Source organism: Oryctolagus cuniculus, chromosome 14 (genome assembly GCF_051225735.1).
Source record: "Oryctolagus cuniculus isolate XC-2025 breed Fujian yellow rabbit chromosome 14, ASM5122573v1, whole genome shotgun sequence".
In the NCBI taxonomy this organism is placed as follows: Eukaryota; Metazoa; Chordata; class Mammalia; order Lagomorpha; family Leporidae; genus Oryctolagus; species Oryctolagus cuniculus.
This window is the reverse complement of record NC_142880.1, coordinates 52226729-52515086: the sequence shown is the minus strand read 5'-3', so window position 1 is coordinate 52515086 and position 288358 is coordinate 52226729. Positions and strand designations below refer to the sequence as shown.

The 288358-nt window shown below is 36.1% G+C and overlaps 1 protein-coding gene across 1 annotated transcript; it reads left to right on the top strand.

The window, feature by feature from the left end:
- Window positions 1-121640: 121640 nt before the first annotated feature.
- On the top strand, window positions 121641-282204 carry LOC100343059 (cadherin-10). Its single transcript, XM_017344663.4, has 12 exons — window positions 121641-121919; window positions 182182-182536; window positions 236226-236520; window positions 238078-238197; window positions 238596-238763; window positions 255917-256104; window positions 258027-258280; window positions 263220-263356; window positions 268190-268311; window positions 272730-272838; window positions 275579-275830; window positions 281162-282204. The coding sequence occupies exons 2-12, from the start codon at window positions 182306-182308 to the stop codon at window positions 281650-281652; spliced, it is 2367 nt and encodes a 788-aa protein (XP_017200152.2). The 5' UTR covers window positions 121641-121919; window positions 182182-182305; the 3' UTR covers window positions 281653-282204.
- The last annotated feature ends 6154 nt before the right edge of the window (window positions 282205-288358 follow it).

Below are 288358 nucleotides of genomic sequence, written 5' to 3'. Positions count from 1 at the left end.
TGGAAATGCAATTTTATGATTTGCGAACATGACCAGCAACAGTAATAGTAGACTTAGAACATCAAAACAAACCACAGCCATTGGGAACTCATCTGAGGAAATCAGATCTGATTTGGAGGAAAAATAATAATTAATTAACAACATTAAAACCAAAACTATGATTTTGATAACTAATGTAAATCCAGCATAGAGATTGCTGTTCCTTACCAAGAGAAATAGCAAGAACAACAAATTCGAATTTTAAGTAGCCTTTCTAGAGCTGAATGCTACTAAGGAGGACTCACCTCAATCTGAGAAAAGTAGAAAGCAAAGAGATAAACAGCTATAGAAAAATATTGATTGGTTGACTTAATAAAGTTATTGAACTGAAGATTGAAAAAGAATTGCCAAAAATTTCAGAAGCCCATTTCAGCACAATTTGGAAACCTAGAAAAATGAAACTGAAGTCACCCCTTCTCCTTAGAAGCACTAGATACCGACCCAAGGAAGCAGGGTATGCAGATTCACAAAGACCCAACAATTGAGAATGACTGATTCTCTCCTAAGGCAAGTTGTAATTCAGGAATGATGAAGATAGAAACAAAAATCTAGATTACTGTGAATCAATGAATATTTTGGTCCCTAAAAATTGGAAAAGTAAAACCAATCAATATGTAACTATATCTGAAGAATAAAAATACAAATTATGAAGTAATTTAGAGAAGTCAATGAATTTAGAAACAGAACCAGTTTTAAATAACTAATATTATAGTTCTAAAACAGAATGGATTTTTATAAAAATAAATGCTTAATTATCATTGACAGAAAAGACTAACCCCAAGATTATGACAATAAAATCAAGAAAAGGGAACAAATGAATTTGCATTATATATGTTGAATTTTTAATAATAAAGTAATTAATACTGCTTATTAATTAATTAAGACTAATTAGTACTCAGTTTGAAAAGTAAATATAAAGTTTACTTCAGAGATCACATCAAAAACTAAGCAATTCTAAAAGTTAAAATTAAGCTTATCACCAACATAATTTGGACAAACACAGACCTGAAAAATTAGTCATTACAATATTTATGTCAGAAAATTTTGAATTAAAGTAGAAAAGTAAATAGAGTCTTCTTTAAAATTATTAAAGAGAAAACTATAATGAAGTTAAAATTACAGCATCAATGAGATAATGCATACATATATACATGTTTGTAAAAATGGAAATTTACAGAGCTACTCATAGGACTATAAACTAGAGTTGGACATCCATAGATCAACTCAGTCCTGAAGTCAAAGTGATTATAGATAAAAAAATTAGAAAATCTGGAAAGTTTAATCACTATATATCTTTTCAAGTATTTATTCATTTGAGGTACAGTGAGCAAGAGAGAGAGAGTGAGCTCGCATCTACTGGATCATTCCACAAATACCCAAAACAACTGAACTGGAGGGCAAAGCCAGGATCCAGGAACTTAATTCAGGCCTCCCACATGGGTGGTAGATGTTGAATTACCTGAGTCAAGCAGATGCCTCCCAGGCTCTGTATTAGCAGGAAGCTGGAGTTAGGCATGGAGGTGGCATCATTTCCAGACACTCAGAAATGGGACATGTGCATCCTGAATTGCAGTTTAGTCACTGGGCAAATGCCCATTATCGTTGTAATTTTTTTCTTTTAATAATTTTTGTTTATTTGTTTGCTTTATTTGAGAGACAGAGACACTGCTCAAAATGGCCAAAGCTGAGCCAAGCCAAAGCCAGGAGCTGGAATCCAATTCAGGTCACCCATGTGGGTGAGAGTGACCCAACTACTTGAGTCAACACCTGCTGCCTCCCCAGTGTGTGCATTAGCAGGAGCTGGAAGCAGAAATAAAGCTGGGACTGAAACTCAGAACCTCTCATATGAGACTCACATGTCATATGACCTTAATCACTGAGGACAAGCACTGATACTTAGCATAATCCTTTTGTTTTAATTAATTGATTAATTTTGTTGAAAGGTAGAGACAAGGGGATAAAGAAAGACAGGAATACAGAGACAGACAGAAAGAGATCTTCCATCCACTGGTTCATACCACAAATGAGAGCAACAGCTGAAAATGGGTCAAGCTGAAGTCAAAGCCATCAAACTCACTCATAGCTGGCAACGGTCCAAGCATTTTAATGGTCTCCACTGCCTCCCAGGGTGCACATTAACAGTAAGCTGCAATCATAAGCTGAGCCAGGACTCAAACCCAGACACTCTGATATGGGGTGTGAGTGTCTCAATGGTATCTTAACTGCTACATCAACTGTCTACTCTTCCCCCAGAATGTAAAATTTGTGAGCATATCAACTTTATTTTTTTTTGAATATTTATTTATTTTATTTGAGAGGTAGAGGCAGAGAAAGAGACAGAGAGAGAGAGAGAGAGAGAGAGAGTATTCCACCTGTTGGTTCACTCCCTAAATGGCCACAACAACCAGAGCTGGGCTGATCTGAAGCTAGGAGCTTCTTTCGGTTCTCCCACATGTATGCAGGGGCCCAAGCACTTGTACATTGCTTTCCCAGGCCATAGCAGAGAGCTGGATCAGAAGTACAGCAGCCAGAACTCCAACCAGCGCCCATATGGGATGCGGGAACTGCAGGCGGCGGCTTCACCTGCTACACCACAGCGCTGGCCTGTAACTTTATTAACTCAACAAGCATGTTATACATCATCTTGGGATATTTTCAAAAGTTCTCCCTTTACAAATTTTTCCTCACATTCTAGGAATGTAAATTTTCAGCTCTTTCTTTCCTTTAGAATTTCTGTTTAATTCTTTCAGTTTTGCTCTTTCTTTCCTTAACTTCCATTTTCTCTTACTTCATTATCTGTTGCATAATTACTCTCAGAACTGTAGTCACAGAACTGCCAACCCTGGAAACAGCCAAGATGTCGTAAGATTTCCTTCACTATCTGTGCCAATAGCACGCATTAAAGGCAATGGCATTCACCAAACATGACTCCACTTTTAAACTGTTGCTATCCTGAACATAATAGTGCTCAAGAAATATTTGGTCAAGAGTGAACAAACCTGTGTGTGTGTGTGTGTGTGTGTGTTTGTCTCCCTGTCAAACATCCCACAATTTCCTTGTGCAGGATTGTTCTCTGAAAGGCATCATCTCCAGATTTATAACTGGTGAACTTGGAGGTGGGGGAAGGGCACGATATGCTACATTGCTGGGAGCAATGTTAGCTGTGTTGATATTTCCTGTGAAGCATCCTCTCCTAGCCACTACCTGTGGTTTATTGAGGAACAAGTTAGTTGTAAAACACCCACCAGACATTCATAGGAGGAGGCGGATTAGAAAGTGTTTATTCAAGCTTCTGGCAACAATTCTTAATCAGCCATCCTTTATTACGTTCATTTCTAATTTGGTGCACATACATTTTCAGCAGGACTGAGAAGATCTCCTGGTGGGCTCTCTCCTCAGTTTTCTCTCATTGTTACAAAGAACGGGAAGCTGCCAAGCATTAGGAATGCATTTGTAAATGTATGTTATATGAAGGGTTATGATAATCTGAAGAATTCTTAGGATCCATTCAAAAATTACCAAATATAAGAAAACTACAGTAAGGAAGGAGCCCCTCTCCTATAGAACAATTTCATCCTAATTTTGCCTAATTTAGGATTTTCTGACCCTTTGGCTCTCTCAAATAACCAGGGGAAAGTAACTGCAAAGGAATCGAGTTTCTAAGGCTCCCATCATCTTTACTGCTCTAACACTGAATTCTTCTCCAGTTAAATTCCTGTTTACTTATTTTGAGTCCCCAGTTGAATATTCACTTCTTCCATTTGGAAGAAACTAATATAAACTAATTGCCCAGTGACCATTGCACAGGACATGGTATCAGCAAAGTGGTAGTTTTTATAATCTCGTGCTCATCCTCTTCTAAAGAATCCTTCTGCAGTCCACAGAAGCACTCTTATCTCACCAGTTCATAAACACACCCAGTTCCTGGGCAGCCAAATTAGTCCATACACAATTAAGCTTTAATTATCCCCCAAGTCCAATTTGATATCTGATTTTGGGTGAGCTTTGTCTATACATATTGATTACACTTCTTAGTTGACAGCAATAGCATACACAAATATTGAAGGTTTGCTGTGCTAATTTCTGTAACTTGTTCAATATTTTCACTGTTCCCCACAGTGAATGGATTCCTTCTTGGTATATGTTTGACAGAGATCAAACAGTTAAACATCTCAATGGCATATATTTTCTTACAGTAGCAGAGTCAGCATACTTTTTTTTTAGAGAACCCAATGGTAAAACTCAGTCTTTATGGCTTTCTAGTCTCTTAGGCAACTGCTCAAGTGTGCTGTGGAGCATGGAAGCATCGAGACACAATATGCAAATCACTGGACATGTCTGTATTTCAACAAAGCTTTATCTATGGGCATTATAGTCTAAATTTCTTATTAATTTCATGCATTGTAAAATATTCTGATTTTTAAAGCACTTGAAAATATTAATAGCCGTACACAAACAGGCATTATGCTAGATTTGGCTCATAAGCTACTATTTTTCAACTTCTGGTATGCTGTATCAACTTCAAAATGTACAAAAAAAGGGTAACATTTTGAGATGAGAGCTATGTTAATTTACTTCACTACAGTAATTATTTCACTGTATAGATGCACATCAAAATATCAGAGTGTATGTGTATATTTTAGGAAATATTCATAGCCAAACATTCAGTACTTCTTTCTCCTCTGACCATAGCACTCTACACTGATGGAAGTAAGTTGGAACTGGCTACTCTGATCCATCAACTTCAGCTACAAAAGCACAAAGCTCTTTGGCTCACACTTTTAAAATCTGTTCCAGTTCTAATTCAGGTCCCTGACAACTTGGAAGTGATCTGCTTTCATTCTTCATCCCTCCTGTCAAGGCAATGGTTCTCTGCATGGGTTCTTAGCCACATTTGGAGAATCTGTTAGTGTTCACTTATTCCACATCCCTTAGAGGGGATAATTAACTAAGACTCAGAATAGAAAACAAGCCTGACAATGTCCTGCTTAGACCTATTGAGTAATGGGAAATCTGCGTTGCTTCAAGCCAATTAGGAAGGAGAATGTACATTATTGTAGGTAATTTAAATATATTTTAAACCACAAAATGAATGAAATCAGAAGGCAAAAGAAAAAACTCCCAATATATTAGTAATATATTATCCTACAATCAGGTCTGATTATTATGTTACTTTCATATTATATTTCTTCCATGTGGTATATAATTCTCCTTTTTTAGTAATAATATTATATTGGCATTTTATATAAGCGTAATCACTAAGCATAATCTCCTAACTTGCTGTTCTGTTTCCGTCAGTTCAAAAAACTGCCAGATTCTCCCCCTTTCTGTTTCTCCATTTCTATCCAATACAGTCATATTAAAAATTGTGGTTAAATTAGCTTTCAGAATTTGGATATTATGACTATGCAAATATCATTTCCTTCACATCAGGTAAGGCATTGTAAATATGTTTACATTTATTTAATTCTACTACTTTTTCATTTTCCCTGGATTAACTGCATCTTATTTGTTTTCTCTGTTAGCTATTCCTAATTTTTCATACTGACCAGTAGCCTCAAACAGGCTCTCAATACTATATCACAAACTAAAAAATGCATGGTCTACCTGAAATATGCATTTTGTTTTCCAACTAGTAAGCATTTCCTTTCCTTGCTCAAGTCTGAACCAATTGTAGATTCAAGAATGCTCCAGTTCTGCCATTTCCTTTACCCTCATTTTGAGAGTTCTCTTTACAATTTTTCTTTGTCAAGTGCTGTGTTTTCAGGATTGTACATTTTCTTGCTTCTATATTTCAGCATTAACTTTTGTGAATCTTACCATTCTAAGAGGTCCCAAGAGTGAAATTTTTGAAGACTTGCTGAAAATTTCTTTATTCTACTCTCAGAATTGCTGAATTAAGTCATCTAAATACATACAAAAATCTTGAGACTGACATTAATTTCCCCTCAAAATTTTGAGCTTCTAATGTTCCTGATAGGATACTTATGTGTAAACATTTTATGTAATCAAATCCAATGCCAAATGCCTGAATCAAGGGTGTCAACTTTACCTGCTGTGTCATAACAATGGCCCCTGGACCAATGTCTCTGAAGCCAACTACAGAACCTGAATTTTCTTGATGTCTACAGAACAATCCATGCACTCTTCTTATTTGACCTACTTCCCAAGTGAGAAATACAGACTTTGAAAGTATAATAATGTATAACAATCCTTTGCAGTGGAGAGAGGCAGGATCCTTACAGACATTTATACATAATTTTCTTATTGATGTGGTAAATATGACCTTCAAAATGAATGGGTTGGGGCCAGCGCTGTGGCATAGCAGGTAAAGCTACTGCTTACTGTACTGGCATCCCATATGGGTGCTGGTTTGAGTCCTGGTTGCTCCATTCTGATCTAGCTCTCTCCTGTGGCCTGGGGAAGCAGTAGAAGATGACCCAAGTCCTTGGGTCCCTGAACCCAGGAGGGAGACCCAGAGGAGGCTCCTGGATCCTGGCTTTGGATCAGTGTAGTTCCAGCAGTTGCAGTCATCTGAGGAGTGAACCAGCACATTGAAGACCTCTCTCTCTCTCTTCTCTCTCTCTCTCTCTCTCTCACTCTCACTCTGCCTCTATGTAGCTCTGCCTTTCAAATGAATAAATAAATCTTTAACAAAAATGAATGGGTTGTAGTGACAGTGACAGAGAGAGAGAGGGATAGACAAAGAAAGAGAGGTCTTCCTTCCACTGGTTCCCTCCCTCAAATGGTCGCAACAACAAGGGCTACAGCAAGATGAAGTGAGGAGCCAATAAATCTATTCTGGCCTCTCATATGGATGGCAAAGGTCCAAGTACGTGGGCCATCTTATGCAGCCTTCTCAGGAACATTAGCTGGAAGCTGGATTGGAAACAAAATAGTCAGAACTCAAGACATCATTGCCACATGGTTGCTGGCATCACAGGCAGCCCCCTCTGCACCACAATGCTGGCCCCTAGTTTTCCAATTTTTAAGAGTAGAAATATCTTCTCTTGAATTTAGCAAATACTATCTGTTGAGCTTATGCATGTCCACTGACAGGTCTGATGAAATTGCATATCCTGCTTTCCATTCAGATACCAAAAGCTGTTTCATGGAACAAGTGTTTTAGATGAAAATGAATAGGTAGGAAATAAAAATTTTAATGTAAATCTAGACTCATAGTTAGAAAGTTGACAGCTGCATGTTAAAGAAAAACAGTCAATATTTTCTGTGATGATAGATTGAGATGGGATTAGAAGACAGCTGGATTTCATCTGTTTCTTCTGAACAGTACACACTTTCATTAGACTTAAAGAGGTCTCCGGATGAGCTTAACATATTAGGCTATTTATCAATCACAAGTTCTACTGTTTCTCCTTGAAAATAGAAACTGATAATTTTCATGTTTCTATGCTGAAATGTCAGAAATAATAAATATTACTAAATATCCTTTGCAATAAGTTCAGGTTTGTCAATGTATAACTATGTGACTACTGCTCCTCTGAGGTTCCTCCAAAAGGATCTGCATAATTCATAATGTCCTTGCAATATAAAGATATAACCCTGAGTTCACAAACTATGGTATCAGAAAACATTGAAGCTACTCTGAACTTTATCAGAAATGTCATATTGTTCAAATACATACTTGATCAATTTTCTTCAAATATCATTCATATGAAATAAGATTTCATACATGGAAAACCTTTTATAAAAATTTTAGCCATCCTTATATTTACAATAAATATTAACTGTTTTAAATTTTTTAAAGATTTATTTATTTTTATTTATTTGAAAGAGTTACACAGAGAGGTAGAGCCAGAGAGAGGTCTTCCATCAGCTGGTTTACTCCCCAATAGTTGCAATGGCCAGAGCTGAGCTCATTTGAAGCAGCAACCAGGAGCTTTTCCAGGTCTCCCACATGGGTCTAGGGGCCCAAGGACTTCGGCCATCTTCTACTGCTTTCTCAGGCCGTAGCAGAGACTTGGAACATAAATGGAGCAGCAAGGACTCAAACCAGCGCCATACAGGGTGCTGGCACTGCAGGCCAGAGCTTTAACACACTGTGCCACAGCACCAGCCCTTAAGACACATTCACCACTATTTATCTTGTTTTACTTTTTCATGCATAACATATGTTTCCTTTTAAAATTTTTAACATGCATGATACCAACATTCCTGTTAGAATACAAACATAAGGGGCTGGCTCACTTGGTTAATCCTCCGCCTGCGGCACCAGCATCCTATGTGGGTGCAAGGTTCTTGTCCCGGTTTCTCCTCTTCCAGTCCAGCTCTCTGCTGTGGCCCGGGAAGGCAGTGGAGGATGACCCAAGTGTTTGGGCACCTGCACCCGCATGGGAGACTGGGAGGAAGCACCTGGCTCCTGGCTTCGGATCAGTGCAGCGCTGGCCATGGCAGCCATTTGGGGAGTGAACCAACGGAAGGCCTTTCTCACTGTCTCTCTCTCTCTCACTGTCTATAATTCTACAAAAAAAAAAAAAAAAAAAAAAAAAAGAATACAGACATGAGTTACAGGAGGAAAAATGCTGACTTGTAATCTGAGATACAAGTAATTCACATGGCCAACCTAGGAATGTTTTGAAAGTTAATTGTGAGAACATAGAACAGGATTATATCAAAGAACAAGACTGAAATCTTAGCCTGGTCTGCCAGGCTTTGAATCATCTGATGTCTACTTCACAAGTCTCAGATAGTAAGATGTTGTCCCCTCATGATCCTTGCTCTTCTAATTCTCCCTTCTTTTCAGATTCAATTTGCATATTCCAGGCTGTTCGTGTTGCATGAATTTCCTTCCACCGCTTGTCCACTGCACCCAGTTCTCACATAGTTGATAAATAGTTCAACCATTACTTTCTCAGGGAAATCTACACTAGAATCCTTGTCTAAGTGATTTCCATGTAATGTATGCACTCCTATCAGCATGACCCTCTCCATATCTCTTATCCTATTTGCAGTTTCTTGTTCGTGTGACTCTCTGTTGAACATGTGAGTTCCTGCTAGGCTGCAGGGACCATGACATGTTTATTCACTATTATATTTTCATTACCTAAAAGTGTATTGCAAATAAGCAGAGCCGAGTAAATATTAATTAAATTAATGAATGAGGTAGATAAGAAGACTTTATTTAGAGCTGGCTTCAAAGTCTAATGAAAAGAATATCACGGGGGCCATTGCTGTGGCACAGTAGGTAAACCTTCTGCCTGGAATCCTCCGCCTGTGGCGTCAGCATCTCACATGGGTGCAGGTTCAAGTCCTGGCTGCTTCTCTTCTGATCCAGCTCTCTGCTATAGCCTGGGAAAGCAGTGAAGAAGGCCCAAGTGCTTGGGTCCCTGCACTCCTATGGGAGACCTGGAAGAAGCTCTTGGCTCCTTGGCTTTGGACTGGCCCAGTTCTGGGCCATTGCAGCCATTTGGGGAGTGAACCAGCAGATAGAAGACCTTTCTCTCTGTCTCCCTCTCTCACTCTTTGTAATTCTACTTCTCAAATAAAGAAAAGCTTATGCAAACTTTATTATTCATTGTTCTACAAAAAAAGTAGACCAAATATGAGATTGATAATAGAAAAGTAGATAGGGGATGATGAAGATAGGTAGAGAGGTAAATATTAGATAATTAGAGAAGAGATTCATTAGAGAAGTCGACTCATGAAATTTTGAAAGCTCAGAAGTCTCATGATAGGTGATCTTCAAAATAGAAAACCAAGAAAGCTGTTAGCATTTCACAGTCCAAGTCTAAATATCTCAGAATCAGAGAAACCAATAGTGTAACTTCTAGCTGAATGACAAAGACCTGAGAACCAAGGGGTCAGGCCTCTGTTGCAAGTCTCAATGCCCAAAATCAGGAGAATATGGTATTCTTATAGCCACTGGCATATGAAGCTTTTGTTATTTACAGAAGAGGGAGCAATAATTTGCCTTTTCTCTGCATTTTTGTTGTTCTAAGACTCAAGCGGACTGAATGCTTCCTGATCACACTGGGTGAACATAGATGTTTCCTCAGTCTACTGATTCAAATTTCAGTCTCTTCTGCAAATACTGCCACAGATATACTCAGAAATAATGCTTTACTAGCTATGTGGGTATCTCTTAATCTAGTCAACTTGACACCTAAAGTAAGCATCAAAAATCTAACTGTAGTGAACTTCGTACCCATAGGAATATCTTTAAATCATAATTAATATCCAAGTAAGTACAATGACAAAGTATAGTTCTCCCTAACATGATGTAATAGATATGAAAAAAACAAAAATGCAATAATCTGGTCTCATAGAAGAGGAGATAAAGACTTTAAAAATGCTTATTCATTTCCAAAATATCCCATAACTTAAAAATTATGATATAAAATTAATAATTTTGAATACTTTATAAGATATTTTATATATTACATGATATAAGAATAAGAGACCAGAAAAAAGGTATTTGCTTAATATGTGTGTGTGTGTGTGTGTGTGTGTGTGTATATATAAAGGTAAAAATGAAATATTAAGTAAATACTTATTCAAGTAAAACTCTGGTTTTTGTAACTGGTCACATGATCATAGCTGGTATTTATAACTACACGTTCTGTATTCCCTTTGCTTTCAATAAACTTTTCATCTGGTTATCATTGCTTACCTACTAAGATGACCTAAACTCTCATTCAGAAAGTGTGTGGGCCATTTTTAGTTCTTCATGGATTGAGTTACTGTAATTTCCTAATGGCTTTAATCACAGTTCCTGTTACACCATATGCTTCTCGCTTCTCCTCACCAAAGATTGTGAAACTATAGTCCAATTTCCCCTTAGCAGCTTAGATAAATCACTATGTTCAACACCATACAGTAACTCCGTGCCTGTTAATTCAGAGACTTGAGGATACCAAAGTGATTAGATGTCAATCTTAACTTTCAGTTCAGCAGATTCACTACTGTGTCTCCTAGCGGAAGCTTTCCTCCTTGGAAATGGAATATTCTACCTTAAAACTGTAAGTCATAGGAAAAGAAAGCAGAGCTTTGCTCACGTATCACTAAAGGTAATGGTGAATCCTGCTATTCCCAGTTCCACCTTTTGATTCTTGGATTCAGAAATCCTGGCAATGAAAAAAGTATTACCATACAGAGACAGTCATTCCAGTATATATGGCCTTCTGGAGAACCATGCACAGCCCTGCAAGGCATTTTCACCTTGTTGTGAAAATTGTACCTGCAGGTGCAATTGTACCTGCCTCTTCATAAAGCCCTTCCTGCGTTCTTCCGAGCCAGTTGCTCCAGATTCACAGGGATTATGATAAAACAAATGAATTTTATGAATTTCAGCCCATTACTGCTCTTGTTTGACTGTGAAGTGAATTTTTGGCCAGAACTAATCAGTGGAATCCTTTGGTGGCAGGTTTGTCAGAAGTATTGTATGTAGGGAAGGAAAATCCACACCCAGGAAAAGTCCCTGTTCCAGCAAGGATAAAATGCTTTCCCTTTAATGATAGATGGGGTTCCATGTAATTCTCTTGCCACCAGTCACTGGTTTATTATCTCAGTAGACTGAACACTCAGTGAAGTTCATAGCTAACACAGTTTTGGCAACTGGAAACCCATGTTGCTGAACTCAAGCACAGCATCTGTCCTTGCCACCATAGACACTTTTTTATGAATCCATTGGGTTCCTAACAGCAAACATGGAGAGGGAAAGAAACTTACTGGTATGTGAAGAGTGTATTATCCTCCTCATTTGGTTAATAAAGTTCTTTTCTGTTGGGTTCAACTTTTAGTGAGATGTTTGGAAAGCAAATATCTTCATGTCTTTTGACCATTCAGAGAGGTCTATCCTTTCACTTTTTCCCCACATATCCTTGTCACCAATTTTCTAATAAAATCATTCCAAGTTATTTTTTTAAAAAAAGATTATTATTATTTATTTGAAAGGCAGAGTTACATAAAAAGAGAGAGGGAAAGACAAAGAGAGACAGAGGTCTTCCATTTGCTGATTCACTCCCATAATGGCCGCCATGGCCAGGACTAGACCAGGCCAAAGACAGTGACCAGGAGATTATTCTGGGTCTCCTGCATGGGTGCAGGGGCCCAAGGACTCGGACCATATTCCGCTTCTTCCCCAGGTGCATTAGCACTGTAAGTAGAGGAGCTGGGACTTGAACCAGTGCCCACAGGGGATGCCTGAATCATAGGTGGTATCTTAACCCATTACATAAAAACATCAACCTCTTTCCAGGTTCTTGATGTTTCAGACAAACCACTGGCTATAGCTAACTGGTGTACAATTGCATATCTTACCATTTCTCCTTGCAAGCAAAGTGTGCAATCAGGTATAGCACTCAAAGTTCTGCCAACTTAGAAGATTGCCCTTCACATCTATGCTTTAGGGATGTCTTGCTTAGTGGTTATATTTCCACTTCTGTCCTTTTGAATGGTGCCTGAATGACAAGCTGAGTCACCTTCTCTTTCTGTTAGTTTGTCATAGGATGCCTGGGGGACAACTTGAACAAGTCCTAGAGTCCAAAGGCCAAAATACTGACATCCTAATCTCCCAGAAAAGAAAAATAGCCTTTCTCTGAAAGAAAGAGCTTAATACTGCTTTCCTGTCCCTTCTAGTTGGATCACACTTGCTCACACTGAGTAAGGACAAATCTTCCTTACTCATTCCACTGGTTTAAATGCCAGTTCTTTCCATAAATTCCTTCCAAGATATACTCAGAAATACTGCTTTATATAATATCTCAGTTTCACATTATGCTGTGGAGTTACATCTAAAATGAACCATCAGACACTGTACAATTACTCAACATGTAAAAAAAAAAAAAAACAGGAAAGTAAAACTCAATCTCCGTTGGAAAGGTAGTATGCAAAGACTAACTACAGGTATTTGAATTAGCATAATTAGCAAATAAGAATTTTAACACAATTGTTACACCTATGATTGTTGACTAAAAGGGAAATATGTTTAAAACGAATGAAAATATATAGGAAAATTTTAGCAGAAAAAAAAAACACTATAAAAATCCAAATTGAAATTCCACAACCAAAATACCAAGTATCTAAAGTAAAATTGTCACTGATTAGAGGTGGTGTGGTGGGTTGTCCCATTTTAATCAAATGATTACTTAAAAGTAGAAAAAGAAGCAAAAGAGAAGATTAAAGAAGACAAGGAGATGCAATCAGTAGATGCACTATTGCTGGCTTTTAAGATGGAAAGTGTATAAAATAAACCAATTAACACAAATGAATTCTGCAAACTGGATCAGAGAAATAAAGCAATTTTCTTTCAGGCTCCAGAAAGAATTACAGCCCTGTGGACAACTTAATTTCAGTCCATTGAAACTATATTGTCAGACTTGTAAATTTTATAGTGTAAGACATCAATTGTGTCCCTTTAGCCAGTATATTTGTGATATTTATTACAGAAGAAATGAAAGCTAACATAATAGGTTGACAAGCTGAGTAAAGGTAAAAAAAAAAAAAAAAAAAAAAAGAAAAGCTCAATGAGTCAGTGAGCTTGAAGATGAGTATTATCCAGTGTGAAAAATAGAGCTCACATGTGAAGAAAAGAAAGACAAAGCAGAAGGAGGTAGAGGTTGGAAAGGAAAAGGGAAGACAAAGAAGAGTGTGCCAGGGAAATGAGAAGGAAACCAATTAAAATTCTAAAATACTTGCAATGAAAACTTCTTGATACTTAGGGAAACAATGTTCCAAATTACTATCAACTTCTTGTGATAACAATGGTGGCCAGTGGCCAGCAGCCAAAAACACAACTAAAATGCTGAAAGTACACACATAAAATCATTCATATATACCAAGTCAAAAAAGACTGAGAGTTTGTCAAAACAATTTCATTTAAATTTTTTAGGAACTCTGTGATTAAAACCATCATTAAGGACAAGGTTGGAGAAATTAAATAACTTTCTTGTACCTTGTAAGAACTTGTACCTTGTAAGAACTATAGCCAAGAATCAAATCATGCCTCATTTCATATGAAAGTTCATCTTTTAAGCCATTATACTTGTTCCTATGCTCACGCAAAATCAAAAACCAAAATTTAGTAATAATGTCTTTCAAATGCAAAGCAAGCACCTGCAAGGAATATCAGAAATGTGAGTAACAGAAAACACACTGAAAAACAAGTCGAACTGGATATATTTATATTAACCGGATATATATTTTCATCCCTTAGATCTGTGAAAATTCATTAGTAAACTTTCACGATGAACAGAACTTCATACATATGTTTAGTGTTTCATCCAAAACAATTCTGATTAAAAATTATAATTGTTAAAAATACCTTCCTAAAATTATGATTTTTGGAATCTCAAAAGTTTATATGTATTTATTAATATAGATAGATGACAGAATGTTAAAGAAAAAGGAGGAAGAGAGAGTAAGAAAGGTAGAAAGAAGAGAAAGAGAAGGTAATAAGGAAGGAAGCATTCATTTGAAAAAATTCAAATGCAATGTAAGCATAAAAGAGAGTTGGAATTTATTTTTCACAATTCAGTCTGAGCTTTCTAAAATTTAAATTATATGCATCGGCTGGCGCCGCGGCTCACTAGGATAATCCTCCGCCTTGCGGCACCTGCACACCGGGTTCTAGTCCCTGTCAGGGCGCCGGATTCTGTCCCAGTTGCCCCTCTTCCAGGCCAGCTCTCTGCTGTGGCCAGGGAGTGCAGTGGAGGATGGCCCAAGTCCTTGGGCCCTGCACCCCATGGGAGACCAGGATAAGTACCTGGCTCCTGCCATCGGATCAGCGTGGTGCACCGGCCGCAGCGCGCCGTCCGCATCGGCCATTGGAGGGTGAATCAATGGCAAAGGAAGACCTTTCTCTCTGTCTCTCTCTCTCTCACTGTCCACTCTGCCTGTGAAAGAAAGAAAGAAAGAAAGAAAGAAAGAAAGAAAGAAAGAAAGAAAGGAAGGAAGGAAGGAAGGAAGGAAGGAAGGAAGGAAGGAAGGAAGGAAGGAAGGAAGGAAGGAAGAAATTATATACATTGAGATTCTCACAAAAATAATGACAGCATCTGGGAGAAAAGATGTGAAAATGATAGGATATTTGACTTGTTTATAATACACAAACAGGCATAGAGAGACAAATACACATGCAGAAAGAAAGAGAGAGGAAATTTGAGAGTTTAAAGATAGCCAGGAATAGAAATAAAATTCATTATAATAAATATTAAAATCTTACATAGTGAATTGTAATACCAAGAAGCATGTTTGTACAAGTGGATGCTTCTCTGGGCCGTGAAATAAACATTAATCAAATTCCACACACTGCTGAGCCACTTTTTATACAGCTCCTTGCTAATGTGCTTGGGAAAGCAGCAGAAGATGGCTGAAGTGCTTGAGCCCTGCTATCCATGTAGGAGACCTGGATGGAGTTCTGGGCTCCTGTCTTCAGCTTGTTCCGGCACCAGCTGTTTCAGCCCTTTGTAGAGTGAACAGTGGATGGGAGATTCTCTCACTCTTCTCTCTTTGCCTTATGAATAAATGAATAAATAATCTTTTGAGAAAAGCAACATATTAGGGCTGGCATTGTGCTGTACCAAGTAAAGCTGCAACCTGTGACACCAGCAGCCAACATGGATGTCAGTTCATGTTCTGATTGCTGTACTTCTCATCCAGCTCCTTGCTAATAGCCTAGGTAAAATAGCGGAAGATGGCCCAAGTGTTTGGGTCCCTACTACCCACATGATGCATCTGGATGGAGCTCCTGGCTCCTGGCTTTGGCCTAGTTCAGTCCTGTACATTGTAGTCGTCTGATGAGTGAACCAGTATGTAGAATGATTCTCTCTTTCTCTTCTCTCTCTCTGTCTCTCCCTCACTCTCACACTCATTCTCACTCTCACTCTTCCTCCCTCTCTGTAACTCTAACTTTCTAATAAATCTTTAATAAATAAATAAATGAACATATAAATTATGGGCCAGTGTTGTGGTACAGTAGGCTAAGCCTCTGTGGTACCAGTATCCCGTGGAGAGTACCAGCTATGTTCAGGCTGCTCCTCTTCTGAATCAGCTCTCTGCTTATGACCTGGGAAAGCAGTGGAAGATGGTCCAAGTGCTTGGGCCCCTGCATCCCTTTGGAGACCTAGAAGAAGCTCCTTGGCTTCTTGCTCCTGGCTTCAGATTGGCTCAGCTCCAGCCATTGTGGCCATATGGGGAGAAAAGCTGTAAATGCAAGACCTTTTTCTTTGTCTTTTCCTCCCTTTCTGTAACTCTACTCAAATAAATAAATAAATAAATAAATTCTTAAAAAATAAAAATGCATATATATTAGGAAAGACAAAGCTGTATATTAAATGCAATTACTCTTGTATACATTTTATTGCATTATATAATTACTGAGGTTAGAAGTTTGGTCCATGGTCAATCTTTGTGTCACAGACCAGCTTTATCCTTGATCCCAATAAAATACAATGAGCAATTCTCAATGATCTTCTAAGAGGAAAAATCTTAAACCCACAGCTTATCTAAGCTCCTTAGAATACAGCTATCTTTAATCCTTGTTTTGTACTTTTCTCATAAACCTACAAAGATTCAAATGAGGTACAAATCCATCTTAAATATTATGAAACAGATTTCTGTTATTTATGCTAGGGTTACTTAATCCATCTTCCATTAAATATAAAGGAAAAATCAACTTGATTTTCATTTTTTCTTAAAGAAACAGTATAAAAATGGTTATCTTGTTCTAGATTTATATGTTTTCTTAAACTTTAAATAGTTTCAACCATTCTTCTTATGTAAAAGTAATGCATTATCTTATAAATAGTTACTAAAGAATGATTATGTCCAGATTCTGGGAGTACAGCGATAAACAAAAAAAGTAATAACACTATTTTATGGGACTGGTAGGGAACTTACACACAGTCAAGTACAAAACAACAAAATTATCTCAGATTGCAGCAAGTGTGAGGAAGAAAATAAAATAGCCTCTTATGACATGAAGCAATGGATTTGTCACTTTAGATTTGGGGTTCACCGTATAACTATCTGAGATATTGACATTCTTATTGAGATCAACCATGCGAATATCCAGGAGCCTACATTTTAAGCAGGAAAAAGTGTGAAAAATCTAATACACATCTGAACTTGGCCTAATTTTGGAGCTGACTGAAAGCCAGTATGACTAATAGGGTTGGAGCGAAGGAGTGAGGAAAGGTAATGCACTAGGAGGGTTAAGTAAGTTAATTCTAGAGACTAAAAGGGCATGGTAAAGACATTTTATTTTTATATGTACAATAGAAATATTGAAAAGAGAAGTATGAATTTTTGAAATATGGTTTTTTAAAAGGTAGATAAACATGGATGTCTGATATACAAAGATCTACTGTGGTATTCAGTGTACTAGATACGGGAAATGATAATGTCCTATAAAAGGTTGCAGAAATTAAAAAAAAAGAAAGTAAATGCGTTGTGGTTTTATTTTAAAAAAAGAAGATGAGCGAGGTCTATTGGGTAAGGGGCTTGCATCTCCAGCATCCCACATCAGAGTGCGAGCTCATGCCCTGACTGCTCCATCTCTATTCCAGCTCCCTGCTAATGTGCCTGGGAAGGCAATAGAAGATGGCAAAGCACTGGGGCCCCTGCCACCCATGAGGGAAACAGCGTGGAGTTCCAGCCTTCTGGCTTCAGACTGGACCAGAGTTTGGCTGTTGTAGCATTTTTAGGAGTGAACCAGTGGATGAAAGATATCTCTCTCTGTCTCTCTCTATATATCTCATATCTTTCAAAAAATAAAAAATAAATGAAATTTTTCAAAAAGTGTACACTTTTTCCTCAAATTCATTGTCTTTCCTCAATTTTTGCAATTTGTATAAACTAAATTCTGATTCTCTTATTCCTGGAAATATTGAAACAAAGCCATATAATAGAGAAGAGTTTGTATAGGAAGTTAGGCTGAGAATTAGATGAAATTAAAGGACCACTGAATTCTCAAAGTAATTATATTGTTATTTTTTTAAAAAATATTGCATGGTTCAGATTTTCTTGGGTGCATAGTTTTAGCACAAATGCAAGTCATTGACAAAAATTGTCTTTTACAAAGTACTTGTCAAGAGCATCCATAAGCACATAAAGTAAACAATTTCTGTAAGTACACTCATAACATGACATATGTCTAGGACAATATTGTTCAATGAAGGGATGCTGTTTTGTATATTAATTCCTATCAAATATCTGGCAACAACCAAGCATTACTAACAAAACATAATCACAAAGCAATATACATCAGAAATATCTCTTCATGTCAAATTGTACTTCTCTAGTATATTGTACTAATGATGGTGCTACTAACTTGCCACAGTCCCTAATGGTAGATAGGCTTCTCTCAGACTGCCCCAGTCAATATTCCCATACTTGTATTTCACAAACTATATGACAAATAGGATGCCACATTTATATATTCTATTTGAAATACACCCTGCTACTGATTTTATAAATGCTTGCTTCAAAGATTTATTTATTTATTATTTATGTGTAGGACAGAGTAGCAAAGAAGAGAGATGCAAGGGAAAGAACTTCCTTCCATTGGATTGCTTCCCAAATGCCTGTGACAGCCATATCTGAGCCAGGCTGAAGCCAAGAGCTGTAAATTCCATCTTGATCTACCATGTGCAGGAGCCCAAGCTCTGGCTCCATCATGTGCTGCTTCTCAGGTGCATTAGCAAGAACCTGGATCAGAAGCAAAATAGTCAGAAATGTAACTTTGTGGCTCAGTGGCTTAAGCAGCAGTTTGCAATGCTGGCAACCCAGATTGGAGAGCTTGTTTGAATCCTGCCTATCTTGCTTCATATCCAGCTCCTCGCTAATTCATCTGGGAAAGCAGAGGCTGATGGCCCAAGTACTTGGGTCCCTGCCTTGAGAGGAATCCACTTGCGATATGCAATGAAGTTCTGGGCTTCCTAATTCACTCTGGCCTAGCCTTGGCTTTGTGGGCTTTTGGGAAATGAACCAACCAATAAAGATCTCTCTCCCTCTCTCTGTCACTCTGCCTTTCAAAAACATAAATTAATTGGTTATTTTAAAAAAAGGAAAGTAGCTGGGACTCATACCTGGACTCCAAATGGGATGCTGATATGGGAAGTGGCAGGATTAATCCAATGAGTCATACCAGTAACTAGAAATGAATTTCCACACTTTGGTTCTGTCCTACACCTAGAGTTTTCCTCCTTTATATCCTCATCATGACCTGCTGAATTTTCCTTTTGCGATCTTGGAATTCTTATCTCATGGTTATTTCTTTCTTGAAGTATTTCCTGACTCATTTTCGAACTTGAACTTACCTTTCTATTTCTTTGTCTCTGGAGAATACTTTCTTGTCCATATCTTTGGTATTCATCTTTGAATACCAAATTCATCACTTTCTACCTGGTATACATGTGTGAAAAATTTGTACAGGTCCTAAATCATAAGATGCCTAATGACAATAATGGCATTTTCCTTAAAATAAAATTAACTCTATGAACGTCATAAAAACAAGACCATCTAAATATCATTTTATATTTAAATTACAATTTATCTTATTTAATCATACACAATTATATACACTGCTTCATAAAGCACTAATAAGCAGGTGTCCATCAACCTATACTGACTAAGTACCTTGCCCAGGCTCAATAACCCTGCAGGTAACATTATTAAAATTCTAGTAATTGATGAAAAAAATTAAATTATCATTGCATTATTATTCAACACACTTTGGGCTAAGAGGACCCAAATTGAAGAGTCTTGATTTTTATATCCCTAACTCTTTGCTCATTCTATGTCGCAGCCTTTACTTGTAGATGTAGATTACTTGGAATTTCCCCCTCGTAGCATGGTAACACCTTCATGATAGAGATGTTACGATTACACCATAAGGATCCACCCCATAAATCTTAGCCAGTCATTATTACCAATTTCTATGTTCTCTATAGAGGTTATCACAATATTTTTTCCAAGTAAATATTCAGTAAATTTTAAAAGTAATTTGCATATAGTGGAAACCAAACTACCCATATATCACTTGGTTTTTGGAAAGATTTGCCTTAAATCTGTAGATATATGGCTTCAGTTCTCCTTGACTCAGGATTAACTTTCCTTGACATTACCATACTTTATCATGTTTTATGGGTCTCAGCAGGGACACACTGAGGGAAGCCAAGTTGTTAGTAGTGCATGCTTTGGGTTTTACATCTGTCACTGAGAATTGACCTTTTTCATTTCCATCAGAAGGAAAAACCAGTTCTGCTTCACATAAAGAAAAAGAGAAAACATTCTTAAGTAGGTTCTCCTTACTTTTAGTCTATGAAAACAATTTTAACAACAGAGATGAATGACTTCACTCTGAGAAGTCACAAGCAATTGTGTTGTCAGTATAAGAGCTAAAAGCATTTGATTTATACATGTGGTATGGCTGTCTTAATCTTTTAGTTCATCATATTCCAAGGAGTGAGCAAAAGGCAAAGATTGTAAATTTAGCTGCCAAAGAGAGTGTGAATCATTTCTCTCAAGATTTTTAAATATCCTTTTTTAGCTTGGAGGCATAAAGAAACCAACCTGAATGAAAACAGATTTAGGCTGTAACAAGAAGACAGAATTTAACCAGCATATGTTAAAGTGCCTTACTGAGACAGAACCAAGTTCTGTGCATAAATGTTGCTTTAAAAAAAATCACAAATTGTTCACACCATGTTCGCCAGACCCTGTTATAATTTTAAAGGTCAAAAGAACTCTGTTATGATAAAGAACTAGAAATAACAACAAAACAATAATCTGTCATGAGAAAGGTGTTTTGATATTTATTGATTAGTGCAAATTTATAGTAAAATTTTCCACCAAGCTCTATCTAAGGTTTTCATAGCCAAGTCTGATACTGTATTATATTATTCTCTATTTTTGCTAGGTTGATAATCTTTCGCCAAAATGGCATATTTAAGCCAAATATCATCTGATCTGATATTTAGTAGCAATAAACCTACAGTTCAATGGAACAAATGAGAATGCCCACAATAGATCCAAGTACATACAGGAATTTAAGTTATAATTCATATGACATCTCAATTCCATGTGGAAAGGTTTGATTCTTTCAAGCATACTACAAAAATGACTATAGATTAGTCTGTGTATATATCTACAAATCTATGTATCTATGTATCTATCCACCTGTGTTTCTGTGGGTATGTATCAGTATACCACATGGTAAAATAAATTCCAATTGTATACAAGTGCTGAGCAGAAAAATAAATAGCAAAAATGCTAAATAAAATGTTAATTTAAAAAAATGTTAATGTTTTTCATTAATTGGAAAATTATCTTTGAACTAATATACAAGGTTCATGAGCCATAAAAGAAAGGCTGAAAACAGGCTATATAGTTGGAAAACTAATATATACCCAATGTGCTATACATCAAGTTAAAATGCAACTATGTGAATCTGGGAAGATATCTATATCACACATGAGGAATCAATATGTGTCTTAAATGTACTAAAAGATGACAAAAACCAATATAAAAGACCATACACAGAAAAACAGGCTTTGCTTTAGGTCTCTGCACACATATGTCCTTATCAAGTCTTGGTTCCTGACAAATTCACACAAAAAGGAAACATCATAAAATCTCTTGAATCAGAGTAGGCTGACTTTCATTATTTGTAATAATGTCTTCAAGTTCTAGCATGTCTGCTACCAAGAATCTTATGTTCAATATATTATACCCTAGCTATTACTCAGTGCCTCACTTACAGTCTTTATTGAAATTTTGGATGGAGGAATGAATGAATCAAGGATAAAAAGGAGAGATATGATAAATAACAGAATACCTTGGAAAGAGTGGACACATTATTCTGAGATAAAGATCAAAGAATAAAAGTATGTATTTGGGGTGGGGGGTTGGGAATAATAGGAAACACATCTGTGTTCTAACTTTAGCATATGAGTTGTCAAGCACTATTCACTGATCATATAATATTAGATAATATGAATTTGTAGAGAATTGGAAGAGGTTGACTTTGTAAATTTTGATGTAAGTTCTCATCTTCCTAAAATTAAGAACAGAGAAGTACAAAATCTGAAAACGTTTTTGTTTAAGTTTTGACAAGAAATGATTGTGATGAATAAAGAAATAATTGGACATCGGTAATAAGAGTATGAATATTTTAAGTGGTTTAACTTTGGCCTCACCATGGACAAATGAAGCTAGAAATGTGGTGACAACATCAAGAAATAATGAGAGTTCAAGAAACACACAGGAGGACCAGCATTGTTGTGTAACAGGTTAAGTCTTTGCCTGCAGTACCAGCATCCCACATGGGCACAGATTAATGTCCTGGTTTCTCCACTTAACATTCAGCTCTCTACTAATGCCCTGGGAAAGCAGTAGAAGATGGTGCAAGTGCTTGCGTCCCTGTACACATGTGGGAGACCCAGAAGAAGCTCCTGGCTCCTGGCTTCAGATCAGCACAGCTCTGGCCATTATGGCCATTGGGAGAGTGAACCAGTGAAAGGAAGACCTCTCTGTCTGTCTCTCCCTCTCTCTGTCTGTAACACTCTGCCTCTCAAACAAATAAGTAAATCTTTAAAAAATAAAGGAAAACACACAGGAACAATGAAAAGGAAATTCAGTAAAGCAGTGGAAAAGGAAATATTAAAATGGCTGAGGAGCTGGTGTTGTAGAGCAGCAGCTTAAACCATTACCTGTGCTGCAGGCATCCCAAATCAGAGTTCAGGTTGTTGTCTCTGCTGTTGTGCTTGTCTTCCAGTTCCCTGCTAATTCACCTGAGAAAGCAGCAGAAGATTGCCCCTACCATCCATGTGGCGGACCCTGATGGAATTCCAGGCCCCTGGCTATGGTCTGCACCAGAACTGGCCTCTGAAGCCATGTAGGGAGTAAACCAGCAATTGGAAGATCTCTCTGTTGATTTGACTCCCTCTCTGTCATTCTATCTTCCAAAGAAGTAAGTAAACAAGAATTTTAAAAAGGGAAAATAACTTGCAATCTTCTTTAAGACTTGGGATTACACTTTCTCTATCAACCCTAGCTTCTCTCTCCTTGTCTTTTCTTATGGTGTTGATGTTCTCCTATATTTCTACATGCATAGCACCTCCTGGGTGACCTCCTTCAATATCAATTCCATAATTAGCACCTACCCTCTGATGATTCCCAAGTATGTATTCTCAATTCAATTATTTGCTTTAAAAATCCAGACTTCTCAGTAAGGTGCCATCCAAAATTTATCGGTTTGTAACCAGTTATAGGAAACAGAAAACACTCTAGCCATTTTTTAACTTTTATTTAATAAATATAAATTTTCAAAGTACAACTTTTGGATTATAGTGGCGTTTCCCCCCCATAACCTCCCTCCCACCCGCAACCGTCCCATCTCCCACAACTCTTCCGTCCCATTCACATCAAGATTCATGTTCAATTATCTTTATATACAGAGGATCAATTTAGTATATACTAAGTAAAGATTTCAACAGTTTGCACCCACACAGAAACACAAAGTATAAAATACAGTTTGAGTTCTAGTTATACCATTAATTTACATAGTACAACAAATTAAGGACAGAGGCCCTTCGTAGGATGTAAGTGCGCAGTAACTCCTGTTGTAGATTTAACCATTGACACTCTTAATTATGACGTCAGTAATCACCCGAGGCTCTTGTCATAAGCTGCCAAGGCTATGGAAGCCTCTTGAGTTCGCCAACTCCGATATTATTTAGACAAGGCCATAGTCAAAGTGGAAGTTCTCTCCTCCCTTCAGAGAAAGGTACCTCCTTCTTCTTTGAGATCTCACTCACAGAGATCTTTCATTTAGATTTTTTTTTTTTTTTTTTTTTTTTTTTTTTTTTTTTTGCCACAGTGTCTTGACTTTCCATGCCTGCAAAACTCTCATGGGCTTTTTAGCCAGATCCAAATGCCTTAAGGGCCGATTCTGAAGCCAGAGTGTTGTTTAGGACATTTGCCACTCTATGAGTCTGCTATGTATCCCGCTTCCCATGTTGGATTGTTCTCTTCGTTTTAATTCTATCAGTTAGTATTAGCAGACACTTGTCTTGTTTATGCGATCCCTTTGACTCTTAATCCTATCATTATGATCCATGAAACTGATCACTTTGTGTAGTGAGATGGCATTGGTACATGCCACCTTGATGGGCATGAATTGGAATCCCCTGGCACGTTTCCAACTATACCAGTAGGGGTAAGTCTGATTGAGCATGTGCTCTCTTATTCCCACTTTTATTCCCATTTTTCAGTTAAATTTAAACACCTAAAAATGATTGTGTGTTAGTTAAAGAGTTCAACCAGTGGTATTAAGTAGAACAAAAAAATACTAAAAGGGATAATAAAGTATTAAGTTGTTCCTCGACAGTCAGGACAAGGGCTAACCAAGTCATCATTTCTCATAGTGTCCATTTCACTTCAACAGGTTTCCTTTTAGGTGCTCAGTTGGTTGTCACCGATCAGGGAGAACATATGATATTTGTCCTTTTGGAACTGGCTTATTTCACTCAGCATGATGTTTTGCAGATTCCTCCATTATGTTGCAAATGACTGGATTTCATTTTTTTTTTACATACTAGCCATTTTAAGCAGAAATTGATTCAATACAGTTATCAAATACTTTTAATTTTTATGGAAGAAATGGAGGGGCAACCTGAAGGCTAGAAACCTAGAAGTCACAATAGAAATTATTAAGAACATAGCACTGCAGCCGTGATTCATGTGTCTGAAGGCTGTCCCCACTTTCACTCCTATCTGTTAATCAAGGAAAAGCAGTGACTAAGCTGCTGTAGATTGCGTAGACTGTTTCCTGTGTTGGACATTTCCTCCTTTTTAATTCTGTCTATTGTTATTACCAGGTGCTTGATGCTATTTATATGATCTTTTTAACACTTAATCCTATCTATATGTTTACCTTTTTAAATTTATTTGACAGGTAGAGCTATAGACAGTGAGATACAGGGGCAGAGAGAAAGATCTTCCTTCCATTGGTAAACTCCCCAAATAGCCACCACGGCCAGAGCTGTGCGGATCTGAAGCCAGAAGCCAAGTGCTTCCTCTTGGTCTCCCATGCGGGTGCAGGGACCCAAACACTTGGGCCATCCTCCACTGCCCTCCTGGGCCACAGCAGAGAGCTGGACTGAAAGAAGAGCAACTCAGCCCCCTTATAGGATGCCGGCAAGGCAGGCAAAGGATTAACCAAGTGAGCCACGGTGCTGGCCCCTATATGTTCACTTTAACATTTAATATGATCACTATAAGAATAGCACTCAAGGAATGACAATTGCTTTAAATAACACTCTGACCTCAGAATAAGCCCTTAAGGCATTTGGATGTGGCTGAAAATGTGAGGGCGTTTCAGGCATGGAAAGTCAAGACACTGTGGCAAAAAATATCCTACATGAAGGATCTCTGTGAGTGAGACCCCAGTGGAAAGAAGGGGTCATCAAAGAAGGATGTACTTTTCTCTGCCTTAAGGGAGGAGAGACTTTCCACTTTGCTTATGGCCTTGTCTAAATACTGAAGAAGTCTGTGGCCATAAGAGGCTTTTCGAGCCTTGGCAGCTCATGGCAAGAGCCTTGGGTGATCATTGATGTCATATATAAGAGTGCTGTTAAATTAACAACAGAAGTCACTGTGCACTTACATCCCATGTAGGGCCTTTGTCCTTAATGAGTTGTATTATGTGAATTAACCGCAAAACTTGTCCTCAAACTGTACTTTATACATTGTGTGTGTGTTTGTGTGTGTTGTGCAAACTGTTGAAATATTTACTTAACATAGAGTTGGTCTTCTGTTTATGAAGTTAATTAAAAATCAATCTTAATTAAGAATCAGATGGGAGAGAAAGTAGGAGGTGGGACGGGAATGGAGATGGAAGGGTGGGTATGGAGGGAAGAACTATTATATTCTTAAATTTGTACCTATGAAATTTACATTCATTAGATAAAAGCTTTAAAAAAAACTACTGTAGAGAAATACAATGTCCTCAAAGCTATGATTGACAGGAGAAAGAGCTGATCAATGAAACCTCTCCATCCAACTCATTATTGCATTCCACATGTGATATAGGTGCAGCTGATTTTAAGCACCAACTTTTTATCAAAATTAAGGATTTTATTTTATTTTAAATATTTATTTATTTGAGGGCACAGTTACAGATAGAGAAAGGGAGGAACAGAGAAAGAGATCTTCCTACTCTTGATTCACTCCCCAGCTTGCTGCAATGGCCAGCGCTGTACTGATCCAAAGCCAGGATCCAGAAGTAGGTGCAAGAACCCAAACGTTTGGACCATCTTCCACTGCTTTCCCAGGCCATTAGCAGAGAGCTGGATTGGAAGAGGTGCAGCCAGGACATGAACCAGTGCCCATATGGAATGCCAGCACCACCACAGGCAGAGGCTTAACCTATTACACCTCTGCACCAGCCCCAAAATGAAGGGTTTTCGAAAAGCTGTTTTAGATTTTCCAGCCTCTATTACCTCTCTTCCAAGGTTAAAAGGAGGTAAGCTAGGATGCGAAGTAGAAATATGCTGTGATTATTACATGAACATATCAGACTGGAGGTTCCATGAGTAATTCAACCAATATTAAATTGAAAACAGGTTTCAGTTTGTCAAGTTGCTTCCCATCTTAAACCCTTCATCCTCCCTAATAGCACTATCTAGGGACCTTTCTTTATTCCTTATTTCCTTTGCTTCCAGTTCTTATAAATAAATGAGTTTCATTGATTCTAGCATTTAAATATCTTCCAACTCCCTTTTTATGATTCTACATGACATTTCATCAACTCATTATGCATGTGACTTGGAGAGATTTTCAGCATTATTTTTTTATTTTTACTTTTGTCTGTGATTGAAATGCTGGTAAAATGTTTCTTATTAGAGTGACCTGAACTGAAACAATTTTCCTAATCTTTAGGTATTTAGTGAGCAATTTTAATACAGATATACTTATTACATATTCTTATTTCCTTCAAAGATTTCTTTCTAAAAAGATTATTTCAGAGGTTGGCCCTGTGGCGCAGCAGGCTAAGCTGTTGCCTGTGCCGCTGACATTCCATGTGGGTGTCAGTTTGTGTCCTGGCTGCTCCTTTTCTGATCCAGTTCTCTGCTATGGTCTGGAAAAGCATTACAGGATGGCTCAAGTCCTTGGGCCTCTGCACCCACATGGGAGATCCAGAGGAAGCTCCTGGCTCCCGGCTTCTGGCTTTGCACTGACCCAGTTCTGGCCATTGTTGCCATTTGGGGAGTGAAGCAGCAGATGAAAAATCAATCTCTCTCTCTCTCTCTCTCTTTCTGTAACTCTGCCTCTCAAATAAATAAATAAATAAATAAACAAAAACTTTAAAAAATTATTTCATCCTCCAAAATAATATAACACTATATTTACAATAAAAATTGCTTTAATATTTGTTCTATGAGTATTTCTGTTTAAGCCAAAAATACTCCAGACTACTGAAAATGTAAAGGCTTTCTTTCATTTTTTAGGGTTATACTGTGATTTATTATTTGGAATTTTATTCAATTTTATACATTAATTTGTGTTTTAAAATAGTCAGTGATAAAAGTTGCATATTCCATTTTGCAGTAAGATGAATGAAGGCTCTCAAAGATTTCTCAATCAATGAAAGCTTTGGATACAAGACTATATATTCAAAAGAGACTGGTAGATGTGCTTAAACTTAGGACCTTGATGTAGGAAGACTTCTCTGGATTATTCATGAGTCCAATGTCATCAGCATCATTATCAGATGTAGGTAGTAGAGTTAGGGTCAGAGACTTAAACTAGATGTGATGATACAGCCAGAAGCAGAAGTAGTATAATTTGAAGATGAAGAAAGTGGCCAAAAGCCAAGAAATTCAGGTGGTTTCTATTAACTGAAAAAGACAAAGAGATTGGTTCTCCCCTGAAATTTCTAGAAGGAATACAGCCCTGCAAGTACAAGAATAGATCTTTGTTGTTTTAAGCTACCACATTTGTTGATGTTTATTATAGCAACAATAAAAAATATATATATTTTTACCACTTACACAGACCCACTTCAGTCTGGCATGTTGTATTTTGATTGTCTTCTATTTGAGTAAAAACTGAATTTGGAATGAAATTTAATGTCACACTTGCCACCATGGGATTCGAGGTCCCAAAGAGATTGCCATCTCTGTTGAGAAATTGATCTTCAGAGAAATACAGAAAAATACTCATATCCATTACATGATGCATTTCTTAATTAAAACATAACGTGTAGCTTAGCATGTAAGAGGTGCTCAATAAAATACTTGTAGTGCATTGATATATAGAGAGGCTCTGTTACTTATTCAATAATCTATAAGATAGTTTATCTTAGAAAATCCAATTAAGTCAGGCAGGTTCTTCTTTTTGAAAAGTACATAGGTGCTAAACCAGGTAAGCATAAAAAATACTTTGGAATGATAATGTTTGATTATTCATAAGCAGAGAACAAAACAGAAGGTATAAATAATGTCTTTATGGTTCAATTTTTCCCTGATTTTTTTTTTTCTGCAGCATCAATTGCTTGAGAATATTGGAGGCACTTAATTCTTTCCTCAATCATTTGAGGCTTTCCAAATTGAATATGAACCATTTTGTGATGGTCACTTAAAATCAGGATGCTAGATAAATTTACGATAGACAGTTAGATAGAAAAGAAAAAAAATAGGCACCACAAACATGTGGAATGCATCCAAGAGTCAAACAGATGAAAGGATGAACAAGGACATTCTCATCTTTTGCACTATTCTCCAGTGACCCATAAAAATGACAGCTCCACCCTCACTTTCTATCACAATCTTAGTTCTGTTCTGAAAACACAGTCACAGTCTCCATAGTAGAATCCACCAGCCACTCATCTGTGATAGGACCTTAGTACCCTTTACACTCCCACTGTGCACATGTGATGCTGCATCTGACAGGCCTTATGCCTGGATATCTTAGGAGCTAGCCTAAGCTCCTTGCCTTAAGTTCTACCTATTTTTGAACATGCCGTTCATTCTCAAAGCTGTGATGACAATTTTGTTAAATATGCATGGGAATTACCTGCCTAGGGTCCCTTTTTACTTTAACTAACTAAATGTCTCCAATATGTACGGATCTCATCCTAACCCAGGAAACTTGTGTGAACTCTGAATCTTCTCCCTAATTTCTGTACAGTTACTGATAGCTTACCTATCAAGCTAGAACAATTTCAGTACAGATCATATATGATTCATCACTGTTCTGAAGTAATTTAGAGATTACTTTTAAATTTCCATATATGTAAAAAACATTTATTGTGATTTAATGAATAACACATATATTTCTTTTCAAATAATGGCTTTAAATTCATGAAAAGGTCATTAAAAGTTATATAATGGAGATTCCCATTATATAACTCTTCAATACAGGCAATACATTGTTTTTATTTTCATGGAAATATGAATATAGTATTTGAATTATAAATTCCTCCTTTGTAATCATTCTAGTATGATTGGTTATTCAAAATGTCAACTCTAACTGATCAGGTGCAGATAAAAATGGAATTAAATTAATATAATTCATTCACAAATGTTAGATTCTTTGTTCCCATCTGTTACAATCCTTGAGAAGCTTTTGCTAAATTAACTTCATGAACAAAATTATAAGCCATTTTCACATAAAATTAATTTTAAAAGTAATGCTGTACACCTAGACCATAACTTAATGTTAACATAAAAGAAGATATTGGTGTTTCCCTGAGAGTAGATGATGGAAAATGAGTCAATAGTTCCCAGGAAACAGAAAGGAGGGTATATCATGCAACCAGATGAAGTAATAAATGAAACCATAAATGGGTATGTTGATTACATAAAACATTGAAGATATAAATGATGTGATAAATCACAACCTTAATTTAGTGATTGTATTTATTTTGAATTAAGTAACAAAATAATGGTGGTAAACTCACATAAAGGAAACCCCAGAAAAATTTTAATATACCAGTTGGAACATTGGAACTAATTGGTGCCAGGTCAACACGAAGTTAATTTTCCATTTTCATGAGGAACAGATGGTGTGGATGGACATGAAAATTGGCTTCATAGAGGGAAAAATGGTTTAGTTTGGCAAGTTAACTTTAGAAAATATTCTTCAGAAGCTAGATCTACTCAGCCATTTTGAGAATGTTCTCCCACTAATACGGTTGATTAAGGGTAATCATGACTATACATGCAACCTGCACAGGGACATCCAGGTTCCTCCATTTGCTATTTTCTTGCCTTTTCTGCCCAGTCTTGTGTAACATGTTTCTGAGAATATTCATTTTCTTTAATTTATTGGAAGCTAAATAAACAAAGAAAACTATCTTATAATGAACTGAATTAGAGGCACTTTCTACCGACTCAGGCCTGTACCATAATCACATGATGACAAATTACAGAAAAATGATAGAAGTCATAGCCATGGAACTTTTGAGGAAAGGTTGTTTTAGAGAACAATGAAGAAATTTTTAAGAGGAACCAACTAAATTTTATCTAAAATTTAGTATTTTTGATTCAGAAGAAGAATTATTTATTTAATGTAGTGATGAGACTGAATGACCAGAGGGCTCAAGTTGTTTTCATTTTGCTTGCTAGTTAAAGGTCTGAATCGGAACAAGTAAGAGAAGCAGGGAGATGAACAGCTGGCTACGTCTATCACACCAACTAACGGTTGTTATAAACTTGAGCTACAGCAACATCTATGGAATAAAGAAAATGACACTTTTGTGGCCTGGTAATTTACATTCTAGTTATGAGACCTTTAAGTAGAACATAAAGGAAAGAAAGAAACTTCCCCCAAAAAATCTAATATTGATTATAAACAAAGAAAACCAATGTTGAATTCAAGCATTTTTAATAAAAATGAAAGAAAATAATATAACATGAGAGGCTTCAAAATGGAATTAAAAGGTACGAAGTGAATTTTTGTACAAAAAATTCTGTACTTCTTGGATCATGCATGCATACAAGCAGTTTTCCAAAAGTTCAAGGAAATGTACACTATGAAAACGCTGTGCATGGGTTTCAAAAATTTTCAACAAAATAAACTTATCATTTAATTTGAATTTCTGGCGACTTTTTAAAGTTGACTTCTGTAATAAAAAAACTAATAATTCACAAGAAAAATGATAAAAAGTTGACTTGATATGTAAATAACTGAAATACTATGAATAATAAAATTATTTTTACAGAAGAGATAAATAGGACATAGATAGCTGCATCATCAAAGTGAAAATTATGACTTCAACGATGACTAAAATGAATTTTGTTTAAAAGAATGATATCTAATATAAATATAATAGTGTATATCAAGAAAGCATCTATTCATAGAAAATATTATACATAAACATATTAATGGATATACAGATGAAGGAAAGAATTGGGAAAGAAATTGAAAAAAGTAGGTATAAGCACTGTAACTCTATGCACTAGACACTAAGTGTGGAGGGAACAATGAACTTTCTAGGTTGGAATTCATATGTAATAGAAGCCCTGGGAGGAACTGCTGTTCTGCACGAAAGTTGAATGGAAAAAGGAAGAAATATTTATTGATTTAGAAATAGATAAAATCTTAAAAGAGTGGAAAAAAGTGCTCCTGCAGTTTCTTTTAATAGAGAGTGAACATCCTATAAAGTCAATATAACTATGATTTTAGCAGAGGACATGTCAAAATATGCAGAAAGTAAATATCAAACTTTAATTTGAGAATGAAATTTATTTAAAATGTTTGATAGTTATATTATTATTTTGAAGCATAAATATTTTTTATTTTAATGTCAAAAATAATCAAACATCAATGGCAGGCATTTGATCTAGAGATTAAAACACTAGTTAAGATTCCCCTCTCCCATATTGGAGTTTCTGAGTTTGATATTTGCCTCTGGCTCCTGGCTCTATCTTCCTGCTGAAGCAGATCTGGCAGGTACTGGTGATGATTCAAATGACTGAGTTCCCATGACACACATATGAGACCTGGTAGGCCTGGTCCATCCCCTGCTGTTGCAGTCATTTGTAAAATGAGATGTGTATAGAAAATCTCTCTTCTTCGCCCCAGCCCCACCTCTCAAATAAATTTTTAATTGAAATCAATCAAATATCAAATTATTTTGAAAACTCTGAAACGAACTATGTAAATTTAACATGTCTTAAGTAAAAATAAGAATACTCCTATAAAAGAATCCAAATCATATATCCCTAGTCTTCAGGTATTGTCCTCGAGATGGTGTCTGTCCCAGGAACCAGGAATATAGCTGCTTCTATTCTACCCCTGCCTTACCCTCGTGCTTGATCATAGATTGCATCGAGGACCAGAAGGGCAAAGGGAGTGCGAAGGAACATTCTGACTCATAGAAATCCTGGACCAGATATGGCACATGTCACTTCTCACATTACTCTGTTGAGATCTTAGACCCTCATTTGTTCAAGAACAGTACGTACATTCTGGCAACAGTTAGTAACCTCTATACTCATACACGTGTGCATACACACACACGTGCACACACACACATTCCATTGCTAAAGTTATTTCAGGAATGCAAAGAGTAACTCAGCTAGGGAAGATTCAAAAACCAGACAGCCAGAGTCCAAATTCTGTATCATCTTACTTGGAGCAGAGATGGGGCTATGTGCCTAACCTTTCAAACTTCTTATTTCACTGACTCTGCGAAATTACAGATGGTATTGTAATGGGCCATGGCTGCTGGCAGATGATCCATTGTGAAATGTTAGCATCTTCTCAATTGCTGTGGGGTCTAAGGTGACCATGCATTCCAAAAGCTGCTGGTGTGAGATGGAGGAGCTCCTATTCACCAGAATCCCTGAGTGACCATGTGAAATGAAGTGGCATTGTACACTCAGGCCATGAGGGACTAGTAGTTTAAGTGGTAAACAGCACGTTTGAATACTCAATTAGTTACAATTAAGGTGCTCTCTGCTACTTAAACTAACCTATTATAATATGTCGTAGAGTCTTTTTCTGGCTCCCTCATCTAGAATGTGTAATAGCAGTAGTAATAATAATGATGATAATAATACTGCTAGATCATAGGGTCCTTGTGAGTATATAATGCATGTAAAACATAAAAGGCATGTCTCACTTGGAATATAAGTACTTCATAGATTGTTGGAAATTAATATGATTTTGGAAGTTAGAAAAGTGTAAAAAGGGACTGCCTTTGTGTTGCAATGTGTTAAAATGTTTGTTGTAATATCAGCAACCTATATTGGGATGCCAGTTAGAGTTCTAGTTACTCCACTTCTTAACTAGCTTTCTAACACACCTGGCAAGGCAACAAATGATGGCCCAAGTATTTGGGCCACTGCCAACCCCTTGGAATACGACAATGAAGTTCTGGCTTCTGGCTTCTGACTGGTCCACACCTGGCTGTTGTAGCCATTTTGTGAAACAGCAGATGGAAGATCTTTCTCTCTGTGTCTCTGTCACTCTGACTTTCAAATAAGTAAATAGATAAATATTTAAACTAGGAGTATCCCTATGTCATATGTTTAATTATCATATATACAAGGTGATTTATAATAATATCAAGGAACATTAAGCGGTCCAAATTTTATGACTTGATAAGAAACTATTCTTTCGATTTTGCCAACTATGAAACAGATGCACAAAATACTTAAGTTTCATGATCATGTTGTTAATAATAGATAGATAGAGAAAAGAGTTAACCCTAAAAAGCATCACTCTAGATGCTACTATGCCATCTGTTTGGATATGTGTCCAATTTTTGAATCATCCTAAAAAATTAAATCATTCTGCTTTATATATAATACAAATACAATTATAAAATGACCATTTCTTTTTACATGACTGTTATTGTATCAGTATTTTAAGAAATCTTTTTTTCTGTTAGTAGATACAAAGGAATCTTTATAGATTTATTCTTAAAATATAATAAAACACAACCATTGCTTATGTAAGCAAGGCAGGAACTAAATTGTGAAGTAAAGTTAACAGAATGATAAAAGGAATGGAAAGCAAAAACTGAATGCAGCATAGTAAAATCTGTCAAGGGACTCCCATAATTGAATTTTGTTCTGTTTTAGAATTGTTTGTTTTAATCTGTAGTAAAAGAAAAAGATGACAGGAGAATACCAATGTTCACGTCCAAAGTCATAAGAATGAAAAATGAGAAAGTAAGAAGAGTGACTCCTTTATTTTACTTTCTTCTGAATTTCAGAGAACCAACAGTAAATTGAAGTTAAAGAATAAAATCAGAAGGAACCATCTCATGACCATCAGAGGTTTTTCCAGCCCCTACCTGATTTATGAAGATCTCAACACTCACTTGTAATGATTACTCAAATATGAAGTCTTAAAACATTTGGAATTTTAGAAGATGAGTGTAAAGACAATTGCTTTCTTGTATAAATTGGGAGTAGGGAAGGACATAGTCTAAAAATGTCAATAACATATTTGCTACTGACTTTTGGCCATGCTCTAGAACAGAATATTAATTCCATCACCAGAAGATACAGTTTACAGTGGCGACAGCAGTCTACATTTAAATTTGCATCCTGTTCCAAAAGACAATATCTGGAGAATAGCAAAATCACAATAACACAAGCTGATGTCAGTATGAAATGTGACAGCATAACATATAAATGTTAATAAAGTGGGTTTTTATCATGGGCCACAGTATCATAATTATTTGAAGAACAGATAACAGACTCATAATGGAAAAAAAATGTTTGACCTAGAAGCAGAAGGCATGAATCAATCTGAGTATTTTCCCCTAGTCTATTTGATTAAATCATTTATACAAATAAATTAACAATGGAAGAAAAAATAATCCAGTGACTTATTTGTAAAATGGAAGAGATGAACTTTCATAAAATATATTTCATAAAGGTTGAATGACAAAACTATGTATGAAGTTGCTTTTTAAATTGTTGAACATCCAGAAAAGTAAGTTTATTTATGATGTACAGAGAATTCCACACTTATAATACCTTCTGTTTGGTTTTAAAACTGTAGATAATGGTTTACCATTGCATTCTATTTTAATTTTCTTCCTCTGTCTTTTTTCAATACTTATTCCTCAATTCTAATGATTAGAAGTTAAATACCTGCTTCTATACTTGCATTGGATGTTCCTATATATCTGTAACAGATAGCTCTATTCACATTCCAGAGAATCTAAGCACCTTGAAATAATTTCCCTGTTTTTATTTCCTCACGTGTTACACACAATAATTATCTAGCATTTAAGAACTCTTTTCTTTCTTCTATCTCCCACTTGAATGACTCATGATTCTTGCTTTATGTTACAACAATTTTTTGGATTCCCAATATATTTACTATTCATTATTGCACCTCCATTCATTTTTTTTACAACATTGAAAGTTATAACTTTATTTGTTGCTGAGTTTTATATAGGAATTATGCTTCATTTTAAAAATTCAAAAATGCATTTTCTGTCATTATACATAATTTGACTAATTATTGAGTTATATTTTGATAACATTTCCCTTCAGGACACTGAAAAATTCTTTAAAATGGTCGGCTTCTATTGTAACTGTAAAACACCCATGTTGAATTGTTTCATTTATTTGTAAATTGTCTCTATTTAATTGTTGCTTTCTTTTGTTTTTTTCAAAACTTCTTTTTCTGCTTTTGTTCAGAATTCTTTAATATCTTCTTTTCTGTAGGTGCAATGAGATACATGTGTGAATTTTTTTATGATATCCTTCATGTCTGCTAATTGTTCTCATGGCTTCCATTGTTCATTCAACATAATTTATGTAACGTTGAAAACCTGGTATCAAATGTGATTTTCGGTTCTATGGACCCTCCTCCCACTTGACAATTTCTTGAAATTCGTAATACTAACAGATAAATTTGTATAGAATTTTTAAGATTTGTCTTATTTGTTTTAAAGGCACAGTGGCACAGAGAGTGAGAAACAGAGGGAAAGAGGTCCTCAATCCATTGCTTCACTTCCCAAAAGGCTTCAAAAATAAGAGCTGCACCAGGCCAAATCCATGAGCCAAGAGCTCATTCCAGTCTCCCACATAGGTGCAGGGGTCACCTTTGACTGCTTTCCCAAGCACATTAGCCAGGAGCTAGAAGTGGAGCAGGTGGGATTCAAGGCACTCCAATATGGGAACTGGTGTCATAGGCTATGGCTTAACCTGGTCTGCCTCAATGCTGGCCTACATTCCGATGGTTGTAGAATCTTCATTATTATAATGTCCTTATTTTAATATAGTATGTAGCATTTTCGATGTTACATACTATTGATTTATATTTTTGTTCATCATCTGACTTCTCTATTAGGCTAATCCTACTGTTTCTTATTTTTATGGAATCACTCATTTTTCTTGTGTTTTTGTTATTATAAAAAGCAAGCTCCTGGTCAATGGAAGGTTATAAGAATAGTCTGTACTTTATTTAAGTATCTTTATTTTACTTAAGAAGCATACATTTTGAGTTTTATTTTATCAGGCATTTAAGTTTTGTCAACAGTCTACAACTAATGGTGATTTATCTGTCTGAGTTTACAAGAACACACAGATAATGCTATTTGAAACCCAAGCGGACATCAAAGAAAACCTGTGGTTATCAATTGTCAGGCAAGAGCTAATTTTTTTTTCTTCTCCTGGAGCCCAGAAAGAGACACTCAGTCTTGCTTGTTATTATCGTTTTGCTCTGCACATATTTTCCCTAATGTACATTTTCACTTAGTAATGGTTCCTTAAAGTGTCCCTTTTGTCTTTGCTTTTTATTCAGAGATCCAGTTTTTATACGAGGTACCCACTCTTCACTTCATTCTAGAAGTCATTGGCTCCTGTCTAAACATTACCTTTAAAACACAGACTACTTGATTTCTGAGGTAACTGAAAATTGTCTACCCCAAAATAGTATTTGTAAGATTGTTCTTTCCTTATTCTATATATACATATAAAAAGAGAATAAATTATATTATAAATATTTTATGTATATTAAATTATATGCATATATTATATATTACATTTTATTTATTTCAGATGAAGAAGAGCCAAAGAGAGGCAGGCAGAGTTCTCTCATCTATCAGTTCATTCCCAAAATGCCCTCAACAGCTGGAGCTAGACCAGGAACCAGAACCCAATCCATGTCTCCCATGTGAGTGATAGGAACTCAGCTACATTAGTTATCACTTGCTGGAATTATCACTTAGCAGGAAGCTGGAAGGGGAAACTGATCCAGAATTTGAACCCAGGCACTACAGCACTACAGCACTGCAGTATGTGATATGGGTATACAATCCAAACCAACGTCTTAACCACAGCACCAATCACATTCCATTTTATTTCCTAGCCTTCACTCCACTTTGTTCTTCAGGTAGTCCTATATCTTTTCTTAAAAGGTCAACTCTGAATATGATAAGTATCTTTTTCATACATAGCATAGAAATAGTGTCAGATAACAAAATGCAAAAAACTATTGAAAATGGAGCAGGTATGTATCAGTAATTTTTAGAACTTTTTAACCTTATTTTCTCTATTTTTTCTTAATGTTTATTATAAATGGAGAAGGTTGACACTTGAAGAACAAACCAACCCATAAGTGATGGTTAATGTGCCATAAAAAAAGTAAAATGATAAAAAAAGAATAAGACAAATTTTAACATAAATTAAATTCTCAACTACAACATAAAACAGTCACACTAAGACAGCTTTTGGTATAGTACCTTGAGCACTATGGTCTGTGTGGAACAAAGAAATTTACCCCGAAAATAAGGGATAGAAAGTCTTTAAATATCTTAGATATGATGAAAGAAAAGTTAGACTTTTCATGCTACTCTAGAAGAACTAGGAATTTAAAAGCTAGGAGTTAGAAATAGGAGTTAGAAATAGAGATGAATCAATATATGGAAGATTTTTGATAATAAGAGATTTTATCAACGAATTAACTTATGCCTAAAGCCTTGAGGATTATGCAGAAGAGAATACACTAATATATTCCTAAGATGCTGTAGCTGGTGATGTTTCTGCTCTCAAGGGATATAAATATAAATTTCCCTGAAAATCTTATTAGTCTCTGTCTCTCTGTTCATTTGCTGCTGGTTTCTAGGGATAGCTACAGATTTAAACTTTTCTAACCTCTTATGAAACACAGAGGCATCAAATGACATAAAACGTCTTACCACACAGTTTCAGTGCTACACTTGTTTCCCTCCACTGGGCCACTCCTTACAGTGATCTCTCTTCCTTTTCTTGCATTTTTATCATCAAAAGCTCTCAGGTCTCTAATGTCCACTTTTTTCTCACTATGTATTCTTTACAAGCATTTCATCTGCCATCATGACTTAAATGCCATTTGTTTGCTTTTACAACATCAACAACAAAAATTTAGTCTAAACTGTTGTTATCATTTGATTGGACTGATGGTTAATTCCATGTACAAACTTGACCGAGCCACGGGGTGCCCAAATATTTGGTCATACATTATTCTCAGTGTTTCAGTACTAGAATGACATTTTCACTGCTAGAGTGCAGAAGGCAGATGGTTCTCCCTAGTACCGTTGGACTTCATCACATTGATGGAACCAAAAGACTAATTAAAAAGAAACTCCTCCTGCCTGACTGAGCCGAGACATTGGGTTTTTGCTTATCTGTTGGTTTGGTCAGAGACTGAATCATTGAATGTTCTTGAGTTTTTTACCTCTTGACTGCTGATCCACTTCCTATTCAGCTCCCTACTAAGGTGCCTGATAAAGCAGCAGATAGCCCAAACACTTGGGCCCCTGCCACTCATGTGGGAGACCTGGTGAAGCTGCTGGCTTCTGACTTTAGCCTGGCTCAGGCCCAGATCTTTTGGCCATTTGCAGAATGACCCAATAGATGGAATATCCTAACTTCCCTTCCTTCCATTCCCCTTTTTCCCTCCCCTCCCCTCCCCTTCCCCTTTCTTCCCTGTTTCTCAACTCTGCCTTTGCAAACAGATAAATCTTAAAAGATCAGAGAAAATTAAGTAATCCTCTGGTTACAGATGGCTACCAGTGGAAGATGCGTGCAAGTGTTCCAAGGATGCAAACTTCAATTGCATGGGAGAAATAAGTTCAACATATCTATTTTATAACATGGTGATAATAATAATACACTGTGATTCAAAAATCCCTACAAGTAGATTTTAAGTGGTCTCATCACAAAAAAAAAATGATAGTGTGATATGTAATGAATATATTAATTAGCCTAATTCACCTATTCCACTATGTAGACATATATATATATATATACACACACACACATATCATGTTATATAAAACAAATATATATGTTCTACAAAAAAATTTAAAAATATAGAAATTGGGAAGAGTAGTCTTCTATTCTATGAAGCAGCTTATAGCAAGCAACAATACGTTCCCTGACCTGAAACATACTATTCACATGTTGTTTGTTTGCCTATGTCAACATCAAACTCAGAGATTCTAGATGTCTATTCTTTATCTCATAAGTGCTTGGATGAGTTCTTTGTACCTACTAACCAATCTGTATAAAACATCTACTCTCTTGACTCTATGCTCCTCACCTTCCCCCAGGATCCAGAACTTTGGCCCACACTCAACCAGAGACAGCATATAGCTCTTCCTTAATGGCACCTCACCATGCAGGCTGACCTCAGGGTAAAATATTTTCTGATCTACTGCCCCCTCACTACTCTCCTTCACCAAACTTCCCTACACTATGTTCTTTCTGGCCCTTTTGTGCTTAAACCTTGAGATGCACACAGATCTTAGATTATGAACAGTCTTTCTGTGTAATAATCTCTGTCTCCAACTATAGCAGTGCCTTCTCTCCCCTTGCGATAATGCTTTCATATGATGTCTCTTTTACCTAAGTCTGAATTTGGTTTAATTTGACTTTATGAGATCAATATTTCAGCTAAGTTATTTTTTTAATCCTGTAAGTGATTCTTTCTCATTCAGGGGTGGCGAAAGTTTTTTCTGCCAAGGGTCTTTTGTATATTTTGAACATCATTTATGGACGTTATTAACTTATCAACTTAAAATGTAGCCTACTATAAATTTATTGAAATTCGAGTCCCACCTGTAGTGGAATTTGGTAGGGCCACACCAAAAGATTTCTAGGGTCTCTTACACCTCATGGGCCTTACATTCCCCATCTCTGCTTCATCTAATATCTCCTGATTCCATTAATGGTCAATCTCTAAATTAAAATAATTTAGATAATAATACAGGTTTAATATTTTCAATTATATAATATTCTGGCTCCTTGTATACATCTTGCTTAAAGATTTATTTCATTTATTTGAAAGGCAGAGTTACAAAGAGAAGAAGACAGAGAGAGAGAGAACTTCCATCCATCGGTTCACTCCCCAGATGGCCAAAACAGCCAAGGCTGGGCTAGGCCAAAGCCAAGAGCCAGGAGCCAGGAACTTCTTCCTGATCTCCCACACGTGTGGTAAGAGCCCAAGCACTTGGGTCATCATCCATTGCTTTCCTAGATGCATTAGCAGGGAGATGGATTGGAAGGGGAGCTGCTGGGACTCAAATTGGCACCTACATGGGGTGTCAGCACAGTAGACTGAGGCTTAACCTTCTAAGACACAACACCCTATCCTACCTATATATTTCTAGGTTTAATTGACAAAATTAACCTATTTTCCTAACATCTGAACTCTCACTGTTCTGCTCTTCTCATACTATTTAGATGAACTATAAAATCTGTTTCTTTGTAAAAATTTGCACATAAAATATATAGGTGAATAATAATAGCCTCTACACTTGAGAGGCTTGTATCTTTATTTATATAAGAGGAGTAAGTTTAAGGTATTTCATATATACAATTTGAATAGCTTAAGATATGTCTTTAAATAGTTTCATTGCTTATCTAAAAACCTTAAAATGCTCTCTTGATCTTTCTACCTCAAAATCCATTGATATATACTAGATATTGAATAATTCCACAAAATACTTAGTTGCTTTGTCTAGTAAGAATTTCTTTCATTAGATTTGTTTGTGAAAGTGACTTGGGATGAAACTTTAAAGTTGATTTACTACTCCCATATTGAAAAAATACTTGCTAAATATTATAAATACGTACATGCCGCCTAACACAGTAGAATAGTAAATGCACATTAATACATACCAATCAAATACAAACATAAAGAAAAAAGAATACCTCCATGTTTAAGAAACTGGAGAGCTTGAATTTTGTTCCTAAATTGATAAGTGATCTTTGAGAAGTGTCCTCTGATTTTCCCTTTGTTATTATTTATTTGCTTATAAGATTTTACTATTTGGATTAAATTATCTAAAAGCTTTTTTTCTAGCTGAAATGCTCTTGGCAGATTTTTAAAATGTACAGCATACTTTTCTTATAGGAATCAAAATGAAGACCTCAAGAGGAAACAAAGTTTCAGAAAAACAAAATGCAATTTAAATGATCTTTATGCAATATATTTGTGATCATAATTTCCTTGGTTACTATATAATGGAAATACTTAGAATTACAAAATGTATAAGATTATAAATTCATTTTATAACCAATTTATTCTCTTCAACTGTCTGACATATAGTGCTCAAAAGAGTTGAGTCCCATAACAAAATTGATATAATGTGTGCTATTTGCTCTATCTGAAATGGAGATGAAAGTTAACATTTGACACATTTATATTTTTCTCAAATGAAATGTATAGAGAATTAAGGTTCCAAATAATGTAATCACTTTACTTAGGCACATTATTTTTTATCACAACTATAGCTTGAAACTATAGAGATCACAGCTTAATATTTAACAACTGCCCAACACTTTAAAATTTTATTAGTTTCACGTTGCTCTATTGCTATGCAACTTCATTTGGCTGCAGATTTTGTCTCTAACATGAAAATTTTGCTCTTCACCCTGTTTCTTATTTTCTCTTTTAATTAAAAAGTATAAGGAAAAATCATTTCTAGTTTTAAACCATATTTTAGTTAGAATATCCAGTGACTTTCCTTTATATATAATTGCAGAGTTTAAATTCTCTCCTGGCAAGCGAAAGAACTGTCTGCTTCATTCCCACACTACTGAGCATTATTTGTTCATCTACAGTATAAAAGGCAAAACTATGTACAATGCATTTGGAACTTGATGATTTCTCTTTTAGAAATGATTTATGCACTAGAAGGAAGACTTTCATATGTCGTCACTCATAACATATAACCACATTTTTAAGCAGTAATGGAACAGAAGCACAAGAGTAAAAGGGGACTTCTATGTGAAATTTCAATATTTATATGCACATCAGAAAGATATATTCAATCTAAGAGCTTAATTCTTAATATAACTAGGAGATCTTTTGAAAACTAAAGAGCATGTACAACAAGTAATTAGATTTCTTTTTCTCTTTCAATAATTTTGATTTTTTTTTTTTTTTTTTTGGCAGGCACAGTAGACAGTGAGAGAGAGACAAAGAGAAAGGTCTTCCTTTTCCGTTGGTTCACCCCCCAATGGCCGCTGCGGCCAGCGCACCACACTGATCCGAAGCCAGGAGCCAGATGCTTCTCCTGGTCTCCCATGTGGGTGCAGGACCCAAGCACTTGGGCCAACCTCCACTGCACTCCTGGGCCACAGCACAGAGCTGGACTGGAAGAGGAGCAACCAGGACAAAATCCGGCGCCCCGACCAGGACTAGAACCCTGTGTGCCGGCACCGCAGGTGGAGGATTGGCCTATTGAGCCGTGGCACCAGCTAATAATTTTGATTTTTAAAGAACATAAAGGTCAAATCACAGTTCATAGAAGAGGACAGCACACTTGAAATGATACTCCATGCTCATCTTTTCATTCATTGAACACATATTGAGAACATAGTTCAGTCACATATCTAACATTGGTTTGAAAGAAGGCATACAAATTTAAAATAGTTTTGTGGAATACAGATCCAATTAAATGGCTGCTGGATTTTTGAAACTAAAGATATCAGTGCTACTTGTTTAATATGATTTCACTGTAATATTCTCCAAGTCATTAGCAGTTATTAAAGAATCAAATCACACATGAAGTAGCTTATTATTTCCATTGTTCACAGTAATTGTTGAAGATACAATTTCCTTTATGTAATGGATGTGTCTTAATTTTATTGTCTGGTTAGTTTGAGTTGGCAAATAGCTGAAAAGAAAGGAAAGTAATCATCTTTGCCATAGAATCATTCAATAATGTTTTACCCTTTCTATATATAAGTTGTGTTCCTGTTATAATCCTGACCAAATAATATTCTAAAGTGGATTATGATCAACAATTTCTTAGAAATTGGCTTAGCCAGAAATACCTACAGTAGACTGAAACTTGCAAATAAATCAGGTCAATTTACTGTGAGTAAACTACAGAGCACCATAGCTTTCTGTAAAAACTGGAAACTTAAAATACATTTATTTAAGAATTTTATGGTTGCTTTTCTACTTTTCTGTTAAGGCTACAGTGATGAAGTTTATTGTAAGCATTATCCATTACTGTGCCCAATACTTCTTTTCTATAAAAATTGTTTAGCAGACATTATAATAAAAAATGTTGTTTCCCATATGGGTGAAAAATAATAACATAATTCAAGTGTCAAATAGCATACATGGTCAGTAGATTTAACTACACTTATTGGGATTTTGAGCAAATTTAATTCCCCATGATGTCAAAATGCTTTAAAATTCAGCAATTTTTTCAACAAAACATATTTAAAATTACTTCACACTTCAGTGAAACTGACTCAGCTTCAGGGTAAATATAGAAACCGAAGAGTGTATGGCACTCACGTCAAAGCTGGTTAAGGGAGGAAGTGGAAAAGGTAATCCAGCCAGTCCAAATCTCCAGGGAAATAGAACATTCATGGAGCAGAATGTCCCTCTGGCACACCACTGTGATTATTTTCTTCACTCTTTAGCCAAACTGATTTTATAAACTATTCTACAAGAGAATAACACACTTTTACGTGACATAAGCTTCAAGTATGCCTTTCTGAAATTTAGACTAGAACTCTAGAGGGGCATCAGGTTTTTACAACTAGCCCTGTAGTGTAAGCATTTGCCTTTCCTACTTATATTTTACTTATTATACAAACTTAATGATATGTATTAATATAATCGATAGTCCAAAATATACATAAAGGTAGTGGATGCAGAATGGGTGCTAAAGCCATTGGGGTGTCATTTCAACTAAAACAATCTCTTGTTTGAAAGGATTAACACCCAAGGCCAGGTAGAGACAATTTTACTCCCTCCTAAGAACCAGGAAATAATTTCTTTGATATATGATACACTTCATATATTTTGAACTCTATTATTTTTGTCCTCCTGATTTTCTAATTTATCTTTTCAAATCTCATGTAGATATCTAATTCAGCTCCTAGTTTTTAAATGTTTATGGACTCCAAAGTTTGAAGTATAACAATCTGGGTTTCAATGTGTGATTCTCGCTTGTACTATACAGCATTGATAAATTGTTTTAGCTTCCTCTGCCTCATTTTTCCTCATCTGTTAAATGTGTATAATACCAGATGCAGTTCGTACCATTATTTAAAGACTAATAAAGTTACTACAGCTTCCAGTCTTGCTTGTTCCAGGCTGCACAGTATGTCAAAGGAGTTTTCTCATATTTCTGCTTATTTTGAAAATTATATTACACATTTACAACTTTATGATGTGTTCATATAACTGTTTCACCAGTAATGCACACTTAATAAAGTAAAAATTAAATATTAAATAAAACAAATTGGAATTTGGTTACAAACTCTTGTAAGGGCCATGAGAAGAGCCCCATTCACCCACATTTGAAACATAAAATTATCTTTGTCGTCTCTGTTACTAAAATATTCAATTATAAATTATATCCTCTGAGGGGCCGGCACCGTGGCACAATAGCTTAATCCTCCACCTGAAGCTCCGGCATCCCATATGGTGCCGATTCTAGTCCTGGCTGCTCCTCTTCCGATCCAGCTCTCTGCTATGGCCTGGGAAAGCAGTGGAAGATGGCCCAAGTCCTTGGGCCCCTGCACCCACATGGAGACTTGGAAGAATCTCCTGGCTCCTGGCTCCTGGCTTCAGATCTGCACAGCTCCAGACATTGTGGCCATTTAGGGAGTGAACCAATGGAAGAAAGACTTTTCTCTCCGCCTCTCTTACTGTCTGTAACTACCTCTCAAATAAATAAATAAAATCTTATAAAAAAATTATATCCTCTGAATTTTCATTCCCAGATTCCCTTCCAAAGGTTCTCAAAGACTAGATTCAGCCTGTATGTCACATGCATACCGTTGTCCCTGAGCCTAATGGACTGCTAACCTTTCATACTACCTTTGGTTATTTCTACTGAGTTAAGATCTAACTCTTTGCCTTAGATTGATCTTCCTTAATCACCTGCTTGTCACACTGTATCTCTAGCCAGAAATTCTTAATGGCACTCTAAGGCAAAAAACAGTCACAATTTCTCCTTTCCACTCAAGACCAATGTACTTAGATATCAGTACTATATATATTTTCTATCCTCACAGTCTTTGTTCTCACTGCTACTAACAGAACATGTTGACCTGGCTTCTTAAGTAACAAACATTTATTTCTCATAATTCTGAAGACTGGGAAGTCCAAAATCATTGTCAGCAGATCTGATGTCTAATGAGGACGTTCTTCCTGAATGTCAAAAGGTTGTCTTCACCGTGTATCCTCACATGGCAGATGGAGCAAGCCTTGCTTTCTCTCCTTGTAATGATACTAGTCTCATAAAGGGAGCTCTACCACCATGCCACCTTTTAAAAATAATTATTCTCCAAAGACCCTCACCTCATAATAGAATGCCATTGGCATTAGTTGTTCAACATATGAAATTTGAGGGAACACAAATGTGTAGTCCATAATGCTCCTACCATTATGTAAGTAATTCTTCAATATAAGGGGAGATTGGCTCCAGAACTCCCCAACAATAACCAAATGCACACAAGTTTAAGTTCTGTAAGTAAAACAGCACAGTACTTGCATGTAACCTATGTACATTTTCCCCATACCCTAAAAATTTTCTCAAGATTATTTTGCTAATACAAGGCAAATGCTTTAATCATTGGTACACTGTATTGTGCTTGGGAATAAAGATAAGACAGCTAGTATATACATGTTTGGTAAAGAAATGCTTTCTAATATATGGTTCCTCCAGGTTTAGTTGAACCCACAGATATAGAACCAATGGATATGGAAGTCTGGCTGTATTTGCTATTTCCTGTCAATGTTCTCTCTCTTTCCTATTCTTGTGCTGTTACTTGGTTTTCAAAGTTTCTTGTATATAATAGAAAGTCAGCTATTTTTACTCAATAAAGACAAGGATTAAGCTACAATGCAAAATAAGGACAGAATATCATTAAAACAAAATTCTGAAAAAAAAAAGAGAATGCTTAGAAAGTGCATTTGTTTTCTTGGGTTGCCATTATTAATACCACAAAATGGGTGGCTTAAAACAATAGAAATGTATTGTCTTATAATTCTAGAAGCTATATGTCTAAAATCAAGGTGCCAGAAGAGTTTATTTCTTCTGGGAGACTTGGAGGAAAGGCTGTTCTAGCCTAGATCCTGTTGGTTACCAGATTTCACTGGCATTCCTTTGGGTTATAAATGTAGCACTCTAATCTTTACATTTGTTGCTGTCACTTGACTATCTTCTCTCTTTTTCTCTCTGATCTCACACGACATTTTCCTTTCTTTCTCTTTCCCCTTCTTAGAAGGGCAACAGTCCTATCAGATTAAAGACCCATTGCACTACCTTATGACCACTTCTTAACTTCACTAACAATTCCTTCAATGACTTTATATCCAAAACAATCACATTTTGAGGTTCCTGAGAATTAGGACTTCATGTAGCATTTTGGCAGACACAATTCCACCAATATAAAAGAAAAGAGTAAAAAGTAAGGGTTGCAGAATTATTTGAGTTGTTTTTTTTTTTTTTTTAACTTCCTGAGTACTCTGTCCCTGACTGTGTTGAACCCCCTCTGCCAACACTTAAAGAGCTACGCACAGGTGAACAATTAATCTCATTGCACTAACATAAAGATAATATGAGTTTCCACCTCAAGGCATTTTCTTACAGATTAAAAGGAATTACCATGGATAAGCCATTTAAAGCAGTGCTTTGCACGTATTTGTCACGGCATCAAATTTATTATTGTAGGCAGCACTGAGTTAGTAACTTCACATATCCAGTGTAAGTTGGGGATTGGACTTCTCCATATGTTATCTTCTCTGAATCTTTACTGCTTTGATTTTTTTCTAGCGTTCAACATTTCTCTACACAGTAAAATAACTACAGCAATGGCCTTGGACTGTTTTCACTGAAGGTATGATGAAGGCACCAATTCTGTCAGAGGTAGAGAAAGTCATCATAGAGGAAATGGCTTGCTATATCAAACTTAGGGTGGAATATTCAAGAATGCATACTAGGGCCGGCACCGCGGCTCAATAGGCTAATCCTCCGCCTAGCGGCGCCTGCATACCGGGTTCTAGTCCCGGTTGGGGCACCGGATTCTGTCCCCGTTGCCCCTCTTCCAGGCCAGCTCTCTGCTGTGGCCCGGGAGTGCAGTGGAGGATGGCCCAAGTCCTTGAGCCCTGCACCCCATGGGAGACCAAGAGAAGCACCTGGCTCCTGCCTTTGGATCAGAACTGTGCGCCCGCCACAGCGCGCTGGCCGCGGCGGCCATTGGAGGGTGAACCAATGGCAAAAGGAAGACCTTTCTCTCTGTCTCTCTCTCTCACTGTCCACTCTGCCTGTTAAAAAAAAAAAAAAAAGAATGAATACTAGTTCCTATGCTATTCAGTGTCTACACTCCTTACTCCAGAATACTTTCCATTTTTGTGTTGACACGTTTGTATCACAAGGAAATCCGTTTAAAAAATTCTAAATTATACACATTTGCCTATATGACATCTATACTTAGTTATATAATAACTTATTAAAATAGAATCAAGGCCGGCGCCGCAGCTCACAAGGCTAATCCTCTGCCTGTGAGTTCTAGTCCCGGTCGGGTGCCGGATTCTGTCCAGGTTGCTCATCTTCCAGTCCAGCTCTCTGCTGTGGCCCAGGAGTGCAGTGGAAGATGGTCCAAGTCCTTGGGCCCAGCACCCACATGGGAGACCAGGAGAAGCACTTGGCTCCTGGCTTCGGATTAGCGCAGGGTGCCGGCCGCAGCAGCCACTTGGGGGTGAACCAACAGAAAAAAGAAGACCTTTCTCTCTGTCTCTCTCTCTCTAACTGTCCACTCTGCCTGTCCACCAAAAAAAAAAAAAAATCAAATGCATAGTAAGTGAAAAAAAGAAATTCACTTTCCTTTTCTGTAGATGTCTTTTTAGTATTTCATTTCAGAATAGTTTTAATACAAAAAAAAATGTGAGGTAGCAATAAAAGCATTCCCATACATCCGTTACTGCATTTCTCCTATTAACATCTTTTATTAGTATTGCTACAATTAATAAACCACACCAAATTTCCCCTATTTTTTTAATCCCAAAGATTTTTATTTTCCCATCCTTCCCAGCTTCTAATAGCCAACATTCTGTGTTCAGATTTAGCTTGTGTGTTTTCTTTTTTAATTTTTAGCTCCCACATGGAAAGGAGAGCACGCAGTATTTGTCTTTCTGTGTCTGACATATTTCACTCAACATCATGTCCTCCAGTTCCAAACATTTTGCTACAAATGAGTGGATTTAATTATTTTTATAGATGAATAATATTCCATTGTATAGGTATGCTACATTTTCTTTATCCATTCATCTAATGATGGACACCTTAATTAATTCCATATTTTAACTCTTATGAAACAGTGCAAGTATCTCTTTGATGCAATAAATCCCTGGCTTTTTTGTGTATACCCAGTAATGAGTTTGCTGAATCATATGGAGTTCCATTTCTAGTTTTTAAAAAAATCTTCATACTGTTTTCTACTGTTGTTGTATGGTTTTATATTCTCACCAACAGTATATAAAATTCCCCCATCTCCATATCCTCACCAGCATTTATTGCTATTTTTTATGTAATGACTGTTCTAATATCTCACTATGATATCTCACTATGGCTTTGATTTGCATTTCCCTAATGACTAGTGATATTGAACATTTTTTTCATGTATTTTGTTGGCTATTTATATTTCTTTTGAGAACTGTCTACTCTGGTCCTTTGCCAGTTTCTTAACTGTATTGATTTTTTTTTACTGTTGAATTATTTTAGTTGCTTACATATTCTGTACTTTAATACTTTGTTGGATAAATAACTTGCAAATATTTTCTCCCATTCTGTAGGGTTTCTCTTCATTCTATTGCTTCCTTTTCTGTGCAGATGCCTCTGAGTTTTCATAATCCAATTTGTCTAGTTTCATTTTTGCTGCCTGTGCTTTTGGGGTCTTATTCAAGAAGCCATCATCCACACCAATGTCTTGCAATATCTGCTTGACAATTTCTGCTTGCAATTTCAGAGCTTCCAGTCTTACATTTATAGCTTTGCTTTGTCTTGAGTTCATTTTTGTATATGCTGAAAGGGAGGAAACTAATTTCATTCTTCTATATACATACATCCAGTTTTGCCATAACACAATGTAACTACACAGAAAAATTATTTCAATATTTTACATATTTTGCTATTGCCCACCTCTCCATCCTATGAAACTTTAACTATCTATGTTCTTTAAATCTGACAACTAAGATATTTCATTTGAAATTTATAATTACAAACTGTTTTCTAAGTATGCAGGTTCTGTGTATATATTAAAAACACAAAAAGGACAAAACATTTTTAGAATAACTGGATAATAATTCACCACACAATGATCCCCATGGGTAAAACAAGTCTAATTGGGCTCAAAATGAGAATCTACTTACAAATGAAGTTCTATAAATGTTCAAGACATTACAAACATTCCAATGACGTTTTTATTCTTATAATAAAAATTCTAAGAGAAAAGTTGCATTAGATGACAATTTAAATTAGTTATAAGGACAGAGAACAAAACACAATTTTTGATGACCACACAAAAGGCTGTAAGTCTACCTAAAGACCATACATAAATCTCCTTAACTCAGAACCTGAAAACATCTGATCATCTACAATACACTCACTTTCTATTGTACAGTATTAGTTTAAATGTTCTTTTTTTATAGTGTATTGAAATTCTCAGCATTTCATAATTGAAATAAAAATATTTCTGACTGACATAAAAACCATGTTTCTATAACTATCTTTAATATATTTCATTACATATTGAATGTTGCTTTAATTAAAGATATTGCAACTTATAAGGTCATGTCATATATTAAATATTGTTATGATAGTTCAAAAAGGAGATGTGGATTTTTTAGTTATAACCAGCTTATCATCAAAATTTTTTAATATTTATGGTCATATATACCTCTGTTTATGGACACAAAGTTATTGATAAGATAATCCTTGGTCAACAAAAAATATAATGAGGGTAAATATTTTCTCAAAATAAATTTATTTTTCATCATTTTACTTATATCCTTAACACAAATTTACTTTTGATCATGTTACTTAAATCATTAACACTCCTAAACAAGTGCAAGAGATTTAGATAAAAATCAGTGAAAAATAACAAAAGGATTATGCTTATTTAAATAAAGAGTGACTTTTCTAAAAAAGTTAAAGCTTCAAGTAGGCAACAGAAATAGATAGTTATTTGTTTTGTATTTACTTATTCCAACATATGTATTCATAAAAATAATGTTAAGAGTTTCACATGTAATACACACAGTACCTTTAATGATTCAAAGAGTGTCAAACAAAAAATAATTCTATAAAAGAGTTTATTAAGTATCAAACTCAATAAATGCATCTATATACATTCTTTTGATATGAGATCATTTGTACTTACTGTGGGCATTGGTTCAAAGGAACTAAAAACTGAAATGGGGGACTCATAATTTTTCTTGTTGATAAATCTTAATGGATATTCACTAGAGAGCTTTGAATAGGTTCAGAAAGTGTATGAAGTTGAAATAGACTCCACACTCTTAAAATGTGTACCCTAGAAAATAGAATTAGACTTATATGTCAGTCATTATTTAGCATAATATTAAACATAAGGTTAATGGAAAAGAACAAAAGTTATTATGTGGTTTTAAAATAAGATTTGCTTCCAGCTGAGTAAATCAGGAAATGTTTTGACCTCAGTCCTTCATAAAAATAAAATAGGCCAGTGAAGTAACTCTATAGTATATGTTGAACCATTTAATTGGTTTGTAGATAGAAGCAAAATAAAACAGAGAGATGTTGTAACAAAAAATAAGATTAGACAAGATTGGAAAACTCAGTTTGGCAATACGTAATTCTGGGTTGCACATAAAAAATTAAGGTAATTTCATTTTATGCATAATGAAGACTCTTTAAAACATTTTATGCAAACTGTAACATTATTTTGGTGGCTTCAGAAAAAATTAATCTGGCACCATTGTGCTGTCTGAATTGGAACAAGAATCAAGAAATCTACTGAAGTATACTGGAACTGTCCTGGGAAGAGGCAATAAGTTTAAGGACAGTTGAAATGGAGTAATGGCTATTGGATTGGAGAAAAAGAAAAGAGAATAATGAGCAGAAAGATGTTATGAAAAGACATAAGGAAGAGAGACAATGAAAAATGCTTGGGATAGCAATGATTCAATTTTAGATATGATTCATGGACAGGTTATAAAAACATCCAGTTGGTGCAGCTTCAGCGTAGCACTTATTTGGACATGTTAAGTGATAATCAGTCAAATGGTATAACATCTGCAAATTTGTTGTCACTTTCTTTCTGTGAGATATTAGGACAGAATTTTGAAAAATAGGAATTTAATCATCAGATGTCAGAATTCCCTGAGCCTATTTTTATTCATTTGAAAGGCAGAGTTAGAGAGAGAGGGAAAGACAGATCTTGCCATGTTCTGATTTACTTCCCAAATGACTCCAATGGTTAAGTTTGGATCATGTTGAAGCCAAGAGCCTGGCACTTCTGCTGGATCTCCCACATAGGTACAGAGTCCCAAGCACTTGGGCCATCATTTGCTGCTTTCTCAGGCAATTAACGGGAAGCTGAATGGAAAATGGAGCTGCCAGGACTTGTACTAAAGCCCATATGGGATGTAGGCATCACAAGCATGTGACTTTATACTCTATGCTGGCCCCTGGAGATGTTTATTAAAATGTAGAATTCAAAGTCCTTTTCTTTTTTTTCTTTTTCAATTGATGCAACTCAGTAATTTTGTCTTTGACAATCTGATTACACATGAAGAATGCCTCAGAAGCAATGCCACCAAGTCCCTAGATTTCAGTTAATGATGTCTTTCTCCACACTGCTGCATTAGGTTAACACAAACACAAATGACCATCCTGTCCTTTCTCCTTTATGGTTCTCCCTTTCTATTCATGATATTGGCAGTTTCATGCAGAAAAAATAGCTTTTGAAAAATTATTACTCCCATAAATAAATTTGGCCATATAGGTCTATTGTCCAGGAAAGGTCAGATGACCCCAAGCATCAACAGTAAACATTCTGGTCTTATTATTGTCAAAGCCCTTGTCTAAACTACTAAATGCAAATATCCATTGAAATTCACTAACCTTTTTTTTAACTTTTATTTAATGAATATAAATTTCCAAAGTACAGCTTATGGATTACAATGGCTTTCCCCCCCATAACTTCCCTCCCACCAGCAACCCTCCCCTTTCCTGCTCTCTCTCCCCTTCCATTCACATCGATTCATTTTCAATTCTCTTTATATACAGAAGATCAGTTTAGTATACATTAAATAAAGATTTCAACAGTTTGCACCCACATAGAAACACAAAGTGAAAAATAATGTTTGAGTACTAGTTATAGCATTAAATCTCAATGTACAGCACATTGAGGACAGAGATCCTACATGAGGAGTAAGGGCACAGTGACTCCTGTTGTTGACTTAACAAATTGACACTCTTGTTTATGGCCTCAGTAATCACCCTAGGCTCTTGTCATGAGCTGCCAAGGCTATGGAAGCCCCCTGATTTCACCGACTCTGATCATATTTAGAGAAGCTCATAGTCAAAGTGGAAGTTCTCTCTCCCTTCAGAGAAAGGTACCTCCTTCTTTGATGACCTATTCTTTCCACTGGGATCTCACTCGTGGAGATCTTTCATTTAGGTCATTTTTTTTTTTTTTTTTTGCCAGTGTGTCTTGGCTTTCCATGCCTGAAATGGGCTTTTCAGCTGGATCCGCATGCCTTAAGGGCTGATTCTGAGGCCAGAGTGCTGTTTAGGATATCCGCCATTCTATGAGTCTGCTGTGTATCCCGCTTCCCATGTTGGATCGTTCTCTCCCTTTTTTATTCCATAAGTTAGTATTTGCAGACACTAGTCTTGTTTATGTGATCCCTTTGACTCTCAGTCCTATCATTTTGATCAATTGTGAACAGAAATTGATCACTTGGACTAGTGAGATGGCATTGGTACATGCCACATTGATGGGATTGGAAATTCACTAACCTTTAAAATCTGTTTTAATTATACTTCATAGTCTATCTATGGGAAACCTATAAATACTAATTTTGGGTGAGTATAATTCAAAAGAGCCTTAATTATAATTAACAGTGAGTTATGAGAATAAAGACACATTTTTGAACATTTGTTTAATCTTGGTGTTTCAAGAAAAGAACTTAACTTTAGGTTAATGAATTACAGAAATCAACTATTACATTGCATAATATTTAAATTAATTTTAGATAATGATGCAATATTGTTGGTGAATAGATACAAGTGTAGCATTGTTATCTAAACTAATTTTAGTGAGTGCTGTACATGATAACTTTTGTATTTAAAAACAACAGTAATATATGTAATTAACTTTTATTTCCTGTTCCAATACTTATACTTTTTCACGTATTTTACTCTTATTTTTATGAACTGATTTAATGGTTTGATAAAAGTATAAAATTTCTGAAGTCATAGTGCATTCATTTTGTATCTTTATCCTACAGTACATGACCTCAATTATTTTTGTAGTACAAAAAAATGAAAAAAATGAAAGTATATAAATAAAACAAATTGTGTAGACCCAGCAGAGAGTTGTGAAAGATCTTAGCACATTAAACACAATTTTCATGAAATTTTCTTTTATTGATTTAAGAAGTATTTCTAACATGAAAAATATAGGCAAAGTTTCTAAAAAGGAGCTATATTTCTTTCCTCATTAATTTTTCAATAATTTACAAGTGGTTTTAGATCAAAACTAGAATGCAAATAAGGGAATATCAAGAAATTTAGTTACATATATTTGAAATTTAACATTTCTGTAATTACATGCTATAAAATATAAATAATTTTAAAAAAGGCAATCTGAAATTGCATGATAAAATTAGTAATATTCTTTTTCAAAACTTAGAATAAAAAGACCAGGTTTCCTGGATGCAGATAAAGAAGAGATATTAAATCTATTACAATGGTAAATCATCTGTGTGTAGCCAGGGTTGGTGTTGTCAAGGTCATTACAGGTCTAGTAATGTTACCAGAGAATGTTCATGCAGGCATAATTCAACAAAGAAGGGTGACAGGCCTGCACACCATCTTCAATGAGAAGAGTAGAGGATCATGCAAAAGTTGTTTTGGTAATGACAGAATAAAACATTACTTGAGCGGATTGAAAAGCAAATTACAGAGACTATTTTTTAAGAGAAAACGAATTATACCAGAGTGAATGTAGGCAGAATCAGAAAGATGATGCATTGGAAAAGACGGTTGCCATATGGAGATAAAAACCATGACATTTTCCTAAAAAGGGAATTTATATATCAATCTAGGTTTAGATTTGGACTGGATTGAATCATACAAATTTCAGTATTTTAAGAATATAAAAACTGAATTGTCCCTAATGTTTACAAATTTAGCTGAGAAAAACCTCCTTTAAATGTATCTTTAGAAAAACAGAATGTTGGCTTCCAGATTCTAAAATTTCTTGAGTAATTTTACACCAGATTATGGAATAGTCTGTAAAGAAATAATTATAAATTATTTTAAAATATTTTGTATAAATATATTTTAAACAATTATATGTTTAAAAAAGCATTCTGTTATTAAGTTCCACATTTTCTTCATAAATATGCCTATTGGTCTGCAAATCTAGACTACATTTCGTACAACTAAGCAAACCAACATTGTAAGGAAGTTAGAAAAACAGATGTGTTCATGTGAAGTCTGATAAAAAATGAGAACAAATTACTCTCTGTCTTCAATATTTCCAATCGTTAGACCTTGCACAGACCATGTAATAAAAGAAATTTATTTCTCATCAGAGCCTTGCCATTCAAACAAATCAGAACACTCCAGGAGTAGAATGTGTTTGCTGCTTCCAGAATGTGGTGCTCTCGCTCATGCAATTGGACATCTCAGTAGTAAAGAGTTACCATGTGTATCTTTGGCACTGCATGTTTGGAGATGTATATTAATGTGTATATCCCAGTATTATCATATCTTGCAGTTGAAGAAGAAATTGTCACTGGAAGAGAGAAGATATGGTCCAGAAGAACTCCTCTAAACCGGATTCTACTCTATGTACTTACACATATACTTCACAGCTACAGATCCTACAAGATTATATGACAGTTGTGCAAATTAATATAAATGCAGTCAAAGTCTATTCACAGATACTTTTTAGTGATAGAGCATGCTAAGATTTCATTTTGCACAAGGATGATAAATGAAAGAAACAAAACTATAAAATATGAAGCCTAAAATCAGATGTAAAATAGTAAATGGACATGATTCTAAATACTCGGGAGAAAATCTGTTAAAAGATTTTCAATAACAAAAATGGAAAAAGTTGCCACCAAGATTTTAACATCCCCAAGAGAATAAAAGGAAATATGGCCTCACTGTCCTTATAAAAATTTCTACAGCATTTTTTGCAGCAAGAGGAAAAAAATTTCATCCTAAAATTCACATGGAATCTCTAAGGACCTTCAATAGCTAGATCAATTTTGAAAGCAAACAATCAACCTAGAAGACTTATACTTCTCAATTTCAAGACATACTTCAAAAGCATAGTAATTAAAAGAATATTGTGCCACTTGCACAACATAAACACCAAAACAGTATGCACTGACATAAAGACTGTCTACACAGTCCAACAAAATAAAATGAAGAGTCCAGAAATACACACTAGCAGACATGATCACCTAATAGATATGATCAAATTGTCTTCAACAAGTGTGCAAAAAAAGCCACTATGGTATTAACATCCCCAAGAGTATACAAGGAATATCTCTATACAAATAGGATATCTCTATGCAAAAGGATAAAGGTGAATCTTTATCTTTACACCATATAAAATTGACTCTAAATGGATTGAAGCATTGAACTCTAAGACTACCAGAAGAAAACAGAGAGGGAAAACACATGACAGTAGATTTGACAACTATTTCTTGGAAATAATGGCAATGAAGCAACAAAAGCCAAAATAGACAAATAAGACTACACCAAACTTTAAAACTTTTGTGCATCAAGAAATAAAATCAGGGCTGAGATCTGTGTGGGTTCAAGCTGTTGAAATCTTTACTTAGTATATACTAAATTGATCTTCTGTGTACAAAGATCTTAATGAATGAATGGGATGGGAGAAGGAGTAGAAGATGGGATGGTTTGCAGGTGGGAGGGTCCTTATGGGGGGGGAAGAACAGCTATAATCCAAAAGTTGTACTTTTGAAATTGACTGTTGATGAGCAGCTTAATATGTTATCCCTCTTAGTATTTTTTTTGTTTGTTCTACTTAATACTTTTGGTTGAATATTGTAATCAATACACAATTCTTCTTAAGTGCTGAAACTTAACTGAAAAGTGATCACTGTTAAATATAAGAGTAGGAACAAGAGAGGGAAGAGATGTGCAATTCGGGACATGCTCAAGCTGACTTACCTCAAACAGTAGAGTTAGAAACATACCAGGGGATTCGAATTCAATCCCATCGAGGTGGCATGTACCAATGCCATCTCACTAGTCCCAGTGATCAATTTCTGTTCACAATTGATCGTAATGATAGGACTTTAGAACCAAAGGGATCACATAAACAAGAATAGTGTCTGCAAATACTAGCTGATAGAATAAAAAAGGGAGAGAATGGCCCAACATGGGAAGTGAGATACACAGCAGACCCATAGAATGGCAAATGTCCTAACAGCACTCTGGCCTCTGAATCAGCCCTTAAGGCATGCAGATCTGGCTGAAAAGCCCATGAGAGTATTTCAGGCATGGAAAGCCAAGACACTCTGGGGGAAAGAAAAAAAAAACCTAAATGAAAGATCTCCACGAGTGAGATCCCAGTGGAAAGAATGGGTTATCAAAGAAGGAGGTACCTTTCTCTGAAGGGAGGAGAGAACTTCCACTTTGACTATGCGCTTCTCTAAATATGATCAGAGTCGGTGAACTCAAAAGGCTTCCATAGCCTTGGCAACTCATGACAAGAGCCTAGGGTGATTACTGAGGCCATAAACAAGAGTGTCAATTTGTTAAGTCAACAACAGGAGTCACTGTGCCCCTACTCCTCTTGTAGGATCTTTGTCCTTAGTGTGCTGTACATTGAGATTTAATGCTATAACTAGTACTCAAATAGTATTTTTCACTTTATGTTTCTGTGTGGGAGCAAACTGTTGAAATCTTTACTTAATGTATGCTAAATTGATCTTCTGTATAGAAAGAGACACGAAAATGAATCTTGATGTGAATGGAGGGGTAGAGGGAGTGGATAAGGGGAGGGTTGCGGGTTGGAGGGAAGTTATGGGGGGGAAGCCATTGTAATCAATATTCTGTACTTTGGAAATTTATATTCATTAAATAAAAGTTAAAAAAAAGAAATTTACATTTATTAAATAAAAATTTTCAAAACAAATCAGGGCTGGTTATTGTGGATTAATATAGGTTAAGCCACTACTTGGGATGCCTGTATCCCTTGCCACAGTGGCAGTTTCAGTTCTGGATACCACATTTCAGATCCAGTTTCCTGTCAATGTGCCTAGGAATCAAAATAATATGATTCAGATACTTGGGTCTCTGCCACCTATGTGGGATACTTGGATTCAATTCTCTCAGCTTTGGCTTAGCAAGTCTTGGCTGTTTGCAGGTAAAATGGATGAATTGGAAACCTGGTATATGCTGTTGATGTTGTAAAATGGTGCCACCAATATGGAAAATAAATTCCTCAAAAAATTAAAAATAGAAGTACCACATAATCCACTAATGTCACTTGTGTTTATATATCCAAAATAGAATGAAGCATCCCAAGTGCCTATCAAAGAATGAAAAAGCAAAATGTGGAATATACATATGCGGAAACTTACTTTAGAGATGAAGAAAATTCATTCATATGCTGCAACATAGGTAAATCTAAGGTCATTATGCAAGGTGAAATAAGCCAGTCACAAAAAAACAGAATACATACAATTCCATTTATATGAGGAACCTAAAATGATGAAAGTAATAAAAACAGAAAGAAGAATAGTGTTTATCAAGGGCTTAGGGAAGGAAAAGGGAAAATTGTGTTTAATGAATATAGAGTTTCATGTTTGCAAAAAGTAAACATTCTGTAGATCCATTTTAAGCTAATGTGAATATACTTATAACTATGAACTAAAAAAAGTTAAGGTGGTAACTATTGTTTCATGTCTTTTTTCACAACAAAGACAAAGAAAAGAAAATATAGCCTCCCTGAAGAGAAAAAAGACATTAAGAAATGAACAGATTCCATATAACGTGTATATAGTATCATGAAATTAAAGAAAATTAGTTATCGAAATGATTATAAGAAATCTAAACACACACACATACACACACACAACTATGTCAGAGAAAGGAAATACATAATTTGTATTACAGAAAGTGAAACAGGCCAGAAAAATTCTGCCTGATCATATTCATATCTAGAATCTTAAAAAGTTGATATCATAAAAGCTGAGAGTAGAAAGGTGCTTGCCAAAGGCTGGGGAGAGGATGGAGTGAGGAGTGGCAAAATTGTCAGCAGTACTAAGTTGCAGTCACATAAGACAAGGAAACTCGGTTATTCTTTGCCCAGTAGAGTCACTATGGATAATGATATTTACTTTATAACTTTTAAAAGCTAGAAGAAAGGATATTGAATGTTTCACCATGAAGAAATAACAAATGTCTGAAGAGATAAATCTGCTTACTCTGATTTGAAAATTACACCATGTATGCATGTATGGAAACATTAAATGTCAGTTTTTTGAGGCAAAAGTAGTATCAAATATGGGTATTTGGGAGAGGGAGGGGGGTAGGAGGCAGGAGAGACGGACACACACACACACAGAGGGGGGAGAGAGAGAGAAATTAATATTAATTTAAAAATTGAAAGAAAAAGGGAAAACAAAACAAAAGAAGTTTTACAGAAATAACACTTTCTTGTGGCCAAGACTGTTACATACAAATTGAAAGGCAAGAATACATTCTAGAAAAATAAGTAAAATAGGATCATCTTTTAGAAATAGCTACAAATTCATTAGACAATAATGGAAATTTTAAAATCTAGTTGGAAATCCAGAAAGAAATAAAAATTTGAAGTTTGAAACAATTGCTTTAACATTCTACTGAGAAAAAAGTGTACTTCAAGAATTGTATACCAAGCCAAGTTGCTCTCCTATGTAAAGGTTATATAAAAGCTTTGCAAATATGCAATCTCTCAGTCAATATTTCATTCAGGTAGCTCTTCTTGAAAAATATTTTTGAGCTTTTACTTTTTCTTTTTTTTTTTATTCTCCTACTTGCTGGAATGTTCCTGCTGAGGTCCTATGCTGTTATTCCACATCTATCAGATATCTAAAATTGAAATGCTCTTGAGCTCATAGTCCTTGGGCCCCATGTCTTCTCTAGCTTCATTAACTACCAGATGATCTTATTCATTGTCATACCTATAATGCTATCAATATATTATACAATAGCTCCAATCAAGCTATTGATTCTATCTCTTCCCTGTATCTCTCTCCCCTAATTCTTGTAGTCACTTTTCCAAAAGCCCATATTCTACTTGGATATGTCTAGAATGCATCTCAGACTTAAAGAGATTCAAACAAGATTCTTGATTTTCTCTTATGTTCATTCCATTTCTACTACAGAATTCCAGTTGTCAGTAAATGGTACCTTCACACTTTCAATTACTGAAACAATGATCTCAGGGAGACCCTTGATTTCTTTTAGTCTCATATACTTCTTGTGTTCTACTTCATTTTCAAAATATTTCCAAAATTGAGCCCCTTTTTGTCACATCCACCAAAAAGAAAAATCCTGCCTTAAGTTACAATTTGTCTTACCTTTCACAATCATTTCTAACTGATCTCCTTGCTTTCATCTTTGCCTTCCTACAGTATTTTCTTAATAGATTTTATATATATATATATATATATATATATAATATGATTCTCAAATTTTACCATCTATGAGAACCACCTGGAATTCTTGTTAAAGCATAAATTTCTGGTAAAAGCATCTGGTGTGGTAGTTAAGATGCCCATATGCCATATAGGAGTGCCTGATTTGAGTCTTAGCTACTCAGTTTCTGTTCCAGCTTCCTGCTAATGCACATCTTTTTTTTTTTTTTTTTTTTTACAGGCAGAGTGGACAGTGAGAGAGAGACAGAGAGGGAAAGGTCTTCCTTTGCCGTTGGTTCACCCTCCAATGGCCGCCGCTGCAGCCGGCGCACCGCGCTGATCCGATGGCAGGAGCCAGGATCCAGGTGCTTTTCCTGGTCTCCCATGGGGTGCAGGGCCCAAGCACCTGGGCCATCCTCCACTGCACTCCCTGGCCATAGCAGAGAGCTGGCCTGGGAGAGGGGCAACCGGGACAGAATCCGGCGCCCCAACCGGGACTAGAACCCGGTGTGCCGGCGCCGCAAGGTGGAGGATTAGCCTATTGAGCCACGGCGCCGGCTAGCACATCTTTTTTTAACTTTTATTTAATAAATATAAATTTCCAAAGTACAGCTTTTGGATTATAGTAGTTTCCCCCCCCCATAACTTCCTTCCCACCTGCAACCCTCCCATCTCCCGCTCCCTCTCCCATTCCATTCACATCAAGATTCATTTTCAATTATCTTTATATACAGTAGATCAATTTAGTATATATTAAGTAAAGATTTCAACAGTTTGCACCCACACAGATATACAACATGCAACGTACTGTTTGAGTACTAGTTATAGCATTAATTCACATTCTAATTCAAGAATTGTATAGCAAGCCAAGTTACTCTCCTATGTAAAGGTTATATAAATGCTTTACAAATAAGCAACATCTCAGTCAATATTTCATTCAGGTAGCTCTTCTTGAAAAATATTTTGAGCTTTTTCAACAGCCCTTGAATTTTAGTATCTACCAAATTATAGAATTCTTCTCTCATATCATGTAGACCATAATTTAATCCTGTCTGCATTTGGTGAGGTGAAAGCTGCAAAACTCTAAAGATTTCTCAGTAATCTCTCATGTATTTCATATATTACTTAGGTCAAGGTCAAGAAATACATAAATGTCATTCTCTCTGCTTGATGTTCTCTGCCAAAAAATAAGATTATCCAGTCATCCAACAGTCTTGATTCAAAGACTGGGCGGCCTTGTTTAACATGGAAAAAGACAGCATAAGACAAAGAAGTTTGTCTGTGTGTTAGTGCGGAGCCTTGGAAGGCCATATTATGGGACAATTTCTCAGTAAGGCCCTAAAGTAGAGTTAGAAGACAAGGCTGATCTGACATCTTTCTATCTTCCTTCAAGTTTAGTCTAAGATGGTATTCTATTCCAATTTTCTCTCTCTCTCTCTCTCTCTCTCTCTCTCTCTCTCACACACACACACACACACACACAACCACACAAATTGAAGAAAGGAAGTATTTTTCTAGTTTAAAGGAAGATTTTAAAATCCTAAAATAGTTGTAATATAAAGAATATAAGAGAATATAAGAGAAGATGTTTAGTCATGACATAGATTTACTTTCATCACAGAATAGAGGCTTTTATTTTGATAAGAGCCCTAAAGCCTTTTGCATCTTTAAAACAATGATTTTGTATGCTCTGTCTTCTGATTTCTGTACGAACAAGAAAAAAATTAGTGATGTAAAGGAATTTGAGCTCTGCTTTGGAATTCTTTTCTCTTACGATTCTGTATTATCTACAAGAGATCACATAAAATGAAAGAATAACTAATGGAAAAAACATATTATGAAGAAAAGGCAGTGAAGAGTAAAGCCAGTTAATTAGAGAAGTTTAAATACTAAAGACTCTTTAAACAGGTTTATTAAGGTATCATCAATATACCATAAAATAGTATGTAATTATACAAGTTAATGAATTTTACCAAATTTACAGGGTTGTGCAACCATCCCCACAATCCTGGTTTAGAACACATCCACGGTTCTCTAAAGGCCCTTCATGCCCATCTGCACTCATTGCCTATTTCCTCGCCCCAGGTAACCACTAATTCCTTCTTTTACTCTACAGATTTGCATTCTCTGGAAATAAAGATCTGTTCCAAAAGGGGACATGGTTTTATCTTCCTAAAATTTTTAGACAAGTGTTAACTGAACTTCACTTTCCTGACTCCAGAACCCAGAATTCCAAATAACTGACCTTCACTGAGAAGCAGTCTTAACCATGTATTTGAGAAAACACAGAAAACCAAGCTGTAAACATGATAACCTCATTTGCAGTTTATTTATTTATTTATTTATTTTGACAGGCAGTGTGGACAGTGAGAGAGAGAGACAGAGAGAAAGGTCCTGCTTTTCCGTTGGTTCACCTTCCAATGGTCGCTGCAGCTGGCGCACCGCGCTGATCCAAAGCCAGGAGCCAGGTGCTTCTCCTGGTCTCCCATGTGTATGCAGGGCCCAAGCACTTGGGCCATCCTCCACTGCACTCTCGGGCCACAGCAGAGAGCTGGATAGAAAGAGGAACAACGGGGACAGAATCCTGCGCCCCCACTGGGACTGGAACCTGGTGTGCCGGCGCAGCAGGCGGAGGATTAGCCTATTGAGCCACTGCGCTGGCCATCATTTGCACTTTTTTACAATGTTCTTACTCCCAGTACTATGCCCCAAAGATGAAATCTTTATTTTTGCAATGGTGCTTTGCAGATAATCCGAAATGGGTCTAGTGCCGTACAACTGTCATCTAAGCACCTAGTATTCCTGCAGTTGCTGAATATCCATTTAACTATTGTCCTTCATTAATTTTGATTTTGCCCACAATACAAGGCATGACTTTAAGAGCAATTCCTCATGGAACAGATTCCAAGAGCAAGGGACAAGGTCTCTTTTTCTTTTGGACCCATTTCCTAAAGGCCAAATTCTTGTCTTCATAACTGAATAACCATTTGTTGCTCATGATAGTAACTGTACACATTGGTTAAATTGTCACTTTATTTCAGCCACACCAATATCAATATCTCAGACATTGTGATATTCTTTGTATGAGAAATTTTCAACCACTAGATACTATTTTGTCTGATCAGCATCTATAACTGTATTCGTTCTTTCAGAAACTGATAGAAACTAATGGACAGGTATCATGTCAGGTTTCAGATTTTTCCTTTCTCTGAAGAGTGTGAAAATTTTCAATTCTATTAGACAATGCCTTGAAATACTCAAAAGTGAAGGGGTTTTTGGCGTGCGTTTTAATTTTCATCTTTCACTCTACCATGTTCTGGATCGTCCTCTTACCCCTCTGCTGAGATAGTTTATGTATCTGAACAGAAATTTTCACAACTCAACATAAGCTAGCTCTTTGAGCCTTGATGTGAGAATTAAATACTACGTCACATTAAGAGTCATTTAACTTTGGCCCATTGGAAGGGTTAAACAATATTAGTAACTTACTCATTTGGATTTTCCTTTGTTTTTTATAAACTAACATTAATAATTTCAATTTCTTGTTTACATTAATTATAATAACTTAAAAACTCCTATATTCATATATCTGGAGAGTATCTTCATTCTAAGAAAAATTTTGGATGCAAAACGTGTATGGGAATTGTCTTAGATTTGTCATATTATGAAGATGACATGAAACTAAAGTAATGTACACAATATTTAAAATCCAGGCAGCCAGTTTCAAATAGCATGACATTATAGTGATAAACACAACATAGTCCCCTTCCTTCACTAACTTTGGAGTCCGTCTTCATGTTACAGGTTTACCAACAATTATTAAGCCAATTGTTTCTTCCCTTTACTTTCCCCCATGATAACGTTCCATTAAAAAAAAAAAACACCAAATAAATTGGAATGAGTGTGTACCATTTCCAGAACTATATTTTGGTACATAGAATGGAGATAAACAGAGTAAGTTTGGAGAACTAGAAAATCTGATTTAATCCAATTACTGTTGATCAGCTACCAGAGGACATTAATTGATTACACAAACTATTAAAACTTTGTTCCTTTAATCAAGAAATTCAAAAATTAGTCCAGAAATTAAAAGTTGTTCTGTCAGCATTTATGTGATTGAGTCTCATATCTAATTGATATTTTCTTTTTTTATGGTGAACATTCAGATGTTTATAATTTGAATAACAAATACATTGACCTAATAATTTATTCGTATTTTAAAGTCACTAAAATAAAACAAACTGTAAATGTCTGAGCTTTCAGAAGAGATATCTTAATACTAAATACAAAAAGATCACATAAGCTTTTTCTGTAATTTTTTAAAAAATTGTTACTAATAGGAAAGCTCTTAAATTATCTTAGTCAAGCTCACAAAAAGGTTTAAAAAAATAAAACATAATCTAAAAAGAGTTTACCAGAATATTGAGCTCTCCTTGATATTCACAGAAATCAACACAATGTCCATTAGTGCAGAATAAAAGACATAAAACAATTCAGTGTACAAAAAACACCCTACATTAATGGAACATTAAAGTTATGATTTAAACCCACAAAAGTCAGGAAATTCAGAATTAGAACTCCCAAGGTAACCTTAACTATGACTTCTTGTACACAAACGCTGTTTAGAAAATTGAGATTTTTGCCTTCCTGATCACTTGTCACAATAAAGAATAATTTTGAAGGGTAAAAAAAGACACTACATTTCCTTAGAACCACTGTATTTGTTTAAAATGTTATACCTATTTAGAAAATGAAACTTTCAATCTTATTTGATAATATGAGCCAATTATGGAATAAAAATAAATTTAAAAACTATAATATAGAAACCTATAGAATCTAGAACATAATGTACATATATATGATTTTGTATATATATATGACACATATGGATCTGGGCTTTGTTTTAATGATAACCGTAAGTACCACATAAAAACATATTCACATTGAAGATTGACAGTGGGGGACATTATTAAAATAGAATAGCACGTAAAGAACCGGGATCAGGGAAATAATTGAACTGAAAGTCAAAAATATCATGGTACATATTTATGAGTCTGAAGCTTCCGGGGAAAGATGGTTCTTCTCTACAATCTGCCTTCTTCATTTGTAAAATGAGACCATTCAGATGACATCTTAGTTTCTTGTAACTTCTAAACCAGTATAATCTGTGACTTCACATCAATTTATATTCTAAATTGGAATCATCAAACTGACATCACAAGAGCTATGGATGATCATCCAAGAAAGAAAACGGTGTTAGTAAAGCACTGAACTTCTCTGGGATAGAATCAGCCCTGCTTGCTGACATTTGGAACTTTTTGTGATGAATTAGTTAACTCATCCATCCAGAGATTATTCATATCTTGTGACTAGATTAGGGTAAATGCTTTTTAGTAAGTTGAAAACATTCGTTGGGGCTGCACCGATGTGCTCCTAGGTACTATAAATACAAGAACAACAAGGGCTGAAGAGTTAACAGGAAATGGAGAAAGGCTTACAGTGCTGTTGTGGTTTGTAACTTTCCAAGCAAGGTCACTAAACCAGTTTTTAGACCTCTTCAAATTCATTTTATTGCAGAAGTTAGTCAGATGCCAAATCAAAGTCCTGTTAATGAAACAATAATTTCTAAGAAAAACACAGGATTTTGAGTTCTATTTAGATCAAAGGAGTCAATTGTGCTTTGCTTTTAATTGCCTTGGTTTGAAACTTTTGTTGGAGTAAAAGCACAATTAGTGTGGAATAACATAGACTAGTACAGAGCAACATAAGGATTCTGCCTCACTGCCAACTAAAGTCTAATTATTATTTGTGAAGTTGGAACTTTGTGCCCAAGAATATTTTTCACCCAAAAACATAGTGTAATAATCTTCAGAAAAACCAAAAAGTCTTTGGATCTTCTGATCCAAAGAGCAGGAATGACTGAATCTAGACAGCATCCATTAAGAGAAGCTACTACAGCCAATTTACATAGACATTTCATTCACTGATGAATAAACTATAAAGAAAATATCATTAAAAATTATACTAATGCCATTTACAAAAACCCACCAAAACTTTAAATCACAAATGTCATAGACTTATTTCTGGCAATTTTTTTTTTCAGATTTTCTTGTATGTAGTTGGATAAATTGGGAGAAGAGCAATAGAATATGGCATATCCTCTTCTCAGCAGAAAATAAAGTGAATTCTTAATAATATCTTACAAAATACCTCAATTATTTTCAGGTTTGTGTATTACCTTGCAAATATCATCAACGGGGATGTATTTGTTTTAATTAGTAATAAAACAAGCCATTCTATAGTCTGCTTTTAAAAGAACAATAAATTACCATATTTATATATCACAACCTTTCAATCATTATTTTAAAGACAGCATGATCTGCTACCACATTAGTGCTCTATAATTTACTTAATTTCCTTATTGTAAGACACTTCAGCTATTGGAGAATACACCCCAGGGAATAACCATGTGCATATTGCTTTTTTTTATTCTCTTGACAAATTTCCAACATGAAATATTTATGACTTAATACGTCGAGTGACATTGTAGCTAACTGAAGGTGAGGAAAGGAGCATTTAAAAACTAGTCTGCAGTCTCAACCAAAGTGACTGTCAATGATTAATTGTCTACTGAGGTACTGGGACCAGAATCCTATCTCCTGACAGAAGAGAAGACTTTAATGGTAGAATCCGGTAGACATGCATGTCTATTCATCACTCTAACTCAGTTCTTGATGAAGCCAAGCAGATAATAGTTTCGATTTAGACATCCATTCACACACACAAAATATGATTATATCCTATCAAAATACTTTTTATATTTTTAAAATATATTTATCTGAAAATCAGAGAGAGGGAGGGAAAGAGGGAAAGGGAGAACATGAGGGAGAGGGAGAAGGAAGGGGAAGATTATGATGAATGAAAGAATGAATGAATGAGAAATATCTTCCATCCACTGGTTTACTTGCCAAATGCACGCAAGTTCTAAGGTTGGACTAGGAATCAGTAATTCGAAGCAAGAAACCAGGAACTCAATCAACATTTCCCAAGCAGGTGACAGGACCCAAGGAGTTTGGTCACTCTCCAATGTGTCCCAAGATCTCTGTTAGGAGGGAGCTAGAAAAAAAGTGAAGCCTGGATTCAAACTCAGGCACTCAGATATGGAATATGGATGTGTTCTAAACACAATATTTGTGTAAGATTTATTTATTTGGAAGACAGAATTACAGAGAGGGAGAAGGAATAGAGAGAAAGAGAGACAGAGAGAGACAGAGACAGAGAGAGAGAAAGATAACTTCCATCCACTGGTTCACTCCTCAAATGGCCACTACAGCTGGGCCAAGACTAGGTCTGGCTGAGGCCAAGATCTAGGAGTTTCATCCAGATCTCCTACATAGGTGTAGGGGCCCAAGGACTTGGACCTTCTTCCTCTGCTTCCCCTGATACATTAGCATCAGAAGTGGAGCAGCTGAGACTCATCTGTAATACCGGTAGCGGCTTAACCCAGTGTACACCGCCAGCCCTTCCAAGCATCACCTTAACTGCTGCACCAAATGTCCACCCTTCAACATTTTATAACCTTGATTGTCAAATTCAAATAATTAGAAAACAAATTCTGAAACTGAAACAAAAATCTGTATGCTACAAATCTTATAGCCCAATAATCATTGATATTTTTAGGGTGACCACTTTGTGTAGGTAATAAAATTATCTGGGGAATCTCTTTAATAAGCAAAAAAGCACTTTTACCATGAAATATCACAGAAAATGGGTTTAATACCACTTTAACAGATACATTCCACTTGCTTGAATACTAGTAGAAGTTTCCTTCTCTTTCTTATCATAGCTACATCTCTCTATGGAGGAGTCTACCCTTTAATAACTTTTTTTTTCTCCTAATCACTGTTCAACCCTATGATCTTGTTCTGGGTTCTGCCATTTGACTGAAACCTCTCAGACAATAGGCAGCAATAACCTGTGTGTGACAAAATCTCTTGAACACTTTCCCATCTCTGTTTTATTTGACCTCTCTGCCACGTTAATATTTTTGATTATCCTCTACAAGAAATTTTATTTTCCTTGAATTTCACCTATAAACTCTTCATTCTATAACTTCAATTTTTCTGTCTCTTGAGAGAGAGAGAGCTAGAGAGAGAGAAACTTTTACATTTTAGGATGAAGCAATTGAAGGCAATGTCCTACCCGATTCTTTTCTCATGGTATATTGTTTCACTGTTGAAAGATTATCCATATTATTTATCTTTAATACTTAAATATTGCCTTCAATATACAGGTTCCATAATTTAGATTCCCTGTCTAAAAGTATGGAAAGAGTAAAAAGGATGTATTGGAAATCTATTTTTCCCTGTATATGAGAAGTTTAATGCTTTTTAAAATGGGACATACTGCCTTATCCCAAGACCTACTGTCCCTATTTTAATACATTTTTCTCTGATGAAAGACAGTATCTACTTTATCACCCCAAATCATGTCATTTTCAGCCCCTCTCACTTTATACATCCAGTTAATTATTGCATGCCACTGAAATATCTCTGTAATCTTTTACTTTATGTCCACTGCTATCCCTCCAAAGTATCTCTTTTTATTAAACTATTGAAATATCTCAATTTGTTCCATGATAATTTTTTTTCTGGTCATGTTTCTTTCCAAACTTCCTCTAGGTTCAACAAAGAGGATTTTCTAAAATGCACGTTGAATCAAGTCAGTTGCCTCTTGGAGCCTTTGAACTTCAATTACCTGCAGAAGAGACCAGACATCACTCACTCAGCTCTCTCAGAAGAGGCTATGGAATTCCTGGCCTTGAAGGTATAATAATCCAAGATTGCAGATTCTAGTTTAGTGAGCATGGCACAAGGTAGGATCTCAGAGAACCTGGCAATGCTTCTCAGTCATCCAAAGATTCTATGATCAACCATAACTTAGGAGCTTCATATGATGACATTGGAAACAGGGAGTCATAGAGTTGTGCTGGGTAAGATGATTTTCCCACTCAAAAGGAACAGCTTTAACAAGGCTCTGAATCAAAAGAGAACAGTAAGCTTTAGAAAACTCTGATAGGTTACTGGGCCACAGGATCTTTACCTTCACTAAAAAGAATGTGGGAAAGTAATTACAAAGAAAATTGAAGAGGAATATTGGGATAAGCCCTTGGTACACCATATTGTCACAATGATCAAACAGTATGCCCACATCTACGTTTTAAGGAAAATAACCCCAATCACACAAGCCTCTGACTGAGAAGTGTAAATGTAAAAATCTTCATGATCTAGCTCTCCTTAAATCATCAAAATCCTCATCCTATGACACCAGTTCTAGCATTTCCTACTCTGCAGGGCCATCTTCAACAATTACTCTGTGCTTTCATCTACCATATGAACGTATCTATTTGAAGATTTGCATGGTCAACTTTTAAATTTCTGTCTCCACACTAGAATGATAGTACCTAAAATCATGGAGTATGTTTTTAACTCTTTATTCACGGCACCTAGCCCAGTATTTGTCAGTTGTTAGAAAGAATAAAGGTACAACAGAATAAAGAAAGACGGAAAGGGAAAGAGAGAGAGAAGAGAGGGAGAAGGGGAGAGAGGAGGAAAGAGGGAGAGAGAGAGACAGTTTATGTGATCAATACATGTTATTTTCATACTATTTCCATTAAGACAGAAAAATGTTGGAGTTGGGAAAAAAAAAGCTTCCCATGAAATAAGTAATCACAGAACCCTTGACAGATGGTTATGCAGACTTTGCTTGAACATTTGGTGACTTGTGGCTCATTTTTTATAAACTAAACCAATATTTAAAACGTTGAATTTTTAGAGCTGATGTTTGCTTTATAACTTTTATCCACTGAGCCTACTTTTCTCCCTCTGGATATGTGAAATTAATGAGAGAAAACGTCTCTGGGTACTTTATGCTGTTCAGTACACTTCTCTGGACAGTTACAACATCGATTAAACTACAGGATTGATGAACGATAATATGGCCTCAGCCGAAGCTAAGCCTATCAGATTGTTTCATTCACCACTCAATTTTTTTGGAGTTATCGATGTTTGCTTTTGTTTCTTGAAGATTTTGGCCCTTTTTTGGTTGACATTCTGTCCAATATTACTCCTGTACTACATTATGATAATTTTAGTATCTCCACAGATAATCTTCCTGTGGACTCAGTATTTCTTACTCCAATAATTACTGCTTAAATTTCTATGCCACATATAAATTGTTTAGTTTTAATCCTACACTTTGTTATTGCCAATAATTGATCATCTCCCATAGCTTCAAAAATTCTGGTTTTGTATCTGCTTTCTCCTCTTATTGCTCTAGTACCCTAACTCAAGGAATTATTTGAATTCAATAATATGGACAATCTATTGATTCTATCCCTTTTTACTTTCAGTCACAGTTATTTTGTCTTCGATTTGTTCCTTGATTTTACATTGTTCTCTTGATTTTGCATTGATTTCATTCCCTAATTTTATGTCAACTTAGTAAGTTCCTCTTCTATGTGTAGGGGAACAACTGCAAATGTGGTTATACCTTTTTCTTTATACCTCTCTACCTATGCATTTGAATGTGTAAATCCATGATGCCTAACATTACATGATTCTTTAATAATATGTTTCTCTTTCCTTTTAGTTTGCAAATTCTACTCTTTTCTCAAATCTGACATTTCCTCACAACTGTAATTTTCACTTGAAACTTTGTTTAAAATCTCATTGAGAGAAAGGAAAATTTCTGAACAAAGCTTCAAGATTTTCCAATCATAAGATTTGAAGTCTATTTGCATTTTAGTTTATTTGAGCATATGTTGTATCCAACTTCATTTTCCCAGCATCTCAAGGAAAAAATCTTGGACTCAACCAACAACGTTCTTTATTTTAATATGTACATTAAATACAAGAAGATTCTTAACATTGTAACAGATTGAGAATGTACTTTGTTCCAATTCCATAGCTACAATGCAGGACTAAGCTAAAGAAACAGAAAAGAGACTCCAAAACGATTGTGATTCTGGTCTCTTAACTTGTTACTCTTGGTACATCCTTGTCAATCATTCTACATTCTATTTTCAGAGCAACCAAGGTAATACTCTTAAAACATTTGGATCATGTCATTCCTTTGCTTATCTCACTAATAAAAGTCAAAGTGATGACAGTGCTTCTTGAACTCTCTGAGGAAATGGAACATTTAAAAAAATCTTTCAGTATCCAATAAATCATGTGCCATTATATTATATGTAATAAATACTTAGAAAAATCAAAATGGAAAATATTAATGCAAGCCAATTAGAAGAAGATTCAATAAATCTAAAATTATTTTACAGCAGTCTGTTTTAAAACTCAAGCTGTCTTTTTCTGCCCTCTTTTCATCATACAGTGGTGATAACATGTGCAGTGACATGAAACTGTGTTCCTTCTATGGGTGGTCTAGATCAAGTCCACAGCTATCTTGCACACCTTACCTTCTTTACCTCTTCCACTCAGTTTTCCCTTGACAGCCACATCAATCTCATGATTTTAAATAAGACAAGTATACTTCCGCACTAAATAAGTTATTATTCTAATGTTAATCATAGCCATGTTTATTGAAGCAATGTTTTTTCCAAAGTTGTATTTGTGTTATTACCACATTTCCTATACTGCATCACAGAAGCATTTTTTCAGTTTCCTTTAAGTTTAATCTTTCATTTAATCACTTATTTTTCAAGACAGAAAGGTAGGTTTTTTAATAAGCATTATTTACGATTGTTATTGTGTTGTGGATAATATAGCCATAGGGAATACTCAGTTGGAGATTTGGTCAAATACCAAAAGTTTCACTTATTACATTACTCTTTTTTGTATGTTAATCTTAAAAAATATTCATATTAGTCTTACAAATTTTGATATGGTATATCAAAATGAAATAATTATGAAGTCTATTTCCATGACTACAGACATGTAGTTTAAGTAGTAATCTAAATTTGTACATTTAATATGTGTAACTTAGTATGTGTAACAAAGGACTGCAAATGTAATTCTACATTTTCCATGTTTTTATCATTTAAAAAGTTTTATATATTTATTTATCATTCATTCATTCATTTCAGAAAGAGAGAGGGAGAGAAACTGAGAAATATCTTCCATCCCTTGGTTCACTCCCCAAATGGTAACAATAGGCAGGGCGGATCCAGGCAGGAGTCAGGAGCCTGGAACTCCATCTAGGTCTCTTACCTGGGTAGCTCCCCTGATATTTTCCATAGTTTTTTTTTAATTTTCTTTTTTTTAACTTTTATTTAATGAATATAAATTTCCAAAGTACAGCTTATGGATTACAATGGCTTCCCCCCCATACCGTCCCTCCCACCCGCAGCCTTCCCCTTTCCCACTCCCTCTCCCCTTCCATTCACATCAAGATTCATTTTCCACAGTTTTTAAAACCTTTCAAGTCACAATCTAAACATCTTTTAAAAGCATATTTATTTTCCATAAGAATAAACAGAAATGGGCAGTAGCTGGTGGAATTTATGAGAGGATCAACAGTTAGTGCCAACAATCTTAAGATTCATTCTTAAAATCAATATGGTTATCTATAAATTAGCAATTCCATGGGGTTTTCTTTTGTGGTTATCTATAGTTATTCCTAGTTAGATGGATAGATTTTAATAGATGTGAGTCATTATCAAGTGGGTCACTGGGGAAACTGACCAAAGTCTTTATTTTACTTTATTTTATTTTATTTTATTTTATTTTATGTGAAAGCAGAAAGTCTCCCAATGGAAGTAGAAAGGAAATCCAGAAAAACAATAGGAATATTCATGGAAAAATGACAAGGCCAAGTTGTTATTTATCAATAGTAACCTTGATTGTAAATGCTCTGAACTCTCCAATTAAAAGATACAGGTTGGGTGAATGAATTAAAAAAACAAGACCCAGTTCTTAAAAAACAAGAAAGACACATACTGAAAGTGAAAGGATGGAAAAGATATTCCATGCTAACTGAAAGAAAAAAAAAATGCAGGTATAGCCATCCTAGTATCAGACAAAATAAACTTTAATACAAAAACTGTTGAAAGAGACAAAGAAGAACACTATGTAATGATTAAGGGACCAATTCAACAGGAAGATGTGACTATAATAAATGTATATTCAACCAGTGCCAGGGAACCTGGCTATTATTTTTAAAGATTTATTTAGTTTTTTGAAAATCAGAGTTACACAGAGAGAGAGGAGAGGCAGAGAGAGAGAGGTCTTCCATCCTCTGGTTCACTCCCAATTGGCCACAATGGCTGGAGCTGTGCCAATCAGAAGCCAGGATCCAGGAGTTTCCTCCCAGTCTCCCATGCAGGTGCAGGGGCCCAAGGACTTGGGCCATCTTCCACTGCTTTTCCAGGCCATAGCAGAGAGCTGGATTGGAAGAGGAGCAGCCGGAATTAGAACTGGCCCCCATGTGGGATGCTGATGCTTCAGGCCAGGGTGTTAACCTGCTGTGCCACAGTGCTGGCCCAGGGTTCCTGGCTATTTAAAACAAATGTTAATAGACATAAAAGGACATAGACTTCAATACAGTAGTAATGGAAGACTTCAACACCCCACTTTCAACAATGAATAGAACAATTAGACAGAAAATTAACAAAGAAACTACAAAACTAATCTACAATATGGACGAAATGGAAATCACAGAACATTTCATCCCACAGTTTTCTTTATTTTATAATGAAAAAAAATGAAAATAAAAATTTTATAATGAATTATAAGAAGAGTACAGTTCTTTACCTTCTAAAAGGAGAAGTTGAAATAAGACACTGTGCAATAATTTATTATTTTCTCTTCATTATTCTTATCAAACTTTTTTTTAAATGTATTTACTTATTTGAAAAGCAGAGTTACAGAAAGGAAAAGGCAAAGAGAGAGAGAGAGAAAGAGAGAGAGAGAGAGTCTTTCAATTGCTTGTTCACTCCCCAAATGGATGCAATGGCAGGAGCTGGGCTGACCAAAGCCAGGAGCCAGGAGCTTCTCCCAGTTCTTGCACATGGTTGCAGGGGCCTAAGGACCTGGGCCCATCTTCTACTGATTTCCCAGGCTATAGTAGAGAGCTGGAGCAGAAGTGGAGCAGCCAGGACTTGAACTGGTGCCCATATGGGATGCCAGCACCGTAGGCAGCAGATTTACCCGCTATGCCGCAGCACTGGACCACTATCAAATCTTCTAAAAACTTGCTCTCGTCTCCTCAAACTCATTTCTTCTTTTTTTCTGTGATGTCCTACTTCTTTGAAGATTTTCTCCTGTTCTGTCTGTAAACTCTACTTCCTTTCTCAGAAACTGGAGCATATGGTTATTTATTTTAAGATCTTACTCTTTCTTATGTATCTATGTGCTCATTCTCTATTTATTGTTCACAGCATTTTTTATTATATCATACAAGACAACAAAGATAGTGCTGATTGAAGGTCACTCTATGGATTTCATCAAAAACTATGTTTCCTGATCTCTCAAATTGAAGAATATTTCTCTGGGGCCTTTCTGAAAACAGCACTTGTAAATTTTTAGTGCAAATTATCCATATATCAGATGTAGGTTAAAGGATACCAAACAGAAGATTTGTAGAATGAACAAATGTAGACATCTAATATAAAACATGAAAATAAAATTTAATAAAATTGTATTGTATAAGGATTTTAATATGCAAATTACCTGCTTTTGTCACAAAAATAGTGAGATTATGATTATGTTTATCTGCTAAACTACAGTAAACGTTTGACTACAAAAATGTGTCCCATCATATCTGTAGGTAAACCTCAAATACACAATGAAATTTGTTTTTATCAAGTATCTCTAGTTCATGTCCATTTGTCATGAAACTGATGCTGGAGATGAATTTTCAAAAGTATATTTCTGTGTTAATACACCATCTGATTCACTCAATAGCAATATAATATCTGATATATTTAATTTTTATAGATAATTCATAAGAATATATTAATCCTAGATTTTGATATTTTGTTCCCAAATGATCTGATCATTTAGTTGTATTGTTATGAACTTTTTGAAGTACCTTCACATACATACTTATCTATATCTAGATAAGTAATATTTTGTTGTATTATGTTCTCTTATAAAAGATGTTTATCTTAAAATAAAGATCAGTAATTCACAAATCTTTTTCATAGTTCTGTGTAATTAAGCAGAATTACATGGATTCTCTGCATGTTCTCCCTTCATGCTTTCTGTAGCTAAAAGATAAGATCCACTAAGAAATACATTGCATTATGTAAGCGGTCATTTATTTATTTCAATGAAGTTCACCAAGCTATTAATAGTAGTTTCATTGCTAACTATTTTATCAAACTATTTTACTTAGAACTTAAAGGTTAATGACTTTTTATTCTATTTTGTATAATTTTAAAGATGTTTATACATTGTTAAATACCTGAAAAATGTATTTTTTAAATGTGTACTTTCAGTCATTCCATTTACCTTCTGAAAACATCCAACAAGCCTTCAGTAATATTAACTGATGACTTAACAGATGTTATTCATTAGTAAAACTGTATTGACTAAATTTCATGCTATCCTTGCCCTCCATTGTGGGGCAGCTGATTAAGCCGCTGCTTGAGGTGGCTGCATCCCACATTGGAGTGCCACTTCAAGCCCCAGCTACTCTGCCATCCATCCGGCTTCCTGCTACTGCATCCTTGGAGGCAGCAGATGATGGCTCAGGTGCTTAGGCTCCTGCTACCCACATGGAAGTCCCAGATGGAATTCCAGGCTCATGGATTCATCCAGAACCAGTTCTTGCGGTGGTAGGTATTTGGAAAGTGAACCAGCAAATGGAAGATTCTTTCTCTCTTTCCCTACCCCCATCTGTCTGTCTCTGCATTTCAAGTAGATGAAAAATAAATAAATAAACATTTGAATCCTTCAACTCAAACCAGAATGACATGTGTTAACACATATTCCTATCTGCATAGACCACACATATATTGAATGCACTTTCTAAGAGTATAATGCCTTTAAGGCAATCATATGTGTTGTTTTAGATGATGACAACAATTGCAGTGTGGAAAGTGAACCACAAAATCTGTAGAACAGCTGTAATTTTTAAATGATATATTCTTTTATTAATTTACATTCACAATATGTGAATGTAAGCATTTACATTGTTATTTGAGGACACAATTTCTAAGTAACATAAAAACATTAGGTTTTTCAAGTTTCACAAATCCCATAATAAAATTGCATGTTGATTATGCATCTTTTCATAGCTAATTTATCTAGCACATATCAATAAACATAGCTGCTGCTCTATTCTGACAGGGACTTTTGTCCATGTTGGTCAGGCCAATGCTATTTTTTAAGGCAATCTCAGTTATAACCCCAGCAGATGCCCTGAAAGTCTCAAGGAACCACATATACCCAGTAACTACTTTCTAAAGAGATTCTTTAAAATGTAGAAAAACAACCAAACCTTAAATAAAAGCTAATATGTCCTATGTTAGCCAAAATATAAATCAAATACTAAACTACATGAAGACATTTTTGTTTCAAAAAGTTTAGTGACTCATTCTATTACATGTTTATCAGCTGCTATATCCCTCTTTAAATAAAAAGCATTTTGACAAAATAAAGATTATGTATTTTCTATACCTGCTTGTCATATAACTATCAGATTTCTCCGACAGTACTTCTGTTGGATGAGACTCCTACAGTGTTGCTTCAGGTTAGTTCACTTCATGAATCTGTTTTTGTTCTGTACTGCCCATTGCACACAGGTTCATGTGTTAGTATGATTCGATATATTTCTTCAAGACCATTTATCTGTTCTCCACGGTGTCTCATTAAAGTTTATTTATCTAAAAGGCAGAGTAAGAGAGAGACCTTTCATTCTCAGATTCATTTTCCAAATGGCTGCAACAGCTGGGACAGGGCCAGGGAGAAGCCAGGAACTAAGAACTCCACCCAGGTCTCCCATGTGGGTGACAGGTGCTCAATTACTTGAGTCATTACACACTCCCTTCCAAGGTGCACATTAATAAAAAGTTGGATCTGAAGCAGAGGTGGGATTCAGTTTCATTCACTCTAATATGGATGCAAGCATCCTAGCAGTGTTAACTGCTGTGCCACAGTGTCCACAGCTGGTGCTCTTTCTGGATTCTAGCCTTTTCTTAAGTTCTTTCCTGACTTCAAACAATCTGGCTCCTTCCCACATCTAAACCTAACAACTCTATAGCTTCTCATATAAGCTGGATACAGCACTAGAATATGGCCTGATTTTCAGATTTATGTAACTGTTGGCTTAGCTTCGGCCAAAATTACTTTCTGTGTATTAGCCATAGCGACCAACTAAATGCGCAACTGAAAGAGGACACACGATACAGAATGGAAGGATGACACCTGTCTTACTAAGCAAAGAAGTCAAGATATTTGATTGTTAAGGCAATACAAGAAAACAAAGAGGACAACAAATTTTATTGAGAAGCCCAGATGTCCTCTATATGATACACTAAAACAATTAATTTATTTATTTTCACAAAGAGAACTTTATTGAATTACTAAACAGTTCCAACTTAGTATGCTTTGTAATTAAATGTCAAATTGGCCACTTTCCTTATAATATTCAAAAGTTAATCAGGAACAATAGAAATGCCTATTCTATATATCATAGTATTTAGTGTTAGCATTAGGTAATTAATGAATATTTGCTCTTATGTCCTGAATATTTATCATGTCCCTAGTATGTACTAGATTGCCACTGGGAAATATGTAGAAAGCAAGAGCTTGGTAAAATCCTATCTTCTGTGATTTAAAAAAAAAAAAATCAGTCTTCTAGGGCAATGACAACTGATTACACATCAACAAAATGTTAAAATAAAGCAGTCAAAACACTGGCTTCTCATCTGCAATAACAGAAAATGGAAGAAAAAGGAAGACCCTCCATAGACAATTGAGATTTTAACACTACAATCCAACTCTCAAGACTGCAAGCAGGGTACCAAATGCGTGTCAAGCAATAGAAAGGCATTTTTGCCCATCTGAAGAAAGTCTCCAATAAGAAACCTCGATTGAATATTTACAACTATATTTAAAAAAATAGAATTCAGGATGAAGCAGTGTTGATCCATGAATCTTAACATCCTTGTAGTTAACTGTACATATATGGCCATGCAATAAAAATGAATGGCAACTATCTTGTAACATCATGGGCACACAGAGATTAAAAGCTAGTAATGTACTTAAACTAAAATAAAATCTCTCCCAGTGCAAACTAAAATAATGAAGAATGCATTCTGGGATGTGGATGTACTTAAATCTAAATGTATCTGAAGGTATTATGGTCTTACATTATTTCATATCATTGCTCCCAAAAATTTCAGCTTGCCTTCATCACACATGTCCTTTCTCCATTGCCTTGTATGTAAGCAGAGTATTTTGATATAGACAGTGGTGGTGGAATGAGGTGAAAAGTTTATGCCAAGATGGCCACTGAGGTGAAAAGGTCATGCCAAGATGGCCGCTGACAACAGAAACTGCTTGGCAACAGGCCGTGATTGGATGGCTTCGGAAACCACATGATAACAGAGGAAACCACATGAAAACAGAGCCTGACTGACTGCAGGCCATGATTGCATGGTTTCAGAAACTGCCTGGCAACAAGAGCCTGACTAGCAACAGGCTATGATTGGATGGCTTTGGAAACTGCCTGGCAACAGGCTGTGATTGGTTGGGGCATAGACTGCCCCTTGACTTGATTGGCTGGTCTTGGCTATATAAGCTGTTGTACTAACTCAAATAAACGAGTCTGCGGGCTGCTCGCCTCAGGCCTGCTTTCACTCGACTCCTGGGGTCTGTGTGGTGACTCCGCGCCTCTTGCCCCCACCACGCTCCTCTCAGAAACAAATCCACTGCAGCATTGTTGAGAAATCAACTGCAACACAAAAATTTCAGCTTGCCTTCATCACACATGTCCTTTCTCCATTGCCTTGTATGTAAGCAGAGTATTTTGATACAGACAGTGCAGTAATCTTTCTTTCTCCATGATTCTACTTTTCACAGTTCTGGTCAACAATATTCAACCATTGTTTGTAAATATTAAACAAAAAAGTCTAGGAATAAAACAGTCATACTTTATAAATTATACATTGTCCTCAGTAGCATAATTAAATCTCACACTGTGCTCCATCTCCTCTATCTCTTTTTCCTGTATATCTATGCTGTATACTCTACCAACCACCTAGCTTTTAAGACATTATCTGTTACCATATTGACTGACTTGGAATTACAGTAGCTTGGGTTCATGTTATCATTACATAGTAACTCAGTGTTAACTATGTCGCAAGCCTGTGTTCTTCATTTTACTTCATTTCGTAACAGAGGTGTTCTACCATCTCACATCATCACAAGAAGAGTGGCTACTACAGAAGAAAATACTTTCAGAGACAAAGGAAGGCCACATTCACATAATTTTATTATACCATTACAATTGTTCTATTTTGTAATTGGTTATTATTGCTAATTTCTGTGCATAATTTATAAATTAACCTTTACTATAAGTATATATGCACAGGAAAAAATAGTATTACATAGTTTAGCACTACCTGTGGTTTCAAGGCCTCCACCAGGAGTCTTAGAATGCATCTCTCATGGCTAAGGGGAGACTACTGTAGAACTAAATACAATTGGAGTTAGTACTGTACAGCAGGATAAAACACTGCTTGCAAAGCCAGCTTGCCATAGTAGAGTGCTGGTATGAATCCCAGCTGGATGCAGCAAATGATGGCCCAAGTACTTGGGACTCAGCCACCCACTTGAAGACTCAGATAGAGTTCCTGGCTCCTGGCTTTGGCCTGCCCCATCCGTGGGATGTTGTGGACATTTTGGGAGTGAACCAGTGGATAGAAAATTTTTATTTCTGTCTATCTCTACCTTTCTGCCTTTGAAATAAATAAATCTTTAGAGGAAAAAAATACCTAAATACTGTAGAAAGGTTGCCAGATGATGGTGAGAAAAACTTGCTTTAAAATGAAGAACAGAAAAGTATTCAGGAAGTTGTGAACTTTAGAATTACTTGATGCATGCAAAATGGAAACCAGGAAGACAGATGTTTTCTGGAAAGGGATTGGTATAAAGGAGGGGAGGGGCAGTAATTTGTTAATAGGATTTGGTTTATTGTTTTAGGTTAAGTCTTAGCTCTGCTGTTTCCTGGAAGCGTGGCCATCAGAGAAGCGCTACCAGCTGCCACCGCAGATTCCTGAAGCAACTGTGGAATAGCAAATAGCTAGTCTGTCCCTGAAAGAGTGCCAGCTCGCTTCTCTCTCCCCAATCTCCCTTACACACACACAAAGAGCAAATCTCATGCATTCTTTTTAATTCGATAGACATAAATGTTCTTCCTCTTACTTTATGACAGTCAAATATGTATATGCATGAAAAAGGCCTATCTTTAAACAGATAAATGGAAACTATCTCTGTTATCTGAGAAAGGATTTAGATCTCAGAGCCCTGCTGGCAAAGCAGCCCTTGGAATATAAAGATAATTAAGCAGTTTTCAAATCCAATGGGGAAGAGTGGGAGCGAATGCACCCCCAGCTGGCATGGGTAACTGGGAACTGGCATCTGTGGCTTATAATTCCAATCCTTATGGTGTAAGGGGAAATGCACATACTTTATTAGGGTCTATTTTCAATTGACCATTGTCTCTTTTCAGTTGTTTCATTTAGAAGCCGTGTAATTAACCTTCACCCAGAGGTTTCATTTACTGAAATGGATGGCATATTTTTGGCTGTGTTGTTTGAGGAGTAGAATGAGATCAATATAGTCAATAAGATTAAAATAGAATGTATCCAAATTGTTCAATGCAATTGGACACATTTGACATATCTTAGCATATTAAAGATGAGACTAAAATTGATGAAATAAGTTAATTCAATTTACAATAATAATGAGAGAACAAACCTAACAAAAAATAAGTTACCCAAGGGGAAAAATTCTGCAGCTTTTTGGTTGTTGTTCATTTTTGCTCACTGAACTGAGGTGACAACAGTGCTGGGTTTTCTTGTCTCCTTATTATCACTACTATCATAAGCACTGGGTCACCTTGTCATATATCACATCAGTTACATACATTTTTGTAGAAGCTGCAATAATCAGTATATGTCCAGGCAGGCTTAAATGTCATCTCTCCAAAATGTCTATTGATAAAATGGAAGCAACTTCATGTGCTAATAAAGATTGGAAATTTGAAGTTCTACCAGCAATGAAAAAAAAATTAGACACATTTGATTTTTTTTTCAAAGAATTGTTTTGTTTGAAAGCCAGAGTTACAAAGAGAGGTAGAGCCAGAGAGAGAGATGTCTTCCATTCTCCTGGTTTACTCCCCAAATGACCCAACACCCAGAGCTGAGCTGATCTGAAGCCAGGATCCAGGAGCTTCTTCTGGGTCTTCTTCTTCTGGGTCTCCCACATGGGTGCAGAGACTCAAGGAGTTAGGCCATCATCTATTGCTTTCCCAGGCCATGACAGAGAGCTGGATCAGAAGAGGAGCATCTAGGACTTGAATCAGCACCCATATGGGATGCAGGCTATGCCACAGTGCCAGCTCCAACACACTTGATTCTAAACAAGGTTTCTCAAACTTAAGCAAGTCATAAACATGAATAATAATAAATAAGACAATATTGTTAATAAACATTAGGCACCTCTCTGCAAATTGTCCATGTAGACATAGAGGAAAATTTGGAAAAGTTAACTCAATTATTTTATCTACAAATGAAATAAGGTGCCTACTGATTCATTACACCTGTTAACATTTTCCTACCATAAACACATTCTGTTTAGATCAAATTCATTTACTTATTGCTCCTGTTCTCTCCTTTCTTTATCAATTTCATAAAAGGTGGAGTCTGAAGGATGAATTAGTCAACAAATGAATTTTGTGAGTCAATATTGGTGTCAATTCATAAATATTGCAAAATATTATTCTCTTATTTGTCATCTGAATAGTAACAACAAGATAATGCAGTAGAAATAACAAGAGGTAATATAAATGAGACAAAAGAAACAATGTATGGAAAAATAGTTATGGATAGAATTAAAAGAGGAAATTTCCATACAAAACATCTTATATCTATTTTTAAATTGTACGCATTCTCTTAATTTATAAGATAATGTTGCAGAAGCATAGAATAAAAAGAACAGAAAAAATTGGAATTTACTATTTTTCCTGCTATTAGAATGAGCTGGTTTTATGTTATTAATAGACCCAAACAGCTTTTACTAGTATCACTCCCATGTCACAATGTGTTGACACATTATGTATTTTCTAACACATTTGGAATGCTAGGTTTCCCTAGTGAATCTCAGTATCTCAGAGGATGAAAACAAAATCTGAACACTGTCAGAAACATCCAAATGTTCTCTAATTTAGAGACTCAATGGACTACCCAATTGTCTTGAGATATCCATTATATAACGAAAAAGAAATAAAGTTCTCTATCTCTCTTTTTAGTTTTTACTTATTTAATTATTAAACTTTCCCTTTGGCATACTTCCATTATGTTTGACATTTCTCTTGTTTCCTAAAAATAATTTAGATGACAACAGGAAACATTAGAAAATAGAGAAATTATAAGAAAAATTAGTATGTTACAAAATATTTTGTGAGTGAATAGTAATACAGCTTGAGAAACCTAATCCAAAAATATTGCTATGGTCACCATTCATCTGCTTTAAGACATATCACATTAAAAAAAAAAAGAAAAAAAAAGGAAAAAAAAAGAAAAAAAAAAAAAGAGGGCCTGGCATGTGGCATAGTAGGTGAAGCTGCTGCCTATGATGCCTGCATCCTATAGGAGCTCTGGTTTGTTTCCCAGTTGCTCCACTTCCAATCTAGTTCCTTGCTAATGGCCTGGGAAAGCAGCAGCAGACAACCCAAGTGCCTGGGGTCCTGCACTCACGTGAGAAACCTGGAAAAAGCTCCTGGCTCCTGACTTTGTTCTGGCCCAACCCTGGCCTTTGAGAATATCTGGGGAGCAAACCTGCAGATGGAAGATCTCTCACTCTCATTCTCTTTCCCTCTCTGTAACTCTGCCTTTCAAAAGTAAAATAAATCTTAAAGTGTACATATAAAGAAATAATTTATGAATGTTCTAATTGAAAATCATGCTTTCTTTATGGTTCATTTTGATTACTATTGTTTTGAACATCTTTATTCTTTTATTTTATTCTAGGAATAGACTATAATTTTTCCCTAGATGATGATAATTAGGTGTGTTTATGTATATGTACTGTAACCACTTTTCCCGCATGTTTTCTTGCATTTTTTATGGCTGTATGTTAACTTTGAGGATGTTTTAGTTGTACTTCCTTTGCGGGTTCTAAAATCCAACAATCATCCACTGATTTTGATTTTTCATTTTTTGCAGTAAATTGGTATTTGTTGATATTCTGTTTAGAAAATCAGCTTATATTGAACAGAGGTCAGAACAGTATATTTTGTAATTTTGTTGGCTACATTTAATGCTTTAAACTGGGGTTAGTTTACGCAGTTATGCATTTTCTGCTTGATGCTGAGTGTATGGACTGTTTGTTTCCCCCTAAATTACTATGCTGAAGCCCAGTGTGGTATTTGGAATTAAGGCCTGTAGGAGATTACTGGGTTGTGCGAGTGCAGATCTCATGATGGAATCAGTACTCCTGTAAGAGAAGACATGAGGATGCCTCTCTCTCAGTGTGAGCATACAGAAAGAAGGTCTCTTCTGCAATCTAGGTTGAGGGTCCTTGCCAGAAACTAGATGATCCAGCACCTTAATCTTGGACTTCCCTGCTTCTAGAATTGTGAGAAATAAGTGTCTGTTGCTAAAAGTGATCTACTCTATGTATTTGTTACTGCAGCCCCAGCTGAAGAAGACAATGTGTAAGATTCAATACAAAATTTGTGTTATAAATGGTCAATTTAACAAGCACCACTTTTAATAGTTATCTTTCTTTCAATTATTTATGATGATCTTTAAATTACACAAGTATTAGTCTGTGTATTCCACTGTGGGTTTTCTTTTTTCCTGTTTAAGATCCTTTTATGCTATTATAACAAAATGACAGAGTGGATAATTCATAAGAAACAGAAATACATTTCCTCACAGTTCTTGAGACTGGGAAGTCCAAGATCAAGATGTTGGCAGGTTTCAATTCTGGTAAGGACAGGGAATCCATTTCCAAGATGGTGCCTTGAACCCTGTTTCTTACATGGCAAAGAGCAGATATGAGAAAACTCACCCTCACAAGTCTGTTTTATAACATGAATCCATTCATGGGAGCTGACCTGTCATGAGCCATACACCTTCCATAAGGCCCACCTCTCAACAATGTGGTGTGGAAAATTACATTTCCAAGACATAATTTTGCATGACATAATCAAACCACATCAATTGCTTGTAACTTGTCTCAAGAATGACATGCACTTTTGATTCAGTGGTTTGTCTGTTGTTAAATTACGTAACACAACTCTTACATTCTGTACTGAAACATGTTGGCTATTCTTTATACTTATTGTATGTTTTGCAATGTCAATTTTGAAATACTTTAAAACTTTGTGAGAAAATAGAATTAAAAGATAATTATATTGCTGTAAACAATTTTGAAATCCATGCAGAGATTTTTATAATATGCATTTTACATAAACTACATGAAAACTCCTGTATGCATGGATGTTAAGATTTTGCACCAAAATAAAGTGATAAAATATGTAAATAAATATCATTTTTCATTTTTTCCAACAAGATATATATGTAAGAGCAATATATCTATATTATTTCTTGGATAATGTAATCAACAATATTCTGTTAAACATACTCAATAGGTAAGACTTGTCTTAGATTAGGGTTAATTCCTAATTAAGTAAACATTAAAAGCAATTCTCTGCATATCACCACTGATATAAAACATGATAGCAGTTAGTGAGAAGAGAGAATGTCACTGAGCACTCATAGAACTCATTTCAAATTAATGAATGTGTCTTCCAATACACTTAGTAGTGGCAACACTTAACTTCATTTTTTTGAAGATACACAAACTATAAATGAATACAGTGATGATTTCAGTATCTATATAGTGAAATGGGTTAAACTAAAGGTGAGGTAAGGGGCCAGCGCTGTGGCATAGTGGGCTAAAGCTCCACCTGTGGTGCCAGAATCCCATATGGGCACCAGTTCGTGTCCAGGCTGCTCATCTTCTGATTCCACTTTCTGCCATGGCCTGGGAAAGCAGTGGAAGGTGGCCCAAGTACTGTGGCCCCTGCATCTGCATGGAAGCCCCAGAAGAAGCTCCTAGCTCTTTTTTTTTAAGATTTTATATGAAAGTCAGAGTTACACAGAGAGAAGGGAAGGCAGAGAGAGACAGAGAGAGGTCTTCTACCCACTAGTTCACTCCCAATTGTTAAAAAATAAAAGGTGAGGTAAGTATTTTCTTCCAACAATAAAATATATTGTTCGATTTACATAACAAAATTTAATATTAAATTCCATATTTTCTTAGTTTAATAAAAACTTAGACTTTCATGTACATAAGAATTTATTTCAATAAATCAATTCTCACTGTGCTGGAAAAAGTTAAATGTGTCAATGGAATATAATATATTCCAAAGCTTTCTATTCATTTTCATTTTCTTGTTTGGATTATGTACCTGATTTTTGGAAACAGTATTTTAATTCACTGTGATGCAACTTACCAAACAGAATGATCATTACCTAAGAATTTAGTATTAGGGAAATTATAATCAAAATTATAGTTCACTGAACTTTCAACACTATTGTTTATAAAATTAATCTATGAATAATGTTATTATATTACCCACGACAATGTTAACAGAGGAAAACATACATTGTTTGCTGTAAAAAAAAAACACAGAATACAATATTCTTATATATAAATCTTAGTTCTTATGAATTTCAAAAGTAACTTTATACATTTCTACAGTGGATGAATTCAAACACTAAGGGTAAATTCTATTGGATATTGGTAATGTTCTGAACTTTCAATACAGATTATCTTTGAAGATATTTTGAATACAATTCCAAGCATGCACATACGTCATAATAGTTTTAATTAATAATCTGAGATTTAGCAAAGAACTTCCAGAGTTCAACTATAGTAGATAACCATATCCATCAACCATAATCCAAACTTAAAAACAAATCAGAGCACTGAGCTGAGGTTTAAAGCCTCCTGACCTCCAGCCAGCAGACAACAGAGATCAGAAGAAAGGTTCCCTCGGTAATGAAAGTAAACAATTTCATTTAAAGCACAGAAGCAAAACAAGGCTCCCTACTCCAAAACAGGCAACCAGTGTGAGAACCACTTGCTGAGAAGAGAATGGGAAAAGCTGCTGCTGGTTTATCACTTTCTGAGACTATGAATTATTTGGGGATCTTGGGAGAGGCGGGGACCAGCCACCATGATGGTTGGGTGCGTGAACTTTAAATATCCATTCTATGCAAGTGACAAAGTCTCCAAGCTGCTTTTGCATTGGTAAAAAATGAAGTTGGTTATTAAGTTGTTGCCAAAGCTTCCAAACACACAGAGTAAAACACACAAAAAAACAACAGGCAAAAAAGAGTGTTAATTTACACCTACAATGTTTCATAAATGCTTGCTTTAAATCACACAAATGAATATGCCATGAAAGAAAACCTAGGGGATGCAATTTATTCTTAATTAAATTAAAATTAGAAAATGATACATCTTAATTTGAATATAATTTCAGTCCTCAAAAATAAATGAATGGCAATGTCAAAAAACTTTATTGTCAAAAAATATAAAATACAAACCAGAATAAAAAATATACATATATAGAATGTGTATATGGATATGAAATTTAAGGGAATTCAGAAATCAGAGGTCAGTTTGTGAATATTTCAAAGAAGTTTGAGATCTCTAAGATAAATTTAGCTAGAATTTAGATGACAGAACAGTGAAACTGCAATATTTTAGCAGAAATGATTGAAAATGTAAGAACTCAGAAAGCATCAGTCTTCAGATTGAAGGAATACGCCAATGCACTTTAATGCATTCATATTCAATGAGCCTTATGTTAACTCAATGGGAAAGTTTAACACTATAACAGCAGAAATAAGATACTGAGAATAGATGTGTCCCAAGCTTTAGATCCTTTTCTTCAGTACAAAGTGGATCATAGATCATAAGATATCCTTAAAATCATAGCAAGTAACACACTATAAACCATTCTACTCTCTGCTTGACAGTGGAGTCCATCTTCCCATGTTTAGAACAAAGAAGTTGTGAATGCATTAAACATCAGAATTCAATTTGTCAAAGACCATTGCATCTGAATTCAGTTATCATTAGATGCTGAAATGGAGCCTATTAGTGGGCCTGCCAGTTGGAGTTTATCCTGTTCAAGGAAGAGGAAAATATAGTGGAGTGAGGGGGAGAAGAAAAGAAATGCTGGTTATAATTTGTCAAGGATGTACTTCACATGTCTCAATTACTCTTTTTTATACTTTAACAATTGAGGCATAGTTCATAGCTTCATTCATTACTTAGAGTTTTGGCAAAGCTATTTGTAAAGACAGCAATAACTAAAAGTAAGCAATGCCACTGTGGTCTGAAGGAGTTAATGTAACTTCCAATGGAAATAAACTTTGCAAAAGACAGTGCTTAAAGCATTAAGAATTTCTGAATTTCCTTTATAACCTAGTGAGAGACAAAAATATCCCATTAATGTTGCCATTCCCCTCCTATTATAGCTAGTTTGGATTATGTTGTCTTGAGTAAGGGGAGAAATGGAAGAGGGAAGAAGGGGACAAAAAAATCAAGTCTCTTAAAGCATTTGTCTCAGGTATTTATTGTTTATCTTATCTATTCCCCTTCTTTGCAAAGATATATCCGCTTTGAAGATATATATTTTGGAATCTAAAATTAAGCTGCATAAAAATGTTAAAGGCTAAAAACTCACAAGATAAAATGATACTTAGAGTCAGTGTTGTTCAAGTGTGGGATGGGAAACTCAGTGGGAAAAGAAAGGAGAATTTTTGAGAAACATGCATCTGTGTTCTTTCTGATACTTAAATTGCTGACAGGACCAAAAACATACCTGGGAATATCACTTAGTACAGCTGGCAAAAGGCAAGGGAACAGATATTTAAGTGGCAAACAGTAGAAGGTCACACACTAGTAATTACACACACATATGCTGGAAACCAACAGGGTGTTGGGGGAAACACATAGTTCAGTTGAGCTAATACAACAAGGATTCAAAGCACAAGCACATCCTTTGGCCTAGATTATCAAGAGAACATCTTTACTGTTTCTTGTTTTTAATTGGTCTGACCTCAGTAGCTGTGAAACAGAATGCAAAAATTGGTATTTCCTCTAGGTGACATTATTTGCAATGCACAAGTGTCACTTCACACTTAAACTGTACATTTTTAATCTGATCTCCGTCAGAGAGGGATTTTTTTTTCATATGTGCAGGTTATTTATATAATGATCAGGGCATTTTCAACACCTCAGCTTTCAGTCTTTTTAGTTAAACTGGAGGGTAATGACTCCATGTTCTTCCTTCCCTGTAAACTGATCAAATTCACAAATGAAGAGACAGACGATAAGGAGAAGAAGAAGGCAGGCAGAGAGCTCAGAAAACACAGTAAAAAGGATAATGTTACAATTTCCAGTGGGCAGACAAGGAAAATTCTGAACAAAAGCCACTCAATTGTCAATGCTGTATTAGGAACTGTATTTTAATAGACATATCAAGAGTATGAGTTGTTTTTTGCATAGTCACATGTGCAGATCTATATATATATATATACATGTTTAGCAAATTAGTGCATACTATATAAATAATACTCAGCATCTGGTTATTCATACTGATTTGCAAAGCAATGCAACAAAACAATTATTTTATTTTTTTAATTTTATTTAATACATATAAATTTCCAAAGTACAGTTTATGGATTACAATGGCTTTTTCCACCTGATAACTTCCCTCCCAACTGCAACCCTCCCATCTCCCACTCCCTGTCCCATTCCATTCACATCAAAATTCATTTTTCATTATCTTTATATACAGAAGATCAATTTAGTATAAATTAAATAAAGATTTCAACATTTTGCAGCCACACTGAAACAAAGTGTAAAATACTGTTTGAGTACCAGTTATAACGTTAATTTACATTGTACAGCACATTAAGGACAGAGATCTTACATGAGGAGTAAGTGCACAGTGACTCCTGTTGTTGACTTAGCAAATTGACACTCTTGTTTATGGCATCAGTAATCACCCTAGGCTCTTGTCATGAGCTACCAAGGCTATGGAAGCATTTTGAGTTTGCCGACTCTGATCTTATTTAAACGAGGTCATAGTCAAAGTGGAAGTTCTCTCCTCCCTTCAGAGAAAGGTACCTCCCCTTTGATGGCCTGTTCTTTTCATTGGGATCTCACTCTCAGAGATCTTTCATTTAGTTTTTTTGTTTTGATTTTTTTTTTTTTGTGCCGGAGTGTCTTGGCTTTCCATGTCTAAAATATTCTCATGGGCTTTTCAGCCAGATCCGAATGCCTTAAGGGCTAATTCTGAGGCCAGAGTGCTGTTTAGGGCATCTGCCATTCTATGAGTCTGCAAACTGGTAAATCCACTATGGAAGTCAGTCTGGAGATTCCTCAGAAACCTGAATATAACCCTACCATACAACCCAGCCATCCCACTCCTTGGAATTTACCCAAAGGAAATTAAATTGGCAAACAAAAAAGCTGTCTGCACCTTAATGTTTATTGCAGCTCAATTCACATTAGGTAAGACCTGGAATCAACCTAAAAACCCATCAACAGTAAACTGGATAAAGAAATTATGGGACATGTATTCTATAGAATACTATACAGCAGTCAAAAACAATGAAACCCAGTCATTTGCAACAAGATGGAGGAATTTGGAAAACATCATGCTGAGTGAATTAAGCCAGTCCCAAAGGGACAAATACCATATGTTCTCCCTGATCAGTGACAACTAACAGAGCACTAAAAACGAAACCTGTTGAAGTGAAATGGACACTATGAGAAACAGTGACTTGATCAGCCCTTGTCCTGACTGTTGATGAACAAGTTAATACTTTATCCCTTTTAGTATTTTTTTGTCCTACTTAATACTATTGGTTGAACTCTGTAATTAGTGGGATACACAGCAAAACAATTACTTTAAACTCATTGGCTGACACTCTGGCTTACCCTAAAGCAGGATCATTCTCATCTCCTGAGAACTGCACTCTACACTTATACTCTTATATTCAACAAAACCCTATTCCACTGTATGTGAAGCAGATGAAAAGATTCCTAACCCACTGACAGCAGCAGCTCATGGTTGTCCAGTACCCTGCGAGCGGGAAGCATGGGCTGCCATGAGAGAACTGACTTTCCAAGTCAACTCATTCCTCATCTGCAGCGCAAGTGCTCATTGCGTCTGTGGAGTGTTTACTGGGTCAGCAGAGGAAGATCTAGGACAAGTCTCTACTGAGACTGCTGCTAATGTTACTGTTCTACATTAAAATGTACAAGCTCCATTGTCAATCTAGGAACATCCCAGCTGATGCTTCATGGTATTCTTTACTTCTGGATTAAATGCGCTATCAACTTAAGTACTTTTTTGAGCACACAGACATAATTTAGCTAACAACTCCAATCATTTCTTTCTTGGGGCTTTCCATCCATTGTATGTGGGAGCAGAGGTATAAAATAGAGGCAGGGCCAGAAAAATCAAAAGTGAATTTCAATATAGTATGGCCATGTCAGCATTCTTAATTCTCAATATAAATATGAATAATTCAATATCAATCCATGTCGTACCAAGTTCACAATCACCTCTAAAATGAGCACACACAGACATTTTACTCTCACAGCGAAACTATTGAAAGGTGCAAAAGCTTTCCCCCTTGCTTTCTACAAATGACCAAATCACTAACTATAGTCACGTCAAATTCTGAAATACAGCTTTAACCCAAGTCCTTTTCTCTGGGAAGTTCACCACAGTTCTAATGTTTTGAACTAGGGACTATTCCTCCACAATTACCACTAATTGTCCACAAAGAACAATCCCTTGAATAGGGAAAGTGACGTTGAAAGTGACATTACCTATAGGAGGTTACTTCAAAAAGTTCATGGAAAATGAAACAGTAAGTTTATTTTAGTGCCAAAAAAAAAAAAAAAACTCTTTGTTAAGGATTCATTTTATTTATCTTACCTACTTGAAATTCAGAGGGATAGAAGGTAGAGTGAATGAAAGAGAGAGAGAGAGGAGATCTGCCAACTACTGGCTCACTCTCAAAATTCCTGTAATAGACCAAGCTGGGCCATGACAAGGACAGGAGCTGGCAACTCAATCTACATTTTACACATGGATACCAGGGACCCAAGTATTGAGTTTATAATCTGCTTTCTTTGAGATTACACATTAATGTAGAACAAGAAGCAGGGTTGGGGGTTAGAACCCAGGCATTCTGATATGTCTCAAGCAGTGTATTAATTCAGGCGTCTCAAGCAGTGTATTAATTGTTGTGCCAAATATGTATTCTCCCATCCCAAAGCCTTTAAAGTCTATGCATAGCTATTTTATAAAACACAATTTCTGTGAAATTTTGAAGACTCCATTTATCCTTTCGCATTTTCCATCTCAGGCACAGACTGTTCCTGGGAAGGAGATATCTAGTGGTAGATTGGCTAAGCATTCTCCTGAAACCCAAAGTTATTGTGCCCAAAAAAATCACAGCAATGAGCCCAAGTTTTATACTATTTTACAAATCACAAGTGTTGAAGTTTCTGAAAGTCAGAATAGAACAACCACCTCATTTCTTACATCTGATTGTATCAGAAGCCAAAGCCCAGATACACTGGCTCTTCCCTTCTAGGGCTTAAATTAGAAATTAATTATGTAGGTAAAGTGATAAATCATCAAATTTTCGTACTCATTACATGAAGAATGATACTGTGTTATTCTTGATCTACTTTACATTCCTCATTAATGCACTTTCGATAATTTAATTTACATATGCTAAAATAGAAATCCCTTGAAGGTGGGTTTTTTTGTTTTATGTGTTTTTATATACTTAGTGCATTGAAAAATATTGGGCATATAATATGTGCTTCATAAACATGTGGTGAGTGAACAAGTATACCTAAGTATGTTTCCTTCTCTCTCTTCCCTGAGAGATAAACAAAAGCTTTCTGTAGAAAGCTATTTTGCATAGATTTCAACATTCTTCCATTTCTCCACATTTGCCTCAAAATGAGAAAATTAGGAAGGATGCTTGAGGAAACATTGGGTAAAATTACCAACTCTCCGAGTTTACAAAATCCAGAACGTGTAAAATCTCTTTTAGCTGTCAGTAACAAAAATCCAACTCAAAAGATGTGATAAGCAACCAAATTATTGTTTCATAAAGCTGACAAAAGCCCAATGATACATTCTTCAGTCATGGTTGAATAGGTGCTCTACTTATGTCCTCAGGGATCTGACTGTTTTATCCCTCTCAGTTCTGCGTTTCTTTTCACTGACAGAACAACTTCTGCATGCAGATTCTAGATGCCAGTGGCATCCATACACCTACATGCCATTATAACTTGAGCTTCCCTGGGAGGAGAAAGAGTGCTTCCAGAATCATTCCGGTAAATGTCCCAAGCGGAAACACAGTGGTCACAATATAGTTTAAGTGTGCAACCTTGAACAAACCACTGGACTGCCAAGCCTGGTCTCTTGCTGATCTTTGGGTGGAAAGCAAAAATTTGTGGTAGGGTGAACTCGACCCATGGACGTGGCAAACATAGAAATACTGTCAACCATTCAGAGTCTTCAAGACACAGCAAAATCTTACACCTTCTTCCTTCTGTGATCACATTGCATCTCACTCTCTGTCCTCTTTTTATTCTCTGTGTTGCAATCTATTGGCTGATAAATTTCCTCAAATGCCTGAGAGGTGATAGACTCCTGAAAACTCCTCTGGGTAAATTGCAGTCCCTCTCCTCTTCTCACTAACTCTCTTCTTCCTTCCTCTTCATCCTGAGTAGCACGTATTTACCTGCAAGTCCTCCATTTCATGATCGCTTCCTCGTGGAAATCATTAACGGTTTCCTAGATCAGGGAATGTCCGCTCATAGCCTGTCCCTGGTAGGAAATGCCTATGCTTCTTTTATTGTAATTACTTACTTTAGTAATACTTGCTGACTTTTGATCCCTTTACATTCAGGAATACAGTGTTCCAGACTGCCACCTCCTCATGGTTCAGCATGTGACACACTACCTGGCAGGCACAAGATAGGCAAAAAAACATTGATCAGTGAGTTGAAGAAGGAGACAAAGAAATGAATGGATTTACTGAATATTTAATAACAACTTGATTAAAGAGAATAAAACTTTTAAAATAAATGCCGGATAGTAAATATTTTAGTCTTGGAAGCCATGTTGTTTCTGTGACTTATGTTTCTTTGCATTTTGTCTATTTGTGTGTGTGTATACATTGATTCTTTAGCCATTATGTCATGGCCCAGATCTGGCCTGTGGATCATAGTTTGCTGATCCCTTGGCTAGTATATGAGGGTATTTCAAAAGATTAATGAAAAAAATGGAATAAAAAGTAAGATTGAATTTGCTTCCAAAAACTTAAAATCCAAGCATGACTTTTTTCATAATGAAAGCATTTTCAATGAACTCTTTGAAGACCCCTCATACTCGCAGTTATAATGCTTTCTGTGATGCATACTATAATGAGATGCTGACTCCAACTCTTCTATCTTTTGATTTGTTTTTGTTTCTGAGCACTTAACTTTCTATTCTACATAAATATGATTTCTGTTCTCAGTACCCAATCCAGAATCACATTGTTCTGTTCTCTTCTCAAACCTATTTGCTACCAACTTTTTCTCCCTGTGAAATGCCTATGCATTTCTTCTAAATCTCCTGCTGTCTGTGCCACACTGTGCCTTTTTCGTTCTTTAGCCAAGTGCACCTGCTGCCCTGGATTCTTATTACTGTTTCAAATTTTTATGCTGCATCATCATCCCTTCTGCTTTCTGCAGTGTATAGTGCAATATTTCAAAGGAAGGAGAAATGTGTATTTAAAATAAAGTGAGTAAAGCAGACATCCCTAGGTTCTGACACCAGAGAAATAGCATTCCATCTGCCCTCCATAAGGAGCTCCTTGCCTTAGGGACATAACCATATCACCCAGGGATGCTCTTACTAACGTGGAAATTGCACTGCAACCTACAAATTGTGGTTGTCATTCTAGACCTTCTGTCCTTTTGCTGCCCTCAGTTCTATCGTTCATTTTTAATTCTTTTCCCCCCCATTGAATGACATCTCTCCCTCTGAGATTAAAAAAAAAAAAAACACTAGTCATGTGAATGGGAAACCAAATATGTTATATATTATTTCCTTGTACCAACAGTTTCAGGATGAATTGCAGGATTTGCTTTCATAAAGGAAAAACCTGCTGTTACATAATTAGAAGGTAATAAGGAGAATATGTATACATATAATGCCATGTTTCTGAATGTATAATTTGTAAAAATAAGTAAGGATGCTATGTTCTCCACTCAAAAAATAATCTAATAAACTGTTGCAAAATAAATTTTCTAATACTTACCATAAATATTTATAAATGATATATGGTTTAATAGTCCTTCATAGACTTTTATTAACACTATATTAAGGTAAATTCTACAAATGACAAAATGCAAAGATCTAATTTGATGAGCCTCTATAAACGCAACCACCCATGGAAATACACAACTAAAATGAATCATATATTTTTCCTTCCAGGAAGTTCCTTTATGCCCACTTCAAATCAGTCCTTACTCCCTCATGAGTAAACATCACTCTTATTTCTAACTCCACAGCTGAGTTTTGCCTGTTCCTGAACTCCATATAAACATAAGTACTGAGCATGTAGTATTTTGTTTTTGGCTTTTTTGGTACAGTATGTTTGGCATTCATTCATGTTTTGTATATTTGCAGAGGTTATTTCCTTTTCAGCACAAAGGTTTATTCCACTGGGTAAATAATGGGTATTGATTAGAATACAATCATTTCATCTGTTGCTTTACTGATAGTGTTTCGTTGTCAGCTTTTGTCTGTTATGAGTAAAGTTGCTAGGAACATTCATACAGTAGTGTTTTTGATGGATATCTGTTTTCATCTCTCCTTCATGGTAGGGTGGATATACATTTACTTTATATTATCAAGCACTTTTTTAAAGAAAAAAATGTATATATTTGAAAGTCAGAGTTACATAGAGAGAGGAGAGGAAGAGAGAGAAAGAGAGAGAGAGAGAGAGAGAGAGAGAGAGATCTTCCATCAGATGGTTCACTCCCCAATTGGCCGCAATGGCCAGAACTGCGCCGATCCAAAGCCAGGAGCCAGGAGCTTCTTCCGGATCTCTCACGCAGGTGCAGGGGCCCAAGGACTTGGGTCATCTTCTACTGCTTTCCCAGGCCACAGCAGAGAGCTGGATCGGAAGTGGAGCAGCCAAGAATAGAACCGGCGCCCATATGGGATACCGGCACTTCAGGCCAGGGCGTAAACCCGCTGCACCACAGCACCGGCCCCTATCAAGCACTTTTTGAAAGTTGTCCAATATTTTACATTTCCTTCAGCAACCATGTGAGACTCAGTTGCTCCAATACACACACACACACACACACACACACACACGAAAGTTAATGTTAACCAAAGCTCAGGTTTAATCAGCTTTCCTTAGTTTACACTTAAGATTCTTTTTTCCTCCAGGATCCCATCAGGGATTCCACATTACATTCAGTAGCTGTCTCCTTAGATTCTTCTTGGTTGTGACGCTTCACGGGCATTTGTGATGACAGTGACTGTTTTAGAGAAGTATGTACCAGAGGTTATGTAGTTTATACAGTATTTTTAATTTTATCCTTTTAATTACATTTGACACAGCTTGGTTTTCAGTTATCTGATGACTAGTGATGTGAAGTAGTCATTCAATTACTTACTAGTCTGTTATAATTTTTTAGAACTTTTTTTCTACTTTTGAGAGCTTGTATTATTTCTTATTGTTAGTTGACAATAATTCTTACCTAGTATGGATATGAGTGTCTGGCACATATAATTGTGGTTATGTATTCATTTACTTAGCAAAATCTTTTGAAAAGTAGTACGTAAGTTATTAAAATAAATTATTTTAAAACAATTTTAGGAAAATGTCAGTTAGTACAAGAGTCCCCATAGACTTCACACCTAATGTCTCCTATTATTAAAATCAATTTTAATTTTTTTAAATTTGTATAAATGGAAAAAATTCATGTATTTTATGTACACAGTTTATTATTTATTTATTTATTTATTTGGACAAGCAGAGTTAGACAGTGAGAGATAGATAGAGAGAGAGAGAGAGAGAGAGAGAAACGTCTTCCTTTTTCCATTGGTTCCCCCCAAGTGGCTGCTATGGCCGGTGCGTTGCGGACAGCGTGTTGCGCTGATCCGAAGCCAGGATCCAGGTGCTTCCTCCTGGTCTCACATGCGGGTGCAGGGCCCAAGGACCTGGGCCATCCTCCACTGCACTTCCTGGGCCACAGCAGAGAGTTGGACTGGAAGAGGAGCAACCAGGACAGAATCTGGCGCCACAACCTGGACTAGAACCCAGGGTGCCGGCGCCTTAGGCAGAGGATTAGCCAAGTGAGCTGTGGCGCTGGCCTACAGTTTTAAGAAAATAAAGATACTTCCTCCCTTGCCCTCTCTCCCTCCCTTGTTACCGTCTCCTTCATTTGTTATTTTTCTTTTAATTTGTACAATGACACAATTTCAATTTACTTTATAATCACGAGCTTAACCTTCCACTAAATCAAATAACTCAACAAATAGTAAATAGAAAAGCCACTGTCCCTTGGGAGTATAGGCAAGGGCTATAAATAATAATCAAACCTCAAAATTTCTTACATTAGTATAGTTCATTTGTTATAATTAGTGAAGCAATATCAATACATGCTTATTAACTAAAGTTCAGGCTTTTTCAGGTTTCCTTAGTTTTCGCCTAATATTCTTTCTCTGTTCCAGGATCTCATCAGGGATTCCATATTGCATTTAGTAGGTATCTCCTTAGGCTCTTCTTGATTGCAACAGTCTCATAGGTGTTTGTACTGACAGTACTGTTGTAGACAAGTACTTGCCAGGGATTATGTAGAATGCCCCACAAGTGGTATCAGTCTAATGCTTTTTTTCTCATGATACTCTGGGGACATGCACATTTGGAAGACCATAAAAATAAAGAGGCACTTTCATAACATTAGGGAGTATAAACTATCAACATGACTTATTGTTGTTGATATTGACCTTGATGTCCTAGATGAAGCAATGTAAGTTTCTCTCCTGTAAAGTTATTCAAATCCACCTCCCTCCACCCACGCATTCCACACTGTGTTTTTTGGAAGAGTGTCTATATACAGCCCAACTGTAAGGAGTGAGCACTTAGATACCACCTTGATTCAGAGTATCTCATAAATTATTTGTAATTCTTCAACATTAAAGATTTCTCTCTTCTTTCTCATTGTTTATTCAATGATTTTTTATCTCTGTTGACTCAGTGAACATATAAAAGTATTTTATATTTGGGGTTATAAAACAACAATATTTAGTATGTTTTCTTGTTCAAAAAGTTCTGGCTTTGGCTATTAGTAAATCTTTCAATTGGAACAGCGTTCCTTCAGCATATCCCCTGATTTTATTTTTATTTATGATTAACTAGTTTGTTTGCAATAAATAAGTTTTATTTTAAATCAGTTTTAGAATTAGAGAAAAATTGAAGAGAAAGCACATGTTTTCCTTTTACTCCCTTAAGTTTATTATTAACTCCTATTATTATTAACTCCTATTATCTCCTATTACTAACATTTTCATTAATATTTCATATATGCTAAAATTGATGAGCCAATGTTGATGCATTATTATTCATTAAGCCCACAGATTATATTGAGGTTTACAAATTGTGCAGGATAGGTAGCTATATGTAAATTTTGACAAATGCATATGCCTAATGTCACAAATCCTTCATCATTGCCCTTAATGTCCCTTGTGCTCCACCTATTTGTCCCTCCCCTTATTCATCCTGAACCTGGAGGACTAGTTGTTGCTCACCTGTCTCCATAGTTTTGTCTTAGCTAGAGTATTATATAATTGGATTCACATGGTGTTGTCTTTTTCAGACTTCATTTCACTTAGCAATACATGCTTATATTTTCCTCATTTTTTCATGACTTTATTGTTCATTTCTTAGTGAATAACATTCCACTTAATGGTTTTGCCACAATGGACTCATCCATTCACCTATACAAGGATATTTTGGTTGTTTCTAGTTTTTGCCAATTATGATGGCCAAATAGGCTTCTAATGTGAGTTTTTGTGTAGATACATATTTTCAAATCATTTGAGCATTAATATATATATATATACATACACATATATATATACATATATATGTTTATAACAAATGCTGAGTCATAAGTTAAGCATGTCTTCTTCTTTGTAAGAAACTATAAGCTATCTTCTATTGTGGCTGCACTTTTTTACATTCTGACCTGTAATGAGGGAAAACTGCTTCTGTCCCACGTTTTTGTCAGTATTTGATGTTAGAAAGATTTTGATTATGAGGGGAAAAAGCTGGTATAATCGAAGAGTTGTACTATGGAAATTAATATTTATTAAATAAAAGTTAAAAAATAAAATAAATTTTAATTTTAACCATTCCAAGCGCTGAGAAGTTGTATTGCATTGCTGCTTAAATTCTTAATTCCCTGATGTCATGTAATTTTGAACATGTTTTAGTGTATATTACTACACACAAACACACATATATTAGTACTTCCTCAGGATGCTTCTGGTTCATCTTTTACATTTCTTGCCCCAGTTCTAAAATCAGCCATTTCTCTAAGGAGTCCTGGTTCTTTTTATTGGAGAATAGTGTTAGGAACCAAGATTTCAGTGCAAAATGTACTTGTTGCTACTGGAGTGTCAGTGTTTGCATGCTTTTTGAGAATTCCATTAGAAATCTTACCTCATTTATTTAAGGTTTTTGTCTCCTCAAGCTTTCCAGAATTTCTTTGTATCATCAGTTTCCTGAACAGTACATGTAAGTATAAGGGATTTTTATTATATTTATTTTGGTGGGTGTTTTCTGACCTTCCTAAGTCTATACTTCAGTGTCTGTCTTAGCTTTAGAAAGTTCTTGGCATTATTACATTTACTTTAGAGATCTGCTTTTTTGTTCTCCTTCAGCATTTCTATTTCACATGTGTCACAAGTTTTGAAATTACTTCACATTTCTAGAGCTTTCTGTTCCTTTGTTTTTGTTTTTGATTTTTTGCTTTCTTTTTTTTTCTCTTTTTCTTTTCTCTTTCAATTTCAGTTTGAGAATTTAATCTTGACCTACCTGCAAATTTATTGACTCTTTCTTCATCCATGTCTTGTCTACTTAGAGCTCACCAAAAGTATTCTTCATTTGTTTGGAATGTTTGTGATTTCTAGGTGTCTTCTGGTTCTTGATTAGATCGCATCTCTCCTAATTTGTCCATCTAATACAAATTTTATAATGTTTCCATTAAAGCCCTTGATACATTGTGGATACTTTTTGCCCCTTATCTGATAATTCTAACATGTGCCTCATATCCAAGTCTAGTTCTGATGCTTATTCTGTTTAGAGGGGTTTTTTTTTTTTCATGTTTTAGTACATCTCTAATATTTGTTGAAAGTCAGAGGTATTTTATCAGGCATTAGAACCTAAGGCTAAATAGGTCTATCATGCAAGTATTTTTAATATTCTCTCTAAAAGTTGGACTTGTTTAATATTTGCTATGACTATAGGGACACAGAAATTCAAACTTGCTAGTGGGTTCTTTTACCTCCATTCTTATGAGTGCAATTCCTTCAGTGCCCTTCAGACAGTCTGCTTTGCTAGAACCTTCTCGGTATGATGGTAAGGTATAGAGGAAGAGGAAGTATTCCATAATGTTATAATTAAATCTTGGTCTTTTATTAAGTTTCAGTCTCTGGGTTATGACATAGCTCTTCTTCCTCCATATAAGAAAGGAAGGTTTTGGGAATAAATTCGGAGGAACTTTTTCCCTCAAAGAGATGGGGTTTTGATAAAATATCTTTTCCCTGGAACGTCTCCAGGGTAAATCTCTGGGCTATTTCATGATCATCTTGATTCCCTGTGAGAGCCATGTGGGGTTCTTGAGCATCTGGTGGGATTTCAAGAGATATAGACCAAAAACTTGTGGATGCCCACAAGGACCACAGTTCCTAACAGCTCTCACTCTCATTCAAACTCCAGAAAACACTGAAATTACTTCTAAACATTCTTCTGTATGATGGCTCTAGGAACTCTGGATCTCTGCTCTGAATCTCTGGATTTGCTGATCTTTCCAAATCTCAGAGTGGATGCTTTACTCTACCTCTGTGTTAGTTACCTGATAACTCAAGAGAGACTACTCAGTTGCAGTTTGTTGTACTTCTGCAAGTAAACACAAAGGTAGTTTTACGTGTTAGACTGAAAGCAGAAGTCCAGATACTTTCACTTTGAAGAAACAAAATTTATTATTTTCTCTTATATTTAATGTATTATGTTGTTATTGTTATTATTCTATGCAAGAAATCTATCTATCTCTTAAATAGGGGCTAGTTAATCTTACAGAGAAATGCCTCAAATCCTGGAAGCCACTCTCCAGAACTTGAATGTGCTGTTTCTATTGTGAAAGCCAGCACTGTTATATCAAACGTTTCAAGTGTTCCAAATCATTCTACTGCTATCCAAAACACACTTTTAGCTTCTAAAGGGTTAATTTGTTTAAATTGGGCCTCTCTCACTAAACTCCATGTTAGTTAACTCAGACTGAAGAATCATATAATTAGTGCACTGGTAGGGTTATCAAGAAAAGTAGAATAAGATATAGCAAACTATGAAGAGATGCATTATAAAGACTTGCCTCAGGGCCAGCACTGTGGCATAGAGGGTAAAGCTGCCACCTGCACCACCGACATCCCATATGGGTGCAAGTTGGAGTCCCAGCTGCTCCACTTCCGATCCAGCTCTCTGCTATGGCTTGGGACAGCAGTAGAAGATGGCCCAAGTCCTTGGGCCCCTGCAGCCACATGGGAGACCCAGAAGAAGCTCCTGGCTCCTCGCTTCAGATCAGCGCAGCTCCAGTCATTGCGACCAACTGGGGAGTGAACCAGTGGATGGAAGACCTTCCTCTCTCTCTCTCTTTGCCTCTCCTTCTCTCTCTGTGTAATTCTGACTTTCAAATAAATAAATCTTAAAAAAATATACCTCATGTGACTATGGAGCTGTTTGCAAATCCAAATCTGTAATATGGGCCAGCAGGATTGAGATCAAGAAGAGTCCGTGGTGCATTTCTAGTCTGAACACCAGCAAGTGGAGGACCCAGAAGAGCCAGTAACACAGAATCTTCCAGAAAATTCCTCCATGCTTTGGGAAGCTTGTCTGCTTTTTGTTCGAGTCAGGTCTTCATCATTCAATATATTAGATGAGGCTTATGAACTTCATGGAAGGTGATCTACATACACAAATTTAACTGATTGAATTGTTAATCTCCTCCCAAAAATACCTTCAACTATGACACACAAAACTAACTACCACAAGCATAAATCTTAGTTTGCTAAATCTCTTGCAATGTTACATAGCATAATTATTGGTGTGATATCTTCTCACATTGCAGTAACAGGAATTATGATAGAAAATTTTAATTGATGGGCCACTTTAGGATTCTGCCTGCCACAGTTTTTGTACATTACTTCTAACATCAATGTGACCAATTTCCATGTAGCTTGACTTTTCTTTCTTCTGATTTTTTTTTTACATTTTGCATTACATTAGTCTAACTTTCACTATAAACCATATAGTATATATAGTAAACTGAAGACACTCTGAATTCTATTATGTTCAAGAATATGTTTATTTATATTCTAGTCTAAAATTAAACTACTGACTTTCAGTTGAATTTTATGGGAATTTGGTGTTATACGTTTTTTCCTTCTTCCTTTCTTCCTCCCTCCCTCCTTCCCTTCCTCCCTCCCTCCCTCCCTTCTTTCCTCCCTCCCTCCCTTCTTTCCTTCCTTCCTTCCTTCCTTCCTTCCTTCCTTCCTTCCTTCCTTCCTTCCTTGCTTTCTATAGGCAAATTCTCTCAGTCTTGCAATACAGTCATAATATAAGGTATAATGATTTTTGGTATTTTTTCTCTTTAAATTTTGTTTTAGATCTTCAGTGATAAACATGAAATCTTGATGAAGTACTTCCCATATTTTGAGACTACAACTGTCTAATCTGTCTGTCCCTAGTTCAGCTTCTAGGCTTCAATGGCTAGTCTCCTTTTTACACATATTAAGGCCAGAGTTCAGTCAAGAATATAAAGGAATTTATATTCAAGTTTCAGTAATGTCCACTATGGGTGTTTTTTTTTTCTTATATAGAATGTCTCTGTTCAATTTCGAATCACTCTGGCAGACCATAACTCTATTTTCTAACATTGTGAATTAATAAGACATCATTTATCTTCTTGAGTTCTAGCCAATATATTCCTCATGGACTAGGACTTTAAATAAGGCTAAAATATTTGAAGAATGATTTCACTTAGTGTGTTTCTCTCTTCCCTCTCTCTGTCTCTTTCAAGAATTACATTGTTTTGGGGCTGGCATTTTGGCACAGTGGACAAAGCTGCTATCTGGGACATCGGCATCCCATATGGGTACCCATTCAAATCCTGGCTACTCCACTTCTGATCCAGGATTCCTGCTAATGGTCTGGGAAAAGAAATGGAAGATGGCCACACATGTGGGAGACCCAGATGAAGGTCTTGGCTCCTGGCCCAGCACTGGTTGTTTCAGTCATCTGGAGAGTGAACCAGAGGATGGAAGATCTCTCTTGCCCTCTCTCTCTTCCTCTTTCTCTAAGACACTTTTTTTTTTTTTTTTTTGACAGGCAGAGTGGACAGTCAGAGAGAGAGACAGAGAGAAAGGTCTTCCTTTGTCATTGGTTCACCTTCCAATGGCCGCCACGGCTGGCGCGCTGCGGCCGGCGCACCACGCTAATCCAAAGGCAGGAGCCAGGTGCTTCTCCTGGTCTCCCATGGGGTGCAGGACCCAAGCACTTGGGCCATCCTCCACTGCACTCCCTGGCCACAGCAGAGAGCTGGCCTGGAAGAGGGGCAACCGGGACAGAATCCGGCGCCCCAACTGGGACTAGAACCCGGTGTGCCAGCGCCACAAGGCGGAGGATTAGCCTATTGAGCCGCGGCGCCGGCTCTAAGTCTCTTTCAAGTAAATAAATAAATCTTTATATAAATAAAGCTTTATTTACCACTCCACTTTAAGGAATCATTATGTACACTTCAATTTGTGTTATTTAAAATGAATGCAACTGGTCTTTGCCCAATCAAGTATCCTGTAACTTTTCAATTTTTTATTCCTTTAAGATTTAATTCTGGGGCCAATGCTGTGAAATAGCAGGTAAAATCCGCCACCTGCAGTGCCAGCATCACATATGGATGCCCGTTCAAGTCCCAGCTGGGCCACTTCTGAACCAGCTCTCTGCTTTAGCCTGGGAAAGCAGTAGAATATAGCCCAAGTGCTTGGGTCCCTACACTCGCATGGGAGACCCTGAAAAAGCTGCAAGCTGCTGGCTTCGGACGGGCCCAGCTCCAGATGTTGCAATCATTTGGTGAGTGAACTGCAGATGGAAGATCTCTCTGTGCCTCTGTCTCTCTGTAAGTTTGCCTTTCAAGTAAATAAATAATCCTTTTTAAAAAAATAAAGTCTAATTCTATCTTCCAAATAAGTAATTTTTCAATGACTGTTAATACTGATAGTTAAATCATGATGTAGAACTGCGTTTCCGACTGATTTGGTGTTCTCATTTTTTGAGTCATATATATCACTCATGGCACTTCCACTTGAGAACAAAGTTCTTTATGATAAGTACAAAAAAGTTTAATGTCATTTTTTAAACAGTTCCTAGTGAAATTGAAAGACCTTAAGATCTATATTGAAATAGAGTTGCATATCTGGCCTAATGCTTTGCTGTGTGACTTTGATACATTTCTTAAAATTTCTGGTCTCACTTCTGCCCGTAGAACATATACATGAATGTGTTCTACAGATTATAAATTGGCCTGTCCATGTTTTTTTTTTTTCTCTAAGATCATGTCTTAATGTTCCAAACATATTGTGATTTCAATAATACATGATAATAGAGGGGTAATTGTATTATCCTATTTTTCCCAGTGTGCTGTGGGTACTAAAAGTAAATTAGATCTTGTGCTTCTGTTTATTGCGACAACTTCAACAACAAAATTTTAACACTTTGTGAATATTAATGTTGAATGATATATCCCTGGTATTAATAATGAAAATTGTATAGATATTTTAAGACACACACATGGTATCAAATTGGATATACCACTGTGGCTTAATAGTTCAATGAGAAATGGGGAAATTGGTGAGAACTATAACTTTTAAAGCTTTAAACTTGATTTGAAGTGATATTAGGCTTTATCAGTTTTATGCTTTGCTTCAATCTTTGGATAAAATACCTGACTTTTAGTAAACAGAAGAGTCAACATTGGAAACTTCAGACATTTCTCCTTAGAGGAAAAGAAAATTAGACTTTCGCCACCAAAGGTTTTTATTATATAGATAGTTTAAATGGTGAATGGTTGAACTGCAGTAATTAGATTATAATGGGAGAGAAATGGGATGGTGTTTATTTAGTCATACATAATAAATAAGATTATATGCAATCTATCCCTAGACTCAGACTTTCTCAGTGTCTGTGAAAGTATGAAGTAGTTGGTACAAACATCATATTAAATTCAGCTTGTGATTTAGATTAGAAGTTGAAAACATTCATTTGATTTAGTTGTCATCATACTCTCTTATGTTTCACCGTAGCTCTCTGTTCACTGCAGTCATTTTTTAATCTTTTTTAACTCTAATCCTTTTTAGCTGAAAACAAAACTACTAAACGTGTAGCCTTGTTTTGATGATTGTGGAAAGAAAAAATAAGCTTTCTTCATAGACATGTTTGTGCTTCTTATAATGGAATAATAAAATTACATTTTTAAGATTTTTTTCAGATTGGTGCATATTTAATTCTATGAAATTTTAATCAAACACAGGGATTTGTAAAGATTCAAAATGAAAACTTCAGGGAGAAGTACTGGGTTTTGATCAATACATTTTTAATTGCTGATAATGATGTAGGAGATAATTGATAGAGTTAGGACACGTTTGAATTTGAAAGTCTTAAGTACAGAAACTTTTTTTATTGTCATTTAATTACAAAGAGGAAAAGTGTATTTTGTTTAAGAAAATGAAAAAAAAAGGTTTTTTTCCCCAAGTACTTATATTTTGTTTCCATTTTTTCTTCTAAGCTCATGGCTCCAGTGTTTTCTAAGGAAGGGCAAGAGGAGAAGGAGAAGGAGAAGAAGATAAACATGACTTTTATCCATTGGATTATTTGGTGAATACTATATGATACTATCATATAGGTGAGAAACAGAGAAATAAAGAGCCATTTTCCCGTTTGTTATTGTTCCATGGATAACGGATCATTAAAGTTACATTTGAAAATGAAGGAAAGGAAAATAAATGCTGCTGATAATAGATGAAGCTAAAGGATGTTCTGATTATTTTGATTATGAATAACTCATGTTTCTGTGTTTGAATCTTTAGTTCTGTAATGCAAGTGATTTTCATATTCTGTGTATGGTGAAAATTGGATTACAAACTCCCCTTTGATTTCAATTAATTACTGAAGTCTTGAGTATAAATTAAGTCATTTACTCCCCAGAATTTAGTTTGAAGAGGGAAATATTGTTTTCTCCATGGCACAGATAAGGAAATGAATTAGACAAACGATACATGGCTTTGTTGCATCTCACCACTAGTTGATGGCAAAGCCAATACTTGCAGTGTAAAATGTTGGCTGCAAGATCCATGCTTTTATTCACTTCACTATGCTTCATAACTTAATGGAGCTTTTATAGAAAAAGAAACTCAAAAATATACAAATTGCTAAGCACAAACAGCCAAGAAACTGAATGCTGAAATGGCCTCAATGTGGGTGTTTAAGAAAATCCTAACTTGCTGCTGCATTAGGTTCCAAGGTACTTCTTAACTTCTGAAGTGATCAAAGGAAAATAAGGAGCATCATCTGATTCTTTCTCAGAGTATATGTGTGCCCCAAATTGCTAACCACTTGTGTAGATACATACATGGATAACTTCTTTCACCTAGAATTTTCCAGGTATGGATGAAAATACGTATATAGTTATTATGAGGAAGGGAAAAGAAAAACAGAAAATATGGGTGGCACATGCAGCACAAGGATTTTGAAGGTGTTTGAAGGTATAAATGTATTGAGAGTTTAGAGACCGCATGTGCAGGTAGCTACATGGCGTGAAGTCAATTCATGGTAAGAAGAAAGAGAAATTTAAGAAATATTTCATTGCTAGCCAATTTTATTTTTGACATATGTGTGTATAAGAGTGAGTTGTTGATAAATTATTTTTGTTCCTTTAATTGTACTTGGAGTTTGAACCGTACAGAAATGTACACACACACACACACACACACACAGATTTGAGCCAGATGCTTCCATCTGTACTTGAAAAACCTCTATTTCTGCTCTAACACAGTACCATAATGTACATATTAGCGTCTTCCTAAACAAAAGCCCATTCTGCATGACATACCTGACCAATATTGATTTGAAGGAATGTGTTGTTGAGTACATCCAACCAGCATAGTGTAGGAAGCCCCCTTTGGAGAGGTTTACAATGGTCTTCTTCTTCAGATTTTTATTTTATGCAGGGGAATTTAGCTCATGTTCAACTCTTTCAGTCTTAGGCACTAATTTAATCATTAGATCAAACTCTCTTCTGGGTTCATTTATGATGGTCATCTAACAAAATTAGCTCATTCTCTGAAAGTATGTACATCATGGACTATTTAATATTATACTTAGTCAAATTAATTAGTAATTACAAGTTGAATACATATACATATAATTTTATTTTAAGGCAATTTATATGTGTATGGTATTTACTATTATAAAAAATTTAACAATGGATATTTAAGGACTTTTTCAGGACTCTAAGAAATAAAAGCTCTGTGACTACCACTTGATTAAAACTTCGTTCTTATTGAAATGAAATACTTGCCAGTTCAAATCTCTACATATCTTTCTTAAAGAGAAGCAACTCCAATTTTATTCTAATATAGTAATAACTCACTTTCAATAGATTAAATACTTGATTTGCTGATCACTAATATGCACATGATAATTTTCAAAATCAGAATTAAAAGAATTTACACGTATTTTCAGAAATAATACACTGGATTTTATTTTTAAGACTTCTTGAAATGAAAATCACAATATTATACATCAAGCCAAAATAACTGAAAGACTTTTCCATGTTCTAGAAAACCAGTTGATTTTAGGGAAGATCAAACTAGATTAGTAAGTACATGATGAAAACATCACTGTTTTGCCTTAATAAGAAAAATTATGTGAGTTATTTCTATAAAACCTTTAAGTACTACAAATATATTTTGAGATTTATTTACGTTTATTTTTAAACAGCATATATCATCATATTTTAAGAGTATTTATTTATTTTTACCTACTTGAAAATTCCAAAGAGAGAGAAAGAGGGAGAGAATGAGAGAGACTTCTCATCCCCTAATTTACACCCAAATGCTCACAACAGCCAAGGCTGACCCAGGCCAAACCCATTAGCCCAAAACACCAATGAGGTTGCCCACATAGATGCCAGGGGCCCAAACACTTGAGCCATCATCTGCTGTTTATCAGGATGCATTAGCAGGAAGCTGGATCAGAAATGGAGCAGCCAGGTCTTGAACCAGTGTCGCAAGAAGTGGTTTAATTAACCTGTTGTGCCTCAATGCTCACCACAGATGGCTATAATTCTGAGCTGTTAGCAATACTGCTGAAAGTAACACCAAAAGAGATTGGTGTATTTTTTTTTTCATTTTTTGACAGGCAGAGTGGACAGTGAGAGAGAGAGACAGAGAGAAAGGTCTTCCTTTGCCGTTGGTTTACCCTCCAATGGCCGCTGCGGCCAGTGCCCTGCAGCCAGCGCACCGCGCTGATCCGATGGCAGGAGCCAGGTACTTATCCTGGTCTCCCATGGGGTGCAGGGCCCAAGGACTTGGGCCATCCTCCACTGCACTCCGTGGCCACAGCAGAGAGCTGGCCTGGAAGAGGGGCAACCGGGACAGAATCCGGCGCCCCGACTGGGGCTAGAACCCGGTGTGCTGGCGCCGTAAGGCGGAGGATTAGCCTAGTGAGCTGCGGCACCAGCTGAGATTGGTGTATTTTAGAGATGAGGAAATGGTGGAAGAAAGAGTGTAAGCCACTTGCACATTGTCACACAGCCATTGAGGAACAGGGCAAAAATAGTAAAAAAAGAACATAGCACATAGTTTTTAAGTAAAATATGATGAAATCATTTGCCTGTTTTCCCACCACCCCCATTATATCACTATCATTAACAATAAGATGAAGATGGAGATATAAAAACAATATACAAGGTTCTGCTATTTTAGCTCTGCAAACATATGAAATTAATATAGTATTTCTGAAACAAATATATCTCAGTTTACTCACTATCAACTAAGCAACAGATGTACCTTTCTAAATGAAACCAGGTCCATCTCTCTGAATAGATGCACGATGTACCTTAAATCAAAATCTGCTTAACTCAACTAAAATTGGTTGAACTTATAAAAACCTTGCAAAAAATATTATTTAGCATTTTAAAAACAAGTTGACTGCATTTTTACTTTTAATTTCAAGTAATCACTTTGTTGATATAACCACAAATAGCATAGCTGGTCTAATTTAGTGCAGGAAAAAATAACTTACATTGCATACCATTTAATTTATACTGTGTTATTTCATATGTTATCTTTAAGTTCTCTAAAAACATCATTGATTGAGTTACTGTTCGTCAGCTTTACATTTATAATTGACCAGTACTGAAAATGTAGATGAGAGAGAAATGTAAGATATTGTCAGGTGGTAATCAATTTATAGTAGAATTTTGCCATGTAATGTTCTATAATTGAAACAATATTTGGAATAAATTATCTTAGATGAAATTCTTCCTGAAGGCATACATATGGAGTGTTCTCCAAACTGCCTCAGAATTTTATTGAAAGCAAATCTTTAAAATTTTATTAATATTAACCCCTCAGAACAATGAGAAGCACTTTCCTGGCAATACCATCACTGAGTTCACAAAGCATCTGGTAATAATCATACATGGCAATGAATGAGATTTTCAGGCAACTCTGAATCTTAATTCTGTGTGGCTTTCTAAAACTGAAAAGTTTATAAGAGTTAAGCCTACCATTAAAATATAGGATAAAATGGCCAAATCCCACATCAGAGGACCTGAGTTCAATACCTGCTTTTGGCTGTTACCTTCAGCTTCCTGTTAATAAGCACCCTGGCGAGAGCAGTGATCATTCAAGTGGTTGGGTTCTTGGCACCCAAGTAAAAGACCTAGATGTATTTCCTAGTCTTTGACTGTATCTCTGGTCTTGCCTTGGTCAGTACACATTTGTGGAATGAACCATTTGATGGGAACTCTTTTTGTCTATCTATCTCTGTTTCTCTGCCTTTCAAAACCAATCCATTAATTCTTATTTTAAAACCTGAAACAAAGGCAAAACAGGCAAAGGAAAATATCTCTGAGCCATTAAAGGCTGAGCTCATAATCTCCCATTGCAATTAATCGTAGCTTCTAACTTCTTTCAGTCCCACACATTAGAAAATTTCAGAACTCAGGTTTGGGAGAGAGTAAGAGACCTGGATTAAGCTCCTGGATCCTGACATTGGCCTGATCCAGCCCTTCCTGTTGCAGCCATTTGGGGAGTGAACCAATGAATGAGAGATGGATTCTATCTTACTTCTCTCTCTCCCTCTCCACCCCTGCTCGCTCTCTCTTCTTCCTCCCTCTTTGTACTCCCCACCTACTCCTCCTGCTCCTCTCTTTCTTTTTTGCTCTGCTTTCCAAGTAAATATAAATAAATAAACTTTTTAAAAGGCCTTTTGGTGCGTTTCAGCTTATAGATGAAAAATAAAGGCCACTGATCTGGGTCTTTATTCACTTTTTGTGTACTCGGTTTTTGGAAAAAAAAAATATATAAAACCCTAAGCTAAAACTGTATTTTTAGCTGCTTTGTGGACCTATTATTATGTACTCTATTTTACTCTTTCATAGATGATGAGATAAATATTTCTTTGGGGAATTGAAACACATACAGGACCAAAAATAATAATATTCTATAATTCTATTGCAAGGGAAAACAATTGTGATGAAAGTCTTTCTCAAGTTTACATTGACCTACCTTCTTTAACCTTTGTCCAATAAGATATTGTGTTCAAAGCAGCAATAATTCTGCACTGTACATAAAAACTAGTTTCTCAATCAGTGAGGTCACAATAAGTCAAAAAAGAATAGCTGAGGGCTTGGTTTATTTTCCATTGTACCTTTAATTCTATCCTTCAGTCATAAATTGATACCTAAAACTTGGAGAGAGATTTTTGAAAATGTGAACACTTGTTTTCTTAAATTTTGAGAATGGAGTAAGAGAAGGCAAATGGAACTATGGAAGTAGATCACCAGCTATTCATTAAACAAAAGAAGGAAAGAAAAATAATGCATCATCTTCAGAGGTTCTGTATGAGGAAAAACACCCCAGGGCTTTATATAAATTTGCATTACATGGAAAAAAACATATAAATAGTATAAAATAGTCCTTGGGATCTTGGAAATATCAAAAAATGATGAATGACTAAATCTCAGTTTCATTCAATAACTACATCATACATATATGACTAGGTAGTGGATTCAATATTGAAATTCAGATACATTACTAAAGACTGTATGTCAAATCAGAGACAAATTGAAGGAAAAAGCTATTGGTGTTACACTGCGTATTTGGGTGACTATAGCTCACAATAAACTATTTCGTATTTTATAAGAAAGTAGAAGAGGGGAGCTTCAGGACCCCAATCATCAAGTAACCCAGGAAGGGGAAATGTTGTTACCCTGTTTTGATCAGGACACATTGTGTGGAATTGTCACAGTGTGGCCTTAAGTTTGTACAATGATGCTTAATAAGAAAAGAAATTTGTGGCTTCACTTGAATCTAAGAATAGAATTAAAGCAAGTATAGTAATATCTGTACACTAATATGATTTTGATTATAGCAATCCATTTACTGACCATAGCATCTCCCATATACACCAAAGGAATGATAGATTAAGTTAAGGAAAATGAATAAATCTTCTATTGAAAGTTTATAATCAGATAAAAATTACATTCATTAAGAAAAACAGGGGTTGCTGTTTGAGCTATCAGTTAAGATGCCAACTGATGGGGCCGGCGCTGTGGCATAGTGGGTTAAGCCACCGCCTGCAGTGCCAGCATCCCATATGGGCACCAGTTTAAGACCTGGCTGCTCCACTTCCAATCCAGTTCTCTGCTATGGCCTGGGAAAACAGTGGAGAATGGTCCAAGTCCTTGGACCCCTGCACCCACGTGGGAGTTCAGAAGAAGCTCCTGGCTCCTGGCTTCAGATCAGCGCAGCTCCAGCCATTGCAGCCAATTGGGGAGTGAACCAATGGAAGACCTCTCTCTTTGCCTTTCCTTCTCTCTCTGTGTAACTCTGACTTTAAAATAAATTAATAAATATTAAAAAAAAAGAAGATGCTAACTGTGACCATGTTTCCCATATTGGAGTGTCTGGGTTTGATCCCTGGCTCTGCTCCAGATTCCAGCTTCCTGCTAATGAGTACCCTATAAGCAACAGGTGACTGGGTCACTGTCATCCAGGTGGGAGACCTGGATTGAATTCCCAGCTCCTAGCTTCAGCCTGGCCAAGAGATGGCCTCGTGGACATTTGGGGAGGGAGCCAGCTCTTTCTGTCTGTCTCACATAAAACAAACAAATAAGTAAATGATAAAAAACACTTAAGAATGTACATGGGACTTTAGGATTAAACAGTGCAATAATGAATCATAAACTTCTGTTTAGCATAGCCCCCACCTTATTCTCCACCCGGATTTTAGGGAGTGAAGCAGTCTCCCATTGTGGTAACAGCCTCCTGTGCCAAACCAGGATTTGGAGGCCTACCTATCCCGGGACATCAATTCAAACTCATTTCTGACCCACTATCTTCTAAGACCCACACACCTCTACCAACAATGTTACTCTCTCCTCCAAATCTTAGAGCAGGATATTATGAGCAAAAAACACCTAACTTAATAATGAGAAATAGGTCTGGAAGGCCAGCAAAAGGAGATACAAGCAAGCAAAAAAGGCAGCTTAGGATGGAAATGCAAAAAATAATTCTTTTTGATAAGTAAAAGCAATAATAATGACACTTAAACATACATGAAAACTATAATATTCAAAGCATCATGCCTGTATAAACACATTTAAAATGTTTAGAGTAAATATGTATTCTATATGTGTTGACAGCAAAAGTCACTGATTATTTGGCAACTTCAATCTTTCCCTGTATTTGAAATTCTATATTTATTTGTGTGGTAGTGGTGTTCCTTAGCTTTTCTCAAATATTGGTCTTTTTAAGGGTATGGGGAACATTTAACCAGATGCCCTGATGACAAATTACACAAGTAAAACTGATAAAGATCAAACTTTTAAATGTACTATTTCTATAGCAGGGTTTACAAAAATAGACTCGGGACTTTCACAAATGATTTCTCTTATTATTTGATGTCTTTAATTTTTAACATTTTTAGAAAATATTTTAAGCTAGGCAATAATTTAACTACTAATGACTAATTATCAAGAATTTGCTTTTGATTGTGCATTTTTGGTAAAGACTTTCAATCCGTTTGCTTTAATTGCAATGTGAAAAGAAATATAAAATGGTAAGAAGCTGTTCTTAGTTTGAGATCTTGGATACTCCATTTCTTAAGTGATGAAAATTATGAACCATACATCTATATCTAAAAATAAAACTCTTTAAATCAAAGAGCACAAAAGTATTTTCACTAATAGCACATTTCATAGATAGCACATTGTGACACTTTGTCTCTTTTGTTCATTTCCTATGCGCTTCAGCACGAGTAAAATGCTCACAGGCAACTTAGGAGAATATTCTATGCACAATATGTCTGATCATTTGAATATCTAATGTGGTATTAGTTACAGAAATCTAAATGTATTTCTTGGCCAATCATTTGTTAGAATGGTAATATTTAAATGTTACGAGACAACACACAGAATTATTTCTTCTAAAAGTTATTGGAGTAAAGGATATTCTGCCATGTTTCTGATTTTACCCTAAGCCACATCTCAAGGAAACTTCCCTGCCCCCTTTCCATCCCCTCCCTTTACCTTTCCCTCAGTTAGGTCAGGACCCTTATAAGTAGCAATAAAGAATAACTGACTTCCTTCAGAACGCTTATCACCACAAATAAAAGTGTGATCATTTATATGATTGAATGATATTTCTTCCCTGCTAGAATATGAGCTCTGTGGGTTGAGAACTAAGTAAACTAGCAATTACCATCGCATTCCCACTGCTAAGCAAACATCTGACACATTGGCTCTGCTTGATACCTTGCTGGATAATGACAAACTGAATACATGGAAAAAAAAAAAAAAAACTTTACCTACTGATTTCATGGGGGTCTTATGCTAGTGCCTTGACACTAGGGATCAAATGTTAGAAAGAATCAGGCACAGATTAATGAGAGTCAAGTACACTTGGTTGTCTTTGTTTACTAATGACTAACAGATTTATCAATGTGTTTGTCTATTGAATGTCAACATTGATTACTGTTCAAACATACACCTGTGATGGGACCTTTGTGGCCCATGGGAACTGTTATACTGCATCAGCATTGCCAGTCAGTCAATAAGCAGATTGTTTGCAAAATTTTGTGTCCCAATAGAAACTGAAGAAGTAGAACTGCTTGTTCAAAAAGTGTTAAGAAATTCAATAATGCAACAATAGTGCATTAAACCAAGAGTAGGGACTCTATGCAGTTGTTTGGGGTGCACATCCATGAAGCCAGCCATAACAAAAATGATGCCAGAATTTTTGGTTTCTTTTAGTTTTAGAATTTTTTATAGCATTTCCTCTCCTCTTTCCTCTGATGGTCTCATTCTCTCTCTCCCATAATGTTTCATGCTAAGGATTCACAGGGAAAATATTATTACAAGAGGGACTGGAAAAAGAACAGACATTTGCATGCAAAGCAATTTACCATCATCAATGGAGATTATAAGAAAGCAGTTGGGAGCCCCTCCTCCTTCTGGTCTGTTCTCTTGCCAGCCCTGGTGGGACTTTGTATTGTCAACCTGCTGCGCTTGCACAGAGCATCACAGCCCTGTCGTTTTCACTGCAACCCTTCTCTTAGCGTGCTGATTGCTGAAATGAAAGCCAAAGCTGACATTCATCACAATTGTGATGCTCTATTTTGAAAACTCATTGGTAACTACGTCTACATGCATCACACACTTGGCAACATTCCTTTCTTTCTCCCCCCTCACTTACTTTTGAATATCACTTGTTTTCATTTCTGTCTCTCTCATTAGACGGTTAAACCCTTATTTAGCTAGGATAGCGATTATAGTTCTCACCCACAATCTCATAAACAGCCTTATCTTTTGAAGTGATTCTGCATTATGTTATATGTGTTAAAATAAACAAGAGATGGAATAAACAAATCTCTCATTTGTATTCCATGAAATTTAATCTGGGGTTTCTTTCTTTTCTAGATTGCTTTACTGTCATTATTGCAGGTTCTCAAATTCTAACTCTCAGAATCATCTTAATACTTTTGAATATATAGAATGTTGTCCACTCCCATAACATCTGGTTCATTAGGTCTGATGTGACAACTGAGAATTTTCATTTCAAACAAGTTCCTGGGTGAATCTAGTACTATTGGTTACTGGATTTTTTGAGATCCATTGTTCCAGTTCATGAAATTAGTTCTAGAGATAGAATTCCCAGCCATTTTCAGAATTTTCCTAAGAATTGTGGTGACCACGTGCTGTGTGCATTCGAAGGCAAGAATAAAACTCAGCGTGAAGGAGCAAGTTGGAAAACTGGCCTCATTCCTCTCAATTTGCATAAGTTTAGAAGGATATTTCTGCCTGGGCTCTAGGTAGGAGTAAAGAACATTTCCAGGCATTTAGAAGAAAGGTTAAAAGAGAAGAAATGTTAAAGGTACAAGGAGATTAAAGAATAGATATTTGAAAACCAAAATTCCTACCGACTCTTCCTCACCATCTAAATAGTTAGAGAGGAAGACAAAAAATGAAGACCAAAATAACTGCTTAAGGGACATAAATTATTTAATATTTGTAATTGTCATTGTGTTGATGCAAAATTATGAAAAAATGTTTGATACCTTTCTGTTGAGTTAAAATTAATTTTGGATTAAAAATAATGAGAATTATTATATTAAATTGGTTTTATTAAGTATTTTTCTTAGTCCATTACCACAAAAGTATGAAAATCAAGTTCCTTACCTAATACTCTCACCTTCAGCCTCTCATTACTCATTTGGAACCCATAATCTCTCCAACAACACATTGCTAAGGGTGCATGCGGTATGGTGCCTAGAGAGAAGGAGTAGCTATTTGCTATAATTAACAAATACTTACATATATTTTTTGGGATATAATTTGAATTTCTTAATTTACATATACATTGTAGAAAGATTTATTCAAACTAATGTCCACCATTGTGTGTGTGTGTGTGTGCATGTATGTGGTAAAAAAGTTGCAAATCTTAAAAATCTAAACTCACTCATTTTGAAATATGCAATACATTACAATTAATTGTGGTTAACATGAATGAAACTGTGTCCCCTTGGATCACCAACATCTTCCCTTTCCCCATGATACAACCCCCACCCTCAGTCTCTGGTAATCACATTTCTATTTTCTGTTTCTGTGAGATTGACTTTTATATATTATGCCTATAAATGAGATCATACATTATGAGTCTAGCTGTTTTGGAAACTAATATAAAGCTTCCACGAAAAAAAACTAAAAATAGAATTAGCATATGATTCAATGCATTAGTATATTTTGTGTAGTTCAACTAAAATACCTGAGGCTGTATCCTTTATTTTATTTTATTTTTTTAAAAGAGATTTATTTTACTCTCCAAGGAGGGCCAAGAGCATGGCAACTCCAACCCCTGTCCCTAGTAAGAGGCTTCCAGCTACCTCCCAAGGCAGATGGCACAATGGTAGGAGCATGTGCAAGAGGGAGAGATCACATGCTAAAACAGGAACCCAGAGAAGGATTCAAAGACTAGGCTGGTTCCTTCATAACAACCACTCTCCAGAGAATGAATTCCATGAGATCATGCTTAACACCTTCTGAGTGATGTCCTTGAAAATGCAACCACCTTACCCTCATGCCCTGCATCTTAGAAGTCTGACCACCTCATGATACCACCACATTGAGAACCAGGTCTCCCAGCACATGAATCCTTGTCAGACAAACGACATCCAAAGCATCATATCCAGCAATCCCATTTATGGTTTTATATCCAAAGGAATTGAAATCAATACACCAAAGAAAAACTTGCATTCATATATTTTTCAGCATTATTTACCATTGCCAAGATGGGGAAGCAATCTAGCAATAGAAGAATGGATAGAGAAAATGCAGTATAAATAAACAGTTGAAACATCATACAGCTTTAAAAAGAAGGAAATTCTGTCCTTTGTAACAAAATGGGGGAAAGTAGAAAATACGCTAAATTAAATGGCTTTGGGGCTGTCGTTGTGGCGCCCTAGGCTAAGTCTCCACCTGTTGCCCTCATCTCATGTGAGTTCACAATCATGTCCTGGCTGCTCTTCTTCCAATTCAGCTCTTTGCTTATGGCCTGGAAAAGCAGTGCTTGGGCCCTTGCACCCACGTGGGAGACCTAGAGGAAGCTTTTGGCTCCTGGCTTTGGATCTGCTCAGCTCTGGCAGTTTGGTCATTTGAGGAGTGAACCAGTGGATGGAAGAGCTCTCTCTGTCTCACACTCTGTCTGTAACTCTGCCTCTCAAATAAATAAAATAAATCTTAAAAAAAAAAGAATTTAGTTTTCACTCAACATAAGAATTATTCAAATTATTCAATCTTTTTTTTTTTTTTTTTTGCTTTTCTAGGAAGACAGAACTCAATTTACTTGTAATCTTTCCATAAGTCACCAAAATTTTGATGTTAAAAATAACACAAAAAGTCAAACAATTTGACTCGTTTGACCTAAGAAGGTTAAAAAAAAAAAATGACCAAGCAGTGACATTTGTCCCTAACATTCAGGAACATGGTGGCTCTCAGAGAGAAACACCCGTAACTATTTGACACTTTATTTTTCTCTCTAGCTCTGTCTACCATTTCCCCACTCCCAAGTTTCAGGACTTAAATGCTGAGGTATAAGTACAGACTAGAAGAAACAGGAATGGTTCAGTTGCAGATTAAAAAAAAAAAAAGTCCCTCCAGCTATTTTAGCCTGCTCTTAATTCAGTTTTTGAATGATAGATTGTTTACTCCAGGAATAAAAATCAAAGGTCTAGGTGAATTTTGAGAGGACTCTCTTTCTCCAGAATCTCACAAACATTGCTGTGGTCCAGAAAGCTGCCACCCAACATCACTTTAAAGTAATGGTGAGGCCTGCAAAACCATCCTTCCACAGCTACTTCTTAAGGTAGTAAAATTACTGCTTTGGTTTAGCCTTTGTCTTTACTGAACTTGGCTTCTAAGTAGGATAATGAGGACATCTGAATAACTAAAAGCAAATCACTCTCCAACCCACAACTGCCTGCAAGGGAAATGTAATTAAAAAAAAAAAAAATTTCCAGGCCTCCCTGTACTATCCAGTATCACGGAATAGAAAGAGATTGGAAAAAAATGTTTTTAGATAAACTGTGACAAATAATTTTGCTGTCAACATCATCTATGCTGAGTAAAATAACGTGGAATTCTCTATTCTCACCTAATAGTCATGGAGAAAGACCTAGATCTGATAGGCTTCCTAAGATAAAATGGAAATCAATGTTATCACTCACAACATTCAAATAAATCCAGGGGGAGGGTGGTTGGGAAGCTACCATATTAAAGAATATATGTGTAGCAAGTGACAGCTAAAGGATGTATGTTTATTGTTTAGCAACAGCATGACAGCTTTCAGACATAAAATTACATAACCTACAATGGATGTTTGTTTTATTTAATTGATTTTAGTCAAACTGGGTTTTTATCATCTGCAGCAATAGGCCCTCATAAGGCCTCTTACTATAACAATGACAGAATGATATTCACCTCCGTTAGTGTTTTGTAATTACACTAAGGAATTTCCTGTATTATTTTATGCTTAGTTTTAGAAGATGTGTGAAAAATTTTATTTTAAAACTTTGAGAATAAGATATTTGCCTAGACACTGTAGTTAGGTGCTGATCCTTTCATTCCACTTATCCTGAGCTTAGCAATCCTACATTTTCAATCATTTCACTTCCCATGTGCCACCATTTCCTAATATTGGTGACTACAGAAAGCTTTATCTAACTTGAAGGACTAGGTTACATAAGATTTGCAAGGAAAACTCAGGAGAATTAGAAAAATCTTGCAGAATCCCAAGTTAACCCACAAATAGTATGAAATAAAGGTGGAATCTTAAAATGATGCTGTTTAATGAAACAAAATCCATTGTCAGAGGTTTTAATTTATAGTAAATGTTCTATTTATAATTTAATTTATATTACTAAGACTCAGAATCAGTAAAATGGCATGAAATCTCAGATCCAGAATTCGAAAAACTTTTGTAAGAAGGGCGTTAAGGAAAAATGTGATGAGTTGTAATATATTTATTGTTTATATATGTACCTATCATATATGTATCTATATTCTTGAACTTTGAAATGCTTGGAGGTTTTGCTTATCAGCTACAAAATATACCACTTTAGCATAAAATGGAAAATGCAATAACTGTAAGACAGTTGTTTAAAACTTCTAAGAACTAAAACACTATTAAATTTATTTCAAAGATGCCATTCACTGACATTACAACCAAATTTTAATTTTAAATATGAATACATTTTTCTCTTAAACAATATTTTATAAAATATGCTACAATGAAATACACAGATATAATAGGCACTTCTCAACTTCTTAAAAACAAAGAGCATCAGCACAAAAGAAGCCTGAGTTTCTGATGACTCCATGGGGTAGAGCCATCATTTCAACTCAGAAATTCACGTAAAAGAGGAATAAAAATCTATTATTTCTAGTATACATCATTGTGACATGTATTCTAATTAATAAAGCAGGTATCAAACTTGGTTATTTTCTCGACCTTGTCCCTTTGACTATGGTTAAAAAATTCTTCATATTACATAATCATTTATTCTGAAATTACCATCAAACACAAACACACAAAAAATTTATAACATGAGAACAACCTGTGCATATGTGTGCGTATACCCAACCCACTGAATCTACTTAACATCTATATAGAGTATGAGATTCTGAAATTTCTCTTGGCAGTCAACTTTAATATGTCAATGGCAGTGCCATATTGAGTACACTCATGCAACATATTAGCAGAAAAACTTACATTACAGATAAATGTGGAATTCATATTTTCCTCTAACTCTGAAATTTAGGCACTCCTTGAAAACATGGGCAAGTGATCCAGAGATAACTGTTGGAATTGTAGCTCTAGTAACACAAAACTTTAACAGTCTCATTATAATTTTCTAAACCTTGTCCTCATCTGTAAAATTAATTCTATTTTAAATACCATTTAGCTAAGTAGAAATATTTGTATATTCAAATAAAGAGCTAGTTATTAACATGGATTATAAAATAACCTTTTGGTTAACTAAAAGTTGTTTGAGATCTACCTTTGTATCTCCTTACCTCATCATAGTCTACACTACTCTGTCTTCTTAAGATTGTGTTTGCTTCCTTTTCTGTGTGTTGATTGTGTAAGGGGCCTAATGATACAATGACCAAATAAGTCACCAAGAGGCACTGTGGCATCAGAAAGCACTAACCTGGAAGTAGGAATCTGATATTGTAGTATTAACCTTGTCACTAGTTAGCTGTTAAACAAGCCATTGAGCATTTTGAACTTGATTTTTTGCTAAGGAAAGAAGAGAAAAAAAAGTCACAATTGGAGAAGACCATCATTTTAATTTTTCCTCCAGCTTTAGAAGTATTTCTGTAATTCATATGTATATTATTTATTTATGGATGTCACTTGGAAAAGGAATCAACACATAGCCAGAAAAATGTAACTCTTGTAATTATTTTGTGGAGCTATACTGACATCCTTTGGTAAGGTTTTGGTTGAATACAACTTAATGTGGAGCTCGATTGGAGATGGACTGTCAGATGGTTGAGACTTAGAACCATCCAGAGGTATTTACATCTGGTCACACAATTATTTGGGCATGAAACTCCTATTTCTTAGAGGGATAAAAAAAAAAAAAGTTAAAAAGAAAACAAATGAGATTACGTCAAGTCCAAAGCCTAAATATCTGAGCAGCATTAGTTACATATTTAAATCGTTCATGTCTCATTTTACCCACAAAATATGAACATGCAAAGCCAGTGAGACCGCGTCAAGGTTGGCTCACGAACATCCTAAAACGAGGAGCAAGGTAGGTTCTCCCATGACACCCAAAAGACAAACCAAGAAACAAAAAGGTGTTTGGAGAATCAAGAAAAGAAAGTTCCCTGAAAAGCAAAAACAAACAAACATTTCAAGCAGCAACAAAAATCAGTCGGGCAGGGTATCCGAAGGCTCGGATGCTGCTTGTCGAGGCTAAGGATGGTGCAGGCATATGTATGCCAGGAGTATCTATGCTACAGAACTGCGCGGCGCAGCGCAGTCCCTGAGCCTGTGTTCCGGACGCAGGCGAATGCGCTGGGGCTGATTACCTTCGCCTTGAAACAGAGAGCCTTTCTGCCCTGCGGGGGAGGGGACTCCTTTCATGCACAGCTCTGCTCGCGGATGCGCCCGCCCCTCGCATTCACTTGCAAATCGCTGTGTGCCTGCAGACGCCAGCGCTCCCCCAGTCTCTAACCTTCCCATGGCGAGCGCCGCAGCTCTATCAGCAGAACCTTTCTCTCCGGGTGAGGAAGGGCTTTTTCCCCCTTTCGCTTTTTTTTTTTTTTTTTTTTTTTTTCCCTCCCTTAATCAGAAGCACTGAATGAAAGCCAATCAGAGAGAGAGCTCGCCCCCCGTTTTCTTCGGTTCCCTGGCGTCCAGAGTTAAAAGTGATGCTGAGAGAAAGCTTGAGTTAGATTGAAGTAGAATCGGTGACAGAAAATAACAGCCGAAAACAAACAAGAAGGGGGACATAGTGACAATTTCTCCGGGGTTATTTTGGCTGCAACCAACTTCCGTTATCAAGAAGCTGATAAAAAAAAAAAAAGGTAGGAAGACTTCACCTCTTTTCTTTTAACTCCTTTAAGGTCTTTGGTTTTCTTCTCCTGGTCGGAGAATATTTGCTTTTAAGTAGTATTCAGCGATTATTTTTAAATAATTATCTTTAATACATAAATAAACACAGAAATCTGTATGTTAGATTTTTAAAGACAACTGCTTTGAATATCTATATATGTATTGTAAAGCTGGATAAATCGTATGTATATTTCTCAACAGTGTGGCATTAGAGTTTGTGAATTAATTCACTCTGAACAAATGCTAAAATATTTTATGGAATGTATTTTGTCGTGTTCATACTTTTCATCCTTATTTAACAATCAGTTTAGGAGATAGCATTGTTGCTGTGAACTCTAACATCATCGAACACTACTTTGCATTCCATATGAATGGATTCACTCTGCACATCTTCATAGTCATAGTTCATTGTACACTCAGTATAAAGAGAAATGACAGACAGAAGACAGATTCCTTGAAACTGTCAATAGTCACTAAGCATCTACATAAATACAACAGATTGACATTCATCAGAAATAAAATAGGCATAATTCCTATATTCACATTTTATATCTGAGTCAGAAGTCTGAGGGGGGAAGATAAAGAGGGAGAGATTAAATGCATGCAGTCAGCAGTTGCTGCATTTATTGTCTCTGCTGCAATAAAATCCATATTTTATGTGGTGTTAAATTAATGCAGCATATTGGAAGTCTAAATGCATGTCCCCAACAAGTAACTATTGATAGCACTGTAAGTATGGATAAAAGCAGGACTCTCAAAGTGTTTTATTCCCTATGGTAAAAAATCAATTATCTTCTTATTAAAAAGGGGAGTCTACAGGTATAATCAAAAACAAACATCATTTTAAAACTAATCTATCATATTTTGCTTTCAAAAATAAATCTATTTCCTTTAATAGTGGTTCTTCATTCCAGTAAATAAAAGCTTTTATTATCCAAAACTGCACATCCATTACTTCCAGTTCTTTGGAGTGGCATGGTTTTTTCTTGGAAAATTTATATTAAAAAGAAATCAGTCCCTGTGATGCTGAGGACTGTTGTACTTCCATGCATATGTTAGTAGACTTTCTACCTGCACATCATCCCCCTCTCTTTCTTTAAAATGTAGCTAAAAGAGCTTCTCTGTGGGAATAACACTTGGCAACAGTGTGCTCATTTTTTAGGTCTGGTATGGTGAGGATTTTTAATTAGTAGAACTTTCATGAAAATATTATGTCATTGACAGAGCTGTATGTTCGTTTTTAGTTAAAGTGAGACAGAAAAAAGGAAGAGGTTGTGTCCCAGGGAAGTAGGTAAATAAGTTGCATACATGATATGTAATAAATGAGGCACATGTGCATTAAATGTGTGTTGCATAAGAAAATCATAGTCTACTTAGGGAGGGGGTGGTGAAGGGGATGCATAGTGCGCAAGTATAAACAGCCTGAGTTTGGCTTAGGGGCACATCAAATCTAAACCCATTATGTTGATAAAAATATAAAGAAATGCTTCTTTGATTTGCTTTCACCTTTTTTATTTTACCACTGTGCTTTTAAAGTATGAGTCAATGTCTGTTTGCATTAAATCAGATACTTCTTTGGTTTCAAATAGTTGTTGGTAACAAATTGACTTCCCTGGTGAATGCATATGCCTTCCTTGACTCCAATCAAAGAGCAGAATTCCATACACTTAGCTGTTTGGGGGAAGATAAATCCATGGAGATGGGAAGAGAGTGTAACTGGATGAGCACCCATGTATCTATGCTTATATATGAAGGAAATGTTTCAATTGCCTGGTGCCTGGTTAATGCTCCAGGTGATGTTCCTTGATGTTTATAAAAACCAGTTGTTTATTGATTAAAAACAGAACTATACAGTTACTCAATTTAATATTTCACTGTTAGATTTTTACTTATACTGGAATTTTCTTTAAAAAATAAAAAGAATCAAAAATTGATTTCATGTGTCAAGAGACATACATTTCTGGCACATTACTAAGGAAGTTAGTGGAATCTGAAAGAGGTAGGATTTTTTTTTTCTTGTTATAGAACAGAATCTTTAAAACTACAAAGGTTAATTCCAAAACATTTCAATCCTGTTCAAAATATAGGATAAAGTGATGGATCTTCACTTAATTTTCTGTGTAAATAACTGAAGTGAAGTGTATGTTTTCTGGGGAATTTCTGAGCCTATGGCTTATTTCTAATGTTTGTTAACCTACTTTGCAGCAAGTGACAGCACCATGTCCTCCTAGAACATATCATTTTTATACCAAATCATTCCACTAGGCTGCAGCATGGGAGCAGCACTGGTTTTGATGATGCTGATTCAGCAGCAAAGTGAACCATATTTTCGTCAGGTGTTAGCATCAGTAATGTGTTGCATATTAATTGTTTAATACAAATCAAGGATGCAAACCCAACTACCTTCAGTCTAGCCCATGGCCTTCCAAAGCATTAGTTATAAAGTATTATAATTTCTACTATGCAAATTACATTCTAATATCATTGTCACCTTAGACATGCTTTGCAAAATACTGATACAAAATATAGAGGCACATAAAATTATTTATGCCAATCATAGGTAATTTTATGCAGATATTCACTCTCAAATTTTAGAGGTATATGTTATTAACCCAAAATATTATCTGGAATAGAGCTTCAATAAAGTCAATTTACTAATTTTAGAATATTTAATAGTCATGTCTGAATTAAACTGAACTTAAAAACCTCAGGCAGCAAAATATCCCTGTATTCTTGTTAGCCTTATACTAAGCAATGAGAAAATCGATTGTTGTCCCAAGTACAGTATATGATATCTACCATGGATAGTTTTTGGGGAAAAAAGCAGAGACCAAGGAATGATATTATGAATGCATCTTTGAGAAATGAAAGTTAACATAGAAGAATCTGTGTTCCTTTTCTCAACATTTATTGAAACGAATGAGTTTATTAAGAAAATGTTATGTTGTCATTGCAATAATCTAAAATATAAAGATAGAAAAAAGTACAATAATAATAAATCTGCCGTGTTTTCTAGTTAAAGCTTTTGGATCATATTAACAGATTAATATTGCATTTCTTGTTTCTACTCCAATAAGTTTAGCAAGTTCAACATTAGATTTTTTTCACCATATGATTAAGAGAAAATTTCACACAATCAGCAAGCAATGCCTGTTTTCTCAGATAACAATTTAAGATCAGGGTCACCTCTGTCCTCTTGCTGTGTGACTATCTTATCTCACTTGACATTTTAGTGTGAGCCCTTCCAGTTTTCTTGTCTTCCCTAACTATAACAGGACCTATAGCATATTAGGTGACTTTGCTTTTGGTATACCTTATTTGTCATCACTCTATCCAGATAACCTCAAGAGACACACAGTTAAAGAAAGGCAGATCTTCACATTAGAGTTATGAATCTCTGAGAATGCGTTATCTGTAATTAAAAATTAACATTGAACAGGTAAAGAATCTGGCAGGTTTAATTTTTTTCATTACAACTTTTTCTTCATTTGTATTATCTGTGCAGTTTCTCAGGAAAAGAGGAACTCAATTTTTCTAAGAATGAATGTGCCATATTTTCACCAAGTCTTTTTATTGTCACATGTTTCTTTTTTACAGTCTAGGTGATATGACTAAGAGACATTAGTTAACGTTAACCATATTGGAAGTGGAGTTAAAGAAAGGGAAGGCTGCAAATTAAATAAGATTTTGTAAAATAAGATCACATTTGACAACATTTCAGGAAATAAAATGTAGCATTTCTTGAAAATGCCTGCCTGTGGGGGTGGAAATGCCTTTATGTAGCAGTCCCTTACAGCAAAAAGACTCCTATCCTTAAAGAGTTTGTCAGTAACATTATAAAGCACATTACTATATCATGTGATCTCAATTTTCATTTCTTTAAAGAAAGCAATCTTGATTCTACATATTCTACATGCTGCAGTGATATAAATTAAAGTTAAATGACATATCAAGTTTCAGGACAAGATCAAGCAATAGGCCATTATATATCATACAACATTGTTTCAAACAGGAAATTCAGTGTTAGATGACATGTCTAAACTCTTCAGAGCTCTGCTGATCATCCTAATTTTAGTGGAACTTCTCTCTTTCTCTCTCTCTCTCTCTCTCTCCTGCCTCCTCATCCTTTTCCTCCTTCTTTTCACTCCTCTTTCATTGATGACAATTACAAACACCCCTGAATAAATTTTCCATGTGTTTTTAAAATATTGTCATATATGAAATTATTGTTCTATGAATCTTGTGGTTTTTGTGGCCTGTGCTCTATCAACTGCCACATTGAGTTTGTTAAATTATCCTTTGTATTTAGGATAAAGTATATGACCAGTCACTTGGCTGGAACTTGTCCTCTAAAATGAAAGTAATTCATTCTATAATACTAAGGTTTCAAAAAGTATTGAAAGTGACATCATTAGAGTTTACTGCACCAACAAGCAAAGTATGGGAATTCAGCACTTTTTTAATGAAATGACTTCTGCAAATTATCAGAATGTGGGATGCACAGACATAAGTTATTATCCTCAGCACATCAGTTATTGATTGGGAATCTGTTGATTTACTGTATGAAAGGAAATTGAAATAGTTTGACAGCCCTTATTTTGAAAATAAATTGAACATAAATTGCATGCTTCCAGAAAGAAGTGTTTCATTAGACATGTTGATTCTTCTCCTTGGCAAGCAGCAAATATTCCCAGTTTGTAATCTAAAAGTGAAAACTGATATATAGTGAGCAAATGTCTATTCTAGATATTGTGGATTAAAAAATTACCACTGCTTCTTTTTGTTTCCAATTGAAAATGTGGGAAACAAACTGTGACAATAATCAAGTTAAGTGGGGCGTGTGAAAAATTAAAATAATCTACTGAATATATAGTAATCTACTGAATATAGTAGATGTTTTATTTGAAGAATTATGATAATTTTCTGCATTGTTAGAATAGTATGTACAAGTGTATTTTTTAAAGATTTATTTATTTATTTGGAAGTTACAGAGAGAGAGAGAGAGAGAGAGAGAGAGAGAGAATCGATCTTCCATCTGTTGGTTCATTCCCCAAATTGCCCCAACTGATTTAGCCAGGAGGCACGAGCTTCTTCCAGATCTCCTATGTGGGTGCAGGGGCCCAAGTACTTAGGCCATCTTCCTCAGGTTTTTCATGTGCATTAGCAGGAAGCTTAATTGGAAGTGGAACATCAGTTCTTGAACCTGCACCTATATGGGATGCTGGCATTGCAGGTGGCAGCTTTACCCACTTCACCACAACAGCGGCCCCAAGGTGTAAGTATTGAAGTTGAACATTGGTACAGTTATCTGAGTAAATGAGAAACAACATATTTGTGTAGGTAACTGGAAAATATTGAGTACATAATCCTAAATATTGTGCATAATCCAATATGAGCTTTTAAAATGCAAATGATTCTCTTTTTCATGTAGTTTTGTCTCTATCAAAATCAAGTTAAAGTTCTTGGAAGCCATTGTAACTTCTGGGATTTTTAGAAACAATGGTTGTTTCCTTAATTCTTGAACTGAAGTTCTAATTTAAATCAGGATCCCTACTGTTTTCATATGATTTGACTTCTAATGATAAACTTTAAATTAATAGTCTCATACTTGGGTGGATTTAAAAATATTTGAAGTCTCTGAGGATTTTAAAGGTTTTTGCATTTACCATGTAAATCATCAACCTCTAAAGTATGTTAATCATTTATTTTTATTTAACTATTTGCTTTAATTAAGTAAACATTAAGATCTTACTCAATAGATTTGAATCTGCTGTAAATAAAGAATATGAATTATGTTCTTTCTAAATCAGAAGTCTGATATTTATTTTCTTGAGTGATGATGTAAAGAAAACAAATTACTGAAGTAAAATAAAGTGTCTGACAACTTATTTCATCAAATAAAGATACCAAATATACAATGATTAACCATTAACTAGTCAAGTGTAATATTTTCACTTTAAAAAGAATTCTTTCTAAATCTTGATAAGCTGGAAACTATTTCTCCTCTGTAGGCTTGAAATATATTTGAAAAAATATTTTCCCCATCAACAGGAAATTATGGAAAGTATTTTTTTTATCTGCCTCCTCAACCAAAGTTTCAGTTATTCTTCTGGAGACTAGTTACAAATTGAATGCTAGCAGTGAACTCTGGTCAGCAGTTAAGTCACTGCTTGAGATGCCCACATCTCAGTGGGAGTGTTTGGTGCGAATCCTGGCTACTGATGCTTCCAATCCAGCTTCCTGCTAATGCACACCATAGGAGACTGCAGATAATGGCTCAATATTTGGGTTCCTGCCACTCATGTGGGAAACACAGATAGAGTTCTGGGCTCTTGGCCTAAGCCTAACCCAGCCCTGTATATTGCAACCTTAAGGAGTAAACCAATGGATAGAAATTCTCTCCCCCCACCCACCCTCCAAATAAAATGATAATTAAAAAAAAAAAATGCTAAGCAGCATGTGCTTAGAGGCACTTTTTCTTCTTTTATTACAAGTTTTTTTTTTTTTTTTATTTTTACTTTTCTGCTTTTCCCCCCTGCTGGGTGAAAGGCGGATGTTAGCTATAGAATTTCTACACAAAATAAATGATATTCCCACCTACTGACATTGGATGAATGCCATAAAAAAGAGACTTCTACTTTTTTCTAAGAAATTCTACTCTGCTAACTAGTGTACTTTTTGAAGCATATCTCTTGATTTCTAAGAGTTAATACCTAGGTAGTCCCATATAGAATTTATTAATTTGCAAAGCTTCGTTGAATTGGGAATAGACAAAAGTATTTATTACCAATGCTAAATATATACAAGGGTACATCAAAAACTTTATGTAAAATGAGATTAAAAGATGAAATTATTTTGTAGAAACAAATTTGCAAGCCATGCATAGATTTTTGATTTTATGGACTCTAATGAACGTTTTGAAGAACATAATGAAACATCCCTGAAACTAAGGCAAGAAAAATATTTTCTTTACTAATGTGTTTTTCTCTTGGAATTGAATTTTCTGCCATCATAGATCATGAAATCTGAAATCTAACTTGATGGACCTAGGAAGTAAAAGAAATGACAGATATAATCTTGAATTGAGGGCAAGAACACTAATTTAATTTATGGGGAGAAGCTAGAGCAAGTACGTTTCTTAAGAGGGAAAAATGGTTTGAATGAGAAGATGCTTCTACTTCACTGAAGTAAACGGACACTTTGCATGTAAACCAGTATGCTCAACAAATCTTTTGGAAATTTTCGATTTTCATTAGTAGTTGCTGGCTACCATAATGCAAAATCAAGTCATAAGTAATTCTTTAAAATTAGGCTATGATATATTACTGGTTGTTTGCATGTATTATACAGTTTCATTCACATTTTCTATTTTTATTTTTATTTATTTACTTTAAAAAATTGTTTAAGATTTATTTATTTATTTGAAAGTCAGAGTTTTAGACACACACACACACATAGAGAGAGAGAGAGAAAGAAAGAGAGAAGTCTTTCATCCACTTTTTGACTTTCCAGATGGCTGGAACAGCCAGAGCTGTGCAGGTCTGAAGCCAGGATCCAGGAGCTTCTTCTGGGTCTTCCACATAAGTGGCAGTGGCCGACGGTCCTGGGTCATCTTCTGCTTTCCCCAGGCCTATTATCAGGGAGCTGGATTGGAAGTGCAGCAACTGGGACTTGTACTGGTGCCAGTATGCAATGCCAGGGTAGCAAGTGGTAGCTTAACCTGCGAAGCCACCAAGTTGCTGTCCATTTGCATTTCTATTATAAATTTAAATAGTTTCTTAGCATTTATACAGTAACTTACTCAATTTTCCGTCTCTTCTAAGTAATTTCATTCCTTTTAGAAGTTACCATGAGCCATTCCTTTTTTTGTCACATCCCAAGATGTGATGATAAATTCAATATAAATTTTATCCTTGAAGGGAGGCAAATTCTAATGTGAGATATTAATAATTAAATATAATATAAAGTATAACAAATATCAGTAGTTATATTCCAAATTTTAATCTTCATGTAATTGTAGTAAAAGTAGATAGTAGAACATCATTGGGTAATCCCGAAGTCTTATGTTTTGAGCTAGTATATGTACCACTGGAGGAACTTCCCAATATCTTCTTTCACTCATTCATTATTACATTAATTCATTTTCCAAATTGGCTTTAAGTGCCTGCCATAATGAAGATGCCTTTCAAGGAACCAGAGAAAATAGCATGGAGTGAGAGATGAGGAAAGAGAGAGAGAGAGAGAGAGAGAGAGAGAGAGAGACCTCTGCTATAGCAAAGAATTGAATAGATAATCATAGGACTTGTTATTACATTCCAGTTTTGATTAATATAAGGAGAATCACTAGGTACTTTTGAAGTTAATAATATGAGATCTAACTTCATCTGTATTTTTTAAAAAATGTATTATTAAATACAAAGCCATGCTATATCTTTTTTTTTTTTTTTTGACAGACAGAGTGGACAGTGAGAGAGAGAGACAGAGAGAAAGGTCTTCCTTTTGCCATTGGTTCACCCTCCAATGGCTGCCGTGGTCAGCGTACCCCGCTGATCTGAAGCCAGGAGCCAGGTGCTTCTCCTGGTCTCCAATGGGGTGCAGGGCCCAAGCACTTGGGCCATCCTCCACTGCACTCCCTGGCCACAGCAGAGAGCTGGCCTGGAAGGGGGGCAACTGGGACAGAATCCGGCGCCCCAACCAGGACTAGAACCTGGTGTGTCGGCACCGCAGGTGGAGGATTAGCCTATTGAGCCGCAGCGGCAGCCCATACTGTATCTTTTAAAGAAAATAACAGACTGAGGTAGCAGTTTGGATCAAGATATATTTTTGTGTAGCTTGATTCATTCCATGGAGCCCTGAGGGTAGGTTCTGGATTGATACTTCAGCCAATAGCAACTCCTTGGTTGGTGATTGGTGCTTACTTAAAATTAGCCATAGCTAACTATCTTTTTATACAAATGGGAAACTATATGGATTAAAACAAGGGTTTAAAGTTAAGACTAATATACCCACCCCAGATATCGAGTATATAAAAAATGTATGAATTGATGGTCAAGTGTACTTTGAAATTCTGTTGCTAAAACTTTTCATGAAAAGCAGTTTCCATACTCCCCAAGTAATGAAAATATGTACCCCTTAGAAGCCACTGAGATTCTCATTTTCTTACTCTAAGTCTCTTCTATATAATATTCTAAAGTAATTTTTAATAAGGAGACTATGCAGTGATAAGGCTTCACTCCAGAAGCAGTGAGATGAATCTTATGACCCTAGTGTAAATGTTTTCACAAGGACTTCTGAGGAATAAAAAATGCACTGTGGGTACCAGACTGTCTGGGTTTCATCCCTGCCTGTGTCACTTACCATTATTTTATACTTAGTATCAGTGATAGTTTTTTCATCAGTAAAAGAAGATTTATAATTGTACTTACATAATAGGGCAGGTGTGAAGACTAAAAAAAGCAATAACTGTGAAGTCAAGTAACAATACCTGACACACAATAGCTGTTCTGAAGTTACCTACTATTGTTATTTTTTGTTATATATAAATTCATATGACCTATTTTTTCATTTTTTGTGTTTTATTTTAAACATAGCATATGGCATGATTTGAGCTACATATGTTCAATTTTTAAATAAGTTAACTTGTGCCATGTTATAATAATTTTGTCCTTGAATTGAAGAAAGTTCTTGATGTCTTAAATCTGATTATTTCTCTAGTTATATAAGAACATTACAAATTTATCATTTCATTTTGGGGTGGGGGGAATGAGAGTTTGAACAGTAAAATTTCCAAGGACATAGTTAATTTACCTATTATTATAATTGGAAAGTGCTCATACCATCTATTATTGTAACTGGAAAGGGCTCAATATATAATAGTTATAAATATCCTTGTTCCCTAATGAATGTGAAAATGTCACTTACTTAGAGTGGAAAGTAACCTGAAAACTTAAATTGCGTTCTCATATAATCATTGAATGGACTAGGGAATTAAGGGATATGAATTCTGAAAATGATGTGAAGGACCTAAGATGAGGACAAAGGAGGAAGAGAGCATTAGAAAGATGGAGACTAACTGTTGTGAGTGCCATAAGCCACATAAACTCACTCAGCTGAAACATGAGCCATTTCTGAATACACTGCAGTAATGATTCCTTTCCTAGATTCTCCTTCTTGAGGTCAGAGTAATGAGAATTAGGAAAAGAATGATGAACAGAGGCAGTGCATTACAGAAATAATCCCATTAAAGTTTTGATACCTATAAATCTCAAGAATACTTCTATAGTCTCTATTCAAGATAGAAGGTCAGTGGGCAACTGATCTCCAGGCTAGGTCCCTGAAGCTATCTGATGAAGATAGAGAGCCTACTGCAAAGTGTGAAAAATTTAACAGATTTGGTTTAGAAAATTCATTCTTTTCACTCTGTACATCCAAGGAGATATGAAGATAAATTTAAAATCTCTGTTTCTGGTTTTTCATTCCTGTTAGTGGTTCTCTTTAGATGGTAATTTCAAAGGGATCTGGAATGATTTATTTTTTATTTTATTTTATTTTATTTATTTATTTATTTATTTATTTTTGACAGGCAGAGTGGACAGTGAGAGAGAGAGACAGAGAGAAAGGTCTTCCTTTTGCCATTGGTTCACCCTCTAATGGCAACCGCGGCGGGCACGCTGAGGCCTGCATACTGCGCTGATCTGATGGCAGGAGCCAGGTACTTATCCTGGTCTCCTATGGGGTACAGGGCCCAAGGACTTGGGCCATCCTCCACTGCACTCCCTGGCCACAGCAGAGAGCTGGCCTGGAAGAGGGGCAACCAGGACAGAATCCGGCGCCCCGACCGGGATTAGAACCCTGTGTGCTGGCGCCGCAAGGCGGAATATTAGCCTAGTGAGCCGCGGCGCCGGCCTGGAATGATTTCTATTACATGAACAGTCCAAAACACTGAAGCCATGAACTATACATTCATGTGGGTCCACAAATACCTTTCTTTGTGAAATGTCATTTTAAAAATCCAGGATTCCATCACAATTTTTGTTTTTGTTTGTAGCTCAGAAATGATTAATATATTTATTTTAGAAATTCATTTAAAGGACATGCCTAACACTTAAAATTATGCACCAATTTCTCAAGATGAGGTGAACAGTAAGAGACTACTAAAACTAATTCACACACATAAATTAATGAACATGATAGATACAATTCTCATTTTTGCATTAACTATATACTTATATTAATTTTGTATTTAGTCATACACCATATAACCAGTATTTCTGTCGTTATCTTTATTAAATATTTTCATCATTTAATAACATTTTTCCCCTTACTTCACTGTACTATTTGTAGTAACTTTATCACTGATTGATCAGGATGGCTGAAGTACTCTATTACTATTAAAGACATTTAAATTTAGTATATTTGATATTTAAAATATGCATTTTTACAGTTAGGTCTGCTAAGTGCTAACCAATGAAATATAATTTCTCTTTACTTCAAAAATTCTTTAATTACACTACAAAATTCATTAACTTGCCTATGTTTTTATTTCGTTTAGTTGAAAATAAGATGAAAATAAATTGTGGAAAATTAGAGGAAAAAAATTTTAAAGCCTGATAAAATAAATATTATTGACTAATTACTTATGCAGACGAGAGAAACAATTCTTTCCTTTGAAGATCTTTTAAATTCTTTAAAGATATTTCAGCCATTTGGTGTGTCATTTTGAGTGCCTGAAACTTAAAGCAACATAAATTGGACTTAGAAATTTTATCAGAAGGTTGAGATGAATTTATGTTTTTGAAGTACTGACCATTTATAGGGTGAATTGCTGCTAATATTTCCTGTTAATGTGTATTCACTTGTCCAGAGGGAAATAACATGTTTTGGTGTTTGGAGCCACCTTGTGGTCATGTCACAGTGTATTGGAGAATGTACTCTGGCTTCAGATTGTTTGTTTTCCAATTGAACATTGCACTTGAAGCTTTGAAACAGATGTGAATTTACATTAAGGGTTACAAAAAGGCATTAGATAATTTTAGCATGTTTATTTGTTATAAAATATTTTTTTACAAAAATCCAAAATATTGTAAACACTTTGGAGGCAAGACACAATTTTTAAGTTCAAATTATTTTCTTTGTAACTATAAGTAAATTCCAATGACTTCAACATTTAACAATCTCAAGGTGAATTCCTTCTTGCATAGTCTGGTGTTCAGCATGAGGAAACCAGGGAGTGCGTTATGATTATTTTTACATTTTGCAAAACTCAAGTGTATAGGAGCTGATTTCATGAAAAGCAAAGAATTAACACACAGGTCATAGAATATGTTTGCTGTATGCAGTTGGGCATGCTGAGATACAAATGTTTGTTTCATTTTGCAATTAGTACTACAATAATTTGCATTTATTTAATGCAGTGTGAGTATTTCCTCAATAGCAAACCTCATTTCTAAGTCTTTCATAACCTAGTGACATACTTACATGGGAGCAGAATACAGTTACTGCTTCTCTTATGATTTTACAATGAAATAGTAAACTTAAAAGAAAAATAATATAGAAACTAGAAAACATGCCTATGTTCCAGTACAGAACAATCTATCTTTTCTCATATGGCTTTTTTTTTTTTTTTTTTGACAGGCAGAGTGGACAGTGAGAGAGAGAGAGAAAGAGAGAAAGGTCTTCCTTTGCCATTGGTTCACCCTCCAATGGCTGCCGCGGCCAGAGCGCTGTGGCCGGCACACCACACTGATCGGAAGCCAGGAGCCAGGTTCTTCTCCTGGTCTCCCATGGGGTGCAAGGCCCAGGCACTTGGGCCATCCTCCACTGCACTCCCAGGCCACAGCAGAGAGCTGGCCTGGAAGAGGGGCAACCGGGACAGAATCCGGCGCCCCGACCGGGACTAGAACCCGGTGTGCTGGCGCCGCAGGTGGAGGATTAGCCTGTTGAGCCACAGCGCCAGCATCTCATGTGGTCTTATTCCTCATTATTTATTTTAATTTATTATGTGATGAAATTTGACCCAAATGAGTTTTCTTTGTGTATAACCCATAGTAACAAATAGTTATACCTTTTTATCCTGTTTTACATCTGTACTATCATCACTTACAGCTATATTGCAGTTAAATCTACCATCCAGACACACTATTTTACATCTTTCAGTATTATTTTCATCATCACCATCATTGTGATCATCCAAACCTATTGCTACCATTGCTACGAGGCAAGTTATTTTTTCTCTATTCTGAACATCCAGATAGCTTTTTTTTTTTTTTTTTTTTTTTACAGGCAGAGTAGACAGTGAGAGAGAGAGACAGAGAGAAAGGTCTTCCTTTTGCCATTGGTTCACCCTCCAATGGCCGCTGCGGCTGGCGTGCTGCGGCCGGTGCGCCGCGCCGATCAGATGGCAGGAGCCAGGTACTTCTCCTGGTCTCCCATGGGGTGCAGGGCCCAAGGACTTGGGCCATCCTCCACTGCACTCCCTGGCCACAGCAGAGAGCTGGCCTGGAAGAGGGGCAACCGGGACAGAATCCGGCGCCCCGACCGGGACTAGAACCCAGTGTGCCAGTGCCGCAAGGCGGAGGATTAGCCTAGTGAGCCGCGGCGCCGGCCTCAAATAGCCTTGTAACATAAAGCAAGTGGTCAGAGCATGGCATTTCTCATGCACCCCCCCCCAACAGTCTGACTGAAAACAAAAATTACTTTGCTTCCCATTAAACCATGCTCCCTCTATCAACAAAAGTGCTTCTGTTCTAAGAGATATTACTATTGATTTGCTTTTATTTTCTAAAGACTGCTAGAATTTTCTGCTATGCAATGTCACATACCAGCTAATGAATATTTAAGGTGTTTATTTCAATTCAAAACACAAGACAAACTTTTTTTTATTTTTATTTTTGACAGGCAGAGTAGACAGTGAGAGAGAGAGAGAGACAGAGAGAAAGGTCTTCCTTTTGCCGTTGGTTCACCCTCCAATTGCTGCCGATGCCGGCGCATCGCGCTGATCCAAAGCTAGGAGCTAGGTGCTTTTCCTGGTCTCCCATGCGGGTGCAGGGCCCAAACACTTGGGCCATCCTCCACTGCACCCCCGGGCCATAGCAGAGAGCTGGCCTGGAAGAGGGGCAACCGGGACAGAATCCGGCGCCCTGACCGGGACTAGAACCTGGTGTGCTGGCGCCGCAAGGTTTAGGATTAGTCTATTGAGCCGCGGCGCTGGCCCAAGACAAACATTTAAATGGTGTACTTAGGAGATTCAAGATGTTAAAAGTTTAGATGCGACCTTTTGGTGATGTCATTCATATTTAGTGCTGCCGCCTAGGACAAGTGTTTTTCAGACTGAATAGTCAATTGATAATCATATATGTAAATGAAAAAAATATTAAAATACTTCCATAAGTGAGAAACAAAACAAGAATACTTTAGCTGAAAATTTCTACTTCTCAATTTTGTCTGAAATATTTATATCTGTTAGAGAATATTTTGCTGTAAATGAGAGATGTCCAGGGTCCATCATGACCCTAAGAACATTTTTTTAACTGTTTACCATTTTTCAGTGTTCTGGGGTCATACCTTTGTTGTCTTCAAATTCCAACTCTGTTTTTAGAAAAGCATATTTGGTTAACAATTTTTCTTAATCTATAGTAATAAAGACTGATACTTTCCTTTTGATTGCAACTCTACTCTATGGAAGAAGTTCACATGAAGTTTTTCCTTACAATTCAGTCTAATTATGGATTTTTTTTTTTTTTTTTGAGAGAGAGAGAGAGAGCACACTTCAGTTCACTAGTTCACCCTGCAAAAGGCTAGACCAGGCAGAAGACAGGAGGCAGGAGCCAGGAATTTCATCTGGATCTCCAACATGGGAGGCAGGGGATCCAGCATGTGGGCCATCATTTGCTGTCTTCACAGACTCATTAACAGAAAGCTGGATCTGAAGCAGTCAGCCAAGGCTTGAGCTAGCACTCTAGTGTGGGCTGTAGCATTGAATAAGGCAGCTTCATCTGCTGCAACACTCTGCCAGTCCTCAATTATAAAATTCTTGGTATTTATTACAGGGTTTGCTGGGAACTTGGAAAATGGGTGTAGATAATATATAGTCCCTTAAATGAGATTAAAATGGAGAGAGGGAGATTAACATTTTCTGGTAAATGCATTGTAAATTATTTAGTGCTTTGCTTGTGGTATGAATGAAATTGTAGGCCGGTGTGGAAGAAGGAACATGGGGGTGTATAGGCGAGCTGAAGGATCTTGAAAGGTAAATACTGTTTCATTGGGATTAAAAGTGAAGCAAGGGACATGACTGCAAGTCCTCCTACCTGATCTTCGTGCTGTTATCTCTTCCCCTCTACTCCTTCTTAAAAAGTATTTTGAATACATTTTCCTTTTATTTTTATTTGGTAATATATACAGTACTCCCTTATTATCTGTGGTTTTATTTTCTATTGTTTCACTATTGGTGATCAACTGTGATCTGATAACATTACATGGAAAATTCTGGAAAAATCCTTCAGTTTTAAATTGCACACCTGCTCTGAGCATCATAATGAAATATCATGACTTATCCCTCTGCCTTGCTCAGGATAGGCATCACATTTTTGCCTAGTGTTTCCATGTTGTGTATGTTACCCAACTGTTAGCCACCTTGTAGCCATTTCAGTTTTCAGGTGGACTTTTGGAATAGCACTGTGCTTGTACAATGAATAACTTTTATTTTACTCAGTAATGTATTAAAAGCAGTGATGCTAGCAATTCAGATATGCCAGAGAGAAGTTATAAAGTGTTTCTTAATAAGGAAAGAAAAAAATATGAGATTATAAAGATATATGGCAAATTATTGTTGATCCCTTATTGTGTCTAATATACAAATTAAACTTTGTCACAGGAGTGCATGTTTATGGCAAGCAATACGTATAGGTTTCTCTATTATGTGTTGTTTCAGGCATCTACTGGGATTCTCAGAGCATATCCGCCATAAATAAGGGAGGAATACTGTACTGATTTTTACTTGTGGAGAAAAACATGTTGAGGCATGAGATATGGTGGAAGGAATTCACTTTCCTGACCTTAGATGACTTCTTGTATTTTCCAGGAGGAACTCAAAACATAAGTTACAATATAGTCTAACAATTGCACAGAACAATTGAAGAATAAGATACTATTAGAATTAAATGCCTAGTAAATGTTACCAGCATTATTACAGTTACTGGGCAAATTAATATTATTACTAGGTAAAATTAAATTCCTTAACCTATTCTGATTTAACTATCCCTTCTTCTTTTAGATCATTGTTGCACCTGTGCCTGTATTGTAATTAACCTCATCATATAGACAAATTGATCAGTTTTTAGCTGTAGGAGAGAGTTGTCTCTCCTTTGTTTGTTGTTTTGTTATTACACTAATCCCTCTGCCTGAAGACTCTGCCTGCGAAAACTCCCATCTAATTCAAGTAGATTTCACATAGGTTTTGAGTTCTCCAGCAAGAAAGTCTCTAGCTTTGGAAAATCCATACTTCTTTGTGCTTGTTTTCTTTTACAATGAGTCATTATTTGCCTTGAGTTATTCTTTGTACATGCTTTACTATTTTTGTATATTATTATATTCTTAAGACCAGGATCACTCTAATTGTGTATCTACATCCCCAACACTTAACTCAGTATCTCCCGTATAGAAGCAAATATGTTTAAGGAAATTCATATGGTTTCAATTTTATGAGTAAAGATACTCTCATAAAGTAATTGAAAGATTAAGTGACTCATGAAAGACACAAAGGATGCTTTTTTTCAACTGGACAATATTCCCTATCTCTTTTTTAACCTAAAGCAGTTTTCTTGTGTGTATGAAAGAGAAACATTAAAGCAGTTGTTTTAATCTATTCCTGATAACTTATTTGTTCCTTTGTTATCTTACTCATTTAATATGCACGCTTGGTCTCACTATGGGCTCTGAATCATAATTTTTGGAGTTTTGGTATGACCACATATATTTTAAAAATCTCCCTTGATGAGTTGAATGTGAACTTCAGACTAATAATAACTGGAAAATACTGACGTGTTTTCATGCCTGATCCACAAACTGATTATAAAATAAGTTTTTAAAGGGAAGGTTTCAAAATACACTGAAAATGGCAACCACCTACTCTTTAAAGTAGTATCGCTGAAAGGGACCTTAATTATTTTGAAACAAGTTACTTGATTTTGTTAAATTTAATCTTATTTTATGGCCGTTCATTGTTTCAAGCACATATTTTATACAGAGCTTTGTGTTATGCACTTAGATGAATGTAATTACACAAAAAGAAACATTTTATCTCTTTGTGAAATAAAATAGTGCACGGAAATACTCAGTGATATGTATCTAAGCACCAAATGACCATAACAGATCAGTAAATACTAGGAATTATGAGTACAAGTCAGAAAACTGAAGTCTTGGAGGAGATGGAAGTTTTACTTGACCTTGGATAGGAGAATATATAGAATGTATATGAAGAACAAATATTCAGAATTTGTGCCCTATGAGCCAAGGCAAGGAAGAAACATGGAGTAGTGGTTGTTTCCTAAGGAACTTAGCTGGTTTATGGAGGTTTATGGAGAGAGGGGGAAGAGAGGGGGAGAGAGAGGGAGAGAGAGGGAGAGAGGGGGAAGAGAGGGGGAGAGAGAGGGAGAGGGAGACAGAGAGAGAGTCTGCCATCTGCTTGTTCACTCCCAAGGCCAGGAGCCAGAACTCCACCTGGGTTTCCAACATGGGTGGCAGACACTCAACTACTTGAGCATTCATCTACTGATTCACAGGTGCAGTAGCAGGGAGATAGATCTGAAGTGGAGTAGCCAGGATTTGAACCAGCAATGAATTGTGACATGGGCATCATAAGTGGTGGCTTAACCTACTTTGCCACAGCTCCCACCCCTGTTCCCCATATTAAAACACTCATATTTATATTCCCAAGGTGAAAATGCGATTATATGATTTTATATATTTTTTCACTGTTATTTTCCTTTTTATAAAATTCTGTTAGGAACTGATTTTTATTATTTATTCTTCCATGAGAGAAAATTGACTTATAGGTAACTAGAACTTTAAGCATTTAAAAGGACACCAGCACTGGCATTATGTCACAGAGGCTTAAGCTTCTGCCTGTGATGCTGACATCCCTTTTGGGTGCCTGTTAGAGTCCCAGCTGCTCCACTCTAGGCCAGCTCCATGCTAAAACACCTGGGAAAGGCCAGTGCCATGGCTCACTTGGTTAATCCTCCCCCTTGCGGCACCGGCATCCCACATGGGTGCCAGGTTCTAGTCCTGGTTGCTCCTCTTCCAGTCCAGCTCTCTGTTGTGGCCCGGGAGTGCTCCAACCGTGACGGCCATTTCAGGGGTGAACCAACGGAAGGAAAACCTTTCTCTCTCTCTCTCTCTCTCTCTCTCTCACACACACACACACACACACACTGTCTATATCTCTACTTGTCAAATAAAAAAAAAAAAACACCTGGGAAAGCAGCAGAGGATGACCCAGTTTTTGAGCCCCTGTCACCCACAATGGGGACTCAGATGGTGTTCCACACTCCTAGCATTGGCATGTTCCAGCCCCAGCTGTTATAGCCATTTGTGGAGTGAACCAGCAGTCTCCTCCCCTGCTGCTCCCCTCTCCCCGCTTCTTGGATAAGACCCCCAAAGCACCAGCAACAAAACCACAACTAAATAAATGATACTGTATCAAACTCAGGAGCTTTTGCACAGCACTGGAAATGATCGATAGAGTGAGAAGACATCATACAGAATGGGAAAAATATTTTCCAACCACCTATCTGACAAAGGATTAATATGCCAAATATATCAGCCACTTAAAAAACTCAACAAAAGAACAACCAATCTAGTTGAGAAATGTGTAAAGGATTTTAATAGACATTTCTCATAAAAAGAAATACAAATGACCAACATATACATGAAAAACTACTCAACATCACTAGCCATCAGGGAAATGCAAATCAAAACCACAATAAGATATCACCTCACCCCTGTCAGAATGGCTGAGATCCAAACCACAGAGAGTAGCAAGTGCTGGCGAGGTTGCGGACAAAGGGGAACACTTATATGCTGTTGGTGGGAATGTAAATTAGTGCAGCCACTTTGGAAAACTATGTGGAAATTTCTAAAAAAAGCTGGAAATAGACTTTCCATGTGACCCAACAATCCCACCACTGGATATATACTCCCAAAACTTGAACACAATGTGTCAAAGAGACACCTGCATCATCATGTTCAAAGCAACATTGTACATAATAGACAAAATTTGGAATGAACCAGATGCCCATCATCAGATGAATGGATAAAGAAAATGTGATATATTTACACAATGGAGTATTAATCAGCTATAAAAAAGAACGAAAGTCTACCTTTTGCAGCAAAATGGCTGTAACTGGAAGCTATCATGTTGAGTAAAATAAGCCAGACCCAGAAAGACAAATACTGCGTGCTGTACCTTACATGTAGGAGCTATAATTCAAAAACACAAACAAAAAAGAAATAAATGTCCATGTGAATTGGTATTTCTGCAAATATAGTTTTGTAAAACTTTGTTTTATATCTTTGTGAAACTAATAGTTAAGAATGTTATGCTACTGTAGTTTTAATGATCTGTGATTACTTTAAAATTCATTGTATATGGGTTAAGTGGTTATTTTTCCATTCAATTATTATTTATAGCCATTGTCTATTCCCCACTAAACTAAAGCCTTGTTAAATTTCTTATTTGGTGAAGTGTTATGCCTTTTTATAGTAATATAAATTTAAAACATGTTATCTCAAAAACTAAAAAAAGAGAGAAGGAAGGGTGAGAAGAAGACAGAGGGATGAAGGCAAGGAGGGAGTAGGGCAATACCATCATGTTCACAGAATTGTATTTACAAAGCGGATTGAATGTGTTAAAAATTAATTAAAAATAAAATAAATATAGAGTGTGGAGACTTACACTACAGATAGAAATAGTGTTACTGAAATAACTAGATAAAAAAACAGCCACAAATTTCTCAGTGAACATCATGTCCTTCTCTTAGCATTGGATAGCAATATATATATATATATATATATATATACACACACACATATTTTGACAGGCAGAGTGGACAGTGAGAGAGAGAAGAGAGAAAGGTCTTCCTTTGCCATTGGTTCACCCTCCAATGGCCGCCACGGCCAGCGCGCTGTGGCCGGCACACCGCACTGATCTGAAGGCAGGAGCCAGGTACTTATCCTGGTCTCCCATGGGGTGCAAGGCCCAGGCACTTGGGCCATCCTCCATGCACTCCCTGGCCACAGCAGAGAGCTGGCCTCGAAGGGGGGCAACTGGGACAGAATCTGGCGCCCCAACCAGGACTAGAACCCGGTGTGCTGGCGCCGCAAGGCAGAGGATTAGCCCAGTGAGCCGTGGCGCCGGCGATAGCAATGTATTTTTTTTTTAAGTTTCCTGTTAGATAAATAAAGCATATAGTGTTATATATTTTAACATATATAGAATACTTTTAAGGTATATACATGAAAATATTTGCAATGTGCTGCAAAGGAAACACGCAACAAAGTGAAGAAGCAGCCAACATAATGGGGAAAAATATTTGCAAACTACGCAACTGATAAAAGATTAATATCTACAACCTATAAAGAGCTAAAGAAACTCAACAGCAACAAAACAAATAATCCAGTTAAGGAGTGGGCAACAGACTTGAACAAGTATTTTTCAAAGGATGAAACACAAATGGTCAACAGAGACATGAAAAAGTGCTCAGGATCACTACCCATCAAGGGAAATTCAAATAAAAACCATAATGAGATTTCACTTCACTCAACTTAGAATGATTATCATCCAAAAATCAAAAAATAATAAATGTTGGTGAGGATGTAGTGGAAAAAGAACCCTAACACAATGTTGGTTGTAATACAAACTAGTACAGCCATTGTAGAAAATAGTATGGAGATTCCTCAGAAATTTGAAAATAGATCTCTCATATGAACCAGGCAGCCCTGAGAATTTATCCAAAGGAAATGAAATCAACATATGAATGATTCATCTGTGCCCCCATATTTATTGCAGTTCAATTCACAATAGCTAAGATTTGGAATTAACCCAGATGTCCATCAGCTGAAGACTGGATAAAGATATTGTGGTCTCTGTGTATGTGTGTGCATCCTAGTCAGCCATAAAAAAGAATGAAATTCTGTCTTTTGCAACACAGTGTATGCAAATGTAAACAATTATGCTTAGTGAAATAATCCAGTCCCAAAAAGACAAATATCATGTTATCCTTGATATGTGGTAATTAATAGAGAATACTAAAAAATATACAGAAATTAAATAGACATCTTGTGATTTAATATTTTTGCCCCTGCTTATACTCCCATGGAACTATGGTCTTTCTACTTTTTACATTTTGAATCTTATGATTAATGGTGCATTAAGCCTGTGATTATAGATTGGGTTGAAATTCTGTTTTTGCCTAAATTAAAGAAAAGAAGGAAGGAGGAGGTTTGAGGAAGAGAGAGAGGTAGAGAGAAAATGAGAGAGGGAGCTAAGTATGGTTATCTTCTTAGAATGGTGCATATTAAGTACATGAAATCTGTTTCTTTACATTAATAAAAATTTTTAAAAAAACAGAAACTAAATCCCCAGAAAGGAAAAGTGTTCCAACATAATGGCTAAAAATATCTTCTTTTAAAGACAATAATCTCTTCAAAAACTCAAATCTATTAATTATCTGAATTTTAAAAAAAGGAAAAAGAAGATATTCACTTTGCTCACTTCTGAATGTAAGTGTAAGTGACTCATGTGTCTGCAGTTAGAGGACCATTTTCATTATATACACTTAATTTCTTTTAGAAATTATTGTTATGGGAGCTGACATAATTGTGCATTCAGTTAAGTCACTGCCTGCAATGCCAGCATCCCACTGAGTCCTGGCTGCTCTGCTTCCAATCTAGCTCCCTGATTATGAACCTAAGAAAGCAAGCAGAGGATAGTGGGAGACTAGGATTGAGTTCAGGACTCTTGGCTTCCACCTGGCCCATACCTGGCTGTTGCGGTATTTGGGGAGGGAACCAGTGGATGGAAGATTCTCTCTCTCTCTCTCTCTCTCTCTCTCTAATTCTACCTTTCAAATAAATAAATAAATCTTAGTTTTTGTGATCGTAACTTATGCTTTAACTATTAGGCTTAATTATTTCCCCTATATGCATATATTTTAAGAGTTTTTGTGAAATAGTCATTAGCCACTTTGATTTTGAGAATAAAAAATCTGGTCAATGAAAGTAATATCAATAACTATTGATTTTTTGGTTTTTATATATTGAGTTTACAAGTCTTATAAGCTTAAATATACACAATTTTTCTAAAAAACTATATGGACTTTTATGCTTAATTTTTACATGTTCCAGTAATGCTAATCTACACATATTTCATATCAATGTAGCAGCAAGTGTAATCCTGAGAACATAAGTATCATTATGCTCTTAAAACTGTATAATGAAATACATGAAATTTGTTCCTCTTATGTAAATGAAAAGAATTTAAAAAATCCTGAGAAGACAATTCAACATACTAGCCCAATTTAAATCTGAAATTCTTTCTCCATGTTTAGTAGAGTTTTGAAAATCATGAATACTGAGTGAGAGTAATATATTATGAAAGTATTTTGTTCTGTAGCAACGTAACATTTGAAAATGTGATGAACATCATATTAAAGTATAGATTCCCAAACCAAAATACCAAGATGATTCAAAACAATGCTCTCCATGTACCAAAAGCTAAAGTGCCTTCATGAATTTATCTACATTTGTGGATATATCCCAGACAGACATATCCTATAAATAAATGCAAAGGTTTAATTCACCTCTTTGAGGAGAATGCACTGAGAGAGAGAGAGACAGAGAGAGAGAGAGAGAGCGAGAGAACTAATCACATTTTCATAATGGCCATTTGGAAATTTTACTTTGAATACAAAAAATTAATTCATTAAACAAGGAACTATTAAGTACCACTATTGTACCACATCAAGTCTTACTATTCAGTCCCTATTACTAAGACACCAGTTTGTTTTCTTTTAATCAGTACAGAAATGCCCAAGCTTGATCACTTAGAATATAACTAAAGAGCAAAGAGAGCTCTGTACTTTGACAAAGATAAAAGTAGTATTAATAGTACATTGGTACATTGATACATTGGACCAATTCCCTTTAATAGTGTAGAATTGATTTATTGTATGTTTTTTATCTAAACCTTTTATGAATCTATTATGTTTTCAACCCGTGCTACTTCCATGAGCACTCTACCTAATAAATAAAGTAGTATGGTACTTTCCATTATTTGTCCTAAATTTATCTCTTTTAAACTTCAAAGGGTGCCCTTAGACCTTGTATAATTGAAGTGTGTGGGTACCATGGTTTTCACACTCACCGCCTTCTTCATGATTTAATAGATGTCAGAGTTTCCAGATTGAAGATTCTAATCTTTAAGGTCTTCCTATATAAAGCCATTCCACTTCTGTAATGATAGTTTGTCTTTTTGTGAGGATTTTCTACCACTATTATATTTCTTTGAGGTATGCAGTCAGCTTGTGTGAGAACATTCCAGCACATGGTTCCTAGGAGTTAATCACAGAATGTGAGAGTATTTCAGAGTACAGGTTCCAATCCTCTTTTTTTCAGTAGATCTTTAACATTTGCCTTAATACTTCTGGATTTAATTTCCTTTCACCACAAATTGGGCATTTGAATGAATTTTCTCCTAACTTCCATTCTAATTCTTGAGTCTCAGAAATGAAATTAGAAAATTACTACTTTTAAAGAATGCATACTTTAGAAGTGACAGATGAGATACAGAATAAAATAAAAAGAATTGACTCTCACCTCTTTTCATGATTAATATGGACAGACTCATGTGGCCCCATGCATTGGCCTATAAATCCTTCCATATCTCAGTGATCCTCATACTTAGTCTGTGTCACCTCATCATAGCTTTCTTTCAATGTCACAGAGAAAATCATATTTTCTTCCCCCTTTATGTGTGTTGCTGAGCATAATTTGGGAATTTACAATATTTGATAATTATTTTATCCATTTAAATATTCATTGAAAATATGGGGGGAAATCCTTATTATTTATTTATTTATATTTTTTTGACAGGCAGAGTTAGACAGTGGGAGAGAGAGAGAGAGAGAGACATAGAGAAAGGTCTTCCTTTTCTGTTGGTTCACCCTCCAAATGGTCGCCACGGTCAGAGCTACGCTGATCTGAAGCCAGGAGCAAAGTGCTTCCTCCTGGTCTCCCATACCGGTGCAGGGCCCAAGCACTTGGACCATCTTCCACTGCCTTTCCGGGCCACAGCAGTGAGCTGGACTGGAAGAGGAGCAACCGGGACAGAATCCGGCGCCCCAACCGGGACTAGAACCCGGGGTGCCAGCACCGCAGGCGGAGGATTAGCTTAATGAGCAGTGGCTCAGGCCGGGAAATTTTTATATAAATAAAATCTGTGACCTCATGGAGTTTAAATATTGGGGTCACACAAAAAAATTAAATAAAAGATTTGATATGAGCAAGTGCAATTCTTTCTATGGAGAAATCACGGTGAAGGGGGGTATTATTAATTTATAAATTTTTCCTTCCTCACAATAGGACACTGCTATTGATACTAGGGTCTTTTTTTTTTTTTTCCTGTGATACCTCAGAACACTTAGCAAGCTCTCAAAAACAGGGTGTGTCCTGTTTTTCCCTTCAACCTGCTGTTATACTTTGATAGTGTAGAAATGTTACAGAATCATAATTCTTGAGGAAAAAAAGTGAAGAGAGAACTTTCATTTCTCAGTAGATAAGGTGTAGTTCAAAAATGCAAAAATTGTTTTGAGTGATGTATTTTTCATTTTCATCACTGATATAGTTGACAGTTATGTGAAAAAAAAGTGTGCTGTGAGACAAATCCCTAAAAACACATATGCAGTTATTTAAAAGCACAGCTCATTGTACAATTGCATTTGGAATTCAGCATTGCCACTTACTTGCTTTCTTTCTGATAGTTTTCTTTTCCTGCAAGGTAAGAGATATTATGACTGGAGGATTACTTCAATTTCAATTTTTTTTTCATATCATGCTTAGATGCTATTGAAAAAGCCCTGCCAGATCTGAAAATTTCTCTATTTGGGATTTTCTTATTTCTCTAAAGCTAAGTTTGTATCATTTCCCATTCATGTATAGTTGAGGTGATTGGAACTAGGGAATTTCCCTGATTGTTTAAATTATTTCTAGTTTGAAAGAAATAATCCACTATAGGAATGCACATTACAATGACAGCTCTCTTTTAAAATTTGTTATGCAATTTACATGTTTTGGCCTGTCACTGCACATTTGTTTTGTATATTGTTATTACCTTTTTGCCTCATCGCGTGTCAGACTTTATTTGCAATCATCAGACACTTTCATGCTCAAGTGGTTGTTAGCTGGGTGCTCTCCAGCTGTTCAAAACTGTTAAATAAAGCTAGTATCCCCACCAGCCGTGTGCCTGACTAGCATTGTGGCATCTGCTGGGCTGCTGGTTTAGAACTGACTGCAGAACCAATGCTGTGAGGCTGCCCTGATCCGCTTTCTCTGTTTCCTAAACCTCCCTTTCATTCCTGTGTGACACAAAGGAAAAGTGAAATACTACTCATTTATGCCAGAAGCATACCATTTGCCCCCACATCATACACTTGGCATTATAAGCATAGCACTCTTTGAAGCTACCTCACATTTTTATATGCCCTAGAAAGTGCCAGAACTGAGGTCAGATATGCAGGCTACATAATTTTGTTTGATCCCAGAATCCCCCTTTGGAAATGAAAGGTTTGACTTAAATGTTACCTAACATTTATTTTCCTGAGTTTTAAAAAATGAAAATTTCAAAAAAAGATTTATTTAAAAACTATGGGTAGAGGCAGGCCTTTGATTTAGATGTTAAGTAGCTGCTTGGGTTGCCTACATCCCATATCAGAGTGATTGGGCTTGAGTCCTGCCTCTGCTTCTAATCCAGCTTCCTGCCAGTGTTCACCTGTGGAGGAACCAAATGATGGCTCAGGTATTTGGGTTGCAGTCACCCTCATGGGAGACATCTACAGAGTTCCTGGTTCCTGGCTTCAGTGAAGCCCACCACTCACTGTTTCAGGCATTTGGGAGAATGAACCAGCACATGGAAATTCACTGTCTCTCAAATAAAATGAAAAACAAACAAACAAATAAATAAATAACAAAAAATATCTGGGTAAAATATAAATGTGATATCAGGGATTGTCCCCCTTTCCAGCTACCTTTATTTTTATTTTTATTTATGTAAAACCTATTTACTTGCTCCATCACGTATTATCTTTTACACAACATTTTGAAGCTGAAAAAAATGTGGTCAACAGTCATTCACTGTATAAAATTAATATATTTTGTCAAAAATCATCTGTTCTGATAGCGAATTTGAGTTTGTGCTGTGATTTTCTGGAATCTTTTTTTTTAAGATGTATTTATTTATTTGAAAGGCAGAGTTACACATAGAGAGGAGAGGCAGAGAAAGTTCTTCCTTCCGCTGGTTCACTCCCCAGTTGACTGCAATGGCTGGAGCTGCACTGAACCTTGGCCAAGAGCCAGGAGGTTCTTGCAGGTCTTTGACATGGATGCAGCGACCCAAGGATTTGGATCGTCTTCTGCTGCTTTCTCAGGCCATAGCAGAGAGCTGGATAGGAAGTGGAGCAGCCAGGATGCTGTTACTGCAGGCTGCAGCTTTACCTGATACACCACAGCACGGGCCCCCGGAATTTATTTTATTTTTTTTTTTATTTTTATTTTTTTGACAGGCAGAGTGGACAGTGAGAGAGAGAGAAGGTCTTCCTTTGCCGTTGGTTCACCCTCCAATGGCCACCTCAGCCAGCGCGCTGCGGCCAGGGCACCGTGCTGATCCGATGGCAGGAACCAGGTACTTATCCTGGTCTCCCATGGGGTGCAGGGCCCAAGGACTTGGGCCATCCTCCACTGCACTCCCTGGCCACAGCAGAGAGCTGGCCTGGAAGAGGGGCAACTGGGACAGAATCCAGCGCCCCCACCAGGACTAGAACCCGGTGTGCCAGCGCTGCAAGGAGGAGGATTAGCCTACTGAGCTGCGGCGCCGGCCTAGCCCCTGGAATCTTAGTAGTAACTGCTTTGAGTACCTCCTGATGTCTGTGTTTGCCTGACATCAGTCTACTTCAAACCAAGTAAACTGTATTACTTCTATGCAAACATCTGACTTGGTGTAAAAGCCAAAGCCATTGCAAGAGCTAACAAAGCACCAATATGGCCATGCCCATTGCCTGTCTGTCTTCATCTTCTCTATTCTCCCAGGGACCAGAGCCCTCAGGCTGCCCCAGGTGATTTTTAGCTACTTATGTAACATTCTCACATATCCTTGGCTTGAGTGGGTCTTTTGCATCTTGCTTTCTTTTTGACATGAAAGTTTTACATGCATATACATTTATATAGATGTACACACAAATGTGCATGCATTTCATGGATATGTATATATATATTTATATTGAGATGTATAAACCTATGAATGGATATGATTATACAGATATGTATTCACCAGGGACCCTCCTTTCCTCAAGACCTTGAAACAAAATGACCCATTCACTGTGGTTTCCCCTTGATTTTCCTATTTATGATGCTCAACAATCCTTATTCCATTGTCCAGTTATAATGATTTGTAGACCCTTATCACATGCAACAAACTATGTATTTTACTTATTCCATTTGTCTGTTGTTGATGTTCTCCCAAAAAAGCGTCCTGCTGACGGTGAATTTACTTGTTTTGTTTCTGCTGGGTTCCTTATTTATTGTGCTTACTGTCTGTCTCTACCCACTGAAATGTAAATCCAGTTCTAGCTAAGAAAGCAGATTATTTGGCTACATTTTCTTTCAATAGATATTCTTTTGGTTACATGCATGGATAAATGAATGAATATGGGAGTTCCCTCTAGTTTCTACATAGAGATCAAGGAGATTGAATACCTACTTTGATTCTCCACTTTCCTGCTGCTGGTCTGATGCTAATCACTATTGTGGGCAAGGGACAACAGCAAGGATGCTTATACATGCTCTAGGGGCTCTTAGGATCTGGCAGTTCCCATTATCCTTGTGACAGCTGAAGGAAGTTCCATTCTGAATTAAGCTGCATCAGCCCTACCAATTTTGCTGTGAATTGGTAGATGCATTCCTGTTGCAATCTCAAAACATCAAGTCAAATGCTGTTAGATCCATATGTCCTGTTGTTTGTGTGGCATTAAGCCTTGATGAGAAGATGAAATTAAAAGTTTCCATAAACCCCCAAAAGTTGAAACTGTCCAGAGCTGGTCAACTAGCAAAACTGTTGACCACTTTGTGGGATTCATCTATTTTTTGTGTGCCTTTTCTGTCAATATTCTTTATGCCTGATATGAATTCTTATTGGTATGGATCCCATTTTCTAAACTGTGTCAATGAGAAAAAAATGAAAAAAATCTGTTATGTCCTTGACTGTGGTGATATATAACTGGCATATTCAGAGTTGATGATTGTTAAGAATAATTCTAAATTACATATCAAAGTCAGAAAAGTACAACACTGACTCATACATGTCTTGTTATTACTACATGTACTATATGACTAGAAAAATAGTTGGATTTATGTGATTTTTAAATAAATTCAGTGTTAATGTGCAGTTTCATTTTTACATATTCCTGTATTCAAATGTCATATTTTTAGAAGAAAAAAAAAGCAGTCACATTTAATTATCTTATGTAAAATCTTTTATCTTAATTTACTAAAAATTAAGATTGGTTTCTTTTAGAGAAATTGTTTCAAGTTTTTAGGCTCAAATTTTGAAGAACTTTGCTTTTTAATAATATTGTTTCTCAGTCCATCTGGGAACCTAATTATTGAGGAAGATTATCTAGATTTTCATTATCTTTCATTTTTCTACATTTTATGCTCTTCTTTTAACACACATGATTTTCTCAAAATATAATATATGCAGATAAGTATTGCATTTTTAGCTGTCTAAAAAAAAGAGTAGGAAATAATGTAAGTTTTGCTGTTACAGAAACAACTTCTATGACTACTGTGAGAGATAGCTAGCTCTCTGGGTTGTTTTTAGTAGCATAATTTTCCCAGTAATGACCTAATCACTTCTCAAAGCCCCTCCCCCAATATCAACCCTATGGGAGCTATATTTCCAACATTTGAATTCTGTAGGAACATAAACACTCAGGCTATGACATCAAATGTAGGTAAGATACAAGGTTTAGTTCATCTTTAGTAAACTATGTGGTAATGATACTCTGAAATCAAATATATTATGTGTTTCCAAACTGCACTCATGAAAGAACCATAGGATAGACATTCCGATTCCCAAAGGGATAACTAGTAAAAGGGACAGGAGTCTCAGGTCCCAAGCAAGCCCCGAACGCCCGGGTTTAAAAATGATCTCTGTTTCAATGCTTTGCCTTCCTGGTCCACAGGAGTGGAGTTACCAACCTCTGGACACACAGGAGTTGTGGTCCCCCCTTATGGCTTTGGGAAGCTTTCTGAGGGCAGGTGTCTGCAGTGACCTCACTTCTGGGGTGGCTCCATGCCTGTGCTACTCACTTGTGGCTCCCTCAGCCTGGATAGTTCTGTTGGTCTAGGGTCATGTTAAACCTCTGTGTAAATAATGAAAGATCAGGAAATTTGCATCCTATTTTTTGTATACTCTTCTCAATTCATGAAGAAGCTTAAGTTTTCAGATATATTTAAAAATATTTATTTATTATGAAAGAGTTATATAGAGAGAATCTTCCTTCTACTCAGTCACTCGCTAGGTGGCCACATAGGCCAGCACTGGTTCAGGCTGAAGCCAGGAGCCAGGAGTTTCATCCTGTTCTCACACAATCACTTGGTCCATCTTCTACTACTTTTCCCAGGCCTTTAACAGACTGGATTGGAAGTGGAGCAGTTGGGACATGAACCAGCGTCCAGTTGGGATGCTGGCATTGCAGCTGGTGGCTTTACCTGCTTTGCCACAATGCCAGCCTTTGATTTCAACTATTTTAACTTTACTTATTTTAGTATTGTTCAATAACCCCATAGAATACACACAATTAAAAAATAGCAATTATGGGACCGGTGCTGTGGGTTAACGCCCTGGCCTGAAGCACGGGCATCCCATATGGGTGCCAGTTCTAGTCCTGGCTGCTCCTCTTCTGATCCAGCTCTCTGCTATGACCTGGAAAACAGAAAAAGATGGCCCAAGTCCTTGGGCCCCTGCACTCACATGGGAGACCCAGAAGAAGCTCCTGGCTCCTGGCTTCAGATCGGCACAGTTCCGGCCATAGTGGTCAATTGGGGAGTGAACCATCGAATGGAAGACCTCTCTCTCTCTACCTCTCCTTTCTATGTGTAACTCTGCCTTTCAAATAAATAAATAAATAAATCTTTAAAAAATAGCAATTATAAGTATTAAACATTTGACACAGTATTCTTTAGAGTTTGTAACTAATTCAAATTCAATAATCAAGTATTTGTTTTATCAAATATATATTCATGATGATTCATGAGACGAGATTTATTACTGCCATTATATAATGCCTCTGGATATTTCTTTATATAGTATAAAATAAAAAAGAGGATAATCCATTCTTCTATATTTGGAGCCAAGTATTCAGTATTTGGAGAGGAATTTCTCTCTCTTCAACTCAGCCTAGGAAATGCCTAGTTTTTTTGTGGAGAATGTAGGGAAATATATCTGGTGCGTCACCCCTCACGTGTTCCAAAATATTTTCCCATTCAATAACCTTTGAGTCCTGGAAGTGACTCTGAACTGCAACTTGGCTGAAGAACCGTACATCACACTTGCAGTGGAACAAGTCAGTTTTTTGTCAGATCAACAGAGAGGTCCTCCAGCTATGCAATTCATGGAGATTTTAGATTCTGTGTTTCTATTTCAGTCTTAGGGACAGAATGATCAATCAGCAGCTGGAAAATTACTCCCTTGTAGAATCACAATTAATTATGGGAAATCATGTCTTGCATCTAATGGCTCATTGATAATATTTGTTCTTAGTTCCTGGGGATGTCATCATACCCATAGAGTAAAGGAGCCTATTACAATTGCAGCATTTTCTATCACCCATCCCTGCTAATGAATGATTGCCTGTACAGTACTTTCTCAAGGATGCTTATGCTCCACCATTATTGTATTTCTGAATATTTAGATTAGAAAAATATATTTTATCCATACTGTCTCAAGAGATATATGGAATAGGTTGAATGAATCATAGATGATAGAATAATTTAACCATTCTAATATCTTAGACTAATTGAAACTTTTTTTATTGATTATTGTATATCAAAAGCTTTAATCATCCTGGAGTCTACATTAAGTCCATATTTCAGTATTATAACCAAGCAGAAGAGCAAATCAAATTCTCATGTGCTCATTTTAGAACAATAAATCCAAGCTTTTGGAAAGCCAGCTTTAATAATTTTAAATATTCACTCATAAAATTATATTTTGCAACATTTGGTTTAGCAAATTCAGAATTTATTTCTCTGCTTGTTTTTCTAAATATTAACTGATACAAATATAAAAATTCCTGCAATGTTTCTTGTTTAATTTCTGCTGTAGTTTAAGTTTGTGAATGTATCCATAGAGTGTATTAAACTCTCATTCTAATTTAGACCTGCAGATAATTAAAAATGGTAGTGCTTGTTTTCCTTTGTAAGATAAATCTTTCTCAGGATATAACCATTCGATTTTCAAAATTAATTTAATCTTTTTTAATTTTAAAATTTTATCTGAAAGCCTAGATTTATGCATACTTATGGGCTACCATATGGTGTTTTGTTCTTTGGATACATTGCATAACATCCAATCAGTGTATACCTATCTGTCTCCTCCTCAACCATTTTATTATTTCATTGTGGAGAAGATATTTAAAATTCTTCTCATTCTTTTTTTTTCTTTTTTTTAGGAAAAGTACAGTACCTTATCATTATCTATAATCACCATACTTTGTAATAGAACACCAGAGTTTCTTAAGCAGTACACATTAAATAAGCTTTGCATTATCCCTAAGCAAGACAAAAGGGCCTCTCTGGATGTAGGAGGAAGGGCTGCTTCTGCTACATTGAGCCTCTTGGATTCTATTATATTAACCTGCTCCAATTTTTGAAATGTCTTTCTCAATGAATGCACTAGCTTTCATGCTGCTGCCATGGTGAGATTGTGTAGGCACACAACACTGGAGTTTCATAATTGGTAGGATCAACCTTTTGAGTTTATATTTCTGCTGTAAGACTAAAATTGCAAATGATGATGGTTTTCACCAGTTATAAAATTCTCATGGACTTTCTCTGGGTCTTGAGCCAAGATTTTAGGCATTTGTGCTAGTTACCATTTTTCTTCAAGCATCTTGATCCATCAGCTCATCTTAATAGTATATGCTTCCCCGCACCCTTCGTTTTATTCTTTTGGGAAAGGTACCTGATCCCTTGAAGAATTGTGCTCAGTGGGCCTTGTACTCTGTGTTACCATGGGCCACAATTTGATTAGTTGTTTCCTTACTGTGTATCAAGGGCTGAGATTTCATTTTTAGTTTCAGTTGGATGTTTTTTGGAGGAGAGACATAGTTCTACCTGGCCTAATGAAGTCAACATTTCTATTTCCCTGAGGTTCTGTTGCCTGCAACCACATTCCCTACTGATTTCTGTATTACGTGGAATTTTGATAGATCAAATTTGTGGGGCCAGATTCACATGTGGATTTCCTAATTATAAAGGAGGCTCAAAAAGGCAAAGAAAGATATTCTTTTGAATTCTTCCTTGGGAGTTGGAAATTATAAGGCAGGCCATACACTCAATTTAGAAAAGAGTTGACAGCAAAATAATGTTAAACATTTAACACAACATTTCTTAATTTTCTTTGCATTTCACCTTTTTATTTCTCTATTTATTGTTTTCATTTTGGTTCTTTTCTTTTTTTATCAAACTGTTAAAGTACTTTATCCTTTAGAAGCATCAGAATTTTTGTCAAGTAGTTTGCATGTATTTTTTTCCCAGACATTCATACTGTTCCTAAAATATGTGGGTTGTTATTGTTACCACTTTTACATGGTTTGTATTCTTGAGTAAGTGTATTAAATCAGTAAAGATGTGTAGTATTGTCATACCTAATTTTTGGTATTGTATTTAAAAACTACTGTTTGGCTCATTTTGATTTAGATTCTGGTAGGATCCTAAATTTTGGTGTATTTGGCTTGTTTTGTTGTTTTTTCCCCAAATCCTAACAGAACTCCCAATATTATATTTTCCCACTGATGTGAAATTAATATATGTTGCAAATATAATCACAAAAACTTAGAGTTACATATATGTAAGCACTGTGTATTATTGTTTATAGAGTGACTGAGCTCCTTTAAACCTAAACATTCTTGCCTCTACCTTCTCCCATACACCCTAGGTGCTGATTTTTCAAGTTACTCTCTACCAATTATTACAGAATAAAACTCACTGACCTTTGCCAAATTCACACTTTAGTGTAAATGGACTCTTATAAGAATAGCCTGGAAAACAGAACAGTGTCCTACAAAAAGTGGTTTACATTGTAAGTTTGTATATAAATTGATTAGCAAACATATATTTAATGTATAAAACTGCTTTTCAGGAATTCAGCCAAGTTCCAATATCAGTTTTAATTTTTTTCTTTACACTTGCATATTTTATTTAAGGCTTGCTTTCAGGGCTTCATTGGGCTATTTGTCTGAATATTAATATTTTAGGTTATGTTACGATTTTGTGATTCTCAATTAGGGCAGTTTTGCTTTTCTCTCAGATAAGATAAGATAACCCTTAGTAACATCTGGAAATTTGTATTTGTCACTAACTAGTAGGGACACTGCGATTGACATTTGGTAGATAGAGACAAGGGATGCTGCCAGATATTCTCCAAAATAAAGGCTGCCTCCTCCTCCATTATCAACAACAAAGATTTATTTTCTCTAAAACATCAAGGTGTCAGGATTGGAAAGCTCTGATGTAAGCTCATCCTGAATACAATATACTTGTGATATACTTGATATACTTGTGAAAGGGCTGGATTTACCTGTCCTTTTCAGTAAAAACTGATGCAGATTTATTTAAATATTTACATTTTTATTTATTCATATATGGTAAGCATACCAGGCAGTTGTAATGAAGACAGTACATCTGACAGACCAAGCAGGCATCTCAGGATAGAAGAAAGCCCAGTCTGTACTCAGATTGGAATTTTTAAGGATACAGGTAGGCTTTCTGTTTCTCCTCTGTCTCCCTCTTCTGGGACATTGTTGGGTGGAGGTTTTCCTGCAAGTGGAATTGCTGAAATTCTTCCAATTATTTCATAATTGCCTAATAACTCCTTGGTGTCCCCTTGAGATTCTGGGACCTACCTAACAAGGTTATGTAACAAAAGCAACATTTTAGATATGTAATTGCTAGTCAGGCTGACTTCTTCATTTTTTCTCTCATTCAACACAAAAACTCACAAAACAAGGCTACCAAACAAGGGCAAGACTTTTCATGTATAAATGCTTCTCTGCTCCCCAGGCTTGCTTCTAAATTACTTCCCTCATTCAGCTACACAAAAATCCATATTTTCTTCAAAGATTCCCATTTTCTTTCATCCCTCGTATAGACGTAGACTAATGTCTACTGAGGTACTTTAACATTTCCCCCTCAAAATAAATAACCCATAATCCTATGGAGGTATCTTGGGTAAAGATCGATATTCTGTATTTTCTTCAAGCTGCTATATGGGCATAGAGTTGATTACAAGTATTTTCTCTTGTTTTCTGCCCTATGTATTTGAGGGTGGCCTTGGAAAAAGATTGTCTTCTTTGGTCCAAAAGGCTGGTCACATCATCCAAAAGGATAGGATGGAAGCTCTGCCTGGTAACCATCTTGGATCCCTAGAGATCTCAAACGATGAGACTCTCCATGTGGAAAGATAATAGTTGTTTGAATGAATTTAGATTGCTTGAAATACATTGTTGGGTTAGATGAAGCCAAGCCAATGTTGTTCATCTAAGGCAAACTCGTCTCCTATGGCTTCATATCAGATAACTTAGCTTGCATATTATGTTGGTTGCATGATGCTGAAGGTAGCAGGGCTATATGCCCTCTTGCTTGTCTCCAGCATTGGACCATGGCTGATTTGGTGTGGAAGCAGATGCTGGCTGCCCTTCACTCATTGCATTCCCTCCCTCATTCTTTCTAGGAACCAATGTGTCCTTGCACCAATGGTTAAAACCTTTGGAATGGGGATAGGATATCTCACCCTTCTCATAAGGGTTGGGACAATGCACCCATGAGGTACAAGGGGAATCTCTATTCCTGGGCAGAGCACTTGGATCATGGACAGGGAAATGCTTGGCAGGCATGCAAAAAGCATACACATGTGTCTTCTGACTACAGCCAGGTAAAGAGAAAGGAATGCAGGGGTAGACAGGTGCTTTTGTTTTTCTCAAGCTGGCAGGTTCAGCAAGCAGGTCAGATTCTTTAAAGGTGGACTGACAAAGACTCGGGCAAGCTAACCATTAGAAAGCCAGGCATTTCCAGGTCAAAATATGGATCAAAAAGGGAGGTCCACACAGAAGAGAGGAAGGTTCCAGAAGAAACTTAGAGATCGTCTGAAATGGGTTAAGCCATGGATACAAATTACTAGATAGCTGGGTTATGTGATGGATATTCACAGTCTACTCAGGCAAAGGCCAGAAGCCCAGGGACATTTATGGGTTGTGGGGAAATAGTATGGAAACCCTTGGCACATAACCGATGGCTATGTGGTGGAAGCTCAGAAGCCAAGGGAAGAACTGAAGCAACATTCTTCACAAGTCAAGAGGAAGAAGCATGGGTGCCTACTTTCCCCTTTGGGTGGTGGAGACATCAACAAAACTCCTATTCTATCTCAGATGGGGAACTGACCCTCATTAAAACTGGCCACAAATCGATCCCTGGATATTAAAGAATCACTGGGGTCAACCACTACTTTGGGAAACAGGAAGAGCTGAGCCTTCCCCCTGCTACATAAGGGGAAAACCCATGAGAAGAGACTTAGAGGTGATTGAGCTTGAATTACATGAATAAAAGTCATGCAGCTCCAGATGGTTATAATGCAGAGATTTTTGATTAAAGAGATAAGAATTCAAAGGGATGAGGTATTATATTCAATGGAATTATAATGTGAGAGTTGTGTTTTTATAAAATTGGTATATTAGGTATCCTTGAACAAAATATGATCCATTCATAAGATAGTTGCTAGGGAAAAAAGTAGTACATGCACCCTGAGGATCATTATAATTTATGGTCATGCCAAAGACTGAACTTAGCTGGCAAACAAGTTTATGAACACAAGACTTTGGCCTTAGTCCAGTGATTTAACAGAAATATGAATTTGATATGAATATTTATCTATAATCAGTGAGATAACTATATGCCTAGCAAAACTTTCTGGGTAATAAGGTTTACTTTTCTCTTTCAGTCTTCATAGAATAGGAACTATTAACTGTAGATTTTTTAAACTTATAAAGTATTTGCTTTGCCCAGATTTTCAAAAGAATTACCATCTAATATCCTTTCCTATGTATGAACTTCATTCTTATTTATCAATGTTATCATTTGCTTTGGTATTTACATACTTTATACTTTTCTCTTCTTTTTTGTTTTGGCTTTAAAAAGTCCTCCAAATATAAAATACATATTCAGTTTTTTCCCAAAATTTAAATAATGTTGAATATCCTATTGCTAATTACAGTCCAGATTTATTGGTTAAAAAACAAATTCATGACTTTTATTAGCCTTGTACAACACAAAATAAATCTTCATTTAGTGACTTAAGTAGAAACATTTAAATATTACTTGGTCTTTGCGGCAGAATAAAAATAGATAGCTGAAGTTTACTTTTGTTTTCCAAACCCAGATATATTCTCTTAAAAATTATTACATAGACTCTCCTATTTATTTTTAATCTTATGAAAAGAAACTCATACAATGTAATGCAATACTTACTTTTTTTTGAAAGGGTATTAACAAAGTAGATGATTACAGGGAAAGATACATGAAATACATTGATGTGATTTGGCATATCAGCAGAGAAAGGCAGGCTAATTTCTTGGCAATGTGGGGAGACAAATGAAAATTCTGTGGTTAAGGTCATAGGCTCTAATTTGCCCAGATATTTCAACAGTAAGTATCCACCAAGGGTGAACACAATATGTAACATCTTGTGCCTCAAGTTATATTTTCCATGCTGTTTGACGTTCTTATCCTTGATCACTATGCTGAATTACAAATATCAGTAAAGTTGTATAAAGAGGGGTCAGTCTAACAGGGAAGCAAGATGGTGAGAAATCAACTTACTTAGAAATCAACTATAGATTGGACAGCTCTGTTTACATTATTATATTCTAATATCTGGGATATTTTGTTCAGCAGGCATTGAGATACATCTTTGAGAAGTATAGGATGTTTTAGGGAAGCACTCTGATTTTTTTTATCACATACAAAATCCTTTTTAATAGTGTCTCTCCTATGAGTATGATGCTTTGTATTACCAGAACAGTTTGATTGGTTTATCATTCATTATTTGAATTATTTTGTGAAAAATCAAAATAGCAGTATAATATGTAGTATGTAGTATATAATATGTAGTATGTACTATCTCAGCAAACTGAGATAGTAGAATTAGTTCATGAGTGAAAAAAAATAACAACCTGGTGTTTGGATCTCAAAGTTGCTTTCATGTTGCCTACACAACATTAAGAACGTAATAATTCTCATTAGAGAATTAAAAGTCTTCTGTGTGCAAATAGTATCTAAAAACAAACTCAACTACTACTGCTCATAATTAAAGACATTCAAATAAATAGTGGTTCTTCATTATAAAATTGGGGTGTTATAACAATTAAATAGAATATGTAGAAAAGAGTATATGTTCTTTTTTAAAAAAAGATTTATTTATGTATTTATTTATTTGAAAGGCAGAATTACAGAGAGGCAGAGGTAATAGAAGATGGCCCAAGTCCTTGGGCTCCTGTACCTCTGTGGGAGACCTAGAAGAAGCTCCTGGATCCTGGCTTCAGATCAGCCCAGCTCTGGCCATTTTGGCCGTCTGGGGAGTGAACCAGTGAATGGAAGACTTCTTTCTTTCTGCCTGTACCTCTGCTTCTGCTTCTCTGTAATTCTGCCTTTCAAATAAATAAATTAATCTTTAAAAAATAAAATAAGAGACATTTTCCTATTTATCTATAGTTTTGCTGGAAATACAGGTAATACATGACATTCTCTTTTAAAGCTAGATCCCATTATTCAAATATACCTTTTTTCCTTTCTCGTTTACATTTTCTTACTACATGAATGTCCACAGCGAAGATATAGCCATCCTTTAGAACTCATAGAGCTCTCAGAATTTGTCTAAACATTAGCAAGAAGTTATTTTTGACACTTTCAGATCCACAATGGTTGTATTATAAATGTGTTACAGCACCAATCATACAGTATAACCAGAAAACATGCTAATCAAAATTCTTATCAGGCTATTTTCTTAGATGTTTGCTCTGACTTTAGACCACTGGTCTCTAATGCATATTTTTACACACAAAATCACTTTGGTGTTTGGGCACTGAATCATTCAGATTAAGAGATGAATTTCTCATTCAAGGGGTTTCAGCATGTGTAGATTTGGAGTGGGGGGTGCTGCTAACAATAAATACCTCCCTTGTTCAAAAAAGGCCTTTCTGTCATAAATATTTCTGTTTAAAAATGAGTGAGACTATTTCATCTGTCTCAGGTAATTTTTTGCTTCAGAGACTGATTATTTAATGACCAATTAATCATGTGCCCGAATATGTTTATTTAAAATTTGAGGGGCCAGTGTTGTGAAGGTAGTGGGTATGAGTGATTGTTTAAGTCCCAGCTGCTCCACTTCCCATCCAGCTCTCTGATAATGCTTCTCGGAAAGCAGCAGAGGATGCCTCATGTCCTTGGACCTCTGTACCCATGTGGGAGACCTAGAAGAAGGTTCTGGCTCCTGGCTTCAACTGGCATAGCTCCAGCCATTGTGGCCATTTGGGAAATAAACCAACGGATAGAAGCTGTCTCTCTCTGTCTCTGCCTCTTTCTCTCCCTCTAACTCTGCCTCTCAAATAAAGAAATAAATCTTTACAATAATAAAATAAATAATAATAAGATTTGAAATAGTTGCCAGAAGGACCTATGTAAACATTGTCTGCATTAGTACTTACTGAGCACATCTTCAGCAGCTGTCCCAAATATTCTTTCACTTTTATGGGAAATGAAAGTTGTCATTTCCTCTGTTTTTTTTTCCCCAGCAAATAGGATGCTTGCAAGTCAAACAATAGAGCAAAGAATACAGTGAGCAAAATTTTGAAACTACTATACAAGAAAGAAAGAACATACCAAAAATAAAGATGATTTAATCTCTCTTTTCATAAGATGACTATGAAAGTGAATTGTACTGCAGTGAAAATGAATTATCTAAACACTGTGCTTGCTCACAGGTATGTTAACACGAAGTAAAAATGCATTATTTTTCTTTTTTTTCAAGGTATTTTTACTTTCTACAGCTATAGTCAAAAAAAGCATGGAATATTAGGAGTTCAGTGCTCCTTGTTCATACCTAGGAAACTTTCCGTTGCTCATTTGCAGCTGTGGTATTCCTTTTCACTCTTAGGAAAAGATACATACAATCAGGGTACAATGAAAATTATAACATTGCATACTTTCACATTTCTGTGTGGAAGTGCTCCAGGATTTTGCTAAATTATGACAATAATACCCCAAAGTCTGTTACTAGCAGTTTATGTCCAAAGCGGTAGATATGGATACACCTCTCAGAGGACACTGTCTTTATGCTATGTGTACTGCTCAATCTTGGTGAAGAAGTCAATTCATCCTTAAAAAATGATTCAAGAATACAATAGTACTAACTCCATCAAAAGCAGTGATTACCACATGTGTTTTAAAATGGCTTAAAAACTACCTTGTGCTCTCAGAGTTCAATTATGTCATGTCAGTTTCAGTATATTGATTAATAGGGGCACATCAGTTAATTTGCATTAATGAAAAAAATTAAAATTGCTATAAGAAATGTTTATTAAGCCAAGTACTGTATAATTTCTGTTGAGTTCCAATTTTCTAAACACCAGTGTTTTTATGCAGCTTGATGTTTTTCAATAATGAAGACCCAAAAAGAACATTATTTATTCTATTAAAACATTTATCAGTTATTTATCAACTGTACAAGCACCATTATTTTGTGACACTGAGAGAGCAAATTATTTTCAGTTCAACTGTGTCATTAATTGAATGATATTTTCTCTACTCACAGATGATAAAATCTAAAAGTGTGTCTTGTTGAGATAATATCATAAACAATGTCATTTCCACTAAAATGTTATTTCTAATTTTTTTGAATTTATTTCTCTTCATTTTATATGAAAGGAAGAGAGATTGGTCCCAGGAGAGAAAGAATATTAAATGGAAGAGACCCAAGAGGGACACAAAGGGAAATCTTCTATGTGCTGGTTCACTCCCCAAATGCCAGCAACACCTGGGACTGGATCAGACTGAAGTCAGCAGTATAGAAGTCAATCCAGGTCTCCCTCCCAGGTGGCAGGGACCCAAGTAACTGGGTCATCACTTTTGCCTCTTAAGGATACTCTTGTAGGAAACTGTAATCTGGAAGTGGAGTCTGGTCTTGATCCCACATTCCAATAGGGGATGTGGGCATCCTGAGAGTACCTTAACTTGAGCTATGACATCCACCCCTATAATTCTTTTAAAAGATTTATTTATTTATTTGAAAGGCAGAGTTACAGAGAGGCAAAGGCAGATAGAGGGAGAGGGGGAGAGAAGGAGAGAAGGGGAGGGGGAGAGAGCGAGAGAGAGAGAGAAAAGAGAGAGGTCCTCCATCCATTGGTTCACTCCCAGATGGCCACAATGGCTGGAGCTGTGCCAATCCAAAGCCAGGACCCAGGAGCTTCTTCTGGGTCTCCCACACGGGTGCAAGGGCCCAAGGACTTGGGCCATCTTCTACTGCTTTCCCAGGCCAAGCAGAGAGCTAGATCAGAAGTAGAGCAGCCAAGACTTGAATCGGCAACCATGTGGAATGTCAGCACAGCAGGCGGGAGCTCTACCCACTACACCACAGCACAGCTCCCCCACCCCATAAGTCTTTTAACAAATACATTGCTTGCTATTATATTAGGCATATGATAATATGCAACATCACAGAATTAATTATCAATTGTTGTGCCATATTCCCTGCTTTGGTTTCTCACATGGATTACAATCAAGATATAATTCTTAAAGGGGATTGTGCAGGCAGCTGTGGACAGAGGAATGGCTGTTCAGATGCCCTCAACATCTGAGGCTTGATTGGGACTGAGCTAGGAGCTGGTGTCCCAATCCATGTCTCCCATGATAGATGGCAGTGACCAATTACTTGAACTATCAACTTCTGCCTTCCGTTTGCAGATTAGCAGGAAACTGAAATCATGAGACAGTGCTGAGAACTGAGCCCAGGTACGCCATTTTAGGATGCAGGCATCTTAACCACTAAAATAGATGTCTGATCCCAAGATTTTTTTTTTTTTTTTTTTTGACAGGCAGAGTGGACAGTGAGAGAGAGAGACAGAGAGAAAGGTCTTCCTTTTTTGCCATTGGTTCACCCTCCAATGGCCGCCGCAGCCAGCGCGCTGCGGCCAGCGCACCGCGCTGATCCGATGGCAGGAGCCAGGTACTTATCCTGGTCTCCCATGGGGTGCAGGGCCCAAGGACTTGGGCCATCCTCCACTGCACTCCCTGGCCACAGCAGAGAGCTGGCCTGGAAGAGGGGCAACCGGTACAGAATCCGACACCCCGACTGGGACTAGAACCTGGTGTGCCGGCGCCGCAAGGTGGAGGATTAGCCTAGTGAGCTGGGGCGGTGGCCCCAATAATTTTTTTAATGCCTTTTTTTTTTTTGCAGATTGTTGGACCTAGGTCCTCAATTCCTTTATGGTTGTTGGCTTTGGTTGCAGTCAATTTGTTGCCACATGATCCACTCCAACATGGCTGTTTGTTTGTCCAAGCATGAGAGCCATGAGGATTGCAGAGCCTGCTATCAGCATGTGGGTTGCCATAGTTTGTAATAGCACCATGAGAGTGACAATGCTTCACTTTCACTGTGTTTTCTTGGTTAGAAATGAGTCATAAGACTAGCTCATGCTCAACAGGACAGTATTCTACAGAAAGTACAAACCAGGAGAATGAAATCACTGTTTCCCTGTTAGAAGTTGACTATTAATAAAATCTGTTCGGAAAAGTAGGAGACAGGAATTCTTTAACAACCCTTATAGTGATCCTGTTTTACCACCTACCCTAAAGATACTTGGTTTTGGTGTTTTGCAAGTTATGAGAGTCTTGTTTAAAGAGATCATAATAAAGAGGGTAGAGAAACACTAATGAAATCCCAGGTTGGCCATTTACTAGCTGTGTGACATAAACCATGTTCCTTAATCTGTCAGCCTTGTTTGATTTATCAATGAAATATGATTCATATTTAATATAACTTGGCTGTGGGCATCTTATAAGCGAAAAACAATAGTATGTTCCTTTCCAGGAGTTTATTGAGGAAATATCTAGAAATATGCTAGATAGTGAATTATCTAAAATGAGAGTTAATGTGGTGTTTTGGAATTCTTTTTTTTACTTAAATAAATAGAACACATTCCATGTATTTTGCATATTCAACTTCAAGCATATAGTGTTACTTACAGTGTTTAAAAGTCTACAGAAATATCTCTGGCCTAAAAAGACATTCCAAAAATAATGACTCTAAAGAGGACTTCTGTTCTTTTTCTCTGATAACTGAGCCTTACCATACATCATACCTTGTACTCACCAGTGAATTGCCAAGGGATGATTGTTACAGTCTTAGGAATTGATGATTTAAGGAACTCTAACTCAATGGTTAACATTTCTCCACCTCCTCCCATTTATGAACATTTTTTATTATCACCCAAGAGCATTCAAAGTTTTCTTAAAAGTTTGAATCCAAAGAATACAATACTGAGGATTGAGACTATTGCCAGAAAATATTTACTGATGTTAGCAAGAAGATTTTTTTCTGTAAATACAGCAAATCAATATATAAATCTCTATGTTTAGGGATCATAATTCCATTTACTTAGCAGTGGCATCTCCTCCCCGTTTGTCTGCTCTGTAGCCTGACTTGCATTAGCAGGACTGCCAGCTGTTGTAGCCTGGATCCTGGAAATGGTGAGGTAAGGAGTGGATGGACATCTGAAAGGTAGGGAACAGCATGGACAGTAATTCTAATGGACTCCTAACCATTGAGGAAAAGTCAGAGACAGGAGATTAAGAGACTGTCAGAGGTGGTGAAGATAACTCAAACCACAATGGGCATTTTTTTAACGTTTATTTATTTATTTGAAAGTAAGAGCCACTCAGAGAAAGGAAGAGACAGAGAGAAAAAAAAAAATCTTCCATCTGCTGAGTCATTCCCCAAATGACTGCAACGGCCAGGGTTGGGCCAGGCCAAAGCCAGGAGTCAAAAGCTTCCTGTGGATATCTCATGTGGATACAGGGGCCCAAGCCCTTGGTCTATCTTCCACTGCTTTCCCAGGCACACTAACTGGGAGCTGGATCAGAAGTGGAGCAGCCAGGTCTCAAAGCAGCAGTTACATGGGATGTTGATATTGCATGCAGCAGCTTTACCCTGTAGGCCACACAGCCAGCCCCTGGACTTGGACTTTTATGTGCCAGGAGGTGTCTAAAGTAGATGAGAAAACATGGAAACATCACAGGGAACTTACACAGCCTTGCCATGATGACACATGGTCTCTTGGATTCCTGTTGGCTCTTAATGCTTCACGTTGTAAGATATCCCTGGGGTTGTGTGGGCCTCTGTCTTAATGCTTTCTAGTAGTGTCCTGTCATAACCCGCTGCTGCTGTCTCTACTCCCAGCTTTGTTGTCTCTTTGTCTCTCACAGTTTTTGTTCCTGTTCATGAGTTACTTTCTGAACACGTGTTGAATTGTCTGTGGCTCCAAGAGGCTACCATTCCAACTTAGCTACCAATACACTCTCATCAACCATGTCTTAAGTACCACCTTGTCTGGACTTCTAGCTTTTCCCCCTCATCCTTCAGCCGACCTTCAGGGATGATGACTAGAGGCATAGAAGAAGAGGGAGTCGGAACCCAGTATGCTAGCTTCTTGGAACTTCTGAATTTCTTTTCCTGAGAGCTGTTCTTCAGAATTCATAATGGTCTCCCCTGACCCAATGGGGAGAGAACCATTTTATTCTTTTTTCTCCATAATGAGTTTTTAATACAGGTTACAAATTAAACTGTAACCACTTTCAAGGAATTTATTCCATAAATGCACTGAAGAAAACACAACTTGAAACTCAGCACTTTGTCATATCTTTATTTTGTTCACATCCTGGCAGCCTGTCACCAAAAGCTAACAGCTCATAAAAATGTCAGGTCAATGGAACTATAGCCATATGCAATATGTGTTATTGGAAATATTTAAAAATGCAAATTTTAATAAGTTTTAAAATGCTCATTCTTTTGGTATTTTTTATATATCTGTTTCACTCTGATGAACCAGTATCTGGTTCCTACAAAGTATTAAATAATTGCTCATTGAAATAATTAAATAATTGGATGGTAAACATTTTAAAATTTGTTTTCACTGAAATTTCAGAACAATGTAATTTTTGCTACTTCATTGTATTTTTTATAGAAAGCTTTTATTTAATAAATATAAATTTCATAAGTAAAACTTTTGGATTATAGAGGTTTTCCCTTCAATGCCCTTCCTCCTATCCCCAAACCATCCCACCTCCTACTTCCTCGCCCATCCCACTCTTCATTAAGATTCATTTTTAATTATCTTTATATATAGAAGATCAACTCTATACTAAGTAAAGATTTCAACAGTTTGCACCCACACAGGCACACAAAGTATAAAGTACTGTTTGAAGACTAGTTTTACCATTAATTTTGATAATACAGCACATTAAAGACAGAGGGGGAGCAAGTGCACAGTGACTCCTGTTGTTGATTTAACATTTGGCACTCTTCTTTATGACATGAGTAATCAACCGAGGCTCTTGCATGAGCTGCCAAGGCTATGGAAGCCTCTTGAGTCCACAAACTCCGACCTTATTTAGACAAGGCCATAATCAAAGTGGAAGTTCTCTCCTCCCTTCAGAGAAAGGTACCTCCTTTGATGACCCCTTCTTTCCACCAGTATCTCACTCACAGAGATCTCTCATGTAGATCATTTTTTTTGTCACAGTGTCTTGGCTTTCCATGCCTGAATATAAGTACCATAAACCATGAGGAATGGCATATATTGTCTTGAGAGACAAAGTATGAAAACTCAAGGACCATGGCTCAATTTGCCAACAGAACTCATTACTGCTTCCTATTCTTTCTCATTACTGCTGGCTTAAAACTGGATGATTCTGTTTGTAGTTAGCAATCTTGTATTTCATAAGAATATGGCTCTACTATTAAATAATCTAAAATATAGCCTCACATATACTATGTAGTGGACCTTTTACTAATGCTGACTTTTCTTGTCTAAAGTATATCAGTAGCAATGTGTAAGGGTTCAAATGTGACAGGCAACTTAAAATATCCAGACTGATGCTGTCAGCTTAACAAAAAACAGAGATCCTGATTAAAATATAAAATTATCTTTATAACAATACTGAGATGATATATATTTATGGCCAGATTTAGGTCAGGCTGGAATATAAAGTATTTAAGATATTAATGAAACACTTTCCCATAAACCATAGAATATTTGCTTTTTCTTTAATATGAACAAAATTTCATTAGTATGTTCTCAGATGAAAAGTCTTGCCTAGCTTTGTAAATGATATATAATTCAAGTTTAACCTCTTTTGAGAAATTATTAATTTGACCTTTTCATATATAATTTTAAAAAATACAATTAATGGGCATCCCTAGACAATAAAATGTATAAGGCAATACATGGAATTCTAACTCTTATAACTTAACTTTCTCTGGAATTTCAAGATACTGTAAGAAAGCTTAGCATATAAGGTATAAAATATTTTTGTTATTTATAATGTATGTTAGAAATTGGTGTGTGGATAAGATAGAAACAATGGAAATCTAGTGGTGTCTTTCATGCTTTCTTTCTCATAAATTGTACAACTCTGTCAAGTTCATTTCCTTAGTTGGCTTTCTTTAAAGCATGCCTTTCCCTGTTTTTGTTCTGTTCCTTCAGATACTTGTAAATCTAAATCCCGGTGGGAATAACTCTCCCACCCATGTCTGTCTCCAAGGGAAAATGTAATCTTAGTTCAGTCATCTAATTAGGGGCAGGAGTCTCTGTGCTGCAGGCATCGACATCAACACAAGTCTGATGAGCCAGCGTGCTGACATCAATGAACACTTTATTAAATTACACACTCCCCTAAGCAGGCACAGGCTTTCAGAGCCCTCATATTTTATGCACTATTGCATTGACTCCCTGTTTACTGAATCTGAGGTTGTCCAGGAAAAGCTGAAGACACAAAGTCCTAATGAGGTTTTGGAGATATATTTTTTAGAAGAAATTTGGCATGCTGTTAGGTTGTGAGGGTTAGTCTGTTGTTTTGACAACTGATAACTAGCTAGAATCAAAGAATAAATCACAGGAAACAAGACAGGATGTACAATTTAGAGAACCTTTTTTGTTTGGAACACCGACATCTTACAATAGAATGAAAGAATCACTGGTCTAAATAAAATTTTCGAATGCTGACTGTCCTGTATACTGCATATTTAGGTATAGAATTAGTATGTAGTAGATTTTTATTTCCTGTATAATTTATAAAATCATACACTCTTGAAAGTTTTTATTATAAAAATATTTTTTATTTGATAAAGAAAATGCAATGGAGAAAGCTAAGCATCCTTTTTTAAGAATTGCATTTATTCTTTCATAGACAAGTCATCCTAAAATGTGTGAGAGGATACCTCATTGTGGGTTTAGTTTACATTTTCCTGATGGTCAGTGATGTTGAACATCTCTTCACGTACCCATTGGTCTTTTTTATGGAGAAACTTTTCATTTAGTAACATATATCTTCTCTAGGGTAAAATTCTAGGTAATTTGACAAATGCGTACAGAGAACATTTTTGTCTCCCTTCAAAATGCTGTTATGTTACTTTGTAGTGAGTAGATCTCGGTAGTCACTGATCTGTCTTCTAAGTTTACACCTTTATTTTCGCATAGAAATTTCATAATATGCTATACATTATTCTGAGTCTAGTTTCTCCCCCGTAGCATTTGATACTTATTCATGTTTTTGCATATATAAATAGTTCATTCCATTTTACTGACAATATACTCTGTCATTATATGGACATATCCATTCAAAATTTAGGTTGCTTTCAGTTTTTGATGATTATGAATAAATCAGTTATACCCATTTTAACAAAGTTTTATGTGAATGAGTGCTTTTAGTTTTCCTGCACATATACATAGAATATGAAGGATGAGGCTGGCGCCGCGGCTCACTAGGCTAATCCTCCACCTGCGGTGCCAGTACACCGGGTTCTAGTCCCAGTCGGGGTGTTGGTATCTGTTCCGGTTGCCCCTCTTCCAGGCCAGCTCTCTGCTGTGGCAACGGAGTGCAGTGGAGGATGGCCCAAGTCCTTGGGCCCTGCACCCCCTGGGAGACCAGGAGAAGCACCTGGCTCCTGGCTTCGGATCAGCGGGGTGCGCCAGCCGCAGCGCGCTGGCAGTGGCGTCCATTGGAGGGTGAACCAACGGCAAGGGAAGACCTTTCTCTCTGTCTCTCTCTCTCACTGTCCACTCTGCCTGTCAAAAAAAAAAAAAAAGAATATGAAGATGGATCAAATGATGAGTGTATGTGTATCAATATAATAAAGCATAAGCATTTTTGTATTCTAATGAGGAAAGTATAGTAATTCCAATGGCTCTACATTCCTGGAATGCTTAATAATGTCTTCTAGAAATAGTATTCTAGCTATTTTCATTTACTGTAGTGATATGCCTTGCGCTTTTTTAAAATTTTAAATTAACTTTTAACAGATACAATATAGTTCATAGATACAATTCAAAGAATATAATGATATTAACTTCCTCCCTACCTCCCTACCCCCCTCCCTTCTACCCTTCCTCCTTCCCCCTTTACTTATTTTTTTAGTTTTTGAGATATCATATTTTAAAATTACATTACAGTAAAAAGGCATATTATTCCACCAAATAAGAAATTTAACAAGGGAAAAGCAAAAAGATTTTAGTAAAGTGGGAATATAGGCAATAGTTGTGTATAATAATTGAATGGGAAATGGTCATTGTGGTTTTAATTTTCAGATTTTCATTACGCAAAGAAGAATGATGCTGGGAATCTTTTTATGTGATTGTTTTCAGTGCATTTTCCCTTTTGAAATGTATATTCAAGTCTTTGGCTATTTTTAATTGGATTTTTTGTTTTCACTTACTGTTTTATGTTTTTAATTAAAAATATTTGAGAGAGAGAGAGAGCGAGAGAGAGACTCCCAAATGTCTACAAAGGTTAGGGATGAAACCAGGAGCTTGGAACTCCGTCTAGTTCTCCCACCAGGTGGAAGATCTCCATTTACTTCAGCCATCACCACTGCAGAGGCTGCAGTCAGTTGCTGGAGCTAAGAATCAAACCCAAGGACTCTAATGTGGAATATGGGCATCTTAATCAGTAGGCTGAAGGCCCACTTAAATTTCTTACTGTAGTATATAGATAAATATTTTATCACATAAGTATTTTACAATTACTTCTCTAATTTTATGACTTGTTATTTTATTTTATTATTTATTTATTTATTTGACAGGTAGAGTTATAGACAGTGAGAGAGACAGAGAGAAAGGTCTTTCTTCTGTTGGTTCACTCCCCAAATGGCTGCAACGGACAGAACTGAGCCAATCCGAAGCCAGGAGCCAGGAGTTTCTTCCTGGTCTCCCATGAGGGTACAGGGGTCCAAACATTTGGACCATCCTCCACTGCTATCCCTGGCCACAGCAGAGAGCGGGACTGGAAGAAGAACAACTGGGACTAGAACTGGCACCCATATGGGATGCCGGCGCCGCAGGAAGAGGATTAACCTAGTGCGCCACGATGCCAGCCCCGACTTATTATTTTATTAATGTCACCTTTTAAAGAGCTTTTGCTATTATCAAATCTATGAATTCTGATTTTATGATGATCTATTAGAAATATTTGCCAACTGAAAAATTGTCTCCTATGGTATCATTTTTTAGCATATATGGTGCTTTAATTAAAGACACTAAAATCTTCTCACTAAATATATATTGAGAAACATTGCAGCATATTTTTAGCCTGCTGGTTAAGATGCTCACCTCCCATACTGGAGTACCTAGGTTCAAATCCTGGCTCCAGCTTTCTGCCAATGCCAGGAGCCTGGAACTTCACCCAGGTCGCTCTTGTGGGTGGCAGGAATCTGAACACTTGGGTCATCTTCACTGCTTTCCCAGACGCTTTACCTGGAAGCTGGATCGTACTAAGTGGAGCATCTTGGACTTGAACTGTGCTCATATGGGATGCCGGAGTTGTAGGCAGCAGCTTAACCCTCTGTGCCACAATACTAGCCTCATCCTTCTTATAATTATGTTTTGTTGAACTGATGTCAAGGTTATGTGCCTTTATAAAACAGGGTGGGAAGTGTTTATGATATAGAGAAATGGATGGAAGGGACTCTGCTTGGTTTGTGTTAGAATCCAAAGATAAAAGGGGTAGATTGAACAGAGTGCTCTTTGTAACTAGAGCTAAAGAATGCGGAGTCCTGAGCTTCCTCATCACACTATTTTTTCTGGTTTTCATTCTGCAGGTGTTTCATTTTTACCTCTGATAGTTGTCCTATCCCACTCCTCTATAAAAATTGAGATCTTATAGATTTTAGAGTTTCGTTATCAGATGAAACAGCTATAATACAAGATGTATGGGGGCTTGATCAACAGCATATATTTTAGAAAGTGACTGTATGCGTTTACAGAAGACATTGGGAGCAATATTGAATGAATACAGGAAGCCTTCATTATATAAAATTAGGCCTTGTGGCATTTTCTTCCCTTTGATGTCTCATTCTCATTCCACACCTGATTTGTGGGAGCATGAAATAGAAAATTCAGTCGAAGGAAAGTTACAACGTATTTTCTGTTTCTCTCCCACCTCGCCATCTGCCATAATGTGCTACTATATATATAAATATATCCCTAGATTGTGGTGGGAGTCAGGAGAGCAAGTTAAAATGAGCTCAAAAGGGAGTCTTTCCTTTGATTAACTCAGTCCAGTGAAGGTCAGCACACACACATACACACACACACACAACAGCAACAACAGCGATAAATGATATCTTTCCCCCAGGTGTACAGTGTCTGTTCTGAGGGATAGATAAAACCTGAGATCCCCTGTAATTAGAAAATTCAGGAGGTATCACTTAAACATAGACAGAGGTAAATGACAATAAAAAGCATACTAGCTATCCAAAGGAGCTGGGACATGCTGAGGAGCACTCTGCTTGAAATAGTATTTTGTAATTAACTGAATGAACTGTGGTGTGATAGTCTAGAATTTAGATGTGCTTCTTTGTTCCTGGCACCAACGGCAGCCTACTAAATTCTTACTGAAATGATGACTCTCTGGTTTCCACAGTAATTGTGACACAGTATAGGTCAAGTATCTAATTATTGCTGGGCCATTGCATGATCTTTGTTAATGTCTGAAAGCTCATAAATTTCATTGCCTTCAGTAAGTGTAGATTTTTGTTGTGGTGATTTGTTTACTGTTACATTGCATTCAGGCACCAAATATTTCACTTTATTTGTAAATGCTAATGGTTAAAATAATTAAAAGGAATGATTTCCCTGTTGGTGTATGCATAATGAAAATTTCCGGACATACATGTACAGATACCAGAGTTTGTTAAAGTGAGTGATCATTAAATGAAGCACAGGAGGCTGTATTTCAATTGGAGTTACAAGGTGGAAAGCAGGAGTATGACTAGTCAACTCAACATCAGGGTTTGAAATAAAAGATGTTGGGTGAATAAAGTGCTATCTCCATGCTTTTAAGGGAAACTAAAAAATAATTTACTGATTCAAACTTTTTTCTACTGATATATTATTTTAAAAGAAAAAAACTATTTTTTTTTTGACAAGCAGAGTGGACAATGAGAGAGAGAGAGAGACAGAGAGAAAGGTCTTCCTTTTCCGCTGGTTCACCTCCCCATTGCTGGCGCACTTCGGCTGGCGCAGCGCTGATCCAAAGCCAGGAGCCAGGTGCTTCTCCTGGTCTCCTGTGCGGGTGCAGGGCCCAAGCACTTGGGCCATCCTCGACTGCACTCCCGGGCCACAGAGAGCTGGAGTGGAAGAGGAGCAACCGGGACAGAATCCGGCGCCCGAACCGGGACTAGAACCCGGTGTACCGGCACCGCAGGTGGAGAATTAACCTATTGAGCTGTGGCGCCAGGCAAAAAAAAACTATTAAATCTTTGTTCTCGAGGTGATTTGAATAGCAAATTTATACTGTGTTTCAGACCAAATCCAATCTTTGGAATGTAGATGTGCACAGGAAATTTCAAAAGCATTTTGAGCAAACCGTCTTTACATAGAATTTAGTGCAATGTATTTATTCAAATATGTCCTTGGTCTGCAGTTTGTAACACTTCTCATGACATCAGAACTCTCCTGCTCCTTGTGAGTCTTTCTTTGTACTCAGCAAACTGTAAGCTAACAGGGATGTCTCCTGGATAAGAACATTGAAGTGTAAATTTTAATCCTAATAACATCTATTCATTACTAAATTATGCAGATTTCAGAACAGTTCATAGGGAATCTGGTCACCCAAGTTATTTCTGCCTATGACACTAAGTGTTTGAGACTGAACAACTCACATAATATTACTCTTGAAACGATTTCCATTCCTGTCAGATTAACTCATAGGAGAAGAAAATCTATTTCTGAAGTGGGTTCAAAAGTCCATGATTATGTTTGCTGCTAACGTCTGGACCAAGTAGCTTCTTTATCCATTACAGTAGGCACAGAGCTGAGGGCCCTTCCTGCTTTTAGGAACCAATTAAAATGTTTTCATCTCTTTTAGGATCAGAGAAGACAATGGGCTTTTTTTTTTTAGAGGAGATGAACTTTAATATATATTTTTACTATATGTGTTTTATATGAATGCAGTTGTAAAATATTTTCCTTCCTTCCTTCCTTCTTTCCTTCCTTCCTTCCTTCCTTCCTTCCTTCCTTCCTTCCTTCCTATCGAGGAAAAAGTTCATTAAGGCCAACTGTTAAGCCTCAGAAATGTCACAACTCAACCTGGCTAAGATAGACAAAGTTGTGACTGGAAAATTATCTGATATTTCAAACAGGGCTGTACCTAAATTTAGGTTTGAACTTAGTCATCTTAAGGTTGTCATACAAAGTGAAATTAATTTCTTTAATATATATGTTCCTCTTCCTCCTCTGGAATTTGACACATTCTTTTAAATTGCACATTCATGACTTATTTATCACAATTTATGGAACATAATTCTACTTTGTTGTGTTGTCACAACCCCTGCATTTTCTGGTGTGTGTGTTTGCACATACAGTACTCACTCATATGGATATTCCTTTTTATTTATTTATTTATTTATTTATTTGTCAGATAGAGTTAGACAGTGGGGGGGGGGGGGAGGGAGAGAAAGAGAAAGGTCTTCCTTTTCCGTTGGTTCAACCCCCAAATGGCTGTCACAGCCAGAGCTACGCTGATCCGAAGCCAGGAGCCAGGTGCTTCCTCCTGGTCTCCCATGTGGGTGCAGAGCCCAAGCACTCGGGCCATCCTCCACTGCCCTCCCGGGCCACAGCAGAGAGTGGGCCTGGAAGAGGAACAACCGGAACTAGAACCCGGCGCCCATATGGGATGCTGGTGCCACAGGCAGAGAGAGGATTAGCAAGTGAGCCACAGTGCCAGCCCAGCGTATGGATATTCTAATCTTCCTTTCGGCCATGATTTTCCTCATGAGATGGTTCAGAACACGCGTGTTTGGATTAGGTACTCTTTTCACGTATTCCCATCGTCAGTGCTTAGATGGTGAGATCCATTTCGGTTTTGACCAGTTTGATAGTTTTCATACAGAAGAATTTATTGCACAGAGGTAGTGCTCATAGACATTGTTGACAGAGTAATTCTGAGCCTCAGTGACTTCATTTATAGAATGAAAAGTCTATGCATACTGCTTTAAGAAGCAAAAATAAAACAAAGGTTTGCTCTGCAACTGGATCATTGAGGTACTCACTGTTTTATAGCCTAATACTTCAAGTATTAACATAACTAGTAGGAGTTTTTGGAGTATAAAGTCTATACACTGACATTCATACCTTTAAAAATTAAAATAAGTATTCAAAATGATGAAATAAAATTCATATTGTCTTTTTATTTGGGTGAAAACTAGAATGAGAGTACAATTTAGTATTCAGCCAAGCATTACAATAAATAGAAAATAAATTGCTATCTAGCCCCTTTCAAGGAAATGAAATTGCAGCAAATGTAATATTATTCCAATTTTATATTTCAACTGTGATACACAATTTAATAGAAAATCATATTCTAAACCGGCGCTGCAGCTCGCTAGGCTTGTCCTCCGCCTGCGACACCGGCACTCCAGGTTCTAGCCCGGTTGGGGTGCCAGTTCTATCTCAGTTGCTCCTCATCCAGTCCAGCTCTCTGCTGTGGCCCAGGAAGGCAGTGGAGGATGGCCCAAGTGCTTGGTCCCTACACCCGCATGGCAGACCAGGAAAAAGCACGTGGCTCCTGGCTTCGGATCGGCGCAGGTAGCGACCATTTTGGGGGTGAATCAATGAAAGGAAGACCTTTCTCTCTGTCTCTCTCTCTCACTGTCTAACTCTGCCTGTCAAAAAAAGAAAAAAATCATATTCTATGGATGGGCCTCCATATAGAGATAAAATAGGCTATCTATAAGTGATATTTTTAGTATTGTGCAAATATTGAAGCATAATTAGAATTAAAAATTAATGCTGATTTTTTTTCTACTTCTTTTACTTATGCCTGATTATCTCACAAATAGATGCCACAAAGATATGTCTTATAATTACTGTGCTTGTCTTCATGTAAATAACTACATGTATACTTTGATCTTAGATTATTTTTGAGGGCAGGGAGGGAGAGAGAGAGACAGAGAGAAAGAGAGCCATAGAGAGGCAGACAGAAAGAGCTGTCATCCACTGCATCACTCCTTCAATTTACCCGATAACCAGGCCTGAAGCAGGCTAAATTTGGGTTTCAGGAACTCAGTCCAGGTCTCTTTCATGGGTACCAGGAACCTATTCACTTGAGCCACCTGCTGCCTCCTAGAGTATGCATTAGCAGAAAGTTCAAATTGGGAGCAAAGCCAGTACTCAAACTCAGGCACTGATATAGGATACAGACATCCCAACTGGTGGTTTAATCACTGGACCAAATTTCTGCCCTTTACAGAGATTTTTAATGGCCAATTTTACATCTTCTTATGTTTGCAAAACATAACGTCACAATTTTTGCATTTTCAGGTGTAACAGCAAAATTACTTCATAATACAATTAGTTTCAGTTTCGTGCATAGTATGCACATAAATATACTAGAACATACTAAACTGTCTTGATTTATTCTACACACTACACACTATTTATTAGTAACTGCGCAGAAGGCCTTCATAGAAATAACTTAGAGGACAAATTATCTTTAATGGATTCTTTCAGCTTTTTTCCTCTGATGTTCTAATAATGAATTTAGAGAAAAATGACAAACTGTCTTGAGTGACAATTCCAAACAAATTCCCAAACTCTCCCTCCCATCTCTTCACTCATTGTATTACAGAAGCAGTTCAAGTCCTGGATCAAAGAAAATTGGGTACCAGATGGTTTTTATCTGAACATCTTTATGTTACCCTGAGAGCATTCTTGCTACCAATTTCCAAATAATGAAATAAATCCTTGCTACAGTGGAATGAGACTTCCAGGAATCAGCAGGTGTAATGTCACAGCTGCACTGGCATTGCTAACTTGGTTGTGGATCAGGTTACATCTGGGACTGTCACATTTGCTATTGAGTTAAAAAGGTTATTGAGAGAGCAGCAAGAACTCTTGGATGCTGCTCTTCAGCCTATTAGCAGGAATCTTAGAGATAATGGCCACACCAAGTTTGTGCCTCATTAACCAATGTGTCTCTTTACCCCTGCCATATGCTTCACCCACTCACTGCTGTAAATTTATATGGGTTATGTCTGTTTATGCAAATTCTCATGTGAGAACGTTAATGTCTGGTACAACTGTAAAAGTGCATTACCAGTTTGTGTGCAGGTCACATTCCTAGAGACTAAAACTAATTTCAAGCAGTTTTACTTGAAGGGGAATTTTAATCTGAGAAGAATAAAAAAGACCAGAGCTTCTTCAAATTCTTTCAGCATTAGTGAAAATCCTAGCAATGTCTGATAACTTACCTGGGACTAGCAAATCTTTGTGCTGAATATCTCTTTCAACAATGATAAATTGATTACTTCTTTGGTTAATATCTTAATGTAAGTTTTGTCATGTTAAATACAAGTAGGATATAAGTATAACATGGTTTAAATGATTTTTAACATGTCTCTTTATTTGAAGGAAAGAGAACACATTTCCTTCATACTGAGAAATTTTAGAAAGAATAAGTCTATCAAATTCAAAAATATTGATTAAGCACTGTTTGCATCACTATATTGCTAACTTCACATGCAGGATGTAAAGACCCTGTTTTAAACTTATTGCCTAAATAGAAAAATGCATGCAAAATACTTAAAATATAGTTATAAATATTCAATATAGAATTATATATTTTCTAAAACATTAGAGCACAGTGGATAATGTATAATGAACTCTTGGAAAAATAAGATGAAACGTATGGACTCATTATTTGAGTCTTTAGTGTAATGCTTTGATTCAATGATCTCACAGCGTACTTTATATTAGATGCATAAAATGATAGCAGCTGAATGTAAAGGAACTATTTAGTATGCATTGACTCATTTTAATCACATAAACACACCTGAAAAATGTCCCTTTATTTCTCCATGTTGAAATTTCATTAGACTCTACTGGTTGTACCAAACTAAAAGGATGAAAACTGCTCACCGTTCAGGGCTTAGTTTTGGTCTCAAAAATCTTTTGCATTTTCTATGACCGTTATAAATGGTAAAATTTCTTGTTTTAAAAATTGCTGGTGCATTAAGATCCTAATCAACATAATCAATTGACTGAAGAATGACTAATTCTTTTTATTAGCCTAAAATGGATTGTAGGTTAATTGATCAGCTGTGATGTGTGGAGACTTAATTAGTAACTGAGATGTGCCAAGATGCCTATTATATTGTATTCTGTGATCTGCTGTTCTTGGCTGCCTCTGTAATAAAGTTAGCAGGTTATTGAGAAAATGGTGTTTATTAAAAGGATTTCAGAATAATGAAAACCCTACGATGGTAAAAATGAAATAAGATTCAATAAAGAAAAGTGCTTCAAAATCTGTGTGTAAGGAAAACCAAAACTGATTCCATTAAAAGGAGAAAAATTGTTGTAGTGTGCGTCACTTTGAATAAAATATCTTCTCTGGTAAAAAAAAAAAAAAAATCCAGAGAAAGAGTGAGAATGATTAGAAGGCATGTTCTGATCTTTCCATTGCAGGACCCTTGTATTCCATTTACCCATCCTGTAGTTAGGCAACCTCTCCAGGCTCTGACGCATGAAACAAGAAACAGTTGTAAACACATTCTGAGGATGAGTGTAGATTTGAGGGAGGCCTACGAGTTTGTTGCTCACTGCTTTTCACAAGGACAGAATCTGTCTGTCCTCCCCAGACCTGCTGAATGATTACAAGATTTTTAGAGTTGTGAATGTACAATAAAACTGAGAAACATTGATCTAGAGGAAACCTGGGGATTCAGAGAGTTAATGGATGATTTAATAATTCTTTAATTGTGATATGATATTTGAAGTAAATTATATTTGAGATTGGAATAAAGAAATGTGATTTTAAAAACATTTCTTAAAAATTAAAAATATCAACTGAAAACTACATTATGGAATTTTTGTTGATTTTTAGTATTTTCATTCCAAGTGATAGCTAGCTTTGGTCTCAATTTGCTTAAATCCTTTTAATTGTATTTGTTTATAATCTCAAACACATGGAATTGCCTTATGTACCTTATATTATAAAATTTAGCTTTTATTTTTATCATAAATAGTCCTACCTATTCAGAAAGGCTCTTTAATGAGCATATCAATTACATAATTCAAGAAGCAGTTACTGATAGATCTGCATATACCTAACAACGTGCTATTCTCTACTGAGGGCAGTTTAATAAGGTGAAGTCCTCTGGGCCTTATTCCAAATTATACATTATTAAGGAAGTAGTTTATACACACAGAAAGGTGCACATCAAAGTTGAAAAAAATAGAAAATATGTGAAATCAATTTAAAGCAATTATATGGTTCCAGATATTGGAATGAAATATGAAGTTCAGATGTTATCTTCCCAGTAGAAGTCATATTCAGAATTTAATTGATTTCAGCCTTGGTGAAGTGGGTTTGGAAAATTAATTTAACTAACACCCTGTAGGATATATTTTAAATAAGAAAGATTGAGGTTATGAAAACATGTTAGGAGATATTGCAAGCTATTTTGCATGGAATGATGATCCTTTAATGTAGTATAGTAGTATATTGAATGTGAAAATAAAAAGACCTGAGCATTATAAAGAAAAAATGTATTATATTGAGTGACCATATAAGATGTATAATTGGTTAAAGGAAAAATATCAAAGATACTTTCTAGTTTGAATCAGGTTACTGGGAGAATGATTATTCATGGTATTTATTACAGTGCTGTTTGATGTTTCTTATAGTTCTCATTTTTGCTTACTCTTGTCACTAGTTGAAGTAGTTTTGTCAAACACTTTTTAGGTAAAATACATCTGATTGTTTAGGTGGAATTCCAATTATTTACTAAAACTTTTGCAGATAGTCTTCAACTACTCTTTTCCAAAATATTGGTGACTTATCTTTTTAACATTACTGATGAAGTTAAAATTATATTGACAATGATAATCAATATAGAATATAGTTGATGGCATTTTTTTAATGAAGAAAACAGAGAAATGAAATGAAGGTGAGTGTGGTCTTAGTAAATTTTGAAGTTTTTGTGGAAGAGAGAATAAACCAATGGCTGAACTCTCCCCTGCCCCTGAGAACAGTGTAAGATCCTGGAGAATGCCCTAATACATGCATACAAACAGGCACTATTTATTTTTTTTAAAAGATTTATTTATTGATTAATTGATTGATTTGAGAGAGAAAAATATTCCATCTACTAGTTCACTCCTCATTTAGCCTCAACAACCAGGAATGAGCCAGGCTGAAGCCAGGAATCAGGAACTCCACCTGGGTCTCCCACATGAGGTTCCAGGACTCCTGTATTTGGGTCATCTTTCACTGCCTTCCCTGGCGCATTAGTACTGAGCTGAGTGGCATGAACTGACTTGCATTTCAATTGGATTACTTAGAAATTTTGTTGAGAAAACAGTGGTACAGAGAAGGATGGAGAGCAGTCAATAGTGTGGGGAGCAACTCGGACTAGACTAAGTTACTGGAATTAAGACTTATTCTATGCATCTGCTCTCCCACAATATGGCGCTGGGAGAGGAGTAAAACAGCTTCTACACAGCTGCCTCCAGTTCAACCAATAAACTGTAGGACCTGCTCCTGATTGGAGGAGAGCAGCGTACTCGGCGTGTGGGTAGCAGAGTTGGGATTGGTGGAAGAGGACTATAAAGGAGGAGAGAGACAACATGCACCAGGAACATCTATCTGAAGGAACACCTGTGCAGCCCCCAAGAGAGCCGGCAGGCGGTGTGCCGCTCCCCCGCGGAAGTGGGGAAAGTGGCAGGGGGAACCGCCCTTCCACGGAGGTGGAAGGGTCGGTAGCCAACCCGGGAAGAACCAGCAGCAAACCCAGGGAGGGCCGAGCAGACAAAAGAACAACGCAGGGTCCTGTGTCGTTCCTCCACGAAGAGGGGGAGCGACAAATAAGATGTTATACAGTCAGAGTGAGGCATTATGGCATTCTCTACTAGTCAATGGCAGTAGCAGTAGCGATGTTTCCAAAAGCATAGACTGTGCAAAGTTATCACAGGTGTTGCTGACACCACCACACATCTTCCTACCCTGTAGTATTAATCATATTACAAATAGACTCACTCTTGTAGTGGTGTTTTCTACTTTAGGATATGGAATTCCACAGACCAAACTAACAGGTCTTCAATTGAATTACTCCTGTTTTTATTTCTCTTATTTTATTCTTGCCTTTACTTGAAACACTAAGTAGGATTAAAAAGTAGAATTTATCCCAGTGATTTTTTTTAATTAGACAGGCAGAGTTAGACAGCAAGAGAGAAAGAGAGACAGAGAGAAAGGTCTTCCTTCCGTTGGTTCACCCCGCAAATGGTTGCTACGGCCAGTGTGTTGCGCCGATCCGAAGCCAGGAGCCAGGTGCTTCCTCCTGGTCTCCCATGCAGGTGCAAGTGCCCAAGAACTTGGGCCATCCTCCACTGCCTTCCCGGGCTACAGCAGAGAGCTGGACCGGAAGAGGAGCAACCAGGACTAGAACCTGGAGCCCATATGGGATGCCGGAGCCACAGGCGGAGTATTAGCCAAGTGAGCCACGGCGGCGGCCCCCCAGTGATTTTTTTTTTTAATTTAAAAATAATTGCATTGTGGAACAAAATACATGATTCATATAGTTAATTTAAATGGATTACATCTCCATGATATATGGTATTACAATAACTGAAAGGTAAAAAAGATAACAGTGTCCCTTGAAAAACATTTGAAATAGAATGTATATAATTCTGCTCTCCTAAATTATAAACATCTCAGTAGACAACTCATGTTTCTGCAACATCATTAATTTATAAGAAGTAAAGAAAAATAAATATTTTGGTTGCTAATATTAAAGCACTTTCAACTTACAGTAACAAGTAGCATTCACAGTATTATCAACTGACTTTATTTTTATTTGCTTGTTTGAAGCTTTTGGAAACATGAACAAACCATCAATGAAATGTTGGAAACCAGTTGAAACACAGTGAAATTCAATCCAGTACATAAAGACTGCTTTCTCTTCATCCACTTGGGATTTATCAAGAAGTGAACTATGACAATACATCAATTTATGCTACTGTTTCTACTCTGGGAGTGCCTGCCACATTTATGTTCTCCGGAGATAACATTTAGAAGGACTCCTGTGCCGCAGCAAAGAATTTTAGGTACACGGGTACCAAGGAGCGATGGCAAAATCCTGCATCGTCAAAAACGTGGTTGGATGTGGAATCAGTTTTTCTTATTGGAGGAATATACAGGATCTGATTATCAATATGTAGGCAAGGTAAGTATTAATGAAATGGGAAGTGTTTAAATTCTTTGTATGTCCTACTGAAGAAGGTTAAAGTCCATCATCATGATGATCTTATTGATTCTATTCTTGAGTTATCCATAATACACTATTATTTATGAAACATAGATTCTACTCTGATAAACTATGGAATGAACATAAATGATAAATCCAAGAATACATTGGCTAGAATTAATTCTGTCAAAAATTCATAAAGAGATGCTAAAAATTGTAATTTGATAATTTATATTGAAAGTGGTAGAAAATTATTTATCATTATTGCTATTTTCATTATAATATTTGAATTACATATATACATATGTTTTTGATACTGTCATGAAATGCACACACACATACACAAACACTGGAACTGTTCAATAATGGAGAAATACTTATTTAAAGGGATAGTCTGGGCGGGGCATTATGGCGCAGTATGGTAAGCCACTGCTTGCAACACCCACGACCCATATTGGAGTGTTGGTTCAAGTCTCAGCTGCTCTAATTCAGCTCCGTGCTAATGTGTCTGGAAAGCAGCAGATGATGCTCAAGTACTTTAGTTCCTGCCACCCAGAAGGAGATTCAGGTGGATTGTCAGGCTGCTGGCTTTGGCCTGGGCCAGCCCTAGCTGTTGTGGTCATTTGGGAAGGGAACTAGTGAATGGAAGATATCTCTGATTTTTTTCCTCTCTCATCAAGCTGCCTTTCAAATGAATAAATAAGTCTTTAAAAAGATTGATATTTCATAGAGAGAATGAGAAATGAAGTAATTAAAATAAGAACCAAGGGTAAAAAATAGTTCTTACTTATAATAACAGTAATGCCAAATACTTTATTTTTCTTTAGTCATAGTATGGATGAGTTTATGTAAAGGAAAAACAAATAAGATTAAGAGGTCAAAATACCTTACTTATTGTGATATGACAGAAGATTAGCTTTTATTTTATGAGCATTTATTTTATGAAAACCTTTTGAGAGAATGCATTTTCATTTAATTTAAAACACTTTTTTATCTTTAGTCATATTCTGATTATTTCAGTACTTCCATCGTTGCAAGAAGGAAAAGATGATATCAAAGGTTAAAAATCAGACTGAGTAGAAGGAGAAGCAACCAAAGCAATCTCACCAGGAAACACAAAGCAGCAGACTCAGCACAAGTAACTCTAATTGAATTCTTAAGAACACAGGGAGCAGGTAGATTGTGTGGATGCTGCTAAAGGAAATGTTTGGTTTATGAAACCAACCATATAAAAATATAGTAGAAATCTAGGCCATAAAAACAAAAAGAGTTTTCTTTTATTCTTCCAGGACAAAGCAATTGGTAGATTGATTTGCATCTATTTTCTTTCACCTAGTCCTCCATGAGTATTTAATACGTGTTGGTAAGTTGAGCTATGATTACACCTTATACTCTATTGTGATAGTCAAGCTACTTTTTACTTGCTTTTTCTGTTTTCTTTTCCCTTATAATATCAATACCCTGAAATCAAGACTTGTACTTCTTATCTCTCCTTGTCTATAACTGTTAGAGCTTAAACACTTTAGCTGACTGTATTAACATGAGTCTTATTCAATTGAATTCCCTCAGTCACTTGGTGCCACACAGCTCTAAGAGAAAAGTAATCTAAAATTTTAAATCACTGTGAACAATTAAAGCTTGTAGTTAAGATACATGAAAATCCTTAAAAATTCATGGAAACAGTCCATTATGAAAAATAAGCATAAAAATATTTTTACACCAAAACAAACTTATGATTCCATTTCCCAAAACTTTTTGAAGCACTTTGCATACATCTTGATTTATAACTCAAATTTTATTTTTGCTATTGTGTGCTGTAAAAGCTAATCAGGAAATCTTTAAGATAGGTTAAGGACTTTTGGAACGTATTCACCAGTTGCTTTCCATGTAATGTGTGCAAATCTAACAAGAAAAACAGAATTTTACTAGATACTTATAGCATTCACACCTCCCTGAATCTACTTTTAAAAATTATTTGTTCACTGAGAGAGAGAGAGAGAGAGAGAGAGAGAGAGAGAGAGATGGAATGAAGGAACATGAGAGGTAGTGAGAGGGAGAGGGAGAGAGAAGGAGGGCGGTGTGGGGGGGGAGAATGTGAACTCCCATCCACTGACTCATTGCTCAAATGCCTGCAGTGGCTAGGAGCCAGTACTCAACTTGCTCTTGCACATGAGTGGCAGGAACCCAATTACTTGAGCCATCACCGCTGACTTTTAGTATCTGCATTGACAAGAAGCTGGAGTCAAGAAGCAGAGCTGAGTATCAGACTCAGAAACTCTATTGTACGGATGTAGGAGTATTAACTGTAACAGTTAATAGAATCTAATTTGAATGGCCAGTGTGTCGATTTTTTCAAGTCCGTTTTGTAGTTTCTATATTTTTTATGCTATGACCTGTAAAATAGATATTTAAAGAAAGTTTTGCCTGTAGCATTGTATTCTACCAATTTCTCATTTATATTTATGTTGCATTGATTACTTACACCATTAAAGCGTTATTTTATATATAAATGTGCAGGTTTATATATGACAAAAGGCAAGCTCAACATATGTGGGGAATTCAAAATTTCATGGAAAAATGGAATTAAAAAATAAAGTTTATTTAGTGTCAAGTTGGGAATCCTTGCATTTCATTATATACATTCCCCTGAGAGATTTTTAAAAGATGTATTGTTATTTATTTGAAAGGCAGAGTTAAAAAGAGAGAGAGGGGGGAGAGAGTGAGGGAATGCTTTCATGTGCATATTCACTTCCCAAATGGCCTTAAAGGCCAGGGCTGCACCATGCCTAAGCCAGGAGCCAGGAGCTTCATCCTGTTCCCCCATGTGGTGCTAGCAGGGGATTGAATCAGAAGTGGAGCAACCAGGACTGAAATGAGCACCCATATGGCATGCTGGTATTGCAGGCAATGGCTTACCCCATTACTCCACAATGCCAGCCCCTCTTCTTAATTTTTGGAAGATCATTTGTGTAATGCATTTATTTTTTATGTCAGAAAAACTTGCTTTTTAATTCCATAATCATTAACTCTTTGAGGTCTTAGTATAATATTTTAATAAGCATTCATCATATTGAACCTACATTGTGGTTGTTATATTTTCCTCATGAAATATAAAAACTTAAAATCCCCCACATAGTCCCTCCAAAATTATTTATAATGTATTTATTACATAGTCATCCTTACTTTCAGAAATGTCTCTCACTTTTTAGTTTCTTTAAAAAAGGCAATGATATTGATGCTATTTGTTTTAAGGTCTCCAGGTTGGTATACATAGGAGGAATATGCGCTTTAAAATAGCCAGATGGGAACATAGAGACCAACATCTCACTGTGGCAGGTAGTATTTTGGTAGCTCCGAATAGCAAATGAATGAATTACACTGATGGGATGTTCACAACACAAGAAAGAATGCGTACAGAAAGGAAGAAAAATTAAAAAAAATATACCCAGCGCCAACTAGATCATATAAAGAATAGCTGTGTAGAGTTTCTGAGAGAAAACCCACTGCTGCTCATGTGGTCAGAGCAGAGAAAAGCTAAGGTAAAGCAAACATCTGAAGATCTGAAGACCTAGGATGCAAAACTGTGTCTGCCACTATTTCTCTTTCAAGTTAGCAAACTTATTATGGCTTTCCTTTTTAATCTATGAAATCAAACAGCATGATAGTCTTCAAAAAGAGGCCATGGAAATATGTGTTATGAAAAAACTATGCTTGGATTTCAAAAGATTTTTGTACCAAAATCAATTCGTCTTTTAAGTCCATTTTATGAACTTTTCAAAATACTCTCATCTGTCTGTGTATTTAAAATATTATTATATTATGAATGCAAAATGGATTGTATTTTAAATCTCATGTGGAAAAATAGAAGACTAAATGGGTGTTTATGTGTGTGTGTATGTGTGTGTGAGAGAGAGAGAGAGAAAGAGAGAGAGATGGAATGAGGGAGAGAGATATCAATGAATTATTTAGGTCCTAGGCCCAGTGATGAAGTTTCATTGCCAAGATGCCTTTATTTCATTACAAAACAAAGTCAAACATAATGAACTCAAAGTGTTTCTTCAATTCTCAATGACTAAGAAGCATATTCCTCTAAATCACCCAAGCGCAGAGATTCTAAAAGAAGGTAGTTTATATATAGTTTTTTTTTTCTTTTCAGTGAGCTAATCATAACACTGACCTTTAAGAAATTTGCTATATACAGGAATTTAAGAAGTGTATTGAATAACAAATATATAGGACTTTCCTATTTAACATGTTCCCCTTTGTTCATCTTCTAAAGAAAGAGTTTCAGCAATTAAACTTCAAGAAACGTGCTTTTGAGCTATTATCTTCATATTGTAATCTTTTATAAACATTTAATATTTTCCCAATTTAATAATTGAAATACAGTGTGGTTATAAATTCCTGGTTTTGATTAGTTTAGTGTCTTTTTACATGTGATTTCCAATCGCAATTTTCTTTTGCCTGGTCCAGTAGTCCTGAACAGATCATTTCAATTTCTTGTCTTCTATGTCTTCAAGTCTAAAATAAATATTGACCTTAAAGATTATACAACTTGAATTTGCTTTTAATGATAACAAACACTAGTCTAACCAAGTTACTAACTTTATTTATTGCACTAACTTGGATGGTTCTGTCTAATAAGTAGTCTCAACATGGTGAAAAACATGCAAAAAATTGATTTTATTCAAAATCAGAAATTGAGAAACATCTCAAAACACCCAAAAATGTAATAATGTAAGCAACAACCACAAATCCAATTCTGGGTCAGTATAGGAAAAACAGTTCACTGCAAGAAATAAAATATTACATATAAGTATGTAATACGACAACTGTGTAGAACTTCTTGATAATAAAAACATAGACATCTCAAATATGTAGTAAGAGCTTGGCCTTTAAACCTTTCTAAATTAGTAGCATTTCATTGATATTCTTCCCTAAATGCTGAACACATTTGGTACAAAAATTGTCAAATTGTTTTTTGTGATTCTTGTTGAGTTCTCAATTGCTTAGCATTCCTGAAAAATCGAAATGCATATTCAATTATGTCTTAACTTCATATCTTCTTTCCCTAATAATTTGATCCCTCAGAAGGCTAAAGCAATAGTGATGGCATTCCATCTTCTTTTACCTAGGATTCCTTTCTCATCACTAGTCACTTTATTCCTCACAGTTCACAATGATTTTGCTTTTCTATAATGTACAAAACAGGACACTCACCTCACCTTGAGTAGTTAGTGGAAACATTCTCCCTGCCCCAATTAGGTTTGTTTGTTTTCAGTTCAGAAGCAGCTACTTCTGTTTGCATGAGCATTATCTGGTCACTTGGCTTTTGAATATTTCAGTTAATAATCTCTGACTCTATATTCTTTCATGATGAAAGATAATGGAATGAGTCCTATATTTTGCAGACTATTTAACTCTACATCTTTAGTGCTTTTGTATTTGTCTGTGTTCCTTGAATGAATGTGATGAGTTCTAAGTATCCTTTGTGGATGACTCTATCTATTGGTAGTTTTGCTACCCAGGCAATATTTGTTTCTTTGGTTTTTGCAACTTGGTGATTATGGTGGACTTGCTACTGATACCTAGTGGGTACTCACCAGGAATGTTCCTAGGAGTCCTTCAATTTGTGGTGGCATTGTGGAGTCACACCAGTATCCCCTATGGGCACTAGTTCGAGTCCCAGCTGCTCTGCTTCCTGTTGAGCTCCATGATAATGGCCTGAGAAAAGTAGCAGAAGATGACCAAATTGCTTGGGCTGCTGCCACCCATGTGTGGGACCTAGAGGAAGCTCCTGACTTCAGGCTTTGCCCTGACTCATCTCCAGCCATTGTGGGCATCTGGGGAGTAATCCAGGGGATGGAAAATCTCTATCTCTCCCTGTTTTAATGCAACCCTGACTTTCAAGTAAATGTATAAAAAAACCCTACAATTCATAAGACAGAACACAGTTTTTCAATTGTCAATGTCAATATTGATGAGGTTGAGAAATTTTCTCCTAGATCTTCTGAATTTTCCAGATTTTGTTTCACTTTGACGTATAAGCTTATATTTTTTCCATTTATAATAATAGGGAACAGACTGCCTGTTAGTGTTCCCAAGAAAATTGTCAAATGTTGAATGTAAAAAAGATAAAACCTATCCTGAAATAAAATTATCAGATAATTGTGAAATTGAAAATGCCTTTAGACTAAAGGATCTAATCTATATCCATATATCTATATCAGTGTACTACTACATATGTAGGTAAAGATCATTCCATCCAACAGCAGTAAAACACACACTTTTTAAACACAATATCAGTAAAAGGAAGGAAGTAATGACCAGAAAATAATTAAATAAATATAGGATGGAAACATAAAAGAAAAGATCATTGAAATTTAAAGCAGATTCTTTGAAACCATAAAGAAAATTCTAGATTGCAAGAAGACTCAAATAAATAAAATCAGAAATGAAAGAGAAGATATAACAACTGATACCACAGAAATACAAATGATTATAAAATATGAAGAATTATGCACCAACAAATTGAAAAACCTTAAAGTAATGGATGAATTCCTAGAAATATAAAGACTACCAAAGCTGAATCAATAAGAAAGGAAATCTGAGCAGACTACTGATTAAGGCATCTTAGTAAAAAATTTTAAAAAGTCTCCCACAGGAGAAAAATCCTAAGACCAGATGGCTTTACAATTAATCTACAAATTAAAATAAATCTATAGAACTTCCAGTCATTTTCATAGAAATTAAAATACAATCTTAACATCTTTAATAGGACTACAAAATACCTCAAATATTCCAAACAATCTTGTGCAAAAAGAACAAAGCTGGAGGAATCACACTTCTTGACTGCAAAACTATAATAATCAAAACAGCATAATATTGGCATAAAAACAAACACACTGACCTGTGGAATCGTATAAACAGCCCAGAAGTAAACCTATATATTTATGATGAATTGTTTCTCAACAAAGTTGAATAGAGAAAAGACAGTCACTTCAATAATTTGTGCTGGGAAAACTGGATATCCACAAGCAGAAAAATGAAATTGGCCCACTCTTAAACCACTAACAAAAATCAACCCAAAATGAACTAAAGATTTAAATAAAAGTCCTGAAACTGTAAAACAACCAGAAGGCAACATAAGGAAAATGCTCTAAGATATTGGTTTGGGAAAAGATTTTTTTGTTCTGACCCTGAAAGGACAGGCAACAAAAGCAAAAGTTAACTATTGGGATTGTATCAACATAAAAATGTTATGCACACAGCAAAACAATTAAGAGTGAAGTGACAAGGCACCAACAGGGAAAATATATTAAGAAGCTATGAATCTGATAAGAGGTTAATGTCCAGCATATATAAAGAACACAGACTCAATTAAAGGAAAAAATCAATTAACAATGAACAGAAGGGTATATACATGCTTCTCAAAAGGAAATATACAAATGGCCAGCAGACATATGAAAAATTATTATCAACCATATATCCTCAGAGAAATATAAATTGAAAATGTAATGGTTAGACTGATTCTTGTCACAATTCTAGAAGATAATAAGTGTTGGTGAGCGTGTGGATAAAAGGATACCCTGGCAAACTACTGATGGGGATCTAAATCAACACAGCAATTATGTGGAAGTGCCTAGAAAACCAAAAATAAAATTACCCTGTAACACACTCACCTCATTTCTGTGTATATATACTGAAATAAATTGAAATATACGTGCTATACTGGTATCTTCACTTCCATATCTAATTGCTATGATACAGGAGCAAGCTACGTCTCCAACATCAGACGAGTGGATAAAGAAAATATGGTATATAAACACAATGGAATACTATTCAGCTTTGTAAGGGAAGGAAATCTTGTAATTTACAATAATCTAGATTAACCTAGAGGATGTTTTGTTAGTAGAAATAAGATAGACATATAAACACAGCTACCACATAATTTTACTTACCTATAAATCCTTAAAAAGTTGAGCTCATATAATATAAAGTAGAATGATGGTTACTAGAGGGTGGAGGAAAGGACCAAATGGAGAAATGGGTGATATTTGGGGCCAGCGCTGTGGCGTAGCGGGTAAGGCCGCCACCAGTGGTGCCAGCATCCCATATGGGCGTCAGTTCGAGTCCCAGCTGCCCCATTTCTGATCAAGCTCTCTGCTATCGCCTGGGAAAGCAGTAGAAGGTGGCCCAAGTCCTTGGGCCCCTGCAGCAGCATGGGAGACCTGGAGGAAGCTCCTGGCTCCGAGCTTCAGATCAGCACAGCTCTGGCCGTTGCGGCCATCTGGGGAGGGGACCAGCAGATGGAAGACTTTCTCTCTCTCTCTCTCTGCTTCTCTCTCTTTCTCGGTGTAACTTTGACTTTCAAATAAATTTAAAAAATGAAAAAAAAAAAAAGGGTGATATTAATCAAAGAATACAAAGGTTTACTTGGACTGGAAGAATAAACTTTTGTGATCTATTACACTGAATGGTAAATACAATAATTAATAATGCATTATGTAATTTAAATGACTTAAATAATCTTAATTGCTTTATTGCAAAGAAGTCTAATTTGTGGGATCGGCGCTTTGGTGTGGCAGGTGAAGTTGCCACCTGTAGTGCCGGTGGTGTTGGCATCCCATGTCAGGGCTGGTTCAAGTCCCAGATCCTCCACTTATCCAGCTCACTGCTAGTGCACCTGGAAAGGCAGCAGAGAATAATTCAAGTGCTTGAGCGCCTGAATCCATATGGAAAATCTAGTTGTTTCTACTAGCTTCCTAGAGGAAGCTGCTGGTTTCTGGCTTCAGTCTGGTGCAGCTCTGACCATTGCAGCTATTTAAGGAGTGAACCAGTGAATGGAAAAAAATCTCTCTCTCACTTCTTGTCTCTCCCTCTCTCTCTATGTAACTCTGCCTTTCAAATAAAATAAAAACAAATCTTTAAAAAATAGAAAAAGATAAGTTTGTGAGCTGATGTAAATATGTATCAAAATATTACGTTGTACCCAATAAATATATGCAATTATTATTTGTCAACTAAAAATAAAATTTAGGGTTTGATGTTGTGGCACAATGGGTTAAACCACCACTTGTGATACCAGCATCCCATTTCAGAGTACTATTTTGCTTTCAAAACAATTCTTTAATAATGCAATGGGGAAGCAGCAAGTGAGGGCTCGGATGCTTAAGTCCCTGCCTTCCAGGTGAGTGACCTGGATGGAGTTTCTGGCTCCTGGCTTCAGCCTGGTCCAGCCCTAGCTGTTGGAGCCATTTGGGAATAAACCAACAGATGCAAGATCTCTAAGTCTCTCCCTCTCTCTCTGTCATTCTGTCTTTCAAATAAACAAATATGAAATATTTAAAAAATACAATAAAAATTTAAAAAGCCAAGATAAATGACATTCAGTATGAGATATCCATGTATAAATAGTGACCACAATCATCCTCTTTTTTAATTTTCTTTTTTTAACTTTTATTTAATAAATATAAATTTCCAAAGTACAACTTTTGGATTATAGTGGCTTTTTCCCCCCATAACCTTCCTCCCACCCGCAACTATCCCATCTCCCACTTCCTCTCCCATCCCATTCACATAAAGATTCATTTTCAATTATCTTTATATACAGAAGATCAATTTAGTATATACTAAGTAAGATTTCAACAGTTTGCACCCACACAGAAACACAAAGTACAAAGTGCTGTTTGAGAAACCTGCTGAAGTGAAATGGACACCATGAGAAACAATGACTTGATCAGCCCTTGTCCTGACTATCGAGGAACAACTTACTACTTTATTCCTTTTAGTATTTTTTTGTTCTACTTAATACCTTTGGTTGAACTCTTTGATTAACACAATTATCCTTAGGTGTTTAAATTTAACTGAAAAGTGATCCCCATTAAATATTTTCTTTTTAAAAACATTTTAGTTAAGTTTGAAGGAATAATACCAACAGTTCCCATAAACCACTCACCTCACTTTTCCTCTTATTAACATCTCATGTTATTCTTTTTTTTAAAGATGTATTTTTTTTTATTTTTTTGAAAGAGTTACACAGAGAGAGAAGGAGAGGCAGAGAGAGAGGTCATCCATCTGCTGGTTTACTCCCTCAATGGGCCGCAATAGCCTGAACTGAGGTGATCCTAAGCCAGAATCAGGAACTTCTTCCAGGTCTCCCAGCTGAGACTTGAACCGGCGCCCACATGGGATGGTGGCACTGCAGGCCGCAGCTTGATCACTACACCACAGTGTCGGCCCCTCATTTTATTCTTTCTGGTAGTACTTACTACATATGTTTCCTATACTCTTCTCCAAAATTAGTTGCATAACACGTCATCTAACATTGGGGTAATCCAAGCTGTGGGGAGCAATCCGGACTAGCTGAGTTACTGGAATTAAGACTTATTCTATGCATCTGCTCTCCCACAATATGGCGCTGGGAGAGGAGGCAACAGCTTCTACCCAGCTGCCTCTCACCAACTTGACAAGCTGCAGGACCTGCTCCTGATTGGAGGAGAGCAGCGTACTCGGCGTGTGGGCAGCCGAGTTAGGATTGGCAGAGGAGGACTATAAAGGAGGAGAGAGACGGCATGCATGGGGAACACCTAAGGGGAACATCTAGCTGGAGGAACACCTGTGCAGCCCCCGAGAAAGCCGGCCGGCGGTGTGCCGCTCCCCTGTGGAAGTGGGGAATGTGGCCAGGGGGAACTGCCCTTCCACGGAGGTGGAAGGGATAGTAGCCAACCCGGGAAGAACCAGCAGCAAACCCGGGGAGGGCCGAGCAGACGAAAGAACAGCGCAGGGTCCTGTGTCGTTCCTCCACGAAGAGGGGGAGCGACACAAGCATGTGTGTTGTAAGTTCACTTTAGGACCTTCAGACAGCAACAACAACAAACCACCATACCACATATTCACTCCACTCCACCTCCCAATGCCTACTCTAGGAATTCCTGGGAAGCCCGTCTTTCTCCACTGTTCTTTTCTCCCCTTGAGTTAACCTAGATATGTTGAGTTTTCTCACTTTTTCTTCCCCACCAAAGACTGATTTTCTTCATATTCATCTTCTGTGTTTACTGCTTTCCTGACTCTCCCACAAAGCATCTTTTTCCTGTTCTTCAGTTACTTGCTTAGTGTCTTTTAAAATACACCAACGGCAAAAAAAAAGGAAGACCTTTCTCCTTGTCTCTCTCTCTCTCACTGTCTAACTCTGCCTGTCCAAAAAAAAAAAAAAATACACTTCTCCCTTGAATTTATTTACATCAGGACATGTTGTTTTAGATGAGAGCTAAATATGAATTTGCTTTCTAAAACATATTCTTTAGAACTAGTTAGGCCAGTGATTTCAGAAGATCTGTTGACAATTGGAAGTAGATGGAGAAAGACTTTGATAACAATGAAAAAGACGGGGCCGGCGCTGTGGCATAGCTGTTAAAGCCGCCGCTTACTGTGTCCACATCCCATATGGGCTCCGGTTCGAGTCCCAGCTGCTCCACCTCCAATCCAGCTCTCTGCTATGGCCTGGGAAAGCAGTGGAAGATGGCCCAAGTCCTTGGGCCCCTGCACCCATGTTAGAGATGTGGAAGAAGCTCCTGGCTCCTGGCTTCAGATAGGCACAGCTCCAGCCATTGTGGCCAATTGGGAGTGAGCCAGCTGATGGAAGATTCTCTCTCTCTCTCTCTCTCTCTGCTTCTCCTTCTCTCTGTGTGTAACTGTGGCTTTCAAATAAATAAATAAATAAAAGTTACATTGTGATTTAATTCTTTAAAAAAAAGAAAAAAGACTCAAAATTTTTCTTTGCCAACTTTAAGTTTGGATTATCTTTCCTATTATTTGAAGATTTTCAAATTAAAATAATACATTTAGATTTACAGTTTATCCAATTTTTAAAGATTTATTTATTTATTTGAAAGAGTTACAGAGAGACAGAGAGAGAAAGAGAGAGATCTTTTATCTGCTGGTTCACTCCCCACATGGCTGAAACGGCCAGAGCTGAGCCATTCGGAAGCCAGGAGCCAGGAGCTTCTTTCAGGTCTCCCACATGAGTGCAGGAGCCCAAGAGTTGGGCCATCTTCTACTGCTTTCCCAGGCCACAGCAGAGAGTTGGATCTGAACTGGAGCAACAGGGACTTCAACTGGCACCCATATGGGATGCTGGCACTGCAGACTGGGGCTTTAACCCACCTTGTCATAGTGCCGGCCCCTCCAATAATGTTTATTTATTTATTTATTTATTTTGACAGGCAGAGTTAGACAGTGAGAGTGAGAGAGTCAGAGAGAAAGGTCTTCCTTTTTCCGTTGGTTCACCCCCCAAGTGGCCACTACTGCCGGCTCATTGCAGCCGGCACGCTGCGCTGATCCGAAGCCAGGAGTCAGGTGCTTCCTCCTGGTCTCCCACGTGCGTGCAGAGCCCAAGCACTCGGGCCATCCTCCACTGCCCTCCCGGGCCACAACAGAGAGCTGGACTGGAAGAGGAGCAACCGAGACAGAATCTGGTGCCCTGACCAGAACTAGAAATGGGGTGCCAGTGCCGCAGATGGAGGATTAACCAAGTGAACAGCGGTGCCAGCCCCATAATGTTTAAACCCTAAACTCACTAAACTTTGAAAAACTCTAGTCATCTAATAATGAACATTATATGAAAATTAAATCAATGGCTTTCAGCTAAAACTCAGGAGAAAACTCTGTAAATGAAAAATGTGTTAAATCTCATAAATTTGCTCTGAAGAAAGTATCTCAATAACAGATGCATGTGTAATGGCCATGAAGCATGGGGATTTATTATAGTTATGAATGTCTACCAAAGTGCACATTGATTTTCTGGGAGACAATATATATAATTATATATCCAATTATTTTGTTCCCATTGTTCTTCTCAACAAATAAAAAGGGGATTAAAATTATTAACTTCGTTCATAACTCTCTCAAACTTGATATTTATTTTTGTATTTAAATTCTCAGTTACATGATATGAAAACATAAACAGGAGGGAGCACTTTAAAAAAAATTCAAGCACTCACTTAACAGTTAATTTTCTATATCATTTTTATTAAATAATATTTTTCAATCTTAATCTTTTATTGTTTGATGATGGTGATGATGATGATAATAATGATGTAACTGTTTTCCATGTCTCCTGGTAATTTTAACAAATTTAAACAAACCATGCAATTTCCATGTGAGATAAGCTGTTCTTTGCAACATCCTTATCTCATATTGCAGTGACATTTGCATTCCCAAATCCTCTGCTTTGGGTCTAGCTTTCTCCTAAAGCATCCTGGAAGGTAGCTGATAATGAATCAAACACTTGGGTCCCTGATTTTTTGGAGACTTGGACTGAGTTCCTGGCTCCTGGCTTAACCTGACCCAGACCTGGCTGCTGCAGCAATTTGGGGAGTAAATCAGTAGATGGAAGAAGACTCTCTCTCTCTCTTTCTCCCTCTTTCTTTTTCTGTCACTTAGCTTTACAAACAGATGAAAATAAATTAAAGATAAACATTTAAAAAGAATCCTAATCCACAACTCACAAAGGGTATTTTATGAAAATTTCAGATCCATTTTTAGTACTATACTTTATAAAGTAAATTTTATACATTTATTTATTATATTAAATTTTACTTAGATCTTTAAATTCAAATATTGGGTCCCAATCTCAAATTAGAGTTATATTATCAAATAGGAATTTGAAAAATGTCCTCTCATATCAGATTTTCTAAAGCAACTTTTTTTTTTTTAATTTGGGATGATGTTTAGTTTAATTTTATCACTGAATTTGTCAAAGTGGTATTTCAAATACCACAACAAAGCTCCAAATTGGGGCCAGCACTGTGGCATAGCAGGTAAAGCTGCCGGCTGCAGTGTTGGCATTCCATATGGGTGCCAGTTCAAGTACTGGCTGCTCCACTTCCGATACAGCTTTCTGCTATGGCCTGGGAAAGCAGTAGAAAATGGCTCAAGTGCTTCGGCCCCTGCACCCATATGAGAGACCCAGAAGAAGCTCCTGGCTCCTAGCTTTGGATAGGCTCAGCTCTGGATGTTGTGACCATTTGGGGAGTGGAACCAACGGATGGAAGACATCTCTCTCTCTCTCTCTCTCTCTCTCTCTCTTTCTCTTTCTCTTTCTCTTTCTCTTTTTCTCTGCCTGTGCCTCTCTGTAATTCTACCTTTCAAATAAATAAATAAATCTTAGCAGGATGACAGAAAGAGGGAGAAGGGAGAGAGACACAGAGAGAGAGAGAGATTGAGAAAATCTTTCATCCACTGGTCTACTCCCCAGTAGCTGCAGCTGCCAGGTCTGGGTCAGGTTAAACCAGGAGCCAGGAACTCCATCCTTGTCTCCCTCATGGCTTGTATGAGCGCAAGTACGTCATGGGCCATCATCCACTGTCTTCCCATGCACATTAGCAGGAAGTTGGATCAGAAGTAGAGTAGCCGGAACTCAAACTGGCACTCCGATATGGGATACTGGGGTCACAAGCAGCAGTTTAACTGGCTGCACCACATTAGCCCCTCTTGACACTTTTTTGTCACTATTTAAAAGCAACCAAACAGAATGCAGTTATAAATCATGAATGGGCTGTTTCTAAGCTTATAATAGTTGAGCTTCTAAAGGATTACATGAGATCTACAAAGTAGAAATGAAAGATATGTCTTTAAGTTTAGTCCTAGTGGTAGAGAACATCAAAGGAGGAGATGTTTTGAGGGGTATGGGGATAGGAAACTAAGGCATTTCTGGAGACCAAAGGAGAAAAAAAAATCTCAAAGCAAATGATTACTCTTGTTTTGGATGCTAAAAACTCATCAATATGGCCAGTATCCTACAAGGGCACCAGTTCAAGTCCCAGCTATCTCCACTAAACACTATCTGAGGCATATATTTATTTGAGAAACACAGAGACACAGAGAGGTATCAGCTTGTTCACACCCCAAATGCCCGAAACAGATAGGTCTGTGTCAGGAGTAATGCAGGATCTCAGAATTCAATCTGGGTCTCCCACGTGGCTCGCAGGAACTCAGAGACTCAAGCCATCACTTGGTGCTTCACAGAGTACACATTTTTACAAATCTGGACTCAGAAGTGTGTCGCTCCCCGTCTTCGTGGAGGAACGACACAGGACCCTGCACTGTTCTTTTGTCTGCTCGGCACTCCCCGGGTTTGCTGCTGGTTCTTCCCGGGTTGGCTACCGACCCTTCCACCTCCATGGAAGGGCGGTTCCCCCTGCCACTTTCCCCACTTCCGTGGGGAGCGGCACACCGCCGGCCGGCTCTCTCGGGGGCTGCACAGGTGTTCCTTCAGATGTTCCTGGTGCATGTTGTCTCTCTCCTCCTTTATAGTCCTCTTCCACCAATCCCAACTCTGCTACCCACAAGCTGAGTACGCTGCTCTCCTGCAATCAGGAGCAGGTCCTGCTGCTTATTGGTTGAACTGGAGGCAGCTGTGTAGAAGCTGTTTCCTCCTCTCCCAGCACCATATTGTGGGAGAGCAGATGCATAGAATATGTCTTAATTCCAGTAACTTAGTCTAGTCCGAGTTGCTCCCAGTTGCTCCCCACAGAAGTGGAACTGGCATTTAAATCTAGGCACCTTGATATGGAATGTGGGTACAGCAAGTGACATCGTAACCACTCGGTCACATATTATTAGGCATATTATTAGGAAGATACATTTAATGAGGAGAAAGTGATATTTTGAAATGATGAGCTATAGGTATGGTATAATGTAGACAGAAAGAGGATGTGGGTGTGAACATCAGGTGAGCTTGATTTATTTCATGAGGAGTTGGAAGCGTCTATATTAAATTTGCAGAATCAGGATACAAAATGTGTTCTCATTTCAATCACCAACAAATTAAAGCAATGAGGAAAAAAAAAGATTTCCCACCACTAACATTTAATACTATTCTGGAAGCAAAGTCCTAGTGTAAACACTATCACACACAATTTCATGAGAATTAAATGAGATTTTTTTCTTTTTTTGATTTAATTTTATTTTTTTAAACTTTTATTTAATGAATATAAATTTCCAATGTACAGCTTATGGATTACAATGGCTTCCCCCCCCCATAAGGTCCCTCCCACCCGCAACCCTCCCCTTTCCCACTCCCTCTCCCCGTCCATTCACATCAAGATTCATTTTCTTTTCTCTTTATATACAGAAGATCAGTTTAGCATACATTAAGTAAAGATTTCAACAGTTTGCTCCCACACAGAAACATAAAGTGAAAAATACTGTTTGAGTACTAGTTATAGCATTAAATCTCAATGTACAGCTCACTAAGGACAAAGATCCTACATGAGGAGTAAGTGCACAGTGACTCCTGTTGTTGACTTAACAAATTGACACTCTTGTTTATGGCCTCAGTAATCACCCTAGGCTCTTGTCATGAGCTGCCAAGGCTATAGAAGCTCCCTGAGTTCACCGACTCTGATAATTTTTAGACAAGGCCATGGTCAAAGTGGAAGTTCTCTCCTCCCTTCAGAGAAAGGTACCTCCTTCTTTGATGACCCGTTCTTTCCACTGGGATCTCACTCGTGGAGATCTTTCATTTGGTTTTTTTTTTTTTTTTTTTTTTTTTTTTTTTTTTTTTTTTGCCAGAGTGTCTTGGCTTTCCATGCCTGAAATACTCTCATGGGCTTTTCAGCCGGATCTGCATGCTTTAAGGGCTGATTCAGAGGCCAGAGTGCTGTTTAGGACATCTGCCATTCTATGGGTCTGCTGTGTATCTCACTTCCCATGTTGGAGATTTATAATTTCCAAAAATATGAATGCATCCTGATAATACTATCCTTTTTTTTAAAAAATATTCATTTATTTATTTGAAAGTCAATGTTACACAGAGAGAGAAGGAGAGGCAGAGAGAGAGAGGTCTTCCGTCCACTGAATCACTCCGCAGTTGGCTGCAACAGCCAGAGCTGAGTCAATCTGAAGCCAGGAGCCAGGAGCTTCTTCCAAGTCTCCCACATGGGTACAGGGGCCCAAGGACTTGGGCCATCCTCCACTGCTTTCCCAAGCCACAGCAGAAAGCTGGATTGGAAGTAGAGCAGCTGGATCTCGAACCAGGGCCCATATGGGATGCTGGTATTGCAGGAGGCATCTTAACTCACTACGCCACAGTGCCAGGGCCCCCATAATGCTATCTTTAAAGTTTAGTATACTTGTGATTTTACTTCATAATCCCAAAACCCCATGAAGTATTTTTTACTATTGTCTCTTATTTTCAAGTAAAAAATGTGGATGTTCTCATGTCCTAGGTAAGTTTTCTAATAGAAAAAGACTAATAAGTTGTTGAGAGTCTAACTCAGAAGGTATGACTCCACAGAGTGGACTAATTCAATATTATACCTCATTTTGCACCATTATTAATAATAATATTCTTATTGCTATTAATATTATATGGACATTACCTGGTAAAGCAATTATGTTCTTTTTTTAAAAAAAATTTTATTTATTTATTTGAGAGGTAGAGTTACAGACAGTGAGAGGGGAGACAGAGAGAAAGGTCTTTTTTCCATTGGTTCACACTTCAGATGTCCAGAACAGCCAAAGCTGTGCAGATCTGAGGGCATGAGCCAGGTGGTTCTTCCCAGTCTCCCATGCATTGTAGGGGCCCGAGCACTTGTCCATCTTCTACTGCTTTCCCAGGCCATAGCAGAGAGCTGGATTGGAAGAGGGGCAGACAGGACTAGAACTGGCACTCATTTGGGATGCTGGCACCGCAGGCAGAGAATTAACCTACTTCACCATGGCATTGGCCTCAACAATTGCTTTCTTATTTAAACATTGCAATGATGAGTAAATTACCTATGTTTTTTTTCTGAATGATATTAGTGCAATAACTAGGACTTTGTATAGATAATAGGCACATATTTTTCTACTTCACAGAAAATTCTAATTAATTTTTAGTTTTTATATTTTTATTGCTTAATTTGTATTTTTAAAAACAATGAATGTACTGTTTAGAAACTTTTAAAGGCAAATAAGATACACAGTTAAGACTAAAATTCCAACTGCACTCCATGGGCAACCATAGTTCTCTAGCTAAAAGTCATATGCATATACTATTTTGAATATGATTCAAGAAACATCCCATAATTATGTAAATATGTGTATGATCTTGATTTTATAATATACATTATTCTTTTTGCAGAATTATTTAATTCCCATCCTTTTTTAGTTAGAAAATATAACTTAAGGGGCTGGCATTGTGGCACATCAATTTAAGCTGCCAACTGTTAGGCAGGCACCTATGAGTCCCAGCTGCTCCACTTGCCATCCAGCTCCCTGCTAATGGGCCTAGGAAAGCAAGTGCAGAGGCACCTGCACTCATATGGGAGACCTGAATGGAATTCTTGGTTTCTGGTTTCAGCTTGGCCCAGATTTGGCCATTGCAGTCATTTGGAAACTGAATTAGTGGATGAGAGATCTATCTCTACCTCTCTCTTTCTCTGTTCCTCTCCTCTGCCCTTTTTCTCTCTCCTCCCCCAAGCCCTGCTGTCCTCCTCCTCTCTTTCTCTCCCTTGCCTCCTTTCCCTCCCTCTTTCTCCCTCTGTAACTCTGAACTTCAAATAAATAAGTAAATCTTTGGAAAAAATAACACAGAGTGTGGATTTAAATATATATATATAATTGGGACAGATATTTTCCCAAAACCATGCACCTATTTACATGTATAAAGTACATTTGCATTTTAATTTTTTAAAGATTTATTTATTTTACTTGAAAGTCAGAGTTACACAGAGAGAGGAGAGGTGGTGGGGGAGAGAAAGATAGAGAGAGATCTTGCATCACTGGTTCACTTTGCAAATGGTTGGGACCAGCTGAGTTGGGACCAGGGTAAAGCCAGGAGTCAGGAGCTCCATCCTGGTCTCCAACATGGATGGCAGTGGCCCAAAGACTTGGACTACACTATCTTCTACTGCCTTCCCAGGAAGATTTGCAGGGAGCCTTATAGGAAGCAGAGTAGCAGATACCCAATTAAGAACTCCAATTTGGAATTCTGGCATCTCAAGCTATAGCTTAAACTGCTGTGCCACAAGGTTGATCCCATTTTGTGTTTTAAAAATGTGTCTATGTCCTTTGTTAGTTTTTCTATTGACAGTGTATTTTTTCTCTTGACCTACAATTGTCCTTTAAAAGACAATTATTTATTATTCTTAGATAAATATATACTAAAATTTGCATAAAAATATATGAAGAGATGTCAAAAGTTCATGAAAATGGAAATAAAATATAAGTTTAGGGGGCACAAATGATGGCACAGTGGATTAAACTGCTACTTGGGACACTCACTTCTCAAATGAAATTGTGAGGTTTTAGTCCCAGCTACTCCTATTCTGATTCTGCTTCCTTTTAATGTACCTAGGAGGCAGCAGATAATGGCTCAAGTACCTGAGTCCCTGTCACAAACATGGGAGACCTTGATCAGTTTCTGACTCCAGCCCCAATTGTAGACTGAAGTCAGAGAGTGAACCAGTAGGTAGGAGATCTCTCTTGCTCTCTTTCCCTCTTTTTGTCACTCTGCATTTCAAATAAAAGAAAATACACCTTTTAAAAACGTTTGGTACAAATACTGTCAAAATTCATGCATACAAGAGGCCTTCAAAAACTTCATAGGAAATGTGTATAATGAAAATATGCATGGAGTTCAAAACGGTTTGCATCTAAATAAACTTGTGTTTAGTATCATTTACATGAACTTCTAAAAGTACCCTCATGCAAGCTTTTTACTGCATAGCTATAAGTCAAATGGAGTGATTGCCACCCATTAAGGAAGTAAGTATTTGGTGCACTTGAGAATCCCTTTCTGTGTATAAAAATAAATACACAATTTCTCTACCTAGAGATGAGAATAGCTTCATTTTGTGATAATAGCATTTATGTCTCTTTATAAATTGAATATCTGTGTATCTATTCAAAATTAAAACACTGGAGTTTTGCCTGTCCTTGAAATTTGTGGGTGTAAATATTCTTTGAATATTTTTGTCTTTTTTCTTTTCCAAATATTGTTATGTATAATATCTCTTTATATAAATGTTAGAATTTGTTTATATAACCTTTCAATAATGTATAGGTGAAGTTGCCCCCCCCTTTAGCTTTTTCTATTATTATGAAGATCTTTGTAAGTGTATCCTGATGGTTACATATATTAAATAACATTGGGATGCAAGTATGTAGTTTGGAATAAAAATGCTGATCTAAAGTGTATATCTGGTTCTGTATTGTCAAGAGACTGCTATACTCGTACCAGCAGTATATGAGTTCCTGTTATTCTACGTCAACACCCACGTTCTACTTTTAGAAATGTTTTCAACCCTGTGGGGTTTTAAAAAATGTAATAATTTGGGGCCAGCACTGTGGTGCAGCAGGTTAAAGCCCTGGCCTGAAGTGCCAGCATCCCATATGGGTGCTGGTTCTAGTCCCAGCTGCTCCTCTTCCAATCCAGCTCTCTGCTATGGCCTGGGATAGCAGTAGAAGATGGCCCAAGTTCTTGGGCCCCTGCACCCATGTGGGAGACTTGGAAGAAGCTCCTGGCTCCTGGCTTCGGAATGGCGCAGCTCCAGCCATTGCGGCCAATTGGGGAGTGAACCAGTGGGCGGAAGACCTCTCTCTATGTCTCCACTTTTCTCTGTAACTTTGTCTTTCAAATAAATAAAATAAATATTTTAAAAATATTACTATAAAGAGAACATATGTCATTCCATAGGTACAGTTCCAAGAAGACAACCACACTTCCCTCACTTTCCATCCCGCTCAACCTTCGTCCCTTCAGCAGATTTCCAGATGTGATTTTAATCCACTCTATGTTCATAGGCTTAATTCACCACTAATCATAATATTTAACAAGTACAATATAGGAAGGCTTCAGTTCCACAGTAGTATAAACAAGGGCTAAAAATGACAATAATACTCCAAAATGCCCATTTCATTCTTATACATTTTTTTGCATTCTGTACTAACTGCCACATATCAGAGAAAACAATATTTTTTTCTTTTTGAGACTAGTTTATTTCACTAAGCATAACGGTTTCCTGCTGCATCCACTTTGTTGCTAAAGATAAGAGTTCATTCTTTTTTATGGCTGACATTTGACGTTCCTTGATAACAATGTCCTTGTATATTGCCCAGGAGTTTTCCAGGTGTTTACTGATTGTTCTTTCAGATTATCTGTTCTTTTCTGCTGAATTGTTTCATTCTCTAATCTGTAATAGATTGGGGTATGATGATTTTCTAAGCATTCTCCATGTCATTGTGTCATATCTCTCACTAGTTGACAACACATTCAAACCTCTTGTACTCCTATTTTTAAGGGATATAAAGTAAATATATTTGTAATATATTATTCTTATGGTATGTTAGAAAGTGGTATTATAAGGAATAATAAAGCAAGATAGGAGCTATCGGGAGGGTGGAGTAGTGCAGGTGGTGGTGGTCAAACATTCCTCAATTAGTAAGTGATGCTTGAGCAAATTACTTGAAGGAACAGAAGGAGATAAACAAGACATGGTGAGGGGGCATATTCAGCATAAAGACAAATAGTTACTGCAACAAGGATCTGGAGGATCCTTGTAAGTATTCAGGGAGAGCAAGGAGGTGAGTGTGGCTGAATAGCAAAAGGAGCAAGGGACAGGTTGTTGGTAAAACCCCCTGTCAGTCCCACAGCACGGGGCCACATGGTATCCATCCAGTGAGTGTAAAGAGAAAAAGGGAACTAGGTCTGCCTTCATGGCCAAGCTTGCATTAAGAGATGTTTGTGATAGAGCAGGGGGTAGACAAAGAAGAAAATCCAGCATCCAAAATGGAGTAAATATTCAATAAGTTTCAAGGAAAACTAAGAACCTGGAATGTGCTAGAAGACAGATTACATAAGTGTATGGAGAACTGTGTCAACACTAAACCTGCTACTAAATCAAATGTGATGGGAGTTTTGAATTGACTGTTAACTTTAGTTTCATAGAAATTAAAGGCAAATGTAACCATTAAAAATTCAATGATATGGTGGATCCAAAATTCTTAGAATGCAAAGAGGGAAACTGGAGAAAGCATATGCACGCACCCTTGGAGAGTTTCGTTAAAGGAAGTGAATACACTGCATGCAATAGCAATGTTTCTGGCAGGAAGCAGTGTTAGGAAGAATAAGAGAAAAAAATTATCTCTCAGCAATGATAAGGACCTCTTTACAGTATTTAATAGAAAATAAGGATTCTCATTTCTTCCTTTTTAAATATTTCTATCTCAGAATAGTTTTAAATTTACAAAACAAAATATGTGACGTAGTAACACAGAGTTCCCATACACTTCATATCACATTTTCCCTATTAACATCTCTTATTAGTATCCTTGTCAAAATTAATGAGTGACACCTAGCTTTGTCTTGGTTTTTATCATTGATTATGAAGTTCCTTAAGACTATCTTTGAAGATAATTTTAGCAAAATAAGAAACAAACCTTTAATTCTAATGTCCTGTGTTTGCTCATAAAGGAAAACCAAATATTGTCAGATACATTTATATATCTATTGAGCTGCTATTTGCCTTTTATTAAATTAATCTGAGAGATTACCTTAAATAACTTTTTTTTTTTTTTTTTGACAGGCAGAGTGGATAGTGAGAGAGAGAGACAGAGAGAAAGGTCTTCCTTTTGCCGTTGGTTCACCCTCCAATGGCCGCCACAGCTGGTGCGCTGCTGCCGGCGCACCGCGCTGATCTGATGGCAGGAGCCAGGTGCCTCTCTGGTCTCCCATGGGGTGCAGGGCCCAAGGACTTGGGCCATCCTCCACTGCCTTCCCGGGCCACAGCAGAGAGCTGGCCTGGAAGAGGGGCAACTGGGACAGAATCCGGCGCCCCGACCGGGACTAGAACCCGGTGTGCCGGCGCCACAAGGCAGAGGATTAGCCTATTGAGCCATGACGCCGGCCTTAAATAACTCTTGATGTTTGAACTAAACTTGGGAAATCTGGAGACACAGTGACAATATAATGCCTATATATTATGCCTTCTTTTCCTCATATTTTGCTTCATATATCTGATTTTATAAAAATCACTCATTTTTATACAATTATCACCTTATGAAATGACTTGTCTTTAATTATTTTTACTGGACTTAGTATCAAACTTTTACTAACCACACAAAATGAAGTAGACATGTTTTATTCTCTTAAGTGTAGTTTTGATGAAAGTTGGACAGAATTCACTAAGGATGCCTGATGGTATTACAATTTTATTGTAGAAAAATTTCACCTGTTGTCTTGTTTTCTTTAATGGCTAGAGAGAAATTCAAGTTGTCTTTCCTCTCTGCCTTAGTAAGCTGAATTATTGACACTTATTAAATATTAGTTTAAACAAATAAAGCAACAAATAGCAGTATGATAATCTAGATGTAATGATGCTCTTCAAAAATTATATTTTCATAAAGGCCCAATTTCAAAAAATATAAACAAATTCAAATGTTCATTATGCTCACTTTTAGGTAAAATCTTTCATGAAAAATTTAAATTTCAGTCAGGAAGCAGGAGACATTTTGAAGGAAAAGTTAACCTCTTTGTCTTTGATCAGCTTGAATGAATATGAAAAATTTATCTGAAAACATTGTTTTGTAGTAATTCTTTTTTTTTTTTTTTTGGACAGGTAGAGTTATAGACAGCGAAAGAGAAAGAAAGGTCTTCCTTCTATTGGTTCACTCCCCAAACGGCCGCCACAGCTGGCGCTGCACCAACCCAAAGTCAGGAGTCAGGTGCTTCTTCCTGGTCACCCACAGGGGTGCAGGTGCCCAAGCACTTGGGCCATCCTCCACTGCCCTCCTGGGCCACAGCAGAGAGCTGGACTGGAGGAGGAGCAACCGGGACTAGAACCCGGCGCCCATATGGGATGCTGGTGCCACAGGTGGAGAATTAACCAAGTGAGCCAGGGCGCCAGCCCCTGTTTTGTAGTAATTATTAATTTCACTTCTAAGTTATATATTGAGATATTTTTGTTTAATTATTGTTATGCTTAAAATCTATCATCTTCCTATCTGATTTATTTTTGCTTAATCTGCTTTTAATCCCCCTTTCCTGTTTCATGTGCCATCTTTTGAACCGGTTGAAATTTTCGTAGTTTCATATTATTGCCTTGTATTCCTGCATATTGGCTTTAACTCTTTGTTACCTCAATGCAGGAGTTGATAAACTTTAGTAGTGGGGTAAATTCAAAAGACAGCATGTTACTTGGTTAATCCTCCTTTCTCTCTGTCTCTCTCCCTCATTGTCTAATTCCATCTGTCAAATAAATAAATAAATAAAAGACAGCTTGTTAGCCCAGTATCCCAGTATAAAATAATTGTATTTTCATCTAAAATAATTTTATTACAATAACTGTACATGTTTATGGACTACGGTGTGCTATTTCAACACATGTATAAATACATGCTGATCAAAACATGAATTTAGAATTCATTATCCAAAGCATCTCTATCCTCCCATTCCTTCAACCTTTGGTAATCATGATTCTTGGATTGAATTGATGATTTTTTTAAATCTCATATATGAATGAGAACATGTGGTACTCATATTTCTATGTCTGAACTATTTCACTAAACATCATGTCCTCAAGTTCCATACATTTTGCTGCAAATGACAAGATTTCTTTTCTTTTAGTAATTGAATATTATTCCACTGTGTATATGTAACACATTTTCTTTAGTAGTTCATCTGATTCATCAATATGTACAATCCTAAAAGATATAGCTGTTTGTTTATTTTAAAGGCAGAGTGACAGAGAGGGAGAGAAGAGGAGAGAGAGAGCTTTCTCATCTATTAGTTTACTCCTCAAATGCCCACATCAGCCAGTGCAGAGCCAGGACAAAGACAGAAACCTACAACTCCATCTGGGTCTCCCACATCAGCTGCCTTTCAGGGTATGCATTAACAGAAGCTGGAATCGTAAATGGAACCAAGACTTGAACCCTGGCACTCTGTGGGTGTCCCTAGTCATGTCTGCAACACTAGATCAAATGTCCACTTTAACAAGTTTTTGATTTTGTTGTCATTTTTTTGTTTATTGAATATTGATATGATAAAATAATGGATTTCTGGGTCAGAAACGTTTTACATAAAAAATTTGCGTCTACTCTTGACATATGATTTAAAATAATATTTTGATTTCTAAATATATATTTCATATTTACATTGTAAATTTTGTAAATATACACATAAGTCAGCTCATACCTACTTGCAGGACGCTATTGTTAATTTTTCAGACTTTTAGATGCCAATTGATTCTATGGCAGGCACAAGATGGGGTTAAACACATATGTTAAGGTATTTATTCCACAGACATGGGTGAAAACTACAAATCAGGCCTCTAGTTAGCTAATTGTTAAAAATTTGCCAGCAGAATTACAACATTCATTTCACAGAATTGTTACTGGGATTGAAGATAATAATTCATGGACTACATGAAGTATGTTTTCTGGCATACTATAAATGTCCTCCTTTTTCTTGCCTTCTTACTGTTGTATTCTCCTTTTCTGTAAGATTTATTTTATCTATTCGAAAGGCAGAGTGACAGAAAGAGAGAAAGAGACCTTCCATCCACTGCTTCACTCCACAAATGGATGCAACAAGCTAGGAAACTGGAACTCCAAGGAGTCTTCCACATGGGTGATTGGGACCCAAGTACTTGGGCCGTCATCCGCTGCTTTCCCAGGCATATTAGTAAGGAGCTGGAACAGAAGTGAAACAACTGGGCCATCAACCAAGGCTCAGGTAATGGGTGCTGGTGTTGTAAGCAGCAGCTTAACCCATTGTGCCACTATGCTAGCCCCTATGGTTCCATTCTAGCCACTGTCTTAACTTGTTTTCACAACCAAAATGGGATTTCTTTTGAATTGCTTCATTGTTCTTATATTGACCTTGACTCAAAACTGGATAATCATGCTTTCCTGCCTTCTAAATTTATTTTCCTGTCACATAACTCCTCAATTATTCCTTTTCATGAAGCATTTTCTTACTTCTGACCCCTGTGGCTTTCAGCATTAATCAATTTCTTCTCAGTTTAATTGAAGCTATTTTTATTATTTTCTACATCCTGTGTGTGTGTGTATTATGTGTGTGTGTCGATGTTTTTCTAGAATATTAAAAAAAAAAAAACTTTCCTTTTTTTCTTACAATTCCTCAGGGCTCATCATGAAACAAACTATTAAAATATACTGAAGCAAATCAATTATTAATGTATTTGCTCTGTATACAGTCCGCTGACCACCCAGATGCTGATTGTGATGGGTTCCATAGTAGAAGAGGACTGGCTCTCCCTCCAACACTTTAATTAGATCTTCACTGATACAGAATTCCATTTTGAATAGCATGCACTTTCTTAAGTTAACAGAGACTGTTTGTCTTTTTTATTCAGATCAAAATTTAAAAACAGACCTTTAGATACTAGTTCTTATTAAAATAGGTAATAAGTCAGCAGGGCTTCAAAGCCAGAGGCTGTAGTTCACTTTACACAGGACAGTGAGTCTAGCCAGGTCATAAATGCCTTTGGAAGCAACAGCAACAACAACAACAAATGATTCTGTATCATTCACAAAGAGATTAGTTCTGAAGAGTAAGTTTTAAATGGTGCCGAAGCAAATTATATTGAAAATGTGAAGCAGGAAACTAAGATAAGCAGGCATCTTCTATATATTCTACAGAGACAGCTTTTCAATCTTGAGATCTGATAAGATAGAAATGCAGAGACTGTTTTGCTAATACAAATTATTTACGATAGATAACAAGCAAACAGTGCATGTTTTGTGTGTCCCATGAGGCAACTTTCAGAATGCGTAATAGGGAGAGCTCTTGCTGGAAACATCTGTGGAAGGGAGATATATCTGACAGGACTGGACAGTGAGCTGCTGGGCAGTATTGTAGTCCCTACAGCTTCTGCCCACCCATCAGGGTCTCTAAACCTAAAAAGCCTTTCAGATTCTTCCTTCACCAAATGGAATGGCCAGTTCTTTACACCCTACATCCATGAGACCTGGATGTGGTTACCCCAGAATTGTTGACCCGCGACTAGGCAGCCCCTTGAAGCTGAAGTGAGCCTGAATAGGGCTTCTCGCAGCTGAAGTAACATTCTACCTTCAAGGCAGAACTGCGGCTGCCAACTATGCACAACCCACAGACAGATATGTTTGCCTTATTGTTTTCAGTATGCAAAGTTAAGTAGAAAACATTATCAGTGTTAAAGTCATGCAAAATACCTAAGCATTAATTTCTAAGAGAATAATAAAACCCCAACACAACAAGAAATGGGAACAATTTCAGGCAAAAATAAACCTCCCAGAAGGCACACACTTACTCACAGAAACATGCACATAAATGGCAATGAATCCTCTCAATAGAACCAACATTTGAAAGAAGATATAATATGAAGTAAGTTGACTAAGTCTCCTGAATTTTGGAACAAAAATGTTATTTGAGTGAAGGAAATCTAAAGAGCAATAAATAATATAATTTTGTAATTTTGTACAAATTATTTTAGAAATGGCACTAGAGGTTTGAGGAAAACCTACATTTTTGACTAAATTCCTTTCAAAATATCTAAGTGAATTGTTTTTTCTTTTTTAAGGAATTTATTAATATATTAGATTCTTAAGGTCACAGCAAATGCATAGTACAACACAATTCTCATGTTAATGTGATATTCATACAAAAAGAACAGATTCAATGTAGTTTCTAGGTAAAGTTCTAAGAATATAGACACACACACACATATATAGCTTTACTTTTAGCATCTGTATAAAAACAAGCACACATCAAGTTTATTAAAATTTGCATAACAATAAAATTCTTAAAATTATTTTATAATTGTAACAAAATATACATAAACTACCACCATTTTAAGTGTGTAATTCAGTGATGTTAATTACATTCATAGTATTATGAAACCATCACCACATTTATTTCCAGGATATTTTCATCATTTGAGGCAAAATCTGTACCCCTTAAACAATATCTCCGCTTTACTCTCTCCAGAGACCCTAATGATCACTACATTGTTCTCTGTGAACTTACCTATTGTAGGTATCTTAGATCAGTAAAAGTGTATAACAGCTGTCCTTTTTTTAAAAAAAAAAATATTTGTTTATTTGAAAGGCAGAGTTACAGAGGCCAAGGCAGAGAGAGAGAGGTCTTCCATTTGCTGGTTCACTCTCCAGATGGCTGCAATGGCCAGAGCTGTACAGATCCCAAGTCAGAAGCCAGGAGTTTCTTCCAGGTCTCCCACATGGGTGCAGGGGCCCAAGGACTAGGACCATCTTCTTCTGCTTTCCCAGGCTATAGCAGAGAGCTGGATCAGAAGTGCAGCATCCGGGATTTGTACTGGCTTCCATATGGATGCCGACAGTGCAGGTAGAGGTTTTACCCGCTGTGCCACAGCACGAACTCCAATTTTACTTAGCGTGTTTCCAAGGTTTTTCATGTGGTAGCATGTCTTCAGAAATCCATTCTATTTTAAGGCTGAATAATATTTTTGTGTATGTAAAAACAATCTTTGTTTATCCTTTTATCTGTCAACATTGAGGTTGTTCCAACCCTTTAACTCTTCTGAATAGTGTGCTGTTAATCCAGGCAAATAACAAATATGCTACTCAAATATTTTCTCAAGTCCTTGCTTTCAGTTTTCTTGTGCATATACCCAGAAATAGAATTGTTGGATCACACTGTAATTCTATATTGATTTTTAAAGGAGATTTATTTATTTATTTGAAAGTCAGAGTTGCAGACAGAGAGGAAGAAATAGAAAGAAAGATCTTTCATCTACTGGTTCACTCACCAAATGGCCAGAACAACCACTTCTGAGCCAGGCCAAATGCAGTAGGCAGGAGCTTCATCCAGATCTCCCATGTGGATATCAGGGGTTCAAACATTTGGGTCATTTTCAGTTGTTTTTCTTAGACTATAACCAAGGAGTTGCATCAGAAGTGCAGCAACTGGTATTTGAACTGATGCCCATAAAGGATGTCAACGTCTCAGATGGTGCTTAACTCGTTATGTCACAAATCGGCCCCTCTAATTCTATATTTAATTTTTTGAAACTATTATAGTAGTTTTCCCATTGGTTGCAGAATTCTACCAGCAATGTTCAAGGGTTCCAATTTCTCATCATTTTCATCAACGCTTGCTTTATTTTTTCTGCTTTGTGGATAATTACCTTCCCACTGCAAAAGAAGTGATGTCTCATTGTAGTTTGGTTAGCGTTCTAGAGACCAGTGCTGTTGTGCAGATTTTCGTGTGTTTATTAGCCCTATGCATGTCTACTTTGGAGAAATATCTATCCAGATAATGAACTCATTTTAATTGGGATGTCTATATAAATTATTTCATGAATTATTTTATGTGTGTTAAAGTTATATTCTCTATGCTCATTTTTAATGGACATAAGATAGATTATATATTAACTTCTTCCCTCTATTCTCTATTGTGTGTTTTTTAATTTAATCACAAATCTAACTTAAGACTTATTTTAAGTGCTTTAATACAACCTAAAATTAAAAAGAAAATGGTTAAGGTAAGAAATATTGAAGGTATTTTTCTGGAAAGATCATGAGACTTCTGTCTTATTTATTTGAAAGAGTTATAAAGGGAAGGAGAGGGGCTGGTGCTATGGAATATCAGGTTAAGCCACCACCTACAATGCCAGCATCCCATATGGGTGCTGGATTCATTCTCAACTGCCCCACTTCCAATCCAGTGTTCTTTCTCTCTCTCTCTCTCTCTCTCTCTGTCTCCCTCAGAGGTTTTTACTATTGTTTATTTTATTTGAAAGGCAGAGTTACAGAGAGAGGGAGACACTAGAGAGTGATATCTTCCATCTGCTGGTTCGTTCCCCAGAATGGCCACAGTGAACATGGCTGGGCCAGACAGAAGCCAGGAGCCAGGAACTCCATTCTAGTCTCCCTCTGTGTGGCAGCAGCCCAGGTACTTGGACCATCTTGCTCTGCTTTCCCAAGTGCGTTAGTGGCAAGCTGGGTCAGAAGTGGACAAGGGAAATGTAAAGTTTGCCAGAGGAGAAAACTTAATTGATTAAATAAGTATCATTGGTAAAGATTTGTTAAAACTTTGTGCTTGTTGGCAAGATATAAAAAGAAAGGGGCACCACGTCCACGATAAGTGTACCAAAAATGCCCAATCTAAATCTAAACATGAGCAAACCACACATGCTTAATGGAGGCAGATATGCAACACAACTCATCTGCAATTGTTAGAGTTATCTAGATCTTCAAGTTAAGAGATGTCCAACAAGGTGTTCTGGTCTCACTGATACTGCCAAATGCTGAAACAAAAATAAATGGTATATTTCAGTTCTCAGCATTTCAGACATCTGTATTTCAAATGCCTTTTGAAAAATTTTTTTCTCTTTTTTTTTCAGTTAATATACCTATGATTGCATGCATATGTCTACATAATAATTGTAATGCTTTGCCTAGACTCTCCAGTATTATATTAAATGGAAATGTTGAGAATGGACTTTCTTGCCATGTTTCATTTTAGGGACAAATAATTTTGGCTTTCTATATCATATAGGATGTTAGCTACAATAAATTTTGTAGAATAAGTAGAAAATTGGGCATTAGAATGGCTTACTGTAAAATACAAAATAGAAATACACAATTAATGTGAGTAGTCTTGTAGATTTTACTTCCTGTAGGACTTGTAATAAGACATGGTGAACTCCATACCCTGCTACAAATTATCAGTATGATTAGGGGCACATCATTGAATTCCTTTGGTTTATGGTTTGATTAAAAGTGAAAATGGTCTAGTTGGATGAGTTGAAATTTTATATATAGTCAGATTATGTAATTCCATATCCCATAACTGATAAAATAAAAGAAGGAAAAATATATTCATGAATACAGGAAAGGGAGATAATATCTCCTGACTTACTTGAACTTTTAACAGAAATCTAAAGAGAAATATTTCAAAATTAGTGAGGTGAGGGAAGAATTGCATACAACATGGTCATATAAAATAGTAAGTATAGTTATGTAAGCATATTTTTAAAAAATTGTGTGAATGGTATTTTGTTACTTTTTCTCAGTTTTCATTGTTCTTATTTTACTCACTATTTTCAATGGTGAATATACTTAATGGTATAGTATAATTTCTCTCTATAGATTATTATTTCTAATTGCTGTGCAGTATATCATTATATACATCTTCCAAATTAGAAAACAAAATAAACTATTAATCAGCCAAACCCAGCAGATTATTACAGAATTGGACTCAAGTCAGCATCAGAGAGCCTCTTTGTTTTGCTTTTACTTTTGTTTTGGTTTTAATTTCTGTGCATAGTCCACAGAGGTAATGAGGACATGAGCCAGATCCCCTCATGTTTTGAATTTCTGTCTTTAAGGTATTACTTTGGTCATTGTCCCATGAATTGATTACATAATTATGATTTGTTGCTCTAAGCTTGAATTTCAGGGTGTCCTAGAGATTAACGGATCGCTCAGTTATTTTATGCTGAGATTTTACTTTGCTTTCATTTACCAGCATTGCAAATAATTTGCATTTAATATGGGAGTTTTTAAGACATTTTATAGTTTCTGTTCCAATATACCACAGTGACTTTGTTCTTTAAAAACAGGTGTGTACTTTCATTTTCATATAATTGTGGGAGAGAGAGGGGATGACTCCAAAGTGGGAGAAGCGGTATGGAATTACTACAGGGAGGGATAAGGGAATTGAAGAATTCAATAGGTTCACTAATGATGGCTCCTTTGGAGCTAATCACCAGGAAAATTACCCTGAAATTAAGTGCAGAGTAAATTAACTGTAAGGTGGCTAGAAATGTGTATGAGTATTCTTTTGTCTTCTCTTACTAAAGTTGTACTCATAATTTCGTCATAGAATTATTTTTATCATTCTTTTTTGATTATGAAATCCATTTAAATTTATACCAACATGTATTTCTGAAATGACTAAAATAGAGTATAAAATTTATGATAATCCTCCAGAGATCATTGCTTTTAAACGCTTTAATATTCTTTTCTAGTCATATTTTCCTACATGTAACATACACTGACATGATATTAGCAGTATGTTTCCTAAAATGAAATATATGTAATAATTTAAAATTTAAAATAATGCTAGTTATCACTTCTTGAAGGCATGGTTCTAATGTTATTGCTCACAGTTTTGATAACATATTTATTTTTAAAATTTGTATTTATTTTTATTTATTTGAGAAGTATTTATTTTTATTTATTCGACAGTCAGGCAGAGAGAGACTATAGAGAGTTAGAGACAATTTCCACCTGGTGGTTCATTCCCCAAGTGCAGCTAAGACATGACAAGTCTGAGGCCAGGAGCAAGGAAAACAGTCTTGGACTCCCATACACTGGTGGGGATCCAATTGCCTGGGCTATCATCTCTGTCTCATCACTGTCTCTCAGGGTACACATTAGCAGGAAGGTGGAATCAGGGACAGAGCCTGGACTGAAACTCAGGCACTCCCATGGGGAGGGTGGACATCCCAAGAGACATCCTAACCATTAGGTTAAATGTGAGTCAGTCCCCTTATGTCCATGGACTTGGGCTGGTGACTATGTTCATCCTCAGTTCACCAAAAGGAAACTGAAACCTAAAAACATCGATGATCAAATCTAGCTATTTAGGCAATATATTAAAAAGTTAGGATTCGGGTAACCAAGAAAGTTGATTATTCCACGATATGTACTGGGAATATCTATATCTATATCTATATCTATACATATCAGAGTAATTACAATTTTTTTGTTTTTATGGACAGGATTCTGATTGAATGCATAAATCTATTAGCCATAAATTGTCAGGCACAAATTGCTTTACTCTAAAAATACACAACCATTTGTAGAGAAAATAATGAAGTTTCAACTCCAGCATGGATAAGCATCCAGTTTCTTGAAAAAATGACCAATCTCCCAGAGTCTCAGTTTTTATATTCTTAAATGAAATAATAGCATATAGTCTTGTAAGTTGTAATTTTAGAAATCAAAATTAGATGATGAATATGCAAACTCTTTAAAAATCTATCAAGCCTCACTAAAATGCCCAGCATCATTAAAACTTAGGGCACACATCAATGAAATAGCACAATAGTTTCTATCAAAGAGCATATTTAATTCAGTGCTCTTGTATTTGTAGAAATGAAAAGAGGATTCTGAAGGAAATAGTCATAAATGGAAGTGGCAGCAGAAGTATTAATTGCATATTGGCCATGTTTTGTGTTGGTGGATGGGCCTATTTCCCAGCATATTTTCCTGCTGGCTTGTTAAATATGCTGGAAACATGCAAGCCAAAGGGAATGTGAGAATACCGAAGCCTGCACACACTCACAGACACACAACTGGAAGTAGTTTCCAAGTGAAAACAACATCTCTGTATCATATTTTTAATTTAATCAGAAGAAAGTAAAGAAAAATCTTGCTTTAGGTGGAGGAGCTGGGATCATGGATTACTAAAGTAAAACTATCCAAAATGTTAGTTTAAAGGCAAGACACAAATCAGATGTTCACAGATTTAAAATTGATGAAAACTGATAATCAATTAAGAGTAGTTATATAAAAGCAAAAAATCTAAAAATCACACTTTAAAATATAAAAAGTATGACCATACGTTTAATTTGTTTTCTGGCCAGTAGCAATATAGCTACTGAAAACTGGCTTATAAAATAAGAAACTTTTTTTGGCATTTTAAGCATTTAAACTATCTCAAATGAAATAATTCATATCCTATTTTGGGGTAGTAATTTTGCTAGATAGCAACATTTTGTTCTTATGAATTTGGACTTTGATATCAAGCTATCTATTTTGCAACCAGTCTTTTTCTTTCAAACTCATCAATTACTGTTGTCACCTGTTTCATTGTCATGCAAAATAACATCTAGTTTTAGTAATATTTTAAGCAGAACATCATTGTATTAGAAAAGACTGTTTTTCTTTTTCTTGCCCATAGTATATTTTCAGTAGAGCAAAAATCACTTGAGTTTTCTTTCTCAATAAACATATATCTCAGTATAAAGAGAATACAGTGTGAAACAGCCAAATATTGAAAAATCTGATGCAAGTGTTGTGCAGGATATTGACCTAACGTCAGTTAATGCATATCGTAGCTAAGGGTGGATATTAATTAATTAATTCTAATGTGGTCAGGTATATATTCAGATTTATAGCCAACTAATGCAAAACCAAGTAGCAAATTTTAACAGATACCAATTTATTTCTAATATTGGCTGTGTGATAGAAATTGACTAAAATAGGTTTGTGGGATGGTTTGCTCAGAGTAAAATTTAACAGCCTACTTTTCTTTACCTTTTTATTTTTACTAAGCTAAGGAAAAATAATTCCTCTGATACCTATTTCCTAGCAGGATATTTATCTGTTTTCACCAGTAATACGAATGTAATATCAGATGCATAGTTTTATAAGTAGAATGATCTTAAACAAACAGCTAAAAATAATTCAAAATAGACATTTAATATGTATCACATTACCCCAAATGAATGCTTGCCTCTAAGGGAAAAATATTAAAAATCACCAAAATAATTTAATAAAGGAACATGATAAATGATATCAGAGTAAACTCATGAGAAAATAATCTGCATCTTGAAACATTAGATTCCTGTATTGACTAACATACATTCAAATTCATATTGGCAGGTCACAAAAAAGTAAAAATTGAGGCTTCATTATTGGACATCCTGATGTACATGCTTTGTGAGTCCTGGTTGAACAAACATATAAATTGTAAAAATCTGGACATATTTCTTCTTATAATATGTTTTTGATTTTTTCTGCATATTATTTTTAACCTCTAATTATAATGCTGATATCTGCATTTCTTGGCTCTGAGTTTCTTCCTAGTTCAATTTTGTTTCTGTGAGATGTGTCATGAATTTAATTAAGTCATCAAGAATATGCTTACTCTCTTTGGCAATTGAATAGAGCATTCTACATGAAGTATGATCATGTAAATAAATTGTAGTTATCTATAGTAATCCTCTAGACTAATCATGGTTTTTAAATTTTTCATCCCAATTAGCATTACTTTACTTAATTTTTTGTAATTGCTTTGCCAAAGTGTCATTACTTGCTAAACTCAAATTTTATTTTGGGAGAATATGTGAAGTTGTGAATACCCACAATCTTAGTCATACTTTATGATAATGAATGATTAACAAAGATGCAATTTCCGTATAACCAAAGATTCTGAAATGATAGATATACAAACACTGCATTAAATAGCCTCAGCTACAGACAGCTTGTCCAAATATACATAACTGTTAGCACTACATTAGTGAAAGTCCTACTGATTTTCAACACATAAATAATTTTTGGTTTACATTGTGCTTATTTGAATTTTCAGTTAAAATATATGATTTGTTTCTTTTTTCTGTTTTGTTATTAATTTCACATAAAGTTGTAAGAGACACAAAAATGACTTATTTTTATACTTGGCCTCTTGTTTTGAAATACATGAAGCTGTCGACGCTGTGGAATAGTGGGTTAAGCCACTTGTGGCACTGGCAACCCATATAGGTGCTGGTTCAGTCTCCTCTGTTCCACTTCTGATCCAGTTTCCTGTGAGTGCGACTGGGAAAGCAGCAGAGAATAGTGCAAGTGTTTGGGCCCATGCACCTATGTGGGAAACCCAGAAGTTCCTGGCTCCTACCTTCAGCTTGGCCCAGTCCTAGTTGTAGCGGCCACTTGGGGAGTGAACATGTGGATAGAAGACTCTCTCTCTCTCTCTGTCTTTAGCTCTGACTTTGAAATAAATAAATAAATCCTTAAAATACATGAATACTGGAGGTGGTGAAAAGGTTTTAACAAAACATAATATTGCTGTGAAGATTTCTCAAAAGGGTTAAACAATTAAATTCTGTTCTTGCTTGAGAGAACTGATATGCATCATTATTTGCATTTTCAACCCATTGTATTCATCTTATTTTGCTTTGTGACTATAACAAAACATAACTAATCTTGAAATGCAGAGGGGAAGGTTCTGCAGAAGCTGAAATAGTTCTTTGTTCTTGTATTAGACCCAGATCCTTGTTGGTAACCTCGGGCTTTCATTTCTTTTTCCTTAACTGATTGGAATTCATCTGTGAATTCATCCTCCTGACTGGAGGATGGAAGCAGGTAAATTAGCTAAAAAGTGAAACTAAGCTGTGGAATTTTAATGGTGTGTTTTCTACTTTTAAATAAAGGAGTCTGGGAATCATAAATGATATTAAGCTTGGAAGTGTATGGAAATATATTGAGCTTTTTTTAAGCCACAAATTGGTCCTGTTTTACTAAAAATGAGTATGGACAGAATGTGAAATAATGAGAAACCAGAATGACTATTTAAACTGAAGATGTTAAAATAGAAGAAACATATAATACCTTGCTTATTTGTCAAAGCAAGTTACAAGAAACACAAAAGAATAAAGGGCAGCACATTTCATCTTAAATTTTTTTCTACAATATCAGTGGTTAATGAAAAGCATCTAAATTAAACCATAGGAAATAACACAAAATTTAAAATGTGTGGGTTTTGCTAGTCTCATTATTATCTTTGTTCAAATTGCAGAATACAATCTTAACAATAGAAAGCCATCTAACATCATCACTCTTCTCCCCTTCCCCCATTCACCACAAGCATGCATACCAATACTTGTCAATGAAGGCAATAAATGAAATAACTGTTTTAGCAAACATGTATGGTAATAACTTCAAATGTATTTTCTTGTTATTCTGTTTAAAGAAAAAATTTAAAGATAAACTTTAAATCTAAAATTGTCCTCTAGGTTTAAAATCATTTTAATTAAGTGCCAGTACATATAAAAAAAAAGTTGTGACATTCACTCTAGAAATCGTGATTATTACAATATTATGAAAATTATTCCCAATTAATTTCTTCTTAGAATGAAAAGCATAAGAAATAAATGGGATTGTTTTTAATAAAATATATTGAATAGTTTATCAAATTTTATTAGAGTTTAATTAAATTACTTATAATGTTTAGTCATTAAATTTTGGAAAATCATCCAGAGAATTACTATTTAATGGTTAGTTCCAACAAAAATTTTGTTTAATAATTATTAATGGAAAGACTTTTAAGATACTTTTTCACTAAGAATGGAGCTATGACTGTAAGTTTGATTTTAATTACATCTTATAAAGACTTGGTTGAGCTAATCATATAAAATGTATTTTAGATATTTTAAATATTTTTGAATTTTGAATATTCTATCACAAAACAAAATTAATATAATCTTCACAGCTTTATTTCTTTTAATAATATAAATCAATTTACAATTGTTTTTAGAGAGCTAGGAGAACAAATTCAATTCAATTTTTTTTCTTTTTAAGATTTATGCATTTGTTTGAAAGGCAGCAATACAGAAAAAAGAGAGGTCTTCCATCCACTGGTTCACTGTCCAAATGGCCACAACAGCCAGGGCTGGGGTAGTAGAAAGCCAGGAGCCAGGAGCTTCATCTGGGTCTCCTACATGGGTGTAAACAGTTGGCCCATATTCCACTGCTTCTTTCAGGCCATTAAAAGAGAGCTGGATCAAAAATGGAGGAGCCAGCACTGGAATTGGCAACCATATGGGATGCTGGCACTGCAGGTGGAGACTTAGCCCTCTATGCCACTCTGATGGTCTTATTACTCTTCTTACTATTTCCTTAATCATGATCATTTCCTTTGCACCTAAAAAAATAAGAAAATGACATAATAAGTATAAGTTAGAAGCACAAGGAACAAACTGATAATAATAATGTCAAATGAACCAAAATCATGAAGAATTTCCAGAGTTTAAAATTGGATTGGTTGCTCTTAGCCATCCCCAGTCATCCCCAGAATAGATAGATACACACACTGATATGAGTAGTGCAGAAGGAAGTTAATGTGGGAGGGACTATTGTTTCAATGGAACTCATTTTTACTTATTTTACTTCATTCTCAATAATGACCTTCCTGTTGCTGCCTCCTCAGCTTCCACCTCTTCTGGTAGCATAAGCAAAACATCCAATAAGATCTCTTCCCAGATTGAAAATGACTAACCAGAGTCAGGCCTGGTTTTGTGCAGGAAAGTGGGGGTGGAAGTTTATCTTCATCTTTCCCACTTGCACCATTTATCTTGAAGTTCTCCAGTCCCGATAGACGTTTCCTAACCTTGCTGGAAAATAAATTCTCATAAACATCTCCCATTTCTTCCCTCCTGTTATCAACAGACAGTTGATTTAGATTAATGCACATTATGGAAGAATACAAATATAATATAGTTTGCTCCACAGTTTTAGTTCAGGATAAAAGAAAAATCCTGCTCCTTTCATTCCCAGTGAAAATTTACTTCCATGCCAGGGGGATTCAGGTAGTGCCAGAAATTCGCTCGTGGGTTTTCTGAGCTCCCTGTCTCTCAGTTGTGACACAGCCGTGATACAGGCCCATGGTAGATCCAATGGATCTCTGATGCTGCATCCTGTCTTTGTGACTTGGGGGAAAAGAGGAACCTTGTGGAGCAAACTTGGCTGGTAAAGTAATAGACTATCTAAATTTGTTTGGCCTCAATGTATGTTTAGTCATCAAACGTACAGAGTGTGTGGCAAACCCACTGCACAGCTGCTACCATGCTACTGCTTAGGGACTGCCTGGCTGCTGGCAGTCCTATTTAAACAGCTTGATATCCTTATGTTCATTTAAGGGTCAGGCGTGTAAGGAAAGAGAAATGTCATATAATTCTGTAATGGGTCTTTTATAAAACTAAAAGAATAACAGAATGCCGCTGCTACTTTAGGAAATGCAATCCCTTTCTTTCTCTCTCTCTCACTGTCTCTCTCTCTCCTAATAAATAGCACATCACTCTATGAGGGATCATGAAGTAAATTAGAGAAGAATAAAAAACTTCAGAATACTTACATGCTCTTAGGAAGTAGGGAAAATGTAAGATATGCTTATAAAAAAGATCATTTGAAGCAAACATTTTTTTTCAAATGACAAATACTAAAATCCATTTTAATGTGAGTTGGTCTGGAAAAAACAGGCATAAATTGATATATAATAAATTTCTAAGTGAAAACAGAGAGAGGAGAATAATGGTCAGAAAATGTAGATGATCAAATATTAATGACTGTAATATATTTCCAAAGACATCAATTTTTAGACTGAAATACCAGAAATATTACCATGTAAAAGAGCTGAATTTCTAGTAATGTTATTGTGAGATTTTTAAAGCTATGAAGATCTCACTCTTAAATATTCTTACAATGATCTCTCTCAATATAGCTAAATGAAGACATTGATTGGAGTTTTCAACAGTAAAATCAGGTTTTAGAAGAAAGTAGTTCAATTTCTAAGATTTCTGAAAAAATAATTTGGAACATGAAGTTTTATGTCTAAATTATTCACAAAGTCATGTGAGGAAAGCCCTTATTAAAATCACAGAACAAAAAAAAATGGAAGAAAATGAAACTATTGAAGAGGTTAGAAAACACCGAGAATAAAGAAAAACCCAAAACAGAATTTTGCACAGGTATACAAAGAAATCATGTAGGGGCTGGCATTGTGGCATAATGGGTGAAACCACCGCCTGCCATGCTGGAATCACATATGGGTGCCAGTTCAAGACCTGGCTGTTCCACTTCCAATCCTTTTCTCTGATAATGCACCTGTGAGAGCAGTGGAAGATGGCTCAAGTCCTTGGGCCCTTGCACCCATGTGGGAGATCCAGAAAAGTCTCCAGGGTCTTGACTTCAGCTGGGCCCAGCCCTGGCTGTTGCAGCCATTTTGGGAGTGAGCCAGGTGACTACAAAGGCCAGGGCTGAGCCAAGCTGAAGCTTGGAGCCAGGAGCCAGGAGCTTCATCCAAGTTCCCCAGTTGGGTGACAGGGTCCCAAGTATTTGGCCATTTTCCCCTGCCTTTCCAGGCCATTAGCAGGGAGCTGGATCAAAAGTAGCTGGATCAGAGTAGCTGGAACATGAACCGTCATTATACCACAATGCCAGCAGTTTTGATAGAAATATAGATGTACCCAGGAACAATACCACAAATTTTCAGAAATCTGAACAAAATATTCTATAAGCATCTACAGATAATAAATCCCTGAGTCTAAGATAATAGATCAGAATGACTACAGATTTCTTAATATAAATACTAAGGGGAAGATGATAATGAAGTGGTACATTCAGTATTCTCAAAATAAATAATATCTAGCCTTGACTTATTTTGCTCTTGTATACATGAGCTATCCAGTATTTTTATGTCACATCACAATCAAAGAATAGACAACAAAAAGACGAGGAAAACATACTGGAGACTGGAAAGGCCAAGGATGCTGATGAGGAACTATCACAGGATGACAGCTGTGTACTCCTGTGTGACTCCTGCACAGTACCTTTTGGACTGTATCAGAGGGCTCTCAGAGATTTGTCTTCAGAAAGATGAATTCTGCTTAGCCTCTGCAGCTGGAGGAGAAATGTAAGCATTTATTGAAGAGTTTTTGGTTGGATAAGTATAAAAAACAAAACACAAGAAACTATAGGTGTGAGGAAATTAAAAAGTAATAGTGGAAACAAAGTTGTGTATTGAGAAAGAAAATTCATCATTCTGGGTATAGAAGAACAGAAACAAAAATCAGCTCCATATTTAAGTTGTTAACCTTAATTACATAAACACAGTAACACTGAGATTGGTGCATGGAAAATGGTATACTACTCAAATAGTTACAAAATAAATAATTAACACTATATAAAATGCAAAATAATTACTGAAGATATATTGTATTTCTGTGATATTTAAAAACACAAGAAAATTGTAAAATGATGTTTAATGGAAGACTTATTGATTATATTTATTACAACTGGTAAGGTTGGTAATACTCCTATATAGTCGATTTTCTTCAAGTATTAGAATGAGTAGCAGTTTTAGACACTAGACATGACTATAACCATTGAAAACAGTGCACTAGAAAAATATCACCCACAGTAACACCTAGAAACTTGAACATGAGCCTCATAAGTTCAAATGGTAGAAGTGAGGTAAGTATTAAAAATAAAAATGTAATAGTATTGATGGACACTGCAATGTTCTACTAAATGGAGATCATTGAAAACATGATCAAATGACATAATCCACAATTAAAATTTGTAAGCTCATTGCAATCCAAATCAAAGTTTTAGCATGGTTTTTGTTCTTGTACGTTGTTTTGTTACTTCAGGTTGGGCTTCAGGTTAGGAGTGGATTAATTCTCACAAGAGCCAGTCCACACAAGTGAGTGAGCCTGGCTCCTCCCTTCTTTCTTGTTCTCTCTTCCACATGTACTGTGGTGCTCCTGCCATGTGATTCTATTTGCCATGTTATGATGTAGACAGAAGATGAAGGCCTTCATTAGAGACTGAACAGATGGCACTGCCTCTTGGATTTTCAGTTTCCAAAACTTTGAGTTAAATAAACCTCTTTTTAAAATAAAATTCTGAGCCTCAGCTATTTTTATAGCAACACAAACAAGACTAAGACACCCAGGATGGGTTTTAGTGGTTAAAGGAAAAATGGAAAGACGTGAAATCAAGGTGAAAGGCATTATGCTTTAGTGAAATTAGCCAATTCCCAAAAGACAAATCTCACATGCTTTCCCTGATTTGTGGTAATATACAGAGTACAAAAAAAAGTAATATATATGAGAAAACTTGGCATTTTGAGATTTGATTGTTGTTTACAGCCCTTGTCCATACTCCTGAAGAACAGTGTTTTTTTCTACTTAATACTAGTTAAATTATTCATTCAGTGGAGGGTTAAGCTTGTGATTGTAAAGTAAATCTAACGTATGTCATTGTAAAAATTAGAACAAAAATAACAAAAGAAGGAGGAGGGAAGGAAGGAAAGAGGGAGTATCATTATGGGAAGTATCATTATACTCTTAAAACAGTATATATTTGAAATACATGAAATTTGTTCCCTGTATATAAATAATTTTTAAAAAAGAGTGAAAGGCAGGGGCTGCATCATTATAAACGTTGTAAATTAGGCTACTTTGTTTAAATGTGATGGGTAAACCTCGGTGAGTTTTGTGTGGAGTAGGTATATGTACCACTTTTCATTTAAAATGATTGCATTGGCAGGTGGGTAGGAAATGACCATAGAAAAATGGGAACATAAACAGAGAGATTAGATGGGGTATAGGTGGCAGCTTTCATTGATTTGTGCCTTAATGGTAGTGGTGAGCACTGTGAGAAGTGATTAGAGATATATGTTGAAATCATAAAGGATTTGCTTATGTAATAAAGGGGTAGACTAGGGGAAAGAACGAATAACTTCTAGGTTATTAGCTTGAACACCTGGCTTGATAACCATACAGTTTCCAAAAAGCAAAGACTTCATGGTGGGATGGGTAATTCAATTGCTATGTTCTGTTTAGGAGAACTGCTGTTATTCAAATTGTAAAAATACAAAATATGGAAGAAAAAGATACACTCTGACCTCACGACGGTGGCATGCATAAGGAAGTATGGAAAGGGGTGAAAGGACACACAAAGATTTATTCACCTGAACTACAATTCAATTCAGTTGCATTTTATTTCTTAAAAATATATGGTATATGGCTGGCACCGTTGCTCACTAGGCTAATCCTCCGCCTAAGGCACTGGCACCCCAGGTTCTAGTCCCAATTAGGGCACCGGATTCTGTCCCGGTTGCTCCTCTTGCAGTCCAGCTCTCTGCTGTGGCCCGGTAAGGCAGTGGAGGATGGCCCAAGTACTTGGGCCCTGCACCTGCATGGGAGACCAGGAGGAAGCACCTGGCTCCTGGCTTCGGATCAACACAGCGAGCTGACCGTAGTGGCCATTTCGGAGGTAAACCAATGGAAGGAAGACCTTTCTGTCTCTCTCTCAATGTCTAACTCTGCCTGTCAAAAAAAAAAAAAAAAATCTGGTGTAAGTTTAATAAAGTACTTACATTTATGGGATCCTGCCATTTGTTTTGTTTATTTTTTATATTTCATTGTAGTTGTATTTTTTCTATGCATTACAGAGATACTTGCAAGTCTGGAGTTGATGAAGGGTGTGGGTGGTGGAGTCAGATAGGAAATGGAAAGATGCCACAGATAAACTGTGCTAAACTATGCTAAATTTGTATTCAACAATAAAATTGTACTTAAAAGGTATATAACAAAATGTACAATTCCAATTTAACACAGTTTATCTTTGCACAGTCTTTCCACTCTGACCTACCAGATATGAAACTTTATAAATAGATATGATTATTATTGATCAATTAAAAGTAGAATTTAATTTTTCTATTGGGCATAATACTAGAGATATTTTTAAGAGTAGGATTCTATGCATTTTCATAAACTTGTTGGAAATTTAGAATATTTTCTAAGTTATATTTGCCCTGTACTACAGCAAAGACATTACTCTTATTGTTCTTGATATTTGGTAATGATTTATATTTATCATTTAGAATTATGGCGTTCAGCATTTTCATGTTTACTCTGCCTGGGAACTTGGTGTTGCTCTTACTGAAAGCCTTTTGGAGTAGATTCCCTTAGTTTTTATCTAAGATCATACTAAAATGTCCTTCCTTTCAAAATCCATTTTTACACAATCATTGTCTATCACTGTTATTCAATTGTGTTTGGTTCTCATTATTTCTATTGAGAAACAACTCATAAGGTTAAACTCGCTGCTTTGATGTTAGTGTTTTTCTTTTCAGGATGCTCAAAAATATTCCTATGTCTTGGACTTCAAAATTTGGACTGTAACTTAATTAGTTGTGGGTTTGCTTTTACTATTTTTTTTTGAAATTTTCAAACTCTATTTTTTATGGGTTGATAGCTTTTGCCAGTTTTAAAAATTTTAAGCCATTTTTCCTTTCAAATAAAGTTCTCAATTTCTTCCCTCCGGGAATCAAATTTCATGTGTGTTGCAACTGTTTATTCTGCTTTATAGCATCCAATGGTAGTTTTTATTTATTATTTTTCTTATTTGTGTTTTATTTTGTATATATTCTGTGCATCTGATTGCATCTGGGGATTTCTTTATTACTTTTCCAAAGATTAATTTTGGATCTTTATTCAATCTGCTGCAAAACTATTTAGATTTATGAATTCCTGACATAGAATTTCACTTTTGAAAGATCTTTTGATTCTTTTTTACCTTTTTTATATATTTTTCAATCTTTCCCTTACGCTCTCCAATATATTATACTCATCTTCTAAATCTGTGTTAATTACCTATATTTCCATTTTCTGTTGTACCATGTATGCATTTGTCATATGATCATGCCTTTTTGCATGTGTAATTTTTATTCTTTAGCAAACACCATCTATTAGAACATAAATCCTCTAAAATGGGTTGTTTTTCATTATTCTTTTTGTTTGTTAGATTACTGCTTATCACCTGTGATCATTAATTTTACATGATAATCTTGTTAAAATATGATGCCCTGTTGTCTGGTTAAACTTTAGTCTCAATGTAGTTATAAAGCTATTTCTTAGCTGAGATTGACATTTATAAAGTGTAAACATGACATAAAGAAGTTATCCTCCATGATGTGGGTGGGCTTCTTCCAAGCAGTGAAGGCCTTGGGATTAAGGATTGAAACTTGCCAAAGAAGAAAAACTGTTCTACCTCAACACCTCCATATAGAAATCTTAACTGAACTTTCAACACGCTGTCCTGTCCTGTGAATTTCTGACTCAAGGTTGCAGTGTCAATTTTAAGACTTTCCCAATAGATTTTAGGGTGCCAGTCCCATTATTAACAGGAGCCACTTCCTTGATATGTCTGTTTCTCTCTCTTTTTCTCTCCCTCCTCCTCCTTCTAGCTCCCTCCTTCTCCCTCTCCCTCTCCCTCTCCCTCTCTCTTTCTTCTCTATCTCCTCTTCACTTATACTGTGAGTCCAGGATGCTCTGGAAGACATCATTAATTGTAGGGAAAACAAGTTATCAAAATATTCATTGTGATTTTCAGGTCACTGGGAATATTTTGCATAACTCCAAGATTTCCAAGATTATAGGAAGGAAGATACTAGCATCTAAAGACTGTTGACCTTCCTTCTCTTGTCCCAAATAACTTTCTTTAAAATGAATAATATAACACATTAGAAAAAAAAGTCTGTTGCATATTTTACATACCATTAAAGATCTTGCAATTTCCCCTAGAATAGTTTTGAAATTGCTGGACTTTGAAGCAGATAAGTCTGTAAAAGTATGTCTTTGAATAAATTAAGTATATCCATTCAAAGTAATTTTGGTATACTTGTAGTATTAGCAAATAAATATATCCAAACTTGAGATATTTCAAAATATGGGTTACTAGTGTTTTTTAGGAGGTACTTTCTAGAATTTTATAGTCCTTTCTGCTAAGAAGTTTGAGCTTTTGTAGGGTGTTGAATAATTTTTTAAAATTTTTTTTCTATTTTTCATTGTATTGGAATGGCATAGAGAAACAGAGAAAGAGATACACGGAGAGATCCTTTATCTACTGATTCCCTTCCCTTCCCAAATGCCCATAATAGTTAGGGTTGGGCCAGGAGCCCAGAACTAGCCAAAATCAGGATCTCAGAACTCAATCTGGGTCTCCCACATGGGTGGCAAGGACCCGAGTGCTTGAGCCATTATCTGCCGTCTCTAAAGGTGCCAATTAGCAGGGAGCTGGGTCCGAAGTGGAATAACCAGAACTTGAAGGAAGCATTCTCATATGGGATGTGGGCCTCCAAAGTGGTTAGTTTACCTTGTGTCACATGCCAATTCCAGTAATTCTTAGTGATTTCTAAGAGAGCTTCTAAAGCTGCAGTATCATCCCAGACTGGACTTACTATGTAGGGCACACCATTTACTCAAGGCCAGCTTCTAGTACTTGTGCTCTTAGATCAGATGGGAACAAGAATCACTAGATATTCAGTCTAGACCCAATGAAATATTTTCTCTTGGAAGAGCCCTCTAGGAAAGAACCCTGACAAATATGGAAAACAAATCACTACCTATCTATCTATCTATCTAAGCACTTAACTGTGCAGACATGACTCTCCATTCATCACTTATTTATGTATTCATTTATTTTAAAATTTATTTTATTTATTTGAAAGAGTTACAGAGAGAGTTAGAGACAGAGAGAGAGGTCTTCCATCCACTGGTTCACTTCCCAGATGGCTGCCATGGCCAGAGCTGTACCCATCTGAAGCCAGGAGCCAGGCGTGTCTTCTGGGTCTCCCACATGGATGCAGGGGCCCAAGGACTTGGACCATCTTCTTTCCCAGGCCATAGCAGAGAGCTGGATTGGAAGAGGAGCAGCAGGGACTAGAACTGGTGCCTATATGGGATGCCAGCACTTCAGGCCAGGGCTTTAATCAGCTGCACTACAGCACCGGCCCCCCCATTCATCGTTTAAATCATCTGTTCTTGTGTCTGGTCCCAGAAGGGAATAATTAAAAAAGTGCATATTCATCTTAATCATATGTATGGTATATTTTAAGCTAATTATAATTGTTTATATAATCCATTATATTGGCATTTTAGTTCTCTTCATTTCTATTTTTGAAAGAATTTTTCCACTGAGATTTAAAAAAAAAATGGTAGATGCATTGCTATGTGTTTTATGTCTTGGTGAAGAAAAATATACTTGGAGAATTCTTCATAATCTTACCCTGCACACTTCCCATGCTCCAATTCATTTTCCCAGCATTCTTGCTTTTTTTGCTTTCCAGTTCCCACCAAATGAGTAGCTGCTTATTTATTTCTGACCAGATTGTTTTTGCTGGTCTTAACAAGCTTTCAGCTGCTTTCTGTTGCTGGGCAGTCTTCACCAGTATTTTTATTGGATGCAAATTTAGTTATTTGATTTAGTGATTTATTTTTCAATTGATATCATATTACTCACTGGAGCAATTAGAGCAGCATGCTAATGTTGATGCCAACAGAAGAGAACAGCATATTTGCCACATTCTGGATTTTTCTAAATAATTATAAAATATGTTGGCTGTTTGATAGAAAATCAGGCATAAAATTATCATGGTACATTAGAAAACCTCTTCAATTTCTGATAATTTTAGATTGATGCACATGAAAAACGAAACAGAAATTGTTAAAACTCTGTATGCTTTGGTTTCTGTGATTCATTTCTCAAAATTTATCATTCATGAAATTATTCTATCAATGCAAACTTTAATATAATTCTTGAAATGTAGTTCAGATTTTCCCCACTATGATTTCCCAATTTTAGAATGCAGCTAGATATCAATAATTATTAATATAAAATGGTATCAAGAATTTGAATGAGGAAAATTATCTAAAAATATAAGCAATATTAGTTCTTCTGAATCTTAATTTTGTACTGGCAATATGGATGGATATAATTTTACACTTTTTAAGTTGTTCTTCATATTTTCTTCTAGCGAGAGGTAAAAATATAAAGAAAAATCTTTTATATTTGTTTTCCTTTTGGTAGCAAATTACTTAAACTCTCTGCACTTTGAATGGACAAACTTTGATTGCTTCTTAGAATATTTCTTCATTCAATGTAACTGGAAAAGAAAAATGAAGTGATCATGTGAAATAAGAATTTGCTGCAGTGTAATGTTCTCTGTACAAAATTCATACAATGAAATCCTAATCCCCATGGTAACGGTTTTAGGTGGTGCAAATTTGAATGTGGAGCCACCACAGATGGGAACTGTGCTCTTGTCAGAGAAGCCCCGGGGGAGATTCCTTGCCTGTGCTGCCAAATGAAGGAACCCTCTATGAATCCGAAAGCTGGTCCTCACCAGATACCAGATCTGTGGGCACCTTGGTCTCAGGCTTTCCCAGCTCCCAGAACCAGGAGAAATAAACACGTGCTGATTGTAAGACTCCCATCTGCAGTATCATTCTATAGCAGCCCCAGCCCACAAAAACTTCCACAAACTCAGTACAATGCTGAAGCGTAACCCTTATTTAACTTTCATTAGATGGATGATATGTAATCTAAATTTCTTCCTATTAAAAAGAAGGTGGTCTTAAACTAGATAGGTCACAAAATTCCTGTTATCTTATAAACTCCATTTTACACAAACACCTGAAGATGACTGCTTGGCAAAAAAAAATTATATGTTATAAAATTATTGGCAACTAGGCATACTTGAAATTCCCAGGCACTCATTAAATGATTCATGGATAAAGTATTGCTTTAAATTCAATGGATTGTTTAGTATTGAGTATTAAAGCTATTCAATATAAGAAAATATAGTAATGATTTATAATTAAACATATTTGAATAAAAAGTTAGACAATAGGAAAATGACTTTTAAATGTGCAGTACCAGTTGTTCAATTTTCATTAGTTGTCATGTATCTTGCCATGTCCTTTATCTGCTTGTGAGTTTACAAGGAACACAGAAGGTTGTGAATTTTTAATAGGCTTTTCTCAAGGAAGGAAAAGGTCAGTATTAACATAAAATTCTTCTTAAAGATTTGTGGCACAAATGTTTCACACCGGAGAACAGGTGTTACTGAGGAACTAAAGCCACAAGAATTTAATATTTTTCCTATGTTTAAAGGAAACCTAATGCCTCACATAGCAAAATAGCACAAGACAAATCAATATAAAAGTATTTTTTCAAAGTCAATGTTTTAAGATTTTTGGTACATGACCTGTGATACAAATTGCTGGTTTTATTCAATTAAATGTTTACTAAATCCAAATACTGTTATCTTATACACAAATTTTTAAAAAGAAGGCTTAATAAGAGGCTACAGTTGTAAGAACTGACTCCTGGGGCCAGTGCTGTGTTACAATGGGTAAATCCACCACCTACAGTGCCGGCATCCCGTATGGATTTTGAGTACCGGCTGCTCCACTTCCAATCCAGCTCTCTGCTATGGCTAGGGGAAACAGTAAAAGATGGCCCAAGTGCTTGGCCCTCTGTCCTCACATCGGAAACCCAGAAGAAGCTCCTGGCTTCTGGCTTTGCATTAGCACAGCTCTGGCCTTGCGGCCATCTGGGGAGTGAATCAGTGGATAGAAGACCTTTGTCTTTGTCTCTCCCTCTCACTGTAACTCTACCTCCTGTCAAATAAATAAATAAATCTTTAAAAAAAAATGACTCCTCTGATCATTACCTAGTAAATGAGTAGAAATGGAAAATAAAATTGCATCACACAAATAAAGAATTAGGAAAGGAGATAATACCAGGCCAAAAGGAGAAAATACAACAGAAAAGAGATGATTAAAATAATAAACAAAAACATTAAATGCGAGTTTTTCCACCTCTTTAGACACTGGCCTTATGATTTCAAAATAAACTGACAGTATGTCATTATAAAAATTAAAACAATGAATAAGAAAGGAAGTTGGAGTGAAGGTGGGAGAGTGGGCAGGAAGGAGAATACAGTAGGCACTATCACTATGCTTCTAAATCTGTATATATGAAATACATTAAATTTGTTCACTTTGTATAAATAAAAGTTATAAAAATAAATAAGTAAATAAATAGGGACAGAAAAACTAAAAAAAAAAAAAAACTGGGTTTCTACATCATATCAGAATACCTGGGTTTGAGTCCTGTCTCAACCCCCACAACCTCCTCCCACAACTGATTCCAATCCCGCTTTCTGCTAATACACACCTTGGTGATAGATAGCTCAAATAGTGAGGTCCCTTCCAGCAGTGTAGAGACCTGGACTGAACTGATGGCTCTGAGCTTCTGCCTAGCCCAGTGGTGGTGGCTACGCTGGACATTTGTGGAGTGAGCCTCAAGATAGGAGAGCTTTCAGTGCGCCTTTCTCTCTCTCTCTCTCTCTCTCTCTCATAGTCCCTGTTTTTTTGCCTTTCAAATAAAATAAAAGAAACTTTAAAAAGAAGCAGAGTAACCTAGACAGTAGATTATATTTAAAGAATGTTGTCCATTAGTCTCTTTCTAAACCTGTTACGAAATCATCAGCATCAATTTATATGTTATTATTCAGCTCTAGATGAAACAATTCTCCATCTCAGGAGATCTAGAATATTGGTATTTCTGCCACACCCACTATAATGAACATTTCATGTACTTCCTTAATTTTCAATTTTTTTCAAATATGTTTTAAGATAATCTTTCATTAAATGCAGGCTAATGTCATGACCCCAGTATGGTAATTTTTGCTCTTTTTTCTAATGTTGCTGTTCAGTTCATTCCCTCAGTAAGAAAAGAGCAATTTCAAAGGCCATTAATGTAAGCTGTAGTTCAAGAAAGATATCTGATAACTCTGGCTTCTTAAGAGCAAAACTTAGAAATTCATAGATGCAATTTTTTTCTTTTAATTATATGCCTATTAGGAAAAGTAGAAATCCTTTCATTTTCTGATTCTCAAAACCACAGTATATCTAACTTGCTACCCTTGTTTCTAATTTCATATGACCATGTTCAATTTTCTGAGCCAACAGAAATTCCCACAGTATGTGGTCCAATTACAAAACTTCATTTTCACTCTCTGCAGTATAAGTGAAGGTAAAATCCTGCTGTGATTTATATTCTAAAATCTGAGCTTTATAAAAATTAAAATCTCACCATCCAAGCAACGTTTCTTTTAAACTTTCTAACTGATTAGAAATGGTAGCTGGTTTTAATGATCTTGCCTTAGATCTTTCTCTACCCCAAATCTATTTTATGTGTTTGTTCTAAGATGTGAAATTCATAAAATATCAAAATTATCTGGGTTCAAAACTTTATGCATTCTTTATCTGCCAGGTTGGATACTGATGCTTTAGAAACCCTCAGTCATGGCTCTGGGTTAGTATAGGGACTGTCTTATGACTTCTATGCATACTGTTTCTGTTCCACGTAATTAGAATGAAATTGTTGATTTACTATTGGAAATACCTGACTCTTGTGAGAGTAAACAAATATTTCTCAATTAAATCTATTGAACGAGTAGACAGTAAACATTATAGCTGTCTCTACAAACCACAAAATTATCTAAACAAATGATTGATAAAATCAATAATCTTTTCTTGAATTATTTTGATTCCCTGACAGAATAATAAATATATAATACTTAGATCTGCTACTTAGAAAATTGCCACTGTGTTGTACTTGCATATAATTGGAAAGTTTCCAGGCAACTGCAGCATTTTCAATTACTACAAAGCATCAGTCTTGTGACTTTTTGAGAATGGTTCCCTGGACAACACAGTCATATGTTACTTCTGAGGGCTTTTCACATAAAGGCAGATACTTCCTGAGTTTCTTACCCTTACTTTACTGTTTTTGAATAGCTAAAAATACAGTAAAATTGTTTCTTATTTGAATTCTTTATCTTTTTCTCAAACTATATTTCCATTTGGGATTTTCTTTATCACTTATACCTCCAATAATGAGTTATTTATCCAGAAAATAGTTTTATCCAGAGTTGATGGCTAAATGTTTATTACAAACCACTAATCCAAAAGCAGGCTGCTTTTTAGAACCAAAGATAATCTGTAACACAACATATTATAAACATATAAATATATTTATTTTAAATACTTTAATGTCTATATAAAATATTTTCAGTTAACTTCATTGACATATGTTTCCATAAAAAAGAATCTTTCAATTAAAGAAATAAAATTCTCCTTTAAATAGGAAGTAATTAGCTTGATATTCTTACACTTAATTAGATGAAAATGTGTTGATGTAGGTAATCTAAAGAACACAAACAGAAGCTATTTAGATGTGATGTTTCACATAATTGGAGTATATTGTCTCCTATTTTTAATTCTCTAGGCTACATTTCAATGTGTCTATTCTGATTTGGATATATATTTTACATGAATATTTAAATATAGGGATGAGTATTTGTTACAGTATTTAAGATAATACTTGGGATGTGCTCATTCCATATAAAGTACATGGGTCTGAGTTTTGGTTTCACTCCACATTCCAGTTGTTTGCTAAAGTGCTACCTGGCAGGCAGCAGGTGGTTGAATTCCTAGCATTCCCATGGATTGTGTTCTGGCTATAGCTAGGCCCTACTGGAATATCTTTTGTCTGTCTCTATTGCTCTGTTTCTCTGCCTTTCAAATAAGCTACCTAAATAAAAATTTAAGCAAAGAATTGCAAAATCAAATTAAAATTAAATAAATAATACATGACTGTGATGATGTTTCAGGTATAAGAAATGCTTCATAGAAGTTTAAAACCTACAGGATACTAAATATTTCTCATTCAATAAATAATGAAATCTAAAAATTGTATTATTTTAAATATTTTAATTTATTTGAAAGGCAGAGTTGCAGAGTTGGAGATAGAGAGAGAGAGAGATCTTCCAACTGGTTTACTCCCAACATGGCTGCAAAAGCAGGGGCTGGGCCATACAGAAGCCAGGAGTCTATTACTCCATCAGAATCTCCTATGCTGGTACAGGGGCCCAAGCACTTAGGCCATCTTCTGCTGTTTTCCAAGGTGCATTCTGAGAGAGCTGTATTAGAAGTGAAGCAGCTGGAACTTAATTACAAATGGTGGTTTAACTTCTGCCCTCCAATACCAGCCCCCAAAGTACATTTTTATATTACAAATAATAAAACTATGATCCTAGCATATAAAAATGCATGTTGATTAGGTGGATTAACCAAAGAAGAATTTATAATCTTGGGGGTTTTTCAAAGCCAAGCTCTGTTTCTACATGGTCAACCCCTTCCTTCAGGATAAGAAGCTCATGGGAGATGGTGGGTATGTCTATCTAGTGCCACTTATTTATTTCCAGAATATCCTCATTGTACTTGGAATCTATTCATTACTCTCTGATCAGAGATCCTTGAGATTCTTTCTAAGTCTTAGGAGAGTCTCTTCTCTAGTTCGGTGACATAAAGATCAAAATCACTGCTATATACACCCATAAGCCAGCAGTCTAACCTCTTGGGCACCTGTTGAAAAATAATATACATGGGATTCACTTACAGCACTTGGGCTTCTTGGCTATCATTTGCACTGAGATGGAATGTGCATTTTGAAAGATTTAGTGTGGTTGTGTTAAAGGTATATTCAGGAGACCAAGAAGTTGGCTTGTCCTGTGCTGCTTTGCTCCTACACAGAGCTTGTCTTTTGAAGTTTTTATGATGTATTTGATTGGTGGCTATAACATATTTTATAGTTTACTAACTTTATTTGCAACTTTAAAACATAGAGGCATGTGTTTTATAGACATCTATCTATACCCCTGCTGAGTTCCTCAATAAAATACTTGTTTTGATAATTTTTAAGAAACAAAAAATGGGGTATGGTGTTCTTAAAGTAGGAAGTATGTCACACATAGCTTTGCTTAAGATGCCACTAATTATTCCGTGAAACACAAGAGCTAAAACTAGGCTTATAGGATATGACTTTCCCAAAAGTAAAATAATTTTCTATACCCAGAAAGATATGAGCCATCAGTATTTACACCAGCATAGGAAATGTCTTTACGAGGATATTTGCCCTCAACAATGGTTATTTACAAGCAAAACAAAGAAGAGAGATTAGTTTATTTTCAATACTTTGTCTATTTAAAATAAAAATCGCACTAATATGCAAAAGGCTTCCTAGTGTTTAAAGTGTTAAAAATTAGTGTGTTCAAATTTATTCCACTCACATTTCAAGAACCAAGATAACTGACTCCATTATTCAGTCAGTGATGGGGTTTGACAGATCTTTTTTTTTTTTTTTTTTAATTCCTTCGGCATTGTGTGTCTTTAGACAATATCACGGCTATATATTCTTTTATTCCCCCCAGCTCCATTCAGACCAAGATAAAGGAGATGGATCACTCAAATATATTTTATCTGGAGATGGAGCTGGTACTCTATTTATTATTGATGAAAAAACAGGTGATATTCATGCCACACGAAGAATTGATAGGGAGGAAAAGGCCTTCTATACTCTACGTGCACAAGCTATTAACAGAAGAACGTTGAGACCAGTAGAACCGGAATCTGAGTTTGTGATCAAAATCCATGATATCAATGACAATGAGCCAACATTTCCAGAAGAAATTTATACAGCTAGTGTTCCTGAAATGTCCGTTGTTGGTAAGTTCATTGACATCTTTTATGATGGTTTCAAAGCATGAACAGTAATTATCAAGAATTCTTACAATATTAGGATCAGTTAATTGAAATTAACATTGATTCACTTCTAAGTGTACTTTTTTTTTCACTTAGGAAAAAATGAGTTAGAAAAAAAGATTATTTCATTTTACAATTCTTATGGATTTATAAATCTTATGATACGTATATATAGATACTTTCTTCAAAAATTAAGAAAATATCATAGAACTTCAGTAGAAAATGTATGAACATAAAAATTTTGTTACATGGATTTGGATAAGAGTAAAATTTGATACCAAATACATGATAACTACATTTAGACTATCATAGATATAATAGAGTGAATTTTTATTTTTATATTACTGAATGTTTATTCAATGTTAAGAAACTTTCATTAGTACATCTTTATATACAAAAATCTACAAATTTAAATCTCCTATTAAAATAAACCAGCTTAAAACCCACAGTTAATCATAAGCTGTATAGAAGTAAACAGTTTCAGAAGCTATAGAACAGGTGGAATGAAAAAGGAGAACTATGCTAGGGGTTTTCTGAAAATTCATGGGAAATGTGTATTAGGAAAAAGCATGCATGGATTTCAGAATTCTTTTGCACCAAAATGAAGTTATCTTATAGTTCAATTTTTCCCCAAACTTTAAAGTATCCTCATACACTTAATAAAATGGGGTTTCTTGTTCAATGTAAATAAAGGTGTATTTATAGACAAAGAAAGTTAAAACTACTTAAAATTTTTCTTACTATTAAAGAGATAATGGCAGGGAATTATGAGCATAGGAAAAAGATGAGCATTTTTCGACATGTATATTTGCATGAGGTAGAATTAACACTTCTCAGATTTGTGTGTAGTTGTTTAAACTGATGAAGTGGCTCTAGCGTTATATAATAGCAACTTCTCAGACCATGTTTCTTAAGCATTTTTCTGAAATTGTTATTTGATATTTACTTCAGTAAATCCCAAGGACTTTTGGCAGTCACCTTACATATAAAGCCCTTTTAAATATAATGAACTTATTAAAAAGATTTTCATAGTTCCTGGAACTTGGGATCATCTTGGATTATTTCTAAGTTTAGAATCTATCTATTCATAAAATTGTATTTTAGAACAGATGTTAATTATTTTTAGTGTTATTTAGTGGTGAGGGGAAGAGAAGATATACTTACTCCTAGATATGCCCTTTTCGTTAAACAAATCTACTTTGTGAAAATGAATTTAAACATCAAAGATGAGCATTAACAAGCGTACTGCATTTATTGTATTCTGATATTATGTTATGATAGCATTACCTATTGCATGCATAAAAATACACTGTTGGCCAAATATTTGCATTCAAAAATTTACTTATAACAATATTATAAAAATAATCATTTATATGTATGATTTTCATCAGAATAATATACAGCAGTTTCTTTAAGAGGTCATTATTAAAGCCAAAAATCATTGTAGTCTTCAATGAAAACCAGTGCTTTTGCTCCTCCTTCTGGTACTGTGCAGAACTAAGCTGAATTTGGATACTTCAGGTACTTCTGTGGTGCAAGTCACAGCTACAGATGCCGATGACCCTTCATATGGGAACAGCGCCAGAGTAATTTACAGCATACTTCAAGGGCAGCCCTATTTCTCTGTGGAGCCTGAAACAGGTCAGGAATAATGAATCAGCATTTGTTAATTTAATCATTGTTATGACCTTTAGAATTGGATAGATGGGAGAAGGAGAACAAAACCTTAACATTAGCACTCATGAAGAATGATGATGCCACGCTTGAAGATGTTAGAACTCAACATTAAATGGAATGAGCTAATATAACTGCTTTGATGTTTTTATGTATGGATTTAGGTCACCCTACTGAATATATGGGGTTACTTGAAGATAGAAAAATAATATATAAATTATCAAGTGTAATCATGTAATCACTTTACAATTTTAGATGAAAATTAATTGTAAATATTACTACTTTAAGAAAACTATTTGTAAGCTTCTTGATCAAGTAATTGAGAATTTAGTGAACATAACAAATGTGCTTGTATTTTTTCAAAGGTATCATCAGGACTGCTTTACCAAACATGAACAGAGAAAACAGGGAGCAATACCAGGTGGTCATCCAGGCCAAGGACATGGGCGGCCAGATGGGAGGCTTATCGGGGACCACCACAGTGAACATCACACTGACTGATGTCAATGACAACCCTCCTCGCTTCCCGCAGAGTAAGATCCTATTAATGGTCATTGGGCAGGTCAACAGATTTAGAATTAAAAATAAATGTAAAGAGAAGTCAGTGATTAATCATTTTATTTAGAACATATTAAAATGTCTTATGCAAATGAATGAGCATGTATATACTGTTATTAAAAGATAAAATTAAACATTCCAGCCATGTCTCATGAAAACGTAGAAAGATCTGCTATTCCCAAACCCTTTCCTAAATCTAATATATAAAAACTATTTCTTCAGTGAGCAAAAGAAAATATTCTTTTATTGGAAAACACGATTCAAAATTTACAATAAATTTGTTTGTCTATACTTAGAGTTTAGTAAAAAGGAGCCTAAACTGAGAGTAAAATTTTCCATTAAAAATAAAATTTGATAAACATTAAGGACTCTGCCAGAGAAGAAAGTACAAATGAAGCTTTCAAACTAATCAGATCTCCATTGATTATCATTCTGTGTGGAATGGCAGCCACAAGAAAATACTTATATTGTTGATCTAACCTTTCATTCTTGAAATAGGTTTAAAATATGTTAAGCATCATTATCTTCTGACCATGGAAAGAATGCATTTATTTTCCTTTCTTTGACACATTTGATAGACTACGTGTCTAGTTGCCTGTTGGAGCGGGTGGTATTGCCCCTGAGCAGATACATCAAGACTCATCAAATTTCATTCTATTCTAAAAGGTCCTATGGGATAGAATTTCATGATATCAGGAATGTTGCCTAAAAAATAAATACTGCTATGTCCTTAGTTTTCAGAATTTGATAAATATTAAAGTTTAGATTCCTCAATTTTACTTTTTTGTTTATAGACTTAAATGTCTTCCTGATAAAGTATTAAAATAAAAAGACAGTAGTTTTGTGATTATATTTTTAATTTTCAGGAATATACATGTGTGTCTAAAATGTTGTACATTTACAAATGAGCATTCCATAAGCAAGTGAATGTATTCTAATAGAACGGGGAATTGGACATTCTAAAGACAATTATGCCAGTTAAAATTCCTTTTATTATTTTTTCATTTACTGTGACTCTTATTCATTCAATAAACATCTTCTTTCCTTTTTGTGACTGACAACTGTTGGGCATATGCATGAACTCTGGCATGATAAAAGTTGTAGTAATAATAATGGTACTGATAAAAATGAATAAACTTCTATTTTTATTCTTATTTCATCATAACTACTCATTTATGTCAGCATTATGATCTACACTCTTCAAATGGGAAAGCAAAGGTTAAAGATGCTAAAGTCAATCTTATCATAGTAGAGGTGGGAAGTCACCTGTCGCCAACTCCAAATGTACAGAATAATATATGTAGAAGAACTTTAGGGCTTCTTGTCTCATTATTTTTTAAATTATGGATGAAAACATAACTTAGATATTTTTGTTTTCTAAATTATATCTTCTGTTGTGAATATTTGCAACCATATCTGACTAGTGGAAACACAGTCAAGGAAATTAGACTATTACTTGATAATGTAAGTCATCTAATATCCAGGGAACTAGTTTTTAATTTCTAATATCATTTAATTACATAACCAAGGTTTAGAGAGAGTTCTGCAGTTTATGAAGTTTTTCACATAGGACAAATAATGGAAACCTCACTAGTAGTCTATATAGATCTCTTCCTCTCCTTTTCCTTCTCTTCTTCCTCCTTTTCCTCTTCCACCCTCTCCTCCTCCTCCTCCTTCTCCTCCTCCTTATTTTTATAACTAATATACAGAGTAAGAAAAGAGGGTCACTGTGAACATGGAAAACAAACCAGTGCTACCCAATGTAAATATATCACAAAACCCAGAAATGTATGTCACATATGTAATTTAAAATTTTCTCTTAGCTGTATTCAAAAAGTTATAGATACAGGAGACATTTATTATATATTTTTCTTTAACATAATACTACCTTTATATACATCATCAGCATACAATGTTCTTTGTTCCTTCTTTATTATATTCACATTATATTTTTGAGTTATATCAAATCTCAATTCATACTACATTTCCCATCCTTGCTCATATGAGGTTAGTGGCTTGTCTAACGGCTGCCATATTGGACAACTGTGATGATATTTGCTTAGCGACTTTCTGGCATTAGTTAATTAAACTGCATTCTTATTCATCAATGTCAACAGTGAGTGCTGGATGGCACAATGTCTACCTCACGGAGTGATGTAAGTAAAAAATTAGTCAAGGTCTGTGAAGCATTGACCCAATGCTTGGCACTTAGTGTATTTATGTGTTAGTAATATTGATTTGTGCTGGTGATGCTCTATAATTAAAAAATATTACAAAATAGGGTTAGAATTTAATCTTTTTTTAATGGTGACTAACCCATATTCAATATTTTTAATATGCTTCATCAAAACCCTTCATTTGGAGAGGACAAGGGCAGTGCAAACTGTTGTGTAGTTATTTATTTATTCAGATATATGTGTTAACCATATTATTTTAATAATTATTATAAATAATAATTTATTTATTGGGAAAAATTATTCTCTGGCAGTTTACTCCCCTACTAGTCAGTATATAGCAATGTCTTAAAACATTTTCAGTCACCTTAACTGGTGAGTATTACTGGCAGCTAATAGATGGAAGGTAGGGATACTGCTAAGCTTCCTCATGATGGAAATGACAAAGAATTATCTGGGCCAATATGTCAGTAGTGTCTAGGTTTAAAAAACTTACATATGTTATGAGAAGAATAATTCAGATGAAATTATAAATTCATTTCAAAAAACACATTTCTCTAAGAATGAGCTTTGAAAGATAAAAAGCTAAGAATGAAGAATCTAAAGCAAATCATCCTGTTTTAGCAAGTCAGGCAACAATCACAATTACATTTCACCATGTTGGTGTTAGAGATACATAATACTTTCACACATTCCATTTATCTGCTTGAATATTTATTTTAGTCTCATTCACCTCACTTCCTTCTTTCTTTTCCTTAAAACCTTAAAAATAAAACAGACTTCATAGAAAAGGTCTAGGAAAAGATTAAATGACTGTCAGCTGATCATTGTAGGTCTTTGCAAAACTAAGAGAAACAATAGGATTCTTTTTCCAATGACCTTTTTCATGAAAAGCTTTCCTAAGGATGTGCTACCGTATTGATTCTCACCTGGTTCCAAGACAGTGATTTAGGGATGTCTAATCTTCAGAACCCAGGCCAGTTCCAGCATCCTTACTGCTACAGAGGACAAATATGTGATAAGACACTCAAATCTATTCAAGGCAGAGGCAGGAGAAAAAGATACAGAAAGAGAGTTCAGATCTGGATAAGATGTTTGCAAAATCAGTTAAGCAGGTAGTCAAGTTCCTATACAACTAGTTCAGCCTAGGACTTGCCTGTAATTCTTGAAAGAGATCCATGGGGTAGGACAGTCCTAGGCCTCAGGATAAAAAAAGGGAACCTAGCATCTTAGAAGCTTAGGCCGAATATCCTGATCCACAGATGGGTTGCCCTTTATTTATTAGATATATTATGTGAATAATAGCTTGAGTGAAATCATATATTCATTTGTTGAAACATATTTGGCTAAGGGTGTCCTTTACATGCAAGCAGGTGATTCCCCAGACATCCTATCATAGAGACAAACATTCTACTTAGCCATGGGTATGGGCACCCAGGAAACAGAGCTTCCATAGAAGCATACTCTAGTATACTTAGCCCTGACTCCCAGATGGTTTTGCACACAAGTTTAGGTTGACAAGTGAAATTCAGAGGCCAAACATATATACATTTATGAAATGTCAGCTTAGCAGAGAATGAATGGAAAAAGGTGAGCTGCCAACACAAGATCATTGTCTGATGGGGTGGCTTTCTCCTTTGTATGTCAGATATCATATAGAGAGATAATATCAAAGTAATGAAAAGTTGATAATAGTATTTCTTTTTATTGAAGGTTTTTATTTATTTATTTGACAAGTATAGTTACAGATAGTGAGAAAGAGAGACAGAGAGAAAGGCCTTCCTTCCATTGGTTCATGCCCCAAATGGCCGCAACGGCCAGAGCTACATCAATCCGAAGCCAGGAGCCAGGTGCTTCCTCCTGGTCTCCGATGCAGGTGCAGGGGTCCAAGCACTTGGGCCATCCTCCACTGCCCTCCCGGGCCACAGCAGAGAGCTGGACTGGAAGAGGAGCAATCAGGACTAGAACCCGGCACCCAAATGGGATGCCGGCGCCACAGGCAGAGGATTAACATAGTACGCCACAGCACCGGCCCCCTTGATATAGTATTTCTTAGAAGCATCTGGATATATCCCAAGTCATTCGAAATTATGAATTCATTGCTTTCTGCTATATTTTCTCCAAGAATTAGTGAGAAAAGTAACAAAAATCAGTTCTTCAATATTCTGTTCAATAGTTCTGAAAATTAACACAAAATTTCTTGTTTATAACAACATTTTTATTAAGATACATTATTGGTAAAAGAAGGCATTTGGGTGTTAAACATAATCAGACAGCATAAACATAATAAGACAGACAAAATAAGGCTTTTATTTCTTGAGTATTTCAAAGCTACATCTTTATATTTTCCATCAATTTCTTCTAAAGATTATGTACAACTATAGTCATTTTAGAAGCAACAGTAAACAACTCTGAAATCACAGCTCCAAATAGGGTTTTCATACCTCTCCAAGCTTGTTTGTTTTATCTGACTGTACTTAATTAATTACTGAATTTATCCCACTAAATTACTCAAACATGAATTATCTGGTGGCCCAAAATAAATAGAGCAACAGTTTGAAAATAACAGTTATGGTCTGTTCTAGTATGTGCCAAACATTGTAAAATATAGCACAGATATTAATTTAATCTTCACAATATCTCTATGAGGTAGATATCTTTATTAGATAAGAAAACCCTGAAGCATGTCAACTTAAGTCACTTGATCATGGCAGTACAGCTGTAAATAAATAAGAGGCAGGTTGAGGACCTAGTTACTTGGCTTTCAAGTACATGCTACTAAAAGGCACTGCACCAAGAAAAAAGCGCTACATCAAAAACCCTACCTTCCTTGCTATATCTCATCTTCACTTAATTCCATGATTTCTTACACACAGATTATAGGGGCCAATTTCAGGCAAGGCACACCAATTCTTTAAATATTTCTACATTACATGTAAAGACAGGAGAGCTGCAACTTTATTGTTCTTTATTGGTTTACTTAAGGATCCAATACAAATAATCCTTTTTCTAGATTCCATGCTGCTTGGGCAGTTAATGCATGAATTGAATTTGCATGAGACAAAAACTTTCAAGGAAATAGGTGATACATTTATATATGTATATATATATGTGTGTGTATATATATATATATATATATGTATGTATGTATATATATGGGTGAGGGGACTTAAGACACTTTCATTGTGTGAGCTGGGAGACTACCACAATCCCTGCCTGGTACAAGAGAGATTTGATTTAATAAGTGCTGATTTTTACTTTGTAAACAAAGTCAACCTCTTGTCTACAGGGGATCCAAGGTAATGTATGCCCCAGGCTGATCTGCATATTTTAAAATTATCAAGCACTTCTCTACTAAAACAACTGTCAGGTATGTCCTAAGGAAGATGGTTCAGCATGAGAAAGGAGCAAATGGAATTTGAAACATCTCTTTTCCCCATCGTTATAGTCTAGAACAAAATTAAAATATATTATAGGCACTGTTCTTCAATTTGGTTAATACAGTATGATTTTTATTGTGATCATGAAAGTACTCTCAAGTATTTTCAGGATTTTTCCTCATTGTAACAATGTCTATAATTGTGGAAAATACAAAGAAATGATGTTAGTAAAACATTTGTTGATTTGTTTAACCTCGACTGAAGTCCTGCTGTGCATAAAGAAGTATGCTATGAAACAATAATTGTAATGATTTTGAGAAACATGACACATGATACTGGATAAGCTCACAAGCAGTTTGCATTTTGATCATGTATACAGACAGTGTCTCCCATAGGCATACACAAAAATTTTGTTACTGTGTAGTTTCTTTTGTACTCATGTCTCTCACACTCGTTTTCTTACTCTTTGTATATATGTATGTGTGTAAATATGTGCATGCATGTGCTATGTTCATAAAGTTTATGCAGATGTAATTGATGAGTAATAGAACAATATTAGTGATCTATTTATCAAATATGGATCCAATCATAAAATGATACTCTCTAATTTAAAGGGATCAGAAAAGCAAGATTTTTTTTCATACTAAAGCAGTTTAATAACACATACATTCATAGGACTTTAAAAAGATGTAGTATAAAGATCTTAAAATAAAAAAGGAAACAGAAAGGAAATCAGCAGTTGCTGTCTGTTGAGGCGCTGGTGGATTGAACGGCTGACAGAATTGCCCAGGGAAAAATAAACACACAGACAACGAGGGGCACAAACACGAAAAGCAAGATTATTTAAAGCTACATCTAAAGTAAACAAAAGTTTTCCTGGTAAAGCAAAGAGTTCTTGTAGAAGAACATTTCAGTCAGAGAGAACAAAAGGAGAAATATGGCACTAAGTGAAATGTGTATAATTTGGCTTGGTTGGACTCCAGGGTTTAAAGCAGAAATTTTGAGAGATGAGAATTGACATATGAGCAGTATTAGCCTCATGAAGAGAGTTGGATCCAAAGATACAGTATTACATATATTATCTAAGATATTTTTTTTTCTCAGAGCATTAGGTTTAGTGCTTCATTATATGTAATTATCCTGGTAGCAAAGAAGCACACTGCTTGCACAGGAGAGAGTTGACCAGTATGAAGCAATACTAAGGAGATGAGAGACTTGAGACTGCAGTATATTAAAGAGAATGATCCAAAGGTCTTATAACTAGGATGATAAAAGAGTTGAGGGATAAAAATAAAAATATAGATCAAAAGATGCCTTTGAGCTTCTACCTAAAAGTTTATTTGAAGACTGAATTCAAATCAATTTGTACACTCTGAATTGTAACACCTGCAGGAAGATGTAAATATCCGTGGCTAGAGAGAGATCAGAGAGGTCTGTGTACCATATGGGAATACTCCAAAATGTTTGTGGGAAAATAGGATCAAAAGATAAGTATAGAGATGGGTGTTTGGCCCAGTGGTGCAGTCATACTTTAGGGCACCTACATCTCATATCAGAGAGTCTCAGTTCTGTTTCTAATTACAGCTTCCTGCCAGTGTACCCCCTGGGAGGCAGCAGATGGTGGCTTCAATAGTTGGGTCCTTGACACCCATTTGGGAGACCCACACTGAATTTTTGGCTCCCAGTTCCAGCCAGGCCCACCCTCAGCTATTAGTGAACCGGTAGATGGAAGATTTTCTCTCTCTCCCTCTCCCTCTCTCTCTCTCTCTCTCTCTCTCTCTGTCTCTCCTCCCCTCTTTCTCTCTCTTACACTTTTTCAAAATATGCTTACTTTGGTGTAAAATATTCTACTTCCATAATAGCTATTTAATTATCACATTTTCCTTGAACTTACTGAACACCCAAATAGTTTTGATGGGAATATAGACAAGCAAGATCTCAGCTTAGATAAATATTGAATGACAGGACCTGGAGAAATGTACAATTTCCCATATGTGATAAAATTATAGTTTTGTATGAGAAATGTACATGAAAGTCATATAAAAGCCCACTTTGGGGGCTGGAGCTGTGATGTAGCAGATTAAATTGTTGGCAGCACTGGCATCCCATGTGGGTGCTGATTCAGGTCCCGGCTACTCTCCTTTTGATCCAGCTCCCTGATAATGCATCTAGGAGAGCAGCAGAAGATGGCCCAAGTCCTTGGGTCCTTAAACCTATGTAGGAGCCCCAAATACAGATCCTGGCTACTGGCTTCTGCCTGACCTACCTGGCTAGTGTGACCATTTGGGGAGTGAACCAGCAGATGAAGGTATCTCTCTGCCTCTCTCTCTATCTCTGTATCACTGCCTTTAAAATAAATAACACAAAAACACAAAAATAAACACAAAAACCACTTAGAATCCTCTAGTTATTTTAGTGTAGAGTTGCTTATGCTTAATTAATGTATTTACATTTTGCTCATGGAGCTCTAAGTCCCTCTATATTGTGGTATCCTTTGGAACTCTCTTGAACATTACCCCTGAGTAGATGTACATATAGAAATAAAGAAATGCAATTATGCAAATATGTATAGACAGGAGCAGGCTATTTTTACAGAGTTTTTGTCCACCTGCAGGTGAAGCACATTGTAAGAAGACTGAGTTTCTGTTACAAAGTAACATTTGTGAATGTCTAATTTAAAATTTACGGTGTAAAAATTTATGAATGACTAACATTTATCTTAACTTCACCCAATTCTGTACTTTTCATGTTTCTACACATTGTAATTATGTGTGTGTGTATATATGTATATATATGCCAATTAAGTTGGAGACAATTTCAAAGAAATGTATCAAAAAAGGATTCCCTAGATTCTGCAAAACAGTGATGACTTCTCTGAAGGCTATGTTGTGTTGCCTTCCTCAATGTCATAAACAGGAAACTAAAACACGTTGCATGCAGAGCAGTGCAGCATCTTGTTTTGCTCTAATTTAACTTAAATGCTCAAAGCTAAGTTAGTGATCTTGTCTGTACCGCTTTCAAATTTAGGCTTCTGCCTTTCCTCTGGTGAGAGTCTTCAATTCCAAAGCCTTGATAGTTTGTCAGTCTCTAGTGTGACTTTCAACTCTCCTCTGCTTTCTCCTAAATGCTCATTTAGCATTGCATAATTTCCTTAACTACCCTACAGTTGCCTCCAAGGAGCTTTATCTTGTTTTTAATTTCTTCCTGTTAAGCTCATTAAAAAGCATCTTTTAAACATTATACAATGGAATGGTTTATAAACATGCATAATTGTGTCATTTTTCTTAAAGCAAGTATTGTTTGAGATTAATGTGCAGCATAGAGATGTTACAATAAGATTATACACAAAGCAAATAAAAAATTAAACTAATGTTAAATTATTTTGTTGATTCATATATGTGATGCTTTTTTAACCCCAACTTTGGAAGAGTAGAAAGTTCTTGAGTAAATGAAACTAGAAACAAAGGCAGGGAACAAAGGATACAGAAATTATAGTTCTTTGAAACTCTTCCCCACCCCCAACAAAACCAAATAGCAGCTATTTGTTGCCAAGCTCAATACCTGCCTATCAGCAGTTTGTCCTTGGTGTTCTCCTGGCTGATTTCAGGTATCTCTTTTTTCATTCTTAGGGAAGACACCTGGTCTTCCCAATCACATTTCTATCTGCCTACCTTGTGTCTTCATTGGAAGCCTCTTACTCATATTAAACCATCTATTACTCCTAGTTTTAGTACGAAGCTCTGTAGAAGCAGAGAGACAGATAGCTCCCATCCAGTGGTACACTTCTGAAAAACCCCTAACAACTGACACTGAGCCAGTTATAGAGCAGGAGTTGGGAACTCAAGGTGGCAGAAACCCAATTACTTAAGCCATCACTACTGCCTCCGAGGGTCTGCAATGACAGGAAGCTGGAGTCAGGGGCTATAATTGGGAAAAGAACTCCCAAGTATTCACTGTGGGACTTGGTGTCAACTACTAGATTATATGCCTCTGAACCGGCAATACTTTTAATATTCTATAATGAAAGTCCTATTGATTAAAGTTTGGTAGAACCAGTGCCATAGAATATCAGTCTCAATATCAGATATACAGAAATACATAAAAAATTTTAAAAATCTTTAATAATGACAGTTCAGATGTTATGTGACATTATTGATGACAGTCTGAAAATATGGTCATTTAAATCACTGTGCATTTTAGTTCATAGAAAGGCTTCTTTGCAATATTATGTTTCAGGATTTTTATTTGTACAATACTACTTTTTACTTGAACAATACTACAAAACAGAAATGGCAATTCCATCTTTCCTGTACACATTTTGGCTTTGTGCTCATATGGATAGTCAAGCTAAGAACATACTCACCAGTACAAAATAGTTACCCACCCTAAATATTGAAAGAGAAGCAAGTGATTCAATCTGACAACTAGGAATGAATTTAAAACAATCATAAATTGGAATTGATAGGAAAGCGTATCACATAATTAAAGCTCCATCAACTGTAAGCTAAAAAATAAGGAACATGCAAATAGATGTCTTTAAGGAGAAATGAGACTTAAGAAGGGTGACAGGCGCTCTATTGCCTTTGTCATTGTATGCTCAGCAATCTATGCCTTCTGTCTAGTTCCACTCTGTTGCTTGCTGTACGTGATGAACATGCCTGAAGCAGGGACGTGCTGGCTCTCAATTAAAGTAATTTCGTTTTGACAAAACTAGCATGCTTGCATTCGGTATAGAAGATTTGGAAATAAATAATGAATTCTGAGTGAATTACTCTTCCATACATTTAAAATATAGACATGAACTTTTAAATTTTGAAATACATCCAATAAATCTTATCTTAAAAATGGTTTCTGAACATAAACGTAATTGCAGTGAAAGCACTGTCAAATTTTACAAGTATATGTAGGACAGGGAATAAAAATTTGTTGAGAAAATTAACCTTAAAGTTGCCACATAATCAAGTGAAGTATGAATGTTTGTATGTATGGCATATATTCATGTAACTTTATTTTAGAACCAATTTGATTATTTGACAGAAGTAATCTGTGCTATTTTATTGAATGGAGTCAATACTAATGATTGTTTTTCAGGAATTTGGAACATATTTGAAACATTTTATTAATGTTTTAGGCAAAATAAATAGGTATATTATATGTATGTGTGCTGATTTACTATTTTGTAACAAGCAACTATAGATAAAAATAGAGCATCATTTTCATTATAACAATGAAGCCATTAGGACCATTATAATGTAAATCAATGAACGTGATAATTCTCCTGCTTCAGTCTCAATAGGTACTATATATTAACATAGGGAGTGGGCATTAGCCTAGCAACTAAGATGTCCACATTCTATATTAGACTACCTATATTTGAATCTCCATTTTGGCTCCTGTCTCTAGCCTGCCAATAGAGCCCTTAGAGGGAGTGTGATGGATCCAGTAATTAGAATCTTGCCACCCACATGGGAGACCTGAATCACTGTGAAATTTCACAGGAGTATTTATGAATGAGATATTCCAATCGATATTAAACATCAATTAATTGTTAAGATGACCAATTTATCTTTCTATATACTCGTACATATACATCAAAATATGTATATATGTATATGCATATTCACCTGTGTATATATGTAAATTTGTATGCATGTATATACATATTTGTATGTATTTCAACATACATACACACACATATCCTTTTCAAAAGACATTTGACAAGTTACTCTATATCTCAAAGCAATCAACTCCATCATTGTTTCTTCCTTTCTGGTGTTATGAGCCAAATATTAACAATTCTGTTCCCATTGGGCTATAATGTACTTTTGCAGAGCTATTAATTTACCTCACTTTTTAAAAAGGTACCCGAGGGAAAAAGATACAAGGAAAAGTAGCCAAGAAAAGTTCTCTCAGGTAGCATAAATTCAGTGTTTTTTTTTTTTTTTCCTGTCCATAAATTGTTTCTGAAGTGATTTTCAACTGCCTTATGATCCCTTATCCCATCTGTAACAGATGCCATAGTGTCATCCCTATTTCCCAGCAGTTAAAGTTGCCTGTATCTGTAGGAAATGTGAATGGCCGGTGTTATTTGAGCCCATGCCATGAATCTAAAATGTCCTCAGGCTTGTCTTGGATTCAGCTCATCCCTGCCCTAGTGCAGAGCTGTTTGTTCCTAGGTTGTTGTGGAGACTATAAATACACATACAGATATGGTATATTATATATGTAATATTATACATAATATTATATATGTAAATGTCACATATTTCAGCACAATACCAAAGTGGTGAACTATAGATGTGTGGAAAATATGTGGGTGGATCCTAGACAATATTAAATACAGACTATAAATACAGACACGCTTGTAGCCTTGGTGTGGATAAACAGGAATGGTGTATGTCTTCCTGACTTTAAGATGCTATAAAAGCAAAGATTAATTTTGTGAAAATAATAAATATTCTGAGGCCAAAGGTGGCTTCAGAGAGAATATGAGATGAATCTGGAACATTTTATGATGTCTGGAAATAAGGAACTTCGCTGAAAGTGAGATAGAGAGTGAGCAATGACAGGAACCTGAAGTCACGAGCCAGAGCTGGGAATCAAGCCCAGATATTCAGATGTGAGATGCAGGCATCTTAACTGTTGGTTAAGTGCTCACCAATGGTGGATAATTGTAAATCTTCTTTAGTGAGTTTTAGTATATTTTAATTACTTTTGGAAATTTTCCACTATAGCTAAATTTTTAATTTTACTGATATATAGGTGTTCATAATATTCTCTTACCTTCTTAATGTCAATATTATCTGAAGTTGTTTTCCTTTTCTGTTAAAATATTTTTATTTAAAGATTTATTAATTTATTTGAAAAGCAGAGTTACAGAGAAGCAGAGAGAGAGAGAGAGACAGAGAGAGAGAGAGGTCTTCCATCCACTGGTTCATTCCCCAGATGACAGCAACAGCTAGAGCTGGGCTGACCCGAAAGCAGAAGCCAGGAGCTTCTTCCAGGTCTCCCACGTGGGTGCAAGGGCCGAGGACTTGGGCCATCTTCCATTGCTTTCCCAGGCCATAGAGGAGAGTTGGATCAGAAGTGGAGCAGCCAGGTCTACATGGAATGCTGGCACTGCAGCAGCAACTCTACCCACTATGCCACAGCACTGGTTCCATTCTGTTAAATTCTTAGTAATACATTTTGCCTGAACAGTTGTGATAAATATATACTTATTTTGTCAGTCTTTAAAAAACAAGCAAAATTTTGTTCAATTTATTTTTGTTGTATATTATGTATAATGTACTTCCTTAATTTCTATTTTTATCTTTATTATTGACTTCTATTCCTTTGGCAGTGGGGTTATTATATCTTTCATTTTCATTTGTTTAATGTTTCACTCATTAATTTCACCTTCTCTTTATTTGTATACACTTATGGAAGGTTATAAATTATCTTCTCTATGTAGTATCATTTTCTCTAAACCATATGCTTTTATTTCAATTTTTAAAGTTGTAGATGTTTTGTTTCATTTGCCCTCAAATGTTATTTATTTGAACCATAGAAAACTATTTTTTTATTTTCTTCTTTTAAAATTCTCAAACATTTTGGATTGGTATTATTTCTTTCCTATTAATATGTGTTTTGGGGCTGGTGCTGCGGCGTAGTAGGTAAAACCGCCACCTGCATTGCTGGCATCCCATTTGGGCACTGGTTCAAGTCCCAGCTGCCCTACTTCTGATCCAGCTCTCTGCTGTGGCCTGGGAAAGCAGTAGGAGATGGCCCAAGTCCTTGGGCCCCTGAATCCTAGTGGAAGACCTGCTAGAAGCTCCTGGTTCCTGGCTTCGGATCGTTTCAGCTCTGGCAGTTGTGGCTAACTGGGAAGTGAACCAGTGGATAGAAGACCTCTCTCTGCTTCTCCTGGTCTCTGTGTGTAATTCTGCCTTTCAAATAAATAAATAAATCTTCTTTTTAAAAAAAAAATATGTGCTTTAATTATAGCATGGTCTGGGTATTTAGTAGATACTATTTTATTAAAATGCATTCAAACTTTCCTAATCAGTTATTGTACTTGATCACATTGCATTAAATACTTCTTTTCTGCTTAAAAAGAATTTATACTTTTTATACTCCATGTCAGATGGTACATGGAGGTTTTATTTACATTTCAATTTGTTTGTTAAACATTTCATACAGGAGCCAGTGCTGTGGTGTAGTAGGCTAAGCCTCTACCTATGGCACTGGCATCACATATAGGCTCCTGTTCATGCCCCAGATGTTCCATTTCCAATGCAGCTCCCTGCTAGTAGCCTGGGAAAGCAGTGGAAGATGATCCAAGTGTTTGGGTTCCTGCACACATGTGGGAGACCTGGAGAAACATCCTGGCTCCTGGCTTTGGATCTGCTCAGCTCTGGCCATTGCAGCCATTTGGGGAGTGAAAGACCTTTCTCTCTGTCCCTTCCTCTCTCTGTCTGCATCTCTGCCTCTTAAATAAGTAAATAAATAAATGGTTACAAAATAAATAAAAAATTCATATATTCACATTTTTGTTTAAACAATCATTGGAAAACATTAGCATGGCTACATTTCCTATATGCCCTAGATTTGAGAATCAATAATGACAGCCCTGAAGACTTTAGCAGAGATCATATTTTATAAGATTACTTTATAAACCAAGGTAATAAATTTTACTCATCATCAACAGTACATTTTTCCAGTGAGGCAATCATACCTTTTTTGTATTTACTAAAATCATACAGTAATAAGTCATTGAATTAAGGCATGCTTCTATAAGATTTCATTTTTTGAAGACTTTTATTTTATTTATTTATTTGAAAGGGAGAGAGACACACCAAGAGGGGAAAAAGACAGAGATCTTCCATTTCTACTACACTTCCCAAATGTTTTGACAGCTAAGGCTGGGCCAAGCCTATGCCAGGAATCTGGAATCCATTCAGGTCTTCTGTGTGAGTAGCAGGGTCCCAAACACTTGGGACCATCATCTGCTGCCTTATTTAGCACCTCATTAGCTAGAAGCAGAGTGTCTAGTAGTTGAACTGGTACTATCTGATACTACATGTGGGCATCACAAGTGGTAGCATAACTCACTTACCAGAAGGTCCACTCCTGTAAGATTCAATTTTAAAGTGAATTCTTATGGGAAGCAGGCTAGAGTTGATGATTTGTGGTAGAATCATGTTGAAATAGGTCTATATAAAATGGAAGAGAATGGAGTTGTCAAGCAAGGAATTATGAGCAAAATTTTTCATATGGAGGAAAAATGCACTAGGTAAAAATAAGAAAAATATGCTAGATGAGCCTAGAGTAGTAGAGTATAAATTAATGTAGAGTTTGACAGTGGTACCAAGTTATGGAAGGCCAGTTTATGGATGTTTAATTTCACTGTAGATAGAATGGGAACAACTCAATAATTTTGCAGTTCTGAGCAATGTTGATGAAATTCCTGTTTTCAAATATACTGGCTGCAGCATAGACTGACAGTATCTAAGGACTGATTGGATTTGGTGAAGCATACTACCTGGTAGATTAGTTGGGAACTGATTATATAGCGGTTTTGGCCCTCAAGGTGACCTGGTGGCAAGAAAATGCTAAGAAATGCAAAGTACCTATGTTGTACTAACTTCTCATTGTACACAAAACTAATAAAATGATAATATAATGCCTGACAATGGCGAGTTGTGGGAAGAGTGATTGGGAGTGTAATTTTCAATGAAGTTATTTCCCATTTAAGTTACTGGTGCACACTTTTCAGGGGATCATAGTTGAGTAGACTGAAGAAACTGAGCACAGGAGTCTTTGGAACATCTCGGGGACAGGTATTCTAAGGAGAAGCAACAGCAAAGGCAAAGAGAGACAAAAAGACAAAGTCAAGAAATGCATTGAGAGTTACTTTCAATACTGTGTTACCAAAAATAAAGAGAAACATGTAAGACACTACAGGCTGAGACCAACCGGTGCATCTGGAACTTTTAATGATGTCTCTCAGGAAATAACTTCCAAAACTGAGTGGACATACATGCCTGCATTGATTTGTTAGGGCTGCCACAACAAGGTCCCACAGGTGGTGTGTCTTGAACAAGAGAAAGTGACTGCTTCACATTTCTAAGGCTGGATATTTGTGGTCAAGGTTTTGATGGTCTTCTTTCTTCTGAGGCATCTCTTGGCTGACTTAGTCCCCAAAACACTCAGCCCGTAACAGTGTTAATGACCAACTGTTTCTGTAAAGGACAATATAATTTTATGAGGACAATGAGAAAAGTATTCTATGTGAAGGAAATGTCATGAGAAAAATATAGAGAATGATGTTGTAAATTAGATTTTTACTAGAAAATGGAAAGCCCAATTTGGAGTGAAAAATTCATGGAAGTAACTAAAGGAAAAATATTAGGAAAGATATACTCAGGCAGGAGTAGTTAAAAGGTCTGGACTTTATTATGTATATTAAGGAGAATTACTTAAGGTTTATGAGCAAGCAGGTGCTATAATCAGAAGTGTGCTTCAGGTCGATTAATCTGTCAGAAATATGTAGTTTATGACGAGGTGCTAAAGTATAAATCTCATTAGCAGTAGAGGTTGTTCATGCTGTAAGCACATCTAAGTACACCGAGGGCTTTGATAAATTCTTGTTTTGCTCTGGAAGGAAGGAGAGTTTGCCAGAATTTAGTGTTTTGACTCTGACACGGTGAAGGGCATCTTTATATTTCTCCCACAGACTGTCTATTCTTCCTGCTGTCACTAGGAGAAGTGGGCTTCCTACACATTATGGCTGACTTCATAGGAATTTGAAATATTTTCCCCAGTAGCTGAAATAAGTGAGAGTAGCAGATAACTAAATAGAACACAGTAAGAAGCAAGAACTGTATATCCTGTAGTTTGTTGTGATTGTATAAATGTGGATACGTGCATAACTGCACAAATTATAATGACAACATGCTCATTTTTAGTAATAGAAATGCTGGTACTATTAGAGGTTGATCCTCACTGTTCAGAATGATATACACAGGCTGAAATCCCTGAGGCTCCGTTTTTTGTCCTGTTTCTAGACCTTAATTTAATTTTAGCCCTATTATACATATTCAGTCTCTTAACATCTAATGTAAAGTTTAAGATTTATTTATTTATTTATTTTTGAAGATAGTCACATAATCCGGTTCTAGACAATGAAATACAGCTTGGTTTTTTGTTTTATAAAGATTTTGCTTATTTATTTGAGAGGTAGTTACAGACAGAGGAAGAGACAGAGAAAGTGCTTCCATCCACTGCTTCACTCCCCAAATGGCCTCAACCTCCGGGTCTCCCACGTAAGTGCAGGGACCCAAGCACTTAAGCCATTGTCCATTGCTTTCCCAGATCATAGCAGAGAGCTGGATTGGAAGAAGAGCAGCCAGGACTCGAACCAGCGCTTGTATGGAATGCTAGCACTGCAGCTGAAGGCTTAGCCTACTAAGCCACAGTGCCAGCCCTGAGTTTAAGATTTATAATATTGTCTCATGCACATCTTATTTGTGGATATTTTGCTTGAAATCTCTCTATCCACATCTCTCTCTCTCTTACATCATTTTTTTACAGATACTATACATCTTCGGGTTCTTGAATCCTCCCCAGTTGGCACAGCCATTGGAAGTGTCAAGGCTACGGATGCTGACACTGGGAAAAATGCTGAAGTGGAATATCGCATCATCGACGGTGATGGGACTGATATGTTTGACATCATAACTGAGAAGGACACACAGGAAGGCATCATAACTGTGAAAAAGGTGCCCACTTTCCATATAATAAACATCTGAATATTCAGAGACTGGAAATATCACTGCATCCTCTTCACTCATGCATTACCCACTAAGAAGTATCACTATCATGTTCACATGTAATTTGTATTGTGCTTAAGTGAAAGGGACATGAAGCTAAAGAGCTCCTTGGATATTTGGACCACCTGTTCATGTTTAATGAAATGTAAAATCAGAAGTTTTGCAAAATTTAAAAGGCAAGATAACACAAGATTATATTTCTGAGTAATTTTAAAAGCTCCCCCAAATAACATTATTTTCTTTAAAAAATAATTAACAGCTAATAATGGCAATATTGCATCACAGTTGGAAGCATAAAAGTAGCATGCCACCCAGATGTGTGAAGCAATAATTGAAGTTGCTAGGAAAAGAGACAGAATGGATTGGAATATAATTTAATTGTTCACATTTTCCCTTCTGCTATATAAATTAAACTTTTCTACTAACATATGTTCAGTGCCACAATTTAAAGGTAACCAGCTTTTTATTGTAGAGTCAGTACTGTCATTATGAGAAAAAAAGGCACATTAAAATTTAGATCCTAATGAAATGTCACACATAAAATAACCATTGATTGAGGCACTGGTTGACAAGAAAATTATTCTGGGATTATGATGCAAGACACAAGGTACACAACTATTTAACGATCGGTGACGAGAAAGGGGGAGTAGCTTTCTTTTTATTTCTCATGACCTGATAGAAATGATGATGCAAATAGAATGTAGTTTTTCTCAGAATAAGACAGACAATTGAGGGAATCTGAATCAACAGTGTATTTATGCTAACAAAACATATTTTTAGTTGAGGTATGAGATGAGGGAACTTTATTTTATATTAATTTATTGATTTAGATTCATTCTGTATTCATATCAATATTTAAGAGTCCCCTTTTATCTCATAATCTACACTTATATCAAATTGCTATGAACATTTTCCCTTTTTTATTACATAAAGTTTTCCTTATCTTGAATGTTTTATATAATTCTTGAAAGTTTTATATTAGTCTTCAAAATTTCATAAAGTTTGTGCAATAACATGAGCCTGTTACATTGAATGAAAAAGCCACAACATAAAAATTTTTAGAATAGCAGAATTTATTGCTTTAAAAATTTAACATTACACAACACCTCGGCACACAAACACAAACACAGTCCACCAGGATATTTTTCATGATGAAGCACCATTCTATGAGTTATATTTGAATATTCATCCCAATTTTTCCTAGCTGTAAATACATATTATATGTCAATTAAAATAAATATTAAAGTAGTTTTTCCTATTCTATATGTTACGTAGTTATTATATAAAAGCAAACATTGCATCCTAAATGGTGTTTGAGGATTATTTGATCATTCACATTACCTTTGAATATATATAATTTAATTTTTAATTAAAATTAAAAATTTATTTATATATAAAAAAGATTTCACATATTTCATATATGCAATTTTAAGTACATGAAGATACTTACCACCCTTCCTTCCCCCCTACTCCTTCCTTTCTTTTCCCTTTTAATGTTTGCAATAATATATTTTCAATTTACTTTGTCATCATAGGCTTAACTTTCACTAAATAAAAAAATTCAACAAATAATAAGTAAAAAGACTACTATTCCACAGGAGTATAGACAAGGGCTATAAAACATAGTCAGATCTCAAGATGCCAATTTCACTCACATACATTACATTTTTTCTTGTGCTCTATCTATTAACTATGACAAGCCAGAGAAAACTATGATATTTGTCTTTTGGGTTCTGGCTTATTTCACTAAGCATCATGGTTAATGAACAACCTGACAGAAACAACCAGGATTTAAAATCACACTGAAACTTGAGGGGATCCTGTCTTCCCATTTCCCTCCCCCTAACTGGAAGATTTGTGTCTTTATGCAGCCACTTGACTATGAAAGTCGAAGACTTTACACTCTGAAGGTAGAAGCAGAAAACACCCATGTGGATCCGCGTTTTTATTACCTGGGGCCTTTTAAAGACACCACGATTGTGAAAATCTCTATAGAAGATGTGGATGAGCCTCCTGTGTTTAGCAGATCTTCCTATCTATTTGAGGTTCATGAAGATATTGAAGTGGGCACCATTATTGGCACTGTAATGGCAAGGGACCCAGACTCTGCTTCCAGTCCCATTAGGTAATTATGCCTGTGCATAAGAGGAAAAGAAAGGCAGTTGAAATACATACAGAGATCATGAAATTCTATCAATAAATTAACGCCAAGAGAGACACAAAAGCCACTCCAGTTGTTGAATATAAACTTGTTAGGCTCAGTGTTGAAAGGAGATTGTCTCCGAATGTGTTGGGGCAGGGTATGCACAGGCTTTGCTATTTGCTCAGTCTGGGCATGCCTTTTAGGCAGACACCTGGCCTGTATCATCTGCTAGTCTCCTTACAGTGTTTGCTGATCTGACCCCTGTACAAATCAAACACACAGGTCACCTGTGCATTTACAGTGCAGTCAAGTCACTTGTGTTTTCAAGTAACTGTATAATATGTGAGATGAAGAGACATTTTAATACTATATAATGCTGCAGCACAGTTATACTAGATTATAAATTATTTTTATACTCTAACCATCAAAAAAAGGAAGTTTATTTGTGTTGTGGTATTTTGTTATTGTTTCAAAAAACATTAGAAGTGTTGGCACTGTGGTGCAGCATGTTAAGCTGCCGTCTGTAGAACTGGCTTCCCATATAGGCTCAGGTTATTGTCCCAGTTTGCTAATCTGCTTCCGATCCAGCTCCCTGATAATGCACCTGAGAAAGCCGAGGAGGATGGCCCAAGTCCTTGGGCACCTGCACCCACATGGGGGAAGCTCTTGGCTCCTGGCTTCAGCCTGGCCCAATCCCTGCTGCTGCAGCCATCTGGGGAGGGAACCAGAAGATGGAAGATCTATCTCTCTCTGTGTCTCTCTTCTCTCTCTCTCTCTCTCTAACTCTGCCTTTCAACTAAATAAATAAATCTTTAAAATAAAATTAGACTACTCATGAAAGATCAGAGTCTTTACCACATTTGTCTTACTTTTTTCTTTTATGGCAGCCTAAAGAACATATGAGATGCAATAAACATAAGAAATTAAGGGGGATTTGAAGTTTTCCTTGGCATTTGCTCTGTCCTTAGAAAAATACATATATCTGTATACAATGACAACATCCAAATGACTGCTTAATTTTATCCAAGTCCATCATGTTTGGATTTTCATGTTTCCCTAATTCTCAGCAGGTTGGTTTGTTTCCATGTAATCCAGTCAAGAATTCATTCAAAGGGTTTTTGTGAAATTTCTTAAGGCATTCTCCTGGACCTCCTATTCATGCAGCTTAAAGTACCAGTACCGAGTCTCTAGTTTTAAGTGCCCTGGAACAACAGCTAGAATGAAATCAGAAGTTCAAGGGTCTGGGATGGGCATTTAGTGACAATTAAGATGACACAGGACACCCGCTTTCCATATCAAAGTGCCTGGGATCCAGCTGGGCTCTGCTGTTAAATCTAAGTTCCTGAGAGAGTGCACCCTGGGGAACAGCAGGTGATAGCTCAAGTGGAAGGGTCCCTGCCACCCACTTCAGCTGCTGGGGAACCAGTGGACTGAAAAGCCCTCTGTCTCCTTCCATTTGTGTTTTTCTACCTTTCAAATAAAAGAAAAACTTAGAAAATTCTACCATTTCTTCAAGTGATGTCATATATATTTTGTATCATTTTATTCATGTAAATATTCATTTACAGGAGTATTTTTTTTTTTTTTTGGACAGGCAGAGTGGACAGTGAGAGAGAGAGACAGAGAGAAAGGTCTTCCTTTGCCGTTGGTTCACCCTCCAATGGCCGCTGCATCGCGCTGATCCAAAGCCAGGAGCTAGGTGCTTCTCCTGGTCTCCCATGGGGTGCAGGGCCCAAGCACTTGAGCCATCCTCCACTGCACTCCCTGGCCACAGCAGAGAGCTGGCCTGGAAGATGGGCAACCGGGACAGAATCCGGCGCCCTGACCAGGACTAGAACCTGGTGTGCCGGCGCCGCAAGGCGGAGGATTAGCCTATTGAGCCGCGGCGCCAGCAAGAGTATGATTTCTTATATTCACATGCAGTATCACAAGTTACATATTTGCATAAGAAATCTGCCCATATTAATCACACAGAGCTCCAATTCACCATCATGACTTCCTCATAAATGCCTTTTCCCCAGTCCATGTATATTTATATAAATTGCTGCTTTCTTTGGATTTTTTTCCTTTGAAGTTTTAAAATAGCCATTATACATGCTTAATTTTCCCCATTAAATACTTACCAAGCATTTCCCCAGAAGAGATCCCAAATAAAGCTGTATTAGTGCTTCTGATTTTAAAATGGCATTAAAAATTCAATGTTATATTTCTCATGAATTATGTTGAAATGAAGTGGCATTATTAAATCATAATATCAAGATATTTCCCATACAATGAAAGATATTTTTATACTCATAGTCATATTTGTTATATGTCAAATTATATTTGTATCTGTGAATATTTAAAAACAATCATAAATGAAATAAGATGCTTAATCAGAATGCAATTTCAAGGACCAGCAGGAAAAAACTGCATTCAAATGTACTGTATGAAGCAGAATTAATGACTTCATCATTTATAATGAAAAAGTATACACTACAAAGGTTTTTGTATAGTTTGACTTTATAACTTGATGTATAAAATGCTCATAAATACCCTTAGATATTAGTTTTTTTTAGAATGTACATTATTGAGAGAATATTCAAATATATGAACCCAATATACATAATGAAACCTAGCTTTATGAGTATAATGCATTTATGGAATAGATCAATCTGGACATGTTATAAATTGTATATTATAAAAGTTAATGTAATTGGGGCCAGCGCCGCAGCTCACTAGGCTAATCCTCTGCCTTGCGGCGCTGGCACACCGGGTTCTAGTCCCAGTTGGGGTGCTGGATTCTGTCCCGTTTGCCCCTCTTCCAGGCCAGCTCTCTGCTGTGGCCCGGGAAGGCAGTGGAGGATGGCTCAAGTGCTTGGGCCCTGCACCCCATGGGAGAACAGGAGAAGCACCTGGCTCTTGCCTTCGGTGCGCTGGCCGCGGCGGCCATTGGAGGGTGAACCAACGGCAAAGGAAGACCTTTCTCTCTGTCTCTCTCTCTCACTGTCCACTCTACCTGTAAAAAAAAAAATGTAAAAGTTAATGTAATTACCGAGAGTCTTCACTTAAAATGTATATTACTGAAATGACTTAAAAAGGAAAATGAAAGTTAACACATGATATTTGACAATAGAGAACTAAGAAGTATAATTACACTTTGAATTATATTTGAAAAAGAATAGCTATGATCTTTTTGTATTTCCAAGATAATGTCATACAGTCTTACAAGTTTTGCCATTACTTTTTTTTTTTTTGACAGGCAGAGTGGACAGTGAGAGAGAGAAACAGGGAGAAAGGTCTTCCTTTTTGCCATTGGTTCACCCTCCAATGGCTGCCACGGCCGGCGTGCTGTGGCCCACGCATCGCGCTGATCCGATGGCAGGAGCCAGGTACTTATCCTGGTCTCCCATGGGGTGCAGGGCCCAAGGACTTGAGCCATCCTCCATTGCACTCCCTGGCCACAGCAGACAGCTGGCCTGGAAGAGGGGCAAACGGGACAGAATCCGGCGCCCCGACCAGAACTAGAACCCGGTGTGCCAGCGACGCAAGGCGGAGGATTAGCCTAGTGAGCCGCGGGCGGGCCTGCCATTACTTTTTTTAAAGTGAATGACAAGAAATAATTAAGAAAGAACATTTGTGAAAAGGATTTGGCAAAGTCAGAGACGTATGTCAGCAAGCGTCTTTGTATTAATTTATATATTACAACTCTATGTCATATTCTACATAAGCAAGGAAACTTACTTGCCAAAAATATGAAAAAATTCAATCATTTTTGCTTTCAATAATAAGTATTTGTGGGTCACTATATTGTATGTTAACATGTTTTTCTCAAGGATTTTTCAGTTTATTATGGAGAAGATTCAATATGAGAGTCAAATATTTACTGAGTGCCTACTGGAGTGTGATTCTTGGTATTTTCATGCTTTTTTTCTGTTTGAATTATGAAATGAAAGAATTTCCAAATACAATGTAATAAGTGATATAAATGAGTGGCAGAAGGTACTTTAGGATAGTAGAAAACAAATAGCCATTATTTTAGACAATTAGGGAAGATTGACTGTAAGGAAGAGGGAAAATTCACTAAGTTGGGTGTTTCGGTAATAAGATAATTTTGTCAACTTAGAATGAAATTTGTGAATTATTTCAAATACAGAGATACAGTGCTTTTATTTGTGTTAGGCATGATATAGTTTGAAAAAATGTAATTGATCCCAGTGACATAAAGAGATTAATAAACCAAATGTTAGCCCTTTGAGTAGCACCCAACATAATGCCTATGAAAAATTTTCAACCTAGATTTTCTATCAAAAAATGCATATAGGCTTTAGGTATGCATTTTAGATGTATTATAAAACATTCTAAATTTTTTCTATTTTAAAAATATCTCCAGTTAAAAATTATCCATTTTAAGATGATCCATATGTTTAAGAAACCAAAGTTATATGCGTATCATAGCAGGAAGGTACACAACAGTATAAGTTGATGCCTTACTTCTTTGAAAAAAAAATAATGCTGCCTCCAGTTTTCTCAGTGAGGAAGGCTTCTGGGAATGATCTTTTGTAAATAGAGCCATGTGGTAATTCTTCAGTAGAACACTCAATCACTAAATAAAGTCAATTGGTAATGTAATCTCCTGTAGTACAAACCATTTTGTGGGCAAATACATCAAAATTAGTTGACTGTGTAGGGTAATAGATAATTATTTAGATACCACAGCATTCAGAAGACTAGCATTTGAACGCAAGACAAAGTGCCTATTCACACTTTAGAGAGGATGTGTGTGTGTATCTGACAAATCAATGAAACAGCCTACATTCTAGAACAGTATTACTTTCTTTCCTGTAAGTACTAGTGATATGTGTGTCTTTGTACCTCATCATTTCCTCCTGCAAACCATCCATAATACTGCCGTGTTTTTTTCTTTGCCCTCTATGCTCAGATTCTCCTTGGATCGCCATACTGACCTTGACAGGATCTTTAACATACATTCTGGAAATGGATCCCTTTATACATCAAAACCACTTGACCGTGAACTATCTCAGTGGCACAATCTTACTGTTATAGCTGCTGAAATCAGTAAGATCAACTTTATTCATATAATTTATATGTGTTCATGTTTATATTTCTTGTACATATATCATTTTTCTCTTTCTCAACATATATTTAAAGATTTTATAACATGTTAAATATATGTCATGATTTATTGCTCATTAAATTTATTTCATTAAATATGCTTCATGTACCTGCTCATTGTATATACAAATTATCATTTTAAATTTTTAAGTAACTTCTCCAGAGCTATAGGTTTTACCATTATTTCTTTTAGTTATTCATGGAAGTAGAGCTATAAGTATTCTAGGAGAAGCAAAAGTTCTTGCTCACAAACTGGCTACATAAATGAAAATATCAGGTTCTTAAAAAATTACTGAGGAGATTAAGATGAGAAGATCACAGAATTAAATTAAGTGGGTCCCTTCAGGATTGAGGCCCTGTACAACTGCTCAAGTCACATGCCCACACATATACAAACTTTTCATGGTTTCTGATCCCCATACTGAGTGTGAATCATGATATAAAAGTAAGCCCAGAAATTCCAGAGCTGAAACATTAAGCTGAATCCACAAACAGGTGTTGAGGAAAAGCTTTTTGAAGTACTCATCCCAGGCCTTGGAAGGTAAAGAACTGGGGTTGGTTCACCAAGTGTTCTAGATGCATCACATCAGGCTAGGCAGATCCTCAACAATGAACTCTATGCTTCAAGATGAGGTAATACATTGAGCTTTCTCTTTAAATCTGGCTCTGAAATACAGATTGGCCTCAAATGATCCAGTTTTCACATAGTGACATATACATGGCTGTGCCTTTTAGGACTAACTGAGAGATTCACAGATTTTTCGTTTCAGGAAAACTTTCCTTTATGTACCTGTCTCTGTATCCCCATGGTTAGGTATGCCAGCAGGACCCAGTCTGACCACTCCAGAATCCTCATTGTTTGTGCTCCCTACCCGATTCAAGGTCCTCATTCAAGCTCAATGAGCTAAAAAACAAATTTTCTATTTCAGATACTTTGAGAAATTTAACTTCTAAAGCTAGCTGAAATAATTACGATTCTGTAAAAAGCTAAGCCAATTACTTCTTCATCTTAAGAACTAAACCTTTTTTTTTTTTTTTTTTTTGCATTTAAATGGAATCAATCAATGGAACAACTGCCCTCGGGAATGCCTACCTGCCACACCACAAGCAGGCAGGTCCCCATTATGTTGTTCTGGGTACTAAATGCAATGAGAGTAAGAGAGAAACCTCTTGCAGGGGATTGTTTTTATTAGACTTTAAGCACTAGTTTAAGGTAAATGTGTCACACATTAAGCCATGTGCAGGGCAGAATCAAGTACAAATGTGCTTCCTACCCATGTGTTTCCAGGCTCTAACTGCTTAATTCTACATTACACAGCAACGTATTGCATCACATGGCAAAGACTTCTGCAGATAATACAGTTCTTTATACTAAAAAAGTAAAATTTATATACTATGAAAGTGAAGTTATCACTGTTTCTTCTCTAAAATATTTTCACTGCCAGTTGGAGAATAAAAAATCTAAGATGAATCATAATCAATGATTTAATAATAAATCTAGCAATTTAGAGCACATTTTTATAAAAACCAAATTGTCAAACCACATAAGAAAGTTTAGCTACAATCATTGTGATATATTCTGAGGACAGCAGAGCAAAGTGTATAACTACAGGGCTCCATTGTCTTTATTTAGTGGAAATTCTCACCCTAAGAAGGTAGAAAAATCATTTCCTTCAAAGCCTGGGATTTCTAAACAATGCTTTAAGGTTTCCTTTTTTTGGAGGTATGGACAAGCGTGTATTGCATAGGAATGGCCTCACCTTAGGACATACATTTCAAGGCTCTTTATTGTTGCCATATTTTTCTACTCTATGGATTTTCTGAAGTCCTCCAAGGGAGATTCAGCTGCAAAATGCATGCCAGCTGCTATTCAGGATTATTTTTCCTTGGAATGTGTTATACTCTTATTTATACCTAAGCTGCATCGTCTGCCAGCTAAAAAGATTAGTATAAGCGCTGTGTTTTGTATAGGTGACTCCAGGCCTGGTGCTTTACAAAGCATAAGCATTGCTGTGAATTTAGCTTTTGACTTGAGGAGCTTTGAGTTATTTGAAAAGAGGCTGGAGAATCTGTATATTGCGTTAGGGAAGATGTTGACAATGCCATTTTCTTAGATATGAAACTTTTCTGTCTCTTCTGGCTAATGTGGCATAGTTAAAAAGTGAATCACTATTAACAAGAGTTATTTTTATGTTGAGATAATAGATTAAAATATTGTGCTTGTGTCTATCCACTATATAGGAAGGTTGAAGACTATTTTGTATAATATGGAGGAAACTTATATTCCCACCCTTCTCCACAGCAACAAGTAATTAGGTAGTGGAAGATCCATTTGTAGATAAACACCATACCTTTGTGTATTGAAAACTGTCTAGAAACAGGAGAGGTAGGAAAATAATTGAACAGCGTTTTTCTCTTGTTTTCCTCCTCTTTGGACTTCTCTCCAAATACACCCATCTTCAAACACAAATCAATTAGAGTAAAGCTGGTTAATATAGGAGGGGGAGGGAGGATGAGAGGGAGTTGGGGAATATACTTTTGTTCTAGAATTGTATCCACAAAACACATGCAGTCTTTGAAAAATGAAAATTAAAAATTGGAAAAGAATAAAGCAATTTTAAAATAAATAAAGATCCTATTCATTCAAAAATATATTTTTATTGCATGAATGATTGTATAGGGAAGATGACATATAAGTTCTTATGGAAGTCTAAAAGATATGACAGTCACAATAGAGATAATTATGTTTACAACCAGTATATTTCATTATGATACATACTGATCACTAAACTTACACTTTAATAAAAACATCAAATTACAAATTAACTAATTCCCCAAAATAACTCTGTGAGACTGGAGATCCTACTTTGGTACATATTGTTGAGGTGCTGTAAATTCACCAGTCACACACTCAAAAATTGTTAAATTAGAGAATGAAAGCAACACAGTTGGAATCCAGGCTTGAATGCTTACTGCCATGACATAGTAGGAAGGGGACAATATACAACATTTTATTAGCAACTAGGAAATATGATCCCGACAATTGCGTACATGGGAATTAAGAACACTGAAGTAGAGCTTCAGATGTGTTGAAGATACTTAAATTTCCTCTTTCAAGACAAATACATTTGAAATGGATTTAAAGTGCTCTCTGCCTTCCTTTGTACTGCTTCACTCTTGTAAATGTCCCTGTTGGGTAATCAGTTGTTACATATTATTTTTTAAAATACTGACTTAATTACTTCAGTAACAGTACAATTACATGGACAAAAGGGGGAGAATAAATTATTTTGCAAAGTGATACATTCCTTATTTGTATATGATGGTATGTTTTAATTTGTATCAGAAAATTAGGGAAAATTTAAAATTCAGATAAATTTCACAAAGGTTAATGTTACTACCCTTAACCCACATTGGTAGAATCCATTTAATTAGGCTGCTGATGCCTCTCAGCTCCTCTATTTTTTGTCTTGTTTTGTTTTTAGCTAATTATCTCCTTTCTCCTTTTATATTGCCCTTAAGCTTGACATTGCCAAAGTTCACACAGAAGTTTAACCATGTGCAAAGACTGAGATATTAATATCATGGAGGTTGATGAATATAAACTGAGTTTGAAATGTCAAAATACCCTCAGATATCAGTAGAAGGTCCAGAAAAAACATAATTGAGAAAAATGCAATTATGATAAATGCCGGGTTATTTAAAAAGCTAAGCTAAAGAAAGAGATCTTTATATTTTAAAGTTACAATTCAAAAGTATTTTAAAGGCATATTTCATGTGAAAATTTTCATGCTTTTAACTTTAGCATTTGTAACAAAAATAATTATAGTGTTTGTTATGCTAATTTGGAAATAAGAAAGTTTTATGCAAAATTGATCTTGTATTCTTGAAATATTACCAGTAATGGCTATATTAATAGTATTCACACTTTCATTTCACTGTATTTTCAAAAAATTTGTGAAGCTAGTAGCCATGTGTCCAATATTTTCTTAATTTATTTGTTTATTTGAAAGTCAGTTACATAGACATCAGAGTCAGAGAGAGAGAGGAAGAGGCAGAGAGATCTCTCATTCCCTGGTTCACTCCCCAGATGTCTTCCATGGCCATTGTTGAGCCATGCCAAAGCCAAGTGTCAGGAGCTTCATTAGGGAGTCTCAGGTCGGTGGGAGAAGCTCAAACTACTGGAGCCATCCTCGGCTCCTTTTCACAGGCCATTAGCAGGGACCTCAGAAGTGGAGTAGCCAGAAGAGGAACCACCAGCCCCATTTTGTAATAATTTCTGAAAGGCAAATTCAGAGTAGTTGTTGGAATATGTTTTAGTGATAGAAGTAGACAGTGGAGTAGGTTTTAATACAGCTACTATCACTTAGGAGCTAGTGAGTAAGTTAGAAATTTATTTAAAATGTTTGTTTTATCCAAAATAATACACAGTCAATGACATAGTGATGAATAACAAGAATTTAATAAATAAATTTTCCTATTTCGTGTATTTGGACATTAAGGACACAAATATAATACAAACTCAATTAAACTGTGTTGTGCTCTTAAAAAGATTTTCCAGAATCATAATGGTACCCTTGCGTCTAATAACAAATGAATTCATGACTACTTAATTAGGCTCTGTAGTAATTTTCTTTATTGCATTTGCTCATTATGTTAGTTGAATGAATGCAGTGCTTATTGTATGTCAGCACTTAATATCTACAAGATGCCTATATAAATTAAATCTGGTGTGCAAATGTATTTGTCAACAAATTTTTTTTCTTCTTTTCTTAGATAATCCCAAAGAAATGACTCGTGTGGCTGTTTTTGTGAGAATTTTAGATGTCAATGACAATGCCCCACAGTTTGCTGTGTTTTATGACACTTTTGTATGTGAAAATGCCAGACCCGGGCAGGTGAGTATCACCTGTATTGAAAATGAGAAGACTTTATCAGTGTGTTAAATATTTCCTTTTCATATTCCTGAGAGGAATGTCATATGTAGTCTCAATAATACAATAACTTTAAAAACCTTGACTTATTTTATTTTTATTTTTTTGCCAGGCAGAGTTAGACAGTGAGAAAGAGAGACAGAGAGAAAGGTCTTCCTTCCACTGGTTCACTCCCCAAATGGCCGCTACGGTCGGCTCTGCGCTGATCCGAAGCCAGGAGCTAGATGTTTCCTCCGGGTGTCCATGAGGGTGCAGGGCCCAAGCACTTGGGCCATCCTCTACTGCCTTCCCGGGCCACAGCAGAGAGCTGGCCTGGAAGAGGAGCAACCGGGACAGAATCTGACAGAATCTGGCACCCAGACTGGGACTAGAACCCCGGGGGTGTCGATGCTGCAGGCTGAGGATTAGCCTAGTGAGCCGAGGCATCAGCCTGCCTTATTTTTTTTTAAATTGACAATATATTAAATAGCTAAATGCCAGATTTCATATTTCCTTTAAAAGTCCTACTGCAAAGATAAGATTTTATCATTGCTGTGAGAGTTGAGGAATACGAAACATAACTTTAAAACTTTAAGAAAACAAAAACAAGTTACTGAATCCCTGCTGTGACACTAGGTTAATATTAATAATTGTTAAAGATAAGGGAAATTAAATCTGGGGGATACCTGGAAGCAAATGTATGGCTTCAACAAAACATTTAGCAAATGTTCAGATAAACGAAAATACAATTTTGAAGCATGGCACTAGAATTTGCTCTTTGGACTTCTACATTGCATTTCATCATTACAGCAATTCAGAAAGTGCTTAATGATTTAGTTCTTTAAAACATTCTTCCTACATCAACTTTGTTTATAATTCTTTAAGTCTTTTCCTCAATGGACTCATTTTGTTGTTTGAAAAGCTTCAGCTTATATGTCTGAAAGAAATGCTCTTAATTGGCTTGAGTGCTATCTTCACAGAAGGAAGCTGCATGTTATAAATAATAATTGGGAATCAAATGTGTTTTATTAAAGAAAGAAAAGCCATCATGAAACTGTATTGTGTTTTGACATCACTTGGTGTTCTTTATAAAAATCAATGTCATTGTTACATTTTTATGTAAATTGTATTATGGAATATCTCAAATTCTTCCTTTAAAAGATTCCAGCAAGAATTCAATTGTCTGTCTATTGTTTGAAATGGTAAAACTGCTGCAATTGGATTCATTTTTCTAACTTGAAAATGTTACAGAAATGCTTAATTTGGAATATTTAAATGACTTAGCTGCTTCCAACTTACTTCTTAATGAAAGAGTGCTTGCCCTAAAACCACTACTGCAAATAGTCCTCTCCCTGGCAGGCTCAGTATCGTATAGGTTGAGGGTTTTTTAGAGATAAATTACCCACTTTGCTAATACTGCATGCATCGCTTCCTCTATGGTTATTCTATTTGATTTTCAAAAGATACACTTTCATTACCAATAATGATTTATAAATCATTACCAATAATAATCATTATATTATTATATATATTAATTATATATAATATATATATATTATATATATAATTATAATAATATAATGATTGTTATTGGTAATGATTAGTAAATGTATTCAACATTTAAAAAATTTTAAAAAATCTTCCTAGTTTCCTATTCCCTTTTGTGAGGGGTTCTTTCCAGGGTACGTGGTGGACTGAGAAAGTCTGTAAGTTAAGGGCAGTGCAGGCACTCCAGTTCGGCCTAGAAATGCAGCTCACTTGACTGGGGAAACCGGTTGGACTGTGGGAAAACCTAACACCAAGAAATGCCTGCCATTTACAAGTATACGTGTTTGATTATAGTGTGCACTGTGGTAGCAGTCAGTCCCTGGTCGTCCTGCCTGCCCACTGTTCTAACTCTGCTTACTCTAACTGCTGTGTTGAATTCACCAACTGCGGCAACATTGGCCTCAACTGGTTGCTTCATAGGACACCCTTCTTTTTTTTTTTTTGAAAACTATAGCAGGTTCAGTAAGGCCTCCATACTTTCTGGACATTTAAAAAGTAGCTAGAATATTTAAGGAAAATGATAAAATGAAAGATGCGTTTTATAAAATTAACAGCCTATCTTGATCAACTTGGTAAGAAGAACATGATTAATAATTCTTGTATAATTGATTGCATATTAACAGCCTCATATAGAAGTTATTATTTTTTATTTGACAGGTAGAGATATAGACAGTGAGAGAGAGACAGAGAGAAAGGTCTTCCTTCCTCTGGTTCACTCCCCAAATGGCTGCTACAGCAGGCGCTGCGCCGATCCAAAGCCAGGAGCCAGGTGCTTCTTCCTGGTCTCCCACACGGCTGCAGGGGCCTAAGTACTTGGGCCACCCTCCACTGCCTTCCCGGGCCACAGCAGAGAGCTGGAGTAGAAGAGGAGCAACCAGGATTAGAACCTGGCTCCCATATGGGATGCCGGTGCTGCAGGCAGAGGATTAACAAAGTGAGCCACGGCTCCGGCCCTACAAGTTATTTTTAATAAAACCAGTTTGTTAGATATGACTCTGGTCTTGTTGGCTGAAAATTATTTTTGCTTAAAAACATTTATATATTAACTGACGGAATTCTCAGTTATGGCATCCTACATAGCTAACATAATTAAAGCATTTATTTGGATAAACTTCACTGGACTTTCCTGAAATTCATTTGTTAGCTTGGTCTCCACTCTGACTAGGAAAGTAGAAGCATGTTAGGACTTCTGGGTGTGATTTATGGAGTATTTCAATCCACCTAACACTCCTTCAAAAAAATGTTTTTTAAGTAGCTCTTACAACAAAGCATAAGGAATAATTCCATTTATTTGGTGAGTTGATGTCATAAGAAGATAGAAATAAAAGTAATTTGCATTCCCTCCTCCTTTCTGTTCCCTGCTAGTTCCTGTTCCCTGACCTAAGCTTAAGCCAAAGACTTTCCTCTTTGGAAATTTTGCAACCTGCAAAGACATAGTATGAATAGTCCTCACCTGTGGCTGAACTAGGCTACTTGACTGCAAACCTTTTTTATTTCAGAGGGACAGGAGACCCAGAAACAAGAAAGAAGACTTGCGTACTTGTGTTTCTACTCTTCCATTATACCTCACTCATGTCTTCTCCTTCAGGCAATAAAATATATTTAATAATTTTAATCTTAGGTCTGTGTCTCTGGCATGCTTTATCAGAGTCCTGTCTACTCTGCTCTTCCTGCTAATGAAACTGGGAAAGCAGTGGGAAATTGCTCAGATACTTGGTCCCCTACCACCAATGTGGGAGACCCAGATGGAATTCCCGGCTCCTGGCTTCAGCCTGGGTCAGTCCCAGCCACTGTGGCTATCTGGGGAGTGAACTAAAGAATCTCTCTCTCTCTCTCTGATATCTCTGTCACTCTGACTTCAAAGAAAGAAAGAAATCTTTAAAAAATAATTTTAAGTGTTTAGGAAGGAAATAATATTTTAATTTCATAGATTTTTCAAAGGAGTCTTCGTAGGGAGGGATGCTGCTTATATTTATCCACTAATGATATCTAACCAATTTAACCCAAATACTAACTGATTATATATATTGAACCAAATAGCAATCAAGCCCTCATCAAACCAAAAATATCCCATCCCATATTCCCTGTAGAAAAATCTTTAGACACTTTCTGAACAACTGATAAAGGTGTATTTTACCAAAACAAAGGATATTTTAATCATCAACACAAACTCTGAATCCTCCCATGAAGAAGCTAAAACATTACATCTTAATGACATGTTTTTCCATCCTTTAAATATCTTAAAATTCATTCATTGTTCTACACTTTAAGAGAATGATCACTGAACCACCCTTACAGTTAAAGATAGATTGCAAAAGCCAAGAGCAAATATCAATCAGTTATATTTTTGATGAAGAGGTAAAGTAAAAAAGACTTATCTTTGTTTCATTTTCATATCCTCAAAATGAGTGCAGATGTTACTCAATTTTTATCATATGTTTCCTAATTGTGGCAAAATCTTTTAGTGGAAATGGATAAAAGTGAATTTTTCTCCAGTTGAAATGAAATAGATTAGGTAGAGGGCCAGGGGAACTAGTTTCATTTCCTTTTTGCCAACTTCTAATTTCTATTATAACTCTTTATGGCACATTTACAAAAATTAGTATTGTCATTTGTGTAGTTGGAAATGCAAAAACTAGATTTAAAGGAAAATTCTAGATATGAATAATGTCGACACCAGAAGACAAGTTATGTCTTAAGTTAAAAAAAAAAAAACAGAAAATTTCCCTCTTCAAAAGGTCATAAAAATATATCGTCTTCCTAAAAATTCTAGACAGAAATTATGATGTCAAAATTATATGTTATAGAGATTACATTTGAAATTTGATGAATACATATTTTTCTCTTTTCTGCAGCTAATACAGACTATAAGTGCAGTAGACAAAGATGATCCTTTGGGTGGACAGAAATTTTTCTTCAGTTTAGCTGCTGTCAATCCAAACTTCACAGTACAGGATAATGAAGGTAAATTTTAGAACTTATTTATTAATATTTCAATGACTTTACTGGAAATTTCCCATAATGTAGCCACTATAATACATGCAATGTATCAATTTATTTTTGTGAGTTACAAGGTTAGTTTTCATTAGGTATTTAATGCTTTAATATAGCATTTTATTTTAAAGTATTCAATTTAATAATTTAAAATAATAAAATTTGTGAAAGAAGTCTCTTTTTAATACTAAAGAAGACGTTGAACCTTGAAAAAATAGAAAGGCAGGAAATCAGGTCTTTTAACAATAGATTGGACACATGAGCAGAGAAATGAATGACTTGGTGAGATTTTTATGAAAACTTTGATGAGATTTAGGAGCAGCAGGTTCACCAAAGAATCAGAGGCACTGAGAAAGAGACAGAAAGTTGAGAAATAGTTACATTAGCCTGTGGGGAGATTTGGTGCAAAATTATTATTGCGAAGATAAGTTATATTCTTTTTCTCTATAATATATGAATTTTATATTGTCTATAAAATTGTTTCTTGTAGTGTCATAAAATACAGAAAAACATTTTAGAAAAAAGATATATAAGCAGTTACAATTTTTAAGAAGTTGAACATCTCTCTTACTTGGTAAATAATATATCATTGGGATTAATATTATGTAAATATGTAAAAATTTCTGAAATATCTATGTTTTCTCTGGCTTTGGTCCTTTATAATATTAATGAATGTAAAAATCAACTCATAATTTTACATAAAATAGAAAAAAGTCGAATTAATTCTGATTTCAGGTTTTAAAATAACTTTGAGCTTTAATTTGTTGAATTTGGCTTACTAAATTGAGAGGGCTGACTGAAACTGTCCTTGGTACTGAACTGACAATATTGAATTGAAATTACTGAAGGAACAATACCTCCCTCTAGCTGTATTTCAATATGTTTTCTGTTCTTGTGAACATGAACACTGAATCCCAATAAGCTACATGGGAAAAAGTGATAGAAACTTGAAATAGTATTGTCTCAGCAAGGAATTTCAAAGTTACTAGGGAATCTACTCAAGGCTAATCTTCATTAAGGTTTGACAAATTTTAACATTTTTCTATACTGAAAAGCAAGAGGTCAACTCATATTCAGGTAAAACTGTGTCATTAAATAACACATCTTTAAAGTCCCATGGAATATTTTGCTTGTTTCCACAAAAATTTACTGCTATCTGTTATACTGAATTTTAGAAGATTCCAAGATATAAAACTCATATTAATATTAACTTTGCTTGAGAAAATAACATGGTGTTTATCTACACACTCATCTCAAATATCTAATTTTATTACAACTTTACTTTTTAGAAATTAATTCATTGTGTCTGGGATACTCCTATACAGGAGCTTTTCATTATTTTTCACACTTTTCAGTAACTTATAGATAAAAAGCATTATCATTTGCTGCTCTTTTTAAATGTTCAATAAATATTTTGAAATAGAGCTGTCAATTTATGGTGAAACTGCATTTGATTCCTCAATATTTCAAAACTATTATAAGTAAGCTATAGTTCAGAAGTCTGTTAAATAAAAAAAGGCAAGAAGATTCTAAGAAATACCTATATGTCTTCACTTCTTATCTCATTATAGGGTTGAAAATGGAAGGTTTCTGTAATAATAATTCTTGGAAGTTATGTTGAAATTTCAAAATATCCAGATTGTGCCATTTTTAAAATGTACTTATGTGTATTTGCTATTTTGCTAATATAGTTTCCTAGCTTACATGGTTACTTGATGTGGTTAATGCCTCACTAATATTTTGCAAGATTATTGGTTTATGTTCAACCATCTTGCCCTTAAGATATTTTCACTTTTTTCCTATCTTGTTTTTCAGTTCAGCAGTTAACTGATTCCCTTCGGTATATTTCTCCCATTAGCATTTCAAAAATCTTTGTGGGAAGGGCCACATAAGACTGATTTCACTGAATAAACAAGGGTGATAAGAAATAATCAACCATTGCCTTTTTTATAAAATATTGGTTCCATTGCACTAGAAGAAGGTTTCTATCCTACAACCCACATGTAAACATTCTAAGTGGTTTATCAAGTAAACACTTGGTAGCAAAGTGTGAGACTACTGGAGGTTACATTTTACTAAATTGTTAGGATTTTGTTAGGTATTCCACATCTCTAAAATCTTTGAGTTATACACATACTTTGATAATTAAATTGCTTATTATTCATCATATATTGGAAATCTTGAATGTTTTTGACTACATTCTGGGTTTTAAAAAATACTATACTTAAATCTTTCCAAGCTTATTTTCTCGTAAGTATTGGACTAATGTCTATTGTATGTGTGTTTCCTGGTGTGGAAATATATTGTCTGAAAAACAAAATGTTATTATCTATACATGTAGACCTGATGACTGAAAGGATAAATATATTTAACCTGATTGGATATCAGACAAAGTATACATGTAAAGAAATATCACATAGTACTCTATAAATATGTATAATTTTATGTCTTAAATTTTTAAATTCAAAATTTTGAATGATTCATTTATGAAATGTCATCATTTAGAAATTACCTGAAAACTCAAAAAATATCAACTCATTGTATGAGTCTCTTCAAGCTAATTTATCTACATTTTCATTGCATTGTATACTTTTTTATAGGAAAATCTATAACAATCTTATATAAAATATTTTATGTCTATGTCAAGCTATGGTTAATAGGATGAAACAAATTTATTGTCCCAAACCATTGTAATATTTTTTTATTTTAGATAATACTGCCAGAATTTTAACGAGGAAAAATGGATTCAATAGACATGAAATCAGTACCTATCTCTTGCCTGTGGTGATATCAGACAATGATTACCCCATCCAGAGCAGCACAGGCACACTGACCATTAGAGTGTGTGCCTGCGATAGCCAAGGGAACATGCAGTCCTGCAGCGCCGAGGCCCTGCTCCTGCCTGCCGGCCTCAGCACCGGGGCTTTGATCGCCATTCTCCTCTGCATCATTATTCTTCTTGGTAAGACGCTTGGAAGAAAAAGGAATCATCTTCTAGACTGCATGTTTTAGTATGATTTTAAATAAGTAAGTTTGCTTAATAGGGGAAGGCGTTTGGCTCTGTGACTAAGATGCCCTTTGGGATACTTTCTATCTGATAACTTTGCAGCTGAATTTGAGACCTACCTCTGCCTCCAGTTCCAGCTTCCAGGCAGCAGCAGGTGATGGAAGACTCTCTCTCTCTCTCTCTCTCTTTCTCTCTCTCTCTCTCTCTTTTCTATATGGGAGACTAAGGCTGACTTAACAGCTCCTGCTTGGCCTGGTCCAAGCTGGCTACTGGGGGCTTTTGAAGAGTAGACCATCATTTAGAAGATACCATTGTCTCTCCAAACAAACAAATAAATAAATACAAATTACAAGGAAATTAAAGGAAAGATTGCTATTAAAATATCTCCACCTAACTTAACCACAAGTTTTAAGACAGACATGAAACAGCCATGAAATATTATTTACTAAAATATCTTACCTGGGGCCGGCACTGTGGTGCAGCTGGTTAAAGCCCTGGCCTGAGGCACTGGCATCCCACGTGGGTGTCAGTGCTAGTCCTGGCTGCTCCTCTTCTGATCCAGCTCCCTGCTATGGCTTGAGAAAGCAGTGGAGGATGGCCCAAGTCCTTGGGGCCCCTGAACCCATGTGGGAGACCCGGAGGAAACTTCTGGCTCCTGGCTTCAGATCAGTGCAGCTCTGGCCGTTGTGGCCATCTGGGGAGTGAACCAGTGGATGGAGGACACCTCTCTCTCTCTCTCTCTCTCTCTCTCTCTGCCTCTGCCTCTCTCTGTAAATCTGTCTTTCAAATAAATAAAATAAATCTTTAAAAAAATAAAATGTCTACCTGATCAGAACACATAAGGATATATAAAAAAAATTTCTAGCAGCAGCAGCAGTAGTAAAAATAGTAATAGCGAGATCTTCCCTAGTGCAGCCTAAAATTCATTTAGAAATAAATTGAATTAAAAACATACAACTATCTTTTATGGCAAAATTTTAAATGAACAGTGGAACAGTTAAGAAATGAATGCAGGGCCGGAGCTGTGGCACAGCAGGTCAAGCGTCCACCTGCAGGGCCAGCATCCCTATGGGACCCGTTCAAGTTTCAGCTGCTCCACTTCTGATGCAGTGCTCCCTGCTAATGTGACTAGGGAATCAGCAGAAGACGACCCAAGTTCTCAGGCCCCTGCACCCACATGGGAGACCCAGATGTAGCTTCTGTCTCTTGCTTCGGCCTGGCCCATCCCTGGCCATTTTGGCCATTTGGGGAGCGAACCATCTGATGGATGGTTCTCTCTCTCTCTCTCTCTCTCTCTCTCTCTCTCTACCTCTCCCTCTCCATTTCCTCTCCCTTTCTCTCTCAGTAACTCTTTCAAATCAGTAAATAAAGCTTTAAAAATAAAGAAATAAATGCAGAATGACTTCTGTAGGAGCAGACAATGTTGAGACAGAATTTTTTCTGATCATGCTGAATGTTCTGATGGGATTTAACCTTCTTTGAAGCCTAGGTCCCATGAACAAATGAAGGAAGAAGCAGCAGTGGTAGGACCAAATTTACATTATTGCTGGTCTGTTATGTTTTCCTGAGTGGCACGGTAATAGCCTCTGTGGCAGTTTCTTTCTGGGTCATTTGCCAAATGCCTATTCAGAATGCTAGGAGCTAAAAGAATTGGAGGAACATAATAAATCTCAAGCCCTATCTCTGAAAATTGGACATTAGCATATCTCAATGAGCCTGGTGTTAAATTTGTCAATTTTGTTAGAATGCAATTCAAAAACTTGACTGAGTATACAGAGACTTCAAGCCAACATATCTCAATACTGCCAGTTTTTCATATTTATAAAATAAAGTTAAATAAAATGACTTAGTGCTCATCACAAATTTTAAAATAACCCTGACAAGAATAGATGATAGCAATGTTTTTCATGATTGAACAAATGATCAGTTTTTTATACAAATCTGCAATATGATCTTATGATTTATATGATCTGCAATAATAAAACATTGGTTAAAATGTTCCATCACTGTTTATATAATCTGTTATACCTAATTCATCTATACAAATTTCATTTTCTATGTTTATCATAGAATATATATAGATCTTTATTTTAATAACTGACAGGTAAAATATCCATGTAAGATAAACCATTAAATTAATGAAATGGTGAAATGTAGATAAGAGTTTTATGTAGTTCACAAAATGAGAATGTGCAAACTTAAAAGTACACATTACAAATCCTCTTCTTCTGGAATGTGAAGCCTGACAAGAATTTTCCAGATATCACAAGAATAATAAACTTGATCTCATTTAACAGAATATATGAGAATTGACAAAGTTAACTTTTATAATTCTTGCCTTAAATACAAAAAAATATTTTGAGGAAAGCTAATAAATATGCTAGTAATAGAACCTACAAATGCAAATAATAGGAGAAATTTATTTTGTGGACCTATATTTTAAATTATATAGAAAAAATTATTCATTGAAGTATATATTTAAAATAAAAGTCTCCAGTAAGAATATGACCAATAATATTAATGATAGCAAGTTTCATTAAATCTTACTATTGGTCAAACTTATTAGCATATTACTGCCAAACCCTTTCATTCATTTTAAAAATATATAGTATGTAGGATTATTTTCTTCACTTTTTACATAATGAAGCTGAAAGTTCCAAATATTCAAAATATTCCAAGACACATTATTTCCAACTGTTTACAGTAAGGCTCCTTCCTAGTCACTATGTATATAGTTTTCCAGAGGAATCTAAAGCTTTCCATCTTTTTTCTCCCTTTGAATCAATGGAGGCCTCACAATCTTATATCTTCTTTGAAATCAAGCTTAAATAGCCTTTTATTTGATTTGCTTGTCCCAAAACACTGATACTTGATTTAATAAACTAGATGAAATTGCTTTTTAACTGCTTTTGAATTAAAAATAAAATTAGCTATACCCTATAATTACATTAACCTAAAACTAATTTTGTGATTAACCCTCTGATCTTAATAAAAAAAAAATACTATATGTGACATTTCAAGAAGTAGAGAAATGCACTAGGATTTGGAGCCAATCAGTAAATTTTCATTATTCTCATTGTAAGAAGCTTATTTTTTATTTTTTAAAAGATTTTATTTAATGAATGAAAATTTCATAGGTACAACTTTGGGAATATGGTGGTTCTTTCCCCCATACCCGCCCTCCCACCTCCACTCCTGTCCCACCTTATACTCCCTCTCCCATCCCATTCTTCATTAAGTTTCATTTTTAGTTTAACAAGAAGCTTTTTTGAAAACTGGGTAAAAATTATTTGGCAGGTTGGCAGGTAATAAGCAATCTGAGTTTTAAACTCTTTTCAGCACACATTTTTGTGGATGTGTGAATATATGAAATTATACAAGATAAAAATGACATATTTTCTCAAGTGCCTCAAGAATAAATGAGTTCCTATCTCTGTCATAGTTTATTTTTTAAAAATCAAGGACATTTATTAGTGGGCCAAAGCCTTTTTTTTTTTTTTGTAGAATTAAAAAAGTCCCTTATTTGCCATCTCACATAAGCTTAAATATAAATCGGTTGAGCATTGGAAGTCTATAAAAAGAGAAAACATAACTTACAATCCCTTGATATAATAGTAAGATAATTCTCTAGTACTTTAAATGGTTGTTCTAAAGTAATTAAATATAGGTATTTCTTCCTAGAACTACCCAGAAATATTTTAAATCAAAATGAATTCACGGCCGCCTACGGCACAGGCACACCGGATTCTGGTCATGGTCGGGGTGCCGGATTCTGTCCCAGTTGCCCCTTTTGCAGGCCAGCTCTCTGCTATGGCCCGAGAGTGCAGTGGAGGGTGGCCCAGGTCCTTGGGCCCTGCACCCACATGGGAGACCAGGAGAAGCACCTGGCTCCTGGCTTCGGATCAGCGCCATGCGTGGGCCGCAGAGTGCCGGCCGTGGCAGCCATTGGAGGGTGAACCAACGGCAAAGGAAGAACTTTCTCTCTGTCTCTCTCTCACTGTCCACTCTGCCTGTCAAAAAAAAAAAAAAAAAGTCACATCTGCTTCTCCAAATCAATTTAAAGGATCAGGATGAAATTTTTTGGTGATAGTAAATAGAGAATGTAAACTCTAATGCAATGAGATAAATTTTATACTTACTCCCATCATTTGTGTTATTACACTTATTATGATTATTGCTAATTTTTATTCGTAATTTTCTGAATAATATACATTTATACTTCTAGTCATATTTGATTAAGTTGCACTCAGCCATTAAATGCATTTGGGAATAAATTCAATGGAGTAACTTGAATATATACCTTTTTTTCAGGTGATTTAACAATTTTGAGGGTCTATGAAAGGTATATATTTCCATAGAAACCTCAGAAATTTCTAAATCTATGTCATGTTTAAATAATCCAGTATTTTTTTGAGTAATTAAGGCCTCTCTTTTATAAAGTAAGAAAAAAATCTTTATAAATCCATCAGCAAAGCTATTTAAGAGAAACTGACCTTCCACATCTTGTGGACAATGTTGCCTTTTAATATTGTATAAATCTGTGAAAAATGGGGAATAGTTGTCCTTTTTTAAAAAAAAATTGTTTGTTTATTTATTTATAAGCCAGAGTTACAGAGAGAAACAGGGAGAGACAGAGAGAGAGAGGGAAAGGGAGAAAGAGAGAGATTTTCCTTCTGTTGGTTCACACCCAAAAGGCCACAATAGCCAAGCCTACACCAGGCCAAAACCAGGAGCCTGGAACTTCATGCAGGCCTCCCACCCAGGTGGCATGGTCCGAGGTTATCGTCATGGTCCAAGAGGTCATCGTCCAGTGCCTTCCCAGACACATCAGCAGGGAGCTGCATGGGCGTGGAGCAGCTTGGACTGAAACCGGTGGTCACATGGGATGCAGGCATCGGCAGCAGTGGCTTCAGCCGCTGCACCACAATGCTGGTCCCAGTTTTGTCTTTCTTAACTGTCTTCCTTGAAGACGAACCTAACATCTTTTATTTATTTATTTATTTTAAATAATATGTCACTATTTAATGCACGCGACAGCTTTCCTCTGTATCACCAGTAAATATCTTTAAATACATGTTAAAAATAGGAAAAATATGTTCTTGTGTTTGAGAAATAATCCACACTGCTTGAAAAGCAAGTAAATGCGGCCTCTGAACACCAGGCATGGTTGCTGTACCCCCGGCACATCCTCCCTCCTCAACCCCGCCCAGATCGTCCTGAGAACCTGTCAGGCAGAGCCTTCACAGCGCTTTGAACGGCCTCTAACGTGCCTTCTGTCTTTCCCAGTGATCGTCGTGCTGTTTGCAGCTCTGAAACGGCAGCGGAAGAAGGAGCCTCTGATCCTGTCCAAGGAGGACATCAGAGACAACATAGTGAGCTACAACGACGAGGGCGGCGGCGAGGAGGACACGCAGGCCTTTGACATCGGCACCCTGAGGAATCCCGCGGCCATCGAGGACAAGAAGCTCCGGCGGGATATCATCCCGGAGACGCTCTTTATCCCTCGGAGGACGCCCACGGCCCCGGATAACACGGACGTGCGGGATTTCATTAACGAGCGGCTCAAGGAGCACGACCTGGACCCCACGGCGCCGCCCTACGACTCGCTGGCCACCTACGCCTACGAGGGCAACGACTCCATCGCCGAGTCTCTGAGTTCCTTAGAGTCCGGTACTACCGAAGGAGACCAAAACTATGATTACCTCCGAGAATGGGGTCCTCGGTTCAATAAGCTGGCGGAAATGTATGGTGGCGGGGAGAGCGACAAAGACTCTTAACCCAGCAAGCCCATCTCGCTCAGGCGAGCTAGGAACTTTAGGACACCGTCTCCACTTCACAATATTTGATATCCGGGAGAATTTTCCTGCCACTCAGCACAATTTTTTCCCATCTACTTTTTAATTTGCTCATTAATTCCATTAATTCTTTCCTGTAGGATGTCTCATGGAATATATACAACATTTTATTTAATCACTTCCAAGAGCCAAAGCTATGGAAATTTAGTGTTGTCCATCTTAGTAAATAAAGGATAATTTCAGAAACATGAACAGGATAGTTTTCCCTTAAGCAACCTCACAAACAAGCCGCTTCTGTTAGATACACACCCTGCCCTTGCAAATAATGCTTTTACAAAGGTGAAGACAAATTTTAAGGTATATCCTGTTCTGTACATTAAATTAAACAAAAAGTACATGTGGTGTTAGTAGGTGTGATATGCAACCTGGTATACAAAAACGTTTGTGCAATTTTATTTCATCAAATTCTATCTGCTAATGTTTTATATTTATATTTTTGTATTTATTTTTAAAAAATAAACCAGTTTTTACAACTACTTTATCTCCAGCTTCTTTTTTATTCCCCTCTAGGAAGAAAAATGTCCTTCATGACCTAAATATCTTCATATTACATTAAATACAGTAAGAACCTGAAGTCACTAGAATTAATATGAAAACTTCTAACCACGTCAGTATGATTTATGTAAGAATTATTTCTCCTGTGAGTCTTCTTAGGCTGTGATTGTGATATAAAATATTCAGTTTATTTTTTAAAAAATTGTTTTATTTTTTATTCATTTATTTTTTTGACAGGCAGAGTTAGTGAGAGAGAGAAACAGAGAGAAGGGTCCTCCTTTTTCCTTTGGTTCACTCCCCAAGTGGCCGCCAGGGCCGGCGCGCTGTGCAGATCCAAAGCCAGGAGCCAGGTGCCCCCTCCTGGTCTCCCATGCGGGTGCAGGGCCCAAGGACCTGGGCCATCCTCCACTGCACTCCCCGGCCACACTGGAAGAGGAGCAACCGGGACAGAACCAGTGCCCAGGGTGCCAGTGCTGAAGACAGAGGATTAGCCTATTGAGCCGCGGCGCCGGCCTAAAATATTCATTTTAAAAGAAATAGTTATTTCCACACCATTCAACATTATCTTGGGGGGGTATTGTGGTACACCAGGTTAGACCTCCACTTGGGCCACCTGCCTCCCTATCAGAATGCTTGAGTCCTACCCGTACTTCCAGTCCAGCTTCCTGTTGATGTGCACCCTGGGAGTCAGCAGATGAAGTTTCAGGTACGGGAGTCTCTGTCACCCATGTGGGAGACCTAAAAGATGTTCTTGGCTCCTAACTTCATCCTGACTCATCCCACAGTATTGCAGGCCTTTGGACAGTGAACAAGGGTAGGACGATATTTCCTTTTCTCTCTGCTTTTGTTATTCTTGCTCTCTACCACTCTGCCGTTCAAATAAAATTAAACAAACAAACATTTTAAAAATGTATCATTCAAAGAAATTTAAAACATTATATTCTTATGCTAAGGACGCCAGCAATTCTGTTATTCCATTTTGTTCATGTTCACTAAAATAATATCTGAAAGAATAAAGCATTTTCTTATTTTTGTATGATATTTGTGCTATTGAGGCTTATAGGCAATAATAGTTCAGACAGATTTCAGACAGAAATAATCCTTTAATGGAAAATACACTTACCTCCTGTGGTGACTCTGAAAATGCCTCGTAATGACAGTAATGATGCTGAATATTCCATTAAGTTATAGCATTGCAATTATGTCAAGTTTTAGAAAATGCATTACATGTTTATTTGTAACAAAGTCTGTTTTTCTGTCAATGAATGATTCAAAGGATAGCAAAAAAAGTTAAAAGATAAAATTACTGGCTGTTAATTATCAAAAATTCCTGAGAATCAAGAAAGCCAGCTGCCACTAATTCCTTGTTTCTCCACAGCATGATTTATTTATAAAGGAAGCATTTCCTTGGTCATGGGCTAGAAGTCACATTCCCTGCTGCGTATGTATTAAATAATACCATAGATTTATGTGATCTCTAATTAGCAAAAAATAAATAAATAAAAAAACATACTTCAGAACAAGTCAGGGTGCGATATTGATGTATTCTTAATGAAAAATTAAATATTTCATTCTTTTTGAATGATAATATTTTCCAACATCCAGGCTGACAGGGTCTACATCATTCTGAGGACAGATGCTTTGGTTCGCCTAATTCCAAAAGAAAAATGACCCATGTGGTCTGGTTGAAAGTACAATCACATTACAAGGCCAATGATGCATCTGAGTACATTAACTTGCAGTTTTACTAACTTCGCTTTTCTAAGAATCCATTAATGTATACCAAAGACAGGCTAATAAAAGGACAAAGTATAAGAAATCAGAAGAGTTTGATTATCTATGTTGAAGCAAAGAAGGGAAAAATTCTCAATATCTTAGATGTTATTATTAAAAGTAAAGTCAATGAACAACAGAAAAGAGAAAAGGTAGGTCTTATGCATATTATACTTTGTGATTCAAATATAGTATACATTTGGTGACAAGTTAGTTTTAAAATTTTCAAGTTTTATTAATATTAGATTAGTAACTAGGATTCTGAAAGTTTTAATTATCTTCATTTAGATATTTTAAAGTGACATTAATATGCTCTATCATTTACGTTTTATCTTTTTTATTAAAATATCATAACATTAATCATTAATATCATCCAAATTAGGTTCCCTAAAATTCTCTTTAAGAAAGCTAATTAGTAGGGGTCTTAGTTTTCTTTTTTACTAATATACATATATGCTCATATTATTGTTAAATTCTCTATTTCTCTAGAATCTTCCAAGGTAAATGCTTTAGTCTGCCTATTGTTGATTTGCAATTTCCATTGCCATCATTGAGTCATACTATGTCAGTTTTTTTTGCCATGAACTTCAAAGACATTCTCTTTAGTCATAATGCTAGATTTTCCAGTATGCTAATATCTCAATAGTACCAGGATTAATAAGCAATAGAGCTACAAAGTACTGCAGTGTGTGGAGTGCTATCTTTGTGATTAAACATCTTACATATTTCACTTGTGCAACTGCCAATGTTAACCATCTCCAAGCTTCTCTTTCCTCACTAAATACCTACAATTCCATTGATCCCCCTACCTCCCGCTAAAAACCAGATTGATGATCTTTGTACAGAAAAAAAAAAGGGGGGGTGTCCTGTTTTCTATTTGTCAGTGATATCCCTGAAACCCCCTTGGCTACAGGGTTATTTCCAAATTTCTCTTCAGGGTTAACATCTCCATCCAACTTCAGCACCTTGAACTTCAGCTCAGTATTAGTTTGTTCATTGATAGGAGGATTTTAGTTACCATTTTAATTCTTGTGACCACCTAACTTATAACTCTGGATTTCTCCAAAAATTCCAAAGATAACTAATACTTATCAATAAAATTTTATACTTATCAAATCTAGAGGATTTGGTACAGATTCCCCCACCAAACACATATCTAAATTGCTTATTCTTCACAAAAATAAAAAAAAAAAGTAAAGACAAAGATGGTTTTAAATTTTATTTTCTATTTTAATTATAAAGTTGACTATGCTAAAGGATGCGTAAAGTATCACCATAGAATATTCCTTATTAAATGACAAAAATAGGAAAGGGTTAAAGATGGACAAGAGCATAATAGAAAAATGGAAAGCAGATTGTGAAATTTTTTTCCAGCTGTGGAATTATCTTGAATGTGGAACATGACATTTTCAACTCCACAGGAAGGATAGCACAGCAATTTCACTCCCAAATTTATCTGAGCAAACCTCCTACATAATGTGAAATATTTAGAAGGCAGCCCAAGACTCAGGCCATGATCTTGGCCTTTCTCCTCTTGTAATCAAAAGGATTTTCAATAAATTCTTTCAGTGTTTAAAATCTATCATTGCATTATAATTTGCCTTTATCTCATTTTTGTCTTCATTTCCACTCCTCATACAGCTTAAAGAAATATTTCCTAAGTAATTATAATTTCCTAAGTGATATTAATATCAATGCACCTTTGTTAAAAAAAAGTTAAATCTGCTGACATTTCATGTACTTTTATAAGAATAGGACTTTGGCATTACAAAGTCATCTGTTTGACATTATTATTTAACAACTTAACTACATCATTAAAGTTTCTTACTTCTATTTCTACGAAGAGTTAAACTTTATTGTAGTCAGAATATTATGCCATTTGTTAACATGGAGCAAAAAAAAAAAAAAATACTCATCCAGAATATAGGTACAATTTACACCCTCTTCCAGGGTTCATATAATTTAGACGAAAGTAACTCCTTGAGTTTAGCTTATATTGGGTGAAATACGAAGACCTGATAAAGCACAGGTTCCCACAGTGCATTGGACACCTAAGTAGGTATTACATAAATACTCGTTGGGTGATTGATTAATCTTGGCATTCCAATACTTTGTTTTCTAATTTTGGCAGTGCAGAAAATGTCAGGTTCCATGCCTTCCCCACCCTCAACAAAAAAGGCAGCATGTTTCATTCATATTTGAAAAAGCATATTCTAGAAATGTCACAGTAACCTTTTAAGATGGCAGTCTCTGCCTAGGAATTTTTGACAGCAGCTATTGCACAATTATGCCAGCTATATACTGAAACTTTCTTACATCATCTTCCCACAAGTGATTGCCTGGGCAGACAGCATGGGATGACTGGATGGAAGGAAACACAATCTTGATGTACTTTTATAAACTTTGTTTTTGAGACAGGAATAGGAAAAGTGAAATTTAATTTCAAGTTTCTTTATATTGGCAAGTGAATGATTTAAGTTATTTAAAGAAAAACTTATTATGTCTTTAAGTTTGCTACATCAGATAATAAAATACCCATGCATTGCTTATAATATGGAATTCTGAACATAATCTGCTTTGTCCCTTGACAAATTCATTATCATACATTCTTCAATGTTGATGAAATAGTAAGAAAAATAAAGACAAACACAAAGGTAATTATTCTCCAAATCACTTAAAATGTAACGATGCACCATTTTAATAATAGACAGTTATATACAATGTCAATGATGAATCACACATTTAATATATATGCTTGGAAAAGTTATACAGATTCTTAAGAGTATCTGATTTATGATAGCAATAAAGATTAAGAAATTAGATGATGGTGGTGATGATGATGCTGGTGGTGGTGGAACATATTTATTTACATGACATATGTTTGGATTATTTGGAGGGCTATTTATACTAAAACATTTATCGACACAATGACCTTACGAGGTAAGTATTATTATTATCTCCAATGTATATATGAAGCAACTTCAGGAAGAGTGAGCTTAAATAAAATTGTCCAAGTGCTTCTGGGAGTACTCAGTGGAGTTAAAAAGGAAAAATGACTCAGTTATAGTACAGTATTTTTAGACGCAACCCTAATATTGAGAAGAATAAAATAATCAGTCTTGACATCCTAGAATAATAACAATAAGATATCTATCAGCAGTATTGTTATGGAGAATGAGATTTTTCATTTTAAAAAGATAGTATTTGTACCATGCAAATTATATAGCTGTCACAGCTAGTTAAAAATTAACGGAATAAGAAATAAGGACAGGGCCGGCACCCCGGCTCACTAGGCTAATCCTCCGCCTTGCGGCGCTGGCACACGGGGTTCTAGTCCCCATCGGGGCGCCGGATTCTGTCCCGGTTGCCCCTCTTCCAGGCCAACTCTCTGCTGTGGCCAGGGAGTGCAGTGGAGGATGGCCCGAGTACTTGGGCCCTGCACCTGCATGGGAGACCAGGATAAGTACCTGGCTCCTGCCATCGGATCAGCGCAGTGCACTGGCCTCAGCACATCAGCCGCAACGGCCATTAGAGGGTGAACCAACGGCAAAAGGAAAACCTTTCTCTCTCTCTCTCTCTCTCTCTCTCTCCCTGTCCACTCTGCCTGTCAAAAAAAAAAAAAAAAAAAGAAAAAGAAAAAAAGAAATAAGGACAGGAGAAAATGACTTACAAATCTTCTAATGATGAGGATTATATGTCCACTCACAATGACTATGGATAAACACAGATTGACAAATACAATTAGTATACAAGGAAATTTCTTCTAGTATAGCTTGAGATTGCTTTAATTGGGAAAGCTAACACTATAATGCTATGGACATATTTAGAACTTTATGTTGGTTGATGAATTAGAATTATATACTGATGAGAGCAAATAAAATGCTTATTTTTATTATTTTAAAAAGATGTATTTGTTTATTTGAAATGCAGTGTTATAGAAAGCCAGAAAACAGAGAGAGAGGTCTTCTATCCTCTGGTTCACTCCCCAGATGGCCGCATTAGCCAGAGCTGGACCCATCCGAAGCCAGGAGCCAGAAGTTTCTTCTGGGTCTCCCATACGGTACAGGGGTCCAAAGACTTGGGCCATCTTCTACTGCTTTCCCAAGCCATAGCAGAGAGCTAGATCAGAAGTGGAGCAGCCAGGATTTTTTCTGTTGCCCATCTGGGATGCTGGCACTGCAGGCAGTTGCGCTACATGCTACGCCACAGCGCCGGCCACAAAAGTGTCTAAGAAGGTACCTTGGACAGGTATTTGGCCTAGCATTGAAGATACCAGTGAAGATGCCCAAATCCTTTATCAGAATACCTAGGTTTGATATCCAGCTCTGGCACATGAGTCCAGCTTCCTTTTAATACAGAC

Coding starts and splice junctions, on each gene's coding strand:
- LOC100343059 (XM_017344663.4), top strand. CDS start 182,306: ATGACAATACATCAATTTATGCTACTGTTTCTACTCTGGGAGTGCCTG. Junction 238,764..255,916: donor CCCTCCTCGCTTCCCGCAGA/GTAAGATCCTAT, acceptor ATTTTTTTACAG/ATACTATACATCTTCGGGTT. Junction 268,312..272,729: donor AAAATGCCAGACCCGGGCAG/GTGAGTATCACC, acceptor TCTTTTCTGCAG/CTAATACAGACTATAAGTGC.